We start from the raw sequence: 202,246 nt of genomic DNA on the forward strand, positions 1-202,246 counted from the left end.
CCAAGCAAGTGCAGCATTTTAATATTCCTCCTAAGGGGCAGGTAATACCCGAAGCTGTTGTGCAGACACGTGCACATCTCTGTGCATCGAAGAGGCCGGGGCTTCTGCCAGGCTGTGACACAAACCCACGTCCCAGCTCCCCTCCTTGGGACCCAGTGTGGGGCAAGCTGGGACCCCCACCGCCCCCCCATGGAGGGGGATGCAGTCCTGAAGTATTGCCCTGAGCTCGCAAGCTGTGGGTGCAGCTTTGCCTCTGAAACTGCAGGGAAGGCGAGGGCAGGATGCAGCAGCCCCCTCCTTCACCAGCACGTTTGGTCCCCCCCATCTTACCTGTCACCATTTGCTGCTGCAGAGATCCCAGTGCTCGGAGGGGCTGGACCCATGTGCATGGACACCAGCAAACCCAGGACAAGTGCTTCTGCTGCTGTCACTTGTAGTCCTTCGCTGTCCCAGCCCCAAAGCTCTCAGCTCCTCTCGCTGCAGCAGATCTTGCAGCGCTGGAGCCTCTCTCTGCACCTGGCTGGGGAGGAAGCAGCTCCTCAGCCGTCCTAGGGCCTGGCCCCACCGGGCAGCTCAGGCACCATCCTGCTGCTGTTACCTGCATTTTTGCAGGACTCTTGGGATTCCACTAAAAAAGCACAGTTTGAGTTCAGAAGATGCCAAATAAAAGGAATATCCTTCAAACTGCAGCCTGCTCCCCAGGCGCTTCCCACTGTCATGGGGACAGGTCTGCTCCTTCTCTTCTTGCTCTCTGAAGTTCACCCAGGCCAGGAAAACTGTCCAAAAGGATAAGGCAGACACCCAAAGTGACCTTGGCACCATGCTGTAGCACAAACAGCTAGGAAATGATCTCATCCTTCTCATCTCTTCCACTCAGAGAAACTCAGAGCTGCTCGCAATCCCACAATTGCAAAACGCCTCAGGCAGAAGAACAAGTGAACAGAAAATCAAAGTTCAAAGAAAGGATTTGCAAGAGCCAAGGCAGTTTGTGTTAGAGAGAGCCTGGATGCTCCTGCAAGCCCTGCTCCAGCCTCTTTCCCACCTCCAGTGCTGGACGGAGAAGGGGGGGTCCCACGGCAGAGCCTCCTCATGGTGCTGCAACAAAAGCATCCGCCTGGAACTGGTGAACTCCAGATGCAATCGCAAATGCCGAGCTGAAACCTCAACCCCGCTGGCATCAACAGCAAATTCCACAGAGGCTCTGACACCCCAACCATTGGGTGCCTCTGCACTGCCCCTGCCTGGGTGCACCCAAGTCAAGCACCCAACTTTACTCTGAGAGCCCAAGCGCTATAAATAGATCCTCTCTTAACTCCACAACCACAAAAATCAGAGAGCCCAAATCACTGGGAGGCGTTGAGATTTGTAATGAGATTGGGTCTTCTGGTGGTGCCAGGCAGGTGCTTCACCTTTGGCTTAACAAGGCTGTAATTAGGCAGGGGTGAGAGCACAGGCTGTGCAAGGGGGGGGGTGGGGGGAGGATCCCTCCATAGGAATTCATTTCAGTCTCTCTCTCTCTCAGGGCCATGCATAGGGGGAAGTTTGGTTATAGATGGGTCAGTAAACCCAGGTGGGATGGATGGTCTCTGCTGGGGTGAGAGTTGATTTTGGTTCTTTGATGCCATGCCCTCTCTGTGCCAGCAAGGGGGATGGTTCAGTCTGTTCATGACCAAGATGCTCCAGGTATCTGCTGTTGGACACCATCGGAGACAGGTCCCAGCAACGGGACCTTCTCCCTGCGCCCACAAAGCTGATCTTACGCCCATAAATCACTGCCCTGCTCTGCTGCCGAGGGAACAGAAGAGCCTGCTCATAAATCAGAAATAAAACTAACTTGGCATCTTTGGTGAGCAAATTAAATTATGGGCTTTGGAGGAATGTTTCTGTTTGGCCAAATCATTAATAAATCAATGGGAACCGTAAGGAAGAGAAGAGGGGCTGCGCCCTGAGCCGCACAGAGGGATGGAGAGCTGTGGGGCAGCACGCTCCATCCCTGCTCCCCCTGTGTCCCCTCGGGCACTGCCCTGCTGGCCCCGGGGCACCCCAGGGAAAGCAGGGGGAGCCCGGTCCGGCTACGCCCCCACCACCACCCAGGGCTCACCCACCCCGGGGAGGGCTGCAAGGCACAGGTTAATAAATCAGTTTGTCTCCAGAACGGTTTGCTTTGTGCGCCTGACAATAGCCCGTTGTAAATGGCAGCCCCTCGCCTCCTCTTCTGAAAGGCTTTTAATTAAAATATGGAAGGGGTTTTTCTGTGTACTTAAAAAAAAACCACAGTTAGATTTCAGCACACTCCCATTTCAGGCATTAATTTATTCTCACCTTCCTACCGTTTGTGATCCACATGATAAACCCTTTGTGCAGCAATCCGGCCCCATTAGGCGGCCAAGGGATGACATTGGCCGCGAGAGCCACACGCCAGCGGTGACGGTGAGCTCGCTCGGCCACCTTGTCCCGAGGATGGACAGGGGGACACCAGGAGCGACACTGAGGGACAGCAGTGCCATCGGGGTGAGCGGGGACGAGTCAGGCCCTGGGGCTGGCCAGGAACTCGGGCCCACCTTCAGCCCTGGGCGAAGAGCAGAAAGACCCTCGTGGAGACCCAGGCGGCCGCTCCCGGACCTCTGGGAGCTCTGTCCCCATCCCGTGCAGGGGAAGGTAGCGCAGGCCCTGTCAGCCGTCACCAAGCAGAGCTGGGTCCTGGGGTCTGAGAAACCCTGGCAGGGATGCCACTGCCTCCCCGTGCCCCCCACTGCGGGGTCTCTGCCTCCTCCAGAGCCAGAGGCCTCTGCCAGCCCAGGGAAGCAGGAGCCACCCCCCGCCGGAGGATACGAGGCTGTTGCAGTCTCTTTCCCATATTCTCACAAATGATTTAAAGTGTTTGATAGCATAGGAGCCCACGACCGCAGGGGATGTAGCTTCGTGGCCATCTCCCCTCTCCCCGCAGCCTGCCCTCTGCCTCCGGCCCCTCTTCCCTCGTCCCTCTCCCTGACTCTCTCGCACCTCCTCTCTTCCCTCACCCCTCTCCCTGCCCTTCTCCCCCTCCTCGTCTCTCCCTGCCCCTCTCCCCCTTCTCCTCCCCCCACCTCTCCCTGCCCCTCTCCCCCAGCCCCGCCGGCGACCCGGCAGCGCCCGCACGGCGCCCGCTGCAACGGCGCCACCTGGCGGCCGCCGCGGCAGCTGCAGCGCGTCCCGCCGGGCCGGGGCGGGGGCGCACGGCGGGACACGGGGAACACTCGGGGAGGGGGCACGACGGGTCACCGCGGGGGGACACCCCGAGGGGGACACTAAGGGACATGGGGGGGGTACCTGGGGGACACAGGAGTGCAGGGTGAGGCACCGCGGGGGGCACAGCACCCCTCCATCTCCCCTCGGGGCCCAGGGTGGCTTCTGCGGGGTATGCACTGAGCTGTGCCCGGCCTCAGCCCTCAGTGCCCCCCGGCTGCCCCAGGATGCGCGGGGAGGGTGCGTGGGCCCCTCTGCCGCCCACATTTCTGCCACTGCTACATATTTCCAGGCACATTCCCCCTACAATTAGCACATGCTCTTTAATTAATTTTCCTCTTTTATTGCTTCGCCCAAATTATCTCAACTATGGCGCCATTTGGCGCGCGCACGGTGGATAATGCTGCTATTTATGGCTTTCCCCCGTCAATGCTGCGGCTCGGGAGGCCAGGACGGTCATCTCCTCCTGGGGCCGCATCCTGTGCACAGCGCAGGGCACATCCCCAGGGTGGGCCAGCAGCTCGGGGATGGGAGTATCGTCTGTCCTTGTCCCCATCACCTGCCCCGTCCTCAGGCCATACAGCCCCTGGCTCTGTTTTGTGGGTGGCAGCTCTTCCCCAGACCCCTGAGCTGGGAAAATCCTCCTGGCCATTACTGCGGTGATATATCCTTCCAAGTGAAAATGGAGCTGAATCAGGCAAAGCTGCTAAATTAAGTCTGTCTGGAATAAGCTGTTAAATACTGAAACCTTCTGAACACCACGGGGAGATGGATAAAACCCTCCAAAAGCTCCTGAAGATGCTGCCAGCAGAAAGGGGCTGCAGGGGGGGAGTGTGATGACCAAGGGGAAGCCCAAGGAAAGGGAAGGATGCTCCCAAACCCCCACGCAATGGGAACTGAGGCACACAGATGCGGCCAAGGGCACAGAGGCCGTCCGTGGCAGAAGGCATGGGCTTCAGCCACCAGCCAGCACTGGGACACGCGGGCCATCCCCACAGCCCCCCTTGGTGTGAGCACCAGGGACGGGCTGGCCACCACCACTGACTTAAAACTGCAGCTCTGAGCTGCACAGGAATCCATCTTTCTACCTTTAATAAGCTTTTTCCCTTTAAAAATAATCATTACCAATAACCAAATATACCAGCCAGTGTATATAAGCATCAAATTAAGTAGCTACATGCATTTGTTATATTTGATATAGCCTTGTTAACTGGAAATTCCTAGGTTTGGAATATGTATTGATTTCAGCAAACATATATTATTTTACTGTAAGTACCAACAGCCATTGTAGTTAATATACAACAGTTTAATTTAAAATGCATTAGTTTAATAAAAATGCATAAAATAGAAGAGAATTGCATTAGCTTCAATAAAAAATTCAATTTCATAAATATTATCCAGTGTTAAAATGCATTGATTTCCTGGGAAAATGTATTGGTCAAAGGTAATTTACATTGGTTTGAATGGGAATGTACTGGCGTGTATACATATGTATTAGTTTAGTCAAATGTATCTGATCGCAGAAAAAAATATCGGTTGGAGCAAAAGATATTCATAAGGAAACCGCAACAGCGTGGAGCGAGCGGCTGCACAGGCTGGCTCTGGAGCATCCCGGCACACTGACGCAGCCATGCTTGGCCAGCCCTGGGGCCAGAACCCCCCAAATCGGCTCTGTCGATGTCCAGACTCTGGGCTACCCTTGGGCACGATGCTGCTGTGCTCCCTGGGACGAAGGGAGCCTGTTATCGGCCATGGGCAGGACTTGGCTCAGGCGCAGGCACGTGTCTCGCTCAGGCAGAGCACGCGCCTTGAAAAGAGCAGGGGTTAATCAAATCCTTTTGACTCCATTTTTTATCGAGCTCAAGAGGGGCTGTCCTATTAATTAGAAAGGCTTTTTCATGTAAAACACAGGGTCTTTTGCAGATAAGAAGGGACGATGCTCGATTTTGCCATGGCACAGATACATGTGTTATTCCCTGACATCCATTCACAGGCTGCAGCCACTTGCCAACAGCTCTTTTGTTCACTACAGAGCTCTATAGGTGTATATGTACTTACATATATATTTAAAGCACTAATTTTTTTACTGGATGCAAGTAAGTCCCCCAATATCCATAGCAGGAAGGAAAAGATGTGCCCGGAGCTGCCTCCATCCCCAGGCAGGACCAGGGTCCTCACGAGGGGGGCAGGATCTGGCCCATGCAGTACAGAGGATTACGTCTGACGGCGAGAAGTGAGCAGCGGAGCAGATGCACCGTCTTACAAATTACGGCAGAAACACAGGCAGCCATCTGCACCCCATCCCCAGCCAGGATTTCTGTGCTATGCTCGAAGCCGGCCCCTCAAAGCCCCCAGCCACCATCTCACCCCAACCACAGTGTGGGCAACACTGGGAAGAGACTGAGGTCTGACCTCTTCCAGGCTGGGCAGGCAGAAATGGTGCTTCTCTCCCCACCAAAAAATATTCTGGGAAATCTCTGCGGCTCCAGGGCTGCCTCCCATGCCACCAGCCATGCCCTGGCATGGACACGGAGCCAGGGACGGGCAGTGCTCAGGCAGCGCTGGCGGCTCCACGGCCGACCAGTCCCGTTAAACTGCTACACATCACTTCCCTGATGCTTATGGATTTTTCCTTAATGCCGCAAATTAAGGTAATTGGGCTCGGTTGGCCGATGAATCCAGCTGAACTTGGCAGGAGGAGGGAGCGTCCGTGCCGAGATTGATCCCGTTCATCCCCAGCTGTGCCCGCGTGCCTGGGGCTGGTCCTCACCCCAGCTCTGCCCCTCGGCTCTCTTACCTGCCCTTTTGCTCAGACAGACCCCAAAACCCATCCTGAAATCCCTTCCCTCAGCTGCAGCTTCATCCAGACAAGGCGGTCATTCTTGGATCAGGAGTTTTCTCCTCTCCAGGCACTTTTCCCTATGCATTTCCCTGCTGTCTACTTAAATCCTCCCTGTAATGGCATCCTCGCCGGCTTGGCCGTGGCAGCTGGGCATCGAGGTGCAACCGAGTGGCGAGTGCCAGGGATTAAACACGATATTTGTGTCCTCTGGGGGAAGGAGGGCAGTGTCTGGGCAGAGCCCGGAGCTCCAGGGATCTGGTTTCACACTCCCTTTTGTTCCCAGCCCTGTCCCTGTCCTTCCCGCTCGCCCACCAGCTTCCTCAGCATGCAGAGGGGACGATGCCGGGGCAGCGGTGTGGGCAGCGAGGCTGGCAACCCTCCCTGCGCCCCAGCCATCAGGTCAGGGCCATGCCAGGCGTGGCAGAGCTTGGGGGGCCGTGGCAGTGGCTGATAGGCATCGTTGTGCTGCCAGCACCATTCCCACCCCAGCACACCTACGGCCCCAGGGCAAGGCAAAGGGGAGGGGAGATAAAATTAAAAGGCTAAAAATACTGAAGACAAAACAGAACTGCCCCAGTCGCCAGTGGTTCTGCTCTGTGAGGGCGGTGGGTACCAGTCTTGGACCCGAGCAGGGGTTTTGTAGGATTGCTGCCTGCCTGTCTGCGGGTTCGGTGGCTCCTGCTGCAGAAATGCAGCCTTTGGCCAGGACGGCCGTGCCGTGCTCAGGCTGGTGAGCTGCGGCAGCTGGGCAGCATGAGTGCCGGTGCTCCTGGGTGCTGCAGGATGTGGCCCCGCACCGGCTGCCAGAGCCTGGAATGGGGAGAGTTAATTGTGTGTGTCTCGCCTGGACTAGGGCGAGCAAGTGTTTGGCTTAACTGGGTGACAGGTGCCTCGGTGGGGGGTGACACATGAGAGAGGAGCCCTGCGTGCCTGCCCGACTTTGCAGGAGCTCAGCATCCGCCTCCGGCCTTGTCCTGGCACTCTCGGATGGGGCACTGCATCTGAGCTGGCGCTGCGGCAGGATGGTCCCCTTCATCCAGAGATGGGGTGGCCGGCAGCCTCTTCTGCTCTTCAGGCATCACAAGCGATGGGACCCCATTGCACCCAGGACAGAGGGGCTCCTCTGCCTCCAGCAGCCGAGCAGCACCCAGCTTTGCCATACCAACGCTGTGATGGGGTATGAAGGCTCCCAGAGATGCCTGGCAGGACCGAGGTGAAACATCCACCTCCCAAGGCTTGGTGGACCGCAGCAGGGGGTTCCCCCAGGCCAAGTCCTCCCTGCATGTCCCAGCAAAGGGGAAAAGCCCAGCCGCAGCCCGAGTGACAAACGCAGGTGGGATTGCTCCTGTGTAGTCCCCGCCGTGGGTCAGCATCTCCAGTGTGGGAGCTGCGGGGCCGCCTGGCACTTCATTAACCTTGAAACCGTCTCTGGCTCACATGTCACGTCAGCCAGTGACAACAACAAGCTGCTATTCCAGATTAGAGAGAGAGGGACAGAGAAAGTCAGAGACAACAGGGTTGGGGGTGGCTAACTTACCTATTACAGCCAAAAGTGGGCATGAGGTTATTTTTAACCCAGAGTGGGATGTATTTATTGTTTCAGCCCAAGGGAAGTGAGGGACTGCCTCTGAGACACTTCTCACAGCAACATCGGTGTGAAGCCATGGTGAGTACCGAGAGCCCAAAGCTCCAGCGGGAAAAGGCAAAATCTGTTAGCTTTTTCACCAGGATAGCTTTAAGAGGCAGGGAGCAATGGAGGTGACAGGGATTTGATGGCCAAGGGTCCCTCCTGCCCTGGAAAGGGGGTGAGCAAGCCATCTGGCTGCATCGAAAGCATCCCATGGGGAACACAGAGGTGTCTCCCACACTAGCAGAGCTTTCTAACTGAGACAGACTGCTTTGGGGTCCAAATGCCATCTTTTTGCTTTCCCTTCTTCTATGCAGTGAGAGGAAAGGCTGTTGTGTTCCCCAAAATCCTCCCGCTCTGCCTCCTCCTGGCAGACCCCCCCAGTTAGAGGAAAAAGCTGGCGGAGCATGGGGCTGGACCGAGGGACAGTAGGCAGGGTGGGAGGGTGAACGGCTCTGTCCTCCCCTCCTGTTCAAAAGACACATCAAGCCATTTTTGGTTGTTTCAAGCCTCAGCACAGGAGAAGGCAGATTTTTTTAATAAGCAAACATTTCAATAAGTGCTGTGTTCTTAGCAAGAGACAGAGAAAGGTAAGGAAGCACCTAACAACTACAGCCCTTGCATGCAACCTCAGCAGTGCTCCCAAGCCTGCGTTTCACCTGGGGAGATCTCACCCCAGTGCTGATCCTTTTATCTGCCATAGCCTTTGGTGGGGAACTGATTTCCCAATTCATCTTTCTTTGGACCTTTTTGACTAAATTCATCGGGAAAGCAAAGATGGAGCTGTAATTTAAGCAGGGATCTTAATGTCCCTCAGTATCTTGGAGGGTCACATGTGCCTGGAGCTCCTGAGCAATGCACGGGAAAACCACCAAGCACCCCAGTGCAGTGGCAGCGCTAGCCCAGAGCTACCGTGAAGGACTCACGACTAAGAATAGGGTAGTTTCATGCTTTTATTCCACACCATAAAAAGCCAGTGAGTTAGTGATACATACTTGAACCCCTGCAGGCACCCAAGAAAGCCAAGAAGAGGATTGAAGGTGCTAATTCCAACGTCTTCTCCATGTTCGAGCAGGCCCAGATCCAGGAATTCAAAGAGGTAGGTGGTTTTGGTAGAAATGACTGAGGGTCCTTGATGCAATGTGACCTTCAGCTCTTTCTTCAGCGCTTTCACATCGGTGACAGCTGGTTTGCGACAAGAGGCAGCATGCCTGGTTTTGAGTCGGTTTATTTTAAAAGTGCGAATAACAACTCAGTGACATTGTTAAATATGGCATCGCCTCAAAGCTTCCCAGGAGCCTGCACCCCACAGAGGAGCCGGCAGCATCCAGGAGAGCGGAAGCACATCTCCCAGCTAGCTCCCACCCACTGTGCCAGGAGCTTTTCATGTTACGGGGATAACTGGTCCCAGCTAGGGGAGCTGATAGCTCAGGCTGTCCTCCCTTGTTGGTCTCATCCTGGGGTGACAGGGCTTTGGCCAAGGGGAGGATCTGTATGGCATTAGGGTGTGGGCTACCGTAGGAAGCCATCACCCTGCATCACCCAAGGGTGCAGGGGCCAGGATTCCTGCTGGATTAGGGTGATGGTTGTTGCTCCCTCACTGGGTGAGGACCCCCAGAGTCCCATCATGGGAGAGCTCAAAGTGCCCTTGTCCCATCCAAGTCAAAGGGAGGAGGAGGAGGGTACTAAAGCCTTTGCAAAGGCTGACAACTCTCCCTCTCCATGTGCTCCCTGCTCTCCTCCTGTGCTTCCAGGCATTCACCATCATGGATCAGAACCGGGACGGCTTCATTGACAAGGCTGATCTGAGAGACACGTTTGCTGCGCTCGGTGAGCCCCCTTTTAGGACCCTCCCCTCCCCTCCAGCTTTGACAACATTAGACCTATTAAGTACGAAACCAGGTGTGAACCCCCATTTAACCAAGCCCCAGTGGTTAACTGGATCTCCTATTTTGCTGAATACCTCCTGATCCAAAACCACTTCTGTTAGCCAGTGAGATCCTATGTGGGGTGACTCAGAGCAGCTCCCGCAGCAGCGGGTGTTTAATCCTGTAGGTACTAGAGGAGAGCCAGCTCCTGGATTATACAGAGACAAATGCTCCCTGCCTTTGTGTGTGCTAAGCAGCACCTGGCTGTGCCCATCCCACAGCATCCCTGGGTATATGGACATTAGGGGGATGTATGGGATTTGTGGGAAACCATGAAGTTGTGAGCTTGGCTCTCTTATCATAGAGGTCAAGTCAAACCAGCGATGGGGTTGGGGAGTCCCAAAGACAACCCAACCTCAGGTAGAAGGACGTAGGCATTCAGTCCATTTCACTTCTGACACGGGGGGCCAGGGGGAACCACAGCGCTGGTGGTTTTGACCCAAAACATCTATCGAGGAGGGCTGAAGCAGGCTGATCCATGCGGCAGTGAGGGAAAGAAGCAGCACAGCTCAGTCCTTTACAGCCCTCTTTTCTGTGATCCTGGAGCCTGAGAAACCAGAGCAGGAGATGTCCAGCCCACCTGTCCTCTGCCAGCACATGATTCTCCCATCCTCCCTTGCCGTTCCTTGTCGGAGGTGGCTCTCCATGGCTTTGCCGCTTCCCTTGGGTGGGGGAAAAACCTCCAGGCCAAGGCTCCTGTGGTGTGTTTTTAGCTCCCGCACATAGAGCAGAGCCTGGAGGTCTGCATGCATTTACAGCTGGACATGGACATGTGATTCATCCAACGCTGCTCTCCCCTAGGGCGCCTGAATGTGAAGAATGAGGAGATTGATGAGATGATAAAGGAGGCACCTGGTCCAATCAACTTCACCGTGTTCCTCACCATGTTTGGGGAGAAACTCAAGGGTGAGAGGGCACCCAGGGAGCTGGGGGTGGTTGATGGGCACCCACACCATCAGCAACATCCTGTCCCACCTGGGGAAGCCACCCAACTCTCAGGGCCTCCATCACCCTTCCAGGCTCCTTGGAGGCCTCAGATGGGAGCTGCTAAAGGAAAGGCAGGTGGCACCGACTGCCATACTGTGGTGTACAGAGCCCACAAAGTGGGTCAGAGCAAAGATTCCACCCACACCACAGCCAAGAGGTGACACCTGGGGACGATAATGGGAATACTTGCGAAATTATCTCCCTCACCCATCCCTCCCACATCCCTTAGTGCCACCTTCTCCGAGTGGCATCACAGGGATCCCCCCAAAGATAGAGGCTTCAGTGGGACCATCACCAGCAACAGCCTCTCTCCCCAAGAGCTCCAGTCCTTGTCCTCCAAATCCTGGACTTGGGCACTCTCCCTGCCTCCCCATCCTGAGACACCACAGACAGAACAAACTCAGAGTCACGTATCCTGAGCAACTGTCCCCAGGGAGGTCCCTGTGCCCCCAAACTCATGCTGCCTTGTAATACAAACAGTCCCAAAGGCAGTTGGGGGGTATGAGCAGGTCTCTGTGCCCCAGTTCCCCCAGCCATATAAAAAAACCAACAGGCTGTGATGCTGCTGTCCCCATAGAAAGAGGGGATGGGACATCTTGCATTGACTCTGAGCCTGCTGACACCAATGGCAGCACCAACAGCCACCCTGGCAAGGGCACTGGCTACAGGATGGCTTTGACCGAACAGCCCCATCCGGCTGCACCCTGTATCATTTACGCAGCCCAAGGCATGCAGCCTTCCCGCAGATCTCCAGGAGGCTACACAGCCCCAAGGGCCTGTGTCTGGAGCTCTATAAATACACCCGAAAGATTAGATAGACGCTGGCTGCCCGGGCAGTGGTGACACAGCCTGCTTTGTAGACGCACCACGACCCTACATCTGCTCCTCTTCATGCCAGCACTCGTGCTCGAGGCCCCAGCTGCAGGGTTGGCATTCCTGCAGGGCCTCCTGCTTCCCAGCCTGCACCCCATCTTCCTCCCAAAGGCAGGGGAAAGCAGGAGGGTGCAGATGGCTTCTTTCTCCACTTCCTCCAATGGCCATGGCCACGTCACCCGCAGGTGCTGACCCGGAGGAGACGATCCTGAATGCGTTCAAGGTGTTCGATCCAGAGGGGAAAGGCCTGAAATCCGCCTAGTGAGTGCAGGGGTGTGCAGGGGAGGGGGGCAGTCATCCCCACCGAGGCCCCCCTGGTGCTCACCATGCTCTCTTGTTTGCAGCATCAAAGAAATGCTGATGACGCAGGGCGAGAGGTTTTCCCAGGAAGAGGTACGAGCTCCTTCCCACCCTCTGCCAGCCTCCCACACCCTCCATCCCGACAGGCCCCCCAGCCCTCCTCCCAGCCCCAGCCACAAACCCCTTCTGTGCCACCTTTTCACCCTGGCTCTTTCCCGGCAGATTGATCAGATGTTCGCAGCCTTCCCTCCAGACATATCTGGCAACCTGGATTACAAAAACCTTGTCCATGTCATTACGCACGGCGAAGAGAAGGACTAGCCCACGCTCAGCGCTGGGGCTGGAACCGTGAGATTGCCTCTCTCTACGTCACACGGGGGGGGTCCCTTTGCCCTTCCCTCTGGGGAACACGTAAATGGCATCCACATTAAACTGCCTTTTGATGAGAGGAAATCCAGCCGCTGGTGTGAGCAGTGCTTGGCCTTGCATGGTGTGTCTGCATGGTGCGTCCGTGCCCAGCAGGAGCTCCCAGACTCATCCCAGATCCCACTGCCCTCAGCCTCCTGGCCCCACTGCACATCACCCTTGTGTGCCCTCGGGTCCCTCTGCATCGCCATTTCCCAGGCTAGCCCAGCTCCCAGCCCCAAACAGCCTGTTTCGCACTGGGCTGTGGCTAGCAGCCATCTGGTCCCACCAACCCAGGACCAGCACTGAGCTCAGCTTTACTTAGGCAGCAGAGAGCTGCCTGCTCCTCCCAGCTTAGCAGGGACATACAGCAAGTGTGCTCATCCCCCCTGCGTCCCCCCATACCCTCCCCGGGCCCCTCGAACAGGCACGGTGCAGGACTGGGACCGTGGTGCCCATCTCCTCCCCAGCAGCCACGGGATGCCCAGCTGCAGGAACCATGTTGGGTTGTGCAACAGGGACGGCATCCTGCTGGAGAACAGCTGTTTCTGCCCTGGCTGTGGCTGCGCTCAGCAGTGGGCGAAGCCATGCCGAAATACCACCCGCCAAGATTTTGAAGCCTGCAGAAGGCGTTGGGCTCCTTCCAGAGGGGAAAGGAGATGGAATGACATCCAGGTTGCAGAAGCAGAGGGGAAGCTCAAGAGTGAAACTGTTTATTTAATTCATCCCCGCTGGGCGCTCACACCTTAACGCCATTTCTCCCCTTCTTGCCCGTGCCGGTGGCGTTGCCCCACTCCTTCTCATGGCTCTGGAGAATCAGCTGGCGCAGCTGACCGTGGTCCAGCGGCACTTCCACTGCCCAAGAAAATAGCCACCCCGTCATGCGCGCAGTCACAGCCCTTATATACCCGGTGGGGTGGGACAGGCTGGTTGGGATTGGCTGGGGTGGACAGGTAACAGCGGGGGATTGGCCGGACAGCCAGGGGAGAATTGTGGATTGGCTGGCTGCGTGGCCACAGCCCCTCCCTCCCACCTCCCACACTCACAGGCGTCGATGGCGTCAGTGTTGCTGTCCAGGGTGGGGGGCGGTGGGCAGAGCTGGGCCCGATCCATCGGCCGGAGGAGGCTGGTGCCGTCCAGCAGCGGGTTGGTGAAGGGCTGGGCCGGATCCGAGTCATCAGCCGACGTGTAGCGCAGGATGGACTCCATCAGCAGGAGCTCATTGGCCTTCTTCTCCACGAGACCTGGGTGGGAAGGAGCACCGTCCCGCAGGGCCCCTGCACCAGGCCCCTGCCCAAACCCACCCCTGGCTGTTTGCTGAGCCGGGCATCCATCGATTTCCCCAAGGGAGTGCCGTCAGGCAGCCTGTATCCCCAGGGGCAAGGGGCCAAGGCTGGGTCCCACACCCAGAGCCAAGATGAGGGCTTGGGGGATCCACTGGGATGTTTATACAGCCGGGTCAGCTCCTGAATTTGCTGGGAGTTTGCTACCCCAAATTCACATTAGGGATGCCCACGCATGACAGGGCATGGGAAAACAAACAGCCCAATTAAAACAGAGTGGCAAGCAGGTGGTAGACATACAAGGTCCAGGCCATGTGGTGGGGGAAGACGGGTAGCCCTGACCCACCAAAAAACTGCATCAGGTTCAGATCTGTGATCTGCCCGTTTTCTCCGAGCTGCTTCATTATCTTTGTAGCGTCACAGTTGATTTCTTTGAACAGGACCTCCATGTCGGTTTTGAGCTGGCCCAGAACTTTGCTGCTCTCTTTGCATTTGTCTTCATACCGGTTGGCTTCCTCAGTGGTTTCCATTAGTTTTTCCTGTCACCAAAGGTATTGCTAGGTGTCACACCAGGCCCCTGCTCTCCCCGCCACCCCAGTGCTGGCCAGTTCCAGTCTGGGCACTGGAGACATCCCAGGTGAGGCTGTGGGATGCTCCCATCCCTGCAGGGGAAAGGCTCTATGAAGGGGATCCCAAGCTCCCCCTGCCGCAGATGAGGCCCCAGGCACTGGAGGACCCAAGGCTGGCAGGAGCCCTGCAGTCACCCTCTCATCATGCACTGGGAGACAGGGCTGTCAAAGCCAATGCAGGGCCCTTTTCTGCCCATGCCTCTCTAGCCAATGGCCAGAGCAGCGTTGACACGACCACACTCCTTAGAACACGTGTTGGGCCAGACAGGGGTCTGCTGCCCTTGCAGAGGGAAATCCCAGCCACCATACCTCCAGCTCCTTCAGGACATGAAGGCTGCTGTTCTCTGCATCTTCCTGGTCCATCATGAGGGCCATAATTTCATTCTGTGTAAAGACAAGCACATGGAGGGGGTACTGACTGAATGCCCACCAGATGCGCCTAACAGAGGCTGGGGCCATCCCTCCGCCCTGGAAGCAGGGACATTCCACTTGACCCCTCTGGGGACCAGTGTCCCCAGGCCAGGAGGGCAGGTGATGACCCCACAACAGGCAGCACTTCTCACTCCAGCTAGCCCCACACACAGCCGAAGCATCTCTTGGCCCTCCTGGATACTGCAGTTTTTTTGCTGGGTACACGGTGGCAGCATTGAGACACTTTTAGCTCTGAGAACGCAGCATTCTGTCTATTGGAATTATATTTTTGGCTACCCCTTTGCATTCCCCTAATACCACCCGTGTGGCAGGCTGTGAGCTGGGCTCTGGTGTGGGCAGTGATGCTGGACACATGCAAGAGCCAAAACCAATCACCAGCTGAGAAAGGGGAGACATGAAGAGGCTGGAACAGACCTGGAGGTCCTTGATCCTCCGCTGCATCTTCTCCATCTCGTTGTTCAGCTCGGTGGTGTAGCTGAAGCAGGCAAAGTTCCTCCCCTCCTTTTCAATAAAGCCATTCACCAGCCGGTCAATGTCCCCATCCTCCGCCAGCTCCAGCAGACGCCTGTAAGCCACCTCCTGGCTCTCAAAGCTCTCCCCTTGGCTCCGTTTTGCCCTCTGGGCTACCTTCAAGGCTGAGGGAGAGACAGAGGGCCTGGGCTGTGCATGTCCCTGTAGGCTGCCCTTTGCAGAGCCTTCCCCTGTGGGTGCTGTGGGGTTTGGCAGGGTGCTCAGGGCAGGGGGGGCAGAAGGTGTCTTTATTTCACTCAGAAATTAAGCAAGGAGCTCACAGTCTGCGTGGGAATGCGACAAACACAGTGGGATCCATCCCAGTTCCCTGCCTCCCCATCCCTCCCTCTACCCCAAGGGCACCCCAAGACACATGGGTTTGGGTGGCCTCACTTGGTTATCACTTGGACACTTGGTTCATTCTCTTCTTCTCTAGGGCAAAGGGTGGGTGAAGGAGCCTGCAGGTGGGGGAGAGGTCCTGCCTTTGGGGTACAGTGCTACAAGCAGCCCCCTTGCCAACCCTGCAGAGTCCTGGTTTGCGGTCCCAATTGTACATGGTTTGCCTCATCTGATACCTTTTTTCTTTTTGGCCTCTTCCTCCAATTCAGAGCGGTCTGTGAATTTGGCGAGCACAAAGGTTTTCAGTTTGCTCTCCTGGTCAAGGACACGCTCCTGCTCCTGCAGCTCGACATTGTACTGGACAGTGTCTTTGCTGTGTCTTTCGTTCATGGCTGAAATCCTTGCCAGAGCCTCCATCCTGCACACAGAGAGCAGCAGGGTACACCACACGTAGGTATAAGGATTTGTATTCCTGGCCATTCCCATGCATCTCTGTGCCTGACCTAGGAAAGCCCCCGTGATGCTGTGCACATTGCCCAGCTCTCATCCAGGCGCAGCTGTGTTAGCCCAAGGCCAGCGGCAAGCTGACAGCTCTTGGCAGGCTTTTGTACTTGGACACAGCACCCAACTGTGGCAGCCAGGCTCACTTTGACAGGAGCTGCTGGCCTCTGCTCCAGGTCTGCTGCATCCCCCCTTGTGGGCTCAGGTGGGACTCAGAGGAAAGAGACTGCTTCATGGGGCAACTCACCCCATCCCGAGAAACGTCTAGGATAGATGGAGTGAATCACCCTGGAGGTACGAGTCTCCCTGCACTGACCAGGCACCTAACCCTTAGTACCCAGCTCTAGACAAGAGCAGTGAATCCTCTCCCTGAAGTTGCAGTTGGTCTCTCTTTACATCCATACTCATCACTGGCATCGCCCGTCGGTGCCAAGTTTGCCACAGAGGGTTCACAAGGCCATGTACCGCTGCTCGTAGGCTTGTGCGGTTTGCTCAACAGCAGTGTTCATCCTTCTCCTCTGCTGATCCAGCTTCTTACGGAGCTTCAAGTAGAAGTTGTCCAAAATGGCTTTCTGGATTCGCAGGTTTTCAATCTCTTCTCGGAGCTTGTTATTTCTGGTCAGGATGGTATTGAAATGGACAGTGACCTGGCGAAAGGGAAGCAAAATGTTTGAAGCTGGTGTGGGACTGGGGGGCTCAGGTCTCTGCTGAAAGACCTTGACCAGGGCTGAGACAAACACAGCCCAAGAGATTTTAAGTTGCCCTGCACTATCCTCCTCCCCAAGACAGGGGAGGCAACAGTAGGCCAGGCTGATCACGGCAGAGACCAGAAGCTGGCATTGTCCAAGTCAAGGTGGCTTCAGGCAGCTCGGTTTTATCACTAAACAGGTGCAGACCTTCAGGCTTCTTGGCATGGCACAAGTGCCGCATTTGGGTCACCAAGCTTGAAGGAGCCTTTGAGATATTCTGGGACCAATCAGGCCAGGTGCTTTATGCAGCTTGTGTCAACCAAATGTGTTTGCACCATTACCCTTTGTCCTGACTAAAAGGCATTTTGCACACAGGCCCCAGCGTGGCCCCGCACATGGTCTCCAAAGGTCTGCAAAATGTTTGCTTACGTTGTTTAGACGCATCTCCAGTGTCTCAATCTGCTTTTGCAGCCGTTTGCTACAGTTCGCTTGCTTCACCTTCACTGCTATCTGGTTTTCCCTCACAATCTTTTTCTCAAGCTCTAGTATCTGCACACACAGAGAAGAAAAAAAAAAAGAAAGTATAATCTCCACCCCTATGTTCTGGACTCTTGTCAGGACACTTAGCCAAAGAAAATACCCTCTGTTGACCTGAACTACAGCAATCATGTCATTAATGAGCTCACAGTTATAGAAGCAGATTTAATCCCAAAGGATCCCATCCTGCACACGCGGAAACATAAACTGTAACTAGGAATGGGTTTATTTTTGTGTCACGAAGGAAATGCAGCTGCCTCTGGAGGGAAATTCAGCAGGTGTTGAACAAGGCGCAGCAGCACTCTGTGTAGAGTGGAAGAGGCAATGAGGATGGGGTTTTGGTAGTGGTATTGTGCTGGCCAGACAGGGATCTGTGCAGACCTCGCTGGGAATGAGTGGAGGAAAACTTTTGCCATAAGTGGGGAGCTGCCAGAGGAAATAAATCCACCAGAAGAATGAAGTAGTTGGAGAACAATGAAGCGGGGGGCAGGTGGGAGAGGTATGACTCAGCCAAGAAATCCCTGATCGAAAGCTAACCCTGTTGCGGAAAGCTCTGCAGCATCTCTAGCAACTGTAATCTACCTGAGCATGTTCCCTGACTTCTGTCATGGACAGCTTGTTCAGAGCAGAAAGCTGCAGGGACGTGTCACTTCTGTAGCACTGGGTTTTCCTTGGCCTCTCACCCCACTGTTGACCAAATCCAACCAGGCTGTCCTCAGGAGAAGTGATGGGACATCCCTCAGATGTTGCTGCTCCTCTATTTGCCATGTCTTAGCAAAGCACAGCAGCACAACTAAATGTTCCATTTTTGCCTCTTTTTCAGGAGAAAAAAAAGATCAAGGGAAAAGCAGAGGGATGTTGTGTGACCCCAGGCAGGTGTGTGCCATCAAAGAGGAGCTGCAGAGACCGGTGTGGCAACAAGGTTGAGAGTCAGACCTTACTTTTCTAGCCAGTGCTGCTGACTTGAATGGGACCCTGACTCTATCCATTTGTCATTGTCATGTGTCTTTTGCCATGAGGCAGCATTATATTCCAAGGCCTGAATTAAATGCATTTTACATTGAGGAGCTTCAGCCATAGGGCTCTGCTCTGTTCTTCCATGCTCAGCCAGGGAACGGTCCAAATGCTCTTACCTGGTTGTCCAGGTCAGCTAAGAGGGCTTTTCTGTCTCTAATCAGAGAATCATACTGATATTTGGTCTGCAAAAGGCATTGGAGCTCCATACAATTTCTGTCATCCAGCTTCGCATTTCTCAGGGATGTGATCTGGCTCAGGGTTAATGACACCTCTTTGTGTTCTTGAGTCAGCGACTCTATTTCTTTTCTGTAAAAACAGAATGGCAAATGACATTTAGCACATCCCACCTGCAACGCCGGAGCAGGTCCTTACCGCCCCCCATCTCAGCACCAGGCTCCCCAGATCTCAGCATGGAGGAGCTTTCCAAGTGCAATGCAGCAGAGCAAAGCCGCACTCACTCCTGAGCCTGCATTTGCTGCTTCATGTTGGCACCGTAAGATTTCCTCTTCTGCGCTGCTATCTGAAACTGTTTCTGCAGTCTCCTGATCTCAGCTTCAGCCAGCTTTTCTTTCTCCTTCACAGGGAATTCTGAAAGCTTCTGCCTCAAAGAGGGCCCTCCCCTCTGCCACAAAGAGGGAGAGTTTGGTCACTTGAGCAAACACAACCAGCAGTGGCAGACAGCGGAGCTCGACACAGGGGAGCGGGTTAAAAGCATCACCACCTCCAGCTGTTTGTCACCACTTTCAGCTCTTCACTGCCACCTAAGATATTCATTACCACCCGAAACTCTGAGCCACACAAACCAACTCCATGAGCTTCAGAGCAAAGTGCACCAGATGCTTTGCTCCTGGGTAATCCACCCCCATCCTACCACCACTCCCCAGGGCAAGGAGGTGTTAACAGTGACCGAAATCAGTGCCTGTTGACCACGGCAGCTGAGCCACAGCCAGCACCTCTCCAGGACAGGGTGCAGACAGCCAACAGCAGGTCAGGGCAAGTGACGCAAGTTGTCACCTCTTTTATCACCTGGCATGACTGCAAGGACCACGAGTCAGAACCAAACCCACCCATGCTGGGGATGTGTACGAACCCAGCTGACTTCACCCAGGAGCAGAGCAAGAGTGCTCACATCCCCAGCTGTGGGAAGGTGAGCTTCTAGTTGAGAAACTGCCTAACAGGTAAGCACTGAAGCTGTGGCAGTTAGACCCACCACTACCTGTGTCCTCAGCTGACCCATATTCCCCAACCCTGCCTCCCCCAACACCCAAATCTCAGGCCACAGCCTCATCCCCAGCACAGGAAGGCAGGCAGAATCAGCCCCACCGCAAGCCAACACCTTGCTGGCAAAAGAAAGCCTGGCTCCCCACTCCCTGTCTGGCCCACCACACTGCAGCATTTATTTCTGCAGGTGACATCCCCACAGCAGATCGTGCATAGCACCTGCGGAGAAGTTCAGCTTTGGGTTGTGCTTCAGTTTTTACCTTTGAGCCCCTCATTTCTTCCAGCTAACTCCACCAGTTGCTCTACAGACGCCTTGGGAAGGGGACAAGGAAGCCTCCACGGCGTCAAGCCTGCTTTCCAAGGGGAGAAATGAAACCTGGGTAAGGGGGTGGTTGTGTCCCCCTGCCCATCCCTTAGCACCCGCTCGCGTGTTTGGCACATGAGGAAACCATCACAGATGGCTGCGCGATGAATAAAAGGAGAGCATTTGTAGTGATGTCATTGCGAAACACGCTCCTCTTACTGAGTTTATAAGTAGGGGAAGAACAGATGGTTTGAGCTATTCCACGCCGTTCGGTACCTGGGTTTCCATAGAAATCCCGGCAAGGCCAGACCCCCTGTGCCAGCGGGCAAAGCCCCTGGGGAGTGTTAGTGGGGGATATCGCCTGGATTCAGCCCCTGTCCCGCTGCAGCCCAGGAGGGCACTGGGGCTGACCCCACAGCCCTCACCCCCAAAGCTGGTCCCCACCAGCCCCACTGCAGCTGCGTGGGCTCCCCTGTCTCCCCCCTGATGCTGCTCACCCCACCACCACAGAGTGCTGTGGTTCCTCTCCAGGCAGGGGATGGGACTGTGGTGGCAGTCAGGTATTCTCCAGGAAAAGCCCCTATTTCCAGTGGGAAGCGCAGGAGAGGCAAGAGCCCAGCAGGGAGCGGGTCCCCACTCCCTGTCCTGCACCCTGCACTGCCCCTGGCTCCGTGGAACAGGCACTGGCCTGGTTGCCACGACAGCGTCATCACACCTGAGTGTGGACCAGTTCTCCATGGGGACCGTCACCAAGGAGGATGGAGGGAGGGGGTGGCCGGGGCCATGGGGAGTGCTGTGAGCCCACGCTACATGGACCAAAGTCTCCATGCCCAAAACCAGCCCTGAAGCATGTGCTCTGATGTCTCTCTGGCTGCGTGTCCACAGCAAGCAGAAACCCTCATTTTACTGGTTCTTGCTTCCCTTTGCAATGTTTTAATCATCCCATAACCTAGGACTTTGAAGCCTTTCACTCTGACCAGAGAGCAGCACCCAGGGTTTTGCTGTCCCCAGCAGCGCTTCAGGGCCACAGAGCTGCTGTTCCCTCCCCTTCCTTGCCTGTCCCACAGCCAGATCCCTGGGCTTCCTACCTGATTTCTATCTGTTTTGCTCATGGAGAGGCAGCAGTCACCACATCACTGCCATTGCCCTCAGCATCCAGACACCCTCGAGGTGCCTGCCGTCGGGAGAGCAGCAATGGTTGGCACTGCCAACCTGGGAAAGGTCCCTGGGGACAGACACGGTTTAGGTGGCCAATATAGGGGTCAAATTGAGGATTCACGCCTGCTTCTCTCCTTTCCATGTAGGGAAGCACACGGGAGCCATGGGCTGAGTCACAAGAGCCATGATAATCCCTTCCCCATAAGCTGGAGCACGTGGCCGGCTCCTTCCCAGGGACTTGGCAAACCCTGAGATCCCTGGAGGGCAGAAGCACGAGACAGCGCTGGAGGCTGCAGCAGGGCTTTGTTTTGTAGCCCTGGTGTTGCTTACTCAGCTCTGGGATGAAGGGGAATGGAGATGTGCTGAAGGTGAGCAAAGGGCATCTGCGTCCCAGTTTGCAGGGCTGCGGCGAGTTCAAGGCGATGAGCAAAATACCCAACTAGCACATCACTCTTGAGGCTGTGCCTCCCCATTATCCTGGAGACTTTGATGAGCTAACAAGCCAGCCATCAAGTTCCAGGCCAATTCACAGCCAGATGGGCTCTGAGGATGCATTTAATTGGAAATGATTTTCATGGCAGAAAGCAGAATGTGGCATTAGATAAGAAAAATCGCAACCAAGGGCAGAGCGATGCTGGGAAGGCACCAGAGCCTGAGGGTCCCGCCGGGGCCGGGGGAAGGTCCCAGAGCTTTTCATGCTGTTCCTGCATGATTGACAGCTCCGTGGGATAATAACAACAACCTCTCCAGGGATGAGGTTGTCACTGTCTCAGTGGCCCTGGCTGTGTCATACTGCAGATCCCTTCTCTCCAGTTTGCTTCTCTTCACCCTCAGCAGAAATAGGGCCAAACCTCTAGTTCAGAATAAAGGCAGAGCTGCAGGGGTGGACATTATTTTTCCAGAAACAATGTCGCTGGGTGGCTCAAAAGACTAGTCCAGCCTCAAAATACAGCCTATATTGTCTGTCCTTTTTGTGTTCCTTCTCCATGGACCAATTCTCAATTGTTTAGCAACAAACAAGTCAGTAGATTAAACTATTGAGGAGGGATCTGATTTGGTAGAGTCTGTGTCTGTCACACTCATTGCAGAAACATTTATTTTACTAAAGGGGACTATTTTCACCCAAACAATGCTCAACTGTCAGACTTGCTTTAAATGAGGGTGACTTCATTGTCTGGATGGACCTTTAAGCTGTGGCTGAGCAGAACAATAATCAGAGCAGGATGAGATTGTCTGTAACATCTGAATCCAACAAATCTCCATCTTCTGGGAGAAACAGAAGAAAAGTGACTTTCTATGCAGTTTTCATCTTAACCCATCTTCCCTGATTTAATAGGCACATTTAGCACTGATTGACATGAAGAAATTATTCCTTCAGCTGCAGATTTGGGGTCTAATTAAAACTACTTGTACTATATTAAGGGCCAAATTCTGATCTGTGCAAGCAGCATAAATCCATCCTGATTTCAGCAATGATTTCCCCGTTTTGCCAGGTCCAGTTAAACGGTGGCTGCCGGGGATGGTCAGAGCTGGGCTGGCTCTGATCTGAGCTCACCTACCCAGGAGCACCCCATCGACATCAAAGAATATCTCTAGGGTAAACTAGAGAATCAGGCCCATATTTTCATGCAAATGTAATACATTCATGTTACTTAATGCCTATTTATAACAAATCCAGAACTTAATTCTACTTAACCCGTCTTCGGTGTTTGACACATGAAATCTGTGAGTCAGAGGACTATATATGGAACTGTCAAAACTTTTTTTCCCTCCTCTAAAAGCCTGGATTAAATCATAATCAAACTCCCGTCAGCTCCAGCAGCAGCGCTGGGAGGAACAGGAAGATGCTGACAATTGCTAAGGCATCTGGTGATGGGGAAAGATCTTCTCAGCCAGCTGTCTGATGGCAAAACCTTACAGAAGATCCTGAATTCAGACACACGCTAGGTCCATTTTCAGTGAAATGTCATCCCATGGACCTGGAGTGATACTTTGGTCTCATGATGTCACCTTACCAAGACTTTGCATGGGAATGGCCTCCCATAAGCAGATTCTCTACCCAGGTTTTTATATCTTTGTTCCAATGAATGGTTATCTTCACACATGCATGAACCATACCAGCCTTCAATGGCCAAGACCAGTTTTGGCCCTAATAGCACTGCGAACACCTTGAGAGTTGTAGACCTATCGCCTTTTGCAAGTGGCCTGAGTTTTGCTCCATGTGTTTCTTACAGTAAAGGTTTATTTCAAAATACACACCATCTAGTCCTCAAACGTTGAGCTGTTCTCTCCCTGCACGATATCACTGCTTCTTGCCTGCCCTTCCTCAGCATGCACCCTTCCAGGAAAGAAGGCTCTCATGCCCAGCATCTGAAACAACACTGCAAACTTCCGATGCTATTTTCTTTATTTAACACTTAAAGTCTCAACAAAATGAGAGCCAAATATGCCAGACACTCTACAAGCATGCAGGAGGACATTCTTCTCACACTGAAAATTTACAGCATAAAAATAAGTGCATATCCACCATTAGAGACAACAAAATAGCACAAAAGTAACTGGTTTTCACCTCTGGCTATGTTTTTCCTGACAGCTTGAGACTGCAGCAGCAATGGCCTCTAGGTAGCAGGATGGGATAGAGACATATCTGTACGGGCACACGGCTCCAAGTTTTAAGAGTAATTGATATCAAGTAAGGGGAGAGGAGTTTGTTCACTGCCTCCTCAGTTACAGTGAAGAGGAATAACAGCTGTAATTTCTCTTCACTCAGAGAGGAAATTGTCATCATAATTTCCTGCAGATGGGTTTCTTCTGAATTGCTGACACCAAGCAAATTGTGATTTCCAGCACTGAACTGACTCCTTTGTGGCATTACTCGGTATTTTTAAAGGGTCATTTTAAGAGCAAGCTCCCCAGGCCTTGACTTTGGGAAAGTAAAACTCTTTTCCACTGCAGGCTCAGCCCCTCTGGTGGAGCCTAAATAACATGGATTTGCTTCATCCCTCTGTGTTAACTTACAGACGCCTTTGACTGCAGCAGGTACACCGTGCTGAATTACTGCTCAAAGGCTGCTGCTGCGGGTGGGAAAACGCAGAAGCAAAATAGCTGAGGACGCGCTGCCGTCTGAAAGCAAGAAAAGACCTCTGACAATTTCACTGGCCTGAGGTCAAACCTGGCACGTAGCAAGCACTCATACGCTGCGGGAAGATTTTAGCTAAAGCAAGAGAAGAGAACAGAGGACTCAAGGACAGAGTCATCACAGAATCTGCTGTCACACGGGGTCTTGCCTGACTGGGAACGGGGTTCTCTGTGCAGAGATTTTTTTTTGCCTGTGATTTAGGCAAAGCTGCACAAAGTAATGCTCTTAACAGGGCTGCAGATCCTTCAGCAGTTTTGGAGGGTCACAGCCATTTTACAGCATAAAACCCAAGCAGGAGGTAGGGGTTTTGGTCAGGGGTGGGATATGCAATGCAATAGCTCTGAAGGTCCGGCGGGGTGCTTGGCTACAGCTAAGCTGAGATAATAAATTCCCACCGTGACCTCCCAGATCCCATTCTTCCCCAGGGAAGTCTGTTGGCAAATCTAGATGCTGCGCTGGAAACCCTCCATGCCAGATCTAGTTGGAGAGCACTGGGAAGAGGGGTGGGAGGGCGATCTGTGGCTGAGAAAGCAGCACCTCATGGTGGGAGTCAGGAAGGAAAGCCCCTTCCCCACGGGACCCAACAGCTCCGTGTCAGCTCTGGGCAGAGCTGGGCAGCACAGGAGAGTGCAGCAGGTACAGCCTGTTTTGGAAGAGCTATTTCCAATTAATCATTCCTGATTACCATCCCGTGCAATGCTCTTGATCGGGACTAAGAATACTTTATTAGTTGAGCACTCTCTGGAGGTGGCTTAAGGCAACTGAGGATTTGCCTATATAAGATCACTCAGGGAAACTATTTTGAATTAACATTTAAAGGCAATTAATTAAACTGCTGTATGGGTGTTCTTCACAATCTGCATTCAGTTTACCTTCTTTCACTTTTCTCTTCCAAATCAAATGAAGGCCATTTGATCTCTGGGTTGGGCACAGGAGGAAAGGATCCTGGGGGAGCCCAGAAGCCCCAAGGAAAGCAGGACAACTGAAATAAATCTGCCTGGAGGAATTGCACCCCAGGTCCAGCCTGGCATGATGTTGATATGGACAGTGCCAGACCTTTCTGTGTCCCCGGTTTTGGCTTTATGGGAGAGGTCTGGGCACTCTGGGGTGTCCCCTTCCAACAGCAATCACAGCACTGGGCAAGAAACTGGGTGCACCGACTGCTATCCTTCTGGCTAAGTGATGTTAATGCCTGATTAATTAGGTGACAGTATGAGACAGTAGAGTGCATGGCCAAACGCAGGCAGATGACCTGAGATGGATCTGCAGGGTTTCCATGCCCGAGCATCGGCGTGGCGGCTGCACTGCTGGAGCAGAAAGCTGTGGACATGGCAGCGAGCAGGTCCATGGGATGAGGCAGAGCAAGGCTCCTTCAGCACAAACCTCCCTGGAGAAGAGTCAGCCCAGCAAAGCCACTTGCAGCCTTTTTATTTGATTTAGCACATGTCTTCTAGTAATTACCCTGTCTTGGCCCTGCCATTTTTCTGAAGCAGAATTTCAGACCAGCATCACGCCGAGAATAGCCACTTTCCCAGCCTACCGCCGCCACTGCAGCCCTTCTCCGGAGAAGGAACAGATTGTTCTGAACAGTCTGGTCCATTTCCCATTTCTACGAGCTGGCTGGATTTGCTGTTTATTGCCACTCACTCAGCAACTGATCTTTTGCAAGATAGCAGCTATCAGTTGCCTTCCCTCCCATCAGCCATTGCTTCATGCCCCTCACCGCAGGTCCAAGGCTTTACAAGGGACAGCAGCTGATTTTTGTAACAGGCAGTTGTTACTCAAGAGTCAATTTAAATTGAAGCTTTAAAAAAGAAAATCCCAAGGGTTCGGGTTGCATATTTCTCTTAGTGGAAATCTGAAGCAACTCCCAAGACAATGCAGAGGTGACACTAATCAAAGTCAGGTTATAATGAGTCTTCCTGGGTGTTTTGCTCCGTGTGTTAGCACACATTCCTGGGACTAGTTCAAAAGGAAGCTTGGAGATGGGTTGGAAGAGAGACCCCATTTCTAACCCTGCTGCTGATGGTGATTTGCCATGGGTTGGGTGTGCAGGAATGGTCATCCCCACTGGCCAGAAGCATCCTGTCCCACCAGCCGAGAGCGGTCCCTGCCTTTCCCAATAGTACCTCCCTGGGCAGGTGGAGTCAGGCTGGCATGGCCAGGAGTGCTGGGCTGGCCGGGGCAGAGGGATGCAGGGATGCAGCCATCCCCTGCCTGCTCACTGCTCAGAGGGAGGAGAGGAACAGGAGGCAGCAGAGCTGTGCCCGTTGCTTGGCAACTCCCCTACAAATCTCCATCCTGTCAGAAAACATTTTTTCCAGCAATTTGGATGGGTTTTGCAGGTGCAGGATCCGGCCTGCCTGATCAGGTGGTTTTAAGAAACCATACATTGTACCTGGAGGGGCCACGCATCTGCTTTGGCCAGGCCCTGGCCATGCAGCCAGGTGCGGGCTGTGAAAGGCAGCTCCTGATGGGCACTGCACAGCAGGGAGGGCTGGAAGGTGGGTGACGAGGCTTCCCGGAGCTCCTATGTCCCCATTTCAGCCTCTGCTCAGGGACCACGATGCTCTGCATCATCCACATCCTAGCAAAAGACAGGGGATGCAGCAGTCTCCCCCTCTTCCATCTGCAGGCAACCCATGAATGGGATGTGAGCCACCTCCGAGGGGGAAATGAGTGGCTGACGTGAGCTCAGGTGAGCTGCTCCCTGGTCCCACTGGCTGGGGCAGGCCCTCCGTTATCTGCCCCTTGCTCTCTCTAGGCTGAGAGAGAAGCTGAACCAGGCTGATCCTAGTTCAACCTTTGCATCCCTCCATCACTGCAGGAGCAAGGCTGCCACAGGACCATCCCCTGCTCATCCCAGCCAGGCTTTCCTCTGACATCCCATGCTTCAGCTGTCCTTCAGTCTGTACCCGGTTTCCATAAGCCCCCAAACTGAGCGGTCAAACCTGACCTGAAAATCCATCTAGCTCTTCTGTGATTGCCCAGCATCTGCAGTCTTCACTCTGCGTGCAGAGAGGAAGAAGAAGGAAGACAGGCCAGGCTGTTACCAGCTTTTCATGGAGAACAGGGACAGGAGGGATCATCCTCCAAGCAAAGCAGGATGCTGGGGGCCACACTGGGCTTGGTGGTGGAAATACAGCTGAAGAGAAAAAGGGCAGGAGCTAAGGGAGTGTGAAATGGCCCCAAATTATTGCTGGATCCCGGCACATACAGCATCTCTCTGCATTTCTACTTTGCTCCTCTGCTGCTTGCATTTCCCATGGAAGATGCTCCTGGCTTTGTCACCTGCGAGCAAGCAGCAGGAGCCAGAGACAGAGGCAGCAGGTCCTGCAGGAGCCCAGCGTCCCCCTTACCATCCCAGAGAGGAAGGATGAGCCATGCAAAACTCCCATTAACCCCCTCCGTACTTCGGCATGTGCCAATTTTGCTGATCCTTCTGCTCGGAGCTAACGAAGGGGGGAATTTCCTCAAGGAAAACAAAATGGTCTCAGCCCAAAAAGGCTTTTCTCTTCCGGATTTTTTGGTTAGGAACAGTGGCTGGAATTTTCCTTTCGGCTACACTGACACAACCCCTTCTCCCCCAGTGTGGGCGGGGAATTTGGCCCGCTGATTTTATATGCCAAGTTTAGATCAGGATAATGATATACTGTTCGGGTTTCTATAGATTCTCAGGTCACTTTGCAAACATGAATTAATCTTGACAATGCAGCTGCAAAGAAATGGAGGCTTTATTGTTCCTGATTTAAAGAGAGGGAAACTGAGACCCGGGGAGTAAATGCTTTTCACAAGGTTGCAGAGAAAAAAAGCGATGGAGGCTGGGAGCGAACCCAGGGTCCCGAAAGCCTTTCCGTTTCTCACAGCGCTGCAGAACGCTCCTTCCCACACAAACCCGTTCTGGAGAATCATTTTACACCAGCCCAAAATGTAACTCTCTTTTATATTTAGCTCCCAGGTTCTGTAAAGGGACGTTATATAACAGACCTCAAGTATGGCATTTTATAATTTACCAGCTCAACTTGTGCTGCTTCTAGAAACCCGCCTGTGCAGTGTATTCCCCAGCTCAGCGCTAAGCCCTCTCCCATCTCCTTCTGAGCTGGCAAAATATCCCACCGGGCACTCATCTGCAGTTTTAAAACCCTGCAGCGTGCCATCCCCCCAGCCCCAAGGTGCCATGCCATCTCTTAAGCAATTAGCGCTGTCGTCAGCTCCATTTTCATTGTCGAATTTTTTGCTCCTGCAAGAGGAAGAAAGGAGGTGGCTGGATGCGCTGCTCTCAGAATGCAGGTGCAGCCCTCACTGGTGGGAAATCCTCTTTTGGGTTGCAAAATGGTCCAACAGGCTCTGAAATCCCCCGGGGGAGGTGAGGAGGGAGGGCACCCAGGCACCTCTGCCCAGTTGGGCTCTGCAGAGAGTCCCACCCATCCCTCTGGCAAAAATTGGTGTCCCCAAAGCTGGGGGTGAGTGAGACGATGCAGCTGGCAGTCAGCACCGTGCAGGGATGGCCCCACTGCCATATGGTCCCTGTATCCCTGCTGCTCCCACCCCTGGGCATGTCAGGAGGGCTGTGGACCCCTGTGCATCAGAAATGGGGTCTTTACACCCTGGGATGCACCCCCAGGGAGAAGAAACCCAACCCTGAAGCTCCAGAGGCTGCATGGTGTCTTTGATGCTCAGCGCTCCCGACAGGCTGTCTGGTCCTCTCCAGATCTGCTGCTCTGGTCCAGTGCAAGAGCCTGATGCTTTGGGAAGGTCCCGCATTGCCTCACACACTCATCCCCACACGTGTCCTCTTTTTCTGACTGACAGCAAGTTAAGCACGGACCCACTGGAGCGGGAAGAGCATGTTGCCTAATGGTGAGAGCTCAGCCTGTTCCCTCCACCTGCAGCAAACTGGTGCTGCTGGGCTTGGGAGACAGATTTTCCAGCAGCTCCTCTGCTCTGCCAGCAAGCATCCTCCCTGGACACAGCTGGTCCTGCCAGGGGACCCAAGTCTGCCCTGGCACAGCGCAGAGCAGGCAAATACCAGACCACAGCTATGTCACTCCTTTCTGGTACTGCAGCACAAGCCCAGCGTGCCAGCAGCCCACAGACCCCTGCCCCATCCATGTGTTGAAGCTTCTCAGTGCTCTGAATGTCTATTGACTAATGAAGAGTTTGGAAACCTGGGGTGTAAGGGTGAGGAGGGAAACACCAGGATACCAGCTTTTAGGATCCAGCCCTGATGGGTGCCGGCGTCCGGCTGGGGAGGCTGCGGAGATGCATTGCGGGTTAACCACCATTGCAGGGTTGACACCTCCAAGGTGAGCTGACGCTGGCAGGACAAACACGACTGACAGCGTTTCTGGCTTAAATCCTTGCCTGCAGGCAGAGACGAAAAGCCACATTAAGGAATATTTGCTGAAGTGCTGAAGTGGTGGTAGAGGAGGGCAGCCTGGCTCAGCACCCAGTGCTGCAGCCCCTCAGCCCCTCTGGTGCCATGAGCCTGCTGCTTCTGGGGCCTGGGACTAGCCCGCAGGAGCCCTGGCTGGACAGACAGATGGACAGACAGCCCTGCTGTGCTCATCTCTAGGCCAGGACAACGGGGCTGATCCCTCATCTCTTTTGACTGAGCCAAGCAATAATGTGGAATGGCCTTAAATCCTGCTGTGTGCCTTTTCCAATACATTATTTCTATAACAATATATATAAACTGCAGCTACCTGGAAGTTGTGCCATAAGCTCAGGTGCCTGGTGCCAATGAGCACCGAGAGCTCGTCCTGCTGCTCACTTCCTTCTCCCTCCAAAAGCTAAGCACTTAACTCCCAGATTATTGTAACCTTCGACATCTGCAAGAAACAACAGAAAGGACTTGGTATGTGACTCAGAGAGGGATGAGGAAATGACCAGAAACTTCAAATCCTGAGCTGAAAATACTGTTTTACTAAAAATACCCATCCAGCCCATTTCAGTGCATGAGACAGTCTCCACCCTGGGAGGTGAGTTTCAGTCACATCACTAAATATCATCATCAAACAAGTGAAACAGAAGAGCATTAATTAATCAAGCAGTTGATGGCACAGCATTTAAAGGCTGTGCTTGCGAGTACCCTGAGAGCAGCAAGGAGAGGATTTAAAGCATCGCTTCGTGCTCCTGCTCCAACCCAGGGGAGCCAGGGACACCCTGCAGCCTGAAAGGCATTACCAGAGCAGGACCAGTAAAAGCACGGGCATGTGTGGTCACCCAGCATGGGCATATATGACAAATTCCATATTAATCAGAACACAATAAGAAACACCAAACAGAAACAAGCTCAGCGGCGTGGCCGAGCTCCTGGCACACGAGGATCAAGTGTGTTATCATCATCCTGGCTGCTTGCACCCATGGGATTTCCAATCCCTCCTTGCGCCCTGGTTGTAACCCCCAGGAAATTCAGCAGAGGTACCGCAGTTTCACCAAGTGACTCACTCTGCTTCACCTTTGGACTTTATTTCCTCACCGCTCCCTACTTTCTCATGCAAATGTTACACTGGGCCAAGGTGCAGTGGCTCCTGGAGCGTTTCTGGCATCGCCCGCTGCTGCTGGAAGGAGCAAGTCTGGATGAGACAGGGCAGGTTGCTTCACTAGCTTGGGGTTGGGAAGAGACTGCAATGTGCACCCTTGATAATAAGTAAACGCATAATAAAAATAAGTGTAATCTTGATTAAAAATAATTAATGCATCTGCGGCCGAGCAATGTAACACCGGAGCAAAGAGCTGCTGGCTTGTACCACCTCATCCTCTGCAGACAGCAGTGGGGACCGAAGCACCCAGCCATGGTGCGGGGCACACCAAGCAGCATGGCTCATGAGGGAGGAGGACACCCAGGTCTGGAAAAGGTCATCTGAGCAACCAAAATTTAAAAGGGTGCAAGAAGAAAGAAAACAAAGGAAATGTGGCTCCTTGCCTTGTTTTAAACTGTTGCCCATGCTTACATTGTTGTTAAAATGGAAGGAGAGATGGTGTTATCGTGGGTTGAAAGAGCAGTGAAGACAAAGCAAATAAAGGCTGGGAGAAGAAGCACATGCTCTGCCATGACCGTCCCCATGGGTCCTCTCTGGAGGTCACGGCTGCAAAGATATCTCATCAGCAGGGCAGGCTCCGCAGTGACCAGGACACACGTCTCCCGGGGTCTCCGAGACGCCCCAGGGCTCCTGGGCAGATCCCAACGGTGAGCAGGTCTCAGGGGTCAGCTCACAGCTCACACCCCCCCCCAAGGCTTGTCCTCGGCAGCTGTCCCCATATTGCCGACCCCGGCACGTGCCACAGCTTTTCTCCCTCAGCTGGGGAAGGGCAGTGACCTTGCCGCTGCTTACACCTCATGTGTGCCAAATCACAGCTATAAAAGGGAGAAAAGTTCAGCTGAAAACTACGGCTCACCTTTTTATAGAAGAATATGGGATCTGTTCCATTCCAGCTGAAACCCTTCCAAAAAGCCAGGTGGGACTTTTTCTATATATATCTAAATAAAACCATTTCTTTCAACCAAAAAAAAAGAGCTCTGGCAACTATCCCATGTTGAGAAAGACATTTAATTGAAGCCACACAAAAGGCAGTCAGTCTCACCAGCAATTGCGCTCCTATCGCCTCCAGAAAGCTTGACGCACGGATTCAAAACCAAGGATGAATGTCAGCTGTCAGGTCCCTAAGGCTCTCCAGTGACCTACATGCTACTGAGAAAAAAAATACCCAACACTTGTTTGAGGTTGCATTGGGAGAAGTAGCAAAGGTAGCACAGCTTGGCAGCAGGGGGTCACCGAGCCAGGAGCTGGGGTGAAGCATCCCCCATGCAGGTACTGCCCAGAGCAAACCCCCTCTCCTGGGGAGCTTGTGGTATAAATCCATCGGTGCATGGAATTACCCAGGAGCAATTCTTGCTGGTCCCTTCCTTACCCTGTGCTAGAAAAGTTAAATTCACAGCAAGCTTAGCAGAGAGCAAACTCTTTGCAGGGAAGTCAAACAGTATCGGAAAAGGAATGAAAGTCAAGCCCAAGGGCTGGAGGCCACCAAGGCTTTCGCCTTCAGTGGAGGTTGCAGAGAAGCAGGCCAGAGATGTGACCATCTCTGGAGATATTCCTGGCCTGCTTCATCTCTGGATGCTTGTGTTTCAGGCTGAACTACCTGGGAAGAGTTGGTTGTGTTGGGAAAAGTGTCCCATGAGGAGGTACAAAGAAGAAGGTGTGAAGGTGTGATGGTTCAAATTATCATCAGATAAAACTTCAGGTGTGCACAAACTTCCAAAAACTACTTGCCTTCTAAAATACTGCCTCTTGGCCTCAAAATCCACTTTTCCTCCTTGTGCGCAATGGAAGGGGACCTGTCCCTGCGACGAGTTTGGCCAAGTTGCATGTGCTGAATCAATGAAAGTGTTGGGACATGCTGCAAGAAGGTTTGATCTGATCCTCACTGGGTTTGCAGAGCCTTGCGTGGGGTGTCTCTTCCCCACTACAGCTTTGATGTGACAGCTACTGTCACTGGGCGCATCCTGGCTTGTGCTGGCTCTGCTGCGATGGGCCAAGCTGGGGTGTCTCAGTCCTGCCTGAGGTGTGTCTGGATGGAAATGCAAGGCCTATCCCTCTGCCACAGCTGGTTCCTACACGACAGCACTGAGTGCTTGAACTGAAAGGACTGGTACAGTCCTCTCCACTTTACAATGCTCGTTCCCTTTTTGTATGTGCCGTGATTGTCCAGGGCAGCATACACTCAGGTTTCACTTTCTGCCCATAGTTTGCCTTTGTACTCCTCTCCCTTTCCCACAAAGCACATTAATTTCTGCAACCCCTCTTTACAATAAACCCAAACCCACCAAACTCAATGGTGCGCATCCCCTGGAAGGGAATGGGAGGGCAGGATGGGAATTCAGTAACAAGGTGTAATGATACATTTGAACCCTAAATGCATCCTTGAATAATCAAAGCTGTTTTGGCTGCAGGGTGAATGCTTCCTCTAATCTTTTTTTTTCTTTTTAAATGGAAGAAACAGACTGCCCATGCCCACAGCCATTTGCTCTGAGGCAGAAGTTTAACGTCAGCCCCCATGTCCGGCTGGCTGACCCAGAGCCGATGAGATGCTGAAGCCTCACCCGATCCCAGGCTTGCATTGGGCTGAATCTCATCCACTGCACAAACATGCACAGGGTGTTCTTACTGCAAACAAGGCATCTATTTTTAAAAGGCAAAAAAATCACGTGAAGTAAAACATGGAGGGAAAAAAGGTGAAAATCAAGTTCCCGGAGAGCAGGGACTGGAACAAAAGTGGCAAGTTTCCAAGGCTCCCTTTTCTCCGCCGATTAATGTTTCCAAGTGTCCTGTCTCACCTGCTGCCCGACAGTGTACGTGTGTATGGAAGCATTTACGTAAAAGCCCAATTTATTGGCTAAAACCCACTATTGTGTACACTATCATTCGCAGCCCTTAGATTTATCACCATATCCAAACTGAAACACTTGTGATTTATCACCAAAGGCACCCAGCTGGAGACTGGCGTGGGAGAGAGCCTGGCTCCATCGCTTTGGGTCTGTCTGTGCTGAGACCCAGAGATGGGATTGCAGCTACCCAGGTCATGTTTGCTTTAAACCAGCTCACACCAGCACCCAAAGCGCTGTGGGTGCCATGGTGAGCGCAGCACACCTTTCCGTCGGGTGCACCCCACAGTGCTTTGGGTGCTGGTGTGAGGTGTCCCTCTCTGCTGCTGGGCTGAGCTTCCACATCCTCTCCAAGGGGTGCCAGGGGCTCTGCCTGGCTGAAACTGCTCACAACATAGAGGAGAGACCATCCCAGGAGAAAGAAAGTTTCCTAAAGTCACTTAAGGCATCCTCTGGATAGGGGTGCAGGTCTGTTGAGCCGAGAACACAACTCAGTGCTACTCAGGCTGAGGATGTCAGATGAGTTAAATCCGTTTCGTACCCACTCCCTCAACCGGATAATTACCATTAATTATACAGGCTTGAACTCCGGCCACACTCTCTAAGGGACCTGGGAGATGCTGCTCTTGTAAGCGGCTGCATGCCCACGAGAGCCAGAGTGGGACCACACCTGCTGTCTCATGGCAGCTGAAGGCGGCTCCAGCAAAGGCAGCATTCACCGAGCGGCACGGCTGGAGACCTCATCCTCATCCTTGGGAACATTACACCCGGTCCCAAGGGATGCCGACAGCACAGGATACCCCAGGGCAAAGCAGCAGCTCACAACGGCGAGCCCAAGCTGTGCGGACAAACCGGAAGGGAATCCAGGGATCAAAGGTGATTCTAGCCACAGATTCCTCCGAATCCTTTTGTACCAATTTTGGCGCAACATTATGTAAGAGCAACCGGGCTCCTGAAAATCTGCCAGGCTCGCAAGGAGCGAGCAGCAAGAAGGAGGTGAGAATAAAAACAAATAAATAAGCACATGTGACAGCTACCTCCACGGTGGACCACGTTTTCAAATGCTGTGTGTAAGCAGAAACTCCAGGTGTCCGGGAGCTGCCAGTGGGATTGTTCTGGATTTTCAGGAGCATAAGGGAAAACAAAACCTGGACCAGCAAAGCCACTGGCCTCTGAACTCTTGTTAGCCATCCCAGGCCTGGGAAGGCTTTGGTGCTCCAGCCTTTGGGAAGCCTGCAGGCACCTGCAGGCGGGATTTCCCATGTATTTCATCTGCATTTCAAAATCCCCAGTGGAATTAGGGATCCCCGGGGTGTGTGCAAGATCTCTTTCTTGCTCCTGCATCTCGTGTTCAGTGATGTGTCTCCCACTGGGGTCCGCAGAGGCATAGCAGCCGTTTGACCAAGAGCAAATCAACAGACCTTCATCTTATTTTCACTTTCCCACTCCCCTGGCAGCCCTCCTGGTCCTCATTTTTCATTGGTTTTAATTAGAGAAGCAGCTCATCCATGAAGCAGAGTTATGCTGGGGTAAAATCAGAGGAAGCAAAGAAGCCAGCCCTGTGTCCCAGGCTGCTAACATGCATTTCTGGCCAATGCAATGGGGAACATCCACAAAGTGCTTTCTTCAAGCCACGTGAGGCTGAAGCTACACAAAAATGTCCCACTTAATCCTTCTGAGAAGCAGTTCCCTCTCCCTGTCTTGCAAGGTCTGCTGCACACCACGGGACAATTCACATTCCTCTGTAGCCATATCCAGCCAGACCGAGGTGAGCCATACAGAGAGCAATTCCGCTCCCCACTGCCTTTCCTCTTGCACAGCAAAGAGAAAAGGCAAATTACCCTTGCCCCACCATAAACCAGCTGAAGAAGGGCTGAAAAGACCTTTGCTAGATGTATAGCACTGGCTGCCATGTACGTTTTTCCCTTTCCCCCTCCGTGAACAGCTCAGCTGAGCCCCATGTAAACCCACAAGAGTTTTCTAGACAGTTATGAAACTCAGGCTTTGGCGGAGTGTAGAGATTCCTGACCGAAGACGGGAAGACGGGGGCTCCGCTCCTTGCCAAAGCAGCGTCAACTGATCTGCTATGGCTGTTCTTCACTTAAAGTAGGAAAAAGCCTCCTTTAGCCCCGTTTCTCCTTCTTCTAAGCAATGGAGCAGACCTCCGCTACGCTTGCCCAGGGATGCTCAACAGGGGCAGGACACATCAATCAACTAGTTCTCCAAATGGTTCTTGTGCCTGGTCTAGCCTTAAAACTCAGATTCATACAAGTAACTCACTGAGAAGGTGGAATGTGCTATGTTTTCTTAATCCAAATAGCTATAGCAGGAAAAATCCTATTGTGGTCACTGCTATATTAGAAAAAAAGCAACTTAGGACAGTTTTATATGAGAAGGATTATATTGGTAGTATTTTCACCAACATGAACCTTCCAAAACTCACCAACAGAACATTTTTCCATTTGAAAATACCTTTCATCAGAAACCCATGAAGTACATCAACTTTCACCGAAAAAAAAGAAGTAGGAGGGGAAGAATGGCAAATCACATTTCTCCCATGTCAAAATAGCCTGTCTCAAGATTTTTTGAGCAGAATCTTTTAACATTTTTTATCAAAAATATGATTTTAACAAACTTGAGATGGACTCTCATTGTTGTTGACAGCTTCTGTTGGTGGCAGATTTCAGACGGAAACCAGCTGTTGAGACTGCAAAACGTTCGGCTCAGTGGAAATCAAGGCCTGGCTCTGGCATTCAGGGTACACCAGCGAGAAGAGAGAGTGTTACAAACTCTCCAGCAGGCATCCTGCTGCTGGCTCTCTGGGGATGGGGCTTCATTTGACTTCTGCATGTGGTTTGAGTCCTTGGTGAGCCCCAAGGCAAAACCAGAGGCTCGGGAGCAGCAGCCAGCCCTGAGCTCCTCGCCAGGTCCCGCATGGTGCAGCTGCCTGCCTGCAGTTTGTAGGTTTTGATGCTGGAGGGAGATCATTGCACTGTGTGTTTTGTAAATAAAATATGACACTAAGAAAACACCTGCCTGTGCGTCATCACCTCCCTTCCAAACAGGACACGGACCCCTACATCTTCAGATCAGCCTCACAGCATGTTCCAGCTGCTCTTCTTTTGTCTGACAAATTGGCACCGTCTACCCCCAAAACTCTGCAGCATCTGAAATTTGGGGGTCAGCAAAATATTTTAGACATCAGAAGCAAGAAGCCTGCATAAAAGCTTTATCTTGATTGTAACACAAGGAACGCTGGATGCAAACAGTAGGAGTTATGAAAACATTTAAATCGTAGATGTGTATTGAGTTAGGAAAAATAACATTTGACCCACAAGTCACCCGTTCTTGTTTTTGCTGTGTTTGAACAGCCCGTGTAGGTCTTTGTTTGAAATGTACACAAACACATTGAATTTCACGGACTTAGCAAATATGTAATCTAAGGCGAGGGGAAGTGTGGGTGACTCGCATTTCTTAGGATCCACCTACATACAGGGATAAAATAAGGAGCGTTTCATTATTATCTGCATATATATACACATACGTGTGTGTGTATATAGTGTATATACATATTATACACACAGAATACGTATGTGTGCATATATTATGTACATATATGTACAGAACAATAGTGAACCACTCCTTATTTTGCTCCTCTGTGTAGGTGGGCATTATATATATAATATATATATTTTTAAACATAGCCAGATTATGAGCAACCATACAACAAACAAAGTGGCATGCGCATGAGATAGTGAGGACAAATCAGTGGGGAAAGATATTTTACTTCCAAGGAATGTTACCAAAGCAGTGATTTATTTGTGGAATTTCAGGGGGGGGAAGGAGGAAAAGACACAAAGGTCTCAGAGCTGTGAGCGAGATAAACCATACATCATCATGTATTTAGCAAACCAGAATGCAAATTGTAGACAAATAGAAAGAAGAGGGGGGAATATATGAACCATAAGCTTCAAAATCATGGAATGCTTCAAGCCTGTGTGCAGAGTTTACGGACAAAGGGATTTCCCTGATTGTTCCCCCTCTAGAAATAAATCATTGCTGTGAGCAACACCAGAGAATAAAATAGTTCCAGGATATTTATAACACCTTGGCTGGGTCCCTTTTCTAATCAGAGAAGGTGGTGTGGGGCAAGGCTTGTTATTTCCAGCAGAGAAAAGTTAGCTTATTAAAAAGGTAATTTTGCAGTGGCATTTTAATATCTCTGGCTTGTCATAGAGTTTACTGCTGTTAAGTAAGGGTCCTTATTTTTTATGTTCATATAGCAAAAATGTAAATGCAAAAGACCCTGTGCAAAAATACAGCCCCCTCTGAACAGGGCACCAAGCATTGGCAGCTGCTGTTGAGACACAGAGCTGTAGCAAGGCACGTTGGTTATCAAGGTGATGACGAGGCCTTGACAGATTCACCTTTATCTGTCACTTCTCTCCTTTCCTCTTGGCTACGCCTCTTTTAACAAGAATTGACAGTGCTTTGGACATTGCCTGATATGGTTTAGCAAGTGAGATGTATTCTTTGCCCTGACCGGTGTCTTTTGAAGGGCCGCATCCTTCCTTCCAGCAGTACAGTGTTTCCAGTGAATTCCCAAGTACGTCTTCTGTGTTGCACCCTGTAGGTGCTGAGCTCTCCCCCTCCACCCCATTTCCCAGAGCATTAAAAGGAGTGAAAGGGACTCAGCGCCCCACCAAAGGTGCTCAGAACCTTGCAGGACTTGTCCCTGGAGAGGGGATAACAGCTGAAGGATGAGATAAGATGAAGGCATTTCCAGCAAGGAAAACAAGGCCAGGAAGATTCTTCTGAAAACACAGGACCAATTTCCCTTTTTAAATAATTCAGCTAAGTCCAAGATAACAACGTGCCCCACAGAATTAGAAAGGATTTGAAAGAGAAAGAAAGCATTCGGTGCAAAAGAGCTGGGGGGGGGCTGTTCCCCACGAAGGTGCAGCACAAAAATAGATGTAAATCTGCAAAGGCTGTCACGTTGAAGTAAATCTGAAGTAACTCTATTGTCTTCAACGGGGTTACTTTGGGCTTACACCAGCGTGACTAAGATTAGCATATCAGCTTGGGTGTGCTCGTTAAGATAAGCGTTTGCTCAGGAAAGTCGAGTGTTGAAGCTGCGTTTTGCAACGGGCAAGTGCCCGCGTTTCAGGTAGACACTGTCTGCGTCCTCTTATCTCCTTCCTACCGCCAGATCTAAGGTGTGCTGAGACTGCAAGTCCTTTGCTTTATCACCCTTACGAACCCGAACTCTGCTCTGGCCCCACCATGGTAATAAGCTGTTATGAATATTGTATAACTGTTGGCAGGAGGAATCCGACATGCATAGCAGGAGCAATTCACACAGGGAAGGGAAGGGAGGAGGAAAGAGGTTGACACAGCCATCCCTGCAAATTAAAGTAGGAGTAAATAAAGTAATTAAACAATATTCAATCAGAGATGCAAACTGAACAGAGGGAAAGGCCCACACAGCCCATCTCCCTTGCAAATGCAATCCAATTTATGAACAGAACCTCATTTAATTGTTTGTGGCCAAGCCATAGCTACATGTAGAATAAAATAATAGCAGAAGCGTGAAATGAAATAGCAAGATGCTCCTGCAAGAGTAGGCTAACTTCTCCATCCAAGGATTTAAAAATATTTGCAAGGGGAGAGCCAGGTAGCTGAAGCTGCAACACCCTGTGAGGGAGATACCAGCTGCAGGTGTGATTTTGGTATCGTTCGCCCTGTTTTAGGGCTGGGGAAGCGGCCATTCCCCCGAGGGGGAGCGCACCCCTCACACCGGCTGCCTCACACTAAGCTCCCGCCGCCTCACCTGTCGAGGCGACGTAACCCCCGAGCGGGTACCGTGAGGAGGCAGCACTGACAGAAGCCGGACCCCAGTCACCGCCTCCCACCGTCGGCAAACGACCAAACGGCGTGCTGGTCCAGCTCACGGCCAGGTTTCGACGGACCGCGGCGAGGCCGGGCCGGACCCTGTGACAGCCGCAAGTGCGGGAAGAGGTAGCGCCGCACTATTTCACCTCCCGTGAGCGGAAGGATTCCGCGCGCGCGGGACGGTGGCGGTGCGTTTCTCCCAGCCCGCTCTTCCCGCCCGGCCTATAAAGGGTTTCCGGTGAGCCGCGTCGCGCTCGTAGTATCCATGCGCCGGGCGAGCTCGCTGAGGAGACGGCGGCCATTTTGTTCAGTGCTGGGTCTCTGCTGAGACCGGTAGTCGAGGGGGGGGGCGGGGGGGGGCAGAGAGTGAGGGAAGAAAGAGAGCGAGGAGGAGAGGAGGAAGGGGAAAAACGAGACAGAACGAGGAGACAAGTCGGGCCGGCCAAGCAGCGAGCGGAGGGAGGGGAGCCGCGGGGAGGGGTCCGCCCGGCCGCTGAGAGGCGATGGCGGATATAGACAAGCTCAACATCGACAGCATCATCCAACGGCTGCTGGAGGGTGAGGGTCGGGGAAGGCACGGGGCGGGTGGCTGTGGGGTGGGTGGCGGCCGGGCCGCTGCCCGGGAGTCCGCCCGTGCGACGCCTCCGTAGTCCCACCTCAGCCACCGCCGCGGGTGATGTACGGCGTCCTGCTCGCCCGGTGGGGTTGGGGGGACCAAAATGGAGGGGCGCCGAGGCGCTTTGTCTTCCCGGGGCTCGCCTCTGCCGCCGCCCCGGGCGGCTCTGCTCTTCAGCCCCAACTTTTCCCTCAGCCCTTGTGTTAGCGAGCTGTTCCTGCCTTCTGATCCCCTCTGCGCTCCCGGTGCAGTGTTGGGACCAGCCGGCTGCCCTCCTTCTCCTGCCCTGCAGCTCTAAGGAGATGTTTAATTTAGTATTGTTTTCGTAGGAAAGTATTTAAAAAACCCTGGGTTATTCTGTTGCCTTCCACACACGCACATGGGGTCTGTGCTTGGCTGGGTGGGTAGTCGTGGGGCTCTGAAAACAAGACCTAGCGTGTTTAAAGTGTCTGTTGAGGCAGCTTTTCAGAAAGTCGGGAGGAGACTTGCATGGGTTTCAGGAAGTCCTGGTTTTAGCTTTGATTAGCTGCTTGCATTATTGCTACCATAGGACTGTGGCTCTTAAATCGTAACGTATGGGAGCTTTTTAGGTGTGAATAGAGGGTTGGTTTTTGGTGTTTCAGACAGTCTGTGGAAGGGCTTACTGTCTTGTATTGTTAGTGCTTTGGGTTGAAAAGAGTTGCATGAGTTTCTAAATCAAAGGAAAACCTGGAAGTTGCAGGGGGTACTCCTCAGCATCATCCCTTCGGTTGCAGGGTTCAGCACTGGACTAGAATTGTCAACTCATGTTTCTTAGTGCAAAAGGGTGAGAAGTAGCCAATAACAAATATTCTTCCAGGCATAAAAGAAAATCATGATTATTCAGAGAAGGAAGCTAGGCTGATCCAGCCTCATTTCACATGTGTCAGGGCAGACATCTCATCTGGACTTACGCTTGAAGAGCTTGGTCAGGGATTTAACTTTTTTCTATTTGGCACAAAGTCATCTGAGATGCTGCTGAGACAAATGGTGAAGAAATGTCTTTCAGCTATATTACACCCTTTCCTTCGTGTAAGATTTTGCTTGTGTAATAGCTTGGATAGCAAAAGGTCAGGCAGAGGAACAATAGTGCTACTCTAGAAATTATTTGGAGTTAAAAATCCTATAGATGTATTATGGGATTATTGAACTAGAATAAGTAAAAATAAATAGGGCTTTTCCTCTGATCCGGTTTGGGTTTTGCCTGTTACCAATTTAAACTGCCCTGGTTTAAATTATTTAAAGGCTTCCCTTCATAAATTTAGACCAAGGTTTTCCTGAAACTCTAGTAGTACAATTTGTAGATGTCAGGTCCTGTATGTCATATGTTTGGTGATATATTAATTCATGCTCAATTTTACTGCAGGTATTAGTTACAATTCTTACTTGATTTCCCCTAGTGTAAATACTGTAATTTTCTCAAAGTGTAAGTTCTCAATATCAAAAACATGGAATAAGGTAATCCTAGAAAGAGATCTGAATGATTTTGAATCATTTATCTTGTTTAAAGTTTCAAAAAGTAGCAAGATGTACTATGTCAATATGTTATGTTCTTACCCAGCTTATATCAGTATTATATGTTTGGAGGAGATAAGAGTTTGTAAATCAGGCTTCAGGTTTACTGACAAGATCTTTTAAGAGATGGTTCATGCAACTAAAGATGTTACCTGAGGTTGCATCAGCTGCCAGAACTGAAATTAATTTTTTTCCTTTATTGACATTTCAGCTGGGATTTTGGATTCTTTGAGGCAATAATTGTCTTTCAATATTTAAAACAATTACCAGTGTTAGTTATCTATGCTGGTCTTTTTTTTTGTTGTTGCTTATTGTATGTCTATTATAAACATCTTTGCCAGACAGAGTAATGATTGACCTTTGTGGCAGTCTGTCATTTTTATACTTTTTTCCCAGAAAGGGCAAAATGATACTGTGTTTTAGCAAACACGGCATTTTTGATAGAATGCTAAATTGTGTGAAATACTGTGCAAATGGCATTCTCTGTGGTTGTTTAAAATTTACTTGACTCATCCTTTCCCTGAAATAATATATTAAGGTCTGGCTAGGTAGGTGACAGGACTGAACTTCCAGGGTGGAGATCTGCATAGTATTAAATGGGGCGGGGGCGGGGGGGGGGGGAATACCTGAAGTATGTGTAAGGATTCTCATCCTGTTTAGATTTGGAGCAAACAAGAAATTCTTTTTCAGTGCGGTTCTGGTAGAACAACTGCGTAATGTTAGTTATACAAAGTCTGGTGTGCCTGTACTAGAACTCTGTTTCAAGTGATACCCTTTTCAGACAAGGTTGTGCACAGATTAAAGTCATACTCAAGCATGAAACCACTGCAAAATCTGTTTTAATAATCAGCTTACTCACAAACTGAGTTGCCCAAATCTTTGTGCAAGCTTTAATTTTTAGAGCAATTTGATATTTCATTACAGCTGTCTTTAAACTGTATACTTAGATATTTTTGTAACTTTAGGTGATTTTGCTAGTAAAATGCAAAGGACGTGAGTGGGGGCATTATCCCTTCCTTTTTAAAGGTAACAAACCCAAGTATTAAGGAGATACTTGATGAAATATTTCAAATCAATGCAAAAATACAGTTAAGCAGGTATTTGGGTCTTATAATATGCCTTACCATTGCACTGTTGGAAGAGACCAAGAGAGCTATGCCAGTAGTGAACCTAGTCTAATGGTTGAGGTAAAGTGAAGTGGTTAAAGGGTGAATAATAAATTACTCTCACTTTTGTTCTTAATATAGCGTATTAATAATGTATTTGTGAGGAGGTTTTACTTGCTTTCTATCCTGACTTCTCTGATCAAATGACATTATTCCTACTTTTCCCCCAAATAGTTGATATTCTCCCACCCACATTAGGCTAGTTAGCTGAAATTATTAGTTTGTTCTTTAAAAGGCCTGTAAGTATATATTTAGCTTTTCATTCTAAGGTAAATATTTGAAGAGTGTTTCTTGCTCCAAATATTTATAGTACAGAGCCATTTGGCATTGAAATGTCACAAAAAAACATTTTTCAGTAACTTTGTTCTCAACTTTGGAAAGCCATTCAATGAAAAGATTGGACATACTGATCCTTTTTTACTGTAATTGAATTTATATTTGTTACTGTCTTTACTAATGATGGTTGTGTTCTGCTAGGAACACTTACATGAATACAGGTTGTCTAATTTAGTCACTTTTAGTAACTGTACTAAAAACAGTTTGCACAAGAATAAGGCTTCTAATGTATAGTAAATTACAGTATCCTGCACTAAGTGTTGAAATGTTTTTCCTAAGTGTCCTTGATAGTAGATAAAGGCTCGAACATTTATGGAACTAACTCACTTCACTGAGGAATAAGAAGGGGCAAATATGAGAGCAAGTTACCCTCCTTGTAGGAGCAGTATTGTAGGCAGTAACTTCATGGTTCTGAGCTTGCAGCTGTGTGTGTCTGCTAAGTCAAAACTGCCAGTAGGCACAAAGATGCTAGAAAAGCTCCATGTAAGATGAAAAATCAGTGGCATCTGTATGGTCATGGAAAGGGTTCCAGGAAATGGCAGAATTCCCGCTCAGCTCCAGGTAAAGAATGAGCGACAAATCTTGAGATTCCCGGAGTGTGAGCATGGCTTTCTTTCCGTGTCATGTCAGATGGTGTTCCTATAACTTGAGCCCCTTATCCATTTCCTTCATCTGGTGTGATGGTAGCTTTTCACAGATAAGTAGGGTCTGGTTTGAAAATGGAGCTCGTAGTAATGTATCTAGAAAACAAGATTGAAATATATTAGTCTTACCATGGTAACAATAAATAACAGGGTAAAATAGCACAATTTCAACATATGTGAGGGGAACTCAAGTTGAAGTACATTTCTGAAAATCTTTTCTGTGCTGCAGCCTTTGCAAACGCTATTAAGGGAAAACTATATAATGAATGGAGGCTACTTTGGATAAAGCCATGTGAGGGTAGAATGGTGGTAGCCATTCTGAAAGCTGCAGTACTGGTTAGTGGACTAAAATCAGCAAAAAGACTCTAAATCCTCAAACTTTCCTGTTTATACACCCACAGATTTCTGTTCCCAGTAAAGCCTGTTGTATAGCTGTCAAGGAGATATTCTCTCTAATTTGTTTTAAATGGGAAAAGAGGATCATCCAGTTATTTAAAATAGTTGAGCCGAAGAGTATGGATAAACTTTTGCTGACAACAGAGAAAATGCAGTTCTCTGATTTTTTTTCACCTTTCTGCTAAATACAGCATTGATTGGGTCTGAAGCGTTGCTTGCTGTTTAGCTTCATATACTGCGATAAGTGTCTGTCTGATTCTCACAGATGTTAACCTGAAATGTGGTCAGATTTCACTTGATGAGTTGGGGTACTGTGATAAAGTTTCTAATAGACAAGCAGCACTTCTTGACCTCAAACCATATAATTTTCCATAGTTTGTATAACTTGATGTTAATTGTTTCCTGCTGTGTTGCAGCAGTTTCTAATAATGGCAAATAGGAGCTCTGCATTTGGAAGATGAGGATTAGATTCCTATTGCTGCTGTGGATTCAAATGAGTCAGTGAAATTCTGTGTGTGTTGCCCAGTCAGTGAAGTGGAGGAATTTGTCATCTGAATATCTGTGATGGGCGTGAGTACCTGTTGCTACATAGCTCTCTCCAGTGTGGAGGTGTGTTACAAGAGGAAAATTTTGCAGCCATGCAGAATCTTCTGTTTGATAATGCTGCTGTGAACTTTTGTCATACTAAAAAGTAGCTAGAACTTTTTCTTTTAGAGGCTTGGGCACTGAGGAGTTGCTTTTCAGTTTCAATTTTGAATTTGAAATTATCTGATCAAAGTTGGTAGTGCCTGCAGTAAAGTAAAACCTTTTTTACATCAACCACTTTCAAGTTATTTATTCCCTTTGTGCCTATGGTGTAAAACTGAATGTGTAACTGTCATCAGGAACTGCCGAAAACAAGATTAAAAACAACCTGCAGTATTTTTGGAAGTGTCTCTAGGATTGCAGACTTCTTAACGTAAAATATGGTAAAACTGAGAGACTTGTTTAATAAGCCAAAAATGAACTGACCTGCTGATAGACTATTTTCTTTAAAATGTTTTCTAGGTGAGAACTTGATTCTAGCACTTCAGTTGACAGCATTTCAGCTGCTTTTAATGTAATACTGAAGGAAAATGAGATGTTTGGATCACTGAAATTTCTAATATTTTTTTAATTTTCTACTATTTTTTAATATTTTCCTAAGTATCCATCCCTTTCATATTAACCTTGAATGAGGTAGTGTACTCAGTTTTATAGTAACATTTGCCTTCATTAAAGGATTTTGTGGCACCAAACTGAATATTGGAAAATGCTAGTGATGGGATGTGGTGTAGAAGTGTGTTGTACTCTACATGCATGTGGTCTTCTGACTGTTGTACATTCCAGGTCCCACAGTTATTGACCCATTTATCCTTCACAAAGAAATGTATAAAAGTTATCCTAGATGTCAAGCAGTGTTTTATCTCCTGGCAGCTGCAGCTACAGCTATGCTTTGGACTAGCTCTGCTTCCACCAAAATGACAGGGGTGCCATTAAGTTTTTGCACTTCTATCCTTTTACTTCCTTTTCCCCCTCTGCTGGGCGGCTGTTGTACTGCACTCACCTCTACATTTTCATTTTAGAGTTGGTATCTGTTGTTACTTTCCATCAGTTTTCCTCCTTGTCTTGGAAAGCAACATTAATTTCAATAGTTGGATTCTATGTTCAAGTCAGTACCTCTGCAGGGGTCATCCAGGCTCCAGGGAGGGATCTTTTCTGTAGTCTTTTCCATCCAGTGGAGAACTTATTTTTCCAGAACTTCTCATACTTGTACAGTGGAGAAGATTTTACTTGTTAGAAGACTGCCCAGACTGGACATTGAAATTCAAGCTCTCGAAAAATGATGTTTAAGAACACAAGCATCTCTGCGTAAAAGAGGATGGGAATACATTACTGTCCGGAAATAGTGCAGCAGTATGTTGAGACAAGACATAAATAAAATATTATTTGAAATGGGCTGAGTTTTTTTCCTCAACTGATTAATCTTTAGCTTGTTCCGCTGTCAGTTCCAGACTGTCATTTCTGAGAGGTTATTTTTTATGCATTGAAAGAACAAACGTCCCTGTACAGTACTATTGAGCTGCTCTTTTGACTTTACGACCAAGCTGCCAATTAGTATCGTACTGTCTGATCTCTACAAGCTGCCTTATTTTGGTCTGAAGCAGAGAAAAGAAACTGTAAACACAACATATTTTTCATAGTATATTATTTTTGCCTTTCTTAGTGGGACTGACTAAAAAGACTCAGAGAAACCTTTTAAGAAGTCATTCAGACTGAGCATCCTGCATTTCCTTGCCAGCTCTTTCATTGTGGATGAGAAAATCCTTGCACTAAAAATACAGATTCCTCAAAGCAATATGCACTTCTGCATATTTGATGCTTCTGAAGCCAAAAAAATTCCCTCCCCCCCCAGCTTTTCAGGATATATAGATCAATATTACAAGAAATTCAACACTTGTTTCTTCTGTGCTGATTCCATGTTGGGCGAAAGTGGTCAAAATGTCATTGGCAGGCAGCATGCTACAGAACTGAATCAAATTGTCCTGTTCTTCTTTCATCCTTTTGGTATCTGCGCTAGTGAGCTTGTGAACTGCAACAAAGCATCATTTTATCTTGTCAAGGTTTTCTACAAACAGATGACTAAAACTGCATGAAGATTATAATGGTTCAATAAAATGTATTAGAGAAACAGGAAACTTGTGTCCGAAATAGTCAGTTTCCAGATTTTCATTTAATCTTCAGCAAAAACGAATGCATATGCTTTATTCATGAGCTTTAGTGACTCAGAGCATTACATAGTCTGTATAATATTTTATACTTTTTAATTTATGGATGTGAGATACAGGGTTTGGTTTTAGCAATTTTTAACAAGACCAAATCATGGAAAGTTAGATTTTTGGCTTCTCAGAAAAATAAATACAAGTGTATTGTATTATCTCAAAACCAAAGGTGAATTGTACAGTTTAAGAGTAGGGGAAAATATAACATTTATAATTCAGCCAGCTGATCACTTTATTCTATAAATTTCTGTTACTTATCACTTCTGGATATTTGGCATTTTGAGTAACTTGCTCGTTGCTCAGGAGTGTTTGGAAAATTACTGTACGGATGAAAAAATCACTGTGTGGATGAAAAGCCTCATGCGTGATAAACTGCTGTGACAAAGATTTAACTTTCATTTATATGCTTCATTACTTCAAATATTTTAACGGAAGACATGAAGTTTAGTGGTAATTCCAGTGTTGCCATGTAATGCCCGTGTTGAGTGATAATACATAGGCAGTATATAATAAAGGAGCATGTATTACTTGAAAGATAACATTATTAAAGTCATGACTTTTGACCTACAATTACCTTAATGTCACTGTCACTATACATTGTAATTTGAACTAAAGTTTAATTTTGAAGCTTGTTTGAGGAAAGGTTGTGTGGTTTAGGGTATTGCCAATGATTCTGTAGGGCAGCCTGTACCCCCATGACTAGGGTCTTTGTGATGGAGGTCAGTATGCAGGCTAGAATTGTTTTGGTGTTAATATTTTAAGTGCTGGTAGAGATTGGGGTCCAGTGACACATGATTTTGTGGATGGATATTACACAACCAGTATTTTATTCTTAGTCTAGATAAGATGCATGCTGACTGAACAGTGTTTTCTACTCTTGATCAGAGACTTGCATAAAAGCAGGAATCTTCTTTACTAATGAGAAATTGTAATCCCTTTGGAACACAACTGCTTTTGTTCTTGCTCTTCCTAAAACAGGCACTTCCTCCCCGGTCTTTCCTACTGCAGTTCTCACTTCTTAACTTGATATAGTGCGAAGCCCACAGTGAGAGTAGAGAGACCTGTGTCTTCTGTAGCTTCCAGATTTCTCACTCAGAAGTTAAACAGTATCAAGGGAATTAGTCTGAAGCAGTATCTAAAAAATTGTTTATGAATTCAGGAAGATAATATTGCATTGGCTCTTGTGTTTGAAAGAGTTCAGGGCTTGTTCCTTGCTTTTTTTTTTCTTTTTTCAACTAAAGACTAAGCTTTTTTGGATAGAGCATAGATTCTTCAGTCTCAATGCCATACAAGTTGTACACAGTAAGTCACCTAATGGGGCAACGTTACCAGTGTAGTGATTTTGATTCTGGAGGTGTTGTCAGAGTGTTTCCAGGCATCTGAGGCTGAAGTTCTAAGGTCATTTGGCTTTGTGGCTAAACCAATGAGTTATGTTGTAGAAGATGACTGCTCTTATTCCATAATCTTACTGGTATTTGCTACAGGGTTTTTGCTTCAGCCTTATCAGTGCTCCATGTTGTCACTGGTTTTGACACCAAATAAAAGTATAATAAGCTTCACCAGTAATGGCATAATCACAGTTTTTTATTTAGCCTTATCCTAACCCTGCTAAATGCTGTTGCATGCAATTTAGTCATAGTTACAGCATTGCTGCCATAGAAATGTCCTTTGTATTTCTGGGCAACAGAAATGGTGGGGGGGGCAGGTAGATAAATGGAGGGAAAGCTGCACTGGTGGCTGTAGAAACGTTTTTCAGGCCAAGCTGGTGTCCTGGTTGTCCAGACTAGGAAAGAAACATTTGATGGATGTTAAAGGGAACCAGCTATTGTGAATTGTTGCAGTGGGGGAAAGTGAAGCAGTAATGGGGCAGAGGGAAGTGGTCTGAGGCTGGGAGATAGATCTCTCACTAGCTTGTCTTTTACTGTGCCCAAAGGCAATGATAAGGAGAGCTGTTTTGTCATTGTGATCCAAAAATGTTTACTTACATATGGTTCTGACCTTCCAATCATATGCTTATTTTTCCTCCATGTTTGCTAACTGCAGTGTAGAATGGGGCACTACAGTATTTACTGGTACTGTAGTCCTGTTTGTTTAGGTACTGTCTTGGGCAAGGTTATATGATAGTTTAGGGAAGCTTGCATGTTTGAGCTATGGTGTGGATGATTAAATGGGAGACTTCCTTTTCTTAAGCTCAGACAGCTTTCCAGAGAACAAGTATATAACCGGTTCATTTAAAAAAATAAAAAAATACAGAGTCACATTGTCCAAGATGGGTTTTATAACTAAATAGAACTAAACTGATGCTATTTAAAATGTGACATTTAACGGGGGAAGTGTTGAGCCATGAATTCTGTTAAATGAAAGTAACAAACAACTGAAATGGAACACACTACCCTTTCTCTGGTAACAGGGCAGTGCAGTTTCACCTCAGCAGACTGATATTACCCTGTTATCTTCTCATTCTGTATTACAGTAGCATTTAGTCAGGCTCTTAAAATAACACTAGGGATATTGTGGATTTTGATAACTGACTTCTGACTCCTTCTGACAGTGCGAGGCTCAAAACCAGGCAAAAATGTCCAACTTCAAGAGAATGAAATTAGAGGACTGTGCTTGAAATCCAGAGAAATCTTTCTGAGTCAGCCTATTCTACTAGAACTTGAAGCTCCACTGAAAATTTGTGGTGAGTACCATGATTTTGATTTGATGCTTGGGGGGGGGGGGGGGTCAGGTAAATGCTGACCTTAAGCAAAGAACAAATGCCAGATGTTACTTTTACTTATTAACAGTGGAACTAATAAATGATTGTAGCAAATAGGAAAATAAAACCCTGCTGGATGCTTAGGGCAGAGGAGTGGAGACATGATAACAAACATGGGAATTGGCATGAGGAGCAAAATAATCCAAACCTAAACAGTAACTGGTCCAGTTTCACCAGGTCCCTTGGGGAAGGGATTCACATGAAGTTGTGGAAAGTTTTTGTACCAGTGAAATAACGTTTGGCTCAGTGATGACTGAACAAGGGGAAACAAAGAACCATAGTATTTTATTGTAGCTGCTATTCAGAGCTGAACAGTGGTTTGACAATATTTTAAATTCCTGCTGGAAACTTCAATTTCTGTACTGTTTCTTGGAATTACTTTCTAGTTTGGTTTCACCATACTTGTACACAGTGATGCTCATTTTGCACACACGTACATGTCTAGTTATGCTAAAAGAATGAAAAATGTCAAAATAAAAGCCTCAATAAATGCGTTTTTAAAAGCTTCCAGCAAACAGTATTTTATCCTACTCTAACGCTGAGGATTTACTTCAAATTGAAGTAGCTTTTTCAATATTTATAACATTGGTAGTCTAAAATCATGATTTAACATTCTGCTTGTCAGAAACAAAACCATGATTTAAACCAAAGGCAGAAATACCAATTTCATTTTTGATGCAACTTCGCTGCTAGAATTTGAATTACTGAATATTTCAGTAAAACACCAGAGATGGTACAAAGGAAAGCAAATTTCCCACATGGGTGGTTTTCCATCAGTATTACTAATGCTGTATGGAAATACCAAGAATGAGGTAAAGGTTCCTGATCTCGCAGCCACTAGTCAAGTAAAGGATTTAACTGGATGTCAGACTTTCATTGAACACACAGTTCGTTTCTCGGAATCTTGATTTTGTTTTTAAATAGCTACATACTTCATCTTAATGCAGTTAGCCATTGCATTACATAGATGTCAGACTTCAGAACGTGGTAATTATATACACATTAAGATAAAACTGTGATTTTTAAGTATGTTGAAGGCAGTATCTAACTACAGGCTTTTCTTTCTGAAGCGTCATTCATTTGTTCTTTCTCTAGAATCAGAGAATGTAGCAAGGGGTCACTTACATGTCATTTCTGAATACTCTTGACAGGTGACATCCATGGACAGTACTATGACTTGCTTCGACTCTTTGAATATGGAGGTTTTCCACCAGAAAGCAACTACCTGTTCCTTGGTGATTATGTTGACAGAGGAAAACAATCTTTAGAAACAATTTGTCTTCTATTGGCCTACAAAATTAAATACCCAGAGAATTTTTTCCTCCTCAGAGGGAACCACGAATGTGCCAGCATCAACAGAATTTATGGGTTTTATGATGAATGTAAGTAATACAGATGTGTGCATCTTTGGCTTGGGAAAGCAGGGTAGGAGGTGCTAGCGTTGCAGTGTTAGATGATTCTTTCCTAATGTGCAGTTCCCATTGCACATTTCAGGGAGGCCCTTGGCCTATTTTGCGAAGGGAAATGTGTCCTTCCCCTAAACCTATTGGAGTCCTATACTCACAGTACAAAGCAGCATACAAGTGGGCAATTGTAATTATTGGCCCCTATGTTAACTAACAGTTCTCACTGGTACATATCGTTAAAGTTCTTAAGATAAGGTCATCTAATGAGAGATGAGAGAATTTTACTTGATATGCTTTACAAAAGTTCACCTCTGTTTCTTTCATCTGATGGATGATGATGATGTATACTTGTGTTATAACTTGGAGAATGGGCTGGTCTTTACTGTGGTTATGTTACAGTGCTTGCAGTCTACTTCATATTAAGACCTGTAACTTTGTAATGTTAAAAAAAAAAAAAAAAAAAGACTTCTCCCTTCTCTGGATGCAGCCCTGCTGTATTGTTTGCTGTGGCTTTGGCCAAAACCAGTATTACCTTTCATAAACGGGGCAAAGCGTGTGTGAAGCCTTCAGTGTGATATGTGCTTGGATTGAGCGCCAGGTACTTGCTCTTTCAGTAGGTGAGTTCAGCTGCAGAAGTTGTTAACTTGAACTACTGCGTCAACCTTTTAATGAAGAAATGTGCTTGTATTTGTTTGGCATCATGAGCACTCCTTTTGAACAAGCGCAATGTTGCTATGCAGTTAATGCACCAGCTCTTGTCAGTGCAGAGTACTTTAAGGTCTGTTGTGACAGAGACTACGTGGACTTTACCCTAACATAACAAGTAATTTTGCTGTGAAGTAGAAGTGTATGTTCCTGTTTCAAAGGATGTGACTTAATAAATCCAGATAATGTAGAGGAGATTAAACCGTTAATTGTGCACTGAAGAATTCTTATAACTTGTGTTGTGGGACATACTTGGCTTGTAGCTTACAAGATGTACTCTCCATGTCTTGTTCTCCCTCAGTGAGGAAGCAAAGATGTGTGGTATTTCAGAGTTGACTCCACAGAGATTAATCACAGGCTTAGTCATATATCGCAAATATGTTCAGGGTTCATATCTGTTGGGAGAGTCCCTTTGAAAGTAAAACTATAGCAGTTTCAGTTTTCAGTCCTGTTTCTTTGCCTAGAGAGACTGTGTGGTAAAGCACTAGCAGAATTTTAAAGAGAATCTCTTTTCCAAGAATTGCTGTCTTCCACTGAAGAAAACGGCAAATGGCAAGATTTTCTGAAATGGATCAAATTCTCCAAGGGATAATTTTCCAAAGCAAAGTTGGGACTGGAGAGTCTGGCTGCCAACAGTGGAATGTCGTTCTGTTGAACAGACTTGTGCTATCCTCAGAGCCGCTTCAGAGTGCTTTGCCATGCTGGAAGAGACCTTTGCAACTTTCTTATAAGCAATAAAGTATGTCAGTGGGTATCAGAGAAGAGAAATTGTGTATAGGCTTTAATGCTAACTTTTTGCAAGTCTTAGTAAACTTAAGGCAGCCACGTTAGGTTGGTTGTAGCTGTGTTAGAAAAGCATATCGACTTTTTTCTCCAAAATGTCTTCTAGGTAAGAGAAGATACAATATTAAGCTGTGGAAAACCTTCACAGACTGTTTTAACTGTTTACCAATTGCAGCTATTGTGGATGAGAAAATATTCTGCTGTCATGGGGGTAAGTAACAGTTCCTTAGTTGATACTTGAGAAACTGTAATATTCTAGTATCAGTCATGGCAATTTCATCTTTACATTGCTGAAGCTTCAAAACTTGAGGGATTTTTCTCTGCCTTGGTTCATGTATTGAGGTAAGGTTGAGCTTGATTAGTGTCACTTTTGTGAATCACTGAGCTGGTAGTTTTGTAACTTCAGACACAATGATCTGCTTTTCCTTTTATACCAAAAGGCATATTTAATAGCCTCTCTGAGTAAAAAATCCTTGTAGGTTTTTTTTTTAGACTTACATGACTAGGAGTTTTATGTACATTCTGAAAACACACGTTTTCATAGAATCATAAAATGGTTTGTCTTGGAAGACACCTTTAAAGATCGTTTAGTAGAATCTCCCCTGCCGTCGGAAGGGACATCTTTCGCTAGATCAGGTTGCTCAAAGCCCTGTCCAACCTGGTTTGGAGTTTCATTTGTAGAAATTGGCTGTGTTGCACGAAGTGATACCTGCTTCATACAACTTTTCAAAGTAATAAAATACATATTGCACCTTAAATGTTTTATTGCTTGCAAGTAATTACAGTTGCCCAGGGAGACATATCAGTGAAAAATGGCATGAGGTCTGTTTGATATTGTATTTCATCTTACTAGGTCTGATCATTAAAATAAACATACCCTGTAATTTCTGGTATTAATGCCTCTTTTACTTAGCAGCTTTTTTAACAGACACTTGCAAAATATTACAGTGAGATTATTGTAATCCTGTAAAATGTGGAAATGGCTTTGCTTATCTTGCTTCCAGTAAATCTTCTAGAAAGTGACTTGTCTTCTGTTACAAAAGCTTTAAAACAAATGCTGGATTAAAAAAAAATGTCAGTTAATATTGCCTTTGAACTATGTAAAATTGCAGTGATGAATCAGTTTGAATACAAATTATTTTTGTCTTGAATTAATACTTTGGTCTTGCAGAGCAAAGTTGGACTAAAATGTGAACTGTATGTGTCTTAACTCTGAACAGGTTTGTCACCAGACCTTCAGTCAATGGAACAGATAAGACGAATTATGCGCCCCACTGATGTACCAGATCAAGGTCTACTTTGTGATCTCTTGTGGTCTGACCCTGACAAGGATGTCTTGGGATGGGGTGAAAATGACAGAGGAGTGTCTTTCACATTTGGTGCTGAAGTGGTTGCTAAGTTTCTCCATAAACATGATTTGGATCTCATATGTAGAGCTCATCAGGTATTTTAATTTTGAACATTAAACCATAGAATAATATAGGTTCAGAGGGACCTGAGGTGGTCATCTGGTCCAACCCTATGCACAGGTGCTCAACACAGGACAAACCAGTGTAAGCCTGAGTTGCTGAGGATCTTGTCCAGCCAAATTTTAAATATCTGCAAAGATCGAGATTCCACTCTCTGAACAACTTGTCCCAATGTTTAACAACCCTTGTAATGAACGGTTTTTTCTTAATACATATAAACCGTGGCTCTTATTCCTGAACAAGATTGTCTTGAACCTAGCAGAATCCTGTTTTTCTCATTGCTAATGGACTCTGCTGCTGAACTGGATCCTGCAATGGTCTTCCTGTTTTGGTGTAAAAGTTTGGAACTCATGCTCCTTGGATGTAGCCAGTTTTTAGCTGCTGGCTCTGTTAAAGCTGCTTTGTGCCTTGGCAGGAAGAAGTTGTCCAGTCTAATATTTCTGCTTTTCTCTCTAAAGGTTGTTGAAGATGGATATGAATTTTTTGCAAAAAGGCAATTGGTAACTCTCTTTTCTGCCCCAAATTACTGTGGAGAATTTGATAATGCGGGTGCCATGATGAGTGTGGATGAAACTCTAATGTGCTCTTTTCAGGTATGGTATCTGAAGATCGTACCTCCTAGTTAGTGTAGTCACACTTTAAATTTGCTCTATTTTGAATTGATACTTTACTGTTACAAAACCATAATGCTTGTTTCAAATAGATCTTTGCAAGTACCATGTGTAGACAGGGATGTGTTTGAATGCATGTCTTCAGAAATGTGATAAGCCCTTGCCGGTGAGAGTAGATGAACTGTTTTACCCTGGAATTAAATCGTCCAAGCAAAGCTATCAGCTGTTAGCCTGTTTCCATGGGCATGGGCTCTGTGATCAGCTGCTCTAAGCCCTGTCATAGCTCTGAGTAGGAAACACATTTAGTTGTTGGCACATTTATGACTTGTCCAGATGACCTGTAGAATGCCTTGACTAGTGACTTAATTGTTTGATTGTAAGAAAGCTAAAACTTTTTGCTGAATGACTGAACTATCTTTTCAGATTTTGAAACCTGCAGAGAAAAAGAAGCCCAATTCCAGCAGACCTGTAACGCCTCCCAGGGGTATGATCACAAAACAAGCAAAGAAATAGTCACTTTGGCACTGCCTTGTTGGGACTTGTATTATAGTATATAACCTCCATTTTTAAAACTGTAATGTGTACTGTTCAGCTTGCTCAAAATAGATAATGTGTTTGTGGTTTTCCTTTTGATTTGATGAATGGCATTTGCTGGTTGTAACAGCAAATGAAAGACTTTTCTCCCTCCCAGGAAAAGAGTTTTAAACTTTCCTTTCGTTGGTGTTACAGCTGTACACTCCACAGCATCTTATCCTGTCATTATGGGTAATTGTACAACTGACTTTCTGAATCTGTACAATGAGTAGTGTAAATGCTTGTTTTCTTCTTTAGGATCTAAAGAGGGCACTAGTGTGCTGTGAGAGTAGAAATTTGTTACTGTCAGAAATTGCATACTGTTTATACAAACCACTGTGAACTTTTTTTACGGTAAATTTTGTTTTAAAGGGATTGCTTTTCTTTTAATGTCTTGTCATGTACATGTTAGTTTTATTGCTGTCAACATTAGAAATAACCTTCAACCTTGCCAGCATCACTGGTATGATGTATATTTAATTCAGACACACATCCCTCTCCGTATACTTCAAATGACAATTAAAGCCATTATTTTAAGTGTTTGTGTCTCTTTCCTGAAGCCAAAGTTCGCTTAGAAAACTGTTTGTGCATGACCCACCACACTGAGTTGGCAGGGCTTTCCATTCACGCCTTCCTCTTGGAGATAAAAGGAAGTCCTGACTTGAAATAGCAAGTAGAAATGCTGTGCTGTTTATTCTATTCATGGTCAAAGTAAACACATTTTTGTACAGTTTCCGTATGTTCAATCAAGTGGACCGTTTTGCAGCGGCATCAGCCCTGTGGCAGCCCATGTCAGAAGGCTGGGAGTTACGGAAATGGTTCTAGATCTGCCTGAATGGTTCTGTGCATTTTAGCCTAAAGACTTTGTTCTACAAAGAAGCCTAGAAAATAGCTTGATAAGCCAACCAGAGGTGTTGATCTTGATCACAGGTTTATATAAATCTCTCACAGAATCTTGTTTTTTAAAAACTGTTAATCTTTTTTGAACAGATAACAGTGTACAATACCATGTAGTGAAAATCACTTATTAAATGAAGAAATTGCTAAATCTTCTCAGTGTCAGTTTATCGCAACGTATACACACTACTGCTATCAGAGGACCTGACTTAGGTAAATAAATTATTCTGGAAACCTGCAAGTTCTTGGTTTGGATTTGTCTAAGCTACAAGCACTAGAGGTGTGTTTTTTAAACAGCAATGTTGGATTCTGATCCAGTTCTGGAGCTTTAATGCCTATATTGCCCTTAAATACAGGCACCCTCCCAGCAGGGGGGTGAGTGCAGGTATGAAGTTCCCAGAGCACTTCACGTGTTGCCGTGGGTCCGCAGAGGAGTCTGGCAGGCCAGTCGGCACGCAGCAGGTCGGCAGCTGAAGGCGCCGGTGCCTCGACTCTGGTTTTCCACAGCCCTGTGGCCAGGGTCGCCCTGCCTTGTCTAGCAGCAGCAGCGCCCCCGGGGGCAGGCGTGGGTGGGCGGACATGCTCATCTTGGCTCCTGTTTTTCGTTCTGTGCTTTGAGGTGGGGTCTGCTTTCAATACAAGTACTGCTTTGTTGGGACCGTGGACTTAAGAGGGTCATAGCTGAGGACAAGACCAATTTCCGCTGGTTCTTTAGTTAAAGAACTGTAAATTCTTGGCAAAGAAGGAAAGTTGAGTAAACTGTACTGTTGCTGTCTGTTTGGTGAGCCAGGCTTGGTGTACACCAGCTAAAGCAGGTTGGTAAGGCACGATGCCAGCCCTGGGCAGTCAGCTCTTGCCCCCAGCAGGAAGGCACTGTCGGTCTGTATTCCTTCATCTGCTGCCTCCTTCACACGTGCCTGGTGGAAAATACGGCAAGGCTTTCAGAAGTCGAATGAGGTGGCTTGTTCAGCCTGTTCTAAAACGGCTGCGGTGGTGAACTTCGGCTGCTTGGTGGAGTCTGATGAGGAAGGAGTTTGTTGCTGAGATGCCCAGCTCTGATAAAACCACCAGCTCTGTTCTGGCGTCCTGTGTAGCCAATGAGTTTCCCTTCACTTCTGGAGCAAGCTGAGCTGTTTCGGCAAGAATGCATTTTCTGGGCAGTCCCCAGCCGTTTATTTTATTTTTTAGTGTATTTCTCTGCTAAAGCAAAGAGCCTTTTTCCTACTCTGAAGCATTCCTCCCTTCCTCTAAAGCTAATTAATCAAACCACCTCTTGGTAACTTTTGATGAGCTCATTAGATTAGGTGTCAGAGATTGCCTGTTGAAGGCTTTCTCACAAACTTACTTTCACCCTTTAAATCACATTTGTGGTTTTCTTTATAGCTCTATAATTTTTCTCCCTGCTTGTAAAATAGTCACCTGTGTGTCTTTTATTGATCTAGTGAATAATAGAACACATGTGGAAGCAGGTTTTATTTGACTTGTATCTAAAGGAATGCATTAACCTGACTCGGCAACCATTAGCTCGCCAACCATTCTGCATGTCACCATGTCACACCTTTTTCCTCTGTGACTTGTTTTTTCTCTCCTCAAATGCAGTTTTGGTGACACACGCTCCTATTCTGGGCTGCATTTTCTGCTTGGCTGCATTCCCCTGGGGTGGTTCACGTACCTCGGGCTCCCCAGCTGCTCAGGGTAAAGGAAGTCCCACGGCACCGTGGTCGAGGTGGAAAAGTTCCCGTTCCACCGCAGAGGCAGGAAGGAAGGACAACCTGCTGATCTCGCTACGGGTTGTGATCAAAAGTTCAGAGGCACGTTTTACACCGTTGGTTGGGGTTGGGTTTTTTGATCAGCTGAGAGAGAGAAGGAGCAGCAGCTACCGCTTTCCCATTGTTTTTCCATGACAGTACTGGTAGGAAAATCTAGTTTACACGTGGAACGGACAGAACAGCACGTGAGCCTGCTGAGGCCCTTCTCCCCGCAGCCCTGCCGCCCTTTCCTGCTGGCCCAAAGCTTTGTAGAAGTTGCAAAGGGCAGACTATAGCAGGGAGGGGTACCAGGCCTTGCTGAAGGTCTCCTCCGCAGAAGGTAGCAGGAAATTTGTGATAAACCCTAGTTCTCTTCAATTCTCATCTTTTGTCTTCTGCAGTATGCACAAGTCTAACTTAAATGTGTGCCGTGGTTTAACCCCAGTCAGCAGCTAAATCCCATGCAGCCGCTTGCTCACTTCCCTCACAGTGGGATGGGGGAAAGAATCAGAAGGGTAAAAGTGAGAAAACTCGTGGGTTGAGAGAAAGACAGTTTAACAGGTAAAGCAAAAGCCGCGCACGCAAGCAAAGCAAAACCAGGAATTCATTCCCCGCTTCCCATGGGCAGGCAGGTGTTCAGCCATCTCCAGGAAAACAAGGCTCCAGCACGCTAAGTAACAGTGACTTGGGAAGACAAATGCCATCACTCCAAAAGTTCCCCCTCTTCCTTCTTCTTCCCCCACTTGTATATGCTGAGCATGAAATCATCTGGTCTGGAATATCCCTGTGGTCAGTGGGGGTCAGCTGTCCCGGCTGTGTCCCCTCCCACCTTCTTGTGCCCCCCCAGCCTCCTCGCAGGTGGGATGGGGTGAGGAGCAGAAAAGGCCTTGGCTCTGGGTAAGCACTGCTCAGCAGTAAGGAAAACATCTCTGTGTATTCTACACTGTTTACAGCACAAATCCAAAACACAGCCCTATACTAGCTACTTATGAAGAAAATTAACTCTATCCCAGCCAAAACCAGCACAATGTGTTGCTCTGGGAAAGAGTGGTAAGATGTGAAGCACTATCAGTTCGGATATTACTCTATAGACAGTGGTGTGTTTCTCTTCAGTTTCCCTGGAATGAAATGAGTCCTTTTTGCCATCTAGCCGTCGAAAGGCTATTTTTCAGCACAGGTCATCTTTGATTATTCGTGATTTGCTTTAGGATGTGTCAGTGCTATTGTAGCTTTCAGTCCTGAGTTGTTAAGTGAAGTTGTGGCACTTTAAAACCAACAAAAAAACATTAATTTTGCTTGCAGTGTAAGACCTGATCCCTAGCGGTGCTCAGGCTTCTATGGGAGGATACAGGAGTTTCAGGGACACAAGTGCCTGATGTGTACATTGTACTTTAGACCCAAGTTTAAGCTCTGGACGATATTAGTTGTTGAATGAGAACTGGATGTAGAAAAGAACATTTTGGGGTGCAGCAGCATCAGGCCCCTGTGCATTGCAAAGCTTCGGGACCCCCCACAGCCAAGGCACTGGGGCCGTGGTGGGGCATTGGACAGAGCGAGGGACCAATATGGGGTGCTCGAGGTGGGCTGAGCTACCCGGGCGCTGCACTGTAGCCCCCCAAGGTGCCACGTAAAGCAGTTCTTATTCAAAGTTTTATCAAAGTATGACACGAAGCGTGCTCTCCTCCGGGGATTTCAGGCAGCTGTTGAGTTCCTGAGGTTGAGCTCTTTCCAAGCAGTCGGGTTTTCTACCCTTCCCACTTCCATCGAAAAGAGGGGCTTGAGCCTCAGGGGCTTCAGTGTTAGAAAACATCTTTCTGGTCTCTTGTTTTCATGGGCATTTGTGTTTGAGTTTAAAAAGCTCTTTTTCTTTGGAAGATGCAGTCCAATCTTTTCTTCATTCCTCTGGCCATCTTCTGTCCCTGTTCCCCTTTGACAGCAGGTGACTGGCACTGGCACCCAGCAGCATCAGTCCCTCATACGCTGGAATTTAGCTGCCAGGGGCCACCACTGCCCCAGGGCTGGTACCGGCGGTCCTGGGGCTGGCGGCTGTGCTGAGGGTGGCACTGGGCTCCAGGCTCTGCCCTGGCGCTTTGGGGAGTCTGTGGGCTTCACCCTCTGCAGCTCAGGCACGCGGTCCTGACCCTCATCATCCCAGAGCAGAGAGGCTTAGACTTGGCTTGTGAAAAAGGATATTGTTACTGTAAAAAGAAGTGTAGAAAAGGGGAGTTTAACCTGCCAGCAGGCTGGGAAGAGGTTTGAGGTGAAGCCCTGGGGCTTCCCCTGCACCTCTCCTGGATTGACCCCTAATCCCACCCTGGGCACCAGCCCGGTCCTCACCAAGAGCCTCGCAGCTCTGCTGGCGCGTCTTCTCCCATTAGACTGCCGAGGTGCCTCGCAGACGTGGTTAACGTGCAGCCCGTCGGAGCTCTGTGTGCACGTACTGATTATTGGGATTTTATTTAAGTTCTGACAATGAGGCTTCACATTTGTGATCAGCCTGGTAGCTCTGCTCAGCAGCTGTGCTCGTGGGCCAGGTGAGCCCATGCTGGGCCGTGGTACGAAGAGGACGGAGCTCATGGGGAAGCAGAAGCTGGCTGTGTTTTCTCCTTAAAACCTGCACTCTTTACCACAACCAGGGTCAGGTCTGTTGAGCTTTCAGGAGAAGATGTTCCATATCCAGTTCCAGTCCTGAGCCGGTGCCCTCCACCATTAGCTGATTGTGTTAGTATTTACTGGAGTCAGCTGAGACTGAAATACCTTTATTAGCTGGAAACTCCCAGGATAAAAACCTCTCTGTGCTGCTGCTCCTGGGTTACACCTTCACCGTCCTATGCACCTGGGTGCTCAGCTGATCTCTACAGGTAGGTGGTTTGGGGTGGTGGCCGAGGGACGGGGTTTCAGCGCTCTGGGAAGGTATTGCCTGTGCTGATTCCTCATCGCCCCAGGGAGGAGGATGGGGATGGGCCTGCGTGCTTTGGGGTGAGGCACTAGAAAACTTCTAGGTTCCAGGAGAAGTTTTAGGCACTCTCCAGGAGGAAACCCTTTCCAAGAAACGAATGTCTTTAGGCCTTAAAAGTGCAAAAATGGAGAGATGTTTCTTCATTAGGGGAGAATCAGAAGCATTTCAGGTTTGTCCCAGCAGAGGTGTAACAGAGGTGGGTCCCTGATCCTTTTTGCAGCTGAGTTTGCTCAGGGCACGTCCAAAACCAGCTTGCGTTTGGAAGACAGAGGGGAAACCTAAAGAAGAAGAGGCCTTCTGATAAAACACAAGCCTATAAGTGGAGGCAGGTTAATCCAGGCCTAATTTCTAGGGTTTACACTTTTGTAATCCTTTTGAACCCTGGACCTCCACCTGCTTTGTGGGACTAATCTGTCCCTGCTCAGCAGCTGAGCTCTGCTCTCACAATTTAATGTCACGACTATCCTGGATGTCCGCTCGCTTTGCCGGACGGGCCGGGGGAGCTGAAGAAAAGGAGTTTAAGAACAACAACAGAAGAAGTTTAAACTCCATCCAGCGCGTCCCGTTGCCGCAGCCCCCGCTCAGGGACCCCCGGCCCGGGGGCTCCGGGACCCTTTTCGGGTGCGGTGGGGAGGGGACCGGCGGGGCCGGGCCGGGGCAGCGGGGCCGTCCCTGGCCGGGGGGAGGCGGGGCCGGGCCGGGGGAGGCCCCGCAGCGCCGGGGGAGGCGCAGGGCGGCGGCGGAGGCAGCCGGGACGTGCACGGTACCGGGACCCGGGGGGGGGGCGGACGGGGGAGTGGGGCGCCCCCGGGGCTTGGCCCCCGGTCAGTGCCCCGGGGGTGGGGGTGGGTTGCAGCGGTCCCCGCCCCGGGGGCCGCCACGTCCTTCCCTCTCGGGGGTCCCGCCGGGGCCCGGAGCTCAGTCCCGCTCCGGGAGCGGGGAAGCGACACGATCGTTGCGGGCGGGGGGAGGTTGGGGAGCCCCAGCCCCGGCTCCTGGTTGCTCCATCCGGCAGCGACGGCTCCGGGCCCCGAGGGGAGCCCAGAGGCCGTCGCGCAAGGGGCGGGGGGGGGGGGTTCGACACCCCGGGGCAGCTCTCTGCGGGGCTCTGGTGGGCTCCACTCAGCGCCCGGTGGCTGGGAATGAAGGTGCTGCCGCTGTGATCTCCCTACAGCAGGGGACGAGGTGGCCTGGAGCCCACGTTCCCTCCAACAGCGATGCTGCTGTGAGCGGGTCCCACTGGGACCCCCAGGACCCCCATTTGCAGGGAGCCGAGGGGAGGGAGCATGGGCAGGCCCACGGTGGCTCCAGTGGGCCAAGAGCGGCTTGTGCTGAGCTCCCCGGCCAGCTTTGGCCAAGGACGGATGCGCGGAGGGCCCCGTCGCATCTAAAAGTGTCACGCTCTTGTCACGCTCGCTGTGGTGAAACGAGGGGCATCTGGCACCCTTGGTCAGCCCCGAGCGGGGAGGTGATGCTCTGCTCTTGTCCCTCAGACGTTGGCAGGGTGATGCCAGCTTGATCGTGGTTGTCTGCCGGCAGCGGGAGAGGTTTTCGGCAGTGTTTGTGGGCCAGGCCATCTCAACAGGTTGGCCAAAGAGGAAGGGCGAGCTGGTGGGGCTGTGACAGGGGAACATGGGAGCAGGGGTGGACGGAGCCTTTCCTGCAGCCGTTCTCAGCACCCAGCTGCAACCAGCATCGTCTGCGGGTTTGGGGTTGGTCCTGCCCCTCACTGGGTGCCCACAGGGACAGGCTGAAGCTGGGATGCCCAAGGGTGAGGTCGGCTCTGGGGGATGCGGGGAGAGGAGATGGGGGAGGACAGCATTGCCAGCCAGGCTGAAGTGTGGGGGTCACCTGCTTTTTTTTTTTTTTTTGCCTGCAAAGGCTGAAATAATGGGGGCCCCTGATGTTATTGAAGGGAAATTATGGCTGTTCTTCAGCTTGGTGGTCTGGCTGGAGGGTGAGGATGCTCTAGTTAGCCTGGGGGCAGCTGGGCTGCAACTGTGGCCACCTGAAGGGATGAGGGCAGCTCTGGGAGCGCAGCGGAGGTTTTGTCTCAGACCAGATGATAACAGCAGGCTGCCCTGGTGTGTAGGGGATGAGAGAGCAAGTGAAGAGGAGGAAATTGCCTGCTTCTGACCAATAACCTCCATCGATCAGTGTCTACCAGAAACACAATGGCTCTTTCCAATGGGAGGTGGGCAGCTGCCTCCTCTCACATCATGAGATGTGAGATAAGGGCTGGCATTTTTTTTCTCCTGTAATCGATGCTCTGTTTTGAGATGTTTGGAAATAACCTCACAAGGAAGCTCCTTGTTGTAGAGCAGCACAACAGCGTGCAAACAGCACCGGGGAGGGCAGCGGGGGCTCTGCGGCGCGCCGTGGGAGGTGATGCAAAACAAGCGGCACCACCGTTAAGCAACTTCCCGTCAGCAGGGTCTGTCCACGCTGCCTGACCGGCCACGTCTGAATGAAGTGTCACGCTCTTCTCATGCTCGCTGTGGTGAAACAAGGGAGATTTGGCATCCTTGGTCAGCCCCGAGCGGGGAGGTGATGCTCTTCTTTTGTCCCTCAGGCACTGGCAGGGTGATGCCAGCTTGATACAGAGCCATGTCCAGGTACCTGAAGCACTTCACGGTGGTGGGGGATGACCCTGTGCAGTGGAGCAACGACTACCAGAAATGGGAGGAGGAGGAGGATGAGAATGGGGAGAAGCAGACGGATTCAGAGATCAAGGTGGAGCCCACCAGGAGCCATGTCTCCTTCCAGGATGTGATGAAAAAGCTCTTCAGCTCCCACAGGTTTCAGGTGAGGCAGAATAAACCCAGGCTGAAGGGAAATGAGGGCAAGACTTTGCCAAAGCCATCTGTGATAGCAGAGCCGATGTAGGACAGAGCTCGTGACCGCTCGCTGCTCCTGCGAGAGTGGCTGCTGCCTCTGAGCTGGGCTTGTCCTGTCAGAAATGAGCCGCTCTGCAGCAGGTGCAGGTGTTTCCTGAGCGGCGACAAGCCTCGGTGCACACTTGTCACGGTGCCGGCAGAGGCATGTGCTCTCCCCTGGCTCAAGCTCCCCGAACCCACCCACCCCCCACCCCCCCCAAGCAGTGGGAAATGGCTGGGTTTGGTGGGGAGACAGGTGGTTTCGTGTGCACGAGACTTTGTAGGAATAACCCACTGACCAGGGGCTGCAGGAGTGGGAGTCCTGGGTGGGAGCAACAGAAAGCTCCATGAAACACAACCAGCCAAATCGGGGACGTGGGGCGTTGGGGCACGTTTAGCTGAAGGCTGCATCGGCTCCTCTTGCCGATCTGTCCGTGCTGAGAGGGGGCTCATGTCAGTTCTTCTCCTCCCACAGATCCTGGTTGTCTGTTTGGTAATCCTGGATGCCTTACTGGTTCTTGGGGAATTGCTTATGGACTTGAAAATCATCCATCCAGACAAACATAATATAACCCCAAAGGTAAAATGCAGGGAAATGTCAACATGAACTGTGATATCCCTCTCTTTGGTGGTTCAAAGCCTGCTAAATAGGATGACGGGGCAAGGCAGGACCTGGACCTTCAGCCTTGCTGAGCCGGCAGTCATAGGCACACAGACGAAGGTCTTGCAGGGACTTGTGTGACAACCCTGCAGTGTGCAGGGCCAACCTGGCTTGGCTTATGCTGGTCCATGCAGCAGCCTCATGCTTCCTTGGGCTGCAGAAGAGCTGAATCGCTCTAACCATTCTTCTCCCGGTCATGTTCGCACCTCCTGGTCCGGCTTACCCAAAGCCACTGGCTGCCATATGCTCGCTCTGGTTGTCCCTTAGAGCAGAAGAAAAGTCCCCAGCCCTTCTCCTTGTAGAGCCAAACTGGACATGCCTTGAGTGCTGGAGGTTTTCCAGCCTGCCCTGCTTGTGTGCATGCAGGAGGGTTTCCTGGCCCTAAACTTGTGCTGTCTTTTCCCAGGTTTTCCACTACCTCTCACTCTCCATTTTAACCATCTTTCTGGTTGAGGTGGGGTTTAAAGTCTTTGTCTACCGCCGGGAGTTCTTCCACCACAAGTTTGAAGTGCTGGATGGCATCGTTGTTGTTGTGTCGTTCATCCTTGATGTTGTCCTCATCTTCCGAGAGCACGAGTTTGAAGCTGTTGGGCTCCTGATACTCCTTCGGCTGTGGCGGGTGGCCAGGATTATCAATGGTAGGTGTGTGCGGCTGATCAAGAGCTTTCCCTGGTGTGTGGCCTGGATTTGCTGACCTTACCTGAATTATCTGGGCTCTTGTCTTTTTTCCCTTCTCAAAGCCATCTGTGGGACGCTGGGGTCTTGCTCTCCCAGCGAACTCATGTAGCTTTCATTGCCCATATAGTTTTCATTGCTGGAGCGTGGCCTTAATTAGTCTGTAATTTCTTTGGAGCAGCAATAATCTGCTGCTGGTGTTGGTGCATTGCCTTGGTGATGAGGGCACAGCAGCTGGCCTGGGCTAGCAGAGATGCCCAGCCCTCAGCATTGGCATGTTCCCCTAAAAACAACCTGTAACCTGTTCTTGCATCCCTCCCTCCTGGAAGGGGATGGCTCACATCTTAAGTTTGTGCTGTAGGATCCTTTTGGCAATGTTTTAAGAGGGGAGCAGGGTAAAACCCTGCCTTCCTGAATCTACTTCTATAGCAGAGTAGGTTTTACTGCTCTGACATTCTGCTGTGACTCTGTCATCCCCTCCAGGGATGCCACAGGGAATGTCCTGATCTCACTCTGGATCTTTCTTGCTTGGATTCAAAGGGCTGTAAAAAGAGGAATATAAAGTCCCCAAATCAGGCTTTACTGACTCTGCTGTTGTAATTGTAAATTGTTGCAAATAGATGTAACTTCAGACACTTCTCAGGGAAGGAACTTCAGGATTAAAAAAAATATGTGGCAATGGGATTATCCCCAATTCCTGCATGAAACCTCAGCCCAGGTACTGTCTTGTGCCTGTGAGTGCTCTGTACTTGATGCAGCTCTAGGTCTTTTAGCTGGAATGAAAGGAAAGGATGGCTGGGGCTGTGTCTGTCACCTGCAGCCCCCCGCGTCTGTTTTGACAGGGAGAATGTGCCTGATAGGCGGCAGTGGCCAGGAAGAGGGAAGATGAGAGCAGCTTGTGGCTCTTTAGTTTGAAGTGAAAGTCAGAGAGAAACCGGATTCATGTGCAGCTGCATGAGCCACAGACACCTTGGGTCTACAGCAGAAAAATAGTATTGCATTTATAAGGAAATCCCCTTACCCTTGTGTGCTCCTGGTTTTCCCTCCAAGCTTTTTGCCATGCCTGCCCCAAGCTCGGGGTGTTGTGTGTTGAAGCCTCGGCATGCTTCACTGCCTTCAGTCACTGTTGATTGATAGGGACCGGGTCACAGGCAGGTGGGGACTGTTTGATGTTATCAATGCAAATAAGCAGCATTGCTGCTTTGTCTTCAGAGAAATGAACCCCAAAACCCCAAGCCTGCTGCCTGCAGCACAAGAAACACAGGCACACATTGGTGCCCGCCTTTGTGCATGTTGTCCTGTCAGCAGCCAGAGGAGAGCTCTGTCGGGTAGGAAGAACGTGATGTTCTTGATGTTCTTACCAAGCTATTCCACTTCCCCCCCAGAAAAGGGTGGGAAGAAAATGCCTTTACTGTGGGGGCTGAGTTCACACGTAATAACCTAACAATATTTCAGCAGAGAAGTGACACCTCTGCTGTAAGGAGAAACTGCGTGCCCTTACTGCAGCCATGTAAGGTGAAGCCAAAACCTTAAGGACCAGATGATGTGCCATGTCCTGCTCCAGTGGGTCAGAGCGATCGGCCCTGCGGGTGGACAAGGCTTGTGCCCCAGGCTGTGCTGTGTGTTGCTGTTAGAGCAAGGCTCCTGACTACATGAAACTGGCTAAAATGCAGCCCCTTGTGACAACAAAGCTGCCAGTTACATCCCCCCGCCCCCCCCCCCCCGAGGTTCTGCCAAGGGAGTGAATTCAAATTCAGGATTTGAATGACAGCCTGACTGATTAATTCAGCTCAGAGGCCAGACTGCCTCTTCCCAACAGAGTATTGGTATCTGAATCCCTGGGGTGGCTAATTTAAAACCCTCCTCATTAAGAAAAGCACTTGGGAAGGGTGGTTTGAAGATGACAGGACCAGAGCTTGAGAGGAACATGTTTAACTCCTTGAATACAGACCCCATGTACTGTTAACCTCCTGCTAGTGGCTGTTTTACATTGTAAACTGAATCCACTGTGAATTGTTTCACAGGAATAATTTTATCGGTAAAGACCCGCTCTGAACAACAAGTGTCCAAGCTAAAGCAAGCAAACCTGAAACTTGCAACAAAGGTTGAACAACTGGAACACAGCTGTGTAGAGAAGGTAAGAAAACACTTTTCATTTAAGCAAGGTTTACCCACTGGCTGCTCCCCAGGACAGGCTGGCCTGGGATCCTTTTGCAAGGTTGCCACTGTCAGCTTGGTTTCTTCATCAGAAAGCTGTGTGGTAAGCTGGGCTGAAGAGCCACAGCCTTGCCTGTTCTGCCTGTACTTCCCTTAGCTGCTTGCTGCAAAGGGATGATGGCTACCTCTGTCCTACTTTAGCCAGGTTGTCCTGTCTTACTGCAGCATGAGATATGTTTCAGCAGTGGGAAAATCTGTGGGAACCTGGGAAACTATTTTAAGGTAAGAGCTATATTAATGATTTGACTTTTGTATCTAACAGGAGCAAGAAATTGAGAGGCTTAACAAGATATTAAAACAGCATGGACTTGTCAGCGAGCAAAAATAGGAGGCCAGTTTTCTGAGGTGGGGAAGTCTGCCCTGCAGAGTGCAGTGTTGAAATCTACCAGTTTGACCTGAAAGGTCTTCCTGTCTCTTTGCTTTCTTTTGTATAGTGTTGTCTATAAACATTTTTCTACTTGACCACACTTTGATTAGATCTTGGGATTGCAAAAATAGTTTTGCTGGAAAATTAATCATGCGTACTCCCTGGAAACAGTGATTTCATAAGACCTTATACAGTTGTACAGTCAAAACTACAAAATAATTTAATAAAGACACATCTTCACAAGCTATACAATCCCTGGAAGTACCACTTATTTTAAATAATTTCATTTTTCTGTGTAAATGTTCTTTGTTTGCAACATATTGTAGAAACTTGCAGTACGAATGATAAGAACCCAGCCTGAAGAGGTCTTTTCTTCTCTACAAGCTGACTGTTCATCATTAGTACATCTCTTCTTTGCCAACCATTCTTTTCATATTGTTGGTAGTTTCCTCATTTCTGTTGCTGCTTGTGCCACTTTGTTATTTATATAACGTTCATTTCAAAAATACCAACATACTGCTCCTTTAGTTGACAATCAAATCAGCACCAAAATAGAGGCAAACATGTGCTATCTTGCGTCAAACAATGCCTTGTTCTCAACATCAGATTTGAGTTCAGATACTGCATTCTCTCATCTCTTCTTCCATTTTAAGTGTTCATTTGCAGCCTGCTGGGCTGTAAAGTTCTTTGTTTCCACAGCTCATAAATCAACACATTAAAAGAATTAGAATATATAAGAACAGATGTAGGTGAGTGGACTGCTGGGAACAGTTAGACTCCAGAAAAGCCATTAGAAAGCATATTCTAAAGGACCAGGCTGGTGTTTGAACACAACGTGAACTCTCAGGTACTAGAAGGTCCCTGTGGAGAGACTATTTTATAGTTGAAGAGTAAGATTCAATAAGTGGGAATTTTGAAAGGTGTTGACTGTAGCAGGCGTCTCCAATTGATTTCAGCCAGAGTCAGCTGGAAGGGTCATTGAGCTTTTCTGAAAGCATCACTTAACTGTTCGGATTTTTAAAGAAAGGTAATTAATTAGTGGTTTGGGAAAAATAGCTAGAAATAAGTGGCTTATTCATCTATGAAAACAGATAAAGCAGAGGCCTTTATCTAATAGCACATGATTACTTTAATTAACAATTTAGCTCTGCTTTTCATAGAATAATGAAACCTAGTTTCCTATGGAGCTGTACTGTGTCCCTGTGCTCTTCCCTTCCCTTTCTGCCTCCACACTGCTAGGCAGACAGCTCAGACTAGTGCTAGTTTAGAGCATCCAATCTGCTGGAAGGCTGGTGGCTGTACATGTGCTGACTGGCCAGCTAGAGCCACCATCAAGTTCATACTGCAAACTTTTTTTTTTTCCTCTCAGCAGAGGCATAATTGGGAACTTTCCAATTAATGTGGGTTTTTTCTGCCCTAAAGCTTTTGAGAACCCTCACATGGGCTTACCCTTTCTCTCTTGGCCAATTCTAACCCAGTGTGTCTACAATTTAGAAGAAACTGATGGCCCACCACAGTGACTGGATAAACCTCACTTTGTCAGGAAATGGACTAAAAATCAGAGAAAGTAGAAATATGGCTTTTATTTTTTTTAATGCATACTTACCTTAGACAAATGGAAAGAAAAAATCAAAGGGTAACTTGGCATTAATGGTGGGCCAAGCTTTATAGCCTGGCTCTGCAGGTGAAGAAATATCAGTGAAAACAACAGAACTTATTATAGGAATAGTCCTTTCCCTTCCTGAGGGAAGCTGCAATGAAAATACAAATGGTCATTAGCTTCAGTCTTCTCTTTGTATGACTACTTTGTTTGGACTGGGTTATATTTTCAACTGTTATTTGTATTAAGGTGTTGGGGATTTTGGTTTTTTTTCATATACAGTTCCACATTTCTTTTCATGAACGATGTATAGATTTTTACTGAAGTGTGTTTTGGCAAGCAGCCCACAGTTGTGTTTGAGTTGGAAAAGAAACTGTTGTGTGCAATACTTTCTAATATGAAGTGTTACCTTTATCTAAAGAGATTAACCGGGTCACTGTCGCACAGCTGATACCTAAGCAAAACAAACCATTTTTTAATCTTAAATCCTATAATTTGATTACATACCTGCTTTGCTGTGGTGGTAGTGATTGTTGCTGTAACATTCACTATTCTGGCTTGTGGATTGACTAGGGATCCATATTTAGTCCACTTCACTTCTATTTCAAGAGATACTGGTATTTGGCATGAGCTCTGAAAAGTGTTATAAATTCTCTCATTGTCTGACTGTACAAGAGTGACCACATTAATAATTCATCTTATTAAACTGGCAGAATGCCCCCAGAAAGCTTACTCCAGGAGGTTACCAGAGCAACTGTGCCATGCCTGTGCCCTGGACTGCTGCCTGTGCAAGCAGCACAGGTGCTTGCAGCCTTGGCTCAGGGCTGTCCCTGCAGTTTCTCCATAGGTGACAAACCGACTCTGTAACTGCACTTCAGGCAGGACTTCGGCTCTTAGTGATAGTGCTGAGCTGGCTCTTTTTAGTAGGAAGACTTATTTCAGTAATACTGCTGGGACAGTAGAAAAATCTTCCTTAACTCTGCCAGGGCAGAATTTTGAAGCCTACAATCTTAATTATTTTTAGGTACTGTCAGGTTTCTGGTTACAGAAATAATTCACTGTTTAGTTGCAAAAACATGCAAGAAACCTATATACAAGCTGTCATTGAGGGGGTGCTGTCATTCAGCATGTGCCAAGCAGCACCGCCTACCACCAATAGCAGGGACTGCGCTGCATCTGGAAGAGAAGGGCTAGTCAGAAGAAGTTGCGAATAAATGTGTTGTTTGGCTCGTGATTTCTGTGCTTTAAAGGATTCTTGTTATCTTACTCGAACCTGGTGTAAAAGGACCAAGTAGAAACACTGATTCTGCTACTTCACTCTTTCAACCTTACCAGTTGCATGCTTCATTCCATCTGAACAGCAAGAGACTAAATTTTGGCTAGAACTGGGTTGTTTTGTACCTAACGTGTTGTCCTGATCCATAACTGAGATGCCTGGATACCAGCCTGATTAAAAGTAAATTCTGTCCTCACAGCAAGAGTGAAAACCCTTGGTTTTTAATATTCCAGGAGGACTTTCCTCCAGTTTGTTTCTGAATTTTTTTCCCCTATAGGTCTAGTAAGCCTAAGCTGATGCTGCAGTACAGGTACAGATCTTGGGAGAGAGGACAGTGAGAATGAAGAGAGTGGTGGTAGTGGTGTAACTTTCACCTGTTCTGAGGTGTGGAGGTGAGTTATTGGCACCCAGTCGAGCACATCCTGGGCTTGAGAATTTCCAAATGAGGCCACATATTCAGGAAAGCTTTGTCCCTTCAGTAAATCTAGGAGGGTCTGAGTCAAGGGCTGGCATTTCATATCTGCTGTAATTCTTCCAGGAAAAAAAAAGATGAGTTAAAGCAAAATCCATTGGTTTGGCACAGTAATAATTTCTCCTTCCTCTTATGCACTGTTCAAGCCTTCTGGCTACCGTTGCTAATGTACACAATCTTTTCAAGAGAAAGACCATTTTTAATTAAATGACATTTTTAATAATTAAATGCTCCATTCCCAATACTTATACAGCTGTATAAATGTCCCAGGACCTGAACAGATCCTAATGGAAAGGGTTGTCAGAAGGTTAAAAGCACTAAAAAAAAAAAAAAAAAAAAAAAAAATCCTCTTACCGTAACTTACAGCCTGATATCATGTTATAACCAAATAATATTGGGGTTCTGGTTCCCTGTGCTGCCAGACAATCCTGGTTGGACGTACTTTGCAGAATGGTAAGTTGACTGTATTTGTTAGTATTCTGAATGATGCCAGATGTAACACACAGTTAAAGGAAAATTCAATCCTTGATGTATATCATGAAGAAAGAATCCTTAATCATATCCTTAAAATATATCTGAAAATGCTATAATAGCTTAAGACTCCCTTGCGCTGTGAAGAAGCACTAGAGCGTACAATGAAGGTCTAAATCTACCTCACTAAAAAGTCCCAGGAGATTGCAGTCAGGACCAAGTCACTCACTACTTCTAAAAAGTAACCAAAAAAGCACATTTTTACTTTTGGTAAAGTACAGGTATATTTTATAGATGTCCATGCTAGAAAGTGTTTGTGAAGATGGACCAGAACAAGTGCTGCAAACAAAATTTCAACAGGGAAAGGATATCCTTGTGGCCGGAAGCCTGCTCTTATGGGCAGTCCAACAACATAACCAGGATTACCACTGAGAGGAACTGGCTTTGTATTTACCTACAATGCAAATGTACAATATTAGTTCTTATCGTGCACTGAAATAGTTGGAAAACACAGAAGTATTTCACTTATTTTAGGATTATTAACTGCCTTGAACAATGATAGTAATTAAGGCTGCTCTGTAAGATTCTAACAGCTCTCTAACAGAGCAGGCTTTGCTTTCACTGGATACACAGTCACAAGATGACTCTTCTAAATGTGAAAAACAGACTTTGGAGACCTTTATTGCCCACTTCTGAAATGCTGCCTCATCTGTGTATCCAGGGCAAGTTACATTTTACCTTGCTGCTAACAATTGTTCTGATTCAAGTTTAATAAGTTTTGTAATTAAATGTCTTTCAACAAGTCATCCGTAACATCTCTAGCAGTTACCTGAGTAAAGCTGATTTCAAAGCTCTGCTGTATTGAACGTACTTCTTTGTTAATTGCCCCCAAGACAAAAGAAGCGGCTGCTTCTGTTATTTCTCCGGCATCTGTGTATGTAATGTGATAACTCACCTGAAAATTAAACATTTTAGATATTAGAACAAATACATAAGAGTATGAAACTAGAAAAATGGAATTTAAAACTACGTAAGGATTGTTTTCTTTCTTCCTTGCTTGAGAAACACTCAACTACATGGTAGAGATACACTATATCCTCTAGAGGCTGGAGCCTCTTCAAAACTGACTTCTTGATCTAAGCATAAGCCCAGTGTTCATCTATTTAAGACTGAAAGATGAGACGATGTGTACTGTGTATTCTTCTGTCTCTACCACCACTGTGCATGGAAGTCATGTTCTCCCAAGCATAATGTAGATTCTAAACTCATGTTATTGTCTGTTATGGCATATACACACAGTACTAATAGAAAAGGATTTTATCCTGTCTCCGTGTTATGTTGCATATAGTTATTATTTTGTTGGAAAACATTCTCTTTTATCCCAAAGTCAGTTCTTCTCCTGTTGCATTTACTTTGGAGATGTCACAATATATGGAAACTGTGCAAGGCCTTTCTCACATCTTTGCAATTTGTGAATCAGAAGTGATTTGATGCATACAGGCTTTCCATCAAACATGAGGAGGAAAAGAAGTCATACCTACCCGAAGAACTATATTTATGCACAGTTCATCCAAAATCAAAGGGAGCCTGAGGACATCGCTACCATTAAGTAAAGTCCGCATTCCATTCAGAGACTGGACAACTATGGATTGGACAGTAATGTTAACCTGAAAAACAAATTCATAGCACTTCTGAATATTGTCTGTAATTATTTTTGGCTTTTTCTGTATCATCATATTTGTTGAACTGTTCAGAGTTCTGTTCCACAGGGAGAGCAGTCAATAATCCTCTGAACAACGGCTATGTTAGATGTATTCCTGAAGTTCAACAAAAGGTTCTATTTTTAAGTAACTAAAGTTAGCTAAGAGAGTCTGGAGTTGGGGGGAATGCGTCAGGCTTAAATGTTTGCAGGTAGCATATTATCTTGGAGTTGCTAAGTATCATTACCAATAGAAAATTATAGAAATTTTTAAATTTAAAGATTAAGGATGAAGTCCCTGTTCTGATGAAGTCAGTGAAAAACTCCCACTGACTATATCTGAGTAAGAATCTTGCACCCAGCTGTTCCAACTAAGTTAGAAGGATACTTACCATCTGACTTGATTTGGGCACCTAGAGAAGAATAAAAGAACAAATTCAAACAGCAGCAAAGGTATGACCTATTACAAGTAGCAGTTAAGTAAAGCAGTTAAAGCTTAACTGCTTTGCCTATTTAACTCTAGCATTACAATAATTTTTACATTGTGGAAATGATTGGATATATACTACAGTATCCAGGTAGTGTGAAAATAGTAGGCAAAAATCTTATAGTCCAATCCTCTTCTTCCTCTGACAGTAACTGGAAAATTTCTTAGTGACTTCCATCAGTTTTCCATCAGGCCTAGCTTAGGCTATGATGTTCCCAATAAATATACAGTACATTCAAGAAGTAGTAGATGAATCTAGTGTCTCACTTGGACATTCTATTTGCAACTCGGAACTAAGAAACACTGAAAAAGATTACTTGCATTGGAAAAGTGGCCTGAAAAAGGCATCTCAGTTTGGCATGACTGTTGCTGTGCATCATAGTGTTTGACCTATTGAGGGCATCAGAGAACATTGTTCCTATTGCAGATCCATGCAAAAACACTTGTAACTATTCATAGTCTGCCAGTTTAGGAAGTCTGCCAGGCTGTTTGTACCCAAAGATATGAAAAGCTTTTGTTGTCCCGTTCTGATGGTAATGAGTCCATAATTTCATAGTCTCTAAACAAAGAAATGAGACGCAAGTATCCCTCTTGTTATACAGCATGTGGATAGGCACAGTTGCCCCACTGGAAAATTTCCACCAAATTTTCATGGAAAGGCAGAAATGTCAGACCAAGGTCATCACTCAGACCTGCAAAATACTCACATAGAGCACCATTTTGTCTAAAGTTTTATTTTTGTGACTTCCCAATGAGTCTTTGATTCACACCTTTGGGAAGGAACCAAAAATTGGACTCTGAGCATGAAGCAAGTTCTGCATAATTATGACAGGATACAGAGGCCAGTCTGCCCATCTAATGTCATGGCAGAGAACACATTCCTATGAGCTGCAGACCTGAAGGTGGTGCAGGTAAAGTCTGTCACATGCTGTCACTTATTTATAGCAGCATCCTGAAGTACAGCTCAGCCATCAGAATCAGCTGTATGAATAAAAGTGCTTGTAAAGATTAGACTTGTCCTTCAAGGAAGCACAATGTTTCTGACTAAGGTAGAGGGAACAATCACCACTCCTAAAATTCTATTTATCTGTGACTGGGGTGATGGATTGTTTCTGAAGGTCACCGGCAGACAGCACTCCAGCCTTGCTGCTGCCTCTCCCTGATTCATCTTCCCACCAGCCAGGGAGGCAAGCACAAGCAGGCAGCAGCGCATTGCTTTGGCAGCTACACAGTACACGCCAACTGTGGTGTGAAGCATCACGTTATGACTATCTTGGTAGGGGGTTCCAAGCATCCCCAATGGTCCTTGGCTCTGCTGGACAGAGCAGGGTAGAGAGCAGAGATTAACTGCAACAATTACCAAGACCTTCATATCACTCAAATTGCCCAGACTGGCAGTGAGTATGGGCTCATAATGATGGGGTTTTCCTGAAGGAACTGCTGTACCAGTCCTTTTCCCCGGGGCTCCCAGCAAGCCTCCCTGGGTTGATGTGTTTTGCTATTTCTTTTGCCAGCAGCTCCACCTGCTGGCACCGGAAAGGCTCCCTGCTCTGCCCTGTGACCATCGTGTCCCCAATACCAAGTCACTTTTCTATTGTCACATCCCATCTTCAGCTCCCTTTGGGAGGGGGAACTTCCTACAGACCATCTCTGGCATCTACTCAGCCTTCTCCAGTTCTTGCATCTGATCCTTCCTGAACGTCCAATGTACTTTGGACAGAAATCTGACCTCTCCTAAGCTGGGCCACTGTAATTGGCAAGCAGCACATGGGCAATGTGTAATGTACTGTTTCAGCGAGGAAAGGGAATTCATGTTTTAATTCAAAACCATTCAGCTGCTTGGAGCCTGTCCTGAGGCATGCTTTTTCTTTTCTGGTTCTGCAGCTGCCAAGAACTCTAATTCTGGGTGCACGTGGAAACACTCTAAGCCCTTCTGAGACAGAGTTTTCTCCACCTCTTCCACAGTGGAATGATCAAAAGCTAACATCTGTGAGGAATCCTTTGCTGATTTCAATGAGGTCCTCAAAGATCAAGAGAATGATCCCACCTGTGAGAATGTGAACTACTTAGTGGGTTTTTCTTCACTGTAGATAGCTTTGGAATCTGTGAGGACACTGGAAGGGGTCTTTAAGCAGTCAGTCATTGAAAAGTACTGATTAAATTAATTTAAATAATTACATAAATTAAAAACATTTTAATGGGGGAGAGTATGGTGTTTCTTGATGACCTTCAGCTTCTGGATGGAACTATCAGGTTAAGGTATTATGTATTTAAGTTTCAATTTTGCATGCGTGATTTCTTTGTCTTCCTCGATATCTGTAAAGGGGATTTATTTATACATAAGACATCATCCTCCAGTTCAAAAAGGAATGAAAAAGTAAGCTTAGCTTTGAAAAATAACCACAGACTGGATTTGGTAGTAGGCTGGATACAAACAAATTTGCTCTCGTTGGGGTAAAAGGTCATGCTCATTGAGGAGTGTAAGGAAGGCTTAGCATGCATGTGCAATGCCTCACTATTAAAAACTGAGGCTTGTAAGAAAGGTATATATGCAGAGGATTAAACCTTAGAGGTTCTTCTTTAAACACAAAGGTTTACCAGCTCTTTAAACCCCAGACTTCTTAGAATTATGCAGTCTTGTAATAGGCTTCTTGGAAAAGCTTGAACATGCACAAAAGCATAAAACTGCTACCATTACAGTAAGTGCTAGCTCAGTGACACAAATTTGTCCCTTCAAGACCATTATTTTTGTTGACTAAGCAGAGAACAGTAAATGCTTCTGTTACCGAAGCTTGAAGTAAAAACATTTCCAAAGGTTTTTTGTATAAAAGTCTGTTGCATAGGGAATTTTTTTTTCCCAACCCACAATTCAAAAATCCAAATAAAACACCATATTCTTCAGTAAATAGAAGTTGCTTAATTCTGGAGATGCAAAAAGATATGTAATATCAATGGTCAGCTATATGACTGTTTCAAATCATACTTACTGCTAAAATGCTGGAGTTGATATAGAACAGCATGCTAACTGCTTGAATGTTGCCACATTTTTCCACGCTTACTGATCTAGTGCATTTTGTAGCCTGGTTTACTAAAAACCCTAGAAAAAAGTCACAAAGTATTACCAAATGAAATTAAAGAGTGATTATGAAAAGCAGAAATAAAAAACAACATAAAAATCTCAAGTATAAGCAAAAGCGAAAGCAAACAGTTTCTCTTGCAGATAAGGTTTTATGTGAGCTATAAAGAATGATACTTTCTTAGATTCTCCAAAACCACTATGAGACAAAACATTACTTCTTAACAATAGAAGCTTAATAAAAGCTAGAAGATTTATAATTTCATTTTTGAGATCTCAGAAGATATTTTTTTTCTTTCACAAGAGACTTCCATTTTCCTATGGTCATCATAATGATTGTTATTATACCATATTTAGAAATAACAGTGAGTTTTGGAAAATGGAGGTGTGTGTATTTGGTTGTGGCTTCTTCTTTTTTTTTTTTTTTTCCCCTCCCTCCCCCTCTGCAGATTTTCAGGAAACTGTGTGAAAGGTTAAAATGTAGGGCTCAAGCCTGCAAGTCTGACTTGACTTGCATTCAGGCTGTGAAAGGAACCTCATTATACCAGAGGGACATCTTACAAAGGTTGCCCAGTTAGGTCTTGCTTGGCCTCTTCCCTCATGGTGCCACCATTATACTATTTTATTAAATCAATTATGCCAAATAGGATGTTTTATTGTTGGATAAACAACCCACTAACAAGACTCTCAAGGATTTACATATCTAACTTTGAATGTTTAATATAGATGCAATGCAAATTCCAATCTATGTCTAAAAAAACCCCAGAGAAACAGAAGCTATTTGAAAAACATTTGTTTGTGAATCTTCATCTGATTCTACATTTGTATGTGTGCCAATTTACTGACTGATTAAGCTCAAGTCAGAGCAGAATACTCTAAAGCAAATAAATTGGAATTCAAATGCATTTTCTAACCTGCAGGATTCACATCGGAGCACCAAGAGGAGACAACAGGACTAGGTAGTCTTAGAAAAGCATCCACTGTCTGTATAGGAACACCATACTGCCAAATAAAACAACGTATTCAAGTATATAGGTGTGTTTCAGTTCATGGAAAATTTTAAAGCATTTGTATTATTAACAATAAATCTGAATAAAAGAAGTACTTATTTCCACTATCTCTGTCAATACTGTATACTATTTTGTGCATCAATTCTTAAGCCACTGCTAACAGCTCTATGTTTACAAATGCAAAACAGTTACTTATTTTTCAAAGAACTTAAAAATCTAGTTCACTTTTTAAGTAAGCTAACACAAAACGCTACACTTCTTATTTTTACATTTCTGTATTTAAAGACCAAAATAAAGTTTGTCTTTTCCAGAAGAACTGCATTTTTTTTAAAAGCAGATGCAAACAATGCTCACTTGTGCTTTTATGGAACAATCTAATGCTAATTGAATCAGATAACTATTTACCTTGTATCTGTAAGTTTCATTTGCATCAGAAGGATTTGGAGCATCTGTGTTCATATTCCAGCTGTCAGGCTCAGCACTGAAGGAAGGATTTCCAAACTGTTTAAGCAACTGATCAAAATTTTCAGAAGCAGGCATTTCAGGGGAACTGAAAGACAGTGCTTGTTTATCTGTCAAAACATTTTAAAGAATGAGATAACTTTTAGGATAAACGAAACAGAAACAGTATTTAGTAACAGTTTTTCCATCTGGAGCTGTTGAAGACTCAGTTACAGAAAAATATCAAAGCAACTTTTCTTTAAGAAAAGCCTCCTCTTTAAGAGAAAAGCTAGGCGGTATCTTAATTCATCATTTCACCCAGATCCATGAAAGCACAAACTTAAAATTAAGGAAAAAGCTAAGTCCCTTTCTTTCAAAATCATGTTTTCTAACAGCATATGTTCCAAAACAAAGACATGCCAATTAGTGTCTACAGTTTCCATGCTAAGTATTCAGATGACTACTACACAGTCATAATTAAATTAAGAGGACATAGTACTGATCACTTCTTACTTCCCTGCAAGTCACTTCAAAGCTGGGCATAAAGGATTTGTACCACTGGTGACTATTACATAGTTACAGTAACAGACTGGGAAAGAGTCAGTTTTCCATGAAACAACTTTAAATGTGATTTATTGAGGATGCTAAATTCTTTAAAAAAAAAAAAATTTTTTTTCCAGCAAACAAGACTAAGAGAGTATGAGATGTTTTAACTCCATAGTTTCACAAGTGAAAAGATTACAACATACAGACTGTGAGCATACAGAATAACCAGTTTTCTGACAGGTTACTTTTAATTTTAGTCTGTTTCTGGTACCTAAAGAGTTTATAAAAATAACAGCACAATGCTTAATATTGGCAACAACTCTACTTACAATTTGTAGCATGAATGCAGAAAACACTGGGATTTACTTGGTCAATTAATTTAAATATCCTTTCTGGTGGGTCTGCTTCAACATCAAGTGAATATATAGCAGCTTTCTGACTACAAAGACGGCTGTCACCTCTGCAAACAATGATAATAAAATCAGTGATCCACTAGAAGTTACTATTGACCATATTGTAAAGTTCTCTTCATGTATTGAGGAAGCATCAAAATAGGACTAAAGAGATAACTCTTTTTAACACAATTAGTATAGTAAGTGTGCCTCCTTAGAAGGTTATATTGTTTTACGCTGTGTGCTTAGTAATAAATAAAAGAATTCTCCAACTTATTTTATCTAGCAGAGGAAACTCTGAGCAGCAACATGAAGAAAGATAAGAGACAGACCAGGGTGAAGGGAAGATCCTGACAATAATAATATTAGAGCTAAAATGACAGGTTGGATGGGATCCAGATGGTGTGAGACACCACAAATGCAGGGTGCACCACAGGCTATACAGGGCTCAGAAGCACTTTTATTTATACAACACAAGTGGGAAGTATGACCTTCAGGGTAACATGATGGCATGTAGACCAGAAAAAAGGTCAGTTTCATGAATATTGGAATAATATTCACTTTGGGGGTGGGAGAGCAGGAAAAAGTCCTGCTTGAGAGGCACATAAAAGAAATGGCATAGTGAGAAACAGGCAGGTGAAATAACCCATCCAATCTAGAAAAAGTATTTGTGCTGTGGGTTCATCAACACCAGCCCAGAACTGCAGTAGGCTGCACAGCAAATGTGCCAGTTCAGAGCCTGAAGAGTACTGGTGTGTCCTACATGCTAGAAATACAAGATGATGGTCCCTGTGAAACTGGTACTTAGGCAGGGTTAAAGCAGTCAAGGACAGATACTGAAGAAGTGAAGTGACTTTTAAAAATGACTTTAGCATGGAGTTGAACTTTTCCATGAGGTGAACCATTTGTTAGTAGGACCACGTCATAAATCAAACACCCTTTCCCCATTGTTTCAGAGACCACATAGCCTCTCACATGTGATCAAACCCTTTCAGTAACTAACTGTATATATGTATATAAATCTAGATGTGTAAATGAGATTCACAATACTTGCAGTCATTGAAAATCCCATGGATTTTCATGCAAAATGAACATTTTACACAAAAGAATTTGGGGAAAGAAACACAACTTCATTTTATGCATTTCTAGTTGACAAAAACAGAATAGTCACCTGAGACAATTGAACTGTCACTCAGGAAGGCGCTGATTAGACCTTTCTGATATATATTAATATCTATAAATGGGTAGCAGTAGTCATTGTGTGCAAGAACAATAAGAAACCACAGTCTGGGATGACTGCTAATTCAAATTTCAAAGCACCAAGAACAACCCCCAGTGTTCAGATTGGCATAAATTATGCAGAAGGTAGGCTGAAGAGCTGTACTTACTGTTCTGAGAAGTCACCAAGAGATTTTTTACATTACAATTTTGAAGTGAGCTTTCTTAACTCCTTTTTGAGAAGATGAAATTGGGTGAAGGTGTTTTCAGATACATTAAATAGCAAAGGAACAACTATCGGCATTACTTTATTGATTTAATGTTACATTTTACTGTTTGTAGAGTGACAGACTGGCAGTGAGGCGGCAGGTTGGGATGCTGACTTGTAAAACTTAGGATCAGAAAAATGCTCACACTACTTCATTAAACCCTGAATTGATCAAGTTTCTACCTGATATCATAAACCATAATGAAAGAGGTTACTGATAAATTGCTGATGACCTATGGAGGTGGCCAGATGGTCCCATGGTATCAGCTTTCTTAACTTCCAGACACCGCATTATATTGATGAAAGCCTGAAAGTGCATTATTCTTCCCCCAACAGAAGGCATCGCCGCCTAAGAGCCCATAGACCGTAGCACAGTGAAAGAGGAGAAAAGCAAGGTGCGTGAGTTCAGAAAAGAGGGAGTAAGTGAATAAGAAACCGGGATGGGAGGCCACTTTGCTGTTCTGCCTGGTTGGGACCAAAAGTTTACAGGCCTAGTGCAGGAAGGACTGGTGAAATGGTAGGCAGGAGTTAGGAGGGGAGGGGGGTTAGGAATTGGTAAGAGGAGAGGATAGAGCCCTTACAAATGCATGCAGCAAATAAACGAGGAATTTTTATTTCATATAGCTATTTATCCACTTACGTGACAATAGGAACTGAGCATGTAGTGAAGAGACTGAAATCTGCTGCACTGCAGTCAGGGTCACAGCAGCAATTTACATCACACTGTGCCACCAACAGATCACAAACACACAGTTTGGTAACTAGAGGAGAGAATTAAATTAGAATTAGAATTGGAACTTTACACATTACAGCATGTTCCCTAACACTTTCATTTTTCACTCCGCCTTATTTTTGACAACGGTCAAAAGTCTATATCCAAATTCACGTATGCTTTTTTTTTTTAAAGTCATTTTTAAAAGTCATCTTTTCTGCTACTTAGCAAATCTAATTGGAACACAATAACAAAACCAAGGGCATACTAAAATCTGATTATGTGTTCCCTGTGAAATCAAAAAAAAGCAACTTGATTTAACAGGAATTTTGAAGGTATGAAAATATAGTCAGCTCTGCAGAGGGGAAAAAAAAAGAGATACAAACAAGGTATGCTTATGGGCTTGTTTCACCTTATTGGGGAAAAAAAAAAAAAAAGAAACATTTTGATAGAGCAGTGAGATGCAAGCTTACAAGTATTGAGCATGTCCCAAGGTCCAGTAATATATTTTCCTGATGTACCAACATAACCATAGTTGACTTCTTAAAATTGTTTTTTCTCCCTGTCTTTAGATACTGTGAAATACTGTAATAATACAGAAAGTAATTGCTAGTAATACTGTAAACTGTCTTTATAAAATACATTTGGCAACTCCTTAAAGCATTCTTAGTTTTTCAAGTTTATAAATTGAAATAACAGATATTACTCTACTGAACTGTTTTTGAGAGTTGCTGTTCTATAATAAATCTATAGTTAAATATAGTACAGAATGAAGAAAATTAAGACCACTGCTCCGTAGGCAAGACATTCAAAGAATATTTATTTTCATAACTAGCACTTCTTTTAGAGTGTTGCCCATTTCTCTATGGCCTCCTGGATGTTCTCTGACCACCTGAACAGTATCCAGCTATTTCCTGGAATCTCTGCAGTTCTGACTGTTCTGTTGGCTGAGTTTAGCACCGGAATCCTTAACTCACCTTGTAAACAAGAGAAGTTTAAACATGGATGATTAGATTGCAAGGTTATGTCTCCAATATCAGGGATTTAAGTCTCTTTTCCCTAAGGAGGTATGCACTGAGATTAATTTGGCAAGTAATCTAGGGAAGCTGAACCGATGGCAACAACACTAGGAAAACAAAAGTTAAATAAAAGCATACCTGCCAATTAGAATACAGTGGGAAACACCTTCTGATAGCACAGTAACAAAAATTTGTGATTTATATTGCCATAGCACCACTATATATCCACAGAGCTGAGGCCAAGTTCGGAGTCTTGGGGCAAACTGCGTGCACAGCCAGCTCAGGGTGTAAGTGGAGATCTCCAAGCACGTACAGGGTGAGCCTGGGTCTCCTCTGCAAGGCCAGGCTCTGCCCTGTGGGCTCAGAGGAGGGTGCTGGGTGGGCAGGAGAGCCTGCCCTTCCTCAGCACCAACTCACAGGACTATGCGTGCTAGGATCAGCACGCCCAGTACCCGAAGGCCATATAGGGCTTGATGGGCCTGCCTTTCTGAGAAGGCTCCAAGCCTTGGCTGAAGCGGGGTGCTGCTAGAGAGGGGTGCTCAGAGCAGCACTGCAGCACAGCCCCGGTAAATCCCCAGGGAGAAGCAGGGCAGCTGCCCCGCAGGTTTGTCCTAGACCTGGGCGACTGCAATGGGAGCCGGAGGGGGGCCAAGGGCCCAGTGACGACCGGAGGCCTGAGAGAAGCCTTGAGTGGGGCTTCCCTTGGCCCGGGAAGAGCTGCCGGTGCCCCGCAGCCGCAGCCCCCGCCCCCGCCCCGCAGCGTCCCACCGGGCACCCACCGTCCGTGACCGGGGCCGGCCTGCTGCGGGTCGGCGCCCGGGCGGCAGCGCGGATCTCCGGTGGCGCCGCGGGACTCGCCGCGCTAGCTGCGAGCTCCACGCTCGGCTCTGCTGCCCGGTGCGGCAGCAGGAGGAAGAAAACGGCTCCGAGCCTCAGCGCCGCCGCCATGGCCGCCGCTCCCGGGCCACCCGTAGCAACGGCGCGGTTACTAGGGAGCGCGGAGCATCACGGGAAGGGCGTGGTCCTCCCCGAGGCATCACGGGAAACAAGGGTGTCCGCGGCCGCGGGGCACGACGGGAAGGAGGTGGTGCACCCCTAGCGCCATGGCGGGCGGCGAGGGGAGGTCGGTCCCTGGCGAGGCAGCGTTGCGGCCGTGTCTGGCTGTCATCTCCCGCCACCCTCGGCCTCCCTCAGCGCATGGGAGACTTGGGGTGAGGCCGCACACTGGGTCTTTGGCTGGACGTGGCCTCCTGTGAGGCCGCCTTGCTTGCCTCATGGCTGCCATCATGGTGGTCTCAGGCGTCAGCTTGTACCACCCAGCCCCTTTAGGAGCAGCCCAGCACGGCGGTGATCTGGGCATCAGTGGCCCCTCAGTACCAAGCCAAGGGCACTAGGGCAAGGTTTAAGGTGTAAGAAGCAACCTAAGTGTAAGCTGCATATGTGGTTTGGGCAAAAATGCTATTGGAAGGCTGTAGGCAAAATAACATGTGGGGAATGGCGCCTTGTGAGCTTTAAAATCCTATGTTTAGCATATTTTTGCAACTTTGTTCCTAGTAATCTGCTTTTCTTCAACTAATTTTGAAAGTCTTACTGATTTCTTTCTCCTCTTGAAAATGCCATGGGTCCTTAATGCTCAGTGTGTGTATTCCTTAATTGATTTTGTTAGTAATCTTGCAATATATACAGGTATTTTTATACTAATTTGGAAAAACTGACCTAGAGAGTGACTAAATGATCATGGTTCCTTATAGTTATCTTACAAATGTTAACATCCAGGCTTCAGTTCCAACCAAGAGACGACTTTTTAAAATTGAAGTTTGTGTTCTGCATTATCTGATCAAAAGCAACTTTACAACGTTTGTTCCTGCATCAAACTGACAAGTACATTGTTAGACAGCATTTCTTATTTTTCTGACCAGGTTCATTCCTATCGTCTTGAAGGGAAGCTGACAACAGCTTTAAGACCACAAGACGCCACATTCTTTTTTACGTTTAATACACTTGAATGCCTTCCATGCCAGTCACAACATCTGAACGGCACAACTTCACACCAGCATGCAAATTTAGTACATTGGAGATGTTCCAGCTTCTTCTGTTGACAACTGAAATAATTCCACAGTGCACACAGCGTCTTTGTTGCTTCTTCACAGTGCCTTCTGCTGCACGAGAGCCAATTATTCACAAAGGTGTTGAGTTAGACAAGACAATTGTCTGCCTCACGCAGTACAAGGCCACCGAGGTCATTTGATATTATCAAAGAGCTGGTTAACTTAGGATGTATTTGAAATAGCTCCATATTGCGTGGCAAAGTCCTGGACTCATCCTTTGCCTTGGAAAGACCTTGTTCTTCTAAGGACACAGTGACATGAAGGTGAGAATCCAGTGTACTCCATTTTCCCTCAGACCTCTGTGTGCCTTACGTGCAATAATAGTCTCACCTGGGTCTCCATTCTGCATTCCTTCTGTTAGAACAAATGTAACCTGAAGTTACTGTATTTGCCTTTTTCCTTGGGGGAAAATGAACTGATGTGTTTAGTCTCTTTGTTTCTTTGCTGTTTCTGAGATTATTTTGATTCAATTGGAAACATTGGTGCATTTCCTTTCCATAAGGTCTCCTAAATTTTGTTAGTGTTGGGTTTTTTCCCAGGCTTGATGAATAACAGTAACTCCAAGTCCACTTCCATTTTGAAAAGTGACAGTAAAATGGCATCATAGGACCCCTTCTTCTTGCTTCTCAGTGAGGCTGTGCCGGGACTGGCTGCAGCCATAGAAGACAGTATATGTCTATATTTGGAGGAAATCATGGGAATCTTTAAAAAGCAGTATCTTTCATTGTCCCACAGCAGAGAAACCTGTTGACTTTGCCAGTTTACTAACTTAGATTTGCGTATTTGTAGCTATGTTCAGGACAGATACTGGTACACTACTCCAAAAACTCTGGTGTCTTTGGCCCTGCTTAATAAAGCAGATAGGCATAGGTTGTCGAAGTCAGCTGAAGACCTGTTCGCAGCTAGCAGAGTTAGAAGTCTTGCAGCTTCAAGAAGAAGGAGGCCTTAGGCAGGGAGCCATCCCCTACCTAAAGGAGGCTTGTTTTCCTGCCTGTTAAAAGGCAAGTGAAGCTCTTTACTCTTGTCACTATTGAGTGAGTGAAGTTTCCACATCCTTTTGCTTGAGGGAAAGTAAAACAGATTTTGGAGTTTTACTTCTAAGTGCTCTGATGCTTGTCCCAGCTGGGAGAGGCAAGCCTGCAGGAAGGAACAGTCTGAGCACGTGGCTGCTCTCTCCTTCACTGCCATGTGTTTGAGATCAGACATCTCTCTGGGTAAAGCTGACTTAGGGGCTTACGGTCCCTTGAACTTCTTTGACTAATCTCCCATACACTACATACGGTCAGTTAACAAGGATGAAGATGTTTCTTCTACCTAGAAGTCCTGCAAATTTTGAAACTTGGAATTTAGTTTGCAGGCTTGGAGGGGAGGTGGTGCTTAGTTTATTGTTTATCATCATTGGTCATATTCTGTCTTCTGTATCACTTGTTCAGCTGCAGTGTCATGAGATGAGGTAATTAATATTAAAGCACCCCTACTTGTTAGTTTACACATTTCTGATGCATTTAAAATCTGTAAAAAGGGCTGTTGACAATGCACAGGGGAAAATATAATTTAATACATTCTTTTTGCATCCAGAATTACTTTGCAAAGCTGATGGTGCACAGGGGACCATACTCCTAGATGAAAACCAAGCCTTGCTGAAATCTGCAAGCTATTCCCAAGCACAGATTGCACCGTGAATGGATGTGGGCAGGAGTTGGATGAATAAGGAGGTATTATTTCTTACTGCATCTACCATTGAAACAGAATAGAACTGGGCAACTGTTCAATAGCAAAGTATAATGTAATTAATCTGTTTTTCTCATTACCTTTTTTTTTTTTTTTAACAGAAGTTAGGGCTTTACTCAGACCAACAGTTCACCTAAACCCATCTCCAATACTTGCTATAAAAGAATGGGATGAACATAGCTGTTGTGTCACTTCAGTTTCCTCTTTATTAATGTTTAAGTGACTAACCCTGAATTCCTTAACTGTAGGATGTGATAGTTCAATAAAGTCATGAAGCCTTTCCAGAAATATGTACACAGAAACAGAATGCAGTAAGTAAAGTCCCTGCAGAAAGAAATGTAAAGAAAATAGAAAAAAACCCCACCCTTGGCATACAGAGAAAAAATGCAAGACAAAAGCCAAGTAAGAAAAACCATTTGAAAAATCCCACCACCACAAAAAAAACACCTTTGTGTTAAACTTCTGAAGCAGGTTCCAAAGAGCAAACTCCACAGTGTGTAGGACAAGATCAGGACATTAATAAATAATGCATGTTCTCCATCACAGAGATTTTAATTTATCATATCAACATGAGTTAATTAATAATTAAAAAGAGCATTGTGATCCTCAAATGGGAGGTCCTATAAAATGAAAATTCAAGCAGTTTAAGATGGAGCAGATTGCTGTCAATTAAAAAACATGTTAAGGGATTTACTGTATTACTATTTTAATTGTATTTTAAGCAGCAAGATTTTCGTGTTCATTTAAGCATTATAGCATGACATTTGCAATCCAAACATTGCAGGATTAAGTCCCATTGAGTACAGTAAAACCAGGGGAAGTAACTGATTATAAACACAAATAAAACTAACACAGATACCTTTTATGAAATTCTAAGACTAAGCAAAAAGCACCACTTATATTTCATAGAATCATAGAATGGTTTGGGGTGGAAGGGACCTTAAAGATCATCTAGTTCCAACCCCCCTGCCATGGGCAGGGACACCTTCCACTAGACCAGGTTGCTCAAAGCCCCATCCAGCCTGGCCTTGAACACTTCCAGGGATGGGGCATCCACAACCTCTCTGGGCAACCTGTTCCAGTGAAGAACTTCTTCCTTACATCTAATCTAAATCTACCCTCTTTCAGTTTAAAGCCATTACCCCTTGTCCCACCATGACATGCCCTTGTAAAAAGTCCCTCTCTGGCTTTCTTGTAGGCCCCTTTTAGGTACTGGAAGGCTGCTATAAGGTCTTCCCAGAGCCTTCTCTTCTCCAGGCTAAACAACCCCAACTCTCTCAGCCTGTCTTCATAGGAGAGGTGCTCCAGCCCTCTGATCATCTTTGTGGACTCGCTCCAATAGTTTCTGTCATCCAAGTTTATTTTAATGATTCAGTTAAATTTAAATTTTTAACTATATAACTTTCACTACAGACTTTCCCTTTTAAAATTACTTGAGATTTAAATAATTTAATTACTTCTACACGTACAAAATTATTGCTTTTCCTCATAACAAAGACACTGTAGTTTTCAGAATAATGCACGAATATCTGTACTGAATGTAGCTACAAATATGCAAATCTAAGTGAGTAAACTGGCAAAGTCACCATGTTTCTCTGCAGTGGGACAATGACAGAAATTCTGCCTATGGACACATATGCTTTTGATTAAACAGTTTAATATTATTTTTGGACATTTAAACTAACTCGGAGTAGAATTAGCTTAATAACCATGGTCTTCATAAATGATGATGGATGAGGTGTTCAAGCTATTTGTTGGCTGAATGTGTGCTGCTCTTTCTGAACACACCATATACAAGGCTTTTAACTGACTCAGGTTTTAGTGTTAGGAAGTTTTTAGTAATAAAAAATGCTCCACAGAGTGATTATCATGAAAGAGCTTCTCTGGGAAGTGGTATAATTCCTGTCACTTTAAACTTTTAAAACAAGGAGAAAATCCTAAGAGGAAACAGTTTTGTATGTGCATTACTTGATCTAAGTATGTATTTTCAGCTCGATGCCATTCAAAACAATTTTACCACTGACCAAAAGTCAGAGTCATCATTAAACTACAATATTTTGTATTTTATACAGAAGCTGAATGACTTGGGTGAGGTTCTAAAGAAACTGATACACAAAATAAATCACTCTCCAGGATTTCAGACAGCTAGAATTTGGGAGGCCCTAGTTCCCCATCCTGAGAAGGTGATCTTCTGATTCTGCATCTTCTCTTGACCTGTCTGTGTGGAGAAGTGTGATACTGTTGTCCTTTTCACATTAGTTTTCTGTTTGATGCTAATTATGCTGTCTTGAACATCTTCATCTTTTCAAGGCAAACATTGGTTTTGCTCTATGACAGATCACTTTAAAAATTCAAGTGGACAGGCATTTTTAATTAGAGTCAAACCAAAGTCAAATCAGGCTGAAATAAACTGCATTCTGGTCTAGCACAACATTAGCCCTTAAATAAATAATGAGAAGCCTGGGCTGTCTCTGTACGGCAGATGGCATTACAGGTAATATTTATCATACTCCAATTCCAAGGCTAAGATACTAGGGAGGGAGGATTGACGTCAGCTACAAGTGAATCAGTCTCACTACAAGCGGAAAAACTGCTTGTGCCTTCAACAATTGTACAGCACTTAACGTTTAGCGCTCCCCGTTGCATTTATTAGTCTGTCTGAGCAAGCCTAGCAGGAAGAGTTCATTTTGTTTTGCAGTTTAAATGAACTGATGTAAATGGATCTTGGACTTTGAGGTGGGAAGATTCCACCCAGCTGCAGTAACCAGGGGGATGCCCTTTGCCCCAGTTTTTGTGCCAAATTTGTACATTTGAGAATTTTAAACAAATGGCACTTGGCAGGATATTGACCCTCGGGGTACAAGAATAATACTGAGTGAGACAGCAGGGCATGTACTGGGAGGGATTTACAGGGAGATCTATCAGGACTGATACTGAACAGTGGGGAAAACCAACTCAGTCCTATTTCATTAAAAATGGTTGTTCTTTGTCTCACAGGAGCTGAGTGATCATGTGAATGAAAACCAATAGCAATTTTTCATCTGGGTAGAGCATCATTGTGCAGGAGTGAAAGAGTTCAGCAAAGGTTACTAATTATTATGTAAATGACGTAGTCGTCTTTGGCCGCCTGGGCAGACCTGGGTGGGTGACCAGGGTTGGAGAAGTATGAACTGCTCATGGTATGCTGGGGAGCTCTTACCAAAACAGGGAGTCATGCTCTGCCAGGTGTGTTTGATGGCCTTAGCTTCCTCCTGAGTTTCTCAATCTGTGAGCCATGGCTGATTGGCAAAGCAGTACAGAGAGTGTTCCGTCCAGCTCTGGGAAACACGTGATGAGGCATGGAGAACTCGGGTTTACTTGGAAGTGCGGTGGGGGATCAGAGGTTGAGAAGCAATGCAGACCCAGCCAGCGTAGCACAGATCACCTTGCACTAACCAGAGCTGCCTCAGGGCACCCTGGCACGGGAGGCAGTATTGAAATCTGCTGCGTTGAAGGGGCTAGGGCAGGCTGGACTTACCCTAGAAGGGACCTGGACAAGAAGGAGGAAGAATGAGAATGAGGGGAGGGAAGGAATGACTCTGGGGGGGAAACTCTGGAAACATGCACTTCCCTTTCCTGCTGGAGATACGGGCAGGGGTGAGGCAGCAACGTTTGCTGCTGAGGAGAGAGCTACCTTGCAAGTGCTGTTTGTCATCTCACACACCCTGACGGGCCTTGGCAGCAGCAAACCCTTATCTCCAGCATGTTGGCAAATTCGGCTCTGCGGCAGCTCCCTAATTCACCACGGCTGGGCATGGGCCAGTCTTTGTATTCCCTGCACTTTCCTTCTCCCCATTCTAATGGGCAGATTAATTTTTTAATCAGTTTGGATACAGTTTCAGCCTCAGGTGGAAAATCTTCATGCATTGCTTAAGCCTTTAGCAGTTAAAGGGGAAGAATATTGTCTCCGTCAAGACACACAGCAAGTGAAAAGCCTGCCATCTCTTAACACTATTATAATGACGTGCTTCAATAATGTTCCCCGTGGGTTGGGTCCGTGGAGTATGCCGCATGGCTTTTCCTTTCACTGGAGTCAGCTTGGGGTTCAGGTTTCACACCTACCTCTGCTTTATTTACACCCGTCTATTGTTTTGTTATTTACGTATCTTGGGTTATATAACGCAGCCGCAGCCTCTTTGCGCTTGTGTGTGTGCAGAGGCACGAAACGAATTTGCGCATGAAATGAATTTGCGCGTGTTGTGCAGGGCTACCTGCTAGGAACTTCCACGGGGATGAGCCACTTTGCGCACCCACAAGCAGCACGGAAAACTGAGCTGCAGAAGATGAGGAACTGGGTCTTTTTGAAACATTGTGGATCTTTAAAGTGTTGATGCCTTGAAGTTGTCGGTATTTTTGAAGTTGTCCGGGGGGACAGCTGAAAGCTGGCTTGCTGCCTTCGTATCACACTCACCTGCAGTTAAAATAATTTTAGTGTTTTTTGTATGATGACCACATACTATGGTCTTCTCATGAGGGTTTTGTTTGGCATTTCACGCCCCTTACCCAAAATGGATTAACGTGCTGCACTTTCATGAATTTCCCCAGAAATCGCAAACATCATGCGCCATAGCGAGCTGGCTCTATCCCTAACTGCACCCTGCTGGGGAAGACAGGAGGAGTTGTCCTTTAAAAATAAATTTTTGCGTGCTATGACTCACATAACCGTCCTTAATAGCCAGAAAGTACAAACGTCCACCGAGTTCCTGCGAATTATTTGGAGCACGCGAGACATGCGGCCTGATATGGGCGTGGAGGGCAAGTATCTGGGTTAGGCGCAGCCTCGCTCGCCCGGCTGTTGAAAACGTAATTGCGATAATTACAGGTAGAAAACGCAGCAAGCCGGAGAACCGTCTCCCCCGGCCCCCGCCGATGCCCCCGTTTGAGGGTCGCGGGGTTCCGAGGCCGCTTCACCGGGGCGCTGAGGGGAAAGGGCGGGGGGGGGAAGGGGGCGGGGCGGGCCGTGCCGCAGCCGCCGCCGCGGGGGCTGCCGGGAGCCGGCCGGTGTTATTGTCCCGCAACATGCAAATGAGACGCGGCGGGAAGCCAATGAGGCGGTCGCCGGTTGCTGCGCAAGCGCGCTAGGGGCGGGGCGGGGCTGACCTCGCCGCCCGCTCGTTCGCCGAGCGCCGGGGCCTCAGCACGCGCGGCGAAGATGGCGGCTGCGGCCGGCGGGGTGCGGGGGCGGCGCAGCGGGCACCGCCGGCTCTGACCGGGCCACCCCACGGCGCGGCGGGAGGGAGCCCGGAGGCCTTCGCGGGGCAGCGCCGGCCGGCCGGGGAGGAGGCAGAGCCCCCCTCGGGGGGGGGGGGGGGGTTGTTGGTGGTTGTGGTGGCGGCGGCGCGGAAGGCGGGGGCGCTGCCGGCAAGCCCGGCCGTGAGGGGCCGGCGCGTGGGGCGTGAGGGGCAGCGCGGGCGGCGGGGACGAGGGCGGGAGCCGGCCCGGAGGGGCGAGGCGGCCCGCGGGGGGGGGGGGGGTGGGAGGGCGAGGGGCCGGGCCGAGGAGGGGCAGCAGCGCGGGCCGGCGGAGGCTGAGGCGAGCCGGCCGGCGGGCAGGGGAAGAAGGCTGGCTCCCCGCGGCGGGCGCTGGCAGGTCAGGAGGCGGCTGCGCCGGTGGCTCCCCGCGTTCCTGGCTCTCGGCTGCTGGGCGCCCCACGCCATGTTCTCGGTGCTCTCCTATGGCAGGCTGGTGGCCCGGGCAGTCCTGGGCGGCCTCTCGCAGACGGACTCCCGTGACTACAGCTTGGTGACAGCCAGCTGTGGCTTTGGCAAAGATTTCCGCAAGGGCATCCTCAAGAAAGGCATGTGCTACGGGGATGACGCCTGTTTCGTGGCCCGGCACCGGTCGGCAGATGTGCTGGGTAAGTGCTGGCACGGCCCCGCTCAGGGGTGCCGAGGCGGCTTTGGTGTCGGTGTCGCGACCTCGCCTCCTCGAGCCACACACGGCGAAGTGGCTCGGTCTTGGGTTGCAGACAAAGGAGCTGGTTCCAGCTGTAAATGTCAGCGTGAGTTCTCTTTTTTTTTCTCAGTTTCAGAAGAAAGGTCTCGTGCTCTTTGCTGCAGCACGACACCCACCTCGCTTCAGCGTGCCTCTGGGGTGGGGTGGGTGCTGGGCGTCGGGGCCCAGCCTTGGCGATTCACCTGTAGGTGCCTGTAAGGCCTAGTGGCTCTGAAAGCCAGAGAAACAGCCTGTAGTGAGTCTTGCTTTCTGTGTGCCTTTAAAGCTGAACCAAGCCCTTTGTGTATGTATTGCATTTCTACAGAAAGGATTATTGAAACAGACATTTCCTGATTTTAGTGGGTGCTGTGTCCTTGTCAAGTGAAAGGCAAAGTGACATTGAGATTGGTTTCAAATGTCAAACTTCAATTTCAGTATTTCTTCTATCCTGATTACACTCTCTGGTTTGGATTCATGTGCAAAATGAATCTTAAGGGTTCAAATTTTAGAAGTAGTGAATAATTACAGCTAATCAGTGGAATCTTCAGTTTATGAGTAGCATTGCTTTTGGCAGCGCTTGACCTTTCTCCTGTGTAGTCAAGGTTGAATTTGGCTGACGCTCTGCAAAAGTTAGTTTTCAAGCAACTGACAGAAGTAAATTTTCACCAAAACTTTGACATTAAAAGAAAGCTTCCTCTCCCCTGCCTGTTTTTTGGTTTTTTTTTTTAATTTAAAACTGGTGGGATTGCACTGCAGTATCTCATGATGTGACAATGCTTGGTGATTCTTCACAATTATGTGCTGTCATTGTAACTTGGTTGCCATTTAATATAGCTGAGATTTTTTTCAGGAAGCTGTAACTTGGTAGTAGGTAACAGTATTGCAGATTATTCTCAAGGGAGCTGTTACTCTAAGGGTGATGCTACAACTTTCAAGGAGATGTGGAAAACTGGTCAATGCATTTTAGATACTCTGCATCTTTTCTGTTGTGCCTCTTTCAGAGAAACTTTTTTCTATTTGAATTAGCTGTTGGATAACCTTACTTGAACATGTGACTCAGGCTGGCTGCCTTTAAAGTTCACACTAGGCCAGCACTGATAAATAACTGAGCAATCGGTATTTGCCCGTAAGAGAAATGCGGAATCTGCTTTACTTACGTGGACTCTTTGCATGGGGAAGCGGGTGGATTTAGACCCATTTGATGATGTTTAGGGTTTTTTGGCCATATTTGGTAATTACTATGTGTGGACCTACAGCTTGTCTATTAATTTTCATGGCAACTTGAAAACAAACAGAATTGTAATGCCACTTAAGGATCAAACAGCAAAGAAGGCTTCAGACCAGGATGTCTTGAGTACCAAGAAGAAAATAATTTAAATAGAAAAGCTGTTGTGTTCCCCCACGCCACCCAGAAAAGCTGTTTTTATGTTAGTTCTCTGTTGCTTTTTTAATATACCTACCAAAAAGCTAACACCAGTGTACATTCTGCAAACAGTAACGCTCAGGATGGGTTTTGATGCAGTCTAACTTGATGCTTTTTCTTCATCTATAGTTGTTAAGTTTACAGGCATAGTAGTTTTTTCATTGTTTCTGCTACTATGATCATCTCTGCTGTCCCTTTCTCAACCAGCTCTTCTACACTGCTGCAAAAAAGAGCTTCAGCACCAGTGTTTTCCTGCCCTCAATTCCTCTTACGCTCATCACAAATCTGAGGTTCCATACCTATTTTCTAAAGACCTTCATAAATTTTGTACTAATTTGATAACTGCCTAACTGTGCACCTCAACAAAACTGGCTGAGCTGAACTGTTGCTTTTCAAGCTTCATTTTTCACTATTAGTTTAATGAAGAGGCCCGTGTGGTTTTAGCCAAAGTGAACACTAGACACAGTAAGAGTGCTTTTAGAGAACCGTAAATTTCAAGTGTATCACTTTGAGTTAGTCTGCCCTAGTAGTCATCAGTGACAAAGCCATGCCAGCTAATTAATCTAAAATTCTTCTGTGCCAGTCTTTTCTAGAACCAATATATGGGAAGCATGCCTGTGTGGGATGGATATGGGTGTGGTGTAACAGTGAAAGAGCTACTCCCAGCCATTTGGCATGAGTGCTTGGGGATTCATTTTCTTAGGTCAAACAAAAGTTGACTAGGCAGTGTGTTTATAGCAGATACAAAAATGCTAAACAGCTCTTTTGTTATCTGTATACTGTATCGTCTAAAGGCTGAAAATTGTTAACAGTGTCTTCTAGTCCATGCTTTATCCTTTCATAGTAAGATCAACAGACAGCTTATGAAGGTTCATGTTATTTCCAGTCCTCCCATAGTTGTTAAAGGCTTGATAAGGCCTGTTACTAGTGTACTTGAATCCTTGGGGCTTTTGTCTCTTATTGCTACTTTTGTCTGGGACATACCTGTTAAGTTTGCATGTTTTGTTCCCGTTCTGAGCACAGGGAGAAAAAAGAAACTCGGAACCAGAGTGTTTCCTTTGGGATCTCTCTGAGAAAAGGAAATGGCTTTGCTACTAATACTAATCTCTAGAACTTTAATGATTCAGGCCCATAATTTCTTTGCTGCTGGTTGTACCATATTGTATCTTTCTATATGTTCGCTGTCAGTGTCTTGGTTGTCCAGATCCTCAGAATGTTCAAATATCTTCTTGAGACTTGGTAGACATTAAGTACTACTTCACGTCTGAAGGCATGCCTTTGTAACTTTTGAGGACAGAAATACTGTTTTTCAAAGCTGAAGAACAAACTCTTCAGAAAGCGACACCTCTGTTTTTTCCTAATTAACTTGTGAGTAGAATTTTTAGTGCTTAAGGAGCAAAACCAGATTTTTTTAAATGAACTTGAACACATTATATAAACATTTCGCTTGCTTAACAAAACTAAACATTGAAGCTCGTTTATAAATTTTGAGATGTCTCATGCTGGTGATTGTTTTTTCTATTGTTGGGATCTGCCTTTTCTTGCTTGTTCCTGCCTTATCAGGCTCCTGATGTCTTTGCTAGGTTTTTTTACAGATTTTTCCAAGCTGTTGCGTGACTCATTATTGAAACATTACAGCAACCAATGCACATCCCGTGACAGCATCATTTATACAATGTCTGTGCTGGGTAGAAGTTTGGGTGTAGCCAGTGTGACTTGACTAGTCTTCCAAACTATTTCTGTCCCCCAGCAGTAGTAGGAAAATGTCTGGCATCAGGGTACTGTTTGTCCACTGCAAAGTTAAAATTTGGCAACTGTTCCGTCTGCTGCAAATCTTGATTTTTAATTTTTTTTTGGAGGGGGGGTTGCTGTTGTGGGGCAGCTGGAATTGTGCTTTATTTGGAAATTAAGTTTGTCAGCAGCCTGCATAGGAGGTATGTAAAACTCTAGAGTGACAAAGCCCCTGGAATATTGTTAGTCTCACTGTCATCAAGAAAAGTAAACTACAAAAGGTAAAAGGATTTGTAGATGAAATGTCAAGGTTGTTCTGGAAACTATAGAGGAGGAAGAGATTCTTGCTTTGATGCCTGAAGGTCATATAAGACTATGTTAAGTGGTTTATTTGATATCATACCTGGTAAAGAAATTGCTGCCTTATCACAATTTATCACACTAAAGAAGGCAAGTCGTCTGCTTGCTTCAGAGTAGCCTTTCACCTACTCTCTTGGGAGAATTTAGGACATGGTAGAGGGAGTAATCAGTGATTTGAAAAAAATTGTACATGTGTCTTAGTCTGTAATAGACCAAATGAAGTTCTCTTTTTAACATGGGAGTATAAGTATTGCCATTTGTAGAGAAACTACAGATTGAGAAACATCCCATTAACAATCATATTCACCTACATTCTTGTCAATACAGCTAATCCAAATGTCAGCAGAGCTATTTTTTTAAGTAGCATCAAATGTAACCTTTAGAAACGTGGTAGCTCCCTTTCTGAGAATGAAACTAAAATCTGGTTATTCTTCTTGACCACAGTTTCTGGAAGGGCATTGCATGCAGTGTATTCTGATCAGAATTTGCAGTTGAACACCTACTTTAATTGTAAGTGCTATTGATACTTGTTGGTAGCATTGATTTCCATTCATATGCAGATCTTAGCTTGAATGAAAAGCAGGTTCTGTGAGAAATCACAGAAGGAAATAAGCAAAGGTGAACACAATACAGTAGGTGAGGCATTAATCATACCTATGCCGCAGGAAATGTTGCAAAAATCTCCCGCTGTTTACTTTGGTTCATCTGCGCTATTAATATTGTGAGCCTGAGATTATTCAGGCTGTAAGTAATTTCAGCACAGCTTGGTTGATGTCTGTCTACAGTACCTATCCCTTTTCATCATTTAAGTGCCAACTGCCAGTAGCAGTTCAGCTATGAAAGTAAGTTCCATGGTTGCTCAACACCTTGAGAGATTAAATAGTTATGACTATGTAGGGAGGTTTTCACAAAACTTTGGGAAATAAGTAATAGTTTAGTGTTTTCCTGTAGCTCCCAAAATCCACTGAACAATTTCTCAGGCTTAAATAAAACAGGTAAGAGATCTACTTGGTAAAAACCTGTTTCAGGAACAACAGTGTGTTGTAGCAGGGGAGAAAAACATAAAAGGAACTGCTGCTTTTTCCTGGAAGTAGATGCACAATTTAATGTTTCCAGTTCCTTTTTTCTCCTTAAGTTTGTTCTTCAACATCATCTCTCACTTTGCCTCTTGCTTTTTGTTCCTTCTTATCACTTAGCGAGTTACTCTTCCAGTACTTTTCTATTTCATACAAGGGTAGTTTAAGGCCTACTGTAACTTTTAAAATGGCCAGTGTGAATAAGTAATCTTTCCTTTTGTAACTAGTTATCAGTCACACACAATCTGCCTTTAGGGATTTGTATTTAGCTAGGTTATTTCTTTGTCAAAACCTGGGGGGGGGTGGGGATAAGACACCATTTGGCTATAACGTTGTGATCCCATACATGCTGCCCGTGAAGCTGCTAGGAGAGTTAATGCTGGCTTTGAGCATGTGACTTGTTTTGGATGGAGAACCTATGTAGGTGTGTGATTTATCTCATTGCTGATAAAACAAGAAGTCTTACCAGTTTATCTCAATTTTCATCTGTTGACAAATACTAGGTGCTGTATTTCAAACTTGTGTAGTGCATCACGTTGCACTTTGTTACCGTTTTAGCCTTTCTTCTATATTTGATGCAAAATAAATTAAGTGACAAATATATCCTTTTGATGTTCTTTCATCAGTGATTCATTGCTAATTCAGGTAAGGATCTCAAGAAATTGAAAGTTCAGTAGGATGCATGGAGTGTCTTACAAACTTAATTGTGGTTGCATGCAAAAGCAATTCCTGCTGGCACACTTGTGCCTGCCTGGTGCTTCTGTGTGAGATTATTATTCTTTGTTGATGGAAGGTTTGAGAGTATCCATCTTTCAAGAGATTTTTGGGACAGGGTGATACTTCTGGACTCTGACCATGGGCAGGTTAGTTTGCCAGCTAGCCAGAGCTTCCACTCATAATGCTATTTATGTTAAACAGGGTTTGATTAGTATTCGTGGTTTTGTTCTAAACTTTAAGCCTGTTTAGTTTATATTTGCTCTGGACAAGATATAACATCTGGATCTGACTTAGAAAAGTGTGTGGTGAAAAGCACATATTACTAGTCTTGGCACTGGCTGGCTGTTGCCTGGGCTCCTGCAGTTAACCTTATGGGTTGGCAGTCAAAACAACTTTATGTTTGCATTTCAACTGGTATTTTATCGCAGGTGCTTTTAGCATTTTGAAATAAATTTTAACAAGTTTCAGTGCCAGTATCTTCACTTGCGTGTTTTCTGTGCTGCAGCATCAGTCACTTGTGCTTTGTCTTGAAACTTCATTGCAACTGTCTCTCTATGTGAGATCTTGATAAACTGAATCTTTAAGAAGTTAGAAAGAGCCAGTGTTTGGACTGACACATGCAGCAAATATGTAATCTGGCAGTAGTATTTGTGTATTTTCCAGCAGAAGGCAATGTAGTGGAGTGTTAACTCTCAAAGATTCTGAAAGGTCTCCGTAATATAGTTAAATACTCGAGAAGCATTTATTCTTTTGAAGTAATTAATTGTGAAATTTTCAACTGCTTTATTTACAGTGGTTGTTCATCTAGCCACAGGCATTTCACTATGTCAGGTGGACACTTCTGTAATTTCTGCATAGGCTTGAATGGGGAATATTCAAAGATGTATTCTTTCTATAAAATTTTCTGATTTACTGCATAGCTTAGAAAAAAATCAAGGATTGTATACCGTTCAGTTTCAGCAATTCTTCTCAGCCATGCAGTTTGTCTTAAATGTCCAGTGATTCATATTTTGTAAGACAGGTATTTCAAGTTAAATGGTGGATACTGGAAAACAGTATTTAATGTTTTATGGTGAAATGTAAGACAATGAAAACCCAAGTAATCTTTTTCACTTGTTAAAACAGTAGTTGTTTTGGATATTTACTTTTTTTTTTTTGTCTTGGATGAAAACAAAGATAATATAAATGAATAGAGCTTGGCATTACTCCTTGGCACTGATACCGCCAATAGCAGTACCTTTGAATTTTCCTTTGGTGACAGGGGTGGGGAAATAAGCTATTACATAAAAATTAATTCATTTTTATGAGTTGAGTTTTCAGTTCTTGCTGCTTCTGGAGTTTGAAATATCTCACAAGTAGTTTTTCTCCTTGTTTGCTGTATGTATATCAAATATCACAAAGTTTTCTTAAACTTTATTCTCATTGAAATTTCATCTATTTCAGTAGCAGTTTGTTCAGTCTGTTTTAAAATCACATATTCCTTTCCCATAAAACTGTTTAGTTTATGTTGAGAATGTACAATGTAAAGATACTGTTTTTATTTTAAAACCATGCTGAAGGTAGGACAGGATGGCTGAAGATCTTAGGAAATGTAAAAATCTTCTTTTAAGGCAAAAACAGTCAAGGCGATGTTTTCTAAGTGGCACTGTGTGGTATAGGGCTTCTTGAATGTGCTTTGCCTGTGTACTGGCATTGGTCTCGACGGCAGCAGTAATTCCTGGCTCTGTGCCGATGCAGGAGGAAGCATTTGACTGCTCTGGCAGTGTTCATGAGCCATGCTTTGGGAGCCAACAAGGTCATTTAGCTTAAATTAAATGAACTGACTTACCAGTTTTTAGAGATACCGTTTAAAAAAAAAAAGAAGAGAAAGAAGAAAAAAAAACCCCAACAAACCTTTGCAAAAAAACCTCACGTTGTCCATTTTGGGCAAGATTAAGAAATAAGTGCCAGTGGTGGTATGTAAGCTAGTGAGCTGATGAGGTGGTGTGGAGGTGTTACAGTGGAAGCATGCTCCAGGGCCCGCTCATGAATGCTCTGGTCCTCTTTGCTTCTGTGCCAGCGATGGAGAAGGAATGCACAACTGTCTTGTTGATTCTTAAGCATCCAATCTGTTCTCTTAAGTATGGCACAAAGCTAAGTCAGAGGACCTACTTTTGGACTGTCTAGAGGATGATTGTTTTGGAAGGCACTGGCAGAATGCACTTAAAGCTGTTTATAGTTTGCAAAAAGCAGACGGGAAGGCAGACAGACAAAGCCATTTCATGGCTCAACATAGTATGAAGTTTGCTGCCATGATACAGATTGAGATTTCGTGCCTGGAGTAAGAAGTGAGCAAAGAAAATCAGGTGGCATACTCTTATTTTTTGCTTTAAAAATCAGAATAGGTTTTGATAATTAACCTTATCAGGTGCTTGCTGTGATGGCTTTCTTGTACTGTATACTAATGCTGTAGTGTTTCTATTTAAATATTTCCCAAGAAGACTAGTGCAAAAATGGTTTACTGATCACTTGAGAGCGCTCCGGTAACTTCTGATGAGCTTGTATCGTAGCCATCTTATGAGCCAAAAGCTTTGGGCGGTACTTGTCAAACATCATCTTTTCATTGCATTAACTCTCTTGTCAGTGAAGCAATGCTGTATTCAGCTAACAAAAGTACACATGGATTATGTTCATCCTTAAGTGAAAAAAGCCGCTCATCTGATAACTTCATGTAAAGCAAGCATCATTATCCAAACTGTCACTTGGTTTCTATTTCAAGTTCTAGATCTAGAACTTTTTCTCAATAATCTCTTATTCTAGACTTGTCTGCATGGCAACAGAAAGCAAAGGGTTAATCCAGTATTAACCTGAAGTTGTGGGACCTGTAAAGAGAGGATTAGTTTGTTCTTGAAGAAACCAGAAAAGGCATTTCCGAGAATGCCAGGGTTGCTTTTGCATGGGCTTCTTCTCAGGGTCTGGTCTGAAGAGATGAATACAGGGATCTGCCTTCCTACAGCGTTCTTCTAAGAAAGCAAACGGACAAAGCAGGTGTCTAAAAGGTTGTGCACTATTTTTGGGAGAAATCTGATTAATGTTGATAGGCTGTTCAGAATCTGGCTATAACCTCCTGTCAGATTATAGTTCGTGCCAAGGTCAGCTCTAAACCTTCCATCTCAGTTTCAGATGGTGTCCGATGTGAAGGGCATTTGTAGATGAGGCAAACTTAGTTTTACCTTCTCAGTCAAATTTTCCTGCCTTTGCTAATAGCAGCATTTTTTCTGGAGGCTGTTGTTCTTCAGCACAATCTGAGCTCCGAAATTGGCTCATCGTGTTTTTAGCATGAACATACTATTTTAGCTTTATACGTTATGGAAACCTGAGCTTGAAATGGTTAGTCCTTACATGCTGAGGATCAAAAAGATTTTTGGAAAAATTTCCAAGTAGAAATATTTTTATCTCAGACAGTATTTTACTTTTGTCATTAGGACCAGTTGAGGAAGTTCAAAATACTTTAGCCAAATGGTCAGTAGACTATCATATCTGCTGCTTACCTCCCTCTGACCACCCCCCTTTTCTGTGTGTGTCTTTGCTATGTGTCTCTGCGGTTGCTCAGAAGCTTCCCAAGCTTTGGCAGAATTTGTTTAATTCTATGATACCTGGGTTGTTTTGAATAAATGAATGAAAATTGGCTGGATCATAGTCAGTTTTCATTCTCTTGCTTGGCTGAAGCTGTAAGCAACAAACTATCCTTGGAAGGGGCAGGTCCCAGCATTGTGTTGGCTACATGTTTTTTTTGAATACACTTTTAAAATGGAAGTCTAGTTTCTACAGAAATTGGTATTACCAAATAGAAAGGATTATTCTTCACATGAGCAAGTAGCTTGAGAAAAAACTTTGGACCGCTGAATAGCAGGGAAGAGTTTTTTATAATTTCTGTACTAATTAAGATCTTAATAACCTTCACAGTTAAAATTAATAAAAACTCTTCTTCCTTTTTAATGGACTAATCAAATGTTAATGTGATTGAATCCCCCTCTTCCCCTTAAATTCCCCATTACTTGTTCTCTAGTGAAGTCAGCCTCCTCATAGAGTTCTCAGCATTAGACTTTTACCTTCTCTTCAGCAATTCAGATTATATTTAGAGATTTGTCTAGGAGCTGATGTCAGAAGTTCTTACAAATGCTTAGAAATATTTTTGTCATCAAAAATGTTGTTAAGCAGGTGCTATGTCCTACTTTTTAGTTACTGAATGTCCTAAGTGATGGCAAAAATTAAAAACCTTGTTTCAGAAACCATTTCTGTTCATATAACTCTCATTTTCTGTTTTCTTCTAGGGGTAGCAGATGGTGTAGGTGGCTGGAGAGACTATGGGGTTGACCCTTCTCAGTTCTCAGGGACTCTAATGCGAACATGTGAACGTTTAGTAAAAGAAGGACGGTTTGTACCAAGCAATCCTGTTGGGATTCTCACCGCAGGTTATTGTGAGCTGCTGCAGAACAAAGTACCTTTGCTTGGTAAGAGAGCAAAAATATATAAATTGGATCTGTGTTGTATGTTATCTGGTCAAGGTTGCTTAAATCTGTTGTCAGCTTCTACAACAAATTTGCAGGCAGTTATCTTCTCTTAATTAACCAAAAAAGGTAGAAATGTAGTTGTCTTGGTAGCATCCTTATTTTCTCTTCTATGTTTAATAACTGTTTTGATTCATTCAATAATGCGGGGAATGTTTGTGTGTGTGTATATTTTTTATATATATATGTAAAAAAAGGCAAAGAGCCTTTATGTGTGAAGGGTGGTAATTCACCAGTGCTTGTAGAGAGTTTGCAAAATGAGTTTTGCAGTAGAATACGTTATGACTTGTGCACTCATTCTCTCTGTTATATATGTACAAGTAACTGTTCTCCCTTGAAAACTCTTGATGGTTGGTTGTGGCTTTTCGCTTAAGCTATGCAAGCAAAAATATTCTCTGACGATAACTGGATGCAGTTCTGTTCATTCCTTGCCTTACTGCTCCTGTTGCCTTTTATGTCCAATGAACTTTAACTTAATTGGTTGACTTAAGTAGTTTATATCATACAATCACTGGTACTGTTTATTATTTTTATAATTCTTTGTGGGGGATTCATTACAGATTTTTTTGAAAGCAAACTAAAGTAGATGCTTAGCATATTCTGTGTCAAACTTGATTTTAGACAGGGCATCCAGCTGCCTTGGGAGTGGTGAGCAGATAGAGAGGCAACATTTGACCTCAACTGACAACCTTGAAAATGGAATACTTTTCTAAAGGGCATGTGACCTTTTGTGCGCCACGAAAGTGTTACTGTGCACGATACGCGTGCTTCTCACCTGACCTTAAACTTCTGTGCCAGAAGAGTGCTGTGTAAGCTATATTTAACTTGTCTGCTGAGCTTCAGAACAGATGTTCTCACATTATATGCCTAAAGAATAGGTTCAAACCTCAGAAGTGACCTTAAGTATCACTAAAATAGCAGTGGTCGGTAATTACATTAGGATTTTGTGTTTGATAGTGCTTATTTGTGCAAAGCAGATGTAGCTCTAAGTGATCTACAAAGTGGGCCACTGGTGAGAGTGCTCACAACGGCTTTGCAGACGGACACAGCCCTGCTTGGCTTGACCTTTCGAATTCTGAAAAGCAGCATATGCTGAGTCACAAGATCTGCATTCCACACATGGCCTCCTAGTTACACTCTGCTAATAGAGTTAGAATTTGAAACTAATGATACTTAGTGTTTCTCCTTTAACAGAGAACAGTATTTTTAGAAGGAGAAATAAACCCCTGGAATTACCACAGCAATGAGCATTTAGAGTTTATTTAAAATAAAGCGAAGGGAGAGGACTTCATTAAGGAGGATTCACTAGGCAGTAACTTTTTCTTGCTGTTGTGCTTTAAGTCTTGATACTTAGTTCATCAGAATTGAACCTAGCAAATATTTTAAAATAAAACTGAAATGAGAGGAAACTGTGCTATTTATTTAAAAATTATTTTTGTATTGCAGAACAACCTTGGATGCTGTCACATCTAAAATCTGAATTTTTCTTAAGATACTGCTTTGACTTACCATTCAGTAAGAGTGGAGAAGGTCCTGTATATTCACTAGAGAACAAATTAAGTGCAAGTGTATTGCAGAGAACTCCCTGTATTAGGAAGGGAAACATCTGGAATAGGTGATGCCTAGAGCCAGCTGGACTTCTGCACTAGCAAGCCTTATTGTAAGCTTAGCTCATTGCAAGCTTGTGGTCTGTCCAGCATGTAGCTGTGCTTGGAAACTTCTGCTGGAAGAACATTAGGATAGAAGATGACTATTCACTGGCTGATGATACGGGGACTTACGTTAGAGGCAGAAGTCAAGAAGAAATGCTTTAGCTGTGTTTCACCCTCTTCAGGAATGAAAGTTCTCTTGGTGGATGTGCTATCCTGTTTGCAGAAATTGTGATTGCTGTTTGCTGTGAAGGACTTAGTCTGTGGATGGGTATCTCTGCAATACAGTTATTTTTGTGGCCTGCAACCAAACACAGTTGGTGGCTACTTCCCAGTGAATGAATCAAGAATTCCTCAGTGCCCTCAAGCATGGCTGGGATAGTTCTGAGCACGGTTGACAAGTAGATATGTTTCTGTTCTGTCTTACTTTAATCAAATAGTATTTGTCTCTGAAACGTGTTTTCTTTAAACTTGTGAAGTTAGTATCCTGAAGACGTGACAGGATTATTATTTTTTTAAACATGAAGATAGCTTTCCAGAGCCATACTATGAAGAAAAGCATTTTAATGTTCTGACAAGAGTAATGCAATAATACCTAATACTTAATTGCAAGCAGTTCTTTACTTGGCATGGTTTATTTACAGCTGATGAGTGAAACTGTGTGGAGAGCACCCAGCATTGTATGGATGCTACTAGAATCCTATTATCTGAATGATTTCGGAATTTCAGTATTTTATGTGACTTCTGTAAATCCAGTCCTATAGCAGAATGTGCTGACATATGTTGGGATGGAAAACTGTAAATAAAGTGGAACAAAACAGGTATTTGTCAGCATAATGTGTTTACCAAGATCAAAGCAGGAAAAGTTAGTTCTATACAAAAATCATAGTTTGTGTTGCAAAGATTTCTAGCATTTTGCTATCTTAGTGTATATTAATTTTGGCATTATTGAGTATTTCCATTTCTCCTGATTTGTAAGCTTTGATAAATATTTGAATAATTGGACTATGAATCAAATCGGTGAAAGCATAGGCAATTTCTGTAAGGCTGACTCCAGTTACCATGTTCTCTTTCCAGGAAGCAGTACAGCTTGTATAGTAGTTCTGGACAGAACAAGTCATCGTTTACATACAGCCAACTTGGGAGATTCTGGATTTTTGGTAGTCAGAGGAGGAGAAGTAGTACATCGATCTGATGAGCAGCAGCATTACTTCAACACTCCATTCCAACTGTCAATAGCTCCACCGGAAGCAGAAGGAGTTGTCTTAAGTGACAGGTAAGATGGGAGAGGATCTTAAATTTTTAATCTGTGTATGTGATCAACTCCCAAAAGGTTGCAGTTTTGCTGCCATGGTGCTCTTTGTATAGTGCAGCGTAGTGTGTGGAGATTTAAGCACGTATCCAATCAAAGGGTCTTTTACCTGCCTCCCTGTCTTTAGGTAATGTGAACATTTCTTACCTTGTAATTAAACTTTGTACACTGTTGCACAGTCTGAATTTATTGGGCTAATGGTTATTCATTTGTGATGGCATATTCCCATAGTCTGTGGTGTGCACTAGGCACGTTCTGATCTGTGGAAAGATGTTGCTCAATAAAGCTGCTGTGATAAAACTGCAGCTGGTATATGTGCCGGTCATCCTGCATGAGTGCCTTGTCTTACCAGTAGCATTTGTTCCCAGTCCCTGTCTGTACTCTCTTGAGACTGGTTTGGAGCACGCTAATTTAGATATCTTGGCAGTGAGGTAGCAAGTACTTGAAGAATAGAGCAGAGGGACATGTGACTAACTTGTGTTTCCAAATAGCTGTGTTTCCCGCAGCATATTGTATTTGACCAAAACGCACAAAAAACTCTTTGGCGGAACACTGAGCTGGGAAATGAGAGTATTAGGAAAGGACAATCTGTTCACAGAAATTAGTTGTTTCAAAGACAGACTTGTACTTGTCTTTCTCTGAGAATGTCAGGCTGATCCATCCTCTGACTTCGTGAAGTCTCACCAGAAATTTAAAAAAAAAAAAAAAAAATCAGCTTTCAAATATATATTAAAATACAGCTCTCAAATAATGGTTATACGCTCATTAAAGCGATATCCCTTTTCTGAATACAGGAAGATGATAAAGGATCCTCAGCATACAGGGAATGCAATAGGCATCTTAAGTTTTTGATACAAGGTTTGGACTTGATGATCTCAGGGGTCTTTTCTGACCTAAATGATTCTATGAAATATCAAGGCTGATGCAGTAAGGGTTATGACTTTAATGCCAAAATAGATGTTTTTAAAATGTTGGTTAAATTGTTGAAACTCCTGACCATTCTTGCATGTGGTTTTATTACTTCATCATAAGACTGCAGAGAGGAAGCTAGGGTAGAACTCTGAAATTAGAACCCTTAAATAATCTAACCTCTTTATTAGACTAAAATTAAATGAATGATTGAGATTCCAGAGCTCTAAAAATCTTAATTTTTCTGAGATTCTATGTCATCCATGGGAAGACAAAAAACAAGCACAGGGATAATTGATAATGTCCAGTGGAAGTCAGGAAAGCAGAGTAGTCTGAGTCATCACACAATAAGGAAAGTGCAAGATAAATGAGCTTCCACGCTTCAATTCTGAATCATGATTATAGCTTTCTGGCTAGTTTCTGCGCTGTTCTTGACACTAATTAGTACTCATGGATGTTGTCTAAATGCTTTTCCAGTACTTTTTTTATTTGTTGTCCCAGTAAAATGTTAAATTTGGCTATATATGGGACTACGCAGGCAATCTTAACTCTTTTAACTTTGCTGCAACTACAAATCCGATGAGCAAAGCAGCTCTTTTGCTTTTTGGCATAGCCAAATGGCATGGGATGCAGCAGTTTCTTCCTTTTAAAGACCCCTGAAGAATGTTTAAAAATGAAGCGTTTGTCATTATGCTGCTTCTGAGAATCAGATTTTGCAGCAATATTCATGGCCAAAATAGATATTTTCTCCTCTCGGTATTGTGTAATGTATTAGACGTAAGTAGACCAACTGGCTATGGCCTCCTGGTAGCCATTTCAGACACCTTTCATCTTCCATTGCATTAGAAAGTGATTCAGAATCCGTAAGTGTTTCAGCTGTTCCTGTTATGAATTGTCCTTTCAAGTGTAGCCCTCTTACATATTTAAGATGAGTGAGAAGGAAGCCCAGAGCTGCCATTCTACTTAATGGTTTCCATGGAGATACACTTGTGAAGCAGATTAGTTTGCAGGATTGTTCATCTGGGAATTTTAAATGCAAATCCTTTGTGTAATAGCTGGAACATTACCTGTTTACAATCACAGTTCTTCTGTTGTAGCTTTCTTGACAAGCCGTCCTGGTGCAAAAGCTCCAGTTAGTGATTATTTCTTTCTTTTGCAGAAAAACACATAACAGTAGTGAATTACAAAAGCTGTTGGTGTGCTGGTTTGACATTGCTTGGTGTCTTAGTGAAAGATGGAGGCCTCTTCTTTAACATATCTGTCATCTTCACAGCCCTGATGCTGCTGATAGTACTTCTTTTGATGTCCAACTTGGAGACATTATTTTGACTGCAACAGACGGACTGTTTGACAACATGCCTGACTACATGATTCTGCAGGAGTTAAAAAAGCTGAAGGTAAGCATGTGTATTCTGAATCTCTCGCATCTTTTGCACTGGTTATCTGTCATAGTTACTACTATTACTTTTTAGGCATGTTACTTTTGTATTTTATATAAAAGACCCACCACAAAGTGCTACCTTTTAGAGACTTTTAAGTTAATAACCCATGTGAGCAATAGAAAGGGACATTGACCCCCAAAGTGCCATCTCTTGGATCTGCACCCAGGCTGAATCCAGAAGCAGCAGTTTGGGCATAAATTTCCTGAGTAGCAGCTGGTACCAAGTCACTAACTAGTGATGGGAGGGAGAGGAGGAAGGGGGAGATGTTCAATAGCAGGCACTGCCCTTGGCCAGCTGCTCACACAATTTTATTTTATCTGTACTTGCAGGTTGTAGATGATATACATGAAAATACAGCATTCTCTCTTGGGTTACTTGAGGGGGTGAGCTGTACACTTAAAAGTAATTTGAAGCTTTTCTGAAGGGTTATAAAACAGTAATTGTAAAGTAGTGCGGGCTGTCTGAATTGTGGGTTGTGTGTGCTTGAAAAATCTTCAATGTTCTGTAAAAAAAACTTCCCTGGCAACTTCTCTAGGTTAGCAACCACAAATGTTCTTTTGAAATAGTAAAAATACATTAAAATATTTTAATTTGGATGAGAACATTTAGCTTAAGGCTATTTACTTACAGAAAGGAAAGTGTACTTAGGAGATATCAATATGTATAACCTCCCTGAGGAAACTATTTTGTTATGAAATGCAAATAAGGTTAACATGCAGAATTACAGTGTGGTTTTAAAAAAAATTTTGCCTGCTCTTACCTGCAGCTACATAACTGAGAGGTGGTGTCAGAGAATGGGTCCTTACAAACAAAATGTGTGACAGGCCTCTGCGTATCAGGCAGACCCTTGTGTTTTCCCCCTCTCTGCACTCCCCACTATCGCTCTCTTCTCGGTGCAGTATTCAGGTCTGAAATTGAGAAGCTGTGCTGTGAAATGGAAAAAGAGAGCACAAGCTGTCACAGAGGCTTTAATCTGGTTAGCAAAGGTAATGACAGCACTGAAGGTGTATCAGCATGCTGTCATGGTTTGGAAGGGCCTGGTGGGCTGGCTGCTAACCTGCATGGCAGTTACTTGTGCTATAGCCAGATCATACCTCTGTCTGCTGTCCTCCCGCCTCCCTTTCGCTGTGCAGAGGTAAGGTTAGCCTAGGTGGACACTGGAGATGGAATTCCCGTGTGGAAGAAAGTTGAGCTCCACCTTTTGGCGTGTTTGGGATAGGCACTGAAGTTCCCTGTGAGGTTCAGCCAAAAGTTAATCATGTAAATGCCTGCTAATTCCCCAAACGGCGGGGAAGGCTCTTGACATGGCAAGGCATTTTAAAATAGCTACAAACAAAAAGAGCAGTTGCTTGTCATCTCATGTTGGTTTGAGTAAGAAAAAGCTTGGAGTAAAGCAGCAGAGTTACTGAAACAGAAAAAAAAAAAGGCACTTAAAATGCAGTCTGTAGAAAGTGTGTGTGTGCTCAATAAATTTTTTTCTCAACTAACTTTTAAACTGCCCCTTCTCCCCAAGTGTGCTTTTGTCAATTTGGGTACAAGGGTCAGAGAAGTCAGACTTTCCATTCAAGATAAAACATAATTACTTCAACAGAGCCTACTTTGTGAGGGAAGGATGGTTCTTCCAGTGTGAGCTGCTACTGTAGCTATCAAATATCCTGCTTCCCTCAGGTGAGACAGTTCAGTCTATTCTGAATATTAGCCTTCTAAGTTTCTAAATTCTGCAAATCCTCCAGAACCAAGTCTTGTAGCTGCTGGTAGGGAATAGAGGTCTGGACTTCAGTTGTGAAGATTTGCAGTTCTAACCCAAATTTGTAAAGCCTGAAAGATGGTGAGGGTTCCATTTGGAAGTGGAGGTGATAACTAGCGCCGAAATCTGTGAGAGAGGTCCAGCAGTCAGGGATCTCTAAAACTGACATGCATCAGCAAAGTGGCTACGGGTAGACTTTCTTAGAAGAATAAACTTTTTTCCTCATTAATTTAGAACTCCAACTATGAGAGTATACAGCAGACTGCAAGAAGCATTGCTGAACAAGCTCATGAGCTGGCATATGATCCCACTTACATGTCACCATTTGCACAGTTTGCATGTGACAATGGATTGAATGTGAGAGGTAAGATTTTTTCTTTTTTTCTCCTCCTCCCACTCCTGCTATCTTTGAGAAATCTTAAGCAAAGTGAAGTTCTGTTGTTCCCAGATCTGATAGAACAGAGTGCTAAGAAATGCGGTTGGCAGTAGAGCACCAAGTTAGCGTGCTGGGTTTGGCAAGGACCCCAGCTCCTGACGTAGGTCATGCCAGGCCCCGGCTGATCAGAAGCCTCCTGTGGGGAAGCAGCTGGAATGCAGAGAACTGATTTTTTTTATTTTTTTTGAATCTAATATGTACACTCCTGCCCCAGGAATCCTGCCTGATACAAGTTCTCCAGGCTCTTGGGGAAACTGTACTTGACTTGTTCCTTGGATTTAGGTGGGTGGGGGGTGGGGTGGTGGTGGTGGTGTTTTTTGTGGTTTTGTTCTTGTTTTTTTAAGGTCTTCTATTATTGATGTTTTTAGTTGGGATTCTGCTCATTCTTTTTTAGGGTTTTTTGGGGGCTTGAAATTTCTGATCCTTGTACTGTTAGCATCCCTGTCCTGACCTCTCTGTTGGTTCTACTTGCTGTGCTCTAGAACGATATTAACACCTGGCAGAGTTCAGAGTCCTATCAAACACCTTTCCCCCCCTCCTTCTTTTAAATAAATAAATAAAATTCTGCTGGTAAAGATGTTATCACTATCTCTGTATCAGGAGGACAGGATTTCCTGCAAGACCCTTAAGCATCTTTCTTAAGGGTAGAGACAATAGCTGTAAAGCTTGGGCTCTGCGTTGCTACAGAGCTCAGTCATTCAGTAATGAAACTGCAGATCTCCCGAGGCCGAAGGACTGGTTTGACTTCCTACATAACACCATCCCTCTTCTCTGAGCCGTTTCTGTAGGATTAGAGTGTCTTGCTCTAGCTGTTGAGGTTTGAAAAGCAACTACTAAAAAAGTTAAGTAGCTTTTAGAAAGAGATGCAGTAATATAGCGCTGGAGAAGATGCCAAAGAGGTGTTTGATGATTTACAGTAGAAATTCCTGAGAAGATACTGACTTTGTTGCCACTTGCTCGTAACAAAACAATGTCAGGTTTTTTGTATGTTTATTAAATAAATAGTGTGCTAAAAACCGGGCTTTCTGCTCTACTCGCTAACAACAATGTTCAAGGTTCTGTACTCCTTTTAAGCTACAGTGAGATCACAAACTATTAAAAGGAGAGCGTTTTTTTGCTGTGTTAAATGTCATTGCTACCCTCTTTTGCATTTTGGAAAGGAGGTAGAGGGAGCAGAGTTCTTGTGCCTACACAAAACAAGTTTTTGAATATTTAAACTTTTTTTTTAAAGAGCTTTCCATGGGGGAATGTCACAGGTTATAAGAAGATGACCCACTGTGGTTTGAAGAAATAATTTTACTTTTCTTATATTACAGGGGGAAAACCAGATGATATCACCGTCCTTCTTTCTATTGTAGCCGAGTATACAGACTGATCTGCCCAGAGTGTCAGCTTCTGACGTTTTCGTTATCCCCAAGCTCCTAGCTTCACATGTACGGTTTCCTGCTGGCAGGATTGCTTTCTTCCTTCGCAGCTGATCTCAGCAGCCGGTTCTCCAGCTCGTTGCCCGTCTTGAGATGCAACTGAAGTCCTTGTTAAGAACCACTCTCGTAGTACACTGGTCTCTGTCTGCCAGCAAGAAATGAAGAAGCTCAAGGCTTGAAGCATGTCTTTTCAGAGCTTAGTCATTGTCCTTAAAAGGGGGAGATCAATCCCACGTCGTTACTGCATTTGAAATGTGACTTACTTTCAAAGGAGTAGGATTGGTTTATCATCTTTCAAACTAGATTCAGTAGATAAAACCTCTACAAGAGGGCATATTACTCTATTTACTAGAAACGTTCACTATTCATTAAAGGGTATGTTACAGAACACAGTTTCATAAGCATAGTCTTGTTACAGTGGTAGCTGAGGTTTTGTGTTTCTAAGCTCCAGTTTTCAGGAGATTTGTAACTGCTGTAAACATTCTGCTCTTGCCATACATGGTGTCAGCCTAGGAGCCTTTTCTAGTACAAAATTTCAAAAACCATATTTAGTTCAAATTATATGGATGCAAATGTGTTTTGTGATTTCAGGTGCTTAACTGTGATCTTAAAAGTTCTGCAGATCATTTGTCCGTAATGGGCCTGGTATCTGGATGTTTTGGGTGTGGATAATTTTTTTTTTTTTTTTTTTACAAAAATTTTAACTCTGTTTCAAAAAGCCGAGCTGGCCAAAGTTGAGGTCCTTTCAGCATTTTAACCCATCTCACCAGTGCGGGCTGATATGGCGTAAATGCTACAGTGGGAGGTTGCACAAAGAACAGATCATCCTCAACTCTGAACGTCTTCACTTTTGGTAGATAATTCTGTTGTTAATGAAACATAATTTGTGTTAGTAATTGCCATTCTTGCTTGTGTAGAACAGAATATGCTGCACCAGTTGAAGTCCAGTTGATCCTTATCTTTCTGACTCTCAAACAAGCACCTCTTTGATTATGCTGTGGCAGCAGCAGTTAAGTGCATAAATGGAAACTATTAATGAATAATCAGCAAAACTTACATTTCAGTAACTAAAGTTTAGGGTTTTTGGAATGAACCTTAATGATGTTTACAGTTATCTAACAGCCACTTTGCAATATTACATTTCCTTTTGAATTACAGTAGCTTATATTTGTTCCCCCCGTTCCAGCAAGCTTTCCTTTTTCTTTCCCGAGGTTCATACAAAAAGCTGATAGCTGTAAAGATATATATATTTTTGGTCAGTTTTTCATTAACTTTTTTGCTGGTAGAAAAGTATGTAGAAATAAATTAAAGCCATGTTTTTATATATAAAAAGTCGGGTAATGTTGCTGTTTAGGTGAGTGCAGTTAAACTTGGTCAGTAAGTAATCTTACCTGCTCTCAAAAGGAGATTTTTACTACCTGGTTTATTGTATTAAAACTGTTTAAGTTTGAGGTTACCTCAACTTGTTTAAAGAATTTTTGTGGACTTGTACTGTATATTTGCGTAACTATGTTAAGCTTTTATTTAAGGTCATTTAACATGTACCATGTACATGTCATTTTACTATATTTCAATGCATCATGCTTGTAACAGGCATTTCATTTATAATAAGAGTAAGTGATTAATTTGGAAGCTCTTCAGTAATTTATCTGCTATTCCTAAATTGGCATAATGTTAGCTATCTATTTTAAATCACCTTGTAACTACTTGTCAAAATGCCTTAACTACCCGAACTTGACCAAAATATTATTTTGGTGAGGGTATGGGGAGGATTATATTAATGAAGAAAAATTAATTAGTTTTGCGATCCATGGAGCAGTGAGTGGTGGATAACTTTGCACAAATTGTCAGTCCTTGTTGTTTTTTAAAATTGAACAAGCTGTGTCTAGCTGTCTCATTAGAAGGAATGTATTCACGCTGCAGTATAGGGCTTTGTTTCTAGCATTTGGGAGGGGCATTTCTCTCTCAAATCTGGGCGTCTTTACATTTTATTCTCCAGTATTCACTGTCACGCTTCTTGATTAGAGCAGATTTGATCAATGATTCTTTCCCTTGAACTTACCTTAAAATGATGCCCCTGCAGACCTGGACTGTGTTGTAGTCTGACCCCTCGTTCTCAGCAAGCTCATCCCCAGCCCTCGTTATTCCCCCCACCCCCCACCCCTTCTAGAACTATACATTGGGAGATGTATGCGGATCAGATAGATGAGTACAGCGACGGTGCTTACCCCTGCGGGAGGTGTTGTATGCGCTGTACTCCACCGCTGCTGGGCTGGGGTCTGGAATCCCCAAGCGAGCGGAGATACTCGGCTGGCTTCTCTGGAGCTGAACTGTGCTGCCTGGCGGCATGGTGCCGAGCCTGGCGCTCTGTTAAAGCCGTTCTTAGCTGAGCAGTATCAACAAAGCCATTTGCCTCATATCACATTGTGATTTTTTTTCTTTTTTTTAATAAAGAACAAATTTGGATTTTGTTTTGCAAATCATGAGATTATCCCTCACCGGACACACCAAAGACCAGTAAAGCTTATAGCTTTTCCATCTGTTTATAAAGCAATACTGTATTATAAAGAATTGATATTTTTATCACATGCTTGATTGTTTTTGGTTTTGGTTTTTTTTTTTTTAAAAGATGTGCACTCAACATATCAAACCTAATTTCTTCCTATGAACTTAAGCTGTCTGCGCACAACCAATTTTTGGAAAAGGAAATGACAGGGCCCATACTATCAAAATAATTTTAAATGATGCATGAAGCAGTAACACTTGCTAGGAATTAGATTATTGTGACTATTCATGAACGAGGCATACAAGAGAGGTGTGCTGTGAAATGGAAGTGTGTGCGAGTGGAGCACAGGTTGGCTTTCAGCTGCTGCAGAAGATGTGTGTGTGTGTTATCAGGAGCAGCCACCTGAAGGAAAAGGAAGAGTTTTACACACCAGTAACTGCGTAACATCACAGGACTGGCAGGAGCTGGGATTTCTGCAGCAGCGTTACTAGGTATTTGGGTAATACAGGGCTAAGATGTGGTGAATTGGAAAAACTCTGTGGTTCCTTGCTACTTTCATGGCTATCTTTGGGAGACCTGCAACATACAGTTTCACTCTAAATGTACTTTCTTTGTGTTTATGAAGAAGGTATGGCTGAAAAAAAAACCAAAACCCACAAAAAACCAGATTTTGGGACCAGTTATGACTGAGTCAGGGAGAAGGGAGAGGCAAAGGTCTGGCAGAGACGTGAAGGATTTTGTGATGGAATCTCTGTCTCTCAGTAATGGACATCCTTTCTCCAGGGAGAAAACTCGGTTGATTGTGTAGAAACTGACTGTATGAAGTAGTTTCTTACAAAGATAGCTTAAATAAATAACGAAGCAAATCTGAGTCTGTATCTAATGAGGATGCTTTTTTGTTGTTGTTAAAATGAGACTATCATCTATGCTTACCTAAGAGGCGATTATGTGAATTTCATGTCTGAGGTATAACTTATGCAGGAATAGTTCTGTAAATACATTTAAATGAATTGTAAAGATATTTAATAAATATAGTATTTATACTAAAATGTGTTTTTTAAAGTAAAGTTGATTGCACCAACTCTGTTAATGCAGTGATGCACCAATACTTGGGGTGTTGGGCTCTCATTTAGAGAAGGTGTATTAGAGCGACACTATAAAACTCGTCTGTAACAGTTTGGCAGACAGAATAACGATCTTTTAATGGACCAAAGACTGGAAATTCTGGTATTTTATTCCAGCGTGACTTATAACACCTCTGGTTATTCAGTTAAATGCTACTTCTACACACTTTCTGTGAAAATACCGGCTATTCTACAGCAATGATGTGTTTGGCTGTGGCAGGGTGGATGGGTTTATTTTCCCAGCCCTCGTAACTTTACAACAGCAGCTTAATTTCCCTGAAGTGGTCACGCAGTTTGAATTCTCCAGTGCAAATGTACTGAGAGCTGAACATCCAAAGCAGTCTGCCTACAGAATACATAGTACACAAATCAACCTAGTCAATCATGACCTAAATTTATATTGCATGATGACAGCAGCTCCCAGTTTTAGAATGACCCGGGGTGGTGGTGAATGTAAACAGTGAATAAACACTTAATCTGTACTGACAGAGCAGAAACTGATAACGTACTCAGTATTGAGGTGAGTTTTGTCCTTTTTGTCTATCGCTCTTGCAGAAAAAAGAAACAGGCACCACTTGAGCAGAATTTCCACTTTCCAGACTTGGATAGGTATTTGTGAACTGCAGTTTACTACACAAGCTCAGAATACAAATAGTTTCCATCGAGTTCTAACCTGAAGAACTGCAATTAAACTTCTTTCTGAAACTAGAAATAGCTCCACAATTACTGTGTCAAATACACTTTTATCTTTCAAGCCAATCCCCAGTAGTCTTTACGTGGATTCAAACACTTAATGTCACTAGAGAACTTGGGAGCTCTGCACATTGCCAAAATCCTCTTCGGTGTCGCTAGCTGTTGCTAAACTATGGAAGGTGTGGCTGATGGCATCCTCCTTACAAGAAACTGCTCCAAAGAATAAGGAATGAAACTGGAAAATGCAACATTTATAGAAGTAAGAAACCACATGATGCAGAATTTGGAGGTTAATTATTTCTGAAGCTTTTGCAACTTTAAAATCTTTACAGTGTCTCCTAGTAAAATACACCTGCCACCTGCAAATATTTCCAGCATTACAGTTAAATGTGGTAGTGGTGTTCTTTTGCCAGCTGTGCTGCTGTGAAAACCAGTTCCGCTGAAACACCATGTGCAGAAGTGAATATCAACATGCAGTAACCCCCAGGCTACACATAGTGTTCTGCTAAATACCAGCTGAGGTATTCCACTGTAAATACAATTGGGAGTCTCCTTACCTTCTGAAAATGAGACTCTCTTGCCTCTCCTCCCAGCATTGCATGGCCCTCTGTCTCAGTCACGGCTGTTCCTTCCATGCCTGTCACCTCTCTCATCGTGACTCTGGAAATACTTTTGATCTCTTGTTTTGCCAGAAGACTCACAGGTTTCGCTGGCTCTGTGTTTGGTGCAATTCCATCCCACGGTGGCTTTCTGGAAGCAACTGCTTCTGCATTGCTGTCTTTATCCATGGAATTTGTCCCAGATTTACCCATACCGGTCTTCGAGCTGGATTGGGGAGAGCAGGTCAGGTTAGTAACTGGCTTTTATGTCTTTTTGTTAGAATGTTTTTATTTTCTGTTAATGAAAAGCATCATGGCTTTCGAACAGATTCTTAACAAGTATCTTCCCTTCCCCTCCTACTGCAACAGAACCCCGCAGAGATAAAGGAAAGCAGAAGCTAGCACGGAGTGCTCCCTGTTGCACCAAGTTCTGTTGCTGTACGTGGTGTCGAGATGTTCCTGAACTTGGTCTAGTTCACAGTTTTCCTATGAACAAAGACTCCAGGATCTGTACAATGCTTACCAATACCCTGCAAGAATGAGCAGATCGCTTCCTCTCCATCTTAAATCTGACTTGGCTGGAAGATGTTAAATTTCAATTTTTCATCCTCTTAAGGCAGTCTGCCTCCCTCACCCGCCCCTGAAGCCCACTGTCACCTCTCCTGCCGCTGTGAAAAGTCGGGAGGCTGCTGGGAAGCTGTTTCCTTTTCAACATCAGACAAGGTAGCCAAAATGAAGCTGGCTTCCAGCACCATATCTTCAATGCTGAAAGCAATTGGTCTAAACACAAATATTCAGAGATTAAGACGGCATGCATAATGACACATATTGTAGGAGAAAATACAGCTCATGCAATTCTATACATAAAGATTAAAAAGTACCTCTGTGAAAAGCTGAAAATCTAATATATTTGCTGCTGAAGAATATGAGATGGCTCCCTGTTACAGATTTAAATGCACTGAGTAAATGCTATACAATATTATACTTAGTCAAATTATAGTTTCAAATATGTAACTGTTAAAATTATATTTTAAACAGAAAATATATTGTTTCTTTAGAGTACTAAATAAAATAATTGCATGCATTAGACTGAGAACCTGAAGCATTCAGGTAACTTCAGTGTAGGTGCTTGTTAGTTGGCATGGCTAGCTTAGTAATGCTGGTGCCTATGTTAAACGCTTTATGCATAATAACCAACTACTTAACCCTGTATCGCAGATTAGAAATGCAGCTTTTGGTATGAAATGAAAATCTATTTTACTGTTCCAGTTAAATATTCATTGAGTAACCTGCAGACAAAAACTGACTGTAGAGTTGTAACTGCAGTAGTTCTAGTTTGGTATGCTCCAAAACATACTTTCCAGATACGTCAAAATGGATTGAGACAGGAACACTGGTAGCTTCTGAAAATGCTAGTAGTCCCTGAAAAGAAGGGGTAGGTGGTTAAGTGCTGTTTTAAAAACAGAAGATCAATATTAGAATATAAGTTTATCCCAGCTGTTGTTTAGTGGCAAAAAAAGGGTAAAAGTCTACTGCTTCTAGAGTATGTTTCTTGCCTTCCCTGCCTGGAGCTTTGCCAAAGGAGCTTCTGCATGGAGAACTTCTGTAGCCATGGTGCTTTCACCAGTATAGTTATAGTGTGTCTGCCCAGCACTGAAACTACATTTTTGTTGTTTTAAAAATGTTTCGCTTGCCTTTCAAATGCTACTGTGAGGGAGTCCACAGTGTCCTGAAGATCCTGGTTTTCAAAGCTAATCCTCAACCAGCTGGTGAAACACTGCGGCTGGTCAGGAGGCCTGGTGGAACACTTCCCAAGGCCATTCTGCGTTGTCCTGAGCAAATCAGGCAAATTAATGGGAAATGTTTTATTTTCAAGACAAATTCTTACTTTACCCTCAATTCTTTAAGGCAAAACGTCACTTCAGAATCTACTCCAACTTGAAAGTAGTCAAATTCATCTGGATTTAGTTGTATTTCAGTAAGCATCGTCTTCGAAAAATCTGTTTAAAATAACAAGCAAGCCAAGGACTCAAAGGAGTGAAGTTTGAACTCAACAAAACTATGATTATAACCATGAGGTTTTTACATCAGCATTGTTTGAACAAATAATTGTATTTTTATAGTGACTAACAGTAATAAATGTTTAGCTTATCTATTTCATAATTAAGTAAAATAAAATCCTCTATATATTTACAGTATATTATGTAAATTTAAATGGCTTTTAACAGAATCTATTTTATGTTCCACTGTGTAATCTAACCTGATACCTGCTGTCATTCTTGCAAAGCTGCTTTGTCAACAGGCATTCATCACAAATAGTATTACCGGCTGCTTATTGTTGCATAGATAGGAAGACCAAAATGCCGCATGACTTTAACAGATTAATCATAATTGCTGACAATCATCAGAGGACAATGAAGGTGGACTTAGGGTCTTTGTTTTAAATTATAATCTTTTCCTGATACGTAAGTGGCAACAGGAAATAGGCTCTTCAGTTTCAGGTGTTCTATTGTCGCTTGTTATCATTAGATTAGTCCGTAGTTGTTATTGGGTATGTGAGAAGAAAGCAAGAGGGTACTTCCATGATGCGTTATGGTCTCAAGAGGCATTCAGAAAAATTCTACAGCAGCTTAAACAGTACACACGTATCCAGTTCTCTTCCAAAGCCAGGCTGCTAACGAAGTATTACAAACTGTTCCAGTCTTCTGTTTCTCTGCTCAAGAGGATTTTTTTCCTCTCAGCCTTCAACAAGGCCCCACTGCCTGTTCAAATGTATTCTTGTAAACCTCCTTAAAACTCTAGAAATACATACTTGTAACACATCTGCCAGCTTCTGCAAGGCAGAGCCTACCGCGTGCAAATGAAAAGAAGTCTAGGCAGAAGGTGTAATTTCTTTCTTTGAAAATTAAACCTGAATGTGGAAAAACCCAAGCCATCACCAGATGATATGTTCAAAGGACACGTTTTGTTTCAGGGCATACAGAACATTTGCTGCAGGCAGTATACTGCATCACATGCTACACAACAAGAACAATGCTTGTAATTCCTCCTTTTTCTCCTTGACCGTTTGTAATTTTGGTATCTCATTAAATTTTTACCTCCTATTTTCTTCACTTTCGTTCTTACAATAACACTTGTATGTTTCTAAAATAACAAAATTTGTCATTCAAAATGTAATCTTTTTAGTGTCTTTATTTTCAGTAATTTCTTCCCCATTTTGCTCCATTCAGTTTCCACCACTTAATCCTTCTTGCTCTCCACTGTTTTAGCCTGTTCTCAGCACAATCCCCACCCCTACGCTCTAGGCAGTCATCTTTTTCTAGGTCATTATCCTCAGCTTTGGTCACAAGCAAGCATGAAAAGCATCCCTTTATTATATGATATGCAAGAACCTATACTTCAGAAACACAATTATATCTTTAAAATTAGTTTGAGTCACACACCAAGAATCTAGATTGTTCTCCATCTCAGATGGAGATCTGAAAATGGCAGCACGTAGCATAACAGTGTTAGGCCAGCTAACACACTGTATTGCCCTTATACTAAAATACACTCCGTAATGATATCAATTCTATAATTACGGTGTTCAGATTTAACTCCTTTTTAAAACATAAAATTACCTCCTTTTTCCTGTCTGTTGCCATGCTGCTGCTCTTGCAGCACAGTAATTACCTCTGTTTAAGCCTACAGCAAGTGGCATAATTTATTTCAATTGGCTGCTGAGTCTGGTATCTGCCACTGATACCAGGAAAATGTTATTAAAAACATACTTTCTTAAAATATATTAAAACAAGAGGGTGGCAGTATGACTTAAAAATCTCTCTATATATGTTCCCTCTCTTAAAAATCTCATTCAGCCATAAAATGCATTCTCTGTTTATGTTGCAATAGTTATTGTTCCTTTAGTTCACCCGCTTTGAAGTCCCAATATTGTTCATATTTTGCATTTCCTTACCAGTGTCTTCCTCAGTGTAACTCTTGAAACAAACTTTCATTGGAGTCACTGATAAGGTTACTTCTTCTTGACTGGTCGGAAAGTGAATCATTATATCAGCCAGCAGCCTACAAAATGTCATTCACCATCAAAATAATTTTACCTGCCACAAATTATTAGCTAGCATTTGTTACTCACATTAGAAATTAAAATTGTTACTTGGCAATACTGTTTGAAAAACTGCCTTTGAAAAGCGCACCCCTTAAAGTGTGCTATATCCTTTTAATTGATTTGTATAGTAATAGGTACATAAGAAATCTAAGAATACAACCAGTAATTACAAAAGCAAATTTGTTTATATTTAATGCCTGTGTATGCTGCCAAATCAGTCTTACACATATATATATTGCTGCTGCTTTTCTTTATGTATATATCACAATTCTGAGCAAACCTCGGCATTCTATACTCTTTCTTCCAAAGCTTGCAGTTTTAGAAATTGCATAATCTTTTTCTAAACACAAGACTTAGTATCTATACAGTGAAACCTTTAAACACCTTTAATGCTTTAATGGTTGATTATTGTGACAAGAGCTCCTGTGCACAAGAAACACTTTTAACAGAAATGCTGTCAGGAAAAACACAGTCTAACTGTTCTTTGCCTTTGCTTGCACTGACAAGCCAAATCTTGGATTCCTCCAGGAGCTGCTTTTCAAAGCAGAACTTTGCCTTATTGCATTAAAAAAATTGTACTTTTACCACCGGACCCTTTGCCTATAAAATTAAAGCACTACTTTATTTGTCATAGGCAGAAGTTGCTCAAAAGTGTGAATTCAAATTATACATTTCACACTTTTCAAGGTTAGACTGAGTAGGATTAATGGCAGAATGATCTCTTAAGTTGTAAAGTGAAAAATCAAGCACTAGGATACAGGATTTAGGAATTTGCCATTTTTTACTGTGCCCTAATCAGATTTTCAGTATGTTAATGCCTATAAGAGCAGTATTGCTGCCTGTATGATTGTTGGGTTTTTTTTCTCCTCAGAAAAAATATTTTTGTATTCATTACCTGGAGTGGACTTTAAGTATGTTTGGACACATGTGCTTTGCAAAAACAGCCTGCAACGGATCACATTCTTGACACGTCAGCTTATACGTTTTTACAACACCTAAGTATAAAGGATATGAACAAAAATCAATGCTGGTCTGTAATTTTAAATGTTTTTTCAGTACTAATTGTTCTTTCAGGAAATCTCAATGGAGAAAGTAACCAAGCAACTTACTCTAGCTATGTGGAAATAACTCACCCACAAATAGAAAACTGAATTAACCTGCCTTCTAAGACTTCCTTCATCCTATTAGTTATGCCCCTCCAGCATCTGAGTTTTTTAAGAATCCACAAGAAATAAGTGAACAGCAACAAATGCAACAAATGCAGGGGAAAAAAAGGCTTCAATATTTAACCAGTATAACAATATGAATGGTGGTGGAATACAAAAGGCAAAGCCTACAGATCTCAATGTGCTTCTAGATAAGCATGAGCTAAGAGACCTTAATTGTCCTGAGACTTAATTCAATATATCATCTCATTATTAGTAATACAAGCTAGATTTTTAATAAGATAATTCACTGCCTATTACACAGCACAGCTCAACAAGCTATGTTGATAGATGATGGTTCTTTATGAGTTTGGCAAAGACTAATGCCGATGAATATACCTGGTGTTCTGCTGGACTAAGTATGTCAGACCTGTTACCGTGTTGAAGAACAGCAAGTATTAGAAGTGGAAAGACCCAGTAAATCCTCTAGTTCAAACACCTGCCAAAACAGGATTCCCCTCCCTTTCCATAATGTGGGTTTTTTTCAGAATTTACTCCAGCCTAATTCTAAATATTGTAAGCATTAGGCTGACAATTAATACATATCATGCAGTAACTACTGAAGTGAAGAACGTTTGTCTGATAAAGCCTGTTATAACTTCATTTTAACAAGGTGATACACATGATAAATATAAATTATGATGTGAAGGGGCTGAAAGTGTTTGGCATAATAGTGTTTGGTATAATATTCCATCGGTAACATTCAGTTAATTACACTAAATATTGTGTTGCCCTGCTGTTTTAAACTGCTTCAGTTTCTGTAAAGTCACTTCATGTGTAACCTACCGTATTTGCAGAGGAGCTGAAAAGTTACGTGATGATCATTAATATTTGTATAAATGCTGCATTTCTCTACATTCCTTTCCAGCACATTTACACATCTAAATACAGGAAGAACTGACTGTAAAAAAAGTAAAATAAAAACCAGTGCAGAGGTTACTCACCAAGCAGTTTTGCAATATTATTTCCCTAGTTTCGTACAGTTTATCTCAAGCTCCTGCTCTTATGGCTTCCCCAAACTGCTTTGTAAGCAGACACTGAGGCAGCCGATACTGATCCTTGCCATCCTCACCCGCTATTCCAATACATGGCCAACAGATCTGTTTCCTAAACAACTGGTCAAAGCTCTCCTGGCTCATACTGTTTTTGAAGGCTACAGGAGAAACACTCCAGAGGCATAAATGTGGTATTCCTTCACCCCAAGATTTAGCTGGTTCAGACTTTGGGAATCGCAGGGCACAGCTCAGGAGGTACAACTTCTAAACATAATTAAATACTAATGCTCTCTTTTGCAGAATTGCTCCGAAGAGCTTGAGTTTAGAGCCATCCACATGCCTCTCTGAGCCTCCCCCTATAATTTCATTTGGAAATTGGGCTAATTTGCTTACAAAGCTGTGCATAACAATCCATTAAAATGTACCTTAATTATCAATTTACATGGGAGGGATAACTGTTTTTCCTTTTGACATGGTTGAGACATGGCTGACCAGCAGTAATGTTGAAAAAACATAGATGAGAAGAAGACATATGCATATGCTGACCTTGAAGAATTCACTGATCTTAGTGCAAGCTGAAAATATAAGTAAAATAATTTACTAACTCAAAACTATTTCATATCAAACCTTTAACAAAAAAGCCATCTCTGTGCTTTAGTACCATACCTAAACCACAAAACCTTTAAATGTGTACCTCTCAAAATAAATACAGATGCATTATGGATACAATCGTGTTCAAACTTAGCACCTTCATTATTCCTGGTCAAAAGTCACTGGTATAATACAGGCATAGGAATCCAATCTATGGACATTTAAGTGGCCCTGGAGTGTGAGTTACCCAAACACTTACAGCTCAGCTTGCATTTGAGGCATTTGGAGGACTGGACTTTATTCTAAAACAATCTTCCTGTACACCCACCCACATGATAGCTACAAATGAGGAAAGACACTACTAGCACCTCAAAAATTCTTCAGGTATAAAAAAAAAAATTATCTCCACTTCTGATTTTCCAGCCTCCCAGCAAGTTAAGGAGAGTTGATTGCTTTTAACTACGAAACCTCTAGAGAAAACCCTAATTCTGCTGGAAATGGTGTTTGATTAATCAGAGGCGTATTAATGGATGCATTCTTCCTGTTGAGTCATACCATCACAAAAACATGTTGTTTAGAGGCAGCTTCTGATGTGGTACAAAACATAAACCTTTTGACCCATGACAACAGAAATAAACCCCTTGGTATTAATCCAGATGTAGTGGACAAGCTTCAGCTTGGGTAACAAAAAATCAAAGAATACTAGGGGCAGAGTAGGAATGAATCTTCCATAATGTAATCTCCATTATTACAATTAAAGAAAATATGGCATTTGTCCATATGGAAAGTGGAGGAAGCTGAGAGAAAACATAGCTCAGACTGAAGGGTACCTGTAGGAAAACAACACAATATCCAACAACATAAATACTATGCTTCTGAGAAAGATTTTCAAATTACAACAAATCAAATTCACTTACACCTTTTTCTATGGGGTCAAACGAAAATTCATCACTAATACGTGCTATGGCATGTATTGCTCTTCCAAACACTAGCAGGGAAAGAAAACAGTGCAATATGCAAAGTTAAAAAAAAAGTTATACTGTATTTTCTCCAGAATAATTTAAGAGGAAACATTACAAATTTCCTACATGTTTCAAAGAAAACCAATGGTATGGTGGAAAACATTACTCTTTCCTTTTTAGTAGTATAAACACCTTGATGTTTCCGAAAGCTGCCTCCAACGAGGCGCACCTCAAATGTCATCTGTCCCTTTGCAGCAACTGGCGTGACCTATGTCACCACGAATTAATTCAATCTAATTGGACAAAACACCACCAAGGTTAGAATTACATTTTGTAGATGGCAACAAGTTTGTGCAAGTGGTAAGCGGTTGGGCGTCTGTAAAGATGTAGCCCTAAGAAACACAGAAGAGATCAGCAGCGGGTCTCAAAATTTGCCTCTGCCCACCCTGGCACTGGCAGCACAGCACTTCGCATGAAACGCTGTGCACAGGAGGTTTAGTTGGGCCTCTGGAAGTATAACAGCGTGCACAGGGAGGCACCTAGCTAAGCAATGGCTTCTCCACCACTAAGTACCACAAATCCAGGCCTCTGCTCTCTAATCTGAACAATTTTCAGAGGCTGCATTTTGCCCCACAAAAATGCTTTTGTCCTTCTGGGGAGGAGGAAAAGGCAGCTCCTCAGCTCTACTGTGACCGCAACAGGGCTGCCCGCAGCTCCCAGTGCTTCGTGTCCCACTCTGCACAGCCTGAAAGCCCCCACGGGGAAACCTGCTGAGGGCAGTGCCAGGGACCCCAGGGTGCGAGCAGGCCAGTTACACATCCCCATGGCCGCTGGCCCTGCTGAGCTGGACTGCCCTGAGGCAGCCCCACTCTGGAGCGCCTGTTTCTTCCACACACCCCCCCTCTGTCCCAAGCCTTCTGCCTCCCCTGGGGCCACGGGTACCTCTGAGATGAGCCCCCGCAATGACACACTTCATGACCGCCTGCCAAGCCCCCGCCTCCACCGCGCCCTTCCCCTCACACGACTGCAAAAAAGGCGGGAACTCCCCACCTCCGCAGGCCAAGCGCTCTTCAGAGACCCGGATGTCACTACGGGGGAGGGGGGTTGGCTGCGGAGAAACGCGTTTCGCGCTAGGTTGGCCCTTCGGAGGCGCCGTAGCGGGGTGTTTGGCGCCGGCCTGGCTTCCGGGAGGAGCCGCAGCGGCTGGTGTGAGGGAGCGCGGCGCCGAGCAGGATGGTGAGCGGCGGGGCCGCCCCGACACCCACCCCCGGGCCCCTCTCCCCCGCCGCGGCTCGCCCCGCCGCGCCGGAGAGCGTTAGGCTTGTTTTCCTCCGGCCGCGGCCCGTCGGGCCTGGTGGGCGCGGGGCCCCCGCGGTGCGGCGGGAGGGCGATCCGCGGCCGACGGCCGTGCTGAACGTGCGCTCGGGGGACGCTTAGTGTCAGTCGCCGCCCAAAAATCCGCCTAATGCCGAGCTGAGGTAGAGGGAGGGTCGGGAGGGGAGCGCGGAGAGCAGGTGAGGGCCCGCCGGTGGTGAGGAGGCCGTGCTGAGGGGCTGTCAGCGGCGGGAGAGCTGCCGGGGCCGCGCGAAGGAGCCGGTTTTTTATATATATATATTTTTTAATTTTTTTTTTAACGCTTCTCTCATAACATCAACAATCTATTAATTATTATTTGCCTATTCATTTGGCTATATTTTCTTTTCTGTTGCTTTCTTTTGTTTAACATTGATCATGTTTCGCCCTGTTTTTCATTCCCCCCTGTCTGCAATCAACTTCTCCATTCCAATAAGGCTGGGCACAGAGTAAGTTTACTCCTCTTGGCTGTTGCTAACACCGGTGGTAAGGGCTTGTTAATGTTACTAGATGATATGAACGTCAGACGGTACAAATGAATTAGGGGCTGCTGTTCAAGCCACGCTCAGGATTGCACCTAAATTCCTAGTAAAAGCCAGATGTTGTAACATTCTTTGCCACTATTTTACGTTGCAGATACCTGTGATTATTAAACACACTTCAGTGCTTTTAATTGTTGTTATTGTAGCTTGCCAAGCTTTTCTTTTAGTTAATGGGAGCTCAGATGTGATTTTGGGGAAAATATGGGGCTTGCCAGTTTGCCACCAAAGGAAGCGATCTTGGTTGAAAGCACACACTCTACTGACTTCAGTGGGGTTATCTGTTTTAAGTGGCAGTATCATTTTATTAAACCTTAAATACATAACTAGTGTTGCATGTCTAAGCCCCTTAAGTGTCACTAAGAGAATCTATCTATTGCCACTTTAATAATCAGAATTGCTTGTTACCCATTTTTTACTTGCATTCAGGTGTATCATCTCTAGACTGATGCTAGTAAGGGTATTTTTCACTGGGAACTCTTGAAAGACCATCAGAAATGTGTCTTTTTTCCCCTCTCCTGGGTTACTTTTAAAATGGTAGCTCCTTGATTAAAAACTCTTGTGTTGCTTTACTGATACTTTCAAGCATCTGTTCTCCAAAGATGCATGGCTTTGATGATGGCACTGAGATGTTCTTAATCTAAAAAACCCCAAAACCCAACCAACCAAAGAATCCCCCCCCCAACAAACAAAACCCCCACCCAAGTTTCCTCTGCCTTTTTTGATGACTGTTAGCATGAAGATAGCTGCACGGCCTAAAAATTTAAAAAGCAACTATTAAAAAAGGTAATTTTTTAGCATAGTTACTGCTGCTTTTATATATATCTGTCTGGGCCGTGTCTTTTACAAACACATTTGATTGCTGTCATTTTAGGAACTGTCTTACTAACAAAGCATTATGGTTGGAAGATAAACTGTCTCTTTTTAAAATGGAGCTATTAATCAAATTAACAGGGATGACTGTCTCTAGATCCAGTGTTTTTACAGTGTAGTAGCATAACATCCCATGCTTTATAGAGCTTTTCCTGCCCTTTTTGCATAATTAATTTATTGCTGTGTTGCTCACATTAATTATTTCTTTATTTGCAGATTTAAAGCCTGTGATATTAAACTACAGTCTTACTTCATCTGAATCATTAATTTTGAAGCCCCTGTTAAATTTGTTTTCTCCTTGCATCTATTGTACTGAAATTAAATAGAACTGGTAATAGAACCACTGTGCAGTAGTCTGGCTTATCTTCTCTGCAGTGCCCCCCCCCCCCTTTTTATTGTTTTTGTTGGTTTTTTTTAAATTGTTAATATTATGCTGTTGTTCAGTGGTTCCTACAATACGGACCCTGAACAAGCTTCCTATTCTGGTCAGCTATTAACACATGTTGCAAATGTGCTGCTTTTTCTTTTTTCTTTTTTTTATAAGGAAGAAAACAGTTAATTAAAGTAGAAACAAACTTGGATGAAGAGTTTTAAAGGGAAGTGGCCACAGTTTAGCCAGGTCTGTGCTTGAGAACATGTACTAGAGATGTCCTATGTTGGTTTTTTTTGGATGTTTAAGGAGAAAAAAAAAGTGGGATAGTTTATGGTAGTTCCCCAAAATGTGTAAAATACATCAAGTAGTAACGCATTTCTGTTGTTAGACCTTGCAATGGCTTTCAGCAACAAAATAAAAAAAATAAATCTGTAGACTGTTCTGTTTTTAAGGCCCTCCTCTGGATAATGCTCTACATTAGGAAGGACCCTTGTTTTCCCTCAATATAGCAATATTCCATCACCATTTCATTCTTATTTTAGTAGCTTTTACATCAAAATGCAAAGTTATGAAACTGAAGAAAACATTGCAATGCTTTCTGTTTCCTAATGATTCTTGTCTTAATAAGTATCTGTAACAATCTTTCTTTCCTGTCATGACACCTGATAAGTTGGTGTTAGTATTAGGAGATCTTCACATTCCACATCGATGCAACAGCCTCCCAGCCAAATTCAAAAAACTGCTGGTTCCGGGAAAGATCCAACACATCCTCTGCACAGGAAACCTCTGCACCAAGGACACTTATGACTACCTCAAGACTCTGGCTGGGGATGTTCATGTTGTCAGAGGGGACTTTGATGAGGTAGCGTCCTCTCTTGATAATGATACTTTTTTGTGCATCTTTTACATAAAAGGCAACAGTTGGATTATTTGTAATTTAAGTGGGCAAACTGAGGTTATGTAGTACTAAGAGCACGTGAAAAGCAAACTGGGCAAAAAGAGTTGGGGTTACAATCAATAATGTGAATTGCACAGTAAGTTCTCATCTGTCATCAGTATGAATAAAAGTAATTTGCATACTTGGCTATGCCTAGGACTTCAGCAAACAGGACCTGCTGTTGTCAGATCTTTTAAGTCCCTTGCATCCTACCACATTTTCCACAGTGTTCATAAAAGCAGCTTTATAGCTCACATTTTGTAGCGGTAGGACAAATGACGTTGAATATTTCTATAAGCTTTCCCCCTCTCTTCTTGGTGTTGCACAGAATTGATTTTAAATATAAATCTGTACATCTAATCTCTGTGTGGTTTTTTTGTTTTTAGAACCTGAATTATCCTGAACAGAAAGTTGTAACTGTTGGACAGTTCAAAATTGGGTTGATTCATGGCCATCAGGTTATTCCTTGGGGTGACATGGCCAGCCTGGCACTGTTACAAAGGCAATTTGATGTGGACATCCTAATTTCAGGACATACACACAAATTTGAGGCATTTGAACATGAAAACAAGTTCTATATCAATCCAGGATCAGCTACAGGAGCCTATCATGCCTTAGAGAAGTAAGTGAAGTATGGGAAGTATCTGTGGGGATTTTCCTTTTGATAACAAAACTGAACTACAAAACTCATTATGAAGGTTAATGTTTGCATTCTAAACGTTGGGGAGAGGAGGGGTTGATAGTACTTGCTAAATCTCCTTGACTGAAACAGACGTGAGTGAAATACTTAAAGCTTCACATCTGACATACTGTGCTTACAAAATCCACATCCATTTTTCTTAGAGTATTTCTGTTAAGTTGTGGCAAAACACTGCTAAGTTGATTATATATGCACAATTAATATCAATTTTTTCCTCTCTTTCCAGTAACATCATTCCTTCATTTGTGCTGATGGATATCCAGGCTTCTACAGTAGTTACATATGTCTATCAACTAATTGGAGATGATGTGAAAGTAGAAAGAATTGAGTACAAAAAATCTTAAAAATGTTTTTGCTTGTCTGGTATTTTTACCATCTCATTCTGAACTGCAAGTTACTACAATACTTGATTGCTAGTTTACAGTACTACACTTCCTTGCTAACAGCTTAACAATGTAGCTTATTGATAATAACTTTAAAACAACATTGTGTTTGCTTTTCTCTGTATCAATTGATTTGTAAAATACTCCATTAAAATGACTGTTTAAATACTGTTCCTTAATGTTGTAATAAACTCCACTTCATAGAAAAACTAAGCTTTATGAACTGTTGTTGGGAAACAATACAGCAGTTGTAGTTGATTTTAAAATGCCTGAGGCTCTGGTTTGGTGAATTACTTCTAAAGGATACTCATAAAGGGCTTGAACAAAAAGATTGAGGGCTCTGGGGCCATGTTACGTTTGCTTCAGAATCCAGTTAATATTTAATTTTCTCAACATTCCCAATTAAGTTAAAAGATTAAAATAGATTGACAGATTCTGAAAATATTACAATTAAGTCATAATTTACAGTAGTAATTTCACTATAGAAAGTTTAGCTTTAGTCTTTTTATAATTAAAGCAGTTTCAAATACCACTATGCTTTAATGAGTGATGGTCTCATTAAATCTATAAACAGTGAAGAGAGGCTTTCCTTTATTTATGGCTTATATCTGGCACTACATGTATAGGCACTTTGCTCCCATGTACAGAGGTTTTAAATAATGTAATTACATATGACATTCGTGCTACTACTGAAGACTAAAACATTAGTTGTTCAAGAATACTGGACCTTTTGGCTCTCCTGTTCTCATGACTGCAGGGGACTGAATGTATTTTAACAGCTCCCACATCTTGTGACTGCTAACTTTCCATTAAAAACAGAGTTTTATCTTTTGTCTCCTACAGAAGAACATTTAGAATGGTGGCCTGTTTCCTCTGCAGATGTTGGCCTTTGTATTATGACTTTTTCCAGTGCAGTATCTGTGCAAAAAGCTGTGGAGTATTTGTCATGAAGGTTTGAGTTAAACTAATGGTTTTCCATAGAACTTAAGGGATCAGCTAGAACCCTTACTTGTGTGTCATAAGCTGACTAAATAACTTACTTCTATTCAAAATAAACCTGCTTTACCTTAGAAGACGACCAAGCATTTCAGCCTGGTATCTCGGGAACCTCTGGCTAACTGCTACTTCATGCAGTGAAACATACCTCTATTGCTTTATCCTGCTGCAGACATACAGAAAGAATAAAGTTGAAAAGAAAACCTTAGCAAACGTTATTCAAGGAAGGTTAGTGACTGACTGGAAGATCAATTTACTGACAACTTCATAATTAAAAAAGGTTTCTAGAACACTGTAAGGCCAAAATTGACACGTAAGTCTGTTTATTTGTGCTTACTATAGTTAAAATTACAATTTGTCTACAAAGTGTATTTTACATGAAGTATACCACTTAGTTACAATTTTAAAAAAAGTTTATCACAATTATGGAAGGTTATGTTTGTGTGAAAGAAATCTTAGAGCAATCTTGACAGCAGACTTACTTAAACATGGAGAAATACAGAAGTAAAGCAAATAAACTTCAATCCTTCCTAAAATCAAAGTGCTGAATATGAACATTACTGTTGAACAGAAACAGGAAATTCTGCTGTAAATCTAAACTGCTTCCATAAGGATAGAGTATGGAGAAGAAACAGCCTAAAGCAGTTAAAAAAACTTGGAAAGCTCAGGGCAGGTTTTGGTAAAAGAGCATTGAGGTTTTAGTTTAATGTTCACTTCACTGGGATGAGCCTTCTCGATGCATGGCCCTCGTCTTGACAGTAGAGGGAGAAAAGAAAAGGGTAAATCAAGACCTTATCGATGACGATTCTAGTACACAGGTCTCCTCTGGTCCATTCAGATACATCTGGAAGGTAAGAGAACAATTTTAATAGGGCTTAGGAAAATGGGATATAATCTAAGACCTGTGAAAGTGCTTGAAAGCGTAAGGCTTAGCATGGCACAGATTTGGTGCAAGTAAAATGAATTATTTGAATTAATAAAGGTATATTTTATTATATACAATGTATTTTACTAAAATTAATTGGCTAACAAGTATTTTTGCTAGAAGTTGAGTGAAGTCTTAGTTTAGAAAAAAAGGAGAAAATACTGCACGTTGTACAGAAGTGGTTTGTTTTACCTTCAGAAGATCAGATGATGGTGTATCTACCAAAATGGGATTTCCACATTTCTCTTGATATTCTTGAATTAGGGCTGTTGCATCATCAATGCTGTAGGAGGCAAAAGTTTATCAACTTTGTCAACAAGTTCTCTAAAAAGCCAAGGATTTAGACTACATACACTGAAGTATAAAAATAAGGTATGACCCTACATTTTTGAAGTCAGACAGGTCCTATCATTTCCTGGTAGAGGAAAACAAGCCTAGCATTTAACCTGTGGCTGTTTATAAATCCAATATATACTAGAATTTAAATGGTTATTTATTGGTTCCTGTCCCATTTTGACTGCAGGATAACTGGTAACAATGTGACTTGAAATACTGAATATTTGGGGTCTGAAGTGAAAGTGCTAATTGAGAATTGCCCTGCAGTAGGTTCAGTGGCAAGAGCCTTTGTTTTATTTAAGTGGAACATAAGAAGTATTTCTAACTCTTGAAAAACAGCAGCAAAACCACTAATTCCTAAGTCTTGAGTACAGGCAGTTAATTTATTTTTTCAGAGTATTCTTATTGCTGAAGCTGTGACTCCATGATGCTGCTAAGCTGAATTCATCTGAAGGTAAGGCAAAGTGATTCAAAGCAAAAAACGTTTGTTTCTTCAGTCAGGTTACTTCTATTTTAACTGCATTTGATCTGCTTGCCAGTCGAGGCTCAACAAGCTGTTACTTTGGCTTGCATGACACTGTAAAACTCTACCCTAAGTATGCAAAGTGGTAAGGTAAGATTTTTATTTTATTTATTAACTTAGCAATCCTTTAAAAATTCTTGGAGACTAAGTACTAGCAAATCTCCATGACTTCAAATAAATGAAAATAAAATAAAGAAGAGATTAAATTTCTGTAATTGTTATCATTCATGCATCACCTGTCTTACTAACTTACCAGTTCTTTTCGGCAAAATAATCCACCAGTTCTTTCACTCGGTGAGTATTCATCAATTGTTGCTTCAACAATGGAAAATACTTAGTTTTCAAGAATTTTTCATATAGCTTCTCATTTATGATACTGTCCAAAACCAAAGATCTAATCTGTAGATTTAAGATTTAGTAATGGAAAAGTATTGATATTTTAAAGATAAAAAATTTTACTTTTGAATGAAAAGAGGTCAGACTCCCATAAAGCAGGATTTTTTGAAAATATTTTTTTTAGTGCTGTGAAATGGCAGATTTTATGGAGGCTAGTCTCAGATTCAGATAGGGCAATGAATTAAGAAACTTGCCCTTAGGAAGGCAGACCAAGGCAAGGCAGGAGAGAGTGCAGTTTCATAAACCCTTTAGCCTTTTTGCTTAAAAGGTTTATTTAGGAAATTAAAGTAGTACTGCTGCAAACAATGCTGCCCTACAAATAGGGGCAGCCTATACCACAGCACTGTGTGTGTACGTACAACAAGTTTTCCAGTTGCACAACAGTAATAAAAATGAAAAAATCCCTGCAAATGTTGCTATATTTTAGAAGTGTGCATTATGTCAACTAATGCTTGGCAAGATCAGAAGAGAGAGAAAAAAAGGTTCCGTGTACACTTATGTATCAAAAAAGTCTCTAAGTCAAAGGCAAGTGAAGTAAATTTTATTTACCTGAGAAGCAAATGCCACCACTTCTCCAGTGTTCATGTGTTCATCTATTTGTTGCAGCACAGTTTCTGTGTTACATGTCGATAAGAAACCCTTGCAAAAATAAATTACAAAACATTAATATTCTGTGAGCGATTAAAGTAGAAACTCTCCCTTCACAGCAAGTATTTGATTTATTCAGAAACAATTAATATTTTGAAATTCTAGGTACAAACATGAAATTATCAAACCAGGAACTGTGCAGTTTGACTGAAAGAGTAGTACTCATTGCTTTTAACTCTCAATGGGTGTTTTGCTGTAGCTGTTACAGATTTGTTTGACTCATTGCCAGCAGACTACATGTCTTACACTAATGCTGTAATTTGGGGAAATCTTTCTGAGCTTAACTTTAATGACTGGAAGTCTAAGAATTGAAGATGCCTTTACTAGTGCCAGTTTGCTCATGACAAATATGGGAACAGCCTATAATGCTTCATCTGGGAGAACAGTGCAGAGCATAAATTAATGGAAACAGATGAGATGAGAAAGGAAACTGTCAAGATACATGCATAGCAAGGATATGGCTTTAAGGCAAATGGTTTACAGCAGAAGCTGTAATGCATATCAAGCACCTTTCTAAGAAGTCAGGAGCTCTCCACTCAACACTTTTCTGAAGTATGATTCAGTACTTATAATCTGCTGTGAAACTAGCCCACTAGTAGCTCCTCAGCAATTATATATGTTATCATCAACTTCACGCTGCCCGGGCAAGAATATGCCTATGGCTTGGATTTTATAGTTTTTTTCATGGATTTTATGGGTGGGATCCCGTAAAATAGCCGCAAAGTCATATGACAAAATCATTTGACAAAATCATATGACAAGGCTGCTGAGGATGACTTTAAGCTAGCTGGTTTTGCTTTTAAAAAAAAAGCACAAAACAAGAGGCAGTGTTCACATGACCCCTTTCAGAAGGACAAATTCAGAGCAAGAGCCTTTATGGGTGTGAAATGCCAAGCAGCTGTCAGCAGTAACATATTTAAATAAGCTGGAATTAAGTCACCATCTTTCACAGTTTCTGGTGAACATAACACGCTTAAAGATATTTCCCTTGCACAGATAGAACACAAAACTTATTATTTACCTGAATTTGCTGCTCTCGCTTCTCAGACTGAGGAATTAGCAACAGGCACCCCAAAGCAAAAGCTGGAAGGTCTAACTGTGCATATTGTTTAGCTATTCCAATGACATCCAAGTCAGCCAGAACTGGACACCTTCAGAAGAAGATTAGGAGTGAAGTTCTCAACTCTGATACGTATAACTGGATGGCTTAATACTGTCAACAAAACTGTATCGAGATTCTTAAGCCAGATAGAACACTACATTTTTTTACCTCATCTTATTTTCAGAAATGGCCAAGCTATGTGAGTGGAAGTTTCACAGAATACAAATGCATGACAATTTTCTAGCTTGGGGAAAAAAACCCAAAAAACTAACTCCAGTTTCTAAACACCCAAGGACCTATTTTGAGGGGAAGTGTTGGCCAACCGCCCAGAGTAATGCTTTGGTACATATGTATATGCATAGTAGTGTAGGCATGTTCTTCAGCTGGATCCCTTTCCAGTATTTCCTAACTTTTGGGTTGAGTCAGGCGCTCTGAGCTCAGATTCTTCTCTTGAGCAAGTCAGAGCATTGTGGTGAATAAGATAATGATTTATTGTGCTTTTTTACATTGTAAAGGCAATGCAGAATGTTTTGGAACGTTAATACCATAGGTTAACCACATTTATAGATGCGCAGCTATTAGGTTTTTGGCATGTCAGATTTCTTCTTTGTAGGAAAACAAATTTGCTGTCTCTTACACTGTGTTAATGTTTCAGGAAGTGTGCTATATTTGGGGCTAAGAAAGGTATTAACTGGACTTTAGGGTTCACCATGAGTCCTTTAAAAGTGTCAGGACAGGAACAGATATCCCTCATGGGGACAGTGACTGGACAGGTAAATTGGTTTTCAGTCTGTGCTGCTGATTCTGAGCCCCAGTTCAGAGAGCAGTTCCCAGTAGAGTTTAAACAGCCAAGGTATGGACTTAGAGCACATGTTGTCAACAGTCTGCAGCCATGCACAGAATTTCTGTTTGGATACGTGCCCTGATCCTGTCCTTCCCACAGGAGGCAAAAGGTTCTTCCTCATGCCTCAGATTCCCCAGTGTTCAGAGCTCCTTTGCATGTTCCAGGGCAGGTTGTTAGACGAGAAATTACAAACAGGCATTCCCACTCAAACTAATACAAATGTGGGATGTACTATCTACTTACTTGAGCAGAATCACAAAACACTCGCAACATTCCTCTAACTGCTTAGGACTTGGTGGACATGAAGCTAAGAAATAAAGAAAACGTGATAAAGTAAATATATAACCAAGTTACTATACAAGTACGATAGCTAGTAACAATCCTACCTGTGAGAAATGGTGACAGAACTATACTTCGCCAAGCTCGACTGAAGTTGGGAATCTGTTGACAACAAAGTCTTAAAGTAATAGCCAAACACAGTTGTAACTAAGCGTACTTGTAAACACACACAAACACCTTGACCCACCGTAGGTGGAAGAAGCCTGTCAATTTTCTTTTCTTTTTATCCTGGATGAGTTATTGCCTAACATTGCTTTCCTCATCTCATAGTCTAAGATTTAGCCATATTTTGACTGATGGCAAAATTATTCTGTCCAACTTTACAAAACCCTCCAAGTGTTTACTGAAGGAACCAAAAGTGCAAAATATGCTATTTCAGTGATTAATAATGATGCTCATCTGCATATTGCATTGCCATCAAAATAATAATTCAAAAAGAGTATTTTCATGCGTAACACTTCATGGCATAGATGGCTGCCATTCACACACAAACACACATGCACACACACAAACAAATAGGATGCTAAATTCCTGTTAAGTGAAGAAAAAGATGAGGAGTCACAGAATATTTGCTTACCTCCCATAATGAATGAATCCCAGTAATTGCTAACAAAACTCTTCTTAGATATTGAATCTGAAAAAAATTTTTTCACAAAATGCTACAGTGTTTTTGAAGATTTGGTGATAATCTACAGAACTGCACCATGCTTGTTGTCTTGCCTACAGGATGCAAACTTACAATTCCTCAAGATACCCGTGTTTCTTTGGGAGGAGTAACTGATGCATATGGAAATACGATTTATAGTTTAGTAAATTGAATTATCACAAGCAGCAGCAGTATATGTGTGTCAGTAAATACCCAAGATTTCTGTTAGTCTTAATACAACTGGTGCTGAAAAGTTTATGATCCCAACTTCTTTGCTATTAGTACCTAAATCTCTTTAGATTAAAACAAGGTTCAATACCTGCCCCTTATAAAACCACATTGCCACGTACATCTGTTACCTCCTTAGGCTGCAGCAACATTACATAAAGCTTGACAATCAGAGGTAATTAAGATTCTGAATGACAAAAATCAGGATTACTATCATAATAAAAAAAAATTTAGGAGTAATATTTTTCTCTGTGTGTATAAGTATACACATATATGAACAGTTTGTGCATATGTGTGTATTTGCACACAAAAGTATGCATATTATGTTGTAAAATTATAAGATGAAGAAATTTTTCAATTTATTATCATAGGATTTACTCTTGCCACCTGAAAGGCTTTGTGCCTTTAAAAAAAATAAAACTAGAACAATTTAAGATCAAAATTCTCAAGCAGTACTGCTAAAACACAAATTCATCAAAGCTTCATCAGTTCAGCATCTAAGAGCCCAAAGTAACCACATAAATGATGAATAATTGTTCACAGTAACTTTATAGTTTATGTATCTATCCCATTCTTTAGAAATCAGTGGATAAAAAAAGCCTTTTTCTCACCTCGCTGCAGAACTTCATACTTAAAAATTCCTTACCATACTGAAACCAAGGAGTTTCTGTAGGAGGCCATTCCACAGTTGAGAATCATATACTTTGTATTCTAGGCTAAGTTCTGTCACCAGTCTAACAGCCTAAAGGAGGGCAAGGACACACTGTATTTTAATATACATTCATGATCATCAAACCTTTACTGCTTGCCAGCGTAATTTTAGATTTTTACAGCATTACTGGGACTTAATTTAACTCCTGAAAGGCCACAATCAAGCCACTCTCAGAATTATTTTACACATGTGAGGAGAATTAAAACAAAACAGAAAACCCAACCTATACATGATAACACTTTATTTTCTAATTGTAGGAAGGCTAAAGCTTTTTTAATCTGTCACTTTCAAACTTTAGACTAGCATGTGTATATTTCAACTAAAGAACAGATCACTTCCATTTTGTGGCTATACATCAGAAGTATTACCATTGAAGCCTAAAGAGAATAGCATACTTTTTTTGTCACATACTATTGCCTACCTGGAAATCTCATTTACCTGCCCTTGTCTTCAGTGTTAAGTTAGCTGCTTACAAAACATACTTGGTAACACAAAGTAATTGTCAAATTCCTAAGCAGAGTAAAACTTAAAATCTATTCCTGGCATATTAGGTAGGTAACTAACAGCTATTCTAAAGGTGTATTCTGTTAATATTTAATTAATATTGAAGTATGAGGTATGAGTCCAAGCATCTTTTAGAAAAAAAAAGAAAAATGAAAAAAAAAAAAAAAAAAAAAAAAAAAAAAAAAGGTTTCTGCACCAAAGATCTTGCTTCCCAGACAAGAGACAAGGTATGGGTATGCGTACACAAAGGTGGGCAAGTACTAGGGAATAATTATGTGATGGGCAGTAGTCAGCACGTCAACAGGTTGGGTTTTTTTCGGTCACTCTGAAAGAGGAGAGTCTTTGGGGTAACTGCATATTCACTACTATTTTAAAATATAATCATGAATCGTGTATTGTAAGTAGTGTATCATGAGTTGTGTATGAACAGGACTGAGTACACTGGAGCAACATCTGTTTAGAAATGCATGTGGTATGTAGAAAGGTGTACATTTCACACAATGTGTAACAAACAAACAAAAAATTATAACGGATTTAAAAAAAATCATACCGTGGGTTCATGGCTGTGATTCTTCCACAGCCCTTTAATCATTCCTTCCTTAGGACTCTTATGAAATGATTCATAAGTATATGGAATATTCAAGATTTCAAACTCTGCCAGATAAATGCAGCATTTTAGAAAATACCTGCAAAAAAGTCCCCCCCAAAACCAGGAGTTAATGATATTTACAGTGATTACTACATTATAATTCACATAATCAAGCTCAGGATAATATTGGAAAAGTATTCTGTTGCTTTAAAAAAAAAAAATTACATAGACTGTACTTATGAAGGAGATCTTAATGAAGTAAAAAACTTTCTGGTAATTGCTTAGGGAAACCTCATTCACCAGAATGATGGATGGCTTGGATCATCTCTAAAGATAAACCACTTACAATAACTCTTACAACTAAAATTTCATTTGTGCACAGAGACTGCATATTTACAGAAACCCATATGTAGCTATTTGGTATGATGTACTCTGAAAAGATCACTTTCAATTAAAAAGACCCTAATTCCAGATTACCAGCATATAAACTATTCTAGATATTTTCTAGGCTAGTTAGTTCTACAGATATTTTCAATGAAACATTATTCTGCTGGGGTTTTGGTTCCTTAGTTTTGCAGAGGACTATGTCTTTGCAGGATGACCAGTTCCAAACTGATGAACAAAACACTATATATATGGGTAGGAAAAAATGCTTCAGTTGCTAGAGAAATAACTGCAACCTATGCAAAATGGAACAAAATATTTTCCACATGATGTCATATTACTTTCAGGTTTACAAATTAGGACTGTGATGTACTGGACCGCATTACAGTGAAGTTAAAAGATCTAATTATGCTCTTCAGAAATAGATTTTAAAAGCTCAAAAAACGATTAGTAAAAAGTAATTCTCCAAATATCATATATATTTTTCCAATGGCTGTTAAGGACCAACAAAACATCATTATCATCTTACTTTACTTTCTCAATGGGTTTCTTGAAGAGTGATTCCACAGTGTTAGTATCTGCCAAGTAGAGCAGACACTTAAGTGCTCTGCTCCTGTGAGCAAATGTCAGCTGAGTAACACCAATCGGCTGAGAGGGGGGAAAAAAACCAACACAGTGAAAAATCACAACAATTGGCTGAACAACTAGAAAGAGGGTTATATATGTCTAGTATGATCCCTTCTAGGATTTTTTGATTAATTTAGTAGAAATATATGCTAAATAAGAGACTGGTTCACATTCGGCTTTTCTACTAACCAGCTGAAATATTTGTCAACTTCAAAGAACACTGCTAAACCAGGTGGTTTTCTAGATTTAAGACTATTAATGCAGGCAAGAAAAATATTTGTGATATATAGTATCAGAAACACATTTAGTAAGTGTGAAAGACTGAAGGTTAAAGTTCTGCTAAAATAATTTTACCACTCTGCTTTAATTCCACCCAAAGTGAGCCAACGTATTACACAGCTTAAAGCACATTCTAGAAAACATTTAATGAAGTTATTTTTGGATAATATCAACAATAAATTTAGAAAACCCAGAGTTTAAGGGCTGCTCTTGACAGTCAATAGCAAAATTCAATGAACACCATAGTTCACTCCAAAGGTGGGGGAGAGAAACATAGTTTATATACTGTATGAGCTCTATCCAAAACACAGATACAAAGGCCTTAGGCTGAAACCCATACAGTTAAGCAGCCAACACTTGATTTTAATAAGAGGTAAAAATTTCATAAATAGCAAGCTAAAAATAAGAATTTAGAAACTTACAGATGTGGCAGATGTTGTAATTGCAAAAAGCATTCTTGAACTATAATCCATTGGCCGTGACTGAAGTAGATATATAACTCTGCAAAAATGCATTTGTTTTTAAGACAAGTATAGTGTAGCTATTGAAATACAATGTATCAATATTCATTCAAATGTAAATATAGTTCACTGTCAAAAAGAGATTAAGGATAAGAGATTCCAAGGATATAGAAAACAAGGAGAAAACCTCCAAATAGCTACTCTTAAGCACTTACTTACATTGGTAAGTTACTGCAAATGGCATTTCATTGCATAATGAAGTATTTGATGATTCAAAACTGATGTCACCAGAAAGTAAAAATAAGAACACAACAGTGAGTTCTGAATCACACACACTGTTAGCTTTCTTGAAAAAGCCAGGTATAGTTAAACTTGCAAGTTAACAATAATTTGCCATATTATATGCAAGACAACACACATACCTTCGGAGTTCTTCATCTTCCTGTACATCTGGAAAGATTTCTTGAGTTTTCTTTAAAAAGACATGAAAATCTAGTTGTGAGAGTTTTCTAAATTGTTTGGATAAGTAGCTAGGTCATATCGTTACTTAAATCCAGTCTTAAAACCTGGGCACCTCTGCTAACGCAGCCAAGGAAAGGAATTCTGGATTTATCAGTCCTTTCTTTATTTAACTGTATGCTTGGCAGTCAACACCATTCCTCAGCCTGGTAACTGGCATTTTGAAGCAGAGGCAATGCCTGCCCCCTGCCCTTTCTCACCCAGCTGTATGCTGCATAGACAGCAATTAACTCTCTGTTAGCTAAGTTGCAACAGGAGAAGATTCATTCTCTTTCTGATTCTCGAATCAGTATTTGATGAGGCTAGTATATTTACAACTCCTTTACTCCTTTAGGCTGGCTACACAACCTTAATGTAGCACCAAAGATAAGATTTTAATCTCTGTAAAGAGAAGGGAAAGCATTTCAAATCATTCTCACTAGAGACAGTAGTGTGCAACAATATTATAAAGGTATTGAAATTGTTAGTGTTCAGAATTCAGATGCACCTTAAATAGATTCATGAGTACTAAAGGCAAATTATGCAAAATAACATTAGTCTTTTGAACAAGTGATAAAAATATACATATTTTATGTAATTGGCCACTGTTCTCCAAAAATCAAGTCTCCAGTGATGACTTACTTCTGAGGGCAGTGTGCTTGGACACAGCCATTTATCCAGCAGTTTATCCCAAATTTTGTTCATATCCAAATCGTTAATTTCTGCTATCTCCTTAGCTGCCATATGGATATCTACATAAATAGGTAGAGACAATATATTTACAAACTAGTATTATCTTGCTTAGCATCTTTTAAAGAACAACTTTTTGCTCCTTTGAAACTAGATTATGGATACTCACCAGGATAGTCTCTGCCAGTTGGATTTTGGATTCTTTGGTCTATACTATGGTGTTCATATAGTAAAATTATAAGATTTGCTGGTTTCCCAATAGACTTCAAATGCTCTCCAGTGTTCAAGTTATGCGTTATTAGAACATTTTCTGTTGCTGATCGCTTATACTGCATATATAATTTCTTCTGTAAGACTTGGGCTTTTTCATGTGACTCATCCTTTAGCAAAACACCACAGTTTTATATAAAACAACATCCTTTTACTCAAAAGCAATAGAAAAATCATCTTAACTTTTTATAGTCTAAACCAGTGAACTGGGTAGCAAGATCTGTTCTTCAGATGTGTCTGCATATCTGTATCTACAGGTATTTTTTCCTGTAAAAAGACACTATTAACCATGCTGCTCTAGCAAGAAAACATATTTTGAAAAAAATTGTAGGCAAAGATATATTGTGAAAAAGCCAAATAAAATATGTACCACATGCACCGGTATGTAAAATTAAGACATTTTGAGGTAAGATGGAGAAGAAAAAAGATTTAATATTAAGCCTTGGCTGCTAGAATTACAGTTTAATTTTGGCACTATTCTATTCAAAGATGTGACTAAGTGTCAGAGGACTATTCAGTGTTCATTGTGTCTCAATGACTCCATAGTAAGCTTGATATTTATAAGCAAGGCTGAGATTCTTATTCACCTTTCCCTACCAACCATGTAAACGTAAGCCTGAGAATCAAGTCAAAGCAGACTTTCTTTATATATACTACTACAAATAGCTAAAGAATCTTTTTGCTCAAAGCAAAAGTTAGTAATGCTATTGATCTAACAGCTGGAACAGATTCCAACTCATTTTCCCGCAGCAAGAAAAATGCACACAACAGGAGAAAGAACAAATTACTCTTCCTTAAAACTGTATATTTTTTGTCCAACCTCCAAGAACTGTAAGCCTAATTTTTGCTAGGTTGTAAACTGGAGAATGTTACCGGGCAGAGGGTTCTTCTGAGGGGTCACTTACACAGTCACTTCTCCAAAAGAAAGTACTTTCTGTATCAGGGTTGGTTATGGTACAATTCACACACCACTATCTAAAACACCAAAAGACAAAACACTAACCTAAGTACCTGACTATACACAACAGTCTTGCAAGCAGTTTACCATTACCTTAGCTGTAGTATTCTTTAGCCATTTCTCAGCCAGATAGAGACAGAATTTCAATGCCTGAATCTGGTCAGGACCTTTTTTAAAGGAAAAAAAAAAGGGGGGGAAGGAAGTAAAAAAAGTAAGTTTTCATTAATCCTTTATACAGTATACAGTATATCTATTTTATTTCAAAGAATTTAAAAAAAATTAGAAGCTATTTAAAATATTAGGAAAGCTCTTGTGCCTGAAGAGCAAAAAAAATATTACCCGTTTGGATTCAGATAATAGAGAAGCTAGCTTTAATTTGGCTGAAATATGTGCTTCTGCTGGAAAACTTGTCTGTAGATGGTATGAACATGTAGAAACTTTAAGCTAGACAACATGGCTTGAAAAGAGAGCAAAAAGGATTTAATAGTGATGCTGTGTTATAAAATGGCTGTTGTTCTAGCCTACTGTTCAAAATTGGATGTAGGAGACAAATGCATTTTTATTCTCAAACTTCCCCATGTTTTATCCAAGAATACTGAACAAATGTTTGGTCACAGGCTAGCTATTATTTTCTCAAACCTATTCTCCTCCTCCCATTACTTCACCCCTCAAGGAATCGCATAGAACCTTACCTGTTGGAAATTCTTGTGCAATCTTGTGAGCAATAGCTACAGCCCACTCTGGATTAATGATAGACAGCAGATATGACTGAATCATCTGCACGGTTTTAGTTGTTTCCTTGTTAACAACTGATGTATATCCAGCGTTTCGCATTTCAAATATTTTTGGTTTCAACTTTTTTTCAAAGACATGTCGAGCTGCAGACATGTGTAAAGTATCCAGTGAAACCTAGAAAAGCATTAAAGTAGATTAAGAATTAGCTGAAGTTCTATAGTGAGGCCAAAAGAAAGACAAAAGCTCTTTTTGGGTGGTGGGAAGAATAATTTTGAAATACATTCTTTCAAGATGCTACTTCACCTTCATTAGTTTGGAAATCAACAGAAGTGTTGGGAAGGATTCCTCACTGAGCTCTGCAGCTGAAAGGAAAAAGACAGCTGCCTATGATAGTGTCACAGTCCACTTGCAGCTTTCTCTATAAAATTAAACACTTTCAGTTCATTGTTAGATGCAGACCTCCATTGGGAGAGAAAGACTATACTCTTAATTATCCATACTGGCCTGGGAAGTGAGATACGTAGATTACTTTGGTCTCTGACAGGTCTTAACAAAAGAACGTGGGGACAGAATTCTGCACTGTATATATCACCTTAGCTCCACTGAAAGCCAGTTACCTCACCAGTAGCAATTTGGGAGCACAAGTGCTTTCAGTAGTACTTGGGATGAAAAGTGCATTAATAAAGAAATACAATTAATATAAAATATATACTGTAGAACTTTAAAGTTCACAGATAGCAGAGAAATGGAATTATACATATATCTAGCCGTAAGAAATATTGAACGTACATATAATATTCCAGAAACATTGTGCAGTTCTAAAGAATATCAGATGAAATGGCAGTCTGGTTTGAGCAGCTGGAGATAAGGGAATCACATGCTCTAAAACATATTGGTGTTCTAGGTCTACAGGAGGAGAAATTCTTTTATAAGATTCCAGATGTTTGAGGAGGCTCAAAGCCTAGGTGGGGGGAAAAGAAAGAAAAAGAAATAAGAAAATGAAAAAAACAATGAAAAAGCAAAAAAGCTACAAGACTACTATATTTGTCTCTGCCCCCCCAGTAAACATGCTTAAGTCCTGGAGGCATATGTTTTTTTTGGCAGAATTGGTACGTATCTAGAGTTTTTATCCCTGCTATGAGCCATTGCTGAGAAATAGTTAGAGATGACTATTTCTTGAATGCTATTCTGTGAATGAGAGCTGCGTAGATAGAATAATTCAATTAATTTCAACAGACTCTTGGATTAACTACACTAATAAATAGACAAAACAGAATACAGATGCCATTAGCAAGGTAACAGCAACATATTTGGACATACCTGATTCAGCTGGATACTGGTACTCTTTTCATCAGCATTTTGTATCACTTTCAGGACAATTTCAATAGTTTCATAGTCATAAGGATCAAGCTGTTTAAAATAACGAACTCATTTATAAGATCTTATATGATTTGTCTTTATAAAAACATATAACTGAGTTAACTTTTTCCGATATTAATACTAACTATATTGACATTACACTGAAGAAACAGTATAAGCATCATGACATACTTTAAAAGAAAAGACATCCACTTCATAGTCCTAAAACCTAAAAAAATTGTCAGGATATTGCAGAAAGACCAAATACGAAGTGATGACAAGAAAAAAACCCAACAAACCCTAAAAGCCCTCAAAACCAAAACCCAACCAAACAAAAAAAACCCAAGATATAAATTTTTTTGCCCCTATCTATTTTTAATACACTTCGAAATATTTCCAGTGTGCTATGATATTTAGAAATTACTTTTTTGTTTGATTATTTTCTGGTTGTTTTTTAAGGGAAGTTGGGAAGAAAGACTCTACCTGTCTTTAAAGAAAATTAGATATGTTGTTCTATTTTTTTGTTCTAGAGACATAGAAAACTGAAGCTTAACATTTACATTCTTTAGCAAAACTGGAAAAAAATAACCTTTTCAAATTTCTGTGGAATTCTTAATCTGTCATTCAAGTGACATCTGAGACTAGATGCATATTTCAGGGATTCTTTTTGCTTGTTTTGGAGTGGGTTTTTCTGGTTTGTCTTTTTTTTTTTTTTAATTTATTTTTTACCTTGTGCAATATTCCACTCAGGCTAGTGACCAGGTCTTTTGTGCTTTTCAGTAGAGGAATTATTTCTAGTGCTCTAGCTAGTAATGTGGAATGAGGTTGCTTCTCACTGTATTCTGCAGAGTCATCTTCAACATGATTTGTATTAGCATTCTGGAGAAGAAGTGTTTCAATGCAAAGCTGCAGTGCGGCATCACTGTCCAGCATGAAAGTACTAGAAGAAGACAGAATATTATTTTCTCTGTGACCTCTGGTGTCATCAAGGTGCTTATCTCCTTGTGAATACATTCACCAGGAGACCAGTATGTGTTGTGATTAATAAAAAAAAAAAAAAAAAAAAAGGAACAATTTGCATATCACATTAATTAGGATCTATTTAAATTAAAATAGATTTCAGTAGGCATTGTTATTATTACAGCAATAATTAAATACAATTGATTTGCTTCAATTATTACCTGCAGTAATTCAAGATGAGATCTGTGTCTACTTTTGGATTTTGTACCAGCGTCCTTATGAGTTCCTTCTTCCTTATTGATGGTTGTCTAAATACAGTCTCAAAAGAAATCTACAGATAAATAAACATTATATCTTCTTCCCAAAGAAGTAATTTAGGCAATATCAAGACTACTTCCTTATATAGTTAACCTCTTACATTTTCTTTAGTTTCAATCCGGAGATTTTTAAAGCAGCAAAAAGCAGTGCATTTGCTGACTATGCCCTGTGCCAAATACTACTTAGGCACTTAAAAGTTCTTTTACAGCACCCTCAATTATTGCATTTCTCAGTTTCTGAGGTTTATTTAAGACAACAAGCAGAATGAAAAATTAAAAACAAAACCACCCCCCAGCTTTCCTTACATTTGAATGGGAAATCTGTCTAAAAATCACAATACATCTCTAAATATACTGACATTTAATCAGTTACTAAAACCCTAAGACAAATAATTAAAAAAAGAAAAAAAAAAAAAAAATCAAACTTACACCAAATTTACTGAGTTGGATACCCCATTCTGCATCAGTAACTAATTCTTGGAATTTTTTATTTTCTTCTGCTTCACCACATTGGTTAGCAAGCTGTGCTCCAACGAGAGCTACTGCCTAAAAGGAGTGAGAAGGGAAGTGAATACAAGTATAATAAATAATTTGAAAATTGGGAATCCTAAGGTCTAAATCCTTAGAGGAACTTAAAAAAAATTCATAGATGATCACATAACTGTGTAAAATGAAAACAAACCTCACAGAAGGTAGTATCAGGCTTACCTCACCTCCTGAGTTGGCAGTTCAAATCTGCTTTAAAATTGAGTTTCTTTCTCAAAAATGTTTTGTTAGTATTGTACTCGTGAAACTAATACAAAAGGTATTTTTTAGACATCTTTTCTCCAAAATTTGTGTTACTCTTCCTCCCCATTTCTTTGTTATGCTTTACTTCCCACTTTCCTTTATATTTTAATAGATGTATTTATTTATTCATTCCATTCTTGATGACTGCTGTCAGAGAACAATTTCTCCAAAATATAATGTAGGTATAAATTATGGTGGGACCTAAAATAAACAATTTCGAGCTTTGGAATAAGTCATGATGAGATAACCTAATACTTAGATTTAGATCATGCTAACTATTCACAGCAACTGCCTGTGTACAATCTTACACTGTGGTAAAGAGAGGTAGTTTCTCTCAGTGGTGCCCTAAATGAGGAACTTGTTGAAACAGTTATACCCTTAATAATGGCAAACTATTGCACTTCCGTATGATATTGCTGATGTCTTTTTTAAAGAAACTCTTTAACATTCATATTTTCTGAAGAAATACATTGCCTTGTGAATTTACCAAAACTTTTCTGTAATTTTGCCATGTATTGTTTATGACATCCCACAGCTTATTGAACATATCTTCCTTGGGCAAAATTGTGCAATATCCCAATGCCAGGTTCTGATCTATGAGCCGACAGTTGAATACCTGTATTTTAGGGATAAAAAAAAAAAAGAAAAAAAAAGAACAAGGTATAAAATTTAGGAATTTCTTTTAATAGGTCTCTGCATATAAAGTATAACATATGAAAAGTACTCTATAATTTAGAGGTGTATTGCGCCTTCAAGTTAGATGTGAAAAAAAAAAAAGACTAAAAATGCATTTCAGGTTTTAGAACTTAAAATCTAAATATACTGAAGCTAAAAGTAACTTCCCTTAGTGTAAACTGCCTTAGAAGACGGTATATTGCAGGTTTTACAGATAACTTTTTTAAAAACTCTCCTCAACTAGAAGTAGTCTACAAATCTAAAATGAAACTAGGATTGAAAATGAGATAGAGAATACCTACAGATAACAAAGGCCATTGTTATAATTTAGGAGTCCTTAAAGGATCCTACAAAGATTAAGCTCCCACTGCACCTAACCTTTCAGGCAGAGTAACTAGTGTATGATCGAAGAGCCATAGTCTGCAAGAGGCTCAAATACGTCAGGGCTACAACATGTGGCTGCCAGAAATGTGGTGTCAGTTCAAAAGCTATTCAGAAACATGTGCTCCAGCTGTGGTAAGAAGCAAGGCAGCTGGGATTGCAGAGGCCAATGCTGTCAGGCCATCCAGCCCACGCCCCGTTCTGGTATTGAGACATGAGGCTGTGGAACCCAATCCCTTCCCACCACTGCAATATTGTCAGTACTTCCCTTCACCTTCTCTACAATTTTCCAAGGTGTGTGATTTTTCCAGAATGTGTGGGGTTTGTGGCATTTGGCTACATGACAATTTCAGAATGGGCTTCTGCAATAAGGAGAGTAGCATCTTTCTTGATAGAGCAGAAGAGGCTCACTCTTACCCTTTTCAGAGCATCCTTACCTTGTGTAGTAAGGTCAGGATAGTGGTCATAATTACTGAAGTGCACTTCTGTTTCATAGCAATGAGAAAGCTTTTGGTTTCAGCTAGCATATTGCCATCGTGTAGCTATCATAAAAAAAAAAAGACAGCACACAGTTAAAAATAAATTCTAAGCCTTCAACTTCTCGTCATTTATAGCATAATACAAGGTACTATAGTAATTGTATTTTCAAGTTTAATTAAGGTCTTATAAAGATCTCTTCTAGGTAGAAAAAGGATTTATGTTTCCAAGTGCTTTTTCACTGAGGACTGTTTCTTGAATATTCTACTTGCAACATTTCCCATACTAACCAATGATAAAACAATGTGAAAGAACATAAGAAACCATTATTAAAATTCATTTTATTTCTGGCCTCTCTGCAGAAACTAGAAGTTTAGTTCTGAACATACTTTGCAAAGAGAAACAGAGGACCATGAAGAACAGGGAAGAAACTATCAGCTCCTTTCACAAAATGACTCAACATCTGATCAAGTGGTATCAATTTTTGAAAGGTCATGGTGAAAGCCTCTCCCACAGCTATCGAATTCTTATGTAACTACTCTAAACTTGTTAATAGTTGGCATACTTCTAAGATTTACTCTTGGCAAAATTCAGCATCATCCCTGCCATACCTTTTCACTCAGGGACAAATCCATGTTATTTGATACACCATGCTGAAGACAGGATCCAAATGAACAGACTATTAGCCGCAAAGCTAACTCACACTGACTGCACTCCATGAGGTTCTGTAGCACTGCACAGATGGGAGTTCTAGCTGGCAGCAGAAGGTTTTGTCCTGTGATATATTTCAAAAACAAACAACCCCAGAAAATAATTAGTATCTTTATATTAAGCATATCGTTCTTTGAATTAGTATCAGAGCAGTTTCTCTTTTTCTTCATTAAATTTGTGACACAAGATCAGCCTTAGTTCCCTTTGAAACCTTAAATTTTCAGGGCTTTTAATTTAATAGAGACTCCCATTTTAGTTCAGAAACCAGAAGTTGGTCACCTTCTTAGAAAGGTTCTAATGGATCCTAGCTCACAGTGGTAGAACTTCTGTACTGAAGTACAGGTTTTGACACCATGCTCAAAATCACATGGCTGAATGGTAGTAATTATCATCCAAACTGGTGTCTTCTGTGCTGAACCAAGCTATCCCCCTAGAATATGGCTTTAAGTGGAACACCTAAGCACCTATTTAAAAAACTATGCATGCTTGCATAGGTTTAACTTAAACCTCACATTTTCTAGTGGTCTGGTTTATATTTTAGTGTGGTGAATTTGCCATCATGATACCTTTAACAAATGCACAGTTTGCCAGGCTTGTAGAGTCCAAAGGATACAGCTTGTTCTCTGAAAAACAGACAAATACAAATCAGCAGTGTACCAAGATCTCAGCAACACTATGAAGACTGGAAGTACCTTAAAAATACTATACATTAGGGAAAGTGCATAAAATAAACACACATGAACTCCAACAGCCAGGACTGCTGTTTTTAACTGTGCCTTATCAGAAGTTATTTTCCAGGAGGGAATAAATACATTTTCAAATGCACAAAGGAATACAAACCAACAGTTTTCAGTAACTACTTTGTGTGTAAATCCCTTTGTCTTGATAAGACAGTCAGCATAAACACTTTAGCTGTGAATGTAATAAATATTCAAATCAATCAAATAAGCATATCCTTTATAGGTAGATTTAGCACTGTGCAACAGTATTTGCAATTACATGCTTTTTAATACACCAAAGACATTATGAAAGAAAGCATTTACATCAAGAAGTATTAAAAATAAATAATTCTAAAATATTCAGTGCTTCTTTTAGAGAGCTGGAAGTGTCTTTTTTCAGCACCTACAACATTGTAAGGTTCTGTTTATAATACTTGAAATTTTCAAAAAGTTGTGTGCATCTACAATGGTATATAATACAAGGACAATCTTTTTAGAATAAACTGAAATTCATCTTGATAAAATCCTATCTCCATTAGTGACTACCAGAAGATGTCTAGAGAAGATCATAAGAACAGGGCAAGTTTATAGTAACACTTCTCCAGAGCATTCTCCATGTTTTCAGGTATTTGTCATTCAGATTCTTCCTGAACCAGAACAAAAACCAAAGTCATCTTTACATTCTATACTCCCCCACCAATGGATATTTCTTCCATGAGTTTGTCTAACTGAGATTTCTGAGGCGATAATTTCTATACACATACTGAATTATTTATATTCCTAGACAAAAATTAATACGAAATACAGATTTTATATTGACTCAATGTTCAGGAAAGCAAGTTTACCACAAACAGGCAGGAGAGAAGAAATAGTTTCATATGCAACTGGAAGAGCTATCTGTGGATCAAGAACTATCCCATCTTCATTAAAGAAGTCATCATAAGTCCACTCTTCATAAGGATCTTTATCTCCTCCAAAAGATGTTGTCTAAATAAGAACATTGTCAAAAGTACACACAATAAAAAGAACAGCTAACAAGTCTACTAACAAACTAAGTGTTACAAGAGATTCCAGTTTTCAAATACAGGAATAAAACGTGATCTTCTATTTGAAAATGGATTCTACTATACTATTTTTTTGTTAAATGGCCAGTAGCATTAAACACATTTCCTAGAGTGGCCACATTTCTCTTTAATGTTGCAGTTACTTAGTTGTACAGCCAAAATGCGTTCTTAATTAATTTAATGGAGGCTTTCATAAACATTCTTAGCCAACTATTATAAGCAAACATTTTTCAAATAGATATTTTTTTAGAAAAATAACATTCAGTGCATAAATATGCTTGCCTAGCCACTTTGATCTATTCCACTCAAACTGTAAGAGCCCATTCATTTCAAGTAGCCTAAAGCACTGCTTGACCTGAACAAAAAACAAAGACACTATTCAAGAACTTGATCCATCTTAAAAGTTTTACAAAACTGTTGGAAATGCCTTCCTTCACATAATACATGCATTTAAAAATCAAAGCCTCCCTGCCATATTTTACCTATTTAAAAAAAAAACAAAACTGACTTTTTTGAAGTCAGCTCTCTAGCAGTCCTGTTAGCAGCTATTCAACAAAATCACTAATATTTTCAGTCACATTAGCAGGATTTATTATAGTGAAACGTAAGTGGAGAATGCCACTTGTGCTTGTGCCACAGCTGCACTGCTTTTAGTACTCAAATCACATTACTCTTGATGCTGAAGTACACACATATTCAGGAAAATTTTTATTTGTAGAGCTGGGGGGGGTTGTTTGCTTTTTAAACAAGCTGATTAAATATTGCTGGAGAAATGGGAGAAAAAATTATGTACAGTGAACACTATTCAGTCAATCAAGACATTATATTTTTTTAACATATTTATTTAAGTTAGCAGAAAATACCTTTATTGGAAATCCATAGTTTTCTATTTGGCACTGTCTGTAAATTTCCTTGGCAGCCAAAGTATATTTACATAGTTCCACAGAATCTAACAGTAAATCTGTAAAAATACTAAGATCATTAGCATACTATGAATGGAAGGTTCATATGTCCTGTTAAAAGGAAACAACTTGTTACAGCACCTATTTTTACAGAGGCATATATAGAAATTCACTTTGTTTTCATGTTTATTAAATAATGTCTGGAAAGTTGGATTCCCAACATGAACACAAATATATGATAATAGCAATTACCTGGACTACATACTGTAGCTGCTTGGCAAGCCATTTCATAGATCACTGCTGGAAGATTCATATTATTAGGAGTGATCATTGGAACATCAGCTCCCAACATATGACAAAGCCTCTGACATGCTGAAAACAGCAGCTTCCCTGTTTCTTCATTACAGTGATTTTCATAGAACTCCCTATTAAAAAAAAAGGATGTTAAAAAAAATAGTCCTTGGGGCTTTTACTTAAGGCCATATTCTGTTCTAATTATTTAATTCTCTTACTTATTTCACCTATATGACTCACTGCAACTAAAACTGAAGTGACTAAAGTGAAAAAATACAATGGAGCTTACCTTAGAGATATATACTGAAGCACACAGAACACGTTAATAATAAGAAATATATTTAACATTTTCATCTCATCTCTTTTAGCAAGCGGTGGTAGTAAGTTTGAATTATCTGACAACCTAAGCATGAGGTAGAGACCAGCTAGAAACCTTGACATCGTATGTACAGTCAGCATACAATAGTTTTCTTCTACCTGTGTAAGCTGAAAAGCTCTCATAATAGTTATTTAATATTGTGCCTTACCTATCTCTCACTATAAAACTGTAGGGAGTCTTTTTACTTAGTAATCATGTTGTGGCAAAAAACAATGGCAATTTTCAGAGACTACAACTTAATTCTAAACTTGATATTGCATACAAGCAATATAAGCACATTTGCTTAACACTCATTTTTAGAAAAAAAAAAACTAAAATAAAACAAAAAAACCCTTTCCTTTGCTCTACATCTACTTCTTTCTGCAAAGTATCAAAAATAGTGCAGAAAAGCCCCTTAAAAATTATAATCTTAAAAACCTCTGCAGTTTTACCTGCATATTTTTACAGCATCTTCAACTTTTCCAGCATCTAGTGCTCTCAAGGCCAGTTTTTCTCCCAGTTCTTGCTCTGACCTTTGCAGGAGCAAAGCCAGTCTATACAACCTTGATTCAGTAGAACGGTTCTTGGTTTTAGCATCTTCTGAATTACACTTCATTGTTTGCACTTTTCTAGACTTTGATAGAGATCTGACAGTTTCATAAGCTTTTATGTGATTCTCAAGAAGCCTAGACATCAGTGAAGGATTCCTAAATTCTTCGACTGAAAGAAAGATATCAAAATCTTCCTGCAACAAAAAAATAAGATTATATATTTGTATTCATGTAACTTCCTTTAAAAATGTTGTGGTTGTTTGGGGTTTTTTTTGTTAAAATGTTTTTATTTCCTGTCTCATTCTTAGAGGAATACTTTGAGTATGAAGTTGACTTTACTAGTTTCTACCAATTACTGATTTACATAATAAATTAGAGAATTTTGCTAGGCAGTAGGTAAGCAAAATAAAAAAACCTGAAGGATACTGCATGCTCAAATGCTGTATTAAATAATTTAAGTTTACAAACCATAATAAGATCTTAATAAAATATTACAGTACTCTATCATGAAATCTTTGAAGTGTTAGCACTTAAGACTTTTGGGAGAGCATCTAATTTTTTGGTTTAAATGGACAACTGAGTTCTAGTAATTGGGAACTTTCCCAGGCACTATTTAAATTGCTAGATTAGCCTTAGAATCTCTTTGAAGTCAATAATAAAAACAACCTTTGCACATAAGTTGTAAATACAATTAATTTTTAACATCATCCATGTTATAAGAACAACTGGAATAACTACAATAAACCAAAAGCGGTTTGAAACTATAAATACATCTACCTGCAGGGTAGCCAGTGTTTCAAACATCTTCAGGTTTGCTTCACATTCATCTTTCTTCAGAGGATTGTCTGTTGGAGGAAAAAACCAATTACTTCCTGACTCAATTTACAGACAAAATTTAAGATTTTTAAGTTGTAGCTTACCTTTTTGAATGCTGAACAGGAATTTAAGGATTTCCACAAGCGTCTTAGTCATAAACATTTGTGTTTTTTGCTGCAGGAAAGGAAGAGATTAATGTTTTGTTTGGTCAAAATGTTGCCAGTAACAAACAGTGACACTCAGCCTTCCACTCCATTAAAATACTATGCAATGCTCTACAAACTTCTTAAGCAACAGTTATCAAGTCTAAGATACAACCAGTAGAAAAGCAAGGGAACAGAAAGGTATTGTAAACATGCATCCCTTGTAGAAATAGTAAATATTTTATAGCTGTTATATGTATGTACTCCATACGGCCTCTTAGCTCTCACAGAAGTTTTGAAAATACCCACCCTTCTGCCTTTGTTCTTCCTTCCATTGCCCAGAATAACTCCCTAAAACAACCGTTAACAAAAATTCTCTTCTGTGGTTGCAAGACAGTAATGTGTACTGTCAACTGTGAAGCTTCAACCCACTGTGGTGCATAGCAAAGCCACATCTCCAGTTTTTAAATAGATGTTTTCCAAGCAACTAAAGAAAGAACTGGAAAATACATAGAAGTAGAGGTATAATAATGCAGTAGGATTTATAAATTATTAATGGAATTCAGATAGCCATGCCACTGTGTGGAGATGCCTTTAAATTACACAAAGTAATTGTATTGTATACAGAATCAGAATAAACTCAAGTTGGAAGAGGATTCAAGAGGTTACCTAGTCCAACCTCTTGCTCTAAGCAGGACCAGTTCATCATCCATTTTTGCTGGAAGGCACAGTTTTTACATTTGCATCCTCTACATTTTTTTAAGCATCTGGGTAAGAATAGTATTTAGAATAATTTGTGCACACACTTTATGATGTGAAATGACTTGATACCTCTTCAGAATTATCTGCTTTATTCTGTAATACCAGTGTTCCCCACACAGTCAATCTCTCTGCAACTTTCTCAGCTTCAGCAAGAGTCAGAGATTTTAACAAAGTCAGAGATTCCTCTCCCTGGAGAGAAAAAAATGAATAAAAAGCAAACCAGAAATAATCAAAAGGAAAAGGCATTTGCTTTTGGAAAAGCTAAGTTATGTGTATGTCCTTGCTTTGATACAATGGTTGCATGATGGCCAACTGGGTGAGATTAATCTTCTGCTGATGAATTTCAAGTCTCTTTATAAAATATATTTATTATGACATGACTTCCTTAAACTCCCTGAATAGTTTTCACTAAATCTATGAGGCTTTCAGTAAAATCTATGTGCTTACTCACTACAGGTTAATAGGCAAATTAAAATGCAGTTTTGTTCATTGGCAATTATGCAATGTTTTATAAGAGTATGATTATCAAGAATACCATGTGCTAATAAGGCAGAACAAATGTTAACATGAGAAACACTATCTTGCAGGGGAGTTAATTTGATTCCTTTAATCAAAATGCCTCCCTGTCTTCAGGTCAAAGAGATCCCAATAACATAACTAGGGACAACCACAGGGTATAAAGGTAATCACACCAACTATAATGTAGCAAGCAAGGTTAAATATTTCTAGTTAGGATATCAATGTAATTTAAAGATAACTTCAGGGTTTTTTTGCTAAACTGAGACTTGAAATTAACTTGGAAGAAAAATTCATACTAATAGATAAACATTCAACACCTTGTATCGCAAGACAAACATTCAGGTGCTCTCAATACTAAAGGGGCAGGTCTGTACTCATGTGGAATATCATTGCATTAGAAGAAAGCATTTCTCCGAAGAAAGAGTCTCTTTTTTTTTTTTGTTGGCAAGAAAGCAACTTGCCCAAAAACAACTCTAGCAAAAACAGTATGTGAAAATATGTAGAGACTTCAATTCCAAACTTGTCTTGTATATTGTGGGTCATAAATTTCATCCTTTTTTGCCACAAATGATGTTTAAAACTCTGACAAGGGTCTCATTTTCAATGTTAAGTATAGGCAGTTATGTGTACAATTAATAGAACCATAATTAAAAAAAAAAAGTTATATGTTAACCATGTATAAGATTTCAGCAAGTAGTACAACTTCCCTGTTTTGAATATAAGCCTCAGTGTCTTTAAATTCTGAGATCAACTGACATGAAGTATTTTAGTACCCTTTCTTTGTCAATCAGGTCTATCATCTTCAGAATGTAGACTTCCACAGGGGGCAGCATATATGCTGCTACAATTTTCAAAGCATCCTCCAAAGAAGTAGGGGTATCTTGTTTAAGAATGTATTTCACTAGCCTCTGTAAGAAGCAAACAGATATGGACTTTAGTTTGTTGATGTATAGGATAACAAAACAAGTAATTTATACACGCTACTTCTTCATTGTAATTGTACAGCTTGTACCAAGCAAGTTACCTAGAAGCTGTGGGCTATCAGGCAAAAAACATGTCCCAATAGGACAAGAAAAACAGATATTGATAACAAGTGAGAACTACCAGTTGCTAGGATTTTTTGAAAAGTCTAGCTTCTTATACCCCATGAAAATACATGCAGGTAGCGTAGGGACTTTTGTTTAATAGAAGTAAGAGTAATGTTGATCACTTACCATTATCATCTGCTTGTCCTTTAAAAGATTAGTATCTCTTATCCCATAGGCTCGCAAAAGCTTCTTCATCTCCATCAGTCTATAACTTTCCTGCAGTAACTTTACTCTATGGACAAATTAGACTATTATTAATTTAATTGCTACCTATAGGTATGTGATTTAATCATTATACTACATCAGATACACAGTATTTCGCCCCCCCCAAAGCAGAATTCTAATTTAAAGTACACACAAAACTGAGGTGGACTGTGGATTTTGCCTTACTTGACATGATTCATTTCCAAATGCTGTTTTACCAGCTGCTCCACTGCTGCACTCCATGGTACCATAGCACCATGCATTATCTGTAGAACTGCATCAAATTTCAGCTATAAAAAGAACATAAAGAGCTTACTTGTCAAAATAAGTTACAAGGTAATCTCTTGAAGTATTGTTCACATGTGATTGATTCATTTAGGCAAGCATTTTATTTCCTGGCCCAATCTCCACTTGCATAAAGGGCATCCATTATCATAATACAACGTGTCATGTTAGATTAGAAAATGCTTATAGTAATTTACGACACTGTAGAGCTTGAGTTTCATATATATTAAAGTTGGTGAGTTTTCCACGTGATAACATCAAAACTACAATTAAATTCTCAAGCAAAGAACATCACATGGGGGAAGATTACTAAGACAGAATAAAAGGACAGCATACGATTTGTTCCTCCTCATACCACTTGTAAAAATGTACTCATACGCTTATGTAAAATTTATGTGTTTCATTCTGAACTGATGTGTTAGAGCCACTTGATGCCTATTTCAGAAAATATACTTACATCTGTATCAGAGATACAGCCAATGACAGCTATTGCCTTTGCCTCCCATGCAGTTTCAAAGACTGAAGCTGACCGCGTACGACAACGTTCTAGCAAATCCTGTATATTTTGGTAAAGATTATAAGGATATTTGAATTCAGAAAAGATAGGAATATTTTACAATATAAACAAAAATTAGAAGTTTTTTGGACATTAAGGCACAGATTTAGCTATCTTCCCTTGTATCTGTTAATGCCTTATTACTGAAATAGTACCTATCAATAAGTTCATTGACAGGAGTAAGCTAATCTGAAAGCCTGTCCTAAAATTCAAGTGTAAATAAAAATGGTCATCAGATTTGTATTCTGCTTCCTCATGTTTAAATAACTTTCTTCAAAAGAAAGAAAATATGAATACCTTTATATACTGTAGAAGAAGTTCATCCTTTTGTAGATTATGTTCACACAGGTAGGGTTTTATAAACTTCTCCAAAATGGACGGGACAAGCTCTGGTGCCAAAATTTTATCAAACATGCGAAACACAATAGTAGTTGCATTTTCCTGGGCAGCAAGTAGAACAATGCCATGTTAGAACATCACACATGTTAGTACCGAACCTTTACGTCTCTAATAAATAATTCAACATCCAGTGTCCATTGAAATCAGTTGAATGATTTCAAGAACTAGCATCCTTTTTTAGCTCAAATAAAAGCTTTCTTTTACAAAGTCCCTTATTGTTCAGTTGTACTTCTAATTTTTCTGTTGCTAATGCTTGCTCCACAATATACGATCTATAATGAATGGGAAATCATGGAGTTTAAGCCATACCTTCTTGTAGTTTCTTGTCACGTTATATATTTATATCCACGGTTCAAACAAAATTTATAACAAACACAACATATCAAATAGTCTTAGCAGCTTATGAACACAAGTTCAACCAACCAATCCATCAGGATTCCTCTATTGTCTGACTTTAAATTGCATGCTACAAGATCTTTCTCCTTCTCAGAAGAATCCACTACTCAAAAGCACTTTTTGAAGTGTCTGCAGAATTACCTTTTCAAAATCACAGAGTGCCAGCCTGCAGTTGTATTTTCTGTACAGCGTTATCAGTTCTTGTAAATCATTTACCAGCTTCTTTAACCTATGTACCTCTTCACAGTCATCACATCTCTGAAACAGTGTTTAGAAGTGAAACATTAGAAGACTTGCTATAATCTTCAACACCATTAAGTGCCATCATAAACAGGAAGAAAACAAATCATTCTCCACACCTCTGGTATAAAACAAGAGTAGTTGACTTATAATACAGCAAAGAAGATTCTGGTAAGATATTAGGAAAAGATTCTTTCTAAATATAAAGACAGCGATGCACTAGTAGAGCCTGCACAGGGAAGAGGGGTGAGCATTTCATTCACCAGAAGTCTTAAGGACAGGTAAGACAAACAGCTAGGAACAAGGTACCTACAGCCAACATGTTATTTTAAGTCAGAACCCTATTTTTCATGTGATTTTCCAAGAAACTTCACAAACAATTTTTGATGCCTTGCAACCTTGAAGTTTTTATAAATATATATATATATGCTGAACTGTTACCTTTATATGGTATACAACAAAGAAAATCAAGTACATGTTGAAAGTGGGACTTAACAGAGTAAATTTCTCTTCTTTCCATTACGCACTTTGAATGTGGGATTCAGAAGTTTAAGACAGCAGATCTAACACAAAATGTCAATGTTTCCAATTTTTTAAATGCACAGCTGGTTAGCTTTGAGCTTTATCTTTCTCCACTTTCATACTACCACCACTTTTATAGATGCCAGTATAGCTAGGATATATAGCATACATAATTTATTTGTGTTCGCACAAATTCAGTATTCATAACCTTACAGCTAGCTGATTTTTAATACCTCTTTTCTCCAGGCCTTAACACATGGTAAATTGCAACTAATTTCCAAAAATTTCAACAGAGATGAGACATGTTTCTAATTTAAGTTCATAAGGAGTATCTTTACTGAAATTTAAGTGTTTTGTAGGGCTCAGGTTTATTTGTGTACTACAGAATATTCAAGAATATTATTCATATTTAGATTATTAATACATCTGTTAAAGGCTATTAATATTTCACTGACTTTTTTTTTTTTTTTTTTAAATCTTTAAACCCGAGATTGGAATTCAGTTCCTTCCTTTCATGGAATTAAGTCAATCTTCACCAAAACCAAAAGTGACCTAGTTATCATCCATTCCAAGTCTAGCACAGAGCATATATTCTGAAGTCTCTTAGTAGCAAATCCTTATATTTGCTACATTTCTTACCAAAGGAGTCCACTGGCCAAAAGTTGTCAGTCCCATTTCACCTTGATTTTTACTTGTAAAAAAAATCTCTGCCATTTGGAGTCCATTTTCTGGCCAATTTGCCTGTCCAAAATAATTGATATTAACAAACTGTATTATACATATAGAAATACAAGACATGCAGCGTTTCTGCAGTGTGACTTACCTTATCAGTTAATTCAAGGTTTCGAGAACATTGTTCCAGCCATTTTGCTAATATTTTCTGAAAAAAATACAGTTATAAGTAGAGTTATGATATCTATCAAAGCAAAATTTGCCATTAGAAATTTGTTTTATACGAAATCATTTAAAATATAAACTGCAGGGAAAGGAGCTGCTTTAAAAGACAGAGGAACTAGGTTCTGACATTAAAAAATAAAAGCCTGTAGGTCTGACTATAAAATTATTTTAGCCTGAGAAAATTAGTCTTACCTGTCCCTTTGGCACAACTTTTCTTACGAAAGGGATCACAACATTTCTAAGCCACAAACATAGTTCCTTCAAAGGAACAGCAAAATGGATGGCATTAAGCAAGTTCTCCAGCATTTTCTCATCAAAGCTGCTTTCAAAATCTGGCTAAAATATTAAAACAGAACAATTACAGATATATGGAGTATATGTTTATCTGATACTTTGTAAAGCTGTTTCACTAATAGGAAGAAGCAACAGATCTCACAAATACAAAGAGAAAATCTCAGTAATCATGGTCAGGAATTTAAAAAAAAAATATATATAGCCCTGTTCAGAAAAACCAGAGGTTGGTCTTCTTAAACAAGACTTAATTGAAGCAATTTCTTTGCAAATTACGGTGGCAGGATCATGTCCTATTACTTCAGGACTTGCTCTGTAGTTCTGTCTCATTAAGAAAGAAAACAACAGACATGGACCTGAAATTCCTGCACTAACAAATATAATAGCCCATAGCCACTACTATGAATGTGCCATTCAGAGTAAGGAGTCTATATGATCATTTTTAAAGGATTTTAAGCTAGCCAGCAAATGTCCAATTAAAGATTCTGAGATCTGTGCTTGCAAGAAAGTGAATGGAATATGATAACCACCACAGAATAAATCAAAGAATTGTCATCCTTCAGACCTAGAAATATGCATTCTGACATCAGAAATACTGGTTTATTCCTAAATCAATAAGAAGTTCAGCCTTCTAAGGAGCTAGGTGAAGAGGTAATCATTGTGATAATAGATGAGATTCTGGCATAGACCTTTGCTTCTTTGAGGAGCTTTTGGCTGGGATTGAGTTAATTTTCTTTCTGTTAGCTGGTATAGCGTTATGTTTTGGATTTAGTATGAGAATAACACTGATAACAGACTGATGTCTTTAGTTGTTGCTAAGCAGTGTTTATACTAAGTCAAGGATTTTTCAGCTTCTCATGCCCAGCCAGCAAGAAGACTGGAGGGGCACAAGAAGTTGGGAGGTGACACAGCCAGGACAGCTGGCCAAAGGGGTGTTCCATACTATGTGATGTCATGCCCAGTATATAAACTGGGGGGAGTTGGCTAGGGGGGGGAGTGGATCGCTGTTCAAGAACTAACTGGGCATTGGTCAGCAAGCGGTGAGCAAAATGCATCACTTGTTTTGTATAGTCCAATTCTTTTATTTTTATTATTGTTATTATTATCATTAATTATTTTCTTCCTTTCTGTCCTATTAAACTGTTCTTATCTCAAACCATGAGGTTTTGGGTTTTTTTTTCCCTGATTCTCTCCCCCATCCCACTGGGTGGGGGGAAGTGAGCGAGCGGCTGCGTGGTGCTTAGTTGCCAGCTGGGGTTAAACCATGACAAGCTGTTTCGTAACCATATTGGTCTAATTCTGTTCAATAAGGCTGGAAAATTTAAGAGACTTAACATCCTCCACAAATACCAAAGAGATGTCTATGCCATCTCACCTGGTGCCTAAGCCAGAGGTACTGTGCACAAGATAAATTTCCTTCTTCTAGCTGAAAAAGGATATTCTTGAAAATGTCTTCATTATTCAAGAATTCTGTCCAAGCAATACCACTAGAAGTGAGAGGAGGAAAAGAAATTCCATTATTGTTATATGTCAATATTAAAGAAGTTGGGGAGGAAAACCTCAAATCTTTTATGGCTAGTACTATATGGTGTAAGAGACAACAGTAGTGGTAGATTGTGTGTGCATAAAATCACACCCCCCTTCTATATACATTAAACAAACAAACAAAAAATCTATACAAAGTAGCACATGTGCAACAGATAACATATGTTTTCAACATAAAGGATGACTCAGCCTCTCTGCATTCTCCCTTCTCCACAGTAGAGTATGGGAAACTTCAGGAAGAGAAGGAAGGGTTCAAAGTTTAATGAACTCAAATTTAAAAAAAAAAACAAAACAAAAACAAAAAAACAAAACAAAACAATCTTAATTTCAATGGCACATCCTTAACCATTACAATTAAATTTACTTTAAATCTTAATGAACAAACGGAAACAAACCTGAATTTCTCTAGTCCAAAAGCTCCATAAAAAGTTGTAAGCCTTGCCTGAGCTCTCAATACCTAAATGCAGACAAGAAATTTAAGGTCAATATCTGGCTTAACAAACAGTGATATTACATGGTCAGAATAACCACCACAAAGAGGAAGAATGGAGGAAAATAAAGATTTTTCAAAAATTTCAGCTAATTACATGTGTAAGCTTGTTTAATAAAGCATTAATGAAAAATTTCAATTGTGTAAGCACTTTACACTGAGTCTCCTTGAAGGCAGATGAGGCCCGTCCAGTATACAACAGGACTAAATAAGAAACAAAATTAAACACTTAAAAGCACTTAAGAAAGCTTCTTCCTTCAATTTCTGGAGCATCTGAAAATGAATCTTTCTATGACTGAAGGAATCGCTTATTTCTGAAACCTGTCATTACTGTGGTCCTCTTTCATACTATAAAATATAATCTTGTTTAAAAAGTTCAACAGTAGTACAGTTTTTAAAACTCTAAATCATAATTGTTTATCATATGATACTACAGGGCCAAGAAGTTTGTCCTCACCTCAGTTATGGATACCGGAGCCCCATCAGATGGTGGAGCAATGGTTCTATCATCTTTCTTCAAGATCTGAAACAAATGCATGAAATGGTTTGGCTGACAACTCAGTACATGCAGAACATGCCAGACAGTACTATGAATTTAATAAAGACATGAGCAAAAACTTAGTATGTCTATAAACTAGAGTCTTTATTTTAAATGTTAGACTCTGATTGGATTTCTATATGCATGCAGGATCAGATGGATAATATGTATCTCTCTGATTCTGTTTGATAAGGCAGGAGAGACTAAAATAATTAAGAAAAAAAAGGCAACATTTTGAGCTTTTATTCCTAAAAATTGATATTTAAAAGGTACTTAAAAAGACTACTACCCAAAACTAAAGCCTGATTTCTAGTGTGAAAATAAAACTGTAAGCCTTTTTTTGTCCTTAAGCAATAGACAGAACGAGGTTGGAACAAGCCTTGCTTCTTCTTCATGTTTGGTAACATACAATTTATAATGCATTTACTTTTTGAATGAGTGTAACTCATTTGAAGATATCCTCCCTCTCAAGTTGTACAGAACCATGTAATAGGAATGGATGAGTATAAGCAATTTAAACAAATAAAACACCTTACTCTGACTTTAGCGTGGTTCAACATTTCTTGAGTGGTTTCATACAGTGGCCATGGAGCATTTATGCAGTAATCCACAACAAATTGGCTATCCTGTTTGCATAAGGAAACAACTGAAATGAATTCCAAGGTCCTTTATAATTTGAATTACTTTATTAGAGAAAGAGAGTAGAAATAAAAACTTACCTGAATTTTTTGCAAATTTTCTTTGGCTTCATTCACAAGATCCAACCAGACTTCGTGACCATAACTCCCAACAGAAGCTGAAGCTAGTTTCTCTAAAATAGTGTTTGCTTTCACTTTGTATACAAGCTATTTAAAAAAAACCAAACACAGTTTTCAGTTTGATGCAATTAAGTTTTAAGTAGACAGTCTTGAACTGACAACTCTACACTTTTGTTCACAATGTTTTTGAGATAAAGTGTGTCCATGTACACTGAATGATTTAAATACAGAAATGGATTACCAATTAGCCCCTAACAATTGTGGTATCATTTTATCTCACCAGCTAAGCCTGTTTTTTTTAATTTACAAAAAAACCCCAACAAAACAAAACAAAAAAGCAGAGGGACTATTTAAATTGCATTACTTGAATAAATCAGTTAATGAAGACAGACTACGTGTTAATAAATGCAAGTGAATTATCCTTCTTTTTTTTTTTTAGCAGCACTGTTTCCTGCTAATTAAAGGGACAAAGGTGCCTTCTCCTGATCCAGCAGCGCTTATTTTGATCAGAAGTTGTACTTCTGCACCACTTCTCATTGCAAGGTTTGTTAGTTATTGTAAATAAAAACATAGCTCACCATGTAGTAGTCTAATTTTGAATCAGCTTTCAAGTATAGCAAGTTGCTTTGTAAGGTAACATTCTACTATATTTGTAATATTTTTAATACTTTCTGTTGGACTATAGGCCAAGAACCTTATGAGTAAGATCAGTTATACTAATTAATCTCCAAATGTATTTATCAAGAATGGACAACTTACCTCAACATCTAGTCCAAACTGAATAGCAAAATTCTCTGCTTCAGTGAATTTGTGTTTGTGAAGTAAGCGACTTAGTCTAGGGGTGAAATAAAGTAAAGTATACTACTTCAATAGAAGTGCCAAACCACAGATAAAAAAAAAAATAATAATGAAATAGCGTTTCATGGAAACTAGTACCTATTTTCCGGCAAGGCTTCGGTTAAACGTCTCATCACAACGATAGAAACTGGGCCTTCAGAGGGTCTGAGGTTGAGAGGGAACTATGTGAGTTTATCAACTATGAAGCAACTATATGTAAAAGTAATCTGCCATTTTTATATAATAATGATCTAGTAAGAAACAAAATGTTATCTTACATCCGATGTTTTTCATTAATTCCTTCCAAGAAGTATATTGTATCCTGTAGCATGCAATAACAAAAATCATTAGATCGTAAGGGAAATCAGTCATAAGAAAGGACAACTGCAATGCATTAAGTGTTTCTTCATCTAGAAACAAACTACTGCTTTTCTCTCAGATAAGTCTGGGTTTTTTAAATGCTTACCATGTTATTTCCTGGATAGTTTCCACAGCCTAAAATTTCTGAGAGCCTTAACTGAACAGACTGAAACCACTCTGCTATCCCAGTTGAATTACCATCAGTACACCCTCCACATGAGTGAATCATCTTCTCAAAACTACATTCTCATTTTGTCATAAGCAGGTCACACTGCTTCACATCTTCACATCTTTTAGAATCTGATCTCTGTGCTACATTCCACACAGGCAATATATGCCTTGGCATTTCCCACCTTGACTTTATCATCTCAGATCAAAGAAAAGGGATATATTAGCCATTATTTTCTCCACTGTGTAGCTGCATATATGATCTTTTCTGCCAAGTGCTTCATACAAGGCAAGCAATTTCATCAGCTTTGCATTTTATTGCATATCAGATCCAGAGCTTACTACATTCACTTTCACAATTCCAATGACGAGCTACCGCTTAGACTTCTGACTTGGTATCCTCTCACACACGCACTCCACTTCACCAGTCTTTACAACACTCCTAATTCATGAAGTTCTCACTCTCTTTTTGACCTTTTATTAAAGTCTTTATAAGGAAGCAGTTTAAACAGTAGAAGTAATTCTCTCATCTAAACTTAAATAAATCCCAAATAAATCCAGAGCCTTTTTCTGTGCTAAGAGAACTTAAAAATTCATACAGCTTTTAGCTGTAACAGCAGCAAAACCAACTGGCAGTAGTATAAAACATTGCAATAGACCTGGGCCTGGAATTAAACTGTTCAGTCTGCTATATACCGTATCTTTTTCTCCCTCCTTTGGGAACATAATTTAATCTTTCTTCGTACAGTTCCTGCACAGTTTCTAGCACAAATCACTTCTAATCTAACAAGAATAACAGAGTACCCTCTTTAATAATTACACCCATTAAGACAACTGTATTTCTTCAAACAACAACAACAAAAATCTAAACATACTGTGCCAATGCCACTTTGAACAAGTGAAGAAACAATAGATACTTCCAAAGAATAGAGCGGTTGCATAGTGGGCAATGCAAAAACCATTAGACTTCTCATCTATAAAAAAAGGGGAAAACAAACAAACAAGTCAGAATTTTTTTTTCTTCCTACACTGGTGACAGAATCATGTTTGCAGAATCATTTCTGGATTCTTATGGAGTTAGATGAAAGACACTATTTTCATAAGTTTTTATGTAATAGCGGATCTCTACAATTTGAGAAAGTTTAATGAAGCTTTAGATGTTGCCTCTATATGTAGACAGGTTTCATTTAAAAAAATTGTATAATGTTCATCCTGGCATTCCATTTCAGTTAACTCCACTGACTGTACATGGAGCAGATACTGGTCTAAAGAAATCTGTGAAGGTATGTAAGACATTTGTAAATTTTGCTGCTCTCCACTACCTGACGATCATTAAAAAAAAAGCAAACAAACAAACCCCAAACAATCCATAAAAAACCCAAACGGCAGGACAGCTTGCCCTGGTCACCACCGTAAGACATTGCAGTAGTCCGTCACTCACTATATCCTAATATATAGATGGTCACATTTTAGTTTTGGCTTTGAGCTCCTGAGAATTCTGTCTGCTCCAAAAATTTAGCCATCTCCTTTTCTTTTCTTCCCCCCCCCCCCCCCCTTTTTCTGTGAGTGACTACATAACAATTGAAGAACAGAACACAGATAAAATGATTATACCTGTTTGTTATCTGGTATTGTCATGACTATCAGTTTAACATTGGCAAGCCCTTGCCTACAGAACAAGAAAGAGAAACAAGAAAGCAAAATATACTGTATAAATTCTATGTTAGAACTGTAAAATATTCTTGCTTCTGAGTTTCAGAAAACTGGTTTTCCATGGAAACTGGTACATTTTAAAACCCTACAGTGCACTCAAAAATAACAAGTGTTTTAGCATGTAGAGGACATACATTTAACTTCTGATGTTTTTAAGCTTTTCAAATGGATCTGATTATTATTTTTTTAAACTGGCACAGAGCAATGGAAAGAGCCAAGAATCTTGCCTTCTAATCTTAATTGCCATTAATTCTTTTGCATTTTAACCAATATATGCATCTCCAGATTTTGGCTTCTCCATCTGCAGAACGAAGATCTTACTATTTACCTATCCGAAAGCCAGACTAGATCTTTTATAACATCAGACTTGTAAGCCATATTATACACCTTATTTTAGACCAGCATTTCCTAAATGATACAGGTTACATGCAAGATTCCTTAGCAGTAACAATAGATAAAGCAAGAGAAAGCAGAAAGCACCAAGATTTTCTTTCCTACAATACAGAGCTAAGGATACCTGCAGTCCAATTATTTTGTCCTACTGACTAGAAAGATTTCAACAAAGGTTCTAAAATTCACTACCACAGAAAATCAAGTGTTTGTGGCATATTTCTTGTAATGATAGAGAACATTTCACTTTTCAGAATTGGTGCTATAACTCTACTTACCATATGACTGGAGAAGAATCTGACTCTGTACTTAGAAGAAATTCTTCAATATGTATTAAAGGCCAATCCCAAATTAGAGTAAGAGAATAAACATCCCACATGCTTAAAACATTCTAGATTGAAAAAAAAAAAAAAAAATCAGATATGGATTTCATATTTTCTTCGTAGAAGATATTTTTTGTCTTTTTTTGAGCAGAATTTTAACACATTCCACAGCCTAAATAATGACTAGGAGTAGAACAAAAAATCCACAGCAAGATCAAGATCCTTTGTAAATATAACCATATTTATTTTACAGAAACATTTTTTAAAGCTATTGCTGTAAAAAATATTTTTATAAGCTGGTTCAAGAGCATTGTAAAATGAAGACTAAACCAAATCATTACACATACCTCTGTATCTAAAACAAACAGCAGATTGTCAAGAACTTGAAGTTTCACTGCATCTAAAAAAATATCCACAGTCACATAAAATCTATTATTTTTCTCGAGAAATGTATTTGAAGCAAAAACTTATTAAAATGTGCAACCAAGCATTGGAAACCTACAGGTGTTTAAAATCCTGGAACTTCCTAGGACTGTGAAAAGTTCAGCTTAAACAGAATTGTGATTTGCATATTTAAGTTATACTCAACAACTTTGAAGCATACATTTTGGCTTTACCTTTACAAGAAGTGTTCCATTTGGTATATGTGTATTTACCAAAAACAATGAAATAACTGAAAATGTTTTAGTATTTTCTGCAATTAAATATGAATTCTACACTTGTCTATAAAAAGAAAAAAACCCTCTTCTTTACCTTTGATCAGACTTGAATCAGCAAAACTTCGAACAGACACCAGGTTATTGGTAGTGTCTACCTCCCATTTGGAGAGTACATAATCACCTTTACCCTGTTAGTAAAGGCAAAGTAAAATAGGGTTATACATTAGAGATCTGGCTATTGACAGATGTGCTTCTTCAGCTGATCTTTAACTTATAAACACACTTGCAAAGCTGCAAAACAAACTTTATTCCCAGTGAATGTTGATACTCAGAAAAAGACCTTTTTTTTTTTTAATTTAGCCTTTTTTCTTTCTCATTTCAAGACTGGCCTTTACTACAGTAACTGTTACAGTCACCTTCCCTAAACATTTTTGGCTCTTCTAAAAACATGCCATATTGCAAAACATCCACTTTCCATTCTCATAGAACATAAAACCTGAATGAAACGTACACTGAACCTACTGAGAAAAATTGCACTGCATTCAACAGGCTTCAGTCAATGAACTCAGAAAACTTGTTTCTAGTCCAAAATAACATTTCAAAATATGTCTATATTTTTATTTTTTTATTAGTTCCTGTACTTAATTCATGCTTTGTTGAATTGGGACCTTAATTGTTACTTTGGCAAGCTTCTGCTGAATGTGAACCTGATTAGAAGACTCTTGCCAACTTCGGCTTTGTCTCTGAGCTCAAGGATAGGACTATTAATAGACTAGCCTGTACAGGCTAGGAACCACAGTGGATTTACTAAGGTCATGCAACCAGGGTGAAAATATTTTTCCCCCATGCATCATAACAGAGCAAGTTCTGAAATCACAACAGTTATTTCCTTACAACAAAAGCTATGGACAGACTGCACAACTGATAACCTTTAAATTTACAGTGAAGGAAATGAAAGACAAAAAGTCTTAGTGCAAAAAGTTTATTACCTCCTTTTTAAACAGCTAGAGATAAATTTTGTTGCAGATCAAAACCCACCATCTCTGATCACATAATAATTGTTATGAACACATTCCTAGTACTTACCCCAATTATCAAATGGATTTTGTTCATTGAGTTACTTATCACAAAATTCTGACAGCTGAGGCTGTGATACTCTTCTGTGGAAATGAAAGCTGTCTTTATCTGTCCTTGTAACTTGTGGTGTGGAAGATGAAAGGAAAGCAAACAAAAGGGGAAGAAAAAAAGTTTTTTATACAATCAGTGGATAAAACCTTGAACTGCTCACTTCTCCACGTACAGAAAAAGAAATAATCACAATTATGAGTTGTAATAATAACCTGGTAAGTAGTCAATGAAATGTACAGAGCAAAGTATTGTTATAAGGTTTGCACTTAACACATATGTTACAAGTTAGCAGGTATTTCTTACTTTCTTTGCCGTAATCATATCCATCTTGTCAATTGCTAGATTAAAAAAATAAATAAATAAATAAAATCAGTGTTAAATAAACTTTTTCAAAATTGAAAAAAGTCACTAAACATCATATAGGATAGTTTAATCCTAACGTGACTATGCCAAAAAAACACTTTAGTCAGGATCTTTAACAGGGTCTATTTCTATTGATCGCAGTATTGAGTTACAGAAAACTAATAACTATACTTATACAGCATTAAAAATTTAAATTATTCCCAATATTCTTCAGTACAGTTAAGACTGATTATAGCTTAAAATCCTGCTTCCATAGTATTCAGTACTCTCTCTAAAGCAGTGACTCAGAGAAACATAAGATAGAGGAAGTATTGGAAGAACAAAAAATAATTTTATTATGAAACTAGTTATATATCAGTTTCCCTTGAAAAACAAACTCAGATTATACAGAAAATCCCAACTCAATATCTTATTCCCATTAGTAAGATGCAAGGAAAAACTTTTTTAATACAGCTTTTCCTGTTCAAATGGAAATCCCCAGTGGTTTGTAGATCATCCTACCTTCCTGTGTTTTAGCAAGTGGGAGACACATAATGCAGAAGAATCCATTGCTTGTGAGAATGAACATATGATAAACACCTAAAAAAAAATTCAATACAAATATTTCAAACTTAAGTATTCAATAACCATCAAAAGACTACTTGCTTACGAACAGGACAGTGAAATAACTGACAAAAAAAAAAATCTGACCAATATATTAAACTATTTTTAAACAAAAATTTGTCACCTTCAACCAAGAGTAGAATAAGTTTGTACATCTTAGAGTTTTGTTTGAAATTATGATTTTTATATGCATCCATCAGACTGCAAATTCTGTTTTCATGGCAAAACTGCATTTAAATACATTGTGACAGAACAAGACTGGGAGCTTATGGAAGAACAAGAACTACTAAAAACTGAAGTCTGATAGAAGAAGGAGAAGGAATCTTTCCTTTTTGAGCATTTTCATATGTTTAGCACAGTCTCAAAAGAAAGAGGTATTGAGTTCTGAATGTTTGTTGTTTTCTATGACATTTTTAAAAGTAATTAATGAGCTAAATATCTTCACAGGAAAGCATTAAGAAAAGTGCAATTAATGTGTACAATGCAATGTAAGGCTGTATCTGATTATTTATTTTGTAATCTCTTTCCCTGAGTGATAGTAAAGGGGAACAAAATCACAAAAATTGAGACAAGGAAAAGAAGTAACATCAAGATCTTACCTGCATCTGCATTATCTTTTTCAATAAAGAGATTTAGGTAAGTCTTTTCACTTGAAGATTTTTCAAACAAAATCTAAAACAGAATCAACATAAAGACTATTAGACTATTATTTCGTATTTTATCTGGAAAAAAAAAATACTGATCATCAATTCAAACTTTAAACTTTTTTCTTTCATGAAGAGCTAGTTCTTGTGTATACATGCCATTCCTAAATATATTTTGCTTCTTCGTTACTTATGGGAACAAAAGTGTCCCTTTAATCTGTTTGTTTGTTCAAACTAGAAGATGTGTTCAAAACACAAGAATGTTTCTATTTTGATATTTGAAAGAAAGAAAACAACTCAAGAAATTCTGAGAGCAAAAGGTTTTCAGCAAAATTAGAATAGAAAATTTACTGTACCTTGGTTAGCAAGTTTTGTTTTGTTGGTATGTGAATAAGATGGAAATTGCCACTTCTCTCACCGACCACAAGAAATTGTTTTTCTTGACACATACCAACTACATCCACATTAGTATCTGAAAAGTTCCAAGACAAAATGTCAAATATTAAGACTTGCTTTTTATTACTAGGCATTCATATTTGAAACACAGGAATTGGACAATACAGTGTCCCAGATGTCTTCAAAATTATTTCTTTTGATTATTCAAAAGTAGAGGAAAGGGCATACAGGGAGCGATTTTGGTATCCATTATTCCCATTCCAGTGAAAAGTTTGCGAGCATTTTAATTAAACTGTACAGAAATACTTAGTTAATTGCATACAGAATCAGCAATCACTTTTTATTACTTAGGTATTTATTATAATACTTCCTTTTATAGGCTAGTTAGATATGCAAGATACTTGCTATATTTTCCTATACAAACCTAACATATATATTTTAAAAGTCAATTTTAACTTCCAGTGGGATTCCAAAGGAATGAACTTACCAAACTGAATGTGCATCTGAAGAGACTGCCCAGTACTGTCAAGTAGTGCCACCGATCTGTCAACAACAATAATACTGCCATCCCTTGAGTTGCATGCATACAACTGCGGATTAACGGAGACCTAGGAAGAAAAAGGTTGTTATATATAATAACTGAGACACTTTAGAATATATGATAAAGAAGCTCTGGTAATTATTAAGAAAAAGAACAACAGCTTTGATGAATTCTACCTTTTCTGAAGATGTGATTTGAAGTAACGTATCCACTTGGTACAATGCAGTTCCACATTCATATCCTAAACCTACAGGGAGCTGCTCACTCCCCGTGTCATCATTCGCAAGAAGTTCAATATCATTCCACATGTTTACCTATGATAAACATTTAAGGAACATGCTGTAAGGCAGAGAGCTTTAAAAAAGTTACATGACCACGCACAGATTACTGATTTTATTATTCTATCATGATTCTGCGCCTAGGAGGAACGGTAGCACGGTAAGCCTTCCGAAGCAGGAGCAACGAGCCTCCCAGCTGATGTCCCCAGCGGGCCTGACCGAACGCAGCTGGGCGAGGACAGGTTTCGCTCCCCAGACTGAAGGAAACGCAGTGCTACCGAGCCCTCCCCGCCACGCAGCGGGCACCCCTGCCCACAAGGGCCGCGAGCCGTCCTCCCATCTCCTCACCGCAGCCCTGCGGGCCTGTGACAAACCATTACCGCAGTTCCTCAGCCGCTTCAGGCTTTCAAATTGGCGGGAACCCTGGCGAACGCTACGGGTCGCAGCGTAGGCCAAACTTCCTCCGAACGCGAACCGCACCGTTGCTAAGACACCCCCTAATCCTTCTCCGCCCCCAGGATGCACCGCGGCTCCCTCGCTCCCTGCCGCCTGCCGCCTTCCCCCGCCCCATGGTTACATCCGGGCGCCTGAAGGGAAAGGGAGGGCGGGGCGTGTCGCCTCGGTTCGTGAGCGCTACGGCCGCGGCTGCTGAGGGAGGTTGAGCTCCTTGTGAGGAGTCGTTGAAGGGGAGCGACGTCCCGGACGCTCGGTCATGGCGGTAAGTGGTGTTCGCTGCCGGGATATTTGGAGGGAGCCGAATTGGGAAGGGGGCTGCCGCGGGGCGGGAGGGAAGAGCGTGGGAGATGGGGAGGGCTGGGTCGGGAAGCCGTGTGCGCGGAGAGACAAAATGGCGCCCGCCGCTCCTTCGCTTGCCGGCGCCATGATGGGCCTCGGGCAGGGGATGGCCGCTTTTCACCCATTACTTCTCTCCCTGTTTCCAGAAGTTTCTGTTTCATTTCTCTGGGCTTGGAGAAGAGCGATGAGGCCTTGTGACCGAGGCCCTATCATTTCCTGGCTGGGGAGAGAAGTGTTGTGGTTATAGGAATAGGCGTTTCTCAGAGAGACTTGGGCGCAGGTTCCCTGGGACGGGAGGAAGAGGGGATCGATTTGGCGGTTGGGCCATGCTCAGTTTTCCTTCATGTAGCTTTCCCTATCCTATTATTTTTCTTTGTGTTTGATCACAGGCTTGCTATTTTCAGCATCTTATTGCACTCAGTGATTAATTATTTGCTCTCATCCTCCTGTGTTTATGGTTACTATGGATAGGAAACGCCTGTGGTGTAGTTATCACTGTCCTTTATGTTCTAAGAGTGTAGCTTTATTTTTTGTTAGAATTTGTTTGGCTTGGTAACACATAAAGGTGTTTGTTCTGTAATTGAGTTGAAGAACCAATAAGAGTAGTTACCAAACCCAATGCGGTTAATTTTTTTTCAAAAGTTATTAAAGTCTCGAGTGAAAAAAAACCAAACCCAACGAACCAGACGTTAAAGTGATAAAACTTTTTAAAGTTGACTTAAGTACTTTGTGGTGTTTAATCTAGTATTTTAAGGTTTTGTCTTGAAAGTTTGACCAGTGGTGAAACAGAACAAGAGGACTGTAAACTTCCGGAGCAAATGAATCTTTTTTTTTTTTAATGATGTATTTTCGGTTTATCTAATTTAACTTGTTAAGAATAGGGTATTTTTTCTGTAAGAGGACTTGAAGACTTATGGACTTGTAGTTTTGCACCTAGATTATAGGCACTCTTTTTGAGGTTCCTCTGAAGCAGTAGGTGAGAGGCTTGTTCAATGAAACAGCCTGTGGCCAATCCCACATGTACTTTAACAACTGAGAACAGTCTCATTGGAGTCTGTTACCCTTTTTTTGCCGTAGTTTTTGTAGAGCTGAGAGATTTCTCTAAGGTGCAGTGCACAAGGGCATTGATGAACAGCATTGTGTATAAATAATGAGGCTGGTAGTCTTGGAAAATGTGGCAGTGGGCTCAATTTCAATTGGCTTCTATGTTTAAAAACCCAGTTAACTTAGATTGTTAGCTGGTGTTCTCCTTATCCTTCACAAGTTCCTTGGAAATGTAAATTTATAGAAGTCTCAAAGTTCCTTTGAAACTTCTGCTAGCTGAGTCTTTTGGAAACCTTAGATGGAGAAGTGAGGGACTGAGTAGAAGGGGGGGGGAAGTGTAGATAAGCAGATGATGAGTAGATGTGGAATGCTAAGGATTGTGGTGGTTAAGATCACAAGTAGGGGGTCGGTTCCTACTCTTTATCTAATATTCTGAAGTTTTCAGGGTGATGGGTGGTGTATCAATAGTATTCAGCATCACTGAGACGATAGTTAAAGCTACGCTGCAGATGCGATCTTAAGCGGTCAGTGCTGTTGTCCATATGCCGGTGTGTTTTGAACTAGATATCAGTATACCATGTGAATGGAGAAGTGAACAGCTGCTTTATCTCTCTTAAAGGGATTTTACTGTAGATATATCTTTGTACAGATGCAAATTAATAAAGAATTGTGCAGACTAAATGCTAGTAGCTGAAATAGAAATCCAAAGATTTACCTGTAGCATGTTATGAAGAAAGTCTACCATTAATACACAATATATTAGTGACAATCTGTAATATCTGTTGTGGTTTAAGAAAAACTAGCAGCTTTGTTTTCAAAGTAATGAATATAAATCAGCATTTGAGAGCTTTTCACATTTCTTGTTCAGTTTAGAAATAAAACTGCAGCTGGTAGAAAACCATGCAAGTTAGAGTCATCTGCTACACTAAAATATTTTCATGAACAGCATTTCTGGGCCAAATTATCTCCTTAGTGAAATCTTCTGCAGCCACACAATGGTCAGAAGGTTTGATTTTAACTGCCATTTATATGATGAGAACAATAGACACCAATGAATCTATAAAGGCACTAATGAAAGCACATTCACCTTCTCAGTGTGTACTTTTTCCCGTTCTGTTCCTTTGATTGCATTGTACACTGGTTGTACACATTTACTTCTCCCAGCTTTGAATCACAAAGCAGTCTTGACTGCTCTACACATGGTAAGTTTCTGGGTTTAGTCCTCCTAGATCAAGGTTTAAAAGGAATGGAGGGAACATCCTGGCTTTTGTCGTCTAAGAAAAATGTGATACAGAAATTACTGGGACAGGTGAATGTGACCTATGTGTACTCTCATGCAAATACACATTTTTGCATAGAGATACTGTTTGAAGTTTTTCTTATTCCAAAGTTAGCTAACACTAGTACAATATACCTCATTTCATTTCTCTTCGAAGTTTATTCTGTACTTCAGAATACTGTGGGGGGTTTGTGCTGTGCCTCAGTAATGCCCTAACTTGTGAGGTGACTTAGCTGTTGGGACGACATTGACCTTAAGTAATCTTAGTCATATAAATGTTAAAAGGTAATTGACCTACAAACAGCACCATTTAGCGAAAACTGTGGATCAGAGTTTAGGCTTACTGATATTCTCAAAAGCGTGTGGAAAAAGTAAAGTGCGGTCTAATGTAGTGGGAGAGCAAAATATTACTATGTGTTAGTTGTCTTTTAATAAAGTCTTGAAAAATCAATCTGTATGCAGTTACACAGTTCACTGCAAGTCTATCAAGCTATTGCTTAACTAATAATGGGGTGGCTACTCAAGAGATTGTCTTTACAGAAAATAGTTCTAAGTGTGTCTTCAGAGGAAGAACTAAGTAAATAGTTTTTCTTGTTTTTCAGTCCTAAGTTTTTGGGGTTTAAACTTTCTGTCCTCACATGTAGGGTAGTGATACAGAACGAGACGGAGTAGCCCCAGAAAAGTCCTCTCCAGAAAGAGAAAAGAAAAAGGAACAATCAGATGCCTCTAGTTCTCCCAGAACATCAAAGCATCATTATTCAAGATCACGCTCACGGTCAAGGGAAAGAAGACGGAAGTCAGGTATGGTCTTCATAAAAGCAAAGTTGCTTAGTAATGTTCTGATCTGTGCTTGTAGAACTGAAATCTCTTTAAAGCTGTTTTGAAAAAAATGAACAGACTTAACTCTAGTAACTTGTTAGAATTGGGAAAAAATGAAGCTACTAATTTTGATTTTGTATCTTAAGTGTGTTCTATTGAAACTTTTCCATCTTAATGGTAGAAGTGCTAAGGAAAAAGGTCTTGTGAATGTTCGTTCACAAGATGATGGATGGGGGTGGACAGGGGACAACACCAAGCAGAAAACCATACTACTTTGTCTTCATTTTAATTACATATGCTTAGACTGGGATACTTTTGCATGGTTGTAACAAAAACAAAGTTACCTGGCTGAAGAATGTGACTGGAGTAAGACATGGGCTAGTTTTTCATTGTCAGAGCATAAATAAAAGCAAAGAACTGGGAGTAACAGCTAGAGTTTGCTTTCTGCAGTAGATATTCAAATAGTGCTGTTTGTTTTCTAAATATCTGTTCTTGACTTTTGGGGGTGGAATAACTGAAAGGAACAAGAAAGATTATAGACAGCTGGTCTCCTCTTTAAGTTGGTAAATAACAATAATGCTTTCTTCTCCAGATACTGAAGGAAGAAAACACAGAAGCCGGAGCAGAAGCAAAGAGGTAATTAACACTTTGTAGCGTTTAGGTAATTGTACAATACATCTTTAAAAGTATCTTGTAGTAATGCACATATGTGTAAACGTATATAAATGACTTTATGGTAAGTACAAGAAATTGGAAACTTTAAGCTTAAAAATGGATATGGAGATCCTTTCATAGTGAAGCATGATTGCAGCCATCATGTTGACAAGGTAATAGTTTTATAGAAAAATGCTTTCAGAAACTAGTAACTTAATGTTTGTCTTTTTTTTTTTCTTTTTTTTTTTTGGAAACAGCCAAAAGAAAGAATTCATGTGGAGAAGTAGAATGGTGTTCTTGATGACTTTCACAGAGCTTCCATTAACCAAAAGCCTTGGGTGGCTTTATTCCTGGCCAATGTTCAGGACTCTGTGATACATGCCCACCTACTTAAGTGTATTAAAAATAATTCCCCACCTGACCAAGCTCTGTTTATTGCATCCTTTAATTGTAAAGACTGTCATAGCTTGACAAACAAGCTGAGTCAGCTGGAAACATGACAGTAGGAGCAAAAATTCCAGAGGGCTGTCTCTTTTAAAAAATAAATAAATACCTGTGTGTATATATAGGGGAGTGAGAAGAGACAGCATCAGTAATACCTTGAAAATAACTGGCTTACACACCAGAGAGGAGATGAAATGAGCAAACCAGGAGCATTGAAATAGTCACAAAGAAGTTTAAGCTGTGGGGGGCAATAGCAGGCTGGGTCAGATGAGGGACTTTTCAACTTTTAACCCGGGTCAGTAACTTCTCCTTCCCCCTTTCCAATGGAAGCTCTGTTTAAAAAAGGAGGAAAAAAAAAAGGAAAAGAAAAATAATCTAGGAGAGTTTTTGTGAAATTGAATATATTGTTTAGCTCACATGATAACATTTCTATAATAAATCATACTCAGCGTGCTAATGCGCGAAGAGACTGAACTGAAGACGCTGCAGACTCAGATAGCAAAATTATAAGCCTACTTCATGATAAGGTAACTATTAGTCATTCAAACTCATATTTCCCTTAAAAATATCTTAAATCCGTTATGGGATATAATGGTGGTTTATTACTAAGTGTGTGCCTGGAAGACGTGATTTTTAAAAAAAAATAAAATCTCTTTTTAATGTTTTAAAAAAAAAAAAAGTCCTCGCTTAAAATTATGTCCAGTGTTTTGCCATGCTGTTGGATCTAATCTTACACAATTTATTTAGCAATTTCTAAGTTTCACAGAGTGAACAGATAAGGAACAATGTCCCACAGTAGATTTACTGTGTTCATTCATTTGCAAGATTAAGCTCTTTGTAGACTAAATACTGAATATCAGTAATTATTTTTAATATGTATATTGGAACAGCGACTTGCGTAAAAACAAAATTAATGTACAGGTTAACATCTCAAACTTCAGATATGTTTTTATGTAACAACTGATTATTCAAGGAGTTAAGAATAAAATACTGTAAGAGGAAAAATATATAGCATTATTGTATACTTGAAGAATTATAATCAAATATATTTAGAAACATATATATTAATAAGCAGTTAGAAAGGCTTGGGTAAATGGGTATAAGCTAATTATAGCATCTTCTCCAGACTTGTTTCTTTTGAGAGAGAGTTATGATTATAGGAAAGGTTTTACAAGTAGTTAACAGATTTAGATAAGCAAAAAAACGCACTGAAGAATTGGGTTTTGGTCTAAAATGAATGTATCATGCTTAAATGGTGACTTGAAACAAAACATTATTTAACCTTAAGACTTAAGTGGGCTATGCTTTTGTGCTAGAAAGATTTCAAAATAAACTGGATATATTAAGAAAAGGTGTTGATGTCATGACTTAGTCTCTAAGGAAAACACTGGCAAAAATCAGGCCTGACCTTGCTAAGTATTTTTGGCATTGCAGCTATAAAAAGGAATCTTTTTTTTAAGAGGCACTGCAGGAAGAAATTGCAGTATAGTGGAGCAGCATTTCTTTAATTTAAAACTACTGTGGGAGGTCTCAGAGTGATGCATGTTAGTTTTAAATACTAAAAATGGGATGACAACCACGTAACTTACTGCTTTTTAAAAACTGTCGGAAGTTGCTGACTGAGGAGAGTTTTGCTCTAAAAATTAGTTACCTAATAATGGATAGAAAATTGTTTTAGTGCTAAAAGCAAGATCGTACATGTCTGCAACTATGTTTGGATTTTAGTAACTTTCTACCTGGTAGGCTTAGGCAAATACTAAATATTCACTCCAGATTGAGTGTGTGTATATATATGCATGTTCATAAATTGTCAGGTACTTCAAGATAGATACTTCTTATGTGTTTGGAATGGAGACAGTAACTGAGAATGACAGTTGTTTTTGTTACAATGCTGTGAACTCTTATGTGGAAACACTGTAAAGATACCTTGATGGGTGCTTTAAAAATCCTTTAGAAAGTGGGGAGGAGGGAAAAGGGGGAAAAATGAAAGTGTGCATTTGCAACTTTGGATAGTTGGTGGCATTAGGTAAAATAGCCATCGCTCATGATTGAGTCACGCTCCTAAGGTTACTAATGTTGCATCACAACTTATCATTTTTTGTCTTCTGATACCCATACTAACTCTCTTTGTTGCACTATTTTCCTGAAAGAACCAACTTCTTCTTAAAACAGGCAAGAAGACATGAATCCAAAGAGAAGTCCTCCAAGAAGCACAAATCTGAAGACCACAATGACAAAGAACATTCTTCTGACAAGGGAAGAGATAGCCTAAATTCATCTGAAAATGGTGAGGATAGACATAAACGCAAAGAGAGAAAATCATCAAGAGGGAGGAGTCATTCAAGATCCAGGTCTCGTGAAAGGTAAGTTGTTTTACATGTTTATTCTCTTTTAAGTGCATTTGCAAAAGCAATGTTTGGAATTTGTGTAGACTTCTAAAGTACAGCTCGATTATATTACTTATCTAATTTAACTTTAAAGCATCAGTTTATATTGCACGTTTCAGTTTTCATTGGGTAGTGCATTTGCTGCTATTTTTTTTTCAGATTGGTTCTGAGTAAAAGTACAAAATATCTCTAAGGCTTTATATAGGTGATCTGTCTCATGTTTATAGTTAGCTTAAAGAGTATAGAAAATTTATAAACAGAGTGTATTTAATGTTCCCTGTTTTCAGTGACGATAAAGAAAATACACCTTAGCAATGTCATGGCTTTTTACCTCCTAAATCAAGAGTTTATCCAGGGACAATGCTGTCTAAGCCGCCTTGCACAGTAGGCCACCTAGCACACTTGTGGTAGGAGAATTGCTTGGGACAAAAGAGGTTGCTGCCAGCAAAACTTTTCAGCAAGTTCGGCTCATAGCTGAGGGATCTGTAGCAAACATGATAGCAAGGAACAAGCTTCAGCTAATGAGGGAGCATGTGTGACTCACAAGCTGAAATTTGGGCATCTCTTCCCTAAGGTATGGGAGTACTCAAGGCCAGGCTGGATGGGGCTTTGAGCAACCTGGTCTAGTGGAAGGTGTCCCTGCCCATGGCAGGGGGGTTGGAACTAGATGATCTTTAAGGTCTCTTCTAACCTAAACCATTCTGTGATTATCTGAATATCATGGGGAGGAGGAGGAGAGTATTGTTGCCTTGAATTCAAGACTCATGCATCAGATTAGTTTGGCCATGTATTTGTTTTGAGATGTACACTTTTATGAGCAACTAAAAATAGCTATATTGATGAGTATGACTGTTTACATAAACTCTGTGTAACTCACTTGGCTGTTGTGGCTGGTGGTAGTGTTTGGTTCCTTTACCATTCCATCTCCTGGTCTTACAACTTAAACTGTTCCAGGCATGAACTCTTCCGTGTGTAGTTTGCAGTCTCCCCACCCTGCCTGATGCATTTTGCCCTGTGGTGATGAACCTGTATGTAAGTCCTTAAGTAGAAGCTGAATTTAAACATGAGAATATATGTAAGAATTTGGGACATGTGTTTCAGACGTCATCGTAGTAGAAGTCGTGATAGGAAAAAATCCCGATCTCGCAGCAGAGAGAGAAAACGACGTATAAGATCTCGTTCTAGATCAAGATCTAGACACAGACATAGAAGCAGAAGTAAAAGCAGAACTAGGAGTAGAAGCAGGTGAGTGTTACCTTCCATATACGCTTAGTGGTGTTTGGTTGAATGTTCTGTGACAGGCTGATGTATAGAAAAATAATGGGTTTGCCAGTTAATGTTTATTCAGTGTAACTAAATGTGTTTGGCTTTTTCTCAGCTGTTTTGATATAGTGGGTTAAGGACAACTATGCATACATTTACAGAAACATTTCTCCTAGACAGCTTAAATGTCTCAGATTCTCGGCTTTTCATAGCATGATTCTTGCTAGTAATTAGAAATGCTTTACTAGTTATTTTGTGGGTATCTTATAAAACCACCATTTTAGAACTTCTGACTGATAAAATAGAAGGAAAGTAAATAATATTTTGCCTAGGAATGATTACCACAGTTGAAGCTCTTTTTGGCTTCTTAGACCACAACTAAATTTACTATTTTAAATAGGGTATTTAAATGATACTTAAGTGGGAAAAACTGAAGAATAACATACAACTAACCCTTTCATGTGTTTGATACGAGAGTAGTGTGGTTGGCAAATCACTACTTTAAAAATACTATAGTATTTATCTCTTTGTGTATATATCATAAAAGGGAAGTTTAACTGGGAGTCACTGGCTGCCATAGCAGATACACTGATGAGAAGCTAATTCTGATCAGCTCCACAAAGTTCATTTAAAAATTTGTCTTGTCTGTTAACTAGCATGGTTAGTGTAGTGTTAAGGTGAATTTTGAGTCAGATGGACTTTCTGATCTGAATGTACTATTCTGTGTTAGTGATTACTAACTCCTTTTTGTCAAGTTCAACAGGAGAATATTTATCATGTTAATTTTTCCTCCCTATCTTGGGTGTCTCCATTTCTTCCTTAAACTTAAATTCTGGAAGCACATATTGAAACACTCTAGTTAGATACATACTGGCTTATTCTGGGTCTGTTTGACGGAGTTGAGATCCATGCCTCACCTGGAGTATGCTAGAGTTGAGGTTTTCATCACTGTATAGAAGTTGATGTTTTCCAATACTGATGAATCATTCAGTATTTTGGTGTAGAGTTCTGAGTCTATTTGTATGTGTTAGCTTTGCATTCTTAATGCCCTGTAGGATTTTCTGAATGAGTAAGCTGAAATATGACTTAATGACTACTACAGTTGTGTTTTTCCCCTCCTACTTGTTTAAAGTAAAACATGTACTTTGAATGCAAATTGGTGTCCCTTCAGAGCTCCCAAGAAAGTGTTGCCAGTGTTCCAGTTCATTTAGTAGTATTTTCACTAGAGTATTTTAAATTGCGTGTTTAAAGGATGTAGAAGTTGGTTATGACTACTCAACATTACAGTGGATCATTGGAGACTTTAGAATATAGCACACTCATGTAATGCTACAACACCACTTGTGAAACTGTTAAGAAGACTTATTTCTGAAGAACTAGTTGAATTACATGGTTTGTGTCATATTTTATTTTGGCGTGCACTTTATACCAAACTTTCAGCTGGGGTGAGTAGAGCTGGGTCTCCAGTTGGGTATACATGTTACTTGCATTTAATGGTATTTAAGCCACCTTCAGCATGATGTTTAAGGCTTCGGTTCCCCATTATTTTCGGTTATTACAGATGATGTGCATTTACTGTTTCTAAAAGTCACTTTGAACATTCTGCGTTTAATGGCTCCATGAAAACTTCACATTCCAGAATAGTTTTCTGCTTCTGCAGTGTAATTCACATTACCTAAAACAGAACAGCAAATGTGGGAAGAAAAAGTAAGGGAGCTTAGGAGTTTCTTCAGCTGGAAACATGCCTTGTTGGATAGTGATGGACATACTGCAAGAATCAATTTCTTTTCAGTACTGTTTTTGCCTCGCAAATCCTAGAGAAGGAAAATAAGTGAGGCGTAAGTCTTTTTTAACAGTAGCTAGAACACTTCATCAAGTTGTGGGCTTAGGTGAAGCCTTTGGAAAGAGAATTGTGGGGCAAGCGTCAATGAAAACTCTTCACAAACCAGATAAACATGATGTGGAAACCTACCCTGTTAAAACTCAACTGTGAAATGAATTTCCTCATTCATGAAATGCAATATTTGTTGTGTTACAGTTAACAGGCTATGACAGAAGCATTTGTAAATAGTAGAGCTTGAGCTTCTCTTGATGGTTCTTTGCATAATCTCAAGCTCATGTTTTCAAGTGATCTGTCCGCACTAGCATTTAAACTATAATCTTTTTGTTCTGTGAGCGTGTAGACCGTCCTGCCAGTTCTTTTTTAGCATGGCTCTGATTAAATGCTAGGTGGAAAACATGACACCATCTGCTTGTTTCAAATGGAAATACTTAAATACAAAAGCTCAAATATTTATTTCCTTGATGTTTACCAGTGCAATAAAGCATCAGACCAAAGACAAGACCAAACTACAATAGTCAGCACGGGAAAAATGAAGGTATCTTTGAAACATGCATTACATCTTATCTCAGGAATGCAGATCTGTCACTTCCCAGTGCCTGAATCTGCATCTTGTCATCTTCTATGAAAAGATAAGTTTTGCCTCCTTTGTATTCTACCAGATTTGTCATGTAAACAAGGATCACTTTTTGTAACTTCAGTCTACGTTTCATGATGTTTGTAGATGCTGCCCAAGTTGCAAGCAGAAGAAACAGAATATCTGAATGCCATTTAAAGTGGCTGTTGTCAAGTTAACTATTATCTCAAATGGTTGATAATAACATTTAAGTATAAAATTGCAGAAACATCTTTGTGCATCTCAACTTACTGTTTATGGCAAATCTGGGAAAAATGTGAGTGATATCTCCTGTAATTTAAGCTTTATTGGACACTTCCAGTATCTGTGACTTCCTTGTTTAAAACATCAGTGTCAGAGGCTTAAACAGGGATAAAGCGTATCTCTTGTAATGTAGATGTTAATGGTCCTGGCAAAGAGAAGCACTGCTAATAGTACTTTATATGTGTATTTTGCGCAGCTGTTGCTTAAATGGGACTAGATGTATATGTCAGAAGAACAAGTTCTACTAGTGAGGATGTGGGGAGAAGGTTACTAAAGGAGAAATTAACTGAGTATTTTAATATTTTGCTTAAAAATACATATTAACTGGATTCTTTTCAGATTGTCAGTCTCCAGATAATGCATGCTTCATAGTTGTCTGCACAGTGCTGTCCTTCTCAAGAGCAAATGTGAGACAAATCACATGTGTTTAAACCAGCTCTCCCATTTAGCTTGATAGCCTCCCTCAAACAGTTGTCCAAAGCACATTTAGTGAAGAGTATACAGAAGGGAGAGAAATACTAATTTCCCTAAGTACTATTCCAGTTCTTAAATCAGGCCTCTTCAAAATGCTCATTTTTAATATGATTTTAGTGCTGTGAGGTCTTCTATGGTTCTAAAGCATTCTTGCAACTTGATCCATTTTACAGTTTTCTTGCAATTGACTTTACTGAAAGTTACACTATGTTTTTTTCTTGCCAGGTTTTAGAATTAAAATCTCTAGAGCAGATCTATTTGTTCTAAACACTAAGTATAAGAGGATAAATGAATACCCAGAATTACACATACCATTACATCTTGCAGTTGGAAGTCTTGGGTTTTAGCTCTGTCTTGCTACAAGGCAAGTGTGACTTTTACACTGTTACAGTATAATCTCAGAGCTGTCCAAATTAATCATCAGGCAATTTTTCAGAGTTGTGATCAAACACATTATGAAATGTTAAGGTATATATGTACTTTCATTGTTTTAGCAATTCTGTTAAATTTGGTTACAGAGAGCGAAAGAAAAGAATTGAAAAGCCCCGAAGGTTCAGCAGGAGTCACAGCCGGAGTCCGAGTCCACCACCTTTTCGGGGACGAAATACAGCTATGGATGCACAGGAAGCATTAGCCAGAAGGTCAGAAGTTGTTATGATTTTGATGATGTGTGATGTAAATAAGCTGCTGCTGTTGACTTTGCTTGTCTAAATATTTTTATTCTCATGTACTTCTAGACTGGAAAGAGCAAAGAAACTGCAAGAACAGAGAGAGAAAGAAATGGTTGAAAAACAGAAGCAACAGGAAATGGCTGCAGGTAGTCCATGTATATTATATTAATTCCCAAACAGTAGTGTGAGTGGAAGATATTGTAGGCTTATGTGCTGAGTATTACAGTCCTGTTGAACAAATGTGCAGGTTGTCTTTCTTTGTATAATTGTTAACTTGGTCCGTATATAAGAACCACAACTAGAACTAGGAAGCATTTGGAAAAAAACCCCAAACCAAACAAACAAAACAAAAAAACCACATAAAACCCCAACAAAAACGATCAGGATTTCTTGCCACTTACTGAGTATGCAACAGAAATGTTGTATGTTAGGCTGGTAAATGATTTTATGATGGTCATTGGACCCTTCTTTTATGCATCATTAAGCAAGAGTTTGAAAGCTATTGCCAGCTCAGGGTTATTTAGAAGCATGAGGTACATTAGTTTCACTTTTAGTTCTGGTTTATTAAAACCATTGGAGACTTGTTTCTTAATTACAAATATCCTGTATTTTTATCATGCATTTGTTATTCAGACATTTTCAACTTATTTCTGATAAAGGGAGTGTTTGGGAGTTTTATTTGTTGATTTGGGGGGCGGGATGTTGTTTGTTTTCTTTTTCAAAAGAAGTCAGAACTTACCGTCTTACAGCAAGTTACCTTTCTTCTTCAGCAGCTGCAGCCACTGGAGGTTCCGTTATTAATGTTGCTGCCCTTCTGGCATCGGGAACACAAGTGACTCCTCAAATAGCCATGGCAGCTCAAATGGCAGCACTGCAAGCAAAAGCACTAGCAGAGACTGGAATAGCTGTTCCTAGCTATTATAACCCAGCGGCAGTGAATCCAATGAAATTCGCTGAGCAAGAGAAAAAGCGGAAGATGCTTTGGCAAGGCAAAAAGGAAGGGGTAATGTTGTCTTTTCTTACTTTCATAAAACTTCTTTGGAAACATTTTGTACTCACACAGTTTAAGGATCCTTATTAATGTTATTTCCAGCAAAATTACTGTCATGCCTGTTCGGCAGTTTCCCTATTAATAGCAGCCCAAGGTAAAACTTCAGGAGTGAAAGGACTAAGATAACTAGACCTTCAGTGGCAAATGGTTGTGAGACAAGCCTTAGGAAAACCCCTAATGTCATAAAACTTACGAGGTATAATTAGATCTTAATGTTACTTCTGTCAGTTTACCTACAACTTACAACTAAATAACAGATACGGGTGGTCTATTTTTACTGAAAAGTGATGGCTAAGGTATAGAGCTGTAATTGGCCACTCCTTTCTGTGACTGTAGAGATTTTTCCTTTGCTGGTTGTATCGTGTCCAATTCCAGGCTTCAAAAACAAGTCTGCTAACCTTGCTAGGAACTTCTCAGGAGTAGAATAATGCATTACTAACACTAACAAAAGTTACAAAAAGCCTTCAGGCTTTTTGTGTCAAATAAATGTTCTTGCAGTTAGTTAGTCAAGTATAGGCCTCCAAATGAAAAAGGCTCCTGTGGCAGTTGCTTTTTCAGAAAGTTGCTGGTTTTGAGTACAGGTTTTAACTGGTGATACTATGGAAAAAATGATGCTCTAATATTTGTATTTTTGTCTTTCGATATGCTAGTATAGAAGTGTGTTTGTTCATTAATTATCATCATGTGTCTGTTATGTAACAAGCTTACTTAGGTTTTCACAGACCATTTCGTAAGATGTGAAAAACTGAAACTGGTTCATGTGGCATTGATGGGAGATGAAAGGGAGGGAAGAAGAAACCTGAATGCTGGGCAGTTCTTCCTGAATTGTGCCTTATATTGATTAATTGGAATAAGCAAATTTGTTTTTTCTATAATTCACTTGAAGCAATGCATTCTGACAAGGTTTCCAAACTTTATGGAAGTGAGTGCAATCTACCCAAGTAAAGAATATGCCTCCATTTTGAAACCTATGGTTAAGCAGATGTCCCTTGCAAAGAGTTTCTGTGAGGATGCTGCAGGAATGTCAAATGTGACTTGGAAACCTTTTCCTTCCAGCTGTGCTAGCGCTGCACAATGGGCTTATTCTTAATACTGCTTTTTTGCTTGCTACTGTATTGTGATATTAATGGAAACTTACGTTAAAAGGTGATATATCTTTTTAACTTGCACAGGATAAATCACAGTCTGCAGAAATATGGGAAAAATTGAATTTTGGAAACAAGGACCAAAACGTCAAATTCAGAAAACTCATGGGCATTAAGGTAAAGAGTTCTGAATGTGTAATTAAGTTTATTAATTGTAGGATAGTGATTTCTTTTTTTATTTTAAAGTGTACCTTAACCAGTAAAGATGTTAGTGAACCTGATACTACCTGATGTAGTTAAGAACTTTAAGTATTTCTCATTAAAGTCACAAGCAGCATCTAAATTTGAATTCAAATCAAATTCCAGAATTCCATTATGTTTCTGGCTAACAAGGCAACTGTTATGATCCATAACAACAGTGGTAACTAACCAATATTCATAATGTTATAAAACAGTATTGCTTTGTATAGATAGTTGGAGACATTTATTTGAATGAGTTAGAACAAGGAACTGGTTGAAGGTCTCTACATGTTTCTTGACAGTGAGAGGGAAGCTATGCTAGAATGTTCCAGCAATAAAACCAAATGCTTGAATTCTTACTAGCTTTTGAAAACTACAAAGCAAAATTCTTACATTTAGGACACCTGTAGTATATGAAAACACCACTTCCTACACACCTAATGTTTGTTTTCCTCTGTCTGGTTTCTAGAGTGAGGATGAAGCTGGCTGTAGTTCCGTTGATGAAGAGAGTTATAAAACGCTGAAACAACAGGAAGAGGTTTTCAGAAATCTAGATGCACAGTATGAAATGGCAAGATCACAGACTCATACGCAAAGAGGAATGGGATTGGGGTTTACATCTTCAATGCGAGGAATGGATGCAGTTTGAAAAAAAAGAAAAAGGCAGTTTTAAAGTTTGGGACTATGGAAGGTTCTTGTTCAAATGTTGGGTCCTTGTTCACCAAAAAGCTAGCATTCTAGCTTGCATGGGTGTTGCATTGACTTTAATTTATTGAAAAATACAATTTTTTTGTAAATATCAGATCAGTGATACTGGTGTTAGTGTTGTAATCAGGTTATACCCACTTCCATTAAACTTGACAGAACTATAGGAGGACAGTATTTTTTAGTTAAAGTTCTACTTTTCAAACCAAGCAGCAGATGGGATAAACTCATACATGGATATTTCGTGTCCACTGTCTTGTGTACTTTTGTACTTTAACCTTGTACAGTTATTTCCAATTCTTGAAACATGAAAGAAACATTGTGTAGATGTTATTTAGCGGTCTGGGCCAATAGGCACATAATCCAGTGCAAAAAAACCTGGTTAATAATAAAGACATTTTTTCTCTAAGGTCTTACTTTACATTAAGTTGTCTTTTGGGCCAAACTCTCAGGGAGCTAATTAAGGTATGTCAAGAAAACTTAAGAAGTCAGAAATAGTGTTTGGTTTGTTTTGCTTTGCTTATTTTGAAGTAAGTTTTTCCTAAAATAAGGAGGTTTGCAGTAGCAGTATGGAGCACAATGCATGGTGATGAATGGTGAACTTGTTTTGTGTTTGTTTGGGTTTTTTTCAATTTGATACTAGCAAATTTTAGGAAGGAGAGAGGGATAACCAAACCCTTGGTGAGCAAGGTAGAATGTTGGAGCCCCTTGTTAATGCTTCAGTACTTAAAAGTGTGTTCAGATTTTTGTAGTGGATTATATAAGCTTGTCTTGTCAGAACAGCTGTATCTGGGCACGTTAAATGCAGGAGGCAGAGCCTTACCAGGAGTGTGACTCCTGGAGTTCCATGGCAGGATGCAGTTTGGACGGGGCCTTGCTGCAGACAGCCTACTTAAAAATACTCTTGTCCTGCACCCTGCTTGCTGCCCTCTTTTTCTCCATCCCTCACCCCGAGGAAGAAAAAAATAACAACAACAACAACGCAAAGGAGCAGTGGGGCAGATGGTTCCTGGAGACAAGAGCGTCTCTGTCGAGAAAGGTGCCGGCCTCCCCCCATTTTGGGGAGGCTTCTCCGCCGCAGAACTACAGCTCCCGGCGCGCCGTGCGCCGCGGACAGCCCAGCACGCACCGCGCCCGCCCGCAGGGCGCGGACTACATCTCCCAGTGCCGCAGGCCGGGCGCCGCCATGGCGGGCTGCCGCCATTGCATGCTGGGAGTTGTGGTCCCCCGGCTCCGCAACGGGGCAAGGGCCCGCCCGCCCGGCGCCTCCCGCTGCGAGCGGCGGCTCCTTCTGCCCTTTGCCCCCGCCTCGGCAGCTCCCCCCTCCCTCCCCCCTAAGCCCCTCCCTTCCTGCTGCAGCTTAAGATGGCGGCTGAGGTGGATTTCGGCGACCGCGAGCTCTTCGAGCAGCTCGAGGAAAAGGACGGGCCGCCGCCACCGCCTCGCCTCAGCTTCGAGGAGGAGGAGGAGGGACCCGAGAAAGCCCTGGAGGAGTTGTACGCCCGGCTGCGGGACCGCGAAGAGACGGTGCGGCGGCTCCGGGCGGAGAATATCCTGACGGAGAGGCAGGGCCTGCTCCGGGGAGGGCGCAGCGGGGCGGGGAAAGGCGGACGCCGCTCCTGCCGCCCGTTCCCTTCCGGGCCAGCCTTGGCGCCTGCCCTCCGGGGGCTGGCGGCCGCCTCCGGCGTGAGGGACTCCGGCTTTTCCCGCCTCCCTCCGTGAGGCCGCGCCTTGTGCCTCTGTGGGGAAAGGCCCTGTCAGTTTCTGCCTGGTAGCCGGAGCCCTGGCGCGTACTGAGGACGATGATTGTTGAGCTTGGGGGGGGAGGGGGGCAGCCTCCCCCCTCCCCCGGCGGCTCCCGCCTTGGGCCGCTGCGAGCCCGCGTCTCGGTGCGGTGGCTGGTTTTTCTTGGCTTCTGCTTCCGTCACTTAAGAGGAAGTTTTCTCTGAAAACTTTGATTCTCAGAACGTCCAGGTCCGTGGCAGCTGCACTTAAGTTGGTCCAGGAGATAGCGGAGTTCTTGGTGCTGGGATGGCTGTTAAAACACTTGACCCTGGACTCCTTTCTGTCTTTCTAGAGAAGAGAAACAGCTGTATGTTCACTTTGAAAATCCATCTTTAACATAGCTAAAAATAAATTTAAACTGTTAAATTGTGACTGGTACCCTAAACGGTTTTTGGGTTCGATACTGCAGCAGAGTGGAATCTGAAATGTTTTTTATAGTTTATTTTCTATTTACAAGTATGTGTGTCTTACTGTTGACTTTTTTCAAGATGATTGTAGGCATTTTTTAAATTAAATACTATAAATCTGACAATTCAACCATAGTACATGTAATAAATTATACTGTTTGGATTGTCACAGCTAGTCCTCTTTTCCACCTGTTTAGGGTTTTTTGGGGGGTTTTGTGGTTTGGGGGTTTGTTTTGGGTTTTTTTTTGTTTGTTTGTTTTCATTTTATTGTGTTTCTTCAGTGGCAGGTGGATTTCTAAATAATCCTCTGTGCAGTGAAAAGGAAGGCCTAAAACCCCATCAGTTATTGTGTGGAATTCTTGTTAGGTGTTTTCTTGTTTGTTTTAATCCTTTAATTAAGCTGTGGGTCTGTGTCTTCTGAAGAAAGTAATGTTCCTTAACAATAAACTAACATCAAGAACTTAAAAGGAAGCTGAATATTCTGACTCGTCCTAGGTATGTTAATGCTGACGTTAAATGCTTTTTATGACCTATATATGTTTCAAATAGAGTTTGTCTGAGATAATAGCTGCCTGAGGTAATAATGTCTTTTAGAAACATATTTTATAAACCTTGTTTCTGTGTCCCTGTCCCTGCTCAGATATTGGGTTTCTAAAATGCCATTGCTATTCTTGAAGAGTCTTTTGGACTTAAATATCAAGAACTTAGTTTGTATTACTGTAACTTTATTTATTTGTGTGTATCTATCTGTCTATGAAACTTACATGACCTTTAGGAAAACAGGTTTTTGTAAAGTTTAGCAGTGAAAACAAGTAAATTAAAATGGTTGAATAAATAAGAGATCTTATTTTATAACAGTTTACTGCAATTAGAAGAAAATTTCTGTAGTGTGGTGTTCTGTTTTGTTTTCTTTCCACCTTACACCAGGCAACCTGCTTTGCTTGAAAAAGGATGATTTCTGTTTTAAGTGAATTGGAACTTCTTAAAAGGACAGAACTTGTATTAACCAAACCTCCCTCTCTCTGTGGACTACAGACTCTTTGCTGTGATAGAATGGATAGGGAATATTTACAGTAAAGCTAGTACAGTAACCATTGTCTCTGTCTCTGTTCTGTTCTTCTAGTGGAATTTCAGTGGACAACTCCAAACTTGATGGACCTCTGTTACAGATTTTATTTATGAACAATGTAATTTCTAAGTAAGTACTTTCCAAGAAAAAGCAATCCTGACAGGAAATGGGACTTCTTGTTTGTTTGTTTGGCTATGTTAGTGTTTCCCCAAAGGATGGATATATGTTTTATTCAATAACATAAACTTGTTAAGCTTGAAAGGGAGAAGGGATAATGAGCAATATGACAGCAGGCCTGTTGCTTTCATATCTGTTTTTATCATGAAATGAAGTGTGCCTTCCAGGAACTTGGAGTGAGTCTGAATAGCAGTTTGAGTTTCATGAGCGTTGTGGGTAAATATAGTAAATTAAATTTTCCCTGCGTCTGAGTTGATTTTTTGCCACCTTAATGTAAGGGTGCTCTCTAATAATAGATTGCATTCATGTTGGTGGGTGTTGGGACGGAGGAGGACAGGAAAGAAGTTGACTGCCCCTTTTCTAAGTTCTTTAGTAAACAGTAAATGCTTAAAAAAAAAAAGACAACTGGCATATGTTTCAGTCTTCCTCAAGTCTTCATCTCTGTATACTTCTTCACTCTGTTACAGGCAGTATCGTCAAGAAATTGAAGATTTTGTTTTTAATTTAGTTCAGAAATACGAAGAGCAGAAGAGGGGTGAACAAGAAAAAACGCACTTCAATGTTAAGCCACAGGTACTTTAAAACTCAGATTGTTATTGGGTGCTCCTTCTTTTGCATCTTTATATTGGGAATATTGAAATACTAAATACTGCTAAATAGCTGAATTCTAGATATTTTTTCCTGTTTAATTCCAAATCAAGTAACTTTCAAACAAATGTTGTATAACTATTTGTTCCAAAAATAGAGGACCAGGACAAAGAAAATAGCCTTTCTGCCTATGAAAATGCTTCTTTAAAACTGTTCCTAGTGATATTTGTGTAATAGCAAAGCAATAAGTTGGTTTAAATAATCAAGAAAAGACCATAAGGTACAAACTTAACATATCCTGTTCTGACAGTATTTGCCCCAACTTTGAGTATATATAAGAGCGTAGATGAACAACAGAATCTGGAAATTTCTACTTTCTTCTCTTAGTTTAGAATTTTGAGTTTTACTTAACATTCACTTTTTAGAATCCCCTTTCAATAAAAGGGTGAAATGGCACATTTCTCCCCATCTTTCTCTTAGCTTTTGAGGTAAGAATAAAGATGTTCTTATGCAGCATATTGCTCATCAAAGAAAACATTAAAAATGGGCTGTGTCTTACTTTGGACTGTGGAAGGCATCACGACTGATGTAGACATTTCCATCCTACTGTTTAACTAATGTTGTATGAAAGAGTAGCAGCTGTATTCCATGTTCTGTGCCTTTTACATACTTCAGTAATTTAGGAGCTCTTCTATTTCCTGTTATTTTAAATTAATTAATTGCATTTTTACTTTTCATGTCAGCCCTCCAGTGTTCTTTTGGAAGAGGACTGTAAAACAGCAAGCTCGAATTCTGTTAAAAAAACTAAAGAAGCTTTTAGTGTAAGTTTTTGACTATGTACTCTTCAATGGTAGGTCTGACTCTTCATTTTACATATTCAGTATACACTGCCATTAAAATAAGATCTTGTTAAATTTCATTTATCAGTGTAATAGCAGTTAAGTTCAGCATGTTTTGGCTACATCACTGAAAAAAATACTTATTTGTACAGGTGTGGGCATGTATTATTTGTAAATTCTTACAGAGCGGGGGAAAAAAAAACCTGGAAGTATTTCAAGCAGTGTAAATTTATAGAAATGCTACCAATCTGACCTAAATGCTGACACATTTCTGACAATTTTCTGACTTTTTTTCTACAGGTTGTAGGAAGTGTTCTGTATTTTACCAATTTTTGTCTCGATAAACTGGGACAGCCTATATTAAATGAGAATCCACAGCTGACAGAAGGATGGGAAATACCTAAGTATCCTGTTTACTAAAACAAGGGGTTTTTTTCCGTTTGTCAAATCCAAAGAATGCCAGTGGGTAAATTGAACTCAGATTCTGTTCAGTAGATTGTAATATCTAAACTATTATCAGTTGTTATAGATGAAAAGTTTTAATGAGTCATTAATGGCTTTTTTACTCAAAACTTGTAAGTATTTTGATATGATTGGCTTGCTGATTTTTAGAAGGCTTATGCTTGGGAAGAGTGAATGCCTTATCTTTATAAATACATCTTGTGACTTTAAGAATTTCCTGGGCCAGTTTGTAATCAGGTTTGGAATGACAGCTCATTCCAGATAACGAATAAGCATTCTCCCACTGTAAAATCTGCTCTTCGGGAGGAGAAAAGGGCTTGGCAAACTCAAATATGCTGTAAGGTGGGTTTTTTTCCAAATGTGGGAGTCAGAGGGAAAGTCTTGTAATAAAATTTAACTATGGAATGCTCTTAACTTGCATCCATTTTAAAGTTGGTTCTTTACTGTTTATTAAAGCCAGTATTTGAAAGGTGGGATTGAGGGAAATGTTGGAAAAAGTGTTTTTTAATATTTTAGTCCTCCATGACAAAAAGAAATTGGACAAGAAGTTTCACAAGTAATCTCCTCTCCCCGATTTTCCAGTATTGCTTCTCTGCCCCAGAAAGAGTCAGGACAAGAACCAGTTTCACAGTTCATTTCTGCAATATCTAGTTATCAGGCTTGTAGTAAAGGTCACTTCCTAGTGTTAAAAAAATTACTTCTATCTGAACAAAAATTGCCAATTTATAAGCTGGCTAGCTTGGGTTTTCTTGTGCCTGCCTTTGACTGTGTATGCACTGTGCTGTAATTTTTACCTTTGGAAAGCTGTCTCTGTTATAGTTCATTAAGTCAATCTTTTTCTCCGAATGATATTTGTACTGTCTCCCAACCTCTAGATGAAGGAAGTAGATGCCTAACAGGGGAATTTCTCCTAAAATGCCAAGTTAAGTGTGGCTAAAGTTTCATGTCTGCCAGCTTAGCTTTGATACTGTTCTTTAAATGTACTTATTGCATCTTTCTTTAGAGCTCCCATAGATGACATTAAGCCTAAATAGCACTTACTTCTGAGTGAAGTGGTATATGAGGTACCATGCTTCTGAATGAGTGAAGTACTGCACTCAATTAACGCGTCAGTTTGACTAGTATCTGGCATCTGCTCTTCTTTTTAAAAGCAACTGTTAGATTCTGGAAACTGCTGTGCTTCTGAACTCTACTGAATCTTGTTAAGTCTTTACCATGCAGGTTTGCTTGCGGCTCTATTGTCTTCTCATATGTTTTTAGACAAATGGGCAGAGCAGCTGACACATTGCAGTCCAAAAGCAAACACAAGTAGTATGATACAACCTGTCTCCACATACTTGAGAAGCAAGTTATATTTTTGAAGCTGTACCAAAATGTGTTATTAATAAGACTGCTGTGAAGCATATCAGAATTATTAGCTTGAAACTTCTGCCTATAAACAAGGGTGTTGTAGTTTTAGCAAGTGCTGATAAAGAACAAAATTGGTTATTGGATAGAAATTGGGTAGGAGGAAACAACGCAAGCCCATCTTAGAAAATAGTTTATTGTAGATACAGTTCTGTAGTTTATACTATGGACTTCATGTCAAGGACCCATCTGTAACTTAATCCAGAAGAGTCAGTATTCTATTCAAAGCACTATTAGGTTTTCACTGATATTTTAAACAAGATTGAAATTTTGCTTCATCCAGTAGCAGTTCCTTATTGAAATCTAAAGATATCAGCAAGTTTTCAGCCAGATTCTCTCCCTAGATGGACAAGAAATACAAGTAAAACCAAAAAGGTTTGTATTATTCTTAAATATAAAGTTTTGAGCTGAAAAGTTCAGATGTACACTGTGATTATTCCCTAGTATACTAAACCCTTGAACATACTTGAGCAATGAGATTAAATTAAGTAAACCAGTGCTGAGCTTTGCAGTCAATGGGTCTCTCTTTTTTATTGACTTTCTTTAGGAAGGGCCTAAAATCAATGTGTAAAAACTTTCTGAAGTTTATGTTCAGTTCTTCTGTTGCTTGCCTTTTTAGTGATTGCTTTGTCATCCTTGCACTGGTGTACTACCATCATTCTTCCTGTTTTGTAGAACAACTCCTGTCTGACTTATTTTATAGACTTTTAAGGCAGACTGATCTTAGAGTTGATTGTATAGCTTTTATGGGAGGTAAGAAGTAAAGCAAATCAAGTATCCAACTGACAGCTTGTGTGGTCTTCGTAGCATCTAAAGTCGCTGATTTCAGATGCAGTGAAGACTAGGCAAGCTTTTAGCGGGAATTTCAAAGGTAAAGGGGCATGTTGAGTTAAACTCTGGTTTGATTAGAAATACTACCATCTGAATGGAAAGCAGATTGAAGGGTCGTGCTCGTGAAAAGGGGTGATGATAAAACTTCGATCACCACAGATTTCTGTTTGAATACAATGTAAAGATGAAGCAGAAGATGTGCTTCACTTTAGCTTACTAGAGGCTTCAAGTGGCTGGAGTGTGTGCGTGTTGGGGGGGTTACCCTGGACACTCATTCTTGTGTCATCCTTTTGCCTCCACTTCTGGTTCCCATCCTAATTCGGTAAAAAACCAACGTTCAGAAAAGAAATCTTTCCCTAAAATCTGGTAAGAGATTGGGATTTTCCCTCCCTATAATGTTGAAAATGTTTGCTGCCATGGTATGAATTTACAAGGAAAAATAAGCTTGAAGCCAGCTGCAGTTCCATTCCAGGTTTTCAGTGCACAATTGCACAATATGCAATAACTTGTTCAAACTGTGGACCAGGACTTTCCAAAGAAGTAGCCATGCTCTCCTACTTGTTTCTACGGGTAACTGATTCTTAGTATTGTAAAAAGGATCAGACCTCTGATGATACAAGCATAAAAAGAGAAATAGAGGTATTAATGTACTACAGGCATATTAAATTGAGGGGTTCCTTACCTGTGCTCTAGAGTTAAAGGTATTGTTTTAACATCTTTGCTTTCCTTCCTCTGGACATAGTGTAAGCTTTAGTATGTAGGTTTTGTTTTCATTTATTGACACTATCTATGCAAATGTTTACATATTTAATCAGAAGCAGAAATCCTTCAGTGAATACTCTTCTATCTGCAGCATGATATAAGGAAAAGCTTTTCCACCTTTAGGACAGTAAACTATTGGATCAGGTTGCCCAGAGAGGTTATGCAGTCTCTATCCTGAGAGATGTTCAAGACCCAACTGGATAAAGCCCTGAGCAACCTGGTCTGATCTCATAGCTGACCCAGCTTTGATTAAGGGACTGGATTAGAGATCTCCTGAGATCCAGCCTGAATTATTGTATGACTATTCTATTCCCTCTTAAAGGAATAGATTTCTATTATATGGGATAGAAAAGCTCCATTTCTGCCTGGAAGTACTACTTTTCCACTGTAATTTTAGTTCTCCTCACTCGCTCTCTCGCTCTTTCTCTCTTTCTCGCTTTCTCTCTCTCTCTCTCTTTCTCTCCTGCCCTCCTCTCCACATGCTGTCATGTATTCTTCCCCACCACCACCAAATGCTGTGCCTGTGTTTTTCTCATTTCTTGTGTTCCCCTTAGGACTGTGAAATAAACAATATTCTGTTAGTCTATTTTGAAGATTAACATTATGCAGTCAATTTAAGAGAAGCAGAAGACAGCATATGAAGTCAGCAAGCAATGCTTACTTTTTTTCTTTCCAAGTCTAAAAATCTAAAAGATTTAAAATAATTAAGTGCATTCAACATTGCAAAATGATTTTCAGGCTTAACTTCTTGTGCATTTTTTAAGCAGGCCAAAACCGCATTGTTTCAATTGTGGTTCTGAAGACCATCAAATGAAAGATTGCCCAAAGGTAAAGTCTACATAAGTATTCAAAAGACCGCTGCTCTTGAAGAAATGTTTCAGTGTAACTGCACCATTTAAAAAAAAATAATTAGATGCATTGGGGACAGGATGTACAAATGGTTATTCATCTCTGTTGATTAGATTATACTGTTCATACTTATAAATTCTAACATACTAAATCAGAACATAAATTAATTTTGTAGTGTAATGGTTTCAGTGCCTCCTCTAATTTATGGAGGGACATTTTTCAGTTTGAACAGTCTTTCTTCCTGATTCAGAGCTCTGCTAGATCCAATGCAAATACTCTTAGTTTTTTGCTATGTAGTTTTCATTACAACTGTAGTTCTATCCCATGGCCATGCGATAAATGATTAAGCATGCTGAGGGCAAGGAGTATCAGTTTTATGTTGGGTGAACGAGTGCATAAACTTTAAATTGTCCAAATCTAAACTTCCCAATTGTGTTATCTTTAAGCCACGAAATGCAGCTCGTATAAGTGAGAAGAGAAAGGAGTTTATGGAAGCTTGTGGTGAAGCGAGCAATCAGAATTTTCAGCAGCGTTATCATGCAGAAGAAGTAGAAGAGAGGTTTGGAAAATTTAAACCAGGAGTAATTAGGTATCTCTTTTCCTTCCATTAGCTGTTGCACTGCTTTTCTGGAATACCTTTTCTACCTTTGGAGTGCCAGATGTTACTTTCCAGAGTTCTATTAAGTCCATCTGCTACTCTTAACTATGGGTGTATTATATTCAAATTTGTTTGCTAAATAAAATTTTGTTTAATAAATTGCACAGGTAGTTTTCAAATGAAAACTCATTGGTAGTTTAATAGTCCTACTCTTTCCCATGGCATTTTCCCTAATGTAGGGAGATAAATGTTACTCTTTGGCTACTCAAATTGCAAATATATTAGGTTCCTAATAAACTAAAAATGCATGCAAAATTCTGACAATTTTGAGCTTTGAGTATCCCTTCCTCTCTTTTTCTCTCTATCCAAAATGTTTTAAAAAATCATAATATGACTGTAGCAGTCTCCAAAGAAATCACCAGTAAATTTAGTGTTGTGTTAAGTTCCACCCTTCCTGACAATATAGTTACAGTTAAGGCCATGAATCGGAAGTAACAAGTCAAGTAAGTTGTTCTCAGCATAAAATTAATTCTCACAAAATGTTTAAGCATACGAGAAATGAAAGCGTTAAAAGTTACCTTTAACAGCAGAGCTGGTTTTGACCTAAAATTGTTACATTTGGGATTGACAGGCAACATAGTTTGAGCTAACACTAAGTTATTTTAACTTGACAGTTTAAAATTCAACAAAATATTCATAACTTCCTTTTGTCAGAAATCAATCATGGATTTTAGTGGAGAACATTTTGTTTTGTTTGTTTCCTTAACTTAGTGGCGAACTTCAAGATGCACTTGGTGTCACAGATAAAAGTCTTCCTCCATTTATATATCGCATGCGTCAGCTGGGTTATCCTCCAGGCTGGCTCAAGGAGGCTGAAATGGAGTACTCGGGACTTGCGCTTTATGATGGAAAAGGTAAGGAATGTGCTGCGGGAATGCAGTTTTCAGAATGCAGGCTATTTACTGGCTGCACCCTATTCAGGAGACAAATTACGTAGTTTGTAAACCTTCATCTTCCTCATGGGAGAGAGAGGAAGTTGTAAATGAAGTTTTCTTTTCTAAAGTAATGTAAAAATACTCCCCTTTCATCTAGCTATGATGTGACAATGAAACAGCTTCTATAATGATTGGATTGCATAGATGATGACTCTTTGTCAGTGTGATTTCACTCTCATCAACCCTTGCTATTAGAATAGAGTTCCTGTGAAACTGTGCAAGACTTGCAAATAGCCTGTTGTCAGATTTCCTCTTCCTTTTTTTTATAAGCTTCTCTTTTGTTATGTTTTATGAAAGAAACCATAGTACTTTTTAAAGTTCAGTAACTTATTCTTATATAATAAGAGTAAGATCACCAACAAGCAAAGAATATATTTTTTGAAACCCAACTTACCAAGTAATTTACCAGCTTTTTACTAAGACCAGCATTTATGCTGCATCTCGGAGAACAGTCCTGATGCCAAATTCTGAGGCTGAGTAATGGTTCATGAAGAGTAGTATTATTATGAATATCCAGTTAGGTTTCTGGGGAAGCTTCACGCATGTATTTGATAGATTTGGTCATTGTTATTGCCTTTGTGGATTACAAAGCCTTCTGTCAATACTTACATTCCAAACCCCAAAACCCTGTTCTTAAATCTTGTGGATTTTTTCAGTAACATTCTTAATTAGCATCAATAATAATTATATTTCATTATAGGTGATGGTGGAATGGAAGATGAAGGATCTCACCAAACAAAACGCACCACTTACGATGTCTCTAAGTTGATAAACTATCCAGGCTTTAATATATCTACTCCAAGTGGGATCCCAGATGTAAGTGGCCGTCCTCTGCCTTCTAAACAACATGCTGAGTAACATTAATTACTTTTGGCCAAGTTTTAACATTTTATATTCTGCATATGACAATTTTCTTTCAACAGGCTCTTATTTTTAAGCATCTGCTTTGGGACTAGGGACCATTGAGGTAATTGACATGACACCCATCTATCTGATATCTGTCACAACTCTTGTAGGTTGGGTCTGACAGTGCTTCTGTGGTGATTATTTCCATTATGAGACCAAGAGGAGCCTAGAAGGATAGGGGTTTTTTTGTTTGTTTGTTTGTTTTAAAACAGAAAACTTCACACATGAATGCCTGTTCCTTCCATACATCTAAATTTTCTGAATGTTCTTGGAATGTGAAAATTACTGTGGGTGTTACCATAAAGGTAATTTCAACCATAGAAAACTACATCAGACCAGTGGACAAGCTCTGGGAAGCTTTGTAACAGCTAGAACAAAACGAGTCATATCAGAAGACCCACATAGTGGGTGCCCTCTTAAGCACAGAGCACACAAGGAATCTCCTGTGGCTGCTGCTGCTGAACTTTTTATCTTCAAAAGCATTTTAACCTGCTGTTAGTAGTGAACTCCATCACTGATGTTAATGCCTGTGCATTGACAAGAAGCACTTGTACATTTTCTTTTACAGCTTTACGTTTGCCCATTTAGTGGCTTCCAAATGTGTTTTTTCATTCAGTATTCTTAACCAAAGTTCGGTCCTTGTTTTTTTTTGGTTTTGACTAAAAATTAACAGTTTTTCAAAGTAAGCCTTTTTTTTTTGTCTGAACAGTTATTTCAAGGGGAAGTTTGTAGTTGTGTTGCAAATGTTGAAGAGTAGTGGCTATGAAATAGTTAATGACATTTTGTAAAGGTGATTTTTTTTTTAAATTACTATTCCTACTACCCAGTCATAATGCATTGCATCAGCTGTTTGTGCTCACAGGTGAGAGTACTTTGGTTTGCCAGAGGTTTCTACTAAAGATCTATTTACTCTAATAAATGAGGCTTTTGATGAGAACTGGAATTCATCTTGGCTTGTTAATCTCTCAAGTGTTTCTCTTAAGTTTTACTGTTGTGTTACTAACCAACCATATGCAACATTATTTCCTTTTTTTTTTTTTTCTGTAGGAATGGCAGATATTTGGTTCCATCCCCATGCAGCCATCTCAACAGAAGGATGTTTTTGCTAACTACCTTTCAAATTTTCATGCGGTGAATATATCTCATTGTTATTTGGGGGGGGGGGAAGTTGTCTTGTAGTTAGCATAGCCAGTGATGACCTCTTGTTTATATCTTCTTTTTTGCACAAGGGGATAGACTTTCTTACTGACACTACCAGGCATGAAATGCTGATGCTTGGTTTACCTGTTCTAACAAAAAGGAGCTTCATGTTTAGAACAAATTCCATTATTTCAATTAATATAAGCAGATCCCAAGTGTGCAATATTTTATAAACAGTTGTGAAAAAAGGTTGCTATAAACTTTTACAGCCTAAAACCAGTCTTAGTTCCAGACTTCCCTAATAAGTGAAAAGCTTACTTGTGTAGTCGTGATTTACAGTAACCTTATTACAGTGACTTGAGAAAACATATGGTAGTCCTGTCTTGTATCATTCTCAGGTCTTCGCTAATGTGACTCTAGCCTAGTGTTATCTACTGTAGAATACTTCTAGTTAAGGGTGAAGATGCATGCTATGCTCTCAGTCCCAAAGTGTAATGCTCTATGGAATTAAAAAAATAAATTCTAAGCCTGCTAGAAAGGGATGTGCAATACTTGACTTGTGATGGTCTCATAAGATCTAGGTGTCCAGGTGGGGACTTGGTCATAATCCTGTGTTTGGAATGCAGACAGTCTTTTCTTTTGCCACTTAAACCTGAACAAGATTACAGTTCTATTCAGTTGCATTAAGTCTCTCAAACTTCACTGTCTAGTTTACACACTGGGTCGCCAAATGATTGTATAGTTAGAAATTGCTTTAAGTATATTCTTATAGTTGGAAATGTTACCTTGTAGAATTTAATACTGATTTCTTTTGTTTTCCTGGATAATTTCTTTTCAGCCAAGTCCAAAATCTAGCAATAAAAGGGCTGCATCTCAGTCAAGGTCTCATCATTCTAAACGACCAAAAGACGACAATTTGGAGGTACCAGCAGCTGACATGGACCTAGATTCTGGTATAGTTATTCTGCAATTATTTTTTTCTAATTTCAGTTTTTATTTTCACAATAACTTGCTCTGAATTGAAATGTCAGTGTTCCTGAAGAGAAACCAGTGTGTTAATATTCGTTACGGTGGTAATTAATGTAAATGCTAACATATGCTAGCAGTGTCCTACTGTAGTTTCATTTGGGCCTCTATAATAAGCATTCTCTGTTGCTGTGCTTGTCATATCTTCCAGTACCAAGTAGGAGGTTTCAAATGTGCTCAGAGCAATTGGAATGTTAGGTTACAAATTCCGATCTCTTTACTTCAAGTGTATCCTAAAGAAACATCTGTTATGAAGACCTCCAAATCCTTAAATATTTGGATGAAGTAATGTAGGAAGTTACAAGCTGACAACGTCTTAAATGAGTCAAACTCACAGGAGGACTTACAGTGTTGTTTAAATGTTAGAATAGCTAGAGAAACCTCTGGCTTTCCTTTTGGATTTCCTATGAGGGAATCCTTCAGTGTGTCTTGGTGTGGAATAAGTTTGTTCTCAATACCCTCAAGAGTATTTTACCTTTTTTTTTTTCCTTGAATGGCTAGCAGAGTTAAAATCCCCAAAAACATAGTTTCAGTGGATATTAAAACCTTCAAAAAGTTTGTTCTCTCAGCTGAAAACCAAGGATGAAAAGACATAAGTCTGCTAGTTAATCAGAACATTGGCACTTTGAATCTTGTCCTCATCAGATTTCAGATTCTAATAGATGTCTCTTAATCTGTTTCTAGACCTGGAAGTGTCACAAAGATCTCAAACTCACAACAGTTTTCAGTTCCAACCTCCACTGCCACCTGGACATCCATCGATGTCAACTCCTCCTCCTTTACCACGAGGAACACCTCCACTAAATCTTACACCACCTCAACCTTCAACACCCACACGCCCTCCTCTTCCTAGGACTACTCAGCCATTGAATCCTTCCAGTGATATTCCTCAGCCAAAAATAGTGGACTCGATAATGGATGAGGATACTCTGACCTTGGAAGAGCTAGAGGAACAGCAGCGATTAATCTGGGCAGCATTAGAGCAGGCAGAAAGCACAAACAGTGACTCTGAGATTCCTGTTGATACACCTTTAACTGGAAATTCTGTTACATCATCACCATCTAGGAATGAAGTAGATCTTGTTGCAGAAGTAAGATCATCAGATAAGGTGATTACAGTGGAAACTAGGTTTTCCGACATCAGTGAAGAGATAACAGAAAATGAACATTCTATAACTAGTCCTAATCCAGGAGACAGTTTACTTAATTTCAAGGAAAATCCTGATAATACAGATTCTGAAGGCTTGCTGGATAACACCATGCCTGCTCCCAGCCGTGAGGTTAATGATGGAGAAAATACAGGCGGTAATAAAGTGGTAACAAGCACTGAATCATCTGCAAAAAACTCCAGTCTTGTTCCTGATATGAGCAAGTTTGCTGCAGGCATAACACCATTTGAATTTGAAAATATGGCAGAATCAACAGGTGTTTATCTACGAATAAGAAGCGTGTTAAAAAATTCCCCAAGAAACCAGCAAAAGAAAAAGACTTAGTCTTAACTAGTCTTCCTTTGTTTCTTATGTCCAAATCCCTGCTTCCTTCTCTTTCCTCCTCCAATTTTACAAACTCAGATAACCTTCTTTATCCTTTTGTGGGAAGGAGAAAATCTTGACAAATAGCAGCTCTGCCCTGTTTTTCTTTGGAACTGAAGTCAGTGCTGGGCTTCCGTATTGACCAGGACCACCAATGCAGCCAGAAATACAGAATTTTCCCAGATTGCATCCTTCCACTGAGGAATAATAGGACTGTTGATTCGTTAAGAGCAATTTACTTGCCAATACATGAAACAATAAAAAGAGGAGTTTGTGTTTTGCTGTTCATTACTTTGGCTAAGATTTATATTGTCCTTGAGTTTCAGGTGGATTGGTGATTTTTTTAATATCTGTCCTTTGTACAATAATCTATACTTTATACATTTTGCTAATTATCCTGTAGATAAGTTTAATATATTCAGAATGTTTTTAAAAAGGTCTAACATAAAGATTTCCCACATCATCAAAATCCTGACAATTGGATGAAAATAATCAGGGATTACC

The 202,246-nt window shown here is 41.8% G+C and overlaps 11 protein-coding genes and 1 long non-coding RNA gene across 23 annotated transcripts; 8 read left to right on the top strand and 4 right to left on the bottom strand.

The window, feature by feature from the left end:
- The first annotated feature begins 7,610 nt into the window (after positions 1 to 7,610).
- On the top strand, positions 7,611 to 12,239 carry MYL2 (myosin light chain 2). Its single transcript, XM_075039607.1, has 7 exons — positions 7,611 to 7,733; positions 8,704 to 8,793; positions 9,449 to 9,524; positions 10,424 to 10,528; positions 11,668 to 11,743; positions 11,827 to 11,875; positions 12,005 to 12,239. Exons 1-7 carry the CDS (start codon positions 7,626 to 7,628, stop codon positions 12,101 to 12,103), a joined length of 603 nt encoding a protein of 200 aa, XP_074895708.1. The 5' UTR covers positions 7,611 to 7,625; the 3' UTR covers positions 12,104 to 12,239.
- A 687-nt stretch (positions 12,240 to 12,926) lies between these two features.
- Positions 12,927 to 26,945, bottom strand: CCDC63 (coiled-coil domain containing 63). Its single transcript, XM_075039608.1, has 12 exons — positions 26,903 to 26,945; positions 19,606 to 19,695; positions 18,583 to 18,746; positions 18,241 to 18,430; positions 17,000 to 17,119; positions 16,347 to 16,528; positions 15,617 to 15,798; positions 14,946 to 15,166; positions 14,409 to 14,483; positions 13,817 to 14,009; positions 13,234 to 13,431; positions 12,927 to 13,042 (listed from the first exon to the last, which is right to left on the bottom strand). The coding sequence occupies exons 2-12, from the start codon at positions 19,618 to 19,620 to the stop codon at positions 12,927 to 12,929; spliced, it is 1,656 nt and encodes a 551-aa protein (XP_074895709.1). The 5' UTR covers positions 19,621 to 19,695; positions 26,903 to 26,945.
- Positions 26,946 to 39,538: 12,593 nt separating this feature from the next.
- Positions 39,539 to 56,074, top strand: PPP1CC (protein phosphatase 1 catalytic subunit gamma). The gene is made up of 7 exons (XM_075041256.1): positions 39,539 to 39,784; positions 49,270 to 49,401; positions 50,631 to 50,861; positions 52,480 to 52,584; positions 53,594 to 53,817; positions 54,301 to 54,435; positions 54,877 to 56,074. Exons 1-7 carry the CDS (start codon positions 39,730 to 39,732, stop codon positions 54,964 to 54,966), a joined length of 972 nt encoding a protein of 323 aa, XP_074897357.1. The 5' UTR covers positions 39,539 to 39,729; the 3' UTR covers positions 54,967 to 56,074.
- A 5,253-nt stretch (positions 56,075 to 61,327) lies between these two features.
- On the top strand, positions 61,328 to 67,526 carry HVCN1 (hydrogen voltage gated channel 1). The gene is made up of 6 exons (XM_075041260.1): positions 61,328 to 61,393; positions 63,203 to 63,435; positions 63,982 to 64,086; positions 64,574 to 64,805; positions 66,867 to 66,979; positions 67,322 to 67,526. The coding sequence occupies exons 2-6, from the start codon at positions 63,238 to 63,240 to the stop codon at positions 67,385 to 67,387; spliced, it is 714 nt and encodes a 237-aa protein (XP_074897361.1). The 5' UTR covers positions 61,328 to 61,393; positions 63,203 to 63,237; the 3' UTR covers positions 67,388 to 67,526.
- Positions 67,527 to 67,684: 158 nt separating this feature from the next.
- Positions 67,685 to 83,110, bottom strand: TCTN1 (tectonic family member 1). 3 transcript variants are annotated; one of them, XM_075041257.1, is made up of 15 exons: positions 82,893 to 83,110; positions 81,023 to 81,143; positions 78,834 to 78,964; positions 77,923 to 78,089; positions 77,422 to 77,509; positions 76,419 to 76,528; positions 73,337 to 73,357; positions 72,787 to 72,912; positions 72,075 to 72,200; positions 71,615 to 71,699; positions 71,129 to 71,267; positions 70,677 to 70,833; positions 69,534 to 69,659; positions 69,033 to 69,177; positions 67,685 to 68,431 (listed from the first exon to the last, which is right to left on the bottom strand). In XM_075041257.1, exons 1-14 carry the CDS (start codon positions 83,059 to 83,061, stop codon positions 69,034 to 69,036), a joined length of 1,710 nt encoding a protein of 569 aa, XP_074897358.1. In that variant the 5' UTR covers positions 83,062 to 83,110; the 3' UTR covers positions 67,685 to 68,431; position 69,033. The 3 variants fall into 3 exon arrangements, with proteins under 3 accessions (XP_074897358.1, XP_074897360.1, XP_074897359.1); XM_075041259.1 differs by lacking the exon at positions 69,534 to 69,659; XM_075041258.1 differs by lacking the exon at positions 67,685 to 68,431 and having other exon boundaries at positions 68,994 to 69,177.
- An 83-nt stretch (positions 83,111 to 83,193) lies between these two features.
- Positions 83,194 to 87,381, top strand: LOC142036434 (uncharacterized). The gene is made up of 3 exons (XR_012652151.1): positions 83,194 to 83,324; positions 84,033 to 84,484; positions 85,800 to 87,381. It is a non-coding gene; the product is annotated as an uncharacterized LOC142036434 (long non-coding RNA).
- A 4,084-nt stretch (positions 87,382 to 91,465) lies between these two features.
- PPTC7 (protein phosphatase targeting COQ7) lies at positions 91,466 to 113,859 on the top strand. The gene is made up of 6 exons (XM_075041261.1): positions 91,466 to 91,848; positions 101,546 to 101,725; positions 104,509 to 104,707; positions 106,926 to 107,049; positions 109,076 to 109,205; positions 110,594 to 113,859. The coding sequence occupies exons 1-6, from the start codon at positions 91,647 to 91,649 to the stop codon at positions 110,650 to 110,652; spliced, it is 894 nt and encodes a 297-aa protein (XP_074897362.1). The 5' UTR covers positions 91,466 to 91,646; the 3' UTR covers positions 110,653 to 113,859.
- A 623-nt stretch (positions 113,860 to 114,482) lies between these two features.
- RAD9B (RAD9 checkpoint clamp component B) lies at positions 114,483 to 123,507 on the bottom strand. Its single transcript, XM_075041265.1, has 10 exons — positions 123,437 to 123,507; positions 122,354 to 122,503; positions 121,720 to 121,834; positions 120,624 to 120,723; positions 119,579 to 119,685; positions 117,517 to 117,623; positions 116,981 to 117,045; positions 116,281 to 116,403; positions 115,582 to 115,849; positions 114,483 to 115,259 (listed from the first exon to the last, which is right to left on the bottom strand). The coding sequence occupies exons 2-10, from the start codon at positions 122,441 to 122,443 to the stop codon at positions 115,131 to 115,133; spliced, it is 1,104 nt and encodes a 367-aa protein (XP_074897366.1). The 5' UTR covers positions 122,444 to 122,503; positions 123,437 to 123,507; the 3' UTR covers positions 114,483 to 115,130.
- Positions 123,508 to 124,576: 1,069 nt separating this feature from the next.
- On the top strand, positions 124,577 to 128,805 carry VPS29 (VPS29 retromer complex component). Of its 3 annotated transcripts, none has more exons than XM_075041271.1 (5): positions 124,703 to 124,717; positions 126,791 to 126,865; positions 127,290 to 127,481; positions 127,943 to 128,178; positions 128,483 to 128,805. In XM_075041271.1, exons 2-5 carry the CDS (start codon positions 126,827 to 126,829, stop codon positions 128,598 to 128,600), a joined length of 585 nt encoding a protein of 194 aa, XP_074897372.1. In that variant the 5' UTR covers positions 124,703 to 124,717; positions 126,791 to 126,826; the 3' UTR covers positions 128,601 to 128,805. The 3 variants fall into 3 exon arrangements, with proteins under 3 accessions (XP_074897374.1, XP_074897372.1, XP_074897373.1); XM_075041272.1 differs by lacking the exon at positions 126,791 to 126,865 and adding an exon at positions 125,272 to 125,283 and having other exon boundaries at positions 124,706 to 124,717; XM_075041273.1 differs by lacking the exon at positions 126,791 to 126,865 and having other exon boundaries at positions 124,577 to 124,717.
- Positions 128,806 to 129,933: 1,128 nt separating this feature from the next.
- KNTC1 (kinetochore associated 1) lies at positions 129,934 to 171,248 on the bottom strand. Of its 3 annotated transcripts, none has more exons than XM_075041263.1 (64): positions 171,113 to 171,248; positions 170,637 to 170,774; positions 170,407 to 170,527; positions 169,880 to 169,995; positions 169,479 to 169,551; positions 168,778 to 168,855; positions 168,217 to 168,251; positions 167,872 to 167,982; positions 166,880 to 166,973; positions 166,474 to 166,526; positions 166,082 to 166,194; positions 165,315 to 165,369; positions 164,576 to 164,674; positions 163,451 to 163,494; positions 163,272 to 163,337; positions 163,095 to 163,170; positions 162,297 to 162,422; positions 162,114 to 162,203; positions 161,497 to 161,562; positions 160,945 to 161,006; positions 160,380 to 160,491; positions 158,906 to 159,049; positions 158,640 to 158,696; positions 158,456 to 158,557; positions 157,196 to 157,312; positions 156,557 to 156,700; positions 156,161 to 156,259; positions 155,605 to 155,708; positions 155,341 to 155,446; positions 154,900 to 155,034; positions 153,677 to 153,796; positions 152,807 to 152,876; positions 152,664 to 152,731; positions 151,788 to 152,080; positions 150,936 to 151,108; positions 150,645 to 150,742; positions 149,563 to 149,704; positions 148,565 to 148,621; positions 147,899 to 148,062; positions 147,248 to 147,352; positions 146,242 to 146,370; positions 145,395 to 145,511; positions 144,870 to 144,979; positions 144,418 to 144,628; positions 143,650 to 143,739; positions 143,119 to 143,290; positions 142,633 to 142,691; positions 142,287 to 142,503; positions 141,688 to 141,761; positions 140,536 to 140,746; positions 140,319 to 140,428; positions 139,601 to 139,650; positions 139,140 to 139,218; positions 138,341 to 138,459; positions 137,389 to 137,524; positions 136,269 to 136,364; positions 135,326 to 135,382; positions 134,796 to 134,850; positions 134,653 to 134,716; positions 133,485 to 133,614; positions 132,365 to 132,454; positions 131,673 to 131,818; positions 130,753 to 130,843; positions 129,934 to 130,479 (listed from the first exon to the last, which is right to left on the bottom strand). In XM_075041263.1, the coding sequence occupies exons 1-64, from the start codon at positions 171,113 to 171,115 to the stop codon at positions 130,420 to 130,422; spliced, it is 6,702 nt and encodes a 2,233-aa protein (XP_074897364.1). In that variant the 5' UTR covers positions 171,116 to 171,248; the 3' UTR covers positions 129,934 to 130,419. The 3 variants fall into 3 exon arrangements, with proteins under 3 accessions (XP_074897364.1, XP_074897363.1, XP_074897365.1); XM_075041262.1 differs by having other exon boundaries at positions 158,456 to 158,584; positions 171,087 to 171,242; XM_075041264.1 differs by lacking the exon at positions 158,456 to 158,557.
- RSRC2 (arginine and serine rich coiled-coil 2) lies at positions 171,240 to 186,778 on the top strand. 4 transcript variants are annotated; one of them, XM_075041268.1, is made up of 10 exons: positions 171,240 to 171,456; positions 174,501 to 174,657; positions 175,268 to 175,311; positions 177,946 to 178,136; positions 179,262 to 179,405; positions 183,136 to 183,258; positions 183,355 to 183,434; positions 184,062 to 184,291; positions 185,512 to 185,601; positions 186,134 to 186,778. In XM_075041268.1, the coding sequence occupies exons 1-10, from the start codon at positions 171,451 to 171,453 to the stop codon at positions 186,311 to 186,313; spliced, it is 1,245 nt and encodes a 414-aa protein (XP_074897369.1). In that variant the 5' UTR covers positions 171,240 to 171,450; the 3' UTR covers positions 186,314 to 186,778. The 4 variants fall into 4 exon arrangements, with proteins under 4 accessions (XP_074897369.1, XP_074897368.1, XP_074897370.1 ...); XM_075041267.1 differs by having other exon boundaries at positions 171,243 to 171,456; positions 184,059 to 184,291; XM_075041269.1 differs by lacking the exon at positions 171,240 to 171,456 and adding an exon at positions 175,587 to 176,300 and having other exon boundaries at positions 177,924 to 178,136; positions 184,059 to 184,291.
- Positions 186,779 to 187,698: 920 nt separating this feature from the next.
- On the top strand, positions 187,699 to 202,030 carry ZCCHC8 (zinc finger CCHC-type containing 8). 3 transcript variants are annotated; one of them, XM_075041274.1, is made up of 14 exons: positions 187,699 to 187,918; positions 189,014 to 189,056; positions 189,685 to 189,759; positions 190,275 to 190,380; positions 191,139 to 191,216; positions 191,535 to 191,638; positions 193,413 to 193,478; positions 195,461 to 195,524; positions 195,992 to 196,134; positions 196,915 to 197,057; positions 197,839 to 197,954; positions 199,092 to 199,175; positions 200,023 to 200,137; positions 200,895 to 202,030. In XM_075041274.1, the coding sequence occupies exons 1-14, from the start codon at positions 187,735 to 187,737 to the stop codon at positions 201,701 to 201,703; spliced, it is 2,130 nt and encodes a 709-aa protein (XP_074897375.1). In that variant the 5' UTR covers positions 187,699 to 187,734; the 3' UTR covers positions 201,704 to 202,030. The 3 variants fall into 3 exon arrangements, with proteins under 3 accessions (XP_074897375.1, XP_074897376.1, XP_074897377.1); XM_075041275.1 differs by having other exon boundaries at positions 195,464 to 195,524; XM_075041276.1 differs by lacking the exons at positions 191,535 to 191,638; positions 193,413 to 193,478 and having other exon boundaries at positions 187,822 to 187,918; positions 195,464 to 195,524.
- The last annotated feature ends 216 nt before the right edge of the window (positions 202,031 to 202,246 follow it).

The sequence above is a fragment of the Buteo buteo genome, chromosome 11 (assembly GCF_964188355.1).
Source record: "Buteo buteo chromosome 11, bButBut1.hap1.1, whole genome shotgun sequence".
Classification (NCBI taxonomy): Eukaryota; Metazoa; Chordata; class Aves; order Accipitriformes; family Accipitridae; genus Buteo; species Buteo buteo.

Excerpts from the sequence above, each read along its gene's own strand:
- PPTC7 (XM_075041261.1), top strand. The coding sequence starts at position 91,647 with ATGTTCTCGGTGCTCTCCTATGGCAGGCTGGTGGCCCGGGCAGTCCTG. Across the intron at positions 101,726-104,508 it reads GAACAAAGTACCTTTGCTTG|GAAGCAGTACAGCTTGTATA; the intron begins GTAAGAGAGCAA and ends TTCTCTTTCCAG. Across the intron at positions 104,708-106,925 it reads GGAGTTGTCTTAAGTGACAG|CCCTGATGCTGCTGATAGTA; the intron begins GTAAGATGGGAG and ends TCATCTTCACAG.
- MYL2 (XM_075039607.1), top strand. The coding sequence starts at position 7,626 with ATGAGGTTATTTTTAACCCAGAGTGGGATGTATTTATTGTTTCAGCCC. Across the intron at positions 10,529-11,667 it reads GTTTGGGGAGAAACTCAAGG|GTGCTGACCCGGAGGAGACG; the intron begins GTGAGAGGGCAC and ends CGTCACCCGCAG. Across the intron at positions 11,876-12,004 it reads AGAGGTTTTCCCAGGAAGAG|ATTGATCAGATGTTCGCAGC; the intron begins GTACGAGCTCCT and ends CTTTCCCGGCAG.
- TCTN1 (XM_075041257.1), bottom strand. The coding sequence starts at position 83,061 with ATGGCGGCGGCGCTGAGGCTCGGAGCCGTTTTCTTCCTCCTGCTGCCG. Across the intron at positions 78,965-81,022 it reads TGCTCAGTTCCTATTGTCAC|AGGTGACAGCCGTCTTTGTA; the intron begins GTAAGTGGATAA and ends CATTGTTTGCAG. Across the intron at positions 70,834-71,128 it reads ATATCAGGCTGTAAGTTACG|AATTACAGCAGATATGAAAT; the intron begins GTAAGAGGATTT and ends TTTTCCTGGAAG.
- ZCCHC8 (XM_075041274.1), top strand. The coding sequence starts at position 187,735 with ATGGCGGCTGAGGTGGATTTCGGCGACCGCGAGCTCTTCGAGCAGCTC. Across the intron at positions 193,479-195,460 it reads ATACAAGTAAAACCAAAAAG|CAGGCCAAAACCGCATTGTT; the intron begins GTTTGTATTATT and ends GCATTTTTTAAG. Across the intron at positions 197,955-199,091 it reads CTCCAAGTGGGATCCCAGAT|GAATGGCAGATATTTGGTTC; the intron begins GTAAGTGGCCGT and ends TTTTTTCTGTAG.
- HVCN1 (XM_075041260.1), top strand. The coding sequence starts at position 63,238 with ATGTCCAGGTACCTGAAGCACTTCACGGTGGTGGGGGATGACCCTGTG. Across the intron at positions 63,436-63,981 it reads TCAGCTCCCACAGGTTTCAG|ATCCTGGTTGTCTGTTTGGT; the intron begins GTGAGGCAGAAT and ends CTCCTCCCACAG. Across the intron at positions 64,806-66,866 it reads GGTGGCCAGGATTATCAATG|GAATAATTTTATCGGTAAAG; the intron begins GTAGGTGTGTGC and ends ATTGTTTCACAG.
- PPP1CC (XM_075041256.1), top strand. The coding sequence starts at position 39,730 with ATGGCGGATATAGACAAGCTCAACATCGACAGCATCATCCAACGGCTG. Across the intron at positions 49,402-50,630 it reads AGCTCCACTGAAAATTTGTG|GTGACATCCATGGACAGTAC; the intron begins GTGAGTACCATG and ends TACTCTTGACAG. Across the intron at positions 53,818-54,300 it reads TCATATGTAGAGCTCATCAG|GTTGTTGAAGATGGATATGA; the intron begins GTATTTTAATTT and ends TTCTCTCTAAAG.
- VPS29 (XM_075041271.1), top strand. The coding sequence starts at position 126,827 with ATGAAGAGTTTTAAAGGGAAGTGGCCACAGTTTAGCCAG. Across the intron at positions 126,866-127,289 it reads AGTGGCCACAGTTTAGCCAG|TTGGTGTTAGTATTAGGAGA; the intron begins GTCTGTGCTTGA and ends ACACCTGATAAG. Across the intron at positions 127,482-127,942 it reads TCAGAGGGGACTTTGATGAG|AACCTGAATTATCCTGAACA; the intron begins GTAGCGTCCTCT and ends TTTTGTTTTTAG.
- RSRC2 (XM_075041267.1), top strand. Across the intron at positions 184,292-185,511 it reads GGCAAGGCAAAAAGGAAGGG|GATAAATCACAGTCTGCAGA; the intron begins GTAATGTTGTCT and ends TAACTTGCACAG. Across the intron at positions 185,602-186,133 it reads GAAAACTCATGGGCATTAAG|AGTGAGGATGAAGCTGGCTG; the intron begins GTAAAGAGTTCT and ends TCTGGTTTCTAG.
- RAD9B (XM_075041265.1), bottom strand. The coding sequence starts at position 122,443 with ATGTTTTTTCAACATTACTGCTGGTCAGCCATGTCTCAACCATGTCAA. Across the intron at positions 120,724-121,719 it reads TCAGCTCCTCTGCAAATACG|GTGTTGTAAAAACGTATAAG; the intron begins GTAGGTTACACA and ends CTTTATACTTAG. Across the intron at positions 115,260-115,581 it reads GAGAGTCTCATTTTCAGAAG|TTTCATTCCTTATTCTTTGG; the intron begins GTAAGGAGACTC and ends TGCATTTTCCAG.
- KNTC1 (XM_075041262.1), bottom strand. The coding sequence starts at position 170,768 with ATGTGGAATGATATTGAACTTCTTGCGAATGATGACACGGGGAGTGAG. Across the intron at positions 161,563-162,113 it reads TGAACCACGCTAAAGTCAGA|ATCTTGAAGAAAGATGATAG; the intron begins GTAAGGTGTTTT and ends CATTTGTTTCAG. Across the intron at positions 137,525-138,340 it reads AAACCCATTGAGAAAGTAAA|GTATTTTCTAAAATGCTGCA; the intron begins GTAAGATGATAA and ends ACTTTTTTGCAG.
- CCDC63 (XM_075039608.1), bottom strand. Across the intron at positions 15,167-15,616 it reads AGAGGCCAAAAAGAAAAAAG|CCTTGAAGGTAGCCCAGAGG; the intron begins GTATCAGATGAG and ends TCTCTCCCTCAG. Across the intron at positions 14,484-14,945 it reads GGAGGATCAAGGACCTCCAG|AATGAAATTATGGCCCTCAT; the intron begins GTCTGTTCCAGC and ends GTCTTTACACAG.